At 37.4% G+C, this 204,066-nt stretch overlaps 9 protein-coding genes across 17 annotated transcripts; all 9 read right to left on the minus strand.

The window, feature by feature from the left end:
* Window positions 1–8,094: 8,094 nt before the first annotated feature.
* Window positions 8,095–32,263, minus strand: fam49ba (family with sequence similarity 49 member Ba). The gene is made up of 11 exons (XM_056267535.1): window positions 32,111–32,263; window positions 22,739–22,828; window positions 19,465–19,586; window positions 19,215–19,320; window positions 17,695–17,831; window positions 10,782–10,859; window positions 9,887–10,003; window positions 9,553–9,632; window positions 9,319–9,445; window positions 8,689–8,759; window positions 8,095–8,526 (listed from the first exon to the last, which is right to left on the minus strand). The coding sequence occupies exons 2-11, from the start codon at window positions 22,809–22,811 to the stop codon at window positions 8,460–8,462; spliced, it is 978 nt and encodes a 325-aa protein (XP_056123510.1). The 5' UTR covers window positions 22,812–22,828; window positions 32,111–32,263; the 3' UTR covers window positions 8,095–8,459.
* A 1,712-nt stretch (window positions 32,264–33,975) lies between these two features.
* Window positions 33,976–87,981, minus strand: asap1a (ArfGAP with SH3 domain, ankyrin repeat and PH domain 1a). Of its 2 annotated transcripts, XM_056267595.1 has the most exons (30): window positions 87,755–87,981; window positions 87,266–87,350; window positions 85,773–85,899; window positions 68,586–68,658; window positions 59,380–59,525; window positions 57,822–57,896; window positions 53,127–53,176; window positions 52,785–52,914; window positions 51,758–51,843; window positions 50,558–50,633; window positions 50,103–50,189; window positions 49,110–49,210; window positions 47,683–47,752; window positions 46,069–46,156; window positions 45,831–45,879; window positions 44,371–44,534; window positions 44,045–44,178; window positions 43,286–43,377; window positions 42,957–43,143; window positions 42,562–42,647; window positions 42,349–42,464; window positions 41,444–41,511; window positions 41,139–41,246; window positions 39,358–39,589; window positions 38,733–38,894; window positions 37,172–37,247; window positions 36,896–36,960; window positions 36,255–36,811; window positions 34,855–34,977; window positions 33,976–34,763 (listed from the first exon to the last, which is right to left on the minus strand). In XM_056267595.1, the coding sequence occupies exons 2-30, from the start codon at window positions 87,322–87,324 to the stop codon at window positions 34,689–34,691; spliced, it is 3,462 nt and encodes a 1,153-aa protein (XP_056123570.1). In that variant the 5' UTR covers window positions 87,325–87,350; window positions 87,755–87,981; the 3' UTR covers window positions 33,976–34,688. The 2 variants fall into 2 exon arrangements, with proteins under 2 accessions (XP_056123570.1, XP_056123571.1); XM_056267596.1 differs by lacking the exon at window positions 38,733–38,894.
* An 854-nt stretch (window positions 87,982–88,835) lies between these two features.
* Window positions 88,836–102,790, minus strand: ubtfl (upstream binding transcription factor, like). The gene is given in 20 exon segments (XM_056267479.1): window positions 88,836–89,501; window positions 89,593–89,709; window positions 89,909–90,040; window positions 90,428–90,475; window positions 92,439–92,617; window positions 92,944–93,040; window positions 93,544–93,672; window positions 93,908–94,066; window positions 94,174–94,284; window positions 94,397–94,438; window positions 95,609–95,750; window positions 95,974–96,101; window positions 96,204–96,314; window positions 96,537–96,657; window positions 96,752–96,816; window positions 97,331–97,486; window positions 97,588–97,671; window positions 97,875–98,053; window positions 98,190–98,296; window positions 102,566–102,790. Coding segments are annotated over 19 exon segments (2,145 nt in total). The 5' UTR covers window positions 98,248–98,296; window positions 102,566–102,790; the 3' UTR covers window positions 88,836–89,414.
* Window positions 102,791–105,010: 2,220 nt separating this feature from the next.
* slc4a2a (solute carrier family 4 member 2a) lies at window positions 105,011–137,547 on the minus strand. 5 transcript variants are annotated; one of them, XM_056267474.1, is made up of 25 exons: window positions 137,420–137,547; window positions 132,700–132,765; window positions 126,550–126,708; window positions 118,902–119,058; window positions 118,124–118,380; window positions 117,911–118,047; window positions 117,603–117,835; window positions 116,018–116,157; window positions 115,055–115,111; window positions 113,491–113,671; window positions 112,456–112,591; window positions 112,116–112,305; window positions 111,916–112,021; window positions 111,629–111,813; window positions 110,946–111,162; window positions 110,616–110,819; window positions 110,365–110,513; window positions 109,493–109,687; window positions 108,992–109,204; window positions 108,792–108,881; window positions 107,594–107,760; window positions 107,253–107,506; window positions 106,242–106,411; window positions 105,938–106,111; window positions 105,011–105,575 (listed from the first exon to the last, which is right to left on the minus strand). In XM_056267474.1, exons 3-25 carry the CDS (start codon window positions 126,607–126,609, stop codon window positions 105,495–105,497), a joined length of 3,753 nt encoding a protein of 1,250 aa, XP_056123449.1. In that variant the 5' UTR covers window positions 126,610–126,708; window positions 132,700–132,765; window positions 137,420–137,547; the 3' UTR covers window positions 105,011–105,494. The 5 variants fall into 5 exon arrangements, with proteins under 5 accessions (XP_056123449.1, XP_056123450.1, XP_056123451.1 ...); XM_056267475.1 differs by lacking the exon at window positions 137,420–137,547 and adding an exon at window positions 137,067–137,085; XM_056267476.1 differs by lacking the exon at window positions 132,700–132,765.
* Window positions 137,548–145,606: 8,059 nt separating this feature from the next.
* ttc19 (tetratricopeptide repeat domain 19) lies at window positions 145,607–150,853 on the minus strand. The gene is made up of 10 exons (XM_056267561.1): window positions 150,565–150,853; window positions 150,285–150,370; window positions 148,297–148,407; window positions 148,113–148,151; window positions 147,939–147,995; window positions 147,684–147,745; window positions 147,483–147,577; window positions 147,250–147,404; window positions 146,702–146,864; window positions 145,607–145,779 (listed from the first exon to the last, which is right to left on the minus strand). Exons 1-10 carry the CDS (start codon window positions 150,833–150,835, stop codon window positions 145,613–145,615), a joined length of 1,206 nt encoding a protein of 401 aa, XP_056123536.1. The 5' UTR covers window positions 150,836–150,853; the 3' UTR covers window positions 145,607–145,612.
* Window positions 150,854–153,264: 2,411 nt separating this feature from the next.
* faim2a (Fas apoptotic inhibitory molecule 2a) lies at window positions 153,265–187,811 on the minus strand. Of its 2 annotated transcripts, none has more exons than XM_056267594.1 (12): window positions 187,800–187,811; window positions 160,091–160,254; window positions 159,809–159,942; window positions 156,194–156,258; window positions 156,053–156,106; window positions 155,898–155,948; window positions 155,718–155,757; window positions 155,562–155,599; window positions 154,671–154,758; window positions 154,492–154,587; window positions 153,768–153,821; window positions 153,265–153,684 (listed from the first exon to the last, which is right to left on the minus strand). In XM_056267594.1, the coding sequence occupies exons 2-12, from the start codon at window positions 160,245–160,247 to the stop codon at window positions 153,538–153,540; spliced, it is 924 nt and encodes a 307-aa protein (XP_056123569.1). In that variant the 5' UTR covers window positions 160,248–160,254; window positions 187,800–187,811; the 3' UTR covers window positions 153,265–153,537. The 2 variants fall into 2 exon arrangements, with proteins under 2 accessions (XP_056123569.1, XP_056123568.1); XM_056267593.1 differs by lacking the exon at window positions 187,800–187,811 and adding an exon at window positions 162,596–162,632 and having other exon boundaries at window positions 160,091–160,253.
* On the minus strand, window positions 165,663–172,025 carry abcf2a (ATP-binding cassette, sub-family F (GCN20), member 2a). Its single transcript, XM_056267589.1, has 15 exons — window positions 171,906–172,025; window positions 170,791–170,974; window positions 169,331–169,543; window positions 169,036–169,218; window positions 168,460–168,631; window positions 168,144–168,239; window positions 167,521–167,623; window positions 167,333–167,428; window positions 167,100–167,219; window positions 166,922–167,011; window positions 166,707–166,817; window positions 166,529–166,591; window positions 166,186–166,314; window positions 165,898–166,101; window positions 165,663–165,779 (listed from the first exon to the last, which is right to left on the minus strand). The coding sequence occupies exons 2-15, from the start codon at window positions 170,933–170,935 to the stop codon at window positions 165,663–165,665; spliced, it is 1,842 nt and encodes a 613-aa protein (XP_056123564.1). The 5' UTR covers window positions 170,936–170,974; window positions 171,906–172,025.
* smarcd3a (SWI/SNF related, matrix associated, actin dependent regulator of chromatin, subfamily d, member 3a) lies at window positions 173,237–195,158 on the minus strand. 3 transcript variants are annotated; one of them, XM_056267590.1, is made up of 14 exons: window positions 194,937–195,158; window positions 192,432–192,619; window positions 189,562–189,651; window positions 187,016–187,154; window positions 183,818–183,940; window positions 183,604–183,726; window positions 182,987–183,082; window positions 177,335–177,436; window positions 175,796–175,957; window positions 175,598–175,695; window positions 175,012–175,147; window positions 174,695–174,817; window positions 174,346–174,447; window positions 173,237–173,755 (listed from the first exon to the last, which is right to left on the minus strand). In XM_056267590.1, exons 1-14 carry the CDS (start codon window positions 195,012–195,014, stop codon window positions 173,702–173,704), a joined length of 1,614 nt encoding a protein of 537 aa, XP_056123565.1. In that variant the 5' UTR covers window positions 195,015–195,158; the 3' UTR covers window positions 173,237–173,701. The 3 variants fall into 3 exon arrangements, with proteins under 3 accessions (XP_056123565.1, XP_056123566.1, XP_056123567.1); XM_056267591.1 differs by having other exon boundaries at window positions 187,112–187,154; window positions 194,937–195,156; XM_056267592.1 differs by lacking the exon at window positions 189,562–189,651 and having other exon boundaries at window positions 187,112–187,154; window positions 194,937–195,155.
* A 5,844-nt stretch (window positions 195,159–201,002) lies between these two features.
* LOC130101684 (transmembrane and ubiquitin-like domain-containing protein 1) lies at window positions 201,003–202,006 on the minus strand. Its single transcript, XM_056267510.1, has one exon. The coding sequence runs from the start codon at window positions 201,989–201,991 to the stop codon at window positions 201,584–201,586; it is 408 nt and encodes a 135-aa protein (XP_056123485.1). The 5' UTR covers window positions 201,992–202,006; the 3' UTR covers window positions 201,003–201,583.
* Between the last annotated feature and the right edge of the window lie 2,060 nt (window positions 202,007–204,066).

The following is a 204,066-nucleotide window of genomic DNA, read 5'->3' on the forward strand; positions in this document are numbered from 1 at the left end:
AACGTTTCTCCACATATGAATAAGAAGGCACTATTGTGAAAGAGTAAGTCCAGAATGTTCCCAGGGTTATTGAGATCTCCCTGGATAGTGGGCACAGGTCCAGCATTGTGCACTATTTTTCGTGTAATGACCGATTGGGAATTTGATGTTATGGAAACCCCATAAAAGCCTCTGTTGTGTTTGAACTCACCTCACACAGAGGTGAAGAATGACCCCCGCTCGGCCTCTAACACATCCTGGGAAGTTGAAATTCAGTGCACGTGCCCTCATGGCACTATTTTCATTTCCAGTCATCTGGATAAAGACAGAAAGAGAAGGAAACAGAGCCACAGGTCTCTCTGAGTATCTGACTACCCCTTTATCTATGACTGCAGCCCTCTCTGACCCTCTCAACATAATACTGCCTTTGTTGCCAAAGCCGTCTGCGCAGTTCCTTGTTGCGCAAGAGTAACTTCAACTGTCACAGACTACAACTGACTCCAGAAGGAGAGAGTGTGTTTATATATCAGCAGGCAAGTGTTGTTTATTTACCCTAGTGTAAAATCGGCAGCCCACTGAAGTCATGGACCGTAGCAGTGGGAGATCCCTGAGGACTCACTGTGGTACCTACAAGCTGTGCAAAAACGTTCCACCTAAACACATCTGATTTATGGCTCATATACTCAGAAAGCAGACCTCCATACTGCCGTGTAAAGGCAAAATGCACTAACTACACTTTATTTTTCTGTGAAATTAAGTTCTGTGACATTATATTAGTTTCAGTGATGGCTTATTTACTGTGTTTTGTGTGTTGAAGGCATAGTGTTGTTACGATACTGGAATTTCCAACTTCAATACGATACCTTGAAATATATCGATATTCGATACCACAGGGAAAACTGCCATATATACCACCATACAGATAATGGTTGTTGTTATTATCTCATATATTTTTTTAAATTTGGGTAATTTTGTTGCAATAGCTTTCACACAGAACAGGAATCGTTTATTTGAATCGTTGCACTAAATTTACAAAAAAAAAGACCGGTAAACCGTCAATAATAAAATAGGAACAAATAAACAAATTGCAAATGATAGCACAAATAAATACAATGGAATAAAGAGACAAATGAAATAAACACGGCTTTAAGTTTATCAGGTGGGTCTAATAGTATTCAGGTAAGTGATAAAGAAATTATAGGCTAATCAAAGGTAAAATAACATGGATAGTCTTTATTGTAAAAATGAAATACAGATTAATGCTTACAATTAAAGTTACAAATGTGATTTTCTTTGTCTTTTATTCTTTGATTAATATGACAAACAGCAGCCGGTTTATTAGGCTGCTGTCACTTTAAGAGCTGTACATATCCAATATACTGTCACACAACATGCGTTTTCTCTCAAGTATTTACGTCCGTTCCAAAACTAACTGTATTTACATGAATATTTGACAAGATGGCATTTTGACACAATTTTCTATGTATTTCCCCATTTAAGCACAATAAGTCACGAAATTCTTATTAATTTGATAGTTTGGGTTCCCCAAAGAACCCTTCACTGAATAGTTCTTAAAATAACTATTTTTTTCTTAGTATGAAGAACATTTAAAAAATCTAAAGAACCTTTTGTGGAATTTAAAGGTTCCATGGATGTTCATGGAACCATGATGCCAATAAAGAACCTTTATTTTAAAGAGTGAAGTGAAGAAGAAACACTCTTGCAAAAAAAAGCCCATAATGAATCACCTAATCTCACATTTATCAGCAAAGTTAATTAATCAAAGACTCAGGTTAATATTTAAAGGCAGTTTGGTTTGGAGTTGGGCTGGGTTGAAAATAAATTATAGTGTTAAGAAAACTATGAGCTTAATTTCTATAACATACCAGAAATCATGAGTCATACCGACACAGCACTGGTAACGTTGTGAAAATAACATCAAGAATCCAGGCTGTCTGATGTGATATGAGATTAAGGGCATGTGTGAGGAACCTGCATTTTATTTCCCACCTTTGTTGTATAAAACATAAACAGTTTGAGTATGGTGGTTCATCTTAATGGGATAGATTGCGGATTACCCAATATACCCAATGTAAATTCTGTCATAATTTCCTCACCCTCATGTTATTTTAAACCTGTATGACTTCTTTCTTCAATGGAGCACAAAAGAAGATATTTAGAAGAATGTATAAGCATATAATGAGAGTGGATAAAGATCAGGGATAACTGGATGAAAAAGAGCCTCAGGTTTTGAGCAACATGAGGGTGAGATATTCACACATCTCAGCTGTCATTTCAGTTTGTTGGAATGATGCTGAGGCCTGAGTGAAGGTGGAGAACAGAAAGTGAGAAAGAGCTGTTTGCACCTCTGTGGTTTTTAGAGGCAGCAAGAGTTGATCCAGAGAGCAGGGTCATGGAGCCTGGCCAGTCGCTGACAACAATGACAACTTCCAGGATTGAACTGTAATCGCTAGTCTCCAAATGTCTTTTGCACTTTGGCCCCCATCTTTGTGTGAGCAAATAAAGGAAAGAAAGAGAGAAATACCAGAGGAAATCATATTAGAGGTAATGAGGCTGTTTGTTGACACAAGGGCTACCCACATGGCAGAGCGTTGCTCAGAGGAAAAATTGTTTGTCTAGTTATTCAATGTTAAATCATTCAAAGCACACTGTTGCTGGATGCATAAAGTGAAGTGCTGGTTCCTGCTAACTGCTATGTAAAGAAAAGATATTTGATTCACCACACACGTTTTGTTTGTTTGTTTTTTACAACACAATATCTTAACAGCTTTTACAAGAAATTACAGAAATAAATACAGAAAAAACAGGATTGTTGTGAATATTACATTTTAAAATAACTGTTTTCTTTTAAAAGATATTTTATAATATACTGCCACGTGATCCTTCAGAAATCATTTTAATATGCTGATTTGCTGCTCAAGAAACATTTCATATTATCATCAATGTTAAAAACAGTTGTGCTGCTTAATATTTTTCACAGTGGAAACTGAGATACTTTTTTCAGGATTACATTGTAACATTATACATGTATTTACTGTCACTTTTGATCAATTGAATGCATCCTTGCTAAAAAAAGGGATTAATTTAATTTAAAAAACAAACTTTACTGTAAATAATTTACATATTTAATAATTATTTTTTTTTAGTAATATACACAACATAAAAGTGAACATTAACTACTTTAGGCATTTTTATTGACAAAAGATATGAAGATGCAAATCAGGTTAGATTTGATGGACAGATGAGATAAAGATCTCATTTATTTTGATCTATAAGCAAAAATAGAAATTGCTGTGCAATCAAACTCAGCATCAGTTTTATCCAACCTCCTTCTTAAAGACAAATGAAAAGAGAATTTTCGACTCGTTCATTTAATGTGAAATCATTGGAGATGATTGATCATTATTGATCATGACAGAGACTTGATATAAGATGAGACACCCATTGATTTTACCACATCTTCCCTCACAAGGGCAGAGTTTGTCCTTTAGCTTCTTTGTAGACTGATTGAGTTTGCCTCTCTGAGAATCCATTATGCAAAAAACCAAGCCATACATTCATAGTGTCTGACATCTATAGGCCTTACCTATAGATGGTGCTTAAGCTAGTGCTGCTGCTCCACCTGCAGGCCTCACGCATAAACTCTAACCGCAGGGAACTTTGACACACCTAGACATTCAGTCAAATACCCACCGATTGTATAGAAAAGGCAAGGATTTGATTTATTTGTGTTTCCTCGTTTTAATTTGTCTATTATTCACCCCACATCATTTATGTATCACCCAGTCAAACTATTGGAAATATATCCACAGCTTATACAATATTCATGGAGTCACAGTAGCTGTTGTATTGTATGTACAACCAAAGAGTCATTTAAATTGGCAGACGAAATTAGCGTGGTATACATGGACCTAACCCTTGAATTAACCCTTAGATGAATCCACAAGCACAGCATTCATGAACTAGAGCTGCTGCAGAAGAGAATCTGCCTGTCTGTTGGTAATTGCTGACTGTGAGTCAGACACAGGCCAGTGTTTTGACTGAAGTGGATTAGGGAGTACACTAGCTAATTACAGTAATACGATTACACAACGACAGCTGGACCACTGCCACTGTCTTGCAGCCCGATCCCACCCACGGAGCAGTTCAGTACACCTTAAACACTCTGAACAGCTCCCTTAAAGAGACAGCTGACCCAAAAATGAAAATTCTGACCTTATCATTTTTTAACACCCTGTTAATCCCAGCTAATTTGATTATGTTGATTTCCAAATACAAGAAAAAATAGGGCTAAATCAAAAGGTTGTTTATATTCTTGTGGGATCAGATTAGCTGACTTCATGCAGGGTCTAGTACTTTCATCCCCACTTTTATGTAACCATTTTAAATCTATTTTGTATTTTTTCCCCCTGATTTCACCTCAAAATCAGAGAAGAAATTGCAGAAAAACTTCAATTTACCTGATCACAACCAAGGCAACCTTTAACATTTTCCTTACCGCTTCTGTTTTTTCTCTTTTCTTGTGTGGCCCTTTTTTCTTGCTACTGAAAATGTCTTTGAGTGGACCTCAGAGACATAAGAGCGGACGTCCCATCAGGAAGCGCCCCTTGTAAGCGGTCTTTTCATGCTAAGGGGGCCTTCCGTTAACATTGACAGCATCTGCTGCGCTCAACAGGTCATTAAAACAGGTGAATCAGGTACATGAGTGTGACATTGAGTCCAAGATCAGATCTGTAAGCTTAAGATAGGAATGGTTTTGTTATAATTTGGTGTATTCCGAGAGAATTCTTATAGGGTTCTTCCTCTGTCATCATCTGTATGTTGGGTCACCATATGGACTTACCCTGTTTGACAAGTTACTGCTGCAATCTGCAGATTCAAGGCTGCAGTTATTAATGTCATCTGTTTCCCAATGAGAATCAGTACAGGCACAAATACACATACACACCACAGGAAAATAATAGAACATGTCAGAATGTGCGATACAGCCGCAGGGTCACAGCAGCAGAGGTGGATACAACTTCCTTACTTGAGGGAAAGTACAAATACTACTGGTCAAATATTACTCCGTTACAAGTCAAAGTTGTAAAGACCGATTTTTACTTATAAGTAAAAGTACAGAAGTACTCGTGTTTAAAAGTAGACCTACTTAAAGGTAGGGTATGGGATTTGCAAAACGAAGGTAGGACCTCAAAAGGTCCTACCTTCTTTCCTCCAACACTGGCCCTGACTCCACCCATTCGAAGAACATGGACGCGCAATCATGCATCTGCAAAACTCAGATGCGCGAGATTGCACTTACTCTCTCTCTCTGTACCGGGGCGACTTGCTCTTACTGTGACTGGAACACAAGCTTTAAGTATGCGCACGAAGGGGACACGCGCGTGAGGGGGAGGGGGGTATGGTACGACCGTTGGATTGACTCACTGACTGTCCAATGATTCTAGGTGGTCTAGGAAATGATTGGCTGGAGTTTTTCGAGTCCTGCCCGTTCCACAGATGATTAAATTGCTTAATTTTCATTTCAGTGCTTCTAACTCAGTGGCAGGAAGTGGGTTAGGAATAGGATTTCAAGTGATTTAGAAAAAATGGTCAAAAAAGAAAATCACATACCCCACCTTTTAGTATCAAAAGTAAAAGTCATTACATTATTTTATTATTGTTGTATTAATACTAACACTGAATCTATGCCTGCCTACTCTCATATCAATATCAAATTTATTTCTAGAACACAGTTCCAGTAGTGGGATTGAATGTGAGATTGAATAAGTGCACTCAATAACATCCACAATGGTTTCGGACACCCAAATGGCTGTTCCCTCAAATAGTGTCCTATTTAAAGTTTTTTGGCTTTCAGTATGAATATGTAGCCTTGCTGTTATCTATAAGCTAGTGTGCTCCAAAACAATGACACAATTTGCATTTAGAAGACCTAACCCAACGATGAAAATGAAAATCAGGTTGATGTCAGATTGGCGTTAATCTCCAACGTTGGACAGACGTTGTATTGTGGTTGAAAATTAAAAACGGGTTGACGTCAGAAACCAACATCAGTCAGGTCTGACGTCAACCCGACTTTCATTTCCAACCAAAATGCATCCCCTGCAACTAAAATCATCCCCTGACTGACGTTAAAACTTTCTACTCAAGGACCTTGACAGAAATGTAGTGGAGTAAAAAGTACAATATTTGTCTTTCAAATGTAGTGAAGTTAAAGTAAAGAGTTTCCAGAAAAAAATCATACTCAAGTAAAGATACTCAAAAAGTGTACTTATGTACAGTACTCAAGTAAATGTACTTTGTTACTGTCTCTGCACAGCAGAGATAAGTCCAAAAAGAATGCTTCCGATAACAGGATGTATACACCAAATCCAGCAGTCCTCGTGTTCTCAAATCCCACTGACTCACTCAGTCCGAACATTACAGCGGCATTAGTTTCCAGCATCATTTTCCCATTTCAGTTCCAACATTGGAATCTTTCACTTCTATATGTAATACGATTCAGAATGAATCTCAGGTCACATTCCTCAGTTTCACCTTCTTTCACCCATTTAAGGTCAGAAACCTTTGACATTAGAAATGTTTAATGGTAAATAATCTTAATAGTTATTATTATTCATTTTTAATATAAACTTTTATTTTATTGTACTAAATTGTTATAATAATAATAAGTCATTATTATTAATAAATTATTATTGATTGATTTAATTGTACTATATCTATTGTATTATTATTTTAGAAAATAAAATAATGTATTAAAACTATTTTTTATTGTTTTACTGTAATTTCTTTTTTTTACAACTTTACTACTTTTACATGCACTTGATTATTAATATAACAATTAATTTCCTTATTTTGAAAAAAATGGTGTCGACAAGCGATCTTCATTATTGTCAGTGTCATTTAAGTTCTGATTCAGTTCAGTTTTTTGTTAATGGAATAATTTAAATGGATAAGCACTAATATTTAAGTGTTGTCAGATAAGTGGGTGCAAGTGAGCAGGTTAAGCAAAAGGTTCAGAAGTTAGATAAATCCTACGGATGTGCATTATTAAAACCATCATATCATGTGACCTCTTAAACTAGCTTTTCTTTGTCTTTTTGTGCTTGTCTTTAGTAACTTTACTTGTTGTGAAGACAGACTTTAGGCCGCAGTGGGAAATCTAATGAACATATGGTGTTTTCTCTACATTACAGCGCCCATATGGTGAGGTAGTGCTCTGGAATTATGGGTCGCACACGCAGTGTTATTGGCAGGAAGTCATCAGACGTTGCCCTTCTCACAGAACACACAGAAGCAGGAGTAAATAGACAAGAATTTGGCCCCACACCAGCCTCCTGGGAAAAGTGTCCAAGCTCATCAGGAAAGCCATTTAAAAAAAACAGTGTGCTTCCGACTAGGAGAGAGGACGGCGGGGGCAAGAATCACACACTCCGCAGTGGCGAAATGATGAGCCTGTTGATGACACACGCTGAGAAGCCAGACAAACAGGAGGAAACCGTGTGCGCGAGTCCATGAGTGAGAGAAAAACACGGCAGAGGTCACAGATAGGATGGTAATACAAACTGGGAGGGGTATCCCGTGCAGATGGAGCGCGTTCCCAGAGGGGGCGAGATCAAATACTCCGCAGAGTGTTAGAGCAGGGAATGTATTACTCATACTTCTATAAAACAAACTCCCACTTCCTGGGCTGGATGATGTGGGAATCGTGTTCTTCTTCCTCATTCTGATTAATCCAGCTGAGTCAGCTGACCATCAAATGGACAACCTGGAATTTCTGAACATTCTGGTTTTGGTTTTTGGGAGAAAGTTGAAGAGATGCTTACTCATAACAAGGGCTGAATGTTAACCACACTTTCTCAAAAGAGAAAGACAAAAGAAAGAAAAAAAACAGGAAAACAGTCTGGCTTGTATGTTATTATATAATGATGTGCTGGAGTAGACTGTCAGGGGAGATGAATAATCCTGAACTCTGTTGGGCAAAAGGATGTGGGTTTAGAGCTAATTATTTTGTACGTTGTAAAGTGGTGAGAGTACAGTGTGATTTCAATGTCCCGTTTCAAAGGAGCCCTGCTGTCAGGCATTCACAGTTAATTTGGTTAAAATAGCTTTATTCAGTTCTAAAGAGTCATGTTAATAAAAATCACAGTAAATTATGTCGTTAAAAAAAGCAAAATGTCTGGGCACTCAGTCAACCGGAGGAAATATGGGAAGGGATTGAACTAAGCTCATCTTTGTTGGACGGCCACACAACAAAGAAGCGTGTTTGAAATCTAAAGGCCACACATGACTTTAAGTCTAACAGTAAAAGTAAAAAAAAAAAAAAAAAAAACACAACAGTAAAATTAGACTGATAACAGTAGCTGCCACAAGATACATGGCTATTCTCATCGTATTACTCAAACTGCTGAAGCGTCTCATCCGATGTATTTGAGAGGTAATACTTTTGGCAGACACAGTCAAGCTTGTAACATGTTTTTGATTTGCTTGGAGGTAGTCTCATCGTTCAAATGTTTTGTTGTATACCTGTGAGAGTCAAGAGAGAGCATTTAAATGCACTGAAAATCTTATCACATCACAATGTTTTCAGCAGAATCCAAGACTTATATGGATGTCCATCAACACTTATGTGAAATATGTGTATAAAGCTATAAGAGGTTGTTTTTTTAAAGAGTAAAGCTCACAGACCTGAGGGCATTGAGAAGCCCCTCCACACTGTTGGGCGGCTGATATCGCAGAACCTTAATGCATCCTTTCATCTGTCTCATAAAAAAAAAGAGACAATAACATTATGTACTTGTTTTTTTAAAATCAGGTTTTGTATTTGTATAGTTTACTTTTAATTAGGGTGGTCTATTTAGCACATTCATTTAGTTGGTAACAATTTACAATCAGGTTTGTCCATGTTAAATAATTTAAGAATGAACAATATTTCCACAGCATTTATTAATCTTAGTTAATGTTCATTTCAACATTTACTAATACATTATTAAAATCAAAAGTTGTATTTGTTAAGATTAGTTAATGCACTGTGAACTAACATGAACAAACAATGAACAGTTGTATTTTTATTAACTAATGGCAACAAATATTAATAAATACTGAAACAATTGTATTGCTCATTGTTAGTTAATACATTTTGCATTTAATGAGAAAGTACTAATATTTTTAACATGTTTAACATTATGTGTTAAATTGACAGCCCCAATTCAACTATTTACAAATATAAAATCAGATTTTAAAAAGTTGGACTTAATAAATGAATCAGCATAATTAAATTAATATATTTAAATTAAACAAATTTGACTAAAATCATACATCGATTTTGGAGGACTTTACGAAAGCTCCAGCTGGATGGACATAGTCGTATAGGATGATCACCCCCACCATCACGCGCAGACAGAATAACACTGTGTCCTCACTGGCAAAGCGAGTGCGGTACTCCCTGATCATTACACACACACACACACACACAGAGGATGAATTACAAAGTTACAGCCTGCTACAGAAGAAACAAAAGCACAATGATTAAACAGAATTGTTTTAACTTACGGTGTCTCTAACATGACTTTACACACACTTGCCATTGTACTCAGACAATCTGTTGTGTTCTCTACGGGTAGTTCTGCATGCTGATCAGATAGAGAGAGAAAAATGTGTTGGTTATGCTGGTTTGTAATGAGAAAACAGTGATTTGTAAGTGAAAGTGAATAAGAAACATTCTTGTATAGATGTGTTACTGAAGTATATTATGCATTTTCTGAGACTAATTAAGTAGAATTTATTCATGAGCATCTGGACTTGTGTATCTATCTAGTTTACATCCATTTGAGTGGTTGTGTAAGGCATGTTATAATCAAACTTCAACAGTTTTACAACCACCTACCTTTGATACAAATTTAGTTGTGGCATCGCTTAACGTTTTCAGCATGGGCGTGGCATTGGCGTAAAAGAGAGACATGCGATTGGCCAGTTCGTTGTCAACCTCATTATGCTCTTCTGCCTGCAGAAAGAACACACATGGGTTTTTTTCAGCATCTAAATGTGAAAAATCCATAGTTTTGAAGATTTAAACTGAAGGGGTCAGTTAAGGCAATGGGCTTTTTGGAGGTTATGGATGCGCTTTTCCTTGCTTAGCTTTACTTAAGTAGTTAATCATGGAAATGGATGTGGAAATTGGGCATTCTGGTGTGCTGAAAAAGCATTTTAGCTGACTTGAAACATTTCATTCATTACTGTATGCTAAAAACTGAATGTAAATCCTGCTTAAATCCACAGACTGCAGACATGTCCAGAATTCCTAATACGTGCTCTTCCACAGCCTAACTCATGTTTCATGAGATGAAAGCGGCTGTCGTAATTATTCCTCACAGAGAGTGCTTTTAATTGGCGAGGCAAGGTCAACGATCCTCTGTCAACCCCTGCTGAGCCGCTCCCTGATGATACAGCACACTCTAATGAGACTCAAGTCGTTAGCGCACGTTACCATCTCAACGTCAACCAAACGCACTGAAGCCTCGTGTCAGCTAAAAGATGAAAGCAGGCATACGGGAGGAAGACGGACAAAATAAAAACCAGCAAAGGATGGAAAGAACGAGATGAATGCAATATCTCATGTTTCCCTGAGTCAGGATCTTGTGCCGCTCTGCCACCTAATGATCCAGACCATTAGAGAACAGAAGAGCTCCCATTAACCCCTGGGACACGGGGGAACAGGGTATTACTAAAACATAAGCAGTCTGATAATGAGGCATATTTCCATACAGAGCAGGTTTACTCACTGTTTGGTTGATGATACGCATGCGGCTTAAGGTCCTTCTGTAGTAGCTGAAGTCATTCTGGATGGCGGGGTTGGTCATCTGGCGAGAGAGCAGATGAGCATTTAAATGCAGAACTGGCAGCTGAAAATTGTATTTCTGCTGAATATGGGAATGGGAAACATGTGGTGTTTATCGCATTCATGCATTTTTCATTTTACTGTGAATGTATGAATTCAAGTGAACAATTTCAAAATCCAATGAGCATATGGCCATTTCATTCACTGCTGGGTCTGGTGACAGACTTCATCAGTTCAATAATCTAGACAATAACAGATTCTCTATGGCACCTTTGAAAGCAACTGCACATGGGTTTCCATTAATATGAGTCATTGGTTGCAACTGGACTTTCTGTTCCAATAGTTCAATTAATTAGCTGAATCACTTACGTGCAAATTAAGTTAACTAATTGGATACAAAATTCAGTGGCTTACAAATCAATTCTGTCATACACGTTCTCTATAGCAATCGGATTATGTGTGATATAGTAGAAAACTGAGGGGATTTTTGTGGTTCAAAAAATAAAGCAGCTTTACCGTATGATACTTTAACAAAACTTTAATATAACAGTTGGCATGAAAATTTACCTGAAATGCACGTTATAGATTTTGCGAATGGTCATCCGTGCATGTTTCATTTTTGTGTAAAATTGCTACTTTTTCAAAAATAAATTTCTACTTTTTCAAGTGAATCGATACTTTTTCAAAAATGAATTGCTACTTTTTCATAGTTCTATACAGTTTTTCATAGTTCTATAAATAGTTTTTAAACTATGTATAGTTACATTGTAATAAACATATAATTACATTGTATTAAATGTATAATTACATTATACATTTGTTATAGTCTTATTATACATTTATTACAATTACATTTTTTACACTACTTTTTTCAAAAAGTATCGCTACTTTTTTCAAAAAGTATCGCTACTTTTTTCAAAAAGAATCGATACTTTTTTAAAAAGTGAATCGATACTTTTTCAAAAATGAATCGCTACTTTTTCAAAAGTGAATCGCTACTTTTTCAAAAAGAATCGATACTTTTTTAAAAAGTGAATTGATACTTTTTCAAAAATAAATCGCTACTTTTTCAAAAGTGAATCGCTACTTTTTCAAAAAGAATCGATACTTTTGTAAAAAGTGAATCGATACTTTTTCAAAAATGAATCGCTACTTTTAGATTCTACTTTTAAAGTGAATCGCTACTTTTTTGAAAGTAGTGAATCTACTTTTTAAAAAATGAATCGCTACTTTTTCGAAAAGAATCGCTACTTTAAAAAAAAAGAATTGCTACTTTTTCAAAAAAGAATCACTACTTTTTCAATAAAGAATCACTACTTTTTCAAAAAGAATCGCTACTGTTTTAAAAGTGAATCGATACTTTTCAAAAATGAATCGATACTTTTTCAAAAGTGAAACGATACTTTTTCAAAAATGAATCGATACTTTTTCAAAAGTGAAACGATACTTTTTCAAAAATGAATCGCTACTTTTACAAAAAAGAATCGCTACTTATTCAAAAATAAATAGATACTTTTTCAGGTGAATCGATACTTTTTCAAAAAAGAATCTATACTTTTTCAAAAATGAATCGCTACTTTTACATAGTTCAATACATATTTTTTTATTGTTCTATACATAGTTTTTATGTAATAAATGTAAAATTACATTGTAATAAATATAATTACATTGTATTAAATGTATAATTACATTGAAATGTATTTTTTTCAAAAATAATGTACAAAAATAATGTAACAAATGTATAATAATAATAATGTAATAAATGTATAATAACACTGTAATAAATGTGTAATTACATTGTAATAAATGTATAATAACCCTAATGTATGATTACATTGTAATAAACGTATAAATACATTGTAATAAATGTATAATAACACTGTAATAAATGTATAATTACATTGTAATAAACAAATAATTACATTGTAATAAAACGTATAATTACATTGTAATAAACGTATAATTACATTGTATTAAATGTATAATAAGACTAACAAATGTATAATTCCATTATTTTACACTAATTTTTCAAAAAGAATCGCTACTTTAAAAAAAATTATACTTTAAGTGAATCGCTACTTTTTTTTCAAAAAGAATCGCTACTTTTTAAGAAAAGAATCGCTACTTTTTAAAAAGAATCATGTAACAAAATAATGTAACAAAATAATAATGTAACAAATGTATAACAATAATAATGTAACAAATGTATAATAACTGTAATAAACGTATAATTATATTGTAATAAATGTATAATTACATTGTAATAAATGTATAATTACAATGTAATAAATGTATAATTACATTGTCATAAACGTATAATTATATTGTAATAAATGTATAAGACTAACAAATGTATTACATTTTACACTATTTTCAAAAAGAATGTAACAAAATAATAATGTAACAAATGTATAATAATAATACTAATGTAGCAAAATATAATAACACTGTAATAAATGTATAATTACATTGTAATAAATGTATAATTACATTGTAATAAACGTATAATGACATTGTAATAAATGTATAATTACATTGTAATAAACGTATAATTACATTGTAATAAACGTATAATTACATTGTAATAAATGTATAAGACTAACAACTGTATAATTAACATTTTTTACACTACTTTTTCCAAAAAGAATCGCTATTTTTTCAAAAAGAATCACTACTTTTTCCAAAAAGAATCGCTACTTTTTAAAAAGAATCATGTAACAAAATAATGTAACAAAATAATAATGTAACAAATGTATAACAATAATAATGTAACAAATGTATAATAACACTGTAATAAATGTATAATTACATTGTAATAAACGTAAAATAACACTGTAATAAATGTATAATTACATTGTAATAAACATATAATTACATTGTAATAAACATATAATTACATTGTAATAAATGTATAAGATTAACAAATCTAATTACATTTTACACTACTTTTTTCAAAAAGAATAATGTAACAAAATAATAATGTAACAAATGTATATAATACTAATGTAGCAAAATATAATAACACTGTAATAAATGTATAATTACATTGTAATAAATGTATAATAAGACTGTAACAAATGTATAATTAAATTTTCGCTACTTTTTCAAAAAGAATAATGTAACAAATGTATAATAATAATAATGTCACAAATGTATAATAACACTAATAAATGTATAATTACATTGTAATAAACAAAGGTTTTTAAACCACAACCCTCTCTAATGTCAGAATGTTAAACAGAATATAATATTCAGAATTAAACAGTGTAGCTGACTTACAGATTCAAATCCACAAATGAATAAGCACGACGATTCAGACCTTGGCTGGAGCAGCTACACAGTGAACTCTGAAAACGCTATACGCTTGAGCAAACAGTTTGTGAATAGGCTACTACAAATGATGGCCGTGAATAAAATATAATATTCTGATATTTTTAAACCACAACCCTCTAATGTCAGAATGTTTATTTTGGGGAGTGGCCACACAGTGTGCAGTGTGAGCCAGGGTGGCCAGCGGCTAGAGCGGCAAAAGCCAATGTGTGCTTCTTTTACCAATATATTTAACGATATCTTTTGCATTTCTAATCCAAACAACGTCAAACTTGGCACTGCACTTACTCGTGCCCGTAGCAAGACACCAGTCAAGTTTGAAATCCATCGGACTAACGGTTCGAGAGATATTCGATTAACAGACAGACGGACAGACAGACAGACAGACAGACAGACAGACGTTCCTGTAATTTATAGATAGATTAAATTACAAAAAACAAATTTACATGGCTGCCAGGGTGTTTCTAATACTATGGCCGACGGAGTGATGGCAAATTTGACATAATTCTCTGTTTTGACTGTTGTAATTACTCTTTCTATTTTTTCCCCTTTTTTGAAAAGTGGTGGAAATGGATTACTTTTCTTTTGCTATTGGAGCAAATGGGAATACAAAAATTGTATTTGCTGTTGTCTCCCGTCCCGACTTCTGCTTCTGAGAACCCTGGAAATGTGAAAAGAGTCCATCCGTAACACTCGTATGTACTTTACAGTACAGAAGAAAACATTTGTCGTTACTTCCATTTCATCTTTACTTTAAAGGTGCTATATGTATTTTTTATCGGCCTCTATCGGTGATGTTTCAGATTGCAACCAATTTTTACAAGAGCGCTCGTGCTCTTGCGCGTGCTCGAACACAAGAGCGAGCACTCATGGTACACGGCCACACTGAGACTTTCAACACACCGGAGAAAGCATCACACAACATGCTGGAAACTCATGTAAACTCTCACTGCAACGTTACAATAATAGGCTACTTTTATCAGCTTGACGTTGAACTAATGCTCCATGCTCGTACCATGATAACGTTACATTTGTGGTGTTATCTAGCATAAGGCATTTCACTAACTATTCGTGTATCTTTCACAATCAGCAATGTCAACATAGGTGAATGTATAATATGATAACGAAAACGGTTAGTGAACTAGACTGAACAATTTCAGTGTAACAGTAAGATCGTAGGAAGTAACATTACTGTTCTGAACTTGTCTGAAAATGTATATTATAAACAATATGATAGTAGTGGGATGAGTGACGTTAGACAGTAGATCTAGTACAGGCCTACATAAAATAAAAGTTACATCCTAAAGCACCTACTTTTTGTTATCCTGGAACAGTCTTTTGTATCCATTTCATGTCTCATGTATGTTGTAGTTTACCTTGCTATTTCGTTACAGTTTACCATTATTTATTTCAGCATATCTGAAATCTTGTAATTTATCACAATAAAAATAGCGGAGGTCTCTCCATAATTCAAACGCTCTGCCGATGTTGATCCGTGTTTTCGTCCTAAGTCGACCCGATTCACGTTTGGCCTGACGAGCTTCAGCAGATACATTTTTGTTTTGTTTTGTTTTTTATATTTATGTGGAGTTTGTGTTGGACTCTGTGTTGTGCTGGAGGCAGGTCGTTTTTTTGGTGTTATCAGACTCCATGTCGTCAGCTGCAGTGCCGTCGCATAGACTGTATATAAAAAGGAGAGAGGCTCGGGAGCGCGCATGCACGTCACATATCCGATGGCTTTCGCAGAAAATCCGACCCGGAGACTTCACATAGAAATAGGAATACTGGCCTTCAGAGGTAATAGCAAAACTCGACAAGTGGATCATTGTAATGTGTGATTACAACCCCTTCACACACAGGCAATAAAAAAAGGATTCATTTTAGAAGAAAAGTTCCATATAGCACCTTTAAAGTCGGCATGAAATTAAAATATTCAAATTTTTTTACATTTATAAATGCACAGATGATTGTTTACATTAAGCTCAATGTGTTTCTTTTTTTTTTTAATTACCAATTAATTCTTAATCAAAATATCATAACTTCCAATGAAACGAGAGATTTCTCTATAATAACATGTGCCGGACTTCTCCAATCAATCTGCTTAAACCTGCCCTCTTTCTTAGGCCCTGCTTACACCTGCTATTAAGAGTGTTTTGGTCGATAGGATCACAAGGCGAGGGAGACACTTTCCCGTTTACACTTAGTATTTTAATCCGTCTCTTTTGTCCACTTTTAACCACTTCTGTCCTGATTTCTTCGAGGGGAGGGTCTATGGGTGGGTAAATGTAAGGGCTTTTTCAGATCTTTCGATCTAATGGAGGACATAAGCTTGTGCAATTTACATATGAATGTGACCAGAGATGACGCAAAAACACAGAACACAGAGAGCAGCAGCAGACCTGCTAGAAATCAGGAATGGTGAGAGAACATTGTGCTTGGTATGTTTTTCATCTTCAAACCAAACTTAGGTCTTCAGCCGACAAAGCTTAAATCCTGTCTGGCTAGCACGCTTCTCATAATGTTAAGGCATTAGGTCAGTAGGTGGAGAGGCGGCGCCTTTTGCGGCTGTTCAAACACATTCGACCACAGAAGCGTCTACACTACGAAAGCAATCCGGTCGAATGCGTTTTTGACTAAGGGTCCTTGCACACGGAGTCCGAAATGTTCATATGCGGTTTTTGTTTTCGTCATTCGGTGGCTCTGAATTGTCAAAACTCTTCTCAAAATGCTTGCTACGGATGCGAAAAACGCAGAAAATCAAACCCGATCCATTTTATTTATGACGGACTAAATATTTCGGAGGAAGTGTGTAAACGTGATTGACACAATGTGAGGTCGTATTCATTTTTTAACGTGTGAAAGTTTCGGATAAGAATTTCGGACCCCGGAGTGTGCAAGGACCTTAACTCCGGAAGTAGTCGAAAGTGGACAAGCGCAAAACGTTTTAGACCCAGTTTACACCTGTATTCAGTGTTGTTCACTTGTGATCTGATTGACAAAAACATACCGGGTGTAAACAGGGCCTCGCAGTCGAATGTAAGCTCACATTTAGATCTGTCTCCATCCAATGAACAACCGATATGTAGAACCAAGACGGCACCCTACATTTTTTACTTTTCGATAATCCGTTGCATTTGGATCTACGTCATAATATGGAAGAAAACATTTGTTGCTATTTCCGTTTGATCCATTTTAAATGCTGCAGTTTGAAGAGAGATTGCATAATCACTGCTTGTGATGTTTCTCATTTGTAAGTCTAATAAATGAATACGTATAAATATAATTTACAGATTTCTAATGGTCAGTTAACTGCAGATTTTTAGGGGGCGGAGAAAATGAAGCAGGATGCTGGAGTTTCAATAAATAGGGTCTTTGCCCCTTACACCTTTGCTCCACATCCTCTTATTATACCTAATTGTTGTGATTTCGCAGTCGTTTTCCGAGCCAGGTTAGTAAGAGATAATTCCATGAAGGATTAGACTGGAAGAAAAGTGCAGAGTGGTTGTGACCAGAGGTTGCCTGGTTACCTTCAGCTCATCGAAGCGCAGGGTGAAATGCAAAATCTCAGCGAACTGCCGCGCGAGCGCCTGCTCCTGCTCCAGATGCTGAGTCGGGCTGCAGCGCGAGCTCGTGAGGAACTCCAGCAGGCCCTGAAGAGAGTCTTCTACAAGAGACAGAAGAAACAGAACAGCTAGTTCTTGTGCTGAATATAGGTATGCATACTGGGTTATGGTCTCCAAAATTTGAGTCTGCCATTTGATGTTTCACCAGAGCCTCTCCTCCAGAGAGCACTGCCATTGGCTGGTGTTAATGTTTGATTAAGGGCTATGTCATGTTTAATTAGGTCATGACCTATTTCTAAACAACAGACCCTCCATCTGAATCACTCAAACCCACAGGCAGACAGCACAAAAATGAAAGCAATCACATTTATTCAAGGAGAATAGCAGATGCTTTGAGACATACAAGATTATAAAACAAAATATTTCTGTATAATACATCAGTGGCGTGCAATACTCAATTTCCAGATGAGTTGCGTTCACTTGCGAAACATTTGTGTTCTATCTCGCAAAAGCATTGAAATATTATTTTTCTTCTCATCTATTTTTTACTCTCCTTTTCCACCATCCCTTTAAGGACTCAATAGAAAATAGCTATTTTAAATTGTATCAGTATTTCAAAATATTACCGTTTTTACTGCATGTCTGATCAAATAAAGTCTTGGTGAGTATAAGAGACTTCTTTTAAATAAAATCTTACCAACCCCAAACTTTTGAAGAAAATGTATTTCTTTCCAGGGTAATCTATTTGTCACTAATGATACAGTAGATGTGGGGTGTATACTGTCAGAGATGATGAGAGCTGTGTTTTTGCTAGATGTGGTGAAAGAAACTGGCCTTGACCAAAGAGCATGATAATCCAATTATGACGCACTGCTGCTCTGTTTACGGCTCGTTCCCTGGGAACATGCGTTGAGACGGAACAGAAATTTCACAAGACTATTCAAATATTTTAGAAACATATTCAGCAGTTAATGTAGCTGTGATTCAGCTGTGGGTACGAGTCCACAGACTGCTCATATTCTGTACAACAGTAGTCTTGCTCATGTGACATTGCTTAATTATATCACACAGTCCACATATTTATTTTATTACTTACTTATAGCTATATGACAGTAGGTGATTTTCTCTATTCAAGAAAGGCTTGTGAAGGAGCATATGAGCTGATGTAACAGTAAGAACAGTTTAGTAATGCCTGGGCTTATATAATCTCACTATTGTTGCCACCTGACATGTGCACTGGTACATGTTTGTTCATACTAATGAATCAAGTCTCACTGAAAATCGAAACACTCCAAAGCAGATTCAAATTCTACAGTACATGGTAAATGGGTCAGTGGACCATACACTTGTGAGGAACTGTGGCACTCATTAAAAATGACCTCTCATTTATCACCTGTGCCTCTAGGTAAAAATAGCTGTACGTGTTATTATATATAGTTTTGTGTGCTGTGCACATTAAAGAAAAGAGAAAAAAAACGACATACCCAGTTTAAGTGAGAACTCATAAAACTTCTTTAGTTTGCCAACCAGCGGGACCACGGCGGCCCACGCTCCCTCCTGCACACGCTCATCATTGGGATGCTGTATGGCCTGAGGACACAACACGTGCACACTTAAACACAGCTGGGGACGACATTGTTGACAACAGAAATAAAAGGAGTTTGTGTCATGAAAAGCAACACAGAGCACAGGCCGATGTCAGAAGGACCTGCAGTGCACTCTAGATGTACTCGCCTGTCTGATGGCTTCACCTGCTCCGCTATAGGACTGCAGGTCCTGTAGTACAATCACAGCCTCTGTTAGCACCCTGTTGACCTCCTCCCATACTCTCTTCTCGGCTTCTGTGGGCTTGGCATCTGCAGAGGAGAGATCAGCTCAGAATCACGGCTGGAACTGCAATCGTCATTATTATCATATTAGTTATAGTCAATATTTTAAAATATATATTTTTTTTATATAAATAATTAAGTACAGTTATGGTAATAAGCAAATAGCAATAGTTAATAGTAACTAGTAATATTAATTATTATTAATTATAGAGGTGGGCATAGATTAATTTTTTTAATCTAGATTAATATTGAAATTAATCTAGATTAATCTAGATTAAAATGGCTCATTTGAATTCTCCCGAAGGCATTCAGAATATGTGTGCTACCCAAATAATGACTAAAAGTAAGTCTTTGAGAATAGTTTGCCTCGCGTAGGGATGTGCATTTCTGCCAAAAATGCCATTCGACAATCGAGGAGCAAAAGTCGAATATCGTAAAAAAAAAAAAACGCAATGACAGAAAGGGAGGCCAATTTCATCTTTAGCGATTTGTCATCAAACAAACTGTTTATTAATTGAACAAGTAACATGTTTTCGTCCTTTTTTTAAAATAGTAGGCTAATTGGAAGAAGAAAAAAAACAATACGCACGACAGTCCGTTTTTGCATCGCCAATGCTCGTTAGATCAACAAATAATGTCATCATATGTCATAAGAATTTTATGTGAACCTGCCTTGTTACTGCAATAGCCTCATTTTTAAACAAATTAGTTTCAACCAATGTAAACTATTCGTGTGATTATGCCACTGCGCAATACACGCGCAATACACACACAATGTATTACCTGAATGAAATGAAATCGGATGTATCGTCCTGTGGAATCATTCATTCACAGACAGCTTACGAAGATGTTCAACTAATAAAGATCTTCATCGCTGGCAAAAATATGATGCATTTGCAGATTTGCATTCACTAGACTAGACTGTAGATCGGCCACTTCATCCAACGCTCTTGATGCTCTTAAATCTTCCTGTTTCGACTCCGAGTGTGAATTGAAAGCGCTTCAGACGATTCAGTGCGCGAGGAACTGAACAGATCAACTGATTCGCGAACCGATTTAGACGGATCATTTGACAACTTGTTTGATGAAGTCTTTGAACAGAATCGACTCAAAAGAGTGATTCATTTGTAAATGAGCATCGCTCATGCCCATACAAAGGACACAGCGCGCTTGGAATAAACTCATTTAACAACGTATTGCATTAAAATAAAGTAACGAGAGGAACGTCGCCCAACGTAACAAAGTAAAAGTACACCTTGTGTCCCTGACAGGAAAATACCCTACTGCGCGATCTGTGACAGTAGGCGCCGCGTCATACTACACATTAGAATTGCGCGAAAATATAACGATATTCGAAAAAGCTATTTATGATCCAAACCCAACTTTGATTAACGGCGATATTTTTTTTATCGCCCGATAAGAGTCTCACGTTAACGCCGATAACGGCCCAGCACTATTAATAATCCATTATTATTATGAATCATTATAATAATTAAATAATAATTATTTATAATAAATATTAAAACATATATATATATATATATATATATATATATATATATATATATATATATATATATATATATATATATATATATATATATATTAATAACATTATATATTAATACTGTTATTTATAATAGCAATTATTGTTATTACAATATTGACAGTTTGTTTAATTTTATACCAGCAAAATCACTGTGCTATATTGTCAGTGTATGATTTATCGCCCAGCCCTTGACTTCAGGTAAGGTTGTAACTTGTGACTAGGGCTGCACGATATTTGAAAAAACTGACATTGCGATGTTTTGTCTTTCTGCAGTATATATTGCAATATGATAACAGTTTAACCAGATGTCTTGAATAGCTCTATTTGGAAAGAATTAATCATTCTTTCCAAAGAATGATTCTTGGGGTGGATTGGGGTGATTTTGTAAGGAGTGAATCTGCTGAGCAAATAATAAACAATTTACAAGCATAAGTCAAGTCAAGTCAAATATATTTATATAGCACTTTTCACAATACAGATTGTATCAAAGCTGCAGTATCAATCAAAACAACTTAACAGTGTTTGTTTATTACTGAAAAAAGACATCCAAGTTTGGTAGAGCTGATCAGTGGTATGATGGGTCATTTAATTTGAATATCCCCAACTGAGCAAGCCAAAGGCAACAGTGGCAAGGAACCGAAAAACTCCATCAAGTGACCCGATGGTGTCCTAAAACTCCATCAGATGACCCAATGGAGAAAAAAAAACCTTGGGAGAACCCAGGCTCAGTCGGGGCCAGTTCTCCTCTGGCGTTTATGAAGTAGAGGCCGAATTTGCAGTAACTGTAAGATAAAAAATTTATATGAATGCCTGGCTAAATAGATGCGTCCTTAGTCTAGTTTTAAACTGGGAGAACGAGTCTGAGCATACAGCATACTGTACATAAAAACAATAGCACAAAGATTCAAATTTAATAAACAGTGATTTATGTTTTTCAGGCAAGTCTGCATATTCATCACTGTAAATTAAATATAATGAATCTTTGTTAATGCTACAAAAGTGATTTTCTTTTTGTATTTAGTTGTTCGATTAACATTAATGACACAGACAGCAGAATATTAGGCTGCTGTCACTTTAAGACAGAATGCACGGATCCAAAATAATGATAAGCATCCTTTTTTTTCTCTCAATTGTTTATGTACACATAAGCCAAAAGCGACTGTGCGTGCTTACAAGGATACTCGCCAAGATGGGCATTTTGACAATTTTGCGTGTATGTGTCCGTTCAAGCACAAACAGATGAGAAAGAGAAGGGAATTCAGTGTTTGCATTCTGTCTGTGCTGCTCTGTGTGTGAAGAACATAGAAAACAGTGCGCGAGTTCCGAATGGAGTTCTCTTTCACGCCTTCTTGTGCTCATATGGTTTAAAATAGCTTTAATGTTTAAACTGACAGGACCTAAAACACCTGTAAATGATAAAGTTGCGCTCTATGATAGGTAAACTTTGCAAATAATCCCAGAATCACGTGCATTTCGAACCGTCGTGCCTGGTCCGTACGTATCAAATACAATCCCTATCCATCTTGACATCACACATCCTGGGATGTGACAACAGCTGATGCACACATAGAGACATCGATGCTAAAACGATATATCGTGCAGCCCTACATGTGACGCTATATTCACTTACTTTCAAAGTCCAGGAAAAAGTTCCCTGTATTGTTCTCAATATCCCGCGTGAGAACCTTGATCAGATTCCCCATCCCGACCTGTCAGACACCTAAAAGAGAAGGAGAAAGGGAAAAGTGACGCAAACTTTCTGAATGACAATTTTTGGCTCTTGGCACTTTGAATGTCAATCAAGGTGAATACACCATTTTATTTGCCTTCAAATACAAGAACACATTCAGGTTGAAGAACTCCATTCGCATCAAGAACTGTGACACCTGTGCTTTCGACAGCAACATCTGGCCACACACATATGAGCGTGACAGGGAACACCTGCTCGGGGCAGTGCAGAAATCAGGGGAGACCCAAATGCTGCTGCATTCCCCTCCTGAACACACACCCCAGTTCCTGCAGGTGAAAGGACACATGCCGCTGAGAATGCAGTAAGACTGCAGCACGCATGGGTGGATTCTACTGCAGGATCATGTCGCCCTCTAGCAGTCAAAGGGTCTCTATAGTCCAAAATTGACACTCCGAAGTACCCCTCCCTTTGAGCTCAGAGCTAAATCATTGTAAGAATCATATGTTCCCTGAAAAGAGCGCCCTCTCATTCTTATTCATCCGCTCTGAGCTCAGCGCAGGAGTCAGCGCTCCCACAGCGAGTCACTGAGCATAACATCACGAAAAACCAACAGAGGATCTTCAAGAGGAACGGATAGCCCTCAGAGTTAAACAGCATGTCAACACATTCAAAGCCCAAGGACAGACTTTTGTGTTCAAACCGGAAGGAAACTTTCTTTATTTCTTTGAAGGACTTTTCTTGCCCTCTAAACGAACTGCCTTGAAAATAGGTAAACGGGTTGCTAGAGTGTCTCACTGACCTACAGCGCATGCTGCAGTGTGAGCGGGGGTGTGCTGTCTTTATATCTTGGCATACTCGTGTTCACAAGCAATTTCGGATTTAAGCAACCAAAGGGACTAAATAAGCACTGCTGTCTCGAACCTCCTAAGCCCCCCTGTCAGCTTTACACCCCTCAGATTGGGGAGGGATGGTACCATCTAAACTGAGGTTACTCATTTGACTACAACATACACAACCTGCAATCCTATTGGCCAAGGAGGGAGCCCGAACATTCTGCTGTTTCCATGGAGCCTAAAATATTTTTCAACACAAAATGTGCCGACAGCCAATAGGAGCGGAGCACAGGAGTACTCGACAGGACTTAAAAAGAACTTGAATAAATGAATCATGAGTGCGGCACTATAGGAAAAGAGACACGCGACTCAAAAACTAATCTGGACACAAAAGTGGAACAGCTTGATAAAGTAAACCTCGCAAGCTTTCTTAAATGTTTACAAATGTTTACAATTTAATTAAGTTCTGCATAAGATACATTCAAATTATAGTTCAACAAACTATTAAAGCAAAACGTTTTACTACAAGAAGGGTATTAGGGTGTAGGGTGTTCCCGCAAAGCTTTTAAGAACTGCTAGATGAAATGAATAAATGAAATGAATAAGGCTAACAATTATTATGATAATGAATATATAAATGATAAATCATATAATTATGTATAATAATTCATGGTTAAATATTAATTTATAAATCATGAATGAAATTGTTTCATTACCAACATTACCAAAACTATTTACAAAATGCATTTGAACAGCGTTAATAAGAGCAAAATATTTGTTTTTATTGTGACTACAAAACTTAAGAGGTAAATTAGTATGCCTACATCTGAAGTGGGGCGAAATACATACTTTCAAATTTAAATTAGGTGATGATCTCACTGAGAAAGAGTAAAATCTCAATTCCTATTAGAAGAATGTGTAGCTGTCACAGTTTCTGCTGGTCTGAGAGAGAGAGAGAGAGAGAGAGAGAGAGAGAGAGAGAGAGAGAGAGAGAGAGAGAGAGAGAGAGAGAGAGAGAGAGAGAGAGAGAGATAGTGTTTTAGATAGGTGTGAATGCAGTGGGCCGTTTCCTCCCCACTGCAGCATTCGGCAGCATGTGCCTCCACGTGCTTTTGCCTCTACTACTACTACTACCACCACCCAACCAGAGAAGAATATGACCCCGCCCGTTTCCTCCCCTCTCCCGCTTTATCCGACAGAGAGCGGGGAGGGAAGTCACGTGGGAGAGGGGAGGCTCTGCAGTCTGAGGCGGTCTGCTGCGGCAGTGCAGAGAGTGCAGATAGCGCTCCTCTTGACCCAGATTCCACCCGTGCCACGTCACACTGGGTTAACATTAACCCTGGCATAGCAAGACATGGGCAGATACGCTGCAGGTCACAATCATACACACGCACGCCTTTGGCTGTGCCTTTCATTATAAGCTTAATTACCTTACATTATATTAACTTAAATAATTAATAACACTTATTGTGATAATAATAAATGTAATATGATGTAATATAAAATATAATGACAATTCAATATTCTATTTATCATTAAATTATTTATAATTTTCTAATTTAATTACACCTATATATTATATTAATAGCACATTAAATTTATAACACTAACACTATCTTTATTACCGTCACTTATTAAAATAGTAATAATTAAATAGATAACAATAATAAATATATATTTTTGATATATTGTATACACACACACACAATCTAAATTTCAAATGAAATTATTTACACTAACAGTCGTCATTTCTGTCACTTATTAGGATAATTATTAATACATAATTCTATTTTATAGAAATATATATATGCGTGTGTGTGTGTATTATTGAACTTGTAAATTATATATTTTATTACAAATAATAATACAATATTATTCATATATAAATTATAATATTATATAATATTATTAATACTATATCAATAGTAAAAGGTTAACTTTTGCATTATTTGTTCAGAAAGGCACTGTGCTCTGCTTATGTGTGAGCCCACCACCAGAGCTTGATTTCCTACCATCAGGAGGGAAAGAGAGACACATGCGCGTGTCCTGGACAGACAGATAGTCTACACATGGACACAAGCATGCATGGCTGGCCAGCTGTAACAGGGCTGGGAAGCGTCAGGCATGAGTCAGTGAGAAATAGCGGTCACTCCTTCTGCCGAATGACGGAAATTCTGACATCTGCACCCTTCATTTAGACCCTCGAAATACCACAGGACACCCATATTTGATCAAATAAACGTTTGGTATATTAGCCATGACACATTGGTTAAGAATCTGTCTGATATGAAACAATATTTATGACAATATTTTTTGGGTGATTTTTCTGTTATTGCCCCATATTGCTGTAGAGCAGATGATGTTATTTAGATCTACAGCTGTACAAAATCTCTGATTAACTTGTGTGTGGAGCACAGCTTAACTTTACATGAACCTAAAAATTAAACCCACGTCGCCCGTGAATCTCGTCTGTTCCACCCCTGTGCGATCATGGATGTGAGAGACACTGAGCCCGTCTGCCCACAAGCCATATGCAGACACAACATCCACCCTCCTTCCCATCATTCTCCCTGAAACACACAGAGTGTCAATGAACCGCCAGAGAGAATTTTCACATCCACTACACTCATGACGACCTTTAAATGTAAAGCTAATGACCCAACAGATGATTTTGTTTTCACTTTAAAAATGGGATCAAGATATGCAGCAAGCTGATTTGACCTTGAAAAAGCTACAGAAATTATTTCGTTACATATCTACTTCTCATAATAGGAAGGTTACAGTATCTGTGTACAGACGCTAGAAATTGAAGGGTTTTATTGCCTCCTGGTGGACATTCGTAGCTATGACAGGTTTTGTCACCCTTCTGACTTTAATTCAGGGTTATGCACCATTTTCAATTGAGAATGCACTGTAAATTCTAAATGAATTACTGAACCTAAACGGAATCAGAATGCATTGCAATTTGAATATAAGGAAGAGGAATTCAAATTCAAAGAAATACACGGTAATTTTCAATTTCGAAAGGAACATTTTGTCTATGACGACCAACAATTGTTCAACAACAGATGACGACCTAAATTGTTTAGCCACTACTGTAAAAATTATTGGTGCAATTAGCTATCATCACAACTTAAAATGTTACGTTAGAATAACCTTCCCAGATTTAACTTGAGATGACTTAAATATTAAGTCTCTTAATACAACTTCACATTTCAAATTGTCTAAACCTAATTTTTTTCCTTTTTAGCAGGAACAAGAAATTACTTTTTGCGCCATTTTATTGACGTTATACACAAATGAACCATGTCAACATTATGTTTTAATCAAATATGTTATGTATGAAATAAGAAAAGTGTCTGACTTTCTTTAACCACTAAGCCAAGGCTCTGACCAGACAAAGCATTTTATGAACATCCTTTTTATTTATTTATATAATTCAATTTAAACGAGTGCCTTCCCCCTCTTTAGGGGTGATAATAAGATGCAGAAATGATGGTTTGACACCTCTGGTTTAAAAAAAAACACCAAAGCAGCATTAAGTGACACTGATGCAGAAAGAATGAATTCTCAACTGCCAGCCAAGTAAGTTTGTTGTGAATTTTTGCACTTAAACTGAGTTTTCAGCTTCAGGTTATTTTGCACCTTTACTATTTAGATTTATAGATTACATTTAGCATTAAATCTCACAGGGGAAGGCAGTTGCAATACCTTGTCAACTTCAGGATGAGTCCAACCTGATCTCATGAGAAAACGTAACTATTTACAAGGTGGCAAGTTTGTGAGTCAGACAAAAATGTATGAAGAAAAAAGTAAGCATAAAGTTCCATCTCTAACCACAACCATAAACATAACCATCAGTGGGGTGTTAGCAGATTGTATGAATACGAATTAGACACCAATTCGCCAAAACCCGAAATAGTTATGAATTGCTATGAGATTATGTTGGTGAATCAGAAGATCATGTAGGGATTAAGGAATAATGTTTGATACAGATATTTATGACTCTCACACACAGGCAACGTTTCAAGCATGCTTTTGGAAGAGCCTGCATGCTCAAAAGGTTGCCTGTGTGAGAGTCCATTATAAAATGTATGCATTTTTTGGAGACTTGTGTTCTGTTTTTTATTATTTCCTTTGTCAACCAACCAACTTGAGCATTTTTTGCCGGCGATGTGAGTGCTTTGGTTCCCTTTTCTTTTCTTTTTACGAAATGCCCTTTTGGTCATTTAAGTCAATTCTAAAAATATACTTAGTTATTTTTATTAACTTTCAAGTTAAATGAGAAACTGCATTGTATCAGTTTAGTTTAAAGGGGTGGCATAATGCCCCTTTTTTACAAGATGTAAAATAAGTCTCTGATGTCCCCAGAGTGTGTATGTGGAGTTTTAGCACAAAATACTCGACAGATAATCACTATAGCATGTTAAAATTGTCCCTTTTGAGGACGAGCAAAAACGCTTTGTTTTGTGTGTCCCTTTAAATGCAAATGAGCTGCTGCTTCCGGCCCCCTTTCAAGAAGAGGGCGGAGCTACAACAGCTCGTGTCCTTAGCAGCTTGCAGACACGCACTAAAATGTCAGAAACTGTTCTGTCTTTTATGTTCAAACAGGAGTCGGACAAATGGACAGACTAAAGAAGAAGTGACAACGTGCAGAATGCAACAGGACGTTTCTGAATGGTTAGTTGATGAATGTATGTAGAGTTAACTATCTTCAAGTCTTTGATTAGCATATTCTGTCATGATAATCTATAAATCGCTCGTGTGGGATTGGGAACTGTTGTAAAATGCCTACAGAGTGACATGCTATTGCATATGCGTTGTAAATATCCTTTGAGCGTTGTAACTTTGCAGATGTTGTTTTTGCTCAAACAGCAACATTACACACTAACTAAAGTTAAAAAAGTGAAATCATAATCAACCACCCCTTTAACAATATAAAGAGACAATTTCAAATTGAATCCACGATTCATGAAATTGACACTATTTGACTCTATGGAAAGACAAAACTGAAACAAACCATTTAATAAAATTCAAAAATAAATAAATAAATCCCAGAGTTAAGAAGGTCAAACATGCCATCATGAACTTGTTCTTGCTCTCTCAAATGCTTTCTTGCACTCACGAACATAACTTCTGCATGCTACTGAAATGCTGGATTCACTTCTCTATACCTCTTCCAAAAAAAAAAAGAAAAAAACAAGCAGCATGGAAAAATGCCACAGGCAGGAACACGAGAAACCTAATGTGAGCCGCAGCCATCGGGCCTGTAAGAACACGCTTCCCCTGGCATGACAGCACAGGTGTTTCTGTTCTCTCCTGTGCTTTTTTTTTCTTTTTTTCACATGTTCTGTTGAAAAATGCACATGCTGTTGTTCTTAGACAAGTGTCATTTTTGCACTTTTACCACAGCATGACCTGAGGGAACGGATACTATTTCAAATGTGATTCTGTGAGAAATAAAGTTGCAATTCCAAATAATACTTGAAACTGAAAAGAACAAGCTATATTTACGTCTAGCTTTTTCTCATCTTAAGACAGCAAAGAAAACAAGCTGGCCATGTGAATGTATTTGGTGCAGCCATTACAGTCCAGTGCAAAAATGTGCTGAAGCATTTTTAAAGAGAGTCCGACCACAAAAAGGTGTCAACTTTCTGTTGATTTGTTTGACTGTGAAGACAGATAAAGCGAGCCTGTCCGACCACAAAGCATAACCAGGAAATTGAACCAACATTAAAAAAGGGTAACCTCCTGCACAATACTTCTCAAACTGAATGCTAGTTAGTATAAGCTCACAAGATAGTATAAGCTCACTGTAAACATGGAAATATGCAAACACTCAACACATTATTTAACATACAGTTTCTGCATGTACTCCAATACAAAAAAAAGATAAAGAAACAATAGACTGATTTTCGACACTGCATCAAAATGTAGTTAAAAAACCTTGCTAGACAAGGCTTCCTTGTGAAGGGCGTACTGCTTCAGTTAGTCACACATGCCTTAAGGGCATGTAAAGTGCCACTACACAAACCCTGCAGTACAAGAATGCTCCGCTAATTCCAGAAGCACAATCACAGCATGACATCTCACAGCACAACAGACATCACAAAGTAGCTGTTTGCAGAGAGCAGATGCGATTGACCAGCATCTTACCGTGATTAGAGCTGTGCAGGTGGCAACACTGCTGTTTAAGCTGATATCAATATATCCGAGTCCATTTAGGTAATAATTTCAATGAACAAACACGTTTTTGATCTTTTCCCCTTTTACATAATGGCTCGGTTTCACAGATAGTGCTTAGACTAAGCCAGGGTTAGGCCTTAGTTCAATTAGGGCATTTAAGCAGCTTTTATAAACGTGCCTTACAAAAAAAACATTACTGGTGTGCATCTTGAGACAAAACAATGGGCAGTGACATATTTTAAGATTTGCCAGTCCAAATTGCTTTCAGTTAAGACTAAGTAATATCTGCCATAACCTAGTCTGGACATCTGCACGTCTTGGTGTTTTAATGCCAACCACTGCTCTGGAATTTGGTCCATTGCTGCTGTGTCAGTATTTAGTTCATGTTCTTAATTAAAACCTGTGGCCTTGCACATCATCACAAACACTTCCTGCGGAGGAGGACAATGACATTGAACAAATGAGCTAATGAATTCATACATGAACAACAAACAAACAAGAAAGAATTTGCTTATATGCAAAAAGTAGTTTCTGTGGATTTATTAAGGGTCCCTATGATACATTTTTATAGTTAATATATATTGTTTCTAGTAATGCTCTGCTCTAAAATAAAGTGAATGTCCACTATTTTTATTTTATTTTTTTAAATACACTAATTTAGAGATGCACGATATATAGGGCACCATATCGGTATTGGCCGATAGTATATCTTCCTTTTTAATGTTATTGTTATCGGCCCGATAAGAAAATTTGGCCGATATATTAAAGCCGATAAATAATGAATTATTTCCTTCAGCTGAGACGCATCGATGCGCACTGTTCACCATGATGGTTTTGAATTGCTTAAAATATGATTAGAATCACTTCAAAAAAGAAAAATACAGTTAAGTGTAACATGTGCAGAGCAAGTCTGTCATAGGCTACATAACATTAGTGATCTGAGAACAATATGTGCAGTGTGCTTGGGACATGGCTTTTAATAGTAAGACGTTTGTTTTTGTAATCAGGCTCTCAACAATTTTATACAAATGTGGATTTTGATTTATCTGCCATTTAATTGCATTGCACAAATTAGCGGTTATTGTATCGCCGATTTTTTTTTTATATTGGTGCATCCCTACACTAATTATTATGTTTAGTGTCTGATGACCAATATCCAGAAATGCATTTTAATAATCTTTGCTTGTGACACAATAATAACGAGTAATGAATACAAATAAATGTATGCTTAACCTCTAAATAGTGGTTAAGCATAAATTACTATGTCTCCCACAAAAAAAAAAACGTTATTATTTTATGCAAACGATACATGAAATAGATAAATTACCTATGTGAACATGTACCTGTAAAGAGAAAGGGGGTTTAAAACAATTATTGGTCTATCTACTAAATTATTACATCAGCTAGATATTTCTATTCTGTAGAGCTTGCTTAGAGTAAAACGTGCTTGCTTCAATGAAAGGTTTAACAAAATGGTCAATCACAAATATCTAAAATGGTCAAATCACAAATATCTAGAAAGGTTAAGTTATGGGAATTTATTGGCCTAAAAGAGTGGGAACCCTTTTTTATTGGTTATAGCCTATACTTTGAATGAACCGCGAAATTGTCATATTACATTTTTATTATTAAATGTTACAAGGACTAACAATTGTTTCAATAAACAGCCATGAACAATTGCAAAATAAATGGTTATCTCGTACATCGAATAATCTAGATTTGAACCTGTGCCTCTATGACAGTGAAAATGTAGGAACTTACTGTGCGTTGAAATGCGTGTTTTGAATAAACAAAATCAGGAAGTGGCATGATCTATTTGAACACAGAGGAAGTCTGAAAACTCGCACCATTGCTTTTGTTCACAAGAATAATCTCGGTTTTTATCATGAAATTCACTCTTTTTCTGCTCAGCAGCAGACAAATACGCACAATACACGTAAAACATAATACAGGAACACAATTTAAAGCCATATCTGTAATTATTACCGTCCATTACAACAAATACACGTCAAGTCAAGTGAAATGAAAAGAAAAGTGATCATACGCTTTGTTTCCCAACAGACTTTATAAAGCAATGTAAAAGCTTGATATGATTTATTTAAAATCTTTAAACTTGAATTTAAAGTATGATTGATCTTTCTTTGAGTTTAGTTTGAGTGATTTGTAGCCTACACTCAGGTTGTCTTTTGTAGCCTCTCATCTCACCTGAGCGCTGAAGGAAACACACGTTCTCTCGCGCCTGGTGTCAGGTTGCATAGTGGAAAGGTAATGCATCTTAATCCATGATTCTTACCTCAATTTCCAGTCAATTCAGTGAAAAGTAAATATAGGGAAACGCTGAAGAACACCCTGCTCAGCGGATCATTGTGAAGATGTGGCGTGTGTCTACATTTTCCGGATTGGCCAATCAGAAGTGTTGCGTTTGACGCGCAGGTTGAGCTCGACTCGACCATGGGAGCGCTGAAGAGGCTCTGCCTACATCTATAAAAGGAATTGATTTCGAGAGAGGAAGGAAGCAGACTAGTTGTGTTATGCCTGTTGCGTTCGAAATGTAGTTTGGAAGATTTTGCTTTCACTTACGTTTTATTATTTTATACTCTTGAGTCTGAGGCACTCATAGTCTACCAGCGCGAGCGAAACGACAAAACACTAGTTCTTTTGCATTGTATTGTCACAAACGGGGTAAAGTTGTGTGTTATGGTATCGGTCATTTTTAAAGATACACACACACAAAGTGAGTAAAAACAATTAATACATTATTAGACCGTATCCCGATCTACAATAGCCTGATTTTCAGCATGGAAAGAGGTAATTAAAAAAAAAAAAAAAAATTACCACTTCCAAGTTCAGAGGAAAAAGCATATAAAATAACCCAGTTTTAATTAAAAAAAAACAACAACATTGAGACTACATGGTTTCAACTTAAAGACTTTATTTGAAGACTTGATAGCCAAGTTTGATTTTCTTTCTGACTGAACTTACAGTGCAGCAAACAGACACAAAAAAAGGAAGAGTGGCAAAATTCATCCTAAATGTAACATTAGGACTGAATCCAGTTTATTCACGTACTGTAGATGTGACGTTGTCCTTTTGACTGTTTCCAGACTTCAGTATGCTACAATATTAGCAAACACAAGAATCCATCATATGGAGTTGTGCTGGATTGAACATCTAAACAGACAGACATTGTCCAACAGTGGGCTCAGCATAGGGGTCTAAACAAAACAGTCCGGGAACGGTGCATCGGCAACTTTATACCACAATCTCAGAGTCGTTTTGTCTTGTTCATTGAGCAGAGATGTTCTTTGTGCTGAATTCTTGTTTTTTATCCTTTAGTTAAAATTATTTTAATGTAACATGACCTAAAACAGAGGAACAAAACCCATAATAAACTACACTTGAAGGGTCCATTCCTCTCCATGCTGAAACACTTTAGCCCTATAAATGTCAAATACTATCATCATCAAATATAGTACAGGTGGCATTCATTAATACATCTTCTATCATTAATACAACAAGAGTTAAAAACCAAGAGTGAATGCTGGTCTCCCTGATAGGGTAACGAGAAAGAGGCAGCTTTAGTTCATTCTGAGTCATACCGAGTCAGTCACTCACTGCCGGGTCCCCTTGCAGTTTAATTCAACTTAAATGAACAAAACAAACCACATTCCACAGTCACTGTAAGCAAACAATAAAACTCACTCTAAGCAACCTATAACAGATTGTGTTCTGCTCAACATATGTCCATTTTTATACAAAGCCAACAACGTTTGACCAGTCATATCCATGTATGAGAGAAGATTCATAATTTATGCATGAGACCAGATGGATAAGGTAGGTTATTGTATGATCTAATAAAACAATATTAAAAAGGACACTTTCCCAGAGCTGAGGCATTAGTTTTGTCAGATTTGGCGTTAAACAACAATGGGGAAGAAATGAAGCGTTCCCACAGATGCGACCATAGCCGTAACCACCATAGACACTGACATATTTGATCGATATGAGCTTTTCAGCGATTTATTCTTAAATTATAACTGGTTATATGTAGTGACGTTCTTGGCTACAGCCACCATTTGAACATACCGGCATGGAGAGAGTATGGGTATAAAGTGGTAACATTACACCAGCAATTTTCAAGGGCTGTTCAAGGGCTTCTTCTTTTTTTTTTGTGAGTGATGCAAACGTAATGAATGCCAATTTTGATCGTCTATGTATAGCAGATGAGATGTTTAAACCTTTACATTTTGGTTTTGATCCCTGACCAGCATGCCACTATGCTGGGAATTTAAACACTGGTATGTTATTGTATTCTCACTTATCACTTATGCCATCCAAAAATTTAAGAGATGATCTTTTTTTCTTTTAAAACAGTACACTAAAATGTCTAGAGTCACTCTGGCTCCATAAGCAAGCAGGGTTAACATACATTTGCACACTTGTACATTATACATACGTACATAAATATACACTTACATCTGTGCATATGTATGTACAAAGACACACTTTAAATGGACTTACATAATTTCTATATGTGTACACATACACAAAGTTACAGCATACATGTTAAGTGCTAGATTTCCATGTATAGCTACTGCAAACCCAGTTTGGCATGCTGGGCTGCCATGGCTACGATAATACTGGTAGGCAGGATAACACAGTTTATGAACAACACATAGTTTACACATTTCCCCCTTGAGGATTAAGGGAGCATGGGTTTGATTCTTCATGTTACGTTTGTTTGGAGACCGTTTGGGTTTCAGCAGCTATGTACAGAGGCAATGCCCACAGTCCAGTGTGAGGCTAGAGAGAATGAGAGAGAGCGGAGCTTGTGCTAGTTAGAAAGCCTCTCGGCCGCCGCTTATACACTGTCAGTCTGACAGAATGTGCACAAAGGACATTGGGAAGGCCCCTTTCCTTTCAGGCTGCCCCTCTATGTGCCCAATCTGTAAAAAAGGCAGGTTGATGAATGTGACATTATGCCCTAAAACTGCATTAACAATACTAGTAGCAAGCTCACGGCACAGATTTACTTACCCACCACTCCTGGTCTTCCTCTCCTGTAACAATTATAACCTCCCCCTCCACAAAAGTCAACTCATCATCATTATCTGCTTGGCAATCGTAGATGGTTTTCACGCGCCTTATTTTGCTCTTTGCCTGCAAAGAGATGATCCTCAGTTATTTTAGTGTTACACCTGTTGATATTTTCCAATATAAACTACTGTCCAAAAGTTTGGAGTTGGATGCAAGATTTTGTTAAAGGGGTGATGAACTGAGAAATCAAATTTTCCTTGAGCTTTTGACATCTAAGAGGTCATCATATTATAAGAATATCCTGTAAGTTTCAGAACTGAAAACGTCCTTGTTAGTCCAATAAAAGCTTTTATTGACACCAGGCTCAGCAAACGACTCGTTTTTCAAAGTGGGGAACTATGACGACAAAGAGGATAAAACACCACCCCCGCAGAAGAAGATCAACGCCTACTTCAACACGGACGGTTTAGCCCCGCCCACCGATTCGCGCATTACACGAAACTCATTATAATATGCAAAACTGTTATCCACTCACAGCAGTGGGCGTTTACTTCCAAGTCTTCAATGCGAGACGCCCATAAAAACCGAGCGTTTTTGAACTAGGCTCAAAACTAGGGTAGAAAATAGCCTATTACTTATTCATTTTGATGTTTTTGAATGTAAAAACCAAGCGAACGTCATAAGTTGACCTCAGACAACAATATAAAAAAAATTAAAAAGCCAGTTCATGACCCCTTTAATGTTTTTGAAAGAAGTCTCTTATGCTCACCAAGGCTACATTTATTTGATTAAACATACATTACAGTATACACAGTGATATTGTGAAATAATGTGACAATTTAAAACAACTGTTTTCTATTTTGATGTATTTTAAAATCTATTTTAAAATTTTCAGCATCATTACTCCAGTCTTCAGTGTCACATTATCCTCCAAAAATCCACCTAATATGCTGATTTGGTGTTCAAGAATTTTTTTAATATTATTATCAGTGTTGAAAACAGTTGTGCTGCTTAATATTTTTGTGGAAACTATGATTTTAGAGAGTAGAAAGTTCAAAAGAACAGCATTTCTTTGCAATAGAAATCTTCTGTAACATTATAAAAGTCTGGACTCTTTACGGTCACTTTTGATCAATATAATGTGATTCAACTTTTTTGATTGGTAGAGTATTTAAAAAAAATAAAATTAAATAAGTGTATTTTTATTATTAATAAAATAATAAATAAACTAATGCCTTTTAAAGAGCACTTTTTAAGCTAAATATTTTGCCCTTTTTTTTTTGTTAGGTTTAAAACGATAAAACAATAGATATAGGTCATGAAATGAGGAAAACAATTATTTGTGCACTTTTTGGGTCCACTGTACATATATAACACTCTCTAAAATATCTTTCACTCACTACTGTGTTTATTTTCCGTGGCATCGGGACAGGCATCTCCACAGCTCCTGCAGGCGCACCATTAGTGTCTTCACTGGCCTGTCTGGGAGAGAGCTCCTCCTGCTGACTGGATGACTGCACCTCCGTCAGCTGGGGCTTCGGGCTGGTTTCCTCCAGTGTCGTTTGCCTCTGTGTGGTCTCAGCTGTTGGAGACATCGTAGGCTTGGATGGGAGGTCAGAGAGCTGCGGCTTAGGGGGAAGATCCTTAAGCTGTGGTTTCGGGGGCAGGTCAGAAAGCTGAGGTTTTGGGGGTAAATCCGACAATTGTGGTTTCGGGGGAAGATCAGACAGTTGCGGTTTAGGGGGAAGGTCTGAGATGTGAGGTTTCTGTGGCATCTCCAGGGGCTGGGAGCGTTCTGCGGGTTGTGGGATTTTAGGTGGAGGCTCAGTGGGTCTGGTTATTGTATCTGAAGCTCTGGTGGGAGGCGTGTCCTGGGCATGTGGGGGTTTCTGCAGCACATCGGGACCAGACTTGTCCATTGAGGGGAGGTGGATTGTGTCAATCTTTCGTAGTGCCACTGAAAGAGTAAGACATGGGCAGGTCAACATAAAGGTAAAAAATTGAAGTAAATCCATTGTATTTAATGCCATGTTAAATCTACCTTTTTGAGGTAGTTTGGGAAGAACTCTTGGGCCAAATGCTGCTTTTGTGTTCATAGAAGTAGTGCTGAAATCAAAAAGGTCCTGTGATTAATTTCTCTATAACAGACTAGAAAAAAAAACCTTCATGATTTATGAAGATAACATGAAAATTGTAATGGTCTAAATTTTTTGTTTACAGTTAAGATCTATTACACATACTGTAAAATGCACAAATGTTTTTTTTTTTTGTGCAATACAGGACTATTCAATGTCTGAATGTCAGTGTGGTGCAACACCTTTGCTGCTGCTGAATTCCCTCAAACTTATTGGCCGGGGATGTCCGATTCGCAGAAGGAGGTGTAGACTCACTTCCTATGAGGTTCAAAATAAAAAGGGGGAAGAGGTTTAAAGCGGTTTTGAAGTCCCTGTATTTCATTAAGAGCTTTGGCCATGTCTTACACTCTTTGTTTTTATGTCCCAGGAATCCTCATTGATGTCACCAAGACATTTTTTTGATGTTAAAATATTTTCTCAAATCGCAGCTTAGTTCACCCAAAAATGAAAATTCTGTAATTTACTCACCCTCATGTCATTACAAACTCGTAAGACTTTTGTTCATCTTCTAAACAAATGAAGAGATTTTAAATAAAATCTGAGAGATTCCGGGTCCCTCCATTGACAGTCCACGCAACTGCCACTTTAACACTTCAAAATGTTCATAAAGAGAAAGTTTTGTTCATCATATAAAGCGATCGTGTCTCTTCAGAAAATTTGGACTAAACCGCTCAATTCATATGGATTAGATTTACCATCTCTTTACGATCCCTGTTAATGGAGGGACCAGTATCTCTCAGATTTCATTTAAAATATCTTCATTTTGTACTTTAAAGGTGAACGAAAGTCTTTTGGGTTTGGAATGACATGAGAGTGAGTAAACAAAGACAAAGGCAATTTATTAAACTTTAATATGCCAAGACAACTAAAAGAAGGTTGATTTCTCTGAAAAAATAAATCAAATAAATCAAAGCTGTGGCACTATTAGATCTTCACCAGCCCAATTACCTCAACCAATGGGATGAGTTTGGGGCCAACTATTTGTTTATCCAACCAATGAAAGAGTGTTTGGGGAAACCAGTTGGTTTGAAAATTTGAAAATTGGCACTTTTCACAAATACAGTAGACTTTTGGTGTCCCAAGACTTTTTAAAAAAGAATTGATGTTGATAAAACAAATGTTATAATTTTGACAAATTCTTAAATTGATATTTTATCTAATCGTAATAATTAACTAATTTTAATCACTATTTTAATTTGAGTTTTTCTGTTAGGTGAAGCTAATAGAACACATTACACATTTTAACTTTAAACAATTTAATATGATATTTTAATTTAAAACAATGCAACAACACAAACAAAATGAATGATAATTATTAAATCGCAAAGCTCAGAATCACAAAACAAAAAGAAAGCTGCCATAAGCTAATTACTAAGAAAAACCACTTTAACTCTCATTGTGGGGTGAGGAAAGAGAAAATACTGAAGAAAATGTAACATTAAGTGCTAGTTGTATTCATATTTTTGGGGTGTTTGATATGTCAGGCATCCTCCCAGAAAGCTCTCGGTCTTTGATTATCAACACACTCAAGAACAAGATCCCTAAATCAATTATTCAGAATATCACTTTATTATGTAATGGCCATTTGAGGTCAGGCTGAGAATTCCTACCCACCCATTTTACACCAACACCACCACCACTATGAGCAACAAAACAACAAAATTACAAGAATTTTTCAGAGGTTTTGACCAAAAACTTTTGTTTCTGGAATCACAAAACTGAGGTGTTGCCACCTGGACGCACCTTTGCTCTGCGGGCCCTGCAGTACGGGGCTGGGGGGGTCTGAGTGGGTGCGCTTGTGTCCGGGAGGTGGAGGAGGCGCTCTCTTCTTAGACAGAGTGGAGCTGCCTCCTGCACTCGATTGCGATCCCAGCGGCAGGGAGGTGGGCGGTCCAGAGGACGGAGCTGAAAGAGTGACGAGATGACGTGATTGGTCGAGAAGCAAGTGAGGCCCGAGCGCACCGGAACACAAGGGCAAAGACAACACTCCCATCATGTCAGGAGGGATGAGTGTAAAGTGATTTCCAAAAGCACAACCAAAAAAAAAAAAGAAACAAGAAAACGACAGCTAACATGGTCGCAGAATGCAGGTGCAGGCTGATATTAGATTAGATCAAACGACAGCCAAAGGTTGCACATTCCAGCTCAGTTTGCAAGCAAACAGTGGTTGTGGTGTGAGAGGATGTTTTACAATCACTAAGGGTCAGCCTCAACCGATTGCACATTATACCTCCCCCGCAATTAGAGTTAATGTAAAGACGTCAAGTACAGTACATGCAAACAATTCAATCTATCATCATGTTTTACCTTTCCTGCTACATGGGCTGCTCTTTTTTATCTGCAGCGTCATGCATAAAGGCATGTATACCTTTCCCAGTGGTCTTGCTGGCTATTCTGATATCGGGCCCCTCTGATATCGGAGATGCAGGTGTTTCGGTGGAGGTGTTGTAGACAGGGTTGGCAAAGGCTCCGTAGGAGAGTCTCTGTTTGTCCCTGTGTCCTAAATACCCAGGGAGAGACAGCTTCTCCTGAGGGGACACGCTCGAGGAATGACAGAAGCTCTGAGGTCGGGGAGAACGCTCCTTCTTTACCGGACTGGGCTGGAGATGGAAAAATATTACACATCACTTGATTTTAAAATTAGTCCACAGCCTCTCCAAAACCTTGCGATTACAAGTGAATGCATTAGGAGGCACTGTGTATACGTGGCGTTGAGGTGGTGTGTGCTTTCAGGGACATCCAAGTGTGGTAATATTTTGATTTGGGTTCTCATTTCTCGAGTCATGGATCTTTGCAGATATGGGTTCCACTTTTATGATGGCATAAAATGCGCTATTTAAAGCGCTACAAGGAACTTGGTCGCTTATCAAATCGGTTTGCTTCTGAGTGGCAAGAGAGCTTTGTTCACACAGTGGACCAAGAGCATTTTCCACCCTATTGTTATAAGACTAATGTGACAACCATTTTTTAGATTCTTATATAGACTTCAGTTATCACAATTTTTATTTGTGCATTACCCGAATGGCAGTAATATACTTTTTGTTTTCTATGTAAACTTTTTTTTTGTCTAGATTTTTTTAAATAGCATATTGTTTTTTTTTAAGAAACCTGTACATTAGCTTAGTTTGATACAATTACAAAATATATAACTTTTGTGATTAAAACATAATACAATTTTGCAAGTTTAAAGGGTTAGTTCACACAAAAATAAAAATTCTGTCATCATTTACTCACCCACATATTGTTCCAAACCTGTAAGACTTTCGTCCATATTCGGAACACAAATTAAGATCTTTTTGATGAAATCTGAGACCTTCTGTCCTTCCGTTGACAGCTACACAACTTTGACACTTCAAAAAGTTCATAAAGAGTTCGTAAAACTAATCCATTTGAATTGAGCAGTTTAGTAGTTTAGTTCAGTTTAGGTGTTGTTTAGTTTAGTTTTAGAGACACGATCGCTTTATGGTGAACAGATTGAATTTAGGCTTGTATTCACATATAAACATTCATCAACTCACACATCAGTTGTGGTAAACGGAAGCTCAAGCATGTTCGCTTGACGTGCGAGAACCAATGAGGTTTGTTCTCGTGTTACGCAGCACGTTTGTGCTTCCTCAAGAACCAATGAGGTTTGTTCTCGTGTGTCAAGCAGTTACGGTTGAGCTTCTGTTTATATTTAAATGTGAATAAAAGCCTAAATTAAATCTGTTCATCATATTAAGCGATCGTGTCTCTATAGAAAATTTTATCTACACAGCTCATTTCAGATGGATTAGTTTTACGATCTCTTTATGAACTTTTTGAAGCATCAAAGTAGTAGTTGCATAACTGTCAATTGAGAATGCAGAAAACTCTCAGATTTCATCAAAAAGATCTTCATTTGTGTTCTGAAGATGAATGAAAGTCTTAAAGGTTTAAAACAACACGAAGGTGAGTAAATGATGACAGAATTGACATTTTTTGGGTGAACTAACCCTTTAAGTGTTGCACCATGTTCTAACCAGGTGTGAAGTTTCCAGCAACAAGTAATCAGTTACCTACAAAATCACTTATAATTACCTATGCTTATTACAGGTGCATGAAGAGGGAGAGTTAGTGGAGCTCTAGTATAGGGAGATATTGGACAAAGCAAAAGGTGGGCGCACAAACCTTGTCATCTAGGTCATCGTCACTCTCGTCAATCTCCTCCAGCCGCAGATTCCACTCATACTCCACATGCACGTGAGGATTAAACCTCCCAGCTGCTGCCTCCATCAGCTGCACAACCAATCACAAGCCCATTAACATAATACACGTCTCCAATGACATTAATGCCAGAAAATAAAGCTCATGTTTTGAACAATTACATGACTGTATATAGTGAAATTGCCGGTGGTTGTATGGCAAAATTCTTCTGTAATTGCCAGTGTCAGCAACACAGAAATTAAGCATTGAATATAAAGTATCACACTCACTAGCTCTTCACACGGTGCATTTTTCATTCGTCTGGCAATGTCCAAAGCTGTCTCCCCATTTTGATTAACTGAAATAAAACACAAAGCACATAGGTACAGCCTTGCTACTACTATGGTAATTTAATTTAAAAAATATATATTTTAAAAACTCATTAGTAGTTTTATATTAAGGTTGGGAAAAAAGACATATTTTAAAACTAAGCAAGACGCAAAAAATCAAAGCCTCCAGGTTAGGTGTGGGGACACCTGTGTATTATTCAGTAGAAATGAAAAGAATTTGAGGAATGAAACTTGTTGGAAGATGAGCCTCTAAGCATTCAGACCGGCATGTGGGTCCCAGAGGCCTGTATTAACAGCTGAGGTTTTTAAACCTCTGCAAAAGATCCAATAATCTCTTGCAAATCATTGTATGACTTTATATGAAATGTGTGTGTGACATTATACATAGGTCTGGGGTCAGTAAGATTTTTTTTTTTTTTAAGAAACTAGTACTTTTATTCAGCAAGCATGCATTTAATTGCCATTACAGGAATTTTTGTTGTTGTTAAATATTAAAATAGAAAGCAGTTCTTTTAAATTGTAATAAGATTTCATACTATTAGTATTTTACTATTTACTATTATATATATAATGAATACTGCATTAACACAATCCACAAATTAATGTAGAATCTAAATAAAGGAAGTATATGTTAATAAATTCACATGGCCATGCATTGTGGTCTAAACTACAAAGCATTATATTACAAATGATCAGACTTCTATCATTTATTAAAACGTTTATTTACAGCAATTGTAGAATTTTAACTTTAGATAAATGTCAACAATCAGCTGCCTTTATTTATATTGAAATAACTCCAGATGTTGTCTCTGTTGAAACACCATTGCTAAAGATAACCCACTCACCCAGGTCAATAGATGGTTTTCCCCTGAGCAGCAGTTTGAGACACTCTGACTTCTCATATGTGCAGCAGTAATGGAGAGCAGCGTTTCCACTCTCCGTCTGTCTGTCTGGAGTTCCACTGCACACACAGATCCATATTTAACATCTTGCAGCTTAATTATCTCCTAATGAGCATCAGTGGACTAATACACACTACAGAATGTTCTGTCCGTTACCTGTTTTGGACAAGAAAGTCCACCAGGTGCAGCGAGGTCTGGTCTGACATCCGCACAGCAAAGTGCAGCGCTGTCTCTCCCGGGTCCTGTCGACAGTAATTCAGTACCAGAATCAGGACAACATTACTGAGAAATATTTGCATTCATTTAAATATGCTATATAGCATATTCTTGCGATTGACCAAAAGCAGGTTTCAGATACTCTAAAACTAACAGGAAGTGTCTTACAAAATGAATGAGTACTGACAAACCCTTGGGGACCACACTTCTCATCTGACCTGAGGTCAGTTCATATACACTCTGGTAAGTAAATGACTATATATCTCTAAATAAGCAGCATATAAATCAGTTAATCTATGAAAAACATCAAAGTCAAATGAGTCAAAGATCAATACCCGTCCTGCTTCTGGAAATGGATCCATAAGCTCCACTCCATCTGCATAGAGCTGAATAAGAGCCATCAGGTCTCGAGTTCTCACGGCCTCGTACAAGTCGCCCTGTCTGGCTGTGGCTGTAGTGGCTGTCCGCCGAGCAAACCTGTGCTCCACGTACTTTGTGTTTATGTACTCCTTCCTCTCGGTCCTAAAATAGTTAATTTCAAAAAGCACATGCTGCTTTACATATGAATTAGTGCTTTAACTACTAAACAAAGGGTCATTCCAATAGTTAAAGTCTGTAGTACTATCTACAGTTGTTAATGTATGCTAGGTAAGCTGGTACTCACATGTCACTTGATGGTGTTGGCTTTGGTGAAGGGCTTGGCAGATTCCCTTCTAAAATTTCATTAAAACTACTGTTACCCACATTCTTAGCCAGCTGTGGAAAGATCGCATTCGGCTGTCAGTAACTAGCATGTTAACAGATCATAGCATACCTATAATTTAGTAATACATTCACCAAAGAGATTATGTTAAAAAGTCAACACTTTAATTTATATACACACACACACACACACTACCGTTCAAAAATGGGGGGTCCGCAATAATAAATAAAAAAATCGTATGCTCACCAAGGCTTAATTTATCTGATCAAAAATACAGTAAAACCAGTAATATTGTGAAATATTATTTTAACTTTTCTATTTTAATATATTTTAAAAACATTTTGTTATTGTGATGGCAAAGCTGAATTTTCAGTATCATACTCCAGTCTTCAGTGTCACAAGATCCTTCAGAAATCATAATATGCTGATTTGGTGCTCAATAAACATTTATTATTAGTTGTATAATAACAATTGTGTTGCTTTCTTTTTTGTGGAAACTGATAATTTGTTTCATAATTCTTGGATGAATAGAAAGTAAAAAAAAAAAAAAACATTTATTTGAAACAGTTTACAGTTCTTTTTACCATAATTTATAATCAATTTAATGCATCTTAGCTGAATAAAAGTATTAATTTCTTCACAAAAAAAAAAACGCCAAAAAATCTGACCCTTAAACTTCTAAAACGGTAGTGTAAATTACAAGATTTACATTCACATTACCAAGAGTTCAGAGGTGCCGAGTTTGTCTAGTTCCATGGACTGGATGCGTGAAATATGGACACCCATTTCCCTGTGGATCCCTGAACACTCGATGCATGTCAGGATGCCGAGGTTAGTGGATAACCATTTAGGCTCTAGAGCAGATAAAATGGGAGAAAATTGGATTTTATATTGTAGTCGATGAGCGCTGTGTCCTGCCACTCACCTCTAAGCCACAAGGTGGCGCATGAATCTATGAAACTGTTTTGAAACCTCACTGCATTGATAAAATGGGGACTGAGTCAGATGCCACTGCTACAAAACTTTCACACACAAACTTGGCTAACCTGGTGCTCCACAGTCGCAGCAGACTTCATTTCCAGGCATGCGCAGCACATCCTCGATGATGGCTTTGGTCAAGTCTTCCAAACTGTCATCTCCAGCACTCTGCTCCCCACGGAAAGCCATGTTCAGAGCCTCCTCCTTACTGTTAGTCAGCACTGAAATCCATCTGCTCATCACACATGAACATATATATGCATTAATCGCTTGCACACCACCACAGATGGGCATGCATATGTGATAAGTTATGTGAAATACCACACACAAATAAAGATGAAAAACCGCACTCTCTAGTTATATCTCATATATTTATTAATACCATGTCCACACAGACGCGTTTCAGCCTAAGCCATAACACACACACACACACACACACATAAAGACAGATTCGCAAACACATATTTATGTATCAATATATGACGTGGTGCTATACAGATATTTAAATATCAACAGACACAAACAAGCTTACTAATCCACAGCAAAATATATAATATAATATAATATAATATAATATAATATAATATAATATAATATAATATAATATATAAGCAACATAGTGAATCTCACAATGATTTACACAAGCTTATTTTTATCCATTAAGCATACAAAAGCCTATAATTTAAACTTCAATAGCAAAAACAGCATTAGAGTAATCCATTTTTGGGAAATAATTTTTTTTAAAATGTTCTATTTAAAAAAAAAATCGACGATTAGTTCGCAGCATCACTCAAAATTGTTCACAGATATTTCAGCATGTTTTTTTCTATATTAAAATGTTTTAGTTAAAATATATGAATACATAAGTTATGAAAAGTCTATTTTATTATTATTATTATTTTTACCTTATTCATGTAGTGCAAAAACTGTGGAAATTGATTTTTTTCATACAATTATTGCTCTTTTTAATTAATTACAATTAAGTCTCTTATACTCAGCAAGACTTCACTTATTATTTTTTACAATTTAAAATAACTGATTTCTAGTTTAATATATTATAAAATGTCATTTATTCCTGTCATGGGGCAAAGCTGAATATTCAGCATCATTACTCCAGTCTTCAGTGTCACATGATCCTTCAGAAATCATTCTAATATGCTGATTTGGTGCTCAGGAAACATTTCTTAATGTTGAAAGCTGTTGTGCTGCTGAATATTTTGTGAAAACTGTGATGTATTGTTTTTGGGGTTCTTTGAGGAATAGAAAGTTCAATAGAACAGGATTTATTTGAAAGATAAATAATTTATAACATCATAAATGTCTTTATTGTGACTTTTGATCAATTTAATGAATTATTGATGGTAGTATATGTTTTCTGTCTTATATTTTTTGTTATATGTAGCCCAGCCCTAATATATTCTTCTCATTAACACAAAGAGGCACTGATACACTCACATCTTGTTCTCACTCATGAGCACAGAAAAATAACAGATGGTATCAACTCTCGAACTAACACATTCACACTTACATCACAAACTCCTGTTCATCCTCTGCCTGGAAGTGATATGTTCGATTATCTGCAGAGGGAAAGAGATTATTAGGGGAAGAAGTGCATTATGTTAACTGCTCTTCAGCCTCTGAACACTGCACTTAGTCGTCTCTGCCTGTGTAATGGAGTTAGACTTCTGGAGGCCTTGCTAGCACTTGGCACGGATGGAAGTACTCTGAAGTTTGGCAGGGGACATAGGTTCTGTGTAGTTACTCACGGGAGATGAGGTCAAAGCACTTCTTATCCTCTCCGCTGGGTTTAACCTGACAGGTCAGCAGATTCAGTCTCACCGGCTGCCTGTTGGACTGGACAGAGTAATTACAGTCAGTTTTGGGGCCAGTTTATGGACTTGTCACCAAGGTAAAGGCATTTACCTAGCTAACATAGATGAGACTTTGTGAAAATTGGAAGAGTGACTTGGAAAATCATCAAATGACATGGTTGTTTACCAGTTGTTTATGAATTTATAGTTTCCATTAAGTTAATGGTGTATTATTTTATTATTATTATATTATTATTTTATTTATTTTAGTTTAACTATTATTTATTTATATTTTATTTATTTAAAAGATTTCTTCCTCACACAGATGTCTTCCTCACACATACAAATATGTTGCTGAAACAACATTTATATATATTTGTGTAGTGGGGTCAGTGAAAACTGCTAGGGCAGGTTAAAAAAATAAGAGAAATAAGAAAACAAAATAATAATAGGGGAGGCTGAACTCAACTTGATTTATATATTAATTGATGCATGTAACTAAACACATGTCAATATGAGAAGTCATAACAATATTTAATTATAGAAATATTTTAGAATATCATATAAATAATGTGTTTTTGCATATATTACTGTCTAACTCAAATCCCAGAGAGAATGTTTTGATGAGAAAATAAAAATGAGAAAACCTAAAAAAGCTCTAGGGACAAAAGCCTTTGCTGGAAGTAATGTGTTAAAACAGATTGCTATAGCTCCATATTGGTAACAATAACAGCCTTGATGAAATGCTGGATTGCCAACGCAGTTCATGCGTGACATCTGGGCAGTATTGTAGAAATCATACTTCAGAAACATGTGAAAATATTTTTCAGTTTATAAGAAATAAAATGTAATTAGTTGCAAAGGAGTATCCAACGCAGGATCAACGGTTTCAGTCTTAGAACAAACCAATGATGCATGTATAACCCACAATATTAATGTTTGTTATATATTCGGTAAACATTCTTGTACAATATTCATGTAGGTTGCACTTGATTTCGATGGTCCGCTTTAGACATTCTACTAACTATAAGTAACTTTGCAACTATATGTAAACTACATTAGTAGACTGTAGTAGACTGTTAGGTTAGGGTTTGGAGCATATTCAAATGCTATCAGACAGGAATATGAGCACATAGCCACAGAGACGAGAGAGCAAAATGCATTTGCTCCACACGGCGTCTGCTGAGCATCAGCGTCCTTACAGCAGATTACACCAGGAAACTCATCGACCACCTGGGGCCCGGAGCATGCTGGGTCTCGTTCGTGCTAATATCATTAGTGTATGAGTCAGATCGCACCGGGTGCATGTTTCTATGGTAACTGGGCAGCACTACCCCCCCATGTTCACCTTTACACGGTGAGAGATAGTTTTGAATGAGTGCTAAAGTGAGGAAACAAAAAGCCAACATTTTAAAAGCTACAGCTATACTTAATAAAAAAATCTTAAACTTAAAATTTTTACATTCGATAGGTAAGTAGTAAATGAGACCAAAACATCCTTTTAAAGCAAATATCAGCATATTCTGTGAGTATATCTCATTGTATTACTCTGGTTAGTGAAGTACTCACTGTGGCATGGGAGATGGTGAGGATGCCATTTTTCACTGAGCACTTCCTCCTTTGCCACACCTTACGGATCCTGTGAATGAAAATCATTACACCCGTCCTTAGAATCTCTAAGATGGCTTGATAATTGGAACAAAGGAGGAAAATGTTTGATTTATTTAATTTAAGAAGAATACCAATTCTGTTCTGTACATTCTTTCAAAGCCAGAAGGTTGTTTTCCATGAGTAAGGTACTAAATAAGGTTTGAAATCAGTGCAACCCTGTTCACAATGTGTGTGTTTCACAAAATTCATAAAAATAACAAAAAGATTAGCAAATATAGCCTAAATTAAGCTGTTCCTAAGTGAAAGCAAAGCTTGTTCCTTACCAAGTGTTTGGTTTATAGTTATTGATAAACTTATATTTCCAATAAACTACACAAAATATATTTATTTGATATCTTTTTCATACAATACATTTTTATTACAGGTTTAATTGGTTCAACACAGCCAGTACTACAATTTATGTAAAAATGGGGGGGGGGGGGGGGTCTTGCATAGGTATTTTCACAGCGATCTTGCATAGGTATGAATGAACTGCTCGTAAAAAAATTCCCGGTCGACATTTGTTAAGACATCTGCTTTACAATGCTTATGATAAACATTACAATGCTCATGATAACTTTTGTTAACTCTACAATAACTAAATCAACTTCACCAGCTAATTACTCCTGGACAGCGATGCCATAGAAATATACAGAGCGACCGCAAAAACGGAAGTTCAAAGACAATATTCTAAAGATGACGGCGCCCACGTTTCTCTGGTGCATAAGGTCTATACATTTAAAAAATGTATACACTAACTAACATTAAAAATTGAGGTTAGTAGGACTTTTTTCATGTTTTTGAAAAGTCTTCAAGTCTCGCACACCAAAAAAAACAATAATAAAAACAGTAATATTGTGAAATATTATTACAATTTAAAATAACTTTTCTATTCTATAGCTAAGGTGAATTTTCATCATTACTCCAGTTTTCAGTGTCACATGATCCTTCAGGAATCATTCTAATATGCTGATTTGGTCCTCAAGAAACATTATTCTATCAGTGTTGAAAGCCGTTTATTGTTTTTTTTATTTAAACAGTTTATTTGAAATTGAAATATTTTTTTTAACATTGTGAAAATCTGTCACTTTTACTCAATTTACTGGAAAATATTCAAGGGGAATGCCTAATGATACATCTTCTATGGTAAAGCATTGTGATGCCTGGTGTTTATACTGTATATATTTAAGTGACTTGACACTTTAGAGCTGGAAGAAGCAGTGATCAGAAGCTATGTGGTGTTGAACCAATCAATTACAGTGTAGCCAATTCCATTAGACACGATCAAGAGACAATTAGGTCACATTACTCATCTGACTACATTTCACATCAGTGTGTGAGCTCACCCATCACTCTTCTTGAAGAGATAGCCCTTCTTCTCACAGCCAAACTCCTTATTGCCCTGCAGCTGGTGCATACTGTAACCGCTCTGCTTGCTCTGAGAATCCTGCACATCACAACAAAAACATTCAAAATCTAAAAAGTAAAGTGTGATCAAAAGTCTGAGAATACATTGAAAATCTGGGATTTTTATTTTTCATTAAACCTGAAAAGAAACAAAAAAAATAGGATTTTAAACAAAGAAACAATATGATGGAAAATGTATTGGAAGTATTTTATTCTAGCACCAAATGTAACCACTATATGATAATAAAATTCTATTGTATTAAAAGAAAAATGTTCAGTAGACATTTGCGCACACAGTATATATAATAAAATCAGATAAAGGAAAAAAGTTTGGCAACACTAAACGTTACTTTTATGAACTTACTCTCCTAGACTTCAGTTGGAAGGCAGTGAAAGAGAAAGGAGGAAAGGAGTCAGAAATGCAGATGTCAGATTATTATTATTGCAGTGTGCGTTGAATAAAAATAAGAGCAAACCTAGCGTTGCAATGTTCACAGCAGTGTCCCGAGGATAATACAACGCAGGGCATTGTTATTCAATCGAGACCAGAAACGTCCGGTTCAAATGGACATCAACTCCAAACAAAACACATAAAAGATCAAACGCTGGGCTCTACAAAAGAGCTTGTGTTGTCACTGTCTGACCCGCATGTCCATGTTTCCTCTCTCTCGTGAGAACATGTACGCTCGCACACAAACACTGAAAACCTACTTCACAGTCTCTCAGAGGCAGTAAATGTCAGGACAAACTGGACATGAAAAGCATATTCACACCTGGACTCATTCATATCTTTAATGCTGAATACAGCATGTAAACCCATTGTTGCATGACATATATGGAACTGATTGCACTATTCTGATAGAATACCCTCAGTGATCAGTCAAAGACAAAAGATTAAAGGCAGAGGTCACAACCTCCGGTGATGTACCTACCTCTTTCTGGTCCAGTTGTAAGGACGACTTGATGAGGTCTCTGAGAGCTGTAAGTTGTTTTTTCTCTTCGTCCTGGGTCTGTTTGATCTGACAGTGCAGATTTACAGTGTTTCAATATGGGGCGAAATAAACAATATAAAACAAACAGGCTGCTATTTCCTCATTTCAAGATGTCTGCATAAGAGAAAACACTTTCTTGAGGAGGCACTGCTAGTAAACCTTTATTACTTTTTCAAAGGAACAGCTGGCTTGAGCTTTACTTTTTCCTGTCTGAATATGAGATCATATTTCACTCATAGACTCACATATTAATAATGCTTATGTTTTATGATATCATATTTAATATAATCATAATGTTCTCATAAGCAGAGCTGCATGCATAGTAACAGAACTAACAACGAAACAGAAAACTATAAAACAGACCTAGAGAAGCACAAATGTAAAGGTTTACTAACATTATAGAGATCAGCTGCTAATTTCTCAATATACTGCTTCAACTTGTCAGCGGTTTTCAAGCCGTCCTGGAAAAAACTGAGAGAAAATACAAGCACAAATGAAAGGTTGTTGTTATGCATTTGTTCAACACTATGTATACTACTGTTAAAAGGTTTGGGGTTGTTAAGATTTTTTATGTTTTTGAAATAAGTCAGTAACAGTAATATCATGAAATATTATTACATTTTAAAATAAGTATTTTATATGTTAATACATTTTAAAATTTAAATATGTGATGGCAAAACTTGATAGTGTCACATGATCCTTCAGGAAATCAGTTTAATATGTTGATTTGGTGCTCAAGAAACATTTCTTAATATTATCACAGCTGAAAACAGTTGAGCTGCTTAATAGTGTAAACTGTGATACATTTGTTTCAGGATTCTGATGAATAAAAAAATATTTATTTGAGTAACATTATATTTTTTGTGTCTTTAAGGCTGGAATACTACACAAATTGTGCTCAGATTTTTGCCACGATTTGCTGTCTGGATGAGTTGACAATAGTTGCCAAAAGTCTGCAGGGCAGTCGGCAAATTTCACAGAATATCGCATAGTATATGATGGGCACAGACTCCGATTTTTTAGCTTCAGACAATGATTCCATAGAGCCAGAGGATATCAAAACATGTTTGATATTTTGAGCTGATTTTAGAACACATATCGTAGCGTATGATGCGTCAATACTGAAACCAAAGCTGTCCTCGATCTACCAGTGTAGCAATTAAATATTTGACAGATAAAACAACCACCTCTAAAGCCCAAAGTATACTTCTTTTTTTACACATTCGCTAACATATGCGTACAGTCGAACCCGTCGCCTTTCAAAGTTTACTCCATTTGTTAGCGTGTGCGAACGGAGGTGGTTGACACGTGCACTCTAGAAAGTTTCATCTTATTCCAGTATCTGCGCTGTTTTCTCCAGATGTTATGACCGATAACAATGTCTAAAATCTGTTCAGATTTTAAAAGTCGTGTAGTGTATTCCAGCCTTTAACTGTCACTTTTGATTAATTGTATACATTTAATAACTCTTTGAAGATAATATATCTCAATTTAATATCAAAATACTGAAATCTTAACTAATCTGGGAGACATTTCTTAGGAATTACAATAACAGACCTTACATCAGTAAGAAAACAGGATTCTGGGACACTCACTTGCACTGTGCATGATAATACTTGATGAGATTCTGGAGGAGATCCACTCCTTTCTTGGTCTTAATCTCATTCACTTTGATCAGGTACTGTTGGGAACCACAGATAATAAAGCACATAGAGACATTGGTGTGTTAACAGGAAAGAACATCTGAGATGCTGCTCCCTTCTAAACGCACACGCACACTTGCTTTGAAGTGGTTAAAGTGGCTCAACTATAAGAATTGTGTTTAAATGCTCCACCCTAACCCCTGGTTTAAACAGAAATATGGAGGGGACCACTTCAGCCTGCATCAATTGTTATTATACACTTAATAATATACATTTAATGACTTGTATTTTACGTTTCTTTGTATATTGTTTAGATTATGAAATCCAATTCCAATAAAAGCAGTTTTGATTTGATTGAAGTGAGCCTTGAAAACTATTGGTTATGATTAAATGGTTTGTACTATGTAATTCAATATTAAATTGTTGATATAATCATTTTTGTTTGCATCTCAAAGACGACCAAATACTCTTAACACAGACCTAATATTCATATCAATACATCTTGGAAATATACGTGTACAATATTTATAAAAAACAGTAAAATATCATGTATCAAACATAAAGCTGGTCTGATATCTTGGTATGTCTGTACTCAAGCATATTCTGCACCTGATTATACAAAGCCCACTGTTGCAAAGGCTTGACTCATGAATATTTATCAGGTTGTGTGAATGGATAGTTCAGTAATGTTACCTAGCAACGTCACAACAGCCAAATTAATATTCATGAGCTAAGACACTGCCGAGCAATGATGTCTCAAACAGCCATTTCAAAACTTGCTGCTGGGTGAAAAATATGAACACATCAGAAGATCTCCTGGCCTTTCACAACACCTCAAGTTAGAGCAGACATCATGGCAGAAGAGAACAAGGAGACAACCTAAAGTTGCTGAACAATCAAAACTACCGTCAAGCTAACGTTTCTCGGAAGAACGAGGAGGAAAGAGACCGAAAGTTTAAATCCTCACAAGCCCACACACCTCACACATCTGCAGCTGAAAGATCCTCCGCTCCTTCTCCATCTCTTCTGCGATCTCTGCGCCGGTGATCTCCGTACGGATCATGCCGTGCTGCTTGGCATGTTCCCTCTTCTCCTTCTCAATCTTCGTGCTATGGCGAAAAAGACAAGAAACGGAAGATGACAGAGAAACAATAAGCAGAAGTTCAGACAGAGGTTACCGCAAGTGGCTCTTTCACTATGATGATGATGATGATGATATATTGTTGTGCTTGACAATAAAACTGCTGTACATCACCACATTACATTAAACAACATTTTGAATACAACGACCAAAGAATAAACACTTGGTAATGATACTTACAACTTGGTCTCATAGTCTTTCCAGGCCTTGTCGAAAGGCTTTTTAAGATCCTGTGTTGAGGGAAATAAAATAAATAGTGCAAGGAGCAATTAGGTTTACTGTGCAGAGTTATAGACCATTTTCTACAGTTGTTAAACTGAACACATTATTATACAATATAAAGCACCACAAAGAAATCATCTACATCTCAAGAGATTTGATCAGAACACTACTATAAAACTCAGACTGCTGATGTACAGTAGTGACTGACATGGACTGTGGTAATGCAATTTCTTTATTATCAGATTCCCACTCTCAGGAACCTATTCTCTGGACTTAATGACGTTATTCACTTTCCAACTACCCAAATGTTCATCTGCTCAAATAATAATTGATCATGAAACACACACAGATGTTTTGGCTGAGTCCTTTTGGAGTGTGTTACTTTATCTGAAGTGTATCAGTTTGCTGGATTCTTAGCATGGGTATAAGCACGAATTTGTTCACAGCATGAATATACTGTATTCCTACTGCTGAAGCAAAATCCAGAAACCTACAGCATTTTATGCTTCAGAATACATTTAAGTCAGAGCACAAAAAGACGTGCCAAATTTTTTCTCCAGACATTTATTCGGTTAAAAATCTGAGATTGTGTTAAATGACTACTAAAAAGTAGGGTTGCTTGATATGTCGGTTATCTTCCGATATGTATTACTTTTTCGGCACTGTCCAATTATAACATTTAGTATTTATTTACCATCATCTAATGCTCACTTAACGTTAAAAACACTAATAATTTAATAACACTGTTAAATGTAAGCTGCATTTAATAATGCAGTGATGCATAAGTTCACTTTTAGCATTTAAAACAATAAGAATAGCATTTTAAAATTGGCCATTTTTTAGTTGATTTAAAACAATTATGGGCTTACTGTATTTGTCAGAATTGTACTAGCCAGAGGTGCATCTCTGGTAAAAAACCATTCAAGCGCAACAAGACACAAAAGAGAACGCAGTGCTGGCCCGCGTCAGTTAATCTCCTTTCTGTGACACACACATGACTCGTGCGCACAGAAAGCCGCTTCAGACAGCACTTGAACGGACAAAAACACACAAAATTATGCCAAAATGCCCTCGAAAGCACAGTTAAATGAGTTCTTACATTAATGTAAAGAGTTAAAATATTAACACGCAGCATTATTCAGTGTGTTGATGTAATTTCCACTGAAACAGGAAGGCAGGGCGGGAAATATCGAGCAGCTTCTCCCCCTTATTAAAACAGCCAATAGCGTTTAGTTTATATCACAGCTCGGCCAGAGCTGTTGAGCTCAGCAAAGCTGCACTTGACAGCCACGGTCTAATATTTCCCCATTTAGATTTAATATGAAACCGTAACTAAACCAAAACAGTGAACTTAATCATGCTGAGGATGTGTAGTTTGAAAAGTGTGTACCGTATTGTTCCGATTATAAGACAAAGATGTACATTTTGGCAAAAGGCTTTTTGAGGACAAAATCTTGTCTTTTATAAAGAAAATGCTTTTATTTGAAAATAATTTTCATATTGCATATTTTTCATATTTAAATGTTACATTTTTATATTGAAAGTATGGTAAATATTGGTGAAATGTACCAACAATAAAAAAAAAAAAACTTTATGGCACCCCATAAAAATCTGATCTAATCCATCTGATCTGATTCCACAGGCCGATCACATAGCACTGAAAAGACAGCAATTTCTTGCAAAAGTCGGAGGGCAAGTGCAAAACGTAATGCTAATCCATTTTGCCGCATCATTCTTACGGTGCGTGTCAGTCAACTGGCGCGAAGTGAGAGGAGCAGAACAAGCGTTTTCAGTTCCTTCCTGTGGAAATTGAGCTTCTTGCTCACGTGTGAGCGTGATGCTAAACTTCCATAGGAATGAACTGAAAACGCTCACTCTACTCCACGCCAGTGGACACGCACCGTTACCCAGCGTATTTCTTGGCTGCTAAATGAGAGTTGTTTATCAGTCTTGGGGGCACACTTGTTTTACACGTATTTGGCACTCCCTATTGTAGCGGGTGTATTATGGCATTTACTGTGCATGTCTAGACCCTGAATATAAGACGACCCAATTTTTTCAAATGTATTTCCAAGAAAAAAAACACCGTCTTCTATTCGGAACAATATGGTAATTTATGTTGGTGCATGGCACTGATGTTATCTCTTCTACTCCTCAGTGCGGTTTCTAATGCCAGGTCTGTCTAACCGTTTCTCCTCCTGATCTCCTCCATATCGCTTTAAAATATAGCATTCTGTGTCCGAGTCCCATATGTTTTGTGGTCTGCGCCGACTCGTGTATATGATCCGCTCTGTGCTTTCGTGTCTGTCTCTGGACCAGAGCAGACTGTGTGCGTGCAGCGGGGGGTCCCGTGTCACTTACGAGAAACCAGATGTCATTCGTCCCAATGGAAATCATATTTAGACTGTCTGAATCGTTCCCTATCCCCTATAAGTGTGTGAACAAGTGACCGATTTCAACCAGCTTCAGTGTCTTTAGTGTAGGGGAAGGGACGCTTCAGATTCTTGAGAGCATTTGATTGGACAGAAAATCTGATGAGAAGCTGAAGTGCAGAGTGATGTCATCAAAATCGTTGATCCATATTGGCGGAAGAGACTAAGTTTTGAACACTTATATCTTCTTAATGTGAATTTTGTCATTGTTTTGAGCACACTAGCTTATAAATAACCTTAAAGCTAACATATTCATACTACAAGAAAAAAAACTTCCATTTGGATTTCATGGGGACTTTAAGGATAATCAGAGAAAAAGAGAAAACCACTCACAGCTCTTGACTGAATAACATTTGTAGCCTTAATAAGGATGAATCTATATTTAATTTATAATTGATGCAGTGAAGACTGTAAAGTGCTTGATAACTTTATTTACTTTCTGTACCCACCTGTTAGACCTACCTAAAAAATTTCAAAGCACTGTTTCAAGGTTACATGGTTCATAAACAACAAAAACAAGAACTTTTTGTCCATTTTTACAGGGCAAGTAAAAAGCTGAACTGGTCTAACTGGGCCAATCGGAAAAATTTAGCCCTGAAATATTGAAGGGCACAGGTAAATGTGACATTTATTATAATGGCTTTATGTGAAGATTGTTTTAAGTTCACTTAAATTTAAAGTTATGCCTATATATACTGTTATGCCTATAATTAATGGCTACAATTGAGAGTAAAAAATCTATTTCATAGAGACATCAGTAGCAGTAATGGTATCAGTGATGCCTTCTTTCATAAAAAGATGCCATTAAACAAATATTTTAAAAAAAATAGGCTACTGTCTTTATGTTGTTTCTACATTAATTTGGAGATTAAATGTGAAATTATTACAATATAAAAATTAAAAATGTTAATGCTACGTGCAATTAATCGCGATTAATTACAGAAAAATGTGTGATTCATTGTTTTATTTTTTTAATTGATTGAAGCAACTTATGCGAGTAATGTGACGTACTGCTCATATTTACGTTACGCCATAACGCACTACGCTACTTCCGACGTCACAAGTTGCGTAAGTTGCGCTTTGGGCACAAATAGACTGCGTTTGGCCGGAAGCTAGAATTTTACTTTATTTTTCTTACACAAACGCATCGTTTCAGAAGGCCTTTATTAACCCCCCACAACTGTGTGGAGCACTTTTATGATGAATAGATGCACTTTTATGGACTTCAAAACAGAAACAACCATTCGCTGCCATTAGAAAGCTTGGAAGAGCCAGGACATTTTTGAATATTACTCCAATTGTATTCGTCTGAAAGAAGAATGTCATATACGCCTAGGATGACTTGAGGGTGAGTAAATAATGGGCTAGTTTTCATTTTTGGGTGAACTATTCCTTTAAGAGTCTCTGAGTGAGTCCTGGTTAAACATACAGGAGCATTGGTGTAGATGCTTGTTAATGGGTTATGAGGCATCTGTTCCAGTGCAGGAAAGATTTTAGAGAGAGCTGATAATGTCCTCCAGGGACTGCACTTATACCCTTCAACTGCCTCTGCCTCTGTCAATAAGGGCTTTAGAGAAAGGTTTCGTTTCCGCTGAGTAAGAGGGTGAAAGAAAGAGAGAGACAAAGTATGAGTGAGATAAGAGAGTGAGAGAGAAAGAGTGGGGGCTGGTAGGTATGGTACATACCTACTCTGGTACTCTGTCTACTGAGCAAAAAGTGAAGCCTCATCACTTCCACTCAGAAATTCAGCTGATGCTGCTGAAGCTCTTAGCCTGGGTCATGCTAATGTAAAAACAATCAGACAGCCCTCCCAAAACAGCTCAGTGTGAGACGGCCCTACACTTAGTGTAAGTAATTTTCACAATCACTACATGTTTGCCTTCAAGCCTGAGACATCAAGCCTGCTGACAAGAGTGGTCAGTCTGACGCCTGAGCTCTGTCCTCCAGTCAACCAGTAAACACTTCAAACCGACTGAGTCAAAGGGTGTTAAACACTCCCACACTGTTTACTAGCACTAAGTGTGGCCATTCCTTCAGCACTGTGTTTCATAGACGACAGTGGCGTGAAGAACCCTGTAATTTAACTCCAACGTGATTTACAGTGTGCATTTTTTGGTCCAAAGGGACTCATTTAAGACCAATATGGGGCAGTAAATCAGGGTGTTCCTCAGAGGGGGTCTTTCCAATAAGTTCAGTCCAGAGACAGGGATGTAAATCTTACCCCCTTCACTCCCTTCAGATCTCCTTTGAGCAGAGAGTCCAGGGTGAAGATGACATTGTGGCTGAGACTCTGGAGCTGAGGAGAAGAGGAGGAGAATCAGAACCAGTATCATACAGCTTATGATCAGAGAACACACTACATGTACTGTACAAGAATGGTAATAATCAAATTATCAGCTTTAAAGGACTATTTTAGGATATTTATAAAAGCATGAAATGTGTGCGAATGTCAAAATTACTGTTACTTTGGTACATGTATTAGTTTAAACATGCTTTTCATTTGTGGATGTTGGTTGGTTTTAAAACTTAAATCTAAATAATCGTGATAAAAAATGAAAATGCTTTTAGTCCAATTCTTCTCAACTTTTCATTACTTAAAGCTGCAGTCCGTAGTGAATTCTCTGTTCGAAATCTGCAATTGCAGTTATTCGCGGAATTATCAACTTTACGTGGGTTGTGCCTCGGCACGGCACAGCGCGGATGAATCTTATGTTTTGAGGAGAATGTGCGGCTGTCAGTCACCGCGCTGGAGTGGATACTGTTTTTCGGAATCACAGTTTCTACTTTTTTGGAAGTATGACCAACATAAGAATTTTCACCGGAAATTGTCATCTGAACAAGTAACATCCACTTTTGTTCTGACCAACTAAGGGAAAAAAAACATCAGTAAATGGCACTGATTAAATCTAATGATCGCTTGTCATATCACTTCAAACCATTCAAATTACACTTTGTTCTCAAATTGTTAATGTTAACAACATCAGTATTGCGTGACTACATTTAATGTCCTTCTGATATGTATCCTTGTTTTCGCATGGGCTGGTTGCAGTCTCTTTTTTTCTGTAGCCACTCCGAAGTCCGAACTCTTTTGCATTTTACAACGGGTGAATCTCCAGTTGTCACTGGTGATTGTCGTTTGAACCTTTCTGGATCCGCCATCAAATTGATAAGTTTAATTATATCAAGTGCTGTGAGAAGAGGTTATAAATCTCAGACTGCAACATCCTCACCCGCAATATAGCTTATACTAGCAGAGACTCCTTCTTTATGTGTACGGATGTGACGTAATGACGCAAAGACATGCTCGAATCTCCCGCGGAAATCCACCAGTACCACTGGAATTAAAAACATTATTACAAGCTTACCGTTTTGAATTGAGCTAAGGCAAGCATATAGTTTTGAACACTGGCTGGTTATGTACCTGCTCAAAAATTTATAATTTGAACCCAAAAAAGTTACGGACAGCAGCTTTAACTAAACTAATTAGTTTCTAAGCTGTTCAAACAATCCTCAATAAAATAAAAAATAAATTAAAAAATAAAAATAAATAAATAAAATAAATAAAAATAGGTAACACTTTATTTTTAAGGTGTTCATGTTACAGTGTAATTATACATTTAAGTATTGAGTAATAATAATAAAGTACATGTACTTACTATAGGGTTAGGATTAGGGCTAGTTGCATACAATTATGCATAATTTATAGGTATTATATTATAATATTACAAAACATAAAAACATACAAACATTAATACATAAAACAGTACACTATCCCTCACCAGGTTCTTGAGGAGAGCGGCCAGCTCCTTGATAAGGCCAGAGAACTTGATGAAGGCTGTTCCCAGATCAGAGTTATCCCGGCTGATGAAGTTGCTGCCAAACTTGTCGAGTGCCTGCCCATAATTCTCTTCATTCTGCACATGATCTGTAAAGAAAAACAGACCATGCATTTTATGAAAGAATTGGAATATACTTTATTCAAAGGTGAAGTGTGTAATTTCTGCGCCACTTTCATCACCAATGGAATTGCAAAAATAATGACTTCAACACTGTTTTGAAACATGTTCCTGGACATTTTTAATCTCACAGCAGACACTTTTTTGCTTAATAAACCTATGAATAAACACTTGTCTGTAACAGAAGAGTTCAGATGCAAAACCCTCTAAATCCGTCAGACTTATTTTCTTTAAATGAGCATTTTTTATCAGGCTCCTATGTTCACGTCCAGTAGTTTCATTTTAAAGGTACTGATAAGGTTATTAGTCATTGAATAAAATAACTTTTTTTCAAAAATGTCACTTGAGTCAATTCAGTGATTTTTAACAAATTAGATTTTCTTTTGCGTCAAAAACAGCTAAATCCACTTGTGCTTTTTTCGCAAAAACCTCTAAATCCACCTCTTTGGGACAAGACATAGTAAATAGCTGAAAAATCAATACAAATGTAACTAGAAACACTGAAAAAGATTAGAGCACATTCATTTCAAAACTAAACAGTAGACACACCTCTTTACAGGGGGGCTGAATGAGATCTGCGATTATTTGCAAATCCCACCCCATTTCTCTGCAGTCACCTTTCTGCCCTGTCTGAATAAAGACAAAAGCCCCCCCGATTCACACAGTAGGCCTACAACCACATTGGCAAAAAGAATTGGCGATTAAAATAGTTTAATAGTTTTAGTTTGTATAATCAAGTAGAACAGAGCAACATTCTTAAACATCAATATCTGTGCATTTTGTATAAGAAGCTTATAAGACTTAAATAATGTAAAGTAATATTATAATGTATATCTCAAGTATAATAAATCAAATTCCTTCAAAGTTACAGCACTGCACCAAGAACTGTTATGAGTGCATGCTACACTTGCGACCAAGCTATTTTCACTGTAAAGTTACCGATTTTCTTTTGCCTTGTAAATTAACGGGAAGAGTTTTGAGGTAGATAAACGACGTTCTCTTCTGCCTTTTGATGTCAGTAGGACAGGCTCCTCCATTTCATCGTACTCCATCTTAAAAATGTAAAAAATCTGAATCCAAAAACAAAACAATCTCCTCAGCCGTCTCAAAAAATCCGTCTCCTCAGCGCACCGCTCTATTGAAACAGCCTGTACTGATTCGCGCGGCTCGCGCCTTCTGATTGGTTCTCGGGATGTAGTGGCTTTTGCTGCCAAAGGGAAGTGGCGTCTAGAGGCTTTTGCCGACAAACTGATATATCTGAATGGGCTGAGGCTGAGATTTCGAGGATTTGAAGCAAATATATTTGTTGAACGTGTACTGTGTTCAGATAGCTTTCACTCAATGTCATTATCTCATTTTTGACGGAGGTGGCGTTTAGAGGCTTTTGCATCTGAACTCTTCGTATATTTAGCTGAAATAGGAGAAAGTATTTTGAGAAAACAAAACATTCAACTTCAAGAATTTATAACCCTACCTACTGGTTAACATTAAAACCATACAACTAATAAAAAATGACCCTAGAGGATGGAGTTATGTCATATAACACACAAAAAAAAAACATTTTAAATGGCATACCATGTGGAGGAAAACAACTATTCCTCAATTCCCTGCACATTTGTCAACTAGGGCAGCTTCCTGTGTGAATCCCAGCCCACAGGATATCAAGCTAACCAATAATAGCCCTTTCAATAAACATATGTGCTAAAGCTGCTCTTCACTGGGCACAGGTCAAGGTCAAGGTCATCAGTGCCCACAGGAAAATAATGCAGGTGCCCATTCACAATTTGTCCATTAAATAAAACCCTTGTGTAATAAGAAGTATGAAGAGAATTTCTAATATGACCATCTTTAGTGCTGTACAAGTTTAGGGTCTCCATACTGATCTTTACTTTGAAAACACACTATGGACACCACATAATCTGGTATTGCTTCATCATCTTCCCATAGCTCCACACTGGGACCCCAGCCCATAGCACAGTGGCGTTATTAGGTCATTTGTCTTGTTGAGTGGAGCTAAGAGATCTGGTACCCTAAAATAAGGGGGCTGTCACCTTCTCTAAATGACCAGATGGGAAGTTTTACTGCAGCCGTTATGGACTCGACAATCTGAGGGAATCAGTATTGTGCAAACAACCCATGAACCAAAAAAATAAATAGATGAGCTCATTTCTGACTGTTTATGTCTGCTATTTATGAGCATATGAATCTCTCCTAAATTCATATATCTCCACTCAAAAGATTGGACAGACATAATTATTCTTGTTTATACTATTTTCCACATTTTAGAACAATAGTGAAGTCATCAAAACTATGAAATAACACAAAAGGTCAAGTGTAAAAAAAAAAAATCTAAAAATTTTTTTTTTTTTAAATACAATTTGTTGATTTATTTTAGAAATACATTATAAATATAAAAATACTAATACTACTAATAATAAAAATGTATTTTGCTTTCAATTGAATTATTAACAATAATAACAATAATTTGATTTGTATATTCTTTGTATATTGTATTCATAAATTATATACAGAAATATCACTACAAATTCTAAAAATAATTAGTTAGTTAATTTGAGTTGCATAGCATATTTTATTAATTGTATGCATTAAATGCACTATAAATATAAAATAAACACTAATACTTTTACTAACACTAATACTAATAGAACCCATTATATTAAAAATGTAAGATCATGCTAAAAAAAAAAAACAGTCAGTATCTGGTCTGACCAGTATTTGCCTCACGCAGTGCAACACATCTCCGTCGCATAGAATTGATCAGGTTGATTGTGGCCTGTGGAATGTTGGTCCACTCCTCTTCAATGGCTGTGCGAAGTTGCTGGATATTGGCAGGACCTGGAGCATGCTGTCTTATACGTCGGTCCAGAGCATCCCAAACATGCTCAATGGGTGACATGTCCGGTGAGTATGCTGTGTAAAGATCCTTGCAACATGGGGCCGTGCATTATCATGCTGCAACATGAGGTAATGGTTGTAGATGAATGGCACAACAATGGGCTTCAGGATCTCGTCACGGTATCTCTGTGCATTCAAAATGCCATCAATACATTCACCTGTGTTCGTTGTCCATAACATACTCCTGCCCATACCATAACCCCACCGCCACCATGGGCCACTCGTTCCACAACGTTGACATTAGCAAACCGCTCACCCACACGGCGCCATACACGCGCTGTCTGCCATCTGCCCAGTACAGTGAAAACCAGGATTCATCCGTAAAGAGAACACCTCTCCAAAGTGCCAGACGCCATCGAATGTGAGCATTTGCCCACTCAAGTCGGTTAGGACGACAAACTGCAGTCAGATCGAGACCCCGATGAGGACGACAAGCATGCAGATGAGCTGCCCTGAGATGGTTTCTGACAGTTTGTGCAGAAATTGTTTGGTTAAGCAAACCGATTGTTGCAGCAGCTGTCCGGGTGGCTGGTCTCAAACGATCTTGGAGGTGAAGATGCTGGATGTGGAGGTCCTGGGCTGGTGTGGTTACACGTGGTCTGCGGTTGTGAGGCCAGTTGGATGTACTGCCATATTCTCTGAAACGCCTTTGGAGACGGCTTATGGTAGAGAAATTAACATTCAATTCACGGGCAACAGCTCTGGTGGACATTCCTGCAGTCAGCATGCCAATTGCACGCTCCCTCAAAACTTGCAACATCTGTGGCATTGTGCTGTGTGATAAAGCTGCACATTTTAGAGTGGCCTTTTATTGTGGCCAGCCTAAGGCACACCTGTGCAATAATCATGCTGTCTAATCAGCATCTTGATATGCCACACCTGTGAGGTGGATGGATTATCTCGGCAAAGGAGAAGTGCTCACTAACACAGATTTAAACAGATTTGTGAACAATATTTGAGAGAAATAGGCCTTTTGTGTAAATAGAAAAAGTCTTTGAATTCAGCTCATGAAAAATGGGGGCAAAAACAAAAGTGTTGCGTTTATAATTTTGTTCAGTGTAGATGCAAAAAAAGACTATAAAAGCAAAAAAGACTATCGCCACATGGAGTCCCAGTCATATCATAATATATATAAAAAAGGTCATGATAACCAAACTCTTACTCTAGACTTTTAGGGTAAACACAGGTGAACATGGTCCACTGATGTCAGCAGAGAAGATAAGTAGATCATCATACCATGTCACAAATGGATTAAAAGGTTGCAGACAGATCTAAACAAGACTGTGAGCAAAGTGACATGAGCAGACCTCTGAAATTCAACAGAGAACAAACGCCCCATGCCAAGTGTCAAGAGCTCAGGTATTAATCATCTGGAGCTGATTAGAGTGCTTACTATACAGTCACTGATTAAACAGGATCATGACACTGAGGCCACCTGCAACACACACAGCAGAGAGTGGATAACACAGCGGGAGCCAGTTTACATCCTCTGCCTGCTGCACACAGTACGATACACTGCACACTTCAGAAAGACAGCATCACCGAGCAGAGTGATGTGCAACATGAGCGGCTGCTTTCGTTCACAAACTGAAAAGGTGACATTTCTGCTGCTATTTGCTGAATCATGATGGAGATGTCCCTGTATTGCTGAAGAGGCGTAGAGGCCGTGTGCTCTCTGAGGAATACTGAGGTCAGAGAGAGGTCAGCCAAATCAATCTGATCAAGCTCTGCAGCTCACAAGAAGTCGTCTTACATATTGTATCACATCACTTAAATCGCCACATGTAGTCACAGCCATGCCCTATTATTAGTATAACAATCAGGTATGACGTTCATATAATGACAATGTGAGCAAAAGGTACATTTGACTTGTTGAGTGGAACTAAGCGAGCTGGTAACCTGAAATAAGGGGGCTGTCACCTTCTCTAAACAAACAGATGGGAAGGTTTACTGCAGCCGTTATGAACTCAGAGGAGCAATCTGTGGGAATCTCAGTGTAATAAAAGTGCTCATTCAGGGTATTGTGTAAACAACCCATGGAACAAAAAAAAATTAGTTTCTCATTTCTGACCGTTTATGTCTTTGTTATGAGCTTATGAATCTCTCCCAAATGCATAAACTTCCACTCAAAAGATTGGAGAGACATTTTTATTACTTGAAATAACACAAAAGTGATTAAAAAAAATGTTCCTTTCTAAAGTGTTTTTTTCTTTTTTTTCTCGAATTATATTGTGAAGCACTTTGAGACTTTGGCCATCTTCACACAGCAACAGATTATGGTTTTTAGTCCTGTATTTAAGGTTATTAAATACTTGTTATGGTTACATTTACACACATTTCAGTAATTTACTGGAATGACAACTACATTCTCTGCGCTGTGTGAATGGAACCGGACTGGACAACTAGTTGTCTGTTACGTCATACAGTGTGAGAGAGCCGCTCTGCGCTGCAAAAGCACGTGTCTACCGTGTTTAGATTTTCAGGTGTGGTTTTGCTTTCGGTCACTTACATCGACAAAGATGTGAACGGTGTGTCATCTGAAGGTTTTAGATCCAGTCACTGTTCTCCACCGTCAGTTTTGTATTCTATGTGCGAGCAGCGCGACATCAAATGCTCCGCTCTCCTTCCAGATATAAAAGCTGCTGTCAATTAATAAAGATTTGATGTCTGAACTCGCGGCTCGATTGGACTCTTGTAGTATCAAAAGTGACAACAGTTTTATTATTAAAAGTCACCATCTTTGCTATTACTTTTGTCACTAACGCTATGGTTACTGGTAAAAGAAAACAGGCTTGAATTCCATTGCATGTTCATACAGTACAGACAATATTCTCAACTCAACTTTATTTATAGAGCACTTTCAACACCACAAGTGGAACCAAAGTGCTGTACAGAAAAAGATCAAATAAAAAATAAACCATAAAAACAATCCAAACATATGACATACACTGCTTACAAAGCATTTTCAAATGCTAAAGCAAACAGATAAGTTAAGCGCACTCTGAAATGCACTCAATGTAGAAGAAGATTTAACAGACAGAGGAAGGTCATTCCAGAGCCTAGGAGCTGCAACAGAGAATGCCCGATCACCTTTACATTTTAAACGAGATCGGGGAACCATGAGGAGCAATTGATCATTTGAGCGCAGAGATCTACTGGATTGAGAAAGACTGATTAAATCAGTAACATACTCTGGTTCTAGGCCAGGCAGAGCCTTAAAAACATACAACACTTTTTAATGAATTCGGAATGAGTATGGGTAACCAATGCAGTTTGATTAACACAGGAGTAATATGTTCTAATATGTTCTAATACTTATATTATACTAATATAAATAATATATTTGACGCGCTACTGTAAGTTGCTGTTTGAATGGGACATTGAGACTCACACCTGTAGGTAAATGTGGTTGTCAATCCCAAAAACTGACAGTGTGAATGTAGTCTTTGAGCTGCATGTTATGCATGAAAGGTAATATACAAATAAAATTATTATTAATAATGCAACTGTAAAACTATTATTAGTTACGCATATACACTCACCGGCCACTTTATTAGGTACACCTGTCCAACTGCTCGTTAACACTTAATTTCTAAGCAGCCAATCACATGGCGGCAACTACGTGCATTTAGGCATGTAGACATGGTCAAGACAATCTCCTGCAGTTCAAACCGAGCATCAGTATGGGGAAGAAAGGTGATTTGAGTGACTTTGAACGTGGCATGATTGTTGGTGCCAGAAGGGCTGGTCTGAGTATTTCAGAAACTGCTAATCTACTGGGATTTTCACACACAACCATCTCTAGGGTTTACAGAGAATGGTCCGAAAAAGAAAAAACATCCAGTGAGCGGCAGTTCTGTGGGCGGAAATGCCTTGTTGATGCCAGAGGTCAGAGGAGAATGGCCAGACTGGTTCGAGCTGATAGAAGGGCAACAGTGACTGAAATAACCACTCGTTACAACCGAGGTATGCAGCAAAGCATTTGTGAAGCCACAACACGCACAACCTTGAGGCGGATGGGCTACAACAGCAGAAGACTCCACCGGGTACCACTCATCTCCACTACAAATAGGAAAAAGAGGCTACAATTTGCAAGAGCTCACCAAAATTGAACAGTTGAAGACTGGAAAAATGTTGCCTGGTCTGATGAGTCTCGATTTCTGTTGAGACATTCAGATGTTAGAGTCAGAATTTGGCGTAAACAGAATGAGAACATGGAACCATCATGCCTTGTTACCACTGTGCAGGCTGGTGGTGGTGGTGTAATGGTGTGGGGGATGTTTTCCTGGCACACTTTAGGCCCCTTAGTGCCAATTGGGCATCGTTTAAATGCCACGGCCTACCTGAGCATTGTTTCTGACCATGTCCATCCCTTTATGGCCACCATGTACCCATCCTCTGATGGCTACTTCCACCATGTCACAAAGCTCTAATCATTTCAAATTGGTTTCTTGAACATGACAATGAGTTCACTGTACTAAAATGGCCTCCACAGTCACCAGATCTCAACCCAATAGAGCATCTTTGGGATGTGGTGGAACGGGAGATTCGCATCATGGATGTGCAGCCGACAAATCTGCGGCAACTGTGTGATGCCATCATGTCAATATGGACCAAACTCCCTGAGGAATGCTTCCAGCACCTTGTTGAATCTATGCCACGAAGAATTGAGGCAGTTCTGAAGGCAAAAGGGGGTCCAACCCGTTACTAGCATGGGGTACCTAATAAAGTGGCCGGTGAGTGTATATATATATATATATATATATAAAATGTATATAAACTGATGAATAAAATATACAAATAAAATTGTTAATAATAATCATCATCATTATTTCTGGAATTTCTCATTAATTTCTTATAACTGTATAATTAGTCTGGTTTTAACTCCAATCAAATACATTTCTTAAGACTAGTTCAAAGCATTAAAAGTTTGACCGTTTGATAAAAATAAAAACTCATAGCATGTTGCTGATAAAACAGCACAAGATATGACAACTGCCAAAGACATCCATCTGGATGTGTATGGCTGTAGCTGTGCTTTGAAATCTTTTATCATCTTTTATAGTCTTTTTATGCTTTTATCATCATGTAGTCGACCATTGTGACCCATCTCTAGGTCACACAGCAGCAAAACACAGATTTCTGCCCTGTTTTAGAGTCCTAAATATGCTTATATTAAAACACTGTTCGTTTCTCAATCTCCAGCCCTGATCCCTTGCCAACATGCAAGCTGTCAATTGTACTGTTGTGTTAATGACAATATCTATTTTATTGTGTTTTAGGTACAATCTTCCATGGATGAAAAATTATGGGAGACCAGAAAGTTCGAGCAACATCTGCAGAAGTCAAATCAGGAATTAAGGCAGGAGGATGAAAGATTTCGAAAAGAGAATGACAAACCATAGACTAGACCATATGTGACCTATTGAAGGCATTTCTGGCCAAAGAGTCCTCGATATTTAACTTTCTATACAAACTAATAGACTCCTTTTGATGTTTCATCAGTAGATCAATTTGACCTTTTGAACATGTTTCTGGCCAAAGAGTCCTTGGCTTGAATTTAAACATTTTATACAAACTGTCTTTGTCTATTTCAGGTCCACAAGAGAAGCCTGAGTGTAAACATTAGGCATTATGAAGCCCTGATCAAACAGCCATTGATATTTGGCATCTGGACTGTGAGCTTGGCAAATAGGAGTGGTATGACATTGAACACTTACAAGCTGATAATGCGACTGCATGAGCCAGAAACCACTGTGTCACACTCATGAGATGTTAGTTACATGGTCTGGAGGTTTTTCTGACCTTTCATGCTGATTTACCCTAGAGGGCAAGTAAGCATTTGAGCTTGCCAAGACAGAATGGGGGAAGAGACGATAGGAAGGAAGTGCAATGGCAATTCCCGTTTCCATGGTAACAGCGACTTCTTACTTCAGGATTGTGGGTTAGATTGGTACTTCGCCATGAATGTGCCAATTAAACCCATTTCTTTCAATTATGAAATGGAAAATAACATTTTTACAGCCACACATTTTATCAAAGATTAAGGCCATATTTTTTTATTCCCAGAACTTCACTTTTGAAGACCCTCAGTCAGCTGGGTCAAAACTCACCTTGACCCGAGTTGTAGATTGCTTTGACGGATTTCTTGACCTTTTGTAAAGCTGTGCGGTCCTGGTCCAAAGCCTGGAGAGACAGAGATTAAGAGAAGAGAATACGGTGATTATAAAACACGGCTAAAAAGGTCTGTGATTCATTTATGATTCATGATCTTAGAATTCCAAAGCAATCACATCACTGGGCACACCCATCCGAGGAGCAAAACCAAACATTGGGAATCCCATAATCACACTGTAACCATGACAACACAGGAGATGCAAAGACTTGAAGGAATTTCCAATGCTTAGATGGGCCGACAGGTGGGGAAAATGTCAGAGATATTCCCTGTAACACCAAATTTAGTAACAGAAAAGCAGCTTATACGGTTGCGGACATATTTAAACATTAAAATTATATTGATTAAAAGTAATTCAACTAACTAATAAACTTAATGAACATTAGACAAAAACTCCTCAGACAAGACACCATGGGGTGGCTAAATGAGACGGTTAATGGGTACACAACTTAACATACCACGACAGACCCTTGACATGCAGTTTCCTAGAAACCGCAGCACAGGATGGGGAGAACCCCTAGACCGCACTTCATTGTCATCTTGTGGATATTATTTCAAAAATCAAAACCGCTGTGAAACAGGACATGCCCCTGAGGGTCTCCGCTCCTGGAAATCTCTTAAAATATTTTGATGCATGACCGTAAACAACAAGGTGTCAACGAATCCTGTTTCCTTTCCTCTATCTATTTGTTTCTGATTTTAAAAGATAGAAACCAAATCTGAACTCCTGGGAAACATGCATTTCCTGTATGTGAACTCTTTGCTTTACTCTTTTAGACACTTTGAACTTGTGTCCTGACTGATGCCCTTCTCCCTCCCTGATCAGACGTGTGTCTCTCTGGATGCAAAAGGAAATTATGCAAGTGAATGGAATACAGGCAGGCTGACTCAAGAGCAATTAACTTGTTATCGTGGACAAAAAAGGCAAATAAATATGAATATATTGTATTTTACTAATTTAATTTGTTAGTCACGGAAAGTGGATTCAGTGCATTCATTGAACATGACCAACAGGCTTTGCCATTCATTCTGCATTCATGTGCTCTGTTTCAGCTGGTGACTAACAGATGTGTGTCCTAACAGTCACAGTGACCAATACAAACACACCCCCTCCCAAACACACATACCCAAATGTAACCAAAAAAAATCTGTGGAGTTTTTAAAGAAGCCCTTCAATTGTGATTAATGAAAGCTTAAGGCCACAATTTAAAACAAATCCTTCAACATTCATGACAGCTCATGTTTTCTCAAAAGATAGGTGGATATTGATGCATATTGTAGAATTATCATAGTACTAAGTAATGTATTTACATTATTAGAAATTGTGAAGTTATTAAAATAACCATTATCTATGAGTCATATGTACACTACTGTTTGGTGACAGTAAAACAGTAGACATTTTATAGATTTTTATTTCAAATAAATGCTTTTTTATTTCTATTCATCAAAAAATCCTTTCAAAAATGTATTATGGTATATACGCAAAATGTTTTAATGTTTTCTAAAGGGATAAATAATCTTTTAAAATAAATTCAAATAGGACACTGTTATTTTAAATTGTATTAATATTATGAAATATTAATACAATGACTGTTGTGTCATATATACAGTGTGAGTGTATATTACTATTTTTTACTGTTTTTGATTAAATAAACGCAGCCTTGGTGAGCATACGAGAATTCTTTCAAAAAACATTTTAAAAATACCAACCTTCAAATTTTAAAGGTTAGTGAATACGTTTTAATACATTTTAATACTTTAGCTTTGGTTTAAGTTAATATTGTTTGTTTTGCCCATATTTAAATCTTTTCCAAAAATGACGGATATCAAACAATAGTTAGCAGACCATAGCGGACCCCATGTTGAAGACCCATCATTTCTCTTGTTTGCTCTACCATTGAGATATAATGTTAGCTTTAACCAGATGAAAATCCTGCCATTTTAAATATGAAAAAGGAACACAAAATTTGAATTACAAAAACAGTCATTTCTATACTGATTGTGGCCGAGTGGCCAGAGAAAACCTGACAGGAAACCTAACCCAGTCTGTAGACTGATGTCTGATTGTGTTCATGTACCTCCTCCTACAGCGAACACAAGGCATGCTGAGGCAGAGAAATAATGAGCATTTGGACAGCTGCAGCACACTGATCAAGAACCTGTGGTGATGAAAGTAGTAGTTCTGTCCCGCTCATGTGATAAATGATTTCCCTCTGCGGCCATTCTCTCATTTTCTTGCAGCTATGTTTGGACATTGGTACACCAAAATTGGACTGCCCACTGCGGTCCAGGGACAGACAGACTCGCCAGGTCGAGACTCGAGACTCTTCAGAGCTTTTTTTTTTTTTTTATCCCTGGTCATTTCCCTTGTTATTTCATTGTTATGGGCAACAACATCCTGTAGCTATATACCAGGATTTAAAGGAACATTTCTAGTGGAAAGGGTAACTTTCCTAATGAAAAACAAGGGTTAACAAAATTGTTTGTAAAAACGAAAAGTAATGCACTTACGATGGAAGTTTAGCAGGCAAGCAAGTCACAACACAAATAAACCAATAGGAAATGTTTTTGAAAAAAGTCTCTTTTGCTCACTAAAGCTGCATTTATTTGATAAAGAAAAACAGTAAAACGGTAATATTATGAAATATAACAATTTAAAATAATTTCTATATTAATATATTTAAAAATGTAATTTATTTTTATGATGGCAAAGCTGAATTTTCAACATCATTACTACAGTCTTCAGTGTCACATGATCCTTCAGAAATCATTCCAATATGCTGATTTGATGCTCAAGAAACATTTATTATTATTAGCAATGTTGACAACAGTTGTGCTGCTTAATATATTCGTAGAAACAGTGATATAGTTTCTTCAGGGTTATTGGTGAATAGAAAGAACAGCATTTCTAAAGAACATAATATATTTAAAATATAAATCTTTTTAACGTTATAAATGACTTTACTATCATTTTTTATCAATTTAATGCATTCTGCTGAATACAATTTCTTAAAAAATTATACTGACCACAAACATTTGAACGGTACTGTGACTGTATGTGTGTGTGTATACTATATATATATATATATATATAAATTGTCTCCAGCTAATTCAGTTACCCTGTAAGCGTGAACTATCAGTCTTCTAATGTATGACCAAGAAAGTAATTTCATTACACAACTAATTACAACAATCTAACCATATCCTCAAAAGGTCTTGTAGGCTATTAAGCGTGACCACAGTGAACAGAACAGTAAATCTGAGCACTGCAGAGAAGATAAAGCTCAGCAGGTGACATCTCCATTATGATCTGGATATGGATAATCTCTCAACCTTATGAGTTTGATCCAACTTAAGAAAACATTTAGCTGCTTTATACATTTAAAGTTATCCTTAAAATAATAATTTACAAGTACAGCCTGATATAGCCTATCTTATATTGTATAGAAAAGTAGCCTGGTTAAAACCAGACCATTCTCAGTTGTAACTGAGTTATGGTCTGGCAAAGCGTCATAGACAAATCATTTCCAGAGGGGCGTCACCAACGGACGTCGCGGATAGACCTAAAACCAATCAGAGCGATGAAGGAGATGACGTATGCAGAGCGGCAGAAACATCTCCGAGTGTTGTTCTTTGCTCGGCTTTTAACTAAAAGGAAACGTTCAAATCGCTTAAAACAGACGGGATAGCTGAGTCGAACGAGTGATGTTCGACGGCGGCATCCATCTTTGTAATGTAGGCTACAAAATCTACTTCAAAATCCCAGCGCTGTCGTCATCGTGTAAAGCCCGCCCCAACGTTTCTGATTGGTGCCGCGATTTCGGCGGATTGGAAATGAGCTTGAATGAGCTCTTTGCCAGACTAACTTTCAGAGCAAATCTAAATTTGCCGGAGGTTGTCTGGGTTTTCCCAGGCTAATAGAAAAGAGCAGACAAGATATATTCTTAAAACATTCACCTTCTGTGTTCCATCGAGGAAAGAAAGTCATACAGAACGACATGAAGGCAGATATTACACCCTGCAATAACTCATTAGTGGTATTATAGATAATTTGAGGGCATCTGGGAGATGCTATCAATATGCAAGAGACATCGGGAACTTCTGGGAGAGGTGGGATGTCTGTGAAGGTGAGTAAGGGTTTGTTAACACTTGTAGTTCAGTTCCTTTGGTTCTTTTAGTTCAGACCAAAAAAGAAAATGATACATTTAGTCCTCCTGGTTCACTTAGTGTTCAGAGCAGACTGTCATTTTTAAGACCGAACTGTCCAAACCTATACAAAAAACAATGCTGTGCGTACTGCGTACATATGATGGTATTTTTTTACCTGCTGAGAACTCGAGAAGAGCTTATAAAATGTGTAAAGGATTCAAAACAGTGCAAGGAATCCGCACACAAAGAAAGATTAGCTGCAAGGAGACAGAGTGTCCTATGCCTATTACGAACTGTAATGGGCAATGTAGCTCCTGTGACAGGAAAAAACAGGTATTCCTTGAGCATTCTGTCCTTTTTAGAGTCATCTTGTGACATCACGTCCTGTTTTTGCTTCATTTAGATGTATTTAGTCCGTGTTGCGTTTACATTTCAGTCAAACTGCACTAGAGTTCTGGTTTGGTGCACACCAGGGTTCGGATGGCAGCGTTCACACTTATTCAAATGAACCGCACTAACAAAGCAATCACACCAGAGTTCATTTTAATTGAACCCAACATGCCAAGTGTGAGCACACCCTAATATGTGCCAGAAATTTCATTTTGTGTGAACCATTTCCTTTATGGTCAGTCAGCTACATTTTTTCAGACCACCATCTGGAACCTGAAGAGAGACCAAAAATTAAATGCAGCTCTACAGTTATTATATAGACAGAGAAAGTTAAGTGCTCTATTGAGAACAAATGTAACATTACACTCACTGGCACCAGAACAATATGACACTCTCAATAAAGGGTTACTTTGTCCTTCCATGACTAAGCATTTGCTTCTTTATGACTGGATAAACTGCAGTCACACACACTAATACTCTCACTCACAACAAACCTTGACCCTCTGTTCACCTACTCAACCGATGGGCATCACTGAGCCCTTGGCTCTCTTCCTGGAGCGCTCAGTAATCCCAGCCTAAATTGAAAGCACCTTTCTTGACAATATCTCAAAACCGGTCAAATAATGTTTTTCACTGGGCCAAAAAAAGGAGCAAACAATAAACAAAACAAACGACCCAACCTAGCACACTAAGCACAGCATTCATTTTTTGGACAAATCTCAAAGCTGTAGATCCCTCAGAAACAAGATACTGGTGGAAAAACAGAGCTATAATACACTTTTACTGCCACTCAAAACAACCACAATCCATTAGATTCACACTACAAACAACCAGATCGATTATTGGACTTTATCAAGACAGCCAATCGAGAAGACCAACATTGGCCTGCCAAGCAAGAAAAGACTCTCTATGGCCTGCCAAAAGGGTCTTTTACTAGAAAACTTTTCCAAGACTTGAACACACTGCCATGTGAACATTTAGGTCAGGAGAGACCAGCACCAGCTATCAGCCACAAGAAACATGAACTCCTTAAGGAATTACTTCTCTCTCCCAGGCCAAAGCCAGCAGACTTGACTGAGGCTGTGGAGAGGCTGGAGTGTACAGCACAAGGGGAAAAAGCTCAGACCAAAGTTTCATGGGGTTTATGAGTCAGAACTGCAGGCCAAGGGTGATCCAACTTTCTTCTGTCTGTTTTAATAACAATAACTGTGGAAGAAAAAGATACAAATGTCCGAGAGAAACGCAATGGAAACATTGCATGAAGTCAACACCCCGATCGCTGAGCCACTGAACACCCACAGACCTGGCAAGAACCACTCCAGCGCTGGCACTGATTGAATCTGTGGCTCTAGATATGAGAAGAACAGGTCATTGTGTAAATTATGGTCGGTTTGGTTCGTATCCATAGCAACGGGCCCTCTGATACTCACGCAGAATGCTAGGTATGCCTTTGGTTCTGAGAATTTCATGTTCTGTCCAAGTCTGATTAATAAAACACAGAAACACAAACACACACAGAGGCAGGTGAAAACTTTTGTGGGCCTCTAAAAGAAACACTTGATTCAACTTTTTTTTTTTAAATGCAGTCAGAAAACAATGAATCTGACCGATTTTGTAGTGCGTGACATATTCGTTACTGGCACATATTACAGATTTTCTAATTCAGTATCACTCAATACTAGACATGCATTGGTCGATATATTTTTGCTTGTTAAATTGAGTGAAAAAACACTACATTTTACAGTGTTATTAAATTAATCTTGATTGTTGTGATGCCTAAGGCAATAACGTAAGCTGCGCATTCTCACTCTCTTCTCTCTGACCACGAAGTGACACGCACCTGCATACTCTCACTCATCTAATCCGCTCCGGTTAAACAGTGCTTATTTTGTGCATAATTTCCCTAATTCCCGCCAGTTTTGCGCTCACACCAAAAGCGTGTGTACCACTAATCTATATAAGTGGAGCGCACAAGCCGCCAGCTTGTGAGTCCCAAGTACTAAAATGCCTGTCTTGGCGAGTATTCAGTTAAAGACCTAATTTGTGTAACAGTATATTGGATCCGTGCATAAACTCTTAAAGTGGCAGCAGTCTAATATTCCCACTGCTGACTGTCATGTTAATAAAAGAACAAAAAACAAAAAGACAAAGAGAAAACCACTCTCTGCTCTTGACTGAATAATTCATTGAACTTTAATTCATTAATCTGTATTTAATTTTTACAATGAAGACTACCCAGTGTTATTTTTTACATTTGATTACTTTAATTTTTGTAGAATTTCTTACCTGAATAAACTGTATAACCACCTGAAAAACTTAAAGCCGTGTTTTTTTTCATATCTCTTTTTATTCTGTTGCATTTATTTGTGCTGTTGTTTGATTTGTGCTTATTTGTTCTAATTTTATTACCGTCTATTTACTTTTTTTTTATGAAACTACAATTTTGAATTGAAGAAAAGTAGATTTTTGTTTGTATATGATGTCAAGTATAGTTCTTTGAAGGAAAATCGGAATCGGCAAAAATCGGTATCCGCGGGTCACACACACTTACAAAAAAAATCTGAATCGACCAAGAAAATTGCAATCGGTGCATCTCTAATTATCGGCTAACTGGTTTTGGCCAGATTTTTTATATCAGTGCCAGGCAGAGTAGCACAATAACTTCAGCAGGGTGGCCTTTGTTGACGGAGGGGCTGGTCAGCCCTGAAGGCCGGTGAAGAAGACAATTTGTCCATGCCTGAGACTGCGTCTGGTGACCTCAACGCAAGGACACGAGACGCGGCACACTGTCTCTCCCTCAGCTGCTGCATGCGCTTGTATAACCATCCAGCTGAGCTCGGCCTGGACAATTCTCCAATGACAGACACACAGCACAATCACACAGCAGCAGAGCCAGAGCCAACAGCAGTAGCACTATTATTCTGCTGACTAACACTAAGCAGCCACTGTTCAGTAATCACAGACTGCTACAGAGAGCGCTACTTCTGACTGATAATGACATAATTTCAGTTCCTCTATGTTCCTCTTTGCAAGCTGCAGCAATTCTAAAGGCCCATTTACACCAAGGACGAGAACTACAAAGATAAAGTCCACATATAAAAAAAAGTCCACAACACAACTATAACGATAACAACACAGAGAAACAATATCGTTGGAAATACTTTCAGAAATTTTTTCCCAGCTGATGAACAATAAAAACATTGACAGCCATTATAATCCATCCTTAGTTTAACATACAGGTAGATGGTGAAACCTGCTGGGCATTTCTGCCTGTCGCACCTCCACCGGTGCCTAAGAGATTAAGGTGTACCGAAGGTGTACATGTTGGTGAACACTACAGAGGGCATTTATGGGTCATCAGCTGGGGACCACCAGTCACGGATGTTTCGCTCCTTTAACCCCAGTACATCTCATGGTGGCGGAGCGATGGCAGGGATTTCTCCCTGCCACCCCCTGCTGATGCCCTAGGTGGATACTGGACCCCAACTCTTTGCCTTCCTTCTCAGCCACAGCCAGAAACTGCCTCTTTCAGCCTCTTCTGCCAGCTCTTTCATGGCTTTCCGGTGCCTTATGCCTGTTGCACCCATGTCGCGGAGCAGACGAGAGGTTGAGGAGCCCACAAACCCCCGGCACCCCACCTCCACAGGGTAAATGACTGCCCTCCAACCAGCCTCCCTGCACTCTGCAGCCAGATCAGAATATTTGGCCCGCTTCCGCTCATGGGCAGCTTCAAGTCCTCCTTCCCATGGGACTGTGAGCTCCACCATCAGGACAACCTTGCAAGCAGCAGACCACATCACCAGATCTGGACGCAAAGACGTTTCCACTATCTCCCTGGGAAAATGGAGCTGCTTCCCAAGGTCGACTGCTAGCGTCCACCCCTTCCCTGGTGTGAGGAGTCTTCCTGTGTCCTTCTGGTGGTGGGTGTTACCTCTCTCCCCAGCCCTTGCGAACTGGATGGAATGTGCGGTTAGGGCCGGGGGCCTGCTATTCGCTTCCTGCTTGCATGTTTCCACTACCTCAGCAAGCTTCTTCAGCACCAGGTCATGCCTCCACCTGTAGCGCCCTTGTGCCAACGCTGTCTTGCAGCCAGACATGAGGTGTTGGAAGCTCGCATTAGCAGTGTTACACAGGTGGCAAGATTCCTCGTTGCCAAACCATCGGTGGAGGTTGCGGGGGCAAGGTAAGGTGTCATATGCTGCTCTGACGAGAAAACTTAGCCTGGCCTGTGGAATCTTCCATTCGTCAGACCAAGCCAGCTGCCTGTCTAGAACGCCTTCCCACGACAGCCAGCCTCCCTGTTGGCCCTGGGACACCGCTTTGATGATAAGTCTCTCGTTTTCAGCTCTCATCACCTCTGCTGCCACCATGGCCTTCCTCTCTTCTTTGGATGCATTCGACCAGAAGAGAGGAGCCTGTCCCCAACCGAGGCCTGCCCGGCCGTCCTGTACTCTACCAACCACAAGCCCTGTGTCGCAGCCTACTTATTGCCAGGTCAACTTCCTCCTTGGCCTTCCATTTTCTCCCGGTTACAACTTGGGCATCCGCGGCTCTCACCAGATGGTCAGTGGACTCTCTTAGCTCCATGATCAACCGCGCCTTCTCCTGCTTATATCCCCCGCTGACATTAAATAACTCAAGCATTTAAAGTGCAGACAACTTCTCCTTTAAATAAACAGTATGTTATCGAACGTTAGTGTGGATGCTAATATAGTTATCGTTTTTGGTGGGAACGGGCATTAAAGGGACAATGTGTACTTTTTTATGTATTTTATTATATAAAATCAATATTTTTATTCATAAATATGTCCTCAATGGTGTACAAATACCTCTGCCAATTATTTGACTTATCCTCGTAAACGAAGAATTTATTATCTTTATATACATGGGACGGGTAGGTCCACAGAGGCTTCCATGTAGTTCCGCCATCTTGAAAAACTATAATAGCAGAGAGGGACAAAAATTACTAGGCCAGCGCGTTTCCACAATGCGTTTTCGTTCAGAGCCAGCGTGACATAACTGAAAGCAGCAGAAGCGGAGGAGAAGAGCAGTGAGAGGCGCTTGTCACTGCCCCGGCAAGTTTAAAAGGCTGCATTGCAAATCCTCGTCGCCAGAAAAGTCCAAAATAGATTGTAAAAGGAAACGTGACCGGAGATTACAAAACACACGAGTTAATGTCGGGATAGCTTTTTCCAGGTGGATAGAGCTAATGCAGGAGAAAGATTTCAAAAGAGACGCTGAAGTCCTGCTTTCTTCTCGACAGGTAAGTCAATGTTACAGTCTTAATTACAAGCTTTTTTTCATTGTTTGGTTGTGTACTTTATTTTATAGACAGATGAACATTTATAGTTAAAAGTTGATGATGATATCTAACAATGCACGTACTTCAGAAAATATAACGAATAAAGAAGGCATAACTACTTATTACAATAGTTCATGTTTTTCACAGTCAGTAATTCATACTGTAACATTCGTTTGTTCGTTGTGTCAAGTTGCTGTTTGTTTGAAATAAACTGTTCACCCGAAGGAACACTCGACGAAGTGCTATTAGAAGACATCCTGTCATAGCTTTTTGGTACATAATGGCTACCGTAGATGCAACGCGCATTTGAAAAAGCGAGGTGCTGGAGAGCACAATTCGTTTGAATGCAAAATACATTTTCACCGCTAGATGGGAGAAATTCCTACACATTGTCCCTTTAATGGTCGTTCCGAATGAAAGTGAGCAACTGAATCCACAGAATTAACCAATCAGAAGTATTCCAGAGAGCCACAAAATTTGATTTCCTTGATGTAACTAAACAAATTTGTCAATTTTATAAAAAGGAAGCTATACTTTATCACCAGTGCACAAGTTTTTTGTTATTGATTTGTAATTATTATAATCATTCCCTTTCATTTCAAGGCTGAATTCTAATTAAATTACCAGGATAGGGTAATCAAATGGCTTTGGAAAATTAATCAATTGGACTTCTGCTAAATGAATAAATGTACAGTAAATGTACATTAAAAGAAATAGATTTAACAGCTCAATCTGCTCCTGCTAAATGAAAACATAATGCTGTGAAAAATGGAAATCTGGTCAGCACTGAAACATCAAACCATACAAAACCATAGAGCTAATGCTCCAGAAATTTCAAGGCAACCAAATGTGGTGTAAATCCTCTGATTTCCCATCTGGCTACAAATCAATGGCTGCAGATCAGGTCTGCCATGAAATAGGTCACTAGAGCATTTTATCATTGTTACCATGACTACTATGCAGGCACTATAACGCATGAATGAATGCACAGAAAATAAATGTGTAAACTAAATAAAAAAAAGCAAACAGCTGCCAAACCAGCAGGTGTCAACAACATAAAAATAAAAAAAAAACTTAAAAATGGCTTGGGGGAAAAACTACATAGTTTTGAAATCAGAATCACATTTGTATGGTGAACTGTTAGCATGCGGTCTTTTGTGATGGCAAATATACTCATTGTTTCCAGAGCCATCAATAAAAAGCAATGATGAGATTCCTCAATACTGTCGTAATCTCTGCTTGTACTTCAAACTACACAAAATTACAAGAGATACCAGAAAATGCAAATAAATAAAAAGTCCAGAATTATTCAAAAGAAAACTATTGTACTCAATACAGTGCTGTTGTGCCTCCTTGTTTAATTCACTTGGAGCAAACAATGCAGCATATTATGAGCAAATGGTGACGGGTGGACATCTTTTATTCATTTTTTTTGTGTGCAAGAGACAGGGATGACTAGGCAGCAGGAGTATATGAGCGTCATTGTTGTCAAGTAAAGGAGGTATTTCACTGACCCGTTTAACCCACAGAGTCAGACTACTGAAGAGGAGTTTGATCTTTGTGTTCTCATCCTAAACAGATTAGACCATAAAATACCCAAGTTTCTGTCCTGTTTTGTCTATGGTTCCCTTTAATGCTTTAAGCTCCACCTCAGGCATAAAACGAGTGAACTCGGTCTATAGTTGGATGGGTTTTGCTGCAGTGCAGAATATAACTGCGTGTCTCTGAGCAAGGGATTTATTCTATGCCCATGTAAATGAAGCGCTAACTGCAGTATCAGTCACTGGGGACTTCTCCCTCAAGCACTCAGGGACATTTTTACTTTTTTTTTCGAGAGAATTATCAGTGCAGACATTACTCCATGCTGGACTAAAACAGAGAATCTCTTACGTCCTTCTCTCGATTGTGCTGTATAAAATACGACACAAGAAATAAACGAAGAGCAAGTTTCCATGTGAGCCCTCAAGACAAAGCTGACCATTCTGACATTTCCACAAGTACTATTTCAAATGGAAATAATGGGCAGAAATGAGATACTGTCTTTGAGTATGCATGCCAGCAGCTTGTTGATAAGCAGTCTATACATCTACCTTCATTACCTTGCCATCTGGTCCTCATGATGAGAATATATGAGCACAGTGCCATGGAAACCATTATCAAGATGGAGAGGCTTTGTATGGAATGCAGGATTAGGGCAAAGATGTTGTGGACCAAATGGAGTGAAGGACAGTGCAAATGTTGAGGTGTGTTATTTTATATCATGAGAACAAACTACTGTTTGAGTCCTAGCAATGCCATTGCCAAGGTCATGGTTCGATTCCCAGGGAATCCATGAACTGATCAAATGTATACCTTAGTCGCTTTGGATAAAAGTATCTGCCAAATACATAAATACAAATGCAAAACTGGGGGATGGCTGAAAAGATATGAAAAGGAGAAAACCTGAATTTCACATAATTACATTAATTGCTCTAAAAAGATTAAATTCACACAGAACGTGTTTTGCGTTTAAAAAGGTTAGATGCAGGCCAGGGCAAAGGAATGTAAAAAAGCACAAGGTCTAGAGGTGCATTTGATTAATTTCTTTTGACTTGAGCGAAGTGTTTTTAGAACACTGTGTCATGAACGAGACTCAAGGCCTCAACTATTTTCATGCACACAAATAATCCATTTCAGATTGATGGCTCAATCGGACTGAATGAAATTTCGATCTGATTGAAAGGGCTGGTGAAATAATGCGATCAACAGGAAAAATTAAGCATGTTAACACAATCTAACTATTTTCTCAATCTGATTGAATAATACCTTCAGTCTCATGACTTACAAACTCATCATGGGACGAGACTGAATATTTACTAAATATTCTGACATAAATATCAACTTTCTTTTTAAATGTGTCATCAAGGCAAAAATGACTAGCTTCGATGACATTAGCTCATCCCTAATCCTGTCATGTTTCATCAAGGATTAATCCACAGAAAATGATTAGATTGATCTTTAAAATAATCATTAGAATATTCGACTAATCGTAAAAAAACAAACAAAAAAAACAATAGATTAATTGACTAATTGTAAAAAAAATCGATAGATTAATCGTACATCAAAATAATCGCTAGTTACAGCCATAAATAAAAACAGTTCATTTAAATTTTCAGTATCTGATATTGGATTAGATTCATTCTGACTGATGAAAATTAGTGCATGTAAACATACCTAGTGTGGAGACTATCGTAAAATTATAAATCTTTTGGTCTTCTGAGATGTAGCCTGATAGTTAGTGCCTGTGCTCTGAAACGTGATGGCGCTCATATAAGGCAACGCAAATTCATGTCATCTGTCATTTCATTCCCCTTCTTCTCCCTAAAGTTCCCCTGTCTTGTTCTGAATCAAGTGTGCAGCACAAATCCTGAAAAGTGAAGCCAAAGCATTTCCATCGCCCCCTGGTGGCTGGCTTCAGTATAAGTCATAAACCCCGCCCTCTTCATGTAATCAAAAGGGATGCAAGCAATACAAAAAATTCCAATTACACTTCAAATAAATTTTTTTCAAAGATTGTTTTTGTCATTTTAGGTAGTTCTTGTCACGCAGACATATGTTCAAGTGTTTGTTTTTCCCAATAAGTTTGTTTTTTTGTTTGTTATTTGATGCGATAAAATAACGAGGTGTAACGTCATGATTGATAGCTGTGCTTGCGAATGACGTAATCGGCAATAGGGGTGTAACAATACATCAATATGGATGTATCTTTATAACGTTAATTTTCTCAGCTGAAATAAGACGCCTGACAAGATTGACTGAACCCTAAATACGTTTTGTCACAAAAGCCGGTATTGTCCACTGTCAAGGCATCACGAGTTCATGTTTTACAGCAGAAACCGACAAGCACCCTTGTTGTTGGCCGATAAGTCCGTTTTAGCGAATCAGGTCAGTATTCAGGTCAGTGACAAGGCTGTTAATCACTTTGAATTAACAGCCTTGTTTCGTCAAACCTGTCTAAAAGTGATCGAGGATGGATCATTTAAACGAACTTGATGAACCTTTGATATCTTCTTCGGGGCGTAACCTTGTAAAAGCAGCATGTTACAGTGGTGAGGGAAAAACTCCCTGTATTGCGTCTAATCACTACAATAAAGTTTGTCAGGTGTCTATGTCACCTGAGGAGATTAACATTACACAAACACAGTGTTTTATTATATATCATGGCAATTACTTGGTTTTGTTTAACTCTGAAACATGAAATGTGGAGTTACCTGCGTTTGCCAAAAAAACAACTGTTGTAGTTATCTGCTTTCGCTAAAACACAAACTTTTAATATATTAAAAAACATATTTTCAATTAACTTTAATTTTGTGAATTACCTGTATTTTTTTAGTTATCATTACTTATTCAAAACAACCCAGCTGCAGTTTGATTGATACTTGGAATCCACAATAAAACATTACATTTAAATGCATTTGGCAGACGCTTTTATTCAAAGCAACATTGTATTTCAAGGTACACATTTACATTCTTATCAGTTCTTGCTTTCCCTGGGAATCGAACCCATGACCTTAGCGTTGCAAGCGCCAACGCTCTACTGTTTGAGCTACAGGAAAGCTGTCATAACATAATTTATGAAAAAATTTACAAAAAACATAATTTATGAAAATGAACTAGAGCAGAGTTGTCTGTTTTTGCAAATGAACTCTTCTGTTGTAAATGTCCCAATTGGGAGAGGGTGTGCAATCTAGTTTAATTAAACGTTCATGTTAAATATTTTGGTTGCATTTGTGAGTTTATAAAAATGTAACTGGTTGTGTAAACTTGGCACATAATATCTAAATATCGATGAATCAATTGATATAGCCCTGAATCAAATCGAATTGTAATCGTATCGCAGAATTTTTTGAGGTATCGGCTAATATCGTATCGCTGGCTGAGAGACTCGATATCATATCGTATCGTGATGAACGGTCCGATTTACACCCCTAATTGGCAATGACCGTTTTTGGGATATTTTGGCATTTTTCTACAGTGGAAGGAAGTGGAGACGCGTCTATCTTTTTTTACAGTCTATGTTCTGAATAAAATAAAAGAGGAGAAATCCTTTGGATTCCAGATGATGTATTCAAAAGAGGTCAAAAGAACATGTGGAGCTGCCAAAACGAGACACCACGGAGGAGTCTCTCCAGATCACCAGAAACATCATTAGCTAAAACCACTAATGGGCTCTTTACGCAACCCAGCCTGAGCATTCTGTTCGTCTCCTTAACACCCTCACTATAAAAAAAATACGGTCGGCCAAGTTCCAACCCATGTGTATTATTCAGAGTGCTGTTCATTCACCTCCAATTCATTCTGCCTCACAATACCTCCTATCACTGGCCTGGACATTGCTAATTCATGGTGGTGACATTCATGTCTCTCAGAGTCATTCAGAGATCACCATGTCTGTCTTGGCCATTAAAACCGTGTCAATAAAGAGTGGGCTCTGTGGCAGAGCAAGAGGAAGCCCCTTCATCCGCCTGCAGAGCTCTCTGTTGTCTTGGCAAGTCAGGTGTTCACTGGCCCATGTGTAAGTAGGTTAATCCCTTCTCTCTATCTCACTCTTTCTGCTCCTGGAACCACTGCTCAGGAGAATAACCTCTCCTTGTTACATGAACTATTCTTAGAACATCACAAATCTCAGATCCACAGAGGATGAGAGTTGCTGGCGTGACTTGTGGGATTTCTGCCTTTGGAGAATTAGGGAAGCACAACTGGCTGTTCCTGAGTCTTACGTTTCCTTCTCTAAAACATCAAAGTGTGCAAATAATCTAAACTAATGCATTTTTACGTCTATGGATGAACTAAAAGAGCTTGATTCATTATGATAAATTATTTAATAGTTTCACATAGTGAAATGCAAAAGTTGATGATGGCTTTGGTATATTATCCCAAATGACATACATAAACATTACAAAAATTAAAACCCCTTAGTTTCAAGTAAAGGTTATGCAGATTCCCAAATCCCATTTGACTCTACCATTCTGCTAGTCCACGCTCATCTATGAGCATAATAACATACAGGCATCTAGGTCATGCGGACCATTAGCCCATCTGTCTCCGCTTATGTTCCAGTGCATTTGTTGCCTTTTACTAATTAACCGAGGTTGATCTAATCACAGTTTCACTTGTATGAGGTTGTTTACAATGGATATCCCTGACTATATATGTCAGATATATAATGGAATTTATTGTTGATGTAAAAAAAGATTTATTAATGCATATTTGTATGATAATTATGCACAAACATGCTCACTCCAAACATGTAAATAAGACTTGAACAAAATATTACATGTATTTTATTGATTATTTTGTTTAAACTTGTTTGCTTTGTAAAGCACTATATGAAGTAAACATAATAATAGTATAATAGTTAATATTATTAATAACAACTATGCCAATTGCATGACATGGCTGGTCATGTGATGTCAATATGGGAGCTAGCTACCATTAAGGGGCAACCGGCTCCATGTAGAATAAAACAGCTAAAACCGATCATTTCTCAAAAGTGCTGTTATTATTATCTTTATAGCAAAACAATAAAGGCTGTAACGTTAATTTCATGTCAAAGCAAATATGAGTCAATTCCTATTGACTCATATCAAGCTCCCAATTCACTGCACATCCACGGCTTCAATGACATCAGTTATTCAAGAGAATTGCGCCAACACTCCAAAATATGACGTTTTCTCTTGTGTGCACATAATCAATAAAATGTATTAAATATTAAAAATTGATATTAAATCCAACGGACCTCTTCCAGCTTACATGAAATTATAGATTTAAACAAAATTCATTTTTATAAACGCATTACAATAGGCACCAATTGATGAAACCAAGAGAACACAGATTTTCGTTGTTAAAAAATAATATCGTTAACATGCGCACAAAACAATAAAATAGCTTAAAACAGCAGACATTACGACTGAAAAGCAGAAACGGAGACAATGTTGTCGAATAATTTAAAGTGTTACTGTTAACAATGGATATTTTCATATACGACTGTTCATCAGCGCCGCATTCTGTGTATTGTAAATCCATATCTACCGAACCACATGCAACCCAACGGGGACGAACCGGTGCTTCAAACGAGAAAGAGAGTGTCAAGGAGAATTTAGAGGTTGCAGGACAGAAATGAGCGTGAAGTGTGTTTAAAGTGGATCCTCCATTGGATTGGGCTCGTTCAAGGACCGTTATTTGTGTCTTGCACATTAGTGCGAGTTGAGCCTCCCTCATTTAACAGTAAAAGAGCGGCCTTACCTCTTCCAGAACATTGACCGTGTTCCGACAGCTCTGCAAGCGGGTGGTGAAGCTTGATGTCGTGGGGGAATTGTAATCCTCCGTCGTCTCCGAGAGAAACTCGGACACGGAGATCTGATCCGGCATCCTTGCAAACACAGTCGCCCAATAAAAATGGAGGGGAGAAAAATCACAATAGCACCATGAATTAGACAGGGGTGGTCAAGGACGGAGCGATGTCTCAGTTTGGGTAAGGTTGAATGGCAAGGCAATGCGTAAAATGAAAAGAAACGTTGCCAAATGTGTGGCAGACAGTGCCTTTTTCTTCACTGTGCAATTCCCGTCCCTAGAGAGGGTCGCTGTGTGTAATTTCCACGTCTTTCCTCTTCCCCTGTCTTAATTATCCACTTGCATCTACATAAAACGGCTCAGGCTCCTCTCCTTGTTCTCCCAATGTAAGATAAAAGATGCTGGTTTAAAATGCCCTCATTCCACAATTTAGCTTTAAAATAGTATGATAATTTGAGTATTTCCTTAAATTATTGTTGTTCCGGTTTCGGAAGCGGTTTCATTCTGTTTTCCCTTTCTCTTTCCTCCGTTTTCCCCCCCGTCCTGACGGTCTGAGCTCCCTGACACCAGCGCGTGCACGCACGCTCATCTCCTCCCACCATTGATGACGGGATAAACAAGAGGAGAAACTGCGCATGCGTTAGAAGGCTTAACCTTAGCAGCCTCATAAAAGACATTTCTTTTAAATCAAGAAGTCAAATCAAATGAATAAATAAATTAGTATGGTTCATATAATAATCATAATATTAAGGAATTAAATAAACGCAAGAATAAATGATAAATTATTGGTAAAGTGAATTAGTATGTTAATATTATGTTAGTATTAACGTTAGTATTATAAAAAAATAAAAAATAAATCCAGAACTAAATTGTGCAAAAAATAAAAAAGGGTCCAGTTGGGTCATTTATTTATGCATTAGGTTATATTTCTTATTATTCCATTCATAGACCATAAATGTACTATAGTCTATAATGTGTTGTTTTTTTTTTTGTTTTTTTTTGCCCTAATGCTGATATATACTGAACACATCCAGAATTTACGGTTTCATCCACTGAAGCAAGAAATGTTTAAGATGTTTTAACAGTCAGTCATTTGTTTATTATGCTGTTATAATACAGCACAAGCATGTAATGGTTTGTCTCAAATGTACACATTTTTACTTTGTAGGAACTTCAGTTCAGCACATAGGCACAAATTTTTTTTTTTTTTTTATAGCCTCACAGGACCACAATCTGTCCATGGGGGCATGAAACAGTTTAAGAGTTCAGGCAGTTCTTTGATTAAACTTAAAAATAGTTTGACTATACTCTGCTGTAAATTGAGGAGTGTTAGTATAGATTGATGTGCAAATCTGGAGGCAGAATAAACTCACTGAAGCACATATGATGTGCAGATGGAATATTTAGTGCATAACATAAAGAAGAGCAGTGCATTTTCTACTCACCGACTCCATAAAGAATCCCTGGAGGAAAAACTTGATAAACGCGAGGATGAGGACCTCATCTCTGTAGTCACCTCAATAAAACAGCCTCAAATTGAGACAATAAAAATACATTAATATCAGTGAGAGGAGAACATTTCAACTACATCTGTTCCCTATTGGGAAATCCAGCTTAAGCTAGTAGCTGGTTTCTGGTCCAAGCTGCTAGACCAATTTTGGGCCAGCAACAAAACCAGCATCTTGAACTGGTCAATCTGGTTATTTTTTAAAACATAGTTGGTCAACCAGCTGCATGTTGCAAGACACAACTTCTTTCCAGGATTTTCCAGAGAAGTAAATATTTCAATAGTTGAGTGCGATTCTCATCTTTCCAAGGAAAAATACAATCCCTAAAAATAAACCTCTCCTGAAGTTTCTGTTTGCTGCTGACATCACATTTGTCTAAACAATTTTTGCCACTCAGGGAAAAAAAAACCACGCCTTATAACTTACCGAGGCAGCTGCGGTTTCACTCCGTATTAATAGATTAAAAAGTACTAGCAAAGCCGATTGTGCGTAGAGCTCCGAGTTTCCAAGTGGCACCATATTCACTGCATTGTGCTCAATCCAGCGCGCGGACATTACGGGCTGAAATCACATGCCGCTACAGTTACAATGAGCAGGAATGCGCGCATTGATCTGCCCCATCTGGAGCTGCTGGACAGGAAGCGAAAATCAAGCATGTGGGCTGGAGGGGGCCGGAGGAGGGAATCCTGCACAGGACCACAACTAATGGCAGGAACTGGGAACGCTTAACTTTTAAATGGAAATCTGATACCACTGGCGAATTGAACGCGTTATGCAGTATTAAATTCAGCCTCACTGACAGAAATGACAAACTCGTTCTCTGAGAATGCTGATCAGCAATGGTACTCACTCAAAATAATAATCAAAGTATATTAAGGTCATCAGGTTAAGGTCATCAGACACAAGAATAAAAAAATTAAAAAAAAAAAATTAAAAACAAGAATAGAAAAAAAATTAAATTAATAAAGAAATCAAGTTTGTTAAAAATGAATCATTTTAACTAATTTCAACGTAGGCTATTTGGAAAACAGCTACAATAAATAGTAACTGCATGTCAAATTAAGTTAAATGTTTTTTTTTGTTTTTTTTGCAAATGTTTTAAATCAGGCAAAGATCAAATCAGCATCCTCCATCTCCTTGAAGTTCAATATTATTTAATTAATATATTATATTATATATACATTTATTATATATGAAGTTCATCATATATATTGTAAATGCAGGAGTCAGGACCTTCACGGAATATATAGAATTATTTTTTTAAGTATTATTTTTTAAGTTTATTATCATTATAAAAAATTAGAAGTATGAAATCTAGCATTTCTGAGGGTCTGGATCTGTAAAGGTTGAAAATTGTTGCTCTTAAATGCATCAGTCATGTTTTTATAACAATGGATTGAATCATTTGGCACATTGGTACACACACTCATCCACATACTAAAAGTCCCCTAGAAAACAGTAATAAAAATTTCACTTTTTTTGATGCATCTGAAAATGCACAATTAAGTACAAGAGGGGAAAAAGTGCATTTATTATGGAGGATCTGCAACAGAACGTTCTAAACAAGACTTGAGCAGCTCGTATAGTCCTCAGAGCTCCAGCAACTAGCTGAGGCAAACAAATATAAACAGGAGAACAGGGGATTTCATCTCCATTCCAAAGTCTTTCAACCCTAACATCCACCTCCATGCAACCCTGATACTTTCGATACTTATAAAAGCTCAACCGGCTTTGAACAAATTATTTTCAAGTTAAAATAAAAAGAACAAAAAAACAACCAACACAGATTTTAATAACACACCTATATAAAGGCAATAAAAATTTATGCGATTACCACACATGTAACACAGCTCCGTTAAAAGAAAAAAACAACAAAGAAAGTTGTCCGATTGACTAAATCTGTTGCATGGACGTAGTGATGGGGAGAGCTGTTGGCCCCCATATTGTCTCTTGCCCTGTAAAGATAGGGAGCAAGATTACTGCATGCTGTGAGCTCACAGCTACTGAACCCCCTCCCTGTTTTCTGGGAGGGGTATTACAAGGGGGCGTGTCCAGCACAGCCCCCTCTAAGAGGGGGTGGGACAGGTTAGTCTGAATCAGAGTCACTACTATCTTCTGATGATGAGCTGCTGGAGCCGTCTGACCGGTCATCATCATCATCGTCATCTTCATTCTGTGTATCATGTGTCAATGTTAGAAAAAAATGAATACCGTCAATAATAATAGAGCAGATTTTCTAAAAATGTAACAAAAGGAAAATTAACCTCATCATCTTCATCATCATCATCACTATCAGTGCTGCCAGATGACTCATCATCATCATCCTCCGAGTCTGAGGTGTCTGTTTTGTCATCATCGTCATCGGAGTCCGACGTGTCCTGCTGGAAACCAAGAGTCACATATCTTTCAAACACGCAGCTATGCACGTGTATCACTGTATTTGTTTGTGTACACACATACAAACCCGCACACCATCAGCTCACATCAATTAGCCAACTTTAAGATGATTAACACCCTAAGACACTTCATACTGAGTCCACAGCCTGTGTGGGTGAGTTGCCCAGAGAGAGCGGGCGTTACCTTGGCCCGGTACGCCATGGAACGCTTGCCCCCCCCAGGACCCACCGTCGCGGGTCTGGCACCTACCGCCTTCGCTTTGGTGACTCGGACTTTCGCCCCAGGACCTCGTGCTTTTGTCGTGCTTCGCCGTTTCTATGAGGGCAAAGAGAAGGTGGGGTAGAGGGGTGCAAGGACAGAGCAGCACAGGAGAAAAAACACGTTCAAGCTTAAGCAATGATTATTAGACCCACAGTACAGCCCTAAGAACATTATCCATTCAAGTCATGTTAGTTTGAGTTGAGAGACGTATGTGATTCTGAATAGACAGAAAGGAAATAATAAAGCTACATGTGTTGGCAGGGACAGAAATAGCCTCTATAAGCAAAATCAATCAACTAAATTAACCAGAGTGCCTCATCTTGCCATGCAGTGCAGAGGGTTACGGCATAGATATGAATGCTGTGTGAGAAGTAACTCTAATATAGGGAGCTTTGCATTATAAAGCGCAGGTTACATCGGCAAAAACGCGCAATTACTTACCGTAGTGGAGAACTCTTTATAAACCGCACGCTCCTGAGGGGACAGTGACTAGGAAAAAAAGCAAAAACGAGAGGGAAATACGTCACTACAAATCTCCAAACTCACATTGTTCACACATTTATTTTTGTAATAAGGCAAAAGACACACAAAAGTGTCCATGTTAAAGAAAAGGTAAATCTTTTTAAAATCTAGTTTAAAACACGTGTCTGAAAGGGTCAAAAACCCTACCCTAAATTTCCTGAGATTTTAGTATTGTTTAACAGTGTGTTGAATATGATAGAAGATGTTACCATTCGTTAGATTTAATTGTAGGAGAAAACTAGTCTTTTTTTGCGCAACTTCCGGGTTTAAATTCATCTTCGTGTCAACGTCACAGGATGTGAAGTTTTATTGTACTATAGTACGGTGATGACTCATCAGTGTCTCATAATTATTCATGAGACTGTGTGTCCTTATCCTATGAGAAGACGTCTCGCTTAAAGGATTAGTTCACCTCAAAATGAAAATTTCCTGATAATTTACTCACCCAAATGCCATCCAAGATGTTCATGTCTTTCTTTCTTCAGTAAGGTCTTGTGCCAAACTACTTAAGGTTTCCTTAATAATTTCTTTTTTTTTTAACAAGGCTCTTTTTCTATCGTTTTTTGTGCTGGTCTGCGACGCGCCAGGGATTACGTCATCACGTTGGAAACGTCACGCGTCACGTCATCTAAGTTAGTTGTCTGTGCACTCCGGTTCAAAAAGGCAGGGAAGGGCGAAAAATTCCATCTCATTTTCTCCCGTTTTCTCCTCCAACTTCAAAATCGTCTGATATCTTTGTTTTGATTTATTATTATTATAAAAAATAAAAAACAAATTGTGACGTTTCCAACGTGATGACGTAATCCTTGGCGCGTCGCAGACCAGCACAAGACGAACAATTGTGGTTAAAAAGTATATAAATGTTTATTTTTTTTAGAAAATGCCAATCGTTTCGCTAAATAAGACCCTATTCCTCAGCTGGGATCGTGCAGAGCCCTTTGAAGCACTTCATAGCCCTTTGAAACTGCATTGATTTGGACTTCAACATGTTGGTTGGAATTGAAGTCTATTGTGTGGAGAAAAATCCTGAAATGTTTTCCTCCAAAAACTTAATTTCTTTTCCACTGAAGATAGAAAGACATGAACATCTTGGATGGTATTGCGGTGAGTAAATTATCAGGAAATTTTCATTTTGAGGTGATTTAATCCTTTAAGTATTCACAACAGCACGCATTGATTTCCCATGACAGGCGCTTCAAACAGTAAGATTGCATACAGTAAGTGAAAGATGCACTTACTTCTCACAAAACCATGTATATTGTGTATTGGTAATGGTGAATTGCAGCGTGCATTTGTGGGAAGCTTTGATACTTTTAACTCAATGAGAGCGAAATAAAGTCTGAATCTAAGCCGTTGCTGTGTTGTCGGTCTCCCCTCTTCTCCCTCCACTCTGGAGCTTACATTGGTCAATGCACTTGTGTAGCATGTTTCAAAACTGACTGTGCTGAAACAGGGGGTTTCATGGCCCTTTAAAAGTGTACTCTTTGTATTTATATTTATTCATAAATAATATCTATGTTTTTGCAGATTCACACTACGATATTTTACCTGAACAATTTGCTTTGTTTTTCAAAAATTAAAAAGTAGGGAAGTCTTTGTTAAAATATAAAAAATATAATAAGAATAATAATAGATTAAAAAGATATATATTATGGCAAACTACTTAAGGTTTTCTTCTAAATAATTTCATTTTCTTTTAACAAGGCTCTTTTTCTATCGTTTTTTTACTGTATGCCCCCCAAAAATGATCAAAATGAATTATTATTTAGAAATTGAAAACATGCTCAAACATGGTTGAGGTGTAATTCATTTTTAATGTATTTCTGAACTACTTAATATATAGGACAATAAATTAGCATCATGCCATTGACCCAATAATAAACAAAGTGTGTTTGATCTGCAGAACTGGATGATTCAACAAACTTCTTACCTTTACCCAAGCCTCAAGCTCAGCTTTGTACTCTAGCTGTTGTTCCTCCACCTGTTTTTTATATTTGTCTTTCTGGCTCTGACTAAGCTTGTGCCATCGCTTGCCGATCTCCACCATGCGCTCCTTCAGGCTGAAGTGATTCAGCTCACCGTTAGTTAGGAGTTCCTGAGATGATACAGCTCCCTGCGGCTGAAGGATAACATTAAGCACCCGCTCCTGTCGGTGAAAGGCAGAAAAAGTTTGGTAACCCTTATATTACACTGTCCTTGTTACATGTACTTACTGTAGTAATAACAGTAAATTATGTAAGGTAATTTATCACATGGAACTAATCCTAAACTGAACCCTAACCCTAATTATATTGTAAGTGCATGTTGTTAATTAATATTACTCAGTAGTTAAATGTATAGTTACACTGTAACAAGGACACCTTTAAACAAAATGTAACCAAAACGCTTTTTTTTTATAAGAAGGAAAGTCTCTCTGGAAGCAATAAGCTAAAAACGAGACACTTACACCGGGGGCTTCTTAGGCTCGCCATCAAATTTTGGTTTTCTTTGTCCCTGTCCTGACAGAACTGTCCTCATCTCTAAAAGCTCCCTCTGCAGAATAAAAAACAAACAAGAAGAAACATTAGCAAAGAGACTTTTTCTATTGATCCTAAACGCAAAGACAAGACATAAGACAAGTCTATGTTAAAATGCTCATGAAAACAGATGAGCAGGCTGATAAACCACTGCAAAATATATCTATCTATATATATATATATATATATATATATATATATATATACACACACAAAAGTTAACACATCAAGATGCCAGGTTAATTAGAATATGGTAGAATAAGTGACTGAACACTAAAATGAAGACATTTAAACATCACTGCAATGATGTTGAGTCACACTCATCAAACAAAAGTGCAAGTTCCACCAACTTCAGCTGGAAACAGCACAAACTAAGCATATACACACTGAGATACAAGTGCATCCATTGCAGACCCCTCCACCTCTACACTGGGGAGGAGGAAAGTTAGGGGTGACCAACATTTTGACATTTCTTCAGCACAGGTGAGAAGACAGTGGTCAAAACGTCTGGTCACTGACCACGGTCCGGTACTGAACCTCGTATCGCTTCTGGTCCTCTGCAGCCTTCTTGATCCAAGGAATCTTCTCCTTCTTTTCCATGGCCTTCCAAGCAGCATCCATTGCATTTTGCGCTTTCTTCCGGTCATTCTGTGAAGAACAGCAGTTTAAGTTTATGGTTTCTAGAAACGAATGTAGTGGTAGCTCAAGTACTTTGGAAAGGCTGTGCAAAGCAAGCCAATCAGTACAAATATGCTTAATATGTGAACCGTTTTAGACCAATGAGATTTTGCATGATGTCACAGAAATGTTTAATACAAATTTAGCATTCTGTGATTCAGTAAGAGGTCTCTTCCTAACTTGTGAAAATTCATGTTGCTCTTACTCTGTATTTAGCCAGATAGTCTCCTATCACGCTCTGCTGCCACATCTCCTCTGGAGTCTTCGGTGTTTCAGGGAGCCGTGTTTTCTTATTCTTATTGTCTCGCTTCTCTTTTGAAAGGTTATGCCCCCATTGATCCAGCTCAGGGTCACGACACCGTTCCTACGGCACAACAAGAAGAAACTACTACTCATTCTGATCCAGACAGCATACCACAAGAGCATAACAGCATGCATGTATACAAACAAGGGCATCTTGCACATGCCCACCTTCACACATGGGGATTTGGCCCTCAGGGGGCTGCCTGCACCCCCTATGCTCAGCTTGCCTCCCAGCTTCTCCTCTCCACACACACGCTCCCTCTCCTCTTCTGGGAGACTCTGCAGAGAGACGGCGTTTAAGACAAAGTGTCAAAATAAGCAGAGCCTCCCTTGATCAAGAATTCAACGCTATCTGTTTTAATAGTATTAATTTGTGGTGCCTTGTACTTACCTCAATAAACCTCTGAAGGTCAATCTCATACTGTTTCTTTTTCTGATGAGACAAATACACATTGTAATTTTCAGTTATAGCTGAGCCAGTGTTAATGTAACAACTGTGTTATTGAGAATTTATATTTATTATTAACCATGCCTGCTTTGCCAATGGGCTATATGCACGCATAACTTCCGCGTTTGACGCAAGGATGCTCTTGCGTTTCCGGTTGGGGAGATTTAAAGCGGAGGAAAACCGAGGAAAACGGGATTATGGCAGAGTCTTCAAAATGTACTGTCCTCTCATCTTTGAAACAAAACTTTAATACGTTTAGATGTAATTGTATATATAGTTATGTTTATTTAATATAATAAACACAGAAGCATAAACAAAATGAGGAGTGTCTGTTTTGTCTGTTTTTGTGACTAACGTTTCTTTAGTATAGCAATAGAGTATAAAAACCAATATAAATTCTCGGTATAGCATTGGACTCTACGATCGGCGGAAGTAATCCAGCATCCTTAGACCTTCACCGGAAATACCGCCGTGCATAGAGCCCATTAACCTGAGTTTACCTTCCCCCTTTGTTAGTTCCAAAATCTACTAACAGTTATGTCAATGTCAATGAAGAATAATTTTTTTAAGTTTTCAGTTAACACTGTTTTTTTTTTTTTTAAGAAATTATACTTTTATTCAGCAAGAATGTATTAAATTGATTAAATGTTACAGTAAAGAAATGTATTATGATACAAAAGATTTATATTTCAAATAAATGCTAAAACTTTCTGTTCAAACAATACTGAAAAAGTTGCATCACTATTTCCACAAAAATATTAAGCAGCACAAAATGAAAAATAAATGTTTCTTGAGCACTTAAACAGCATATTAGAATGATTTCTGAAGGATCATGTGACACTGAAGACTAGTAATAACTGCTAAATATTCAGCTTTGCCATCACAGAAATAAATTACATTTTAAAATATATTAAAATAGAAAAGAGTTCTTTTAAATTGTAATAATATTTAACTATATTACTTGTTTACTGTATTTTTGATCAAATACATGTAGCCTTGTTGAGCGTAAGTCTACCATTTTGGCAATCAGCCACCCCAAAAGGGGTCAGCCAATGGTCAACCACAGAAACCTTTTTGGATAACTAATATTTGATACTGACTTTTAATATTTTCTCTTTTGCTTTAAACAACCGAGAGTAGATGGGTCTACAAGACCTGTTCACATCGTTTCTGGAACATGTCCTTCTCTTTCTGGGTCATCATCTTCCACTGCTTACTGCATAGCACCATTCGCTCTGTGCTTGGCACGTCCTTCATGTTTACCATTAGTTCAGCACAGTACAGCGAATAGCCATTTCTGCAGAACAAAACCATAAAAATATCCTTTAAAAAAACTGCATTTATATGACAAATACTGCAAATGTATAGACAAGAACCACTAGTTGATTTCAAAACGGTCAACAACATTATTTCTAAGAGCAGCATTATCTTGGTAAGATAAGTCGGCATAAGCCATGCAAAACATCTAAATTAAGAGATTCCAGAGAAAACCAAATGTTACTTAGCGGTTTAAAACATACGGTGGTGGTTTGGTTGGCCGGCCATCAAACTTGTCCTTGAGCTGCCGTTCAGCCTTGGTTAAAACAGACTTGACGTGCTCATCAGAGTTTGCATCTGGATGAGCTTCAAAATATACTCTCATGCTTTCCTGTATGAGGAAGTAATATTTCACAAAGTTTACAATGTAATTTATCCCTCTTCTCAACAAAGACTTCATCACCTTAGCCTCAGCGAGAACACAAAGCCATACCTCGTAGTGTTTCTGCAACTCTAGAGCTTTGCTTATCCATTTCAGCCTCTTTTTGTCTGGTAATTGGGACCACTGTCTACGTAATACTTCCTTCAGCTCCTTCTGGCTTACCTACAAGTATCAAACATGGAAAAGTGAGTGTAGGTCCATCCATAAACAGTTGAATATGATTAAATGCGCTCAAAAATAGGTAAAAACACAGAGACTGAATTTTATATAAATAAGTCATAGGCTGGACATTGATTCGGTTACTCAGTTCTAACTCTTTGTACTTGAGTTGCTATACCAAGACTATATGACAACTAGGGCCTTTTTCCTGCCAAATTTTGTTACCTCTGGGTGAATTTTCATGTAGGCTTTCTTCTCATGGTTGTACCATAGCTGCTGAGGGGTCTTGGGCTTCTCTGGGAGGTCTGACTTCTTTCTCTCCTCTATTAAATCTGGGTGGTCCTCCCTAAAAACAATAGAAGCTTCACACTGATTCACCAGTACAAAAAACTGACATACTTGTGTTAGGTATTTTTGTGCAGAGGAACGTGGACACTAACTTGAATCGTGCCATGTTCTTCTCAAAAGATTCTTTCTCTCTCTGGAATTCTTGAATGTACTTGAGCTGACAAAAGTTATAGTGCAAATGTAAAAGCAAAACAAATGACCTTCAAAAGTAATATTATGAGAACTTTATGAGAAAAACAGCTCAAATCTTTGAAAAGAATGAAATTCTACAAACACCAGCACTTCACATACACTGTGCACTGGACTTTTTTAAATGAACAACAACAATTTAGGTTAAAATGTATGGGAATGTACAAAAGAATGTTTATATTACCATTACCAGATAGTTACAAGGCAGTTTTTCTATTTTTTACTTTTTTTAAATTAAGTTTAAGCTATTCATCTAATATATTTATACTTTAAAATACTTCATCTTTACTGCAATTACCAAAACCGATTTTTTATAGTTTTAATTAGTTTTATATAACATCTTTATATAACATCACTGAGTTGAATGAGGAAAAATACAGTCTTCAAGTGAAATAGACAAAAGTTTCAAGGAAAGCATGTCACACTGAAGGACAACTAAACTTCCCAAAAGTATTTCATGTCAACTACCCACAAAAACTAACCTTTTTCTTTTCAGGAAGCTCTTTGTATTTTTTGGACAGAATCTTGGTGAGATCCAAGTTGCTCATCTCGGGGTGGATTTTTGCATACTTGGCTCGCTTCTCCATAAAGAAGCGAAAGTAGGGAGTAAGGGGTTTCTTTGGGAAGTCTGGATGTGTCTAAACAGAGTTAAATGGATAAACACTATGAAAATGCTCTATTAGTTGACACAACACATCAGGGTAAAACATGAAATTTGATTAGGATAAAGCATTCTCACCTTCAATTTTTTCCCCTTATAAGGGTTCTTCACATATTCAATAGCATCAACAATGATCTCTGTCATCGTTCTGTATTTACGTACCTAGGGTGGGAAAATGATTAAATCCGTTTGATTTAAGGCAAATAATAATTTGAATCTTCTGCTTATTATTGTGCCAGCAAAGTTCAAAAGTAAAATAATCTTTACATGGACAATCTAAACAGAATGTCTTTCACATAAACGCCTATCAGTGTTATTTGGAAAACAGGCACATTATTGCTTTAGCTCACTGGAATTTGGCTCACCTCTGTGGAAACTTTCTGCCATTTCTGCTTACACATGTCTCCAGTGAAACCAAACCCCACCTTCTCCCAGTCAAAATGAGACTCTGTGGTTTTATACTTCATTGTGTCTCCATCAGGTAACAGACTGCGTATCCTCTCCAGCAGTGTCATGCAGTCCTCTTTGCTCCATGTATCTGCAACTAACAAAAACCAACACCAAAGCATTGAGAATGTTGAATGATCAAAAACAACGGGTGTTTTTTAATGCTGGCAAAAGCAGTGTAATTGTTGTGTGTCTGTGTGAATATGTCCTTTATTGACAGCGTGCAAGCGTACTTGACTCAATTTTGATTCGTCCTGTCTGGGTGCCAGACACACTGGTGCTGCCATTCATGATGACAGAATTCACCAATCTCCACCTTGACACTTCACTGGCCAAGTGGCTGCAAATAGAGGGAGAGAGGGAGAGAGAGAGGGAGAGGGAGAGAGAGAGAGAGAGAGAGAGAGAGAGAGAGAGAGAGAGAGAGAGAGAGAGAGAGAGAGAGAGAGAGAGAGAGAGAGAGAGAGAGAGAGAGAGAGAGAGAGAGAGAGAGAGAGAGAGAGAGAGAGAGAGAGAGAGAGAGAGAGATCAATTCAAAGTTAGGATGTAAATATGGGCTACTGAATTTGGCAAACCTTTTCATCATTATTAATTTAAACTAGCACTTATCCAGTAGTGACATTCATTAGATACTAGTGCTTATTCCTTTACAACCACTCACTATTGCAATATCTAATACAGTTATTTATTATATAGTATTATATTGTATATTGGTACATTTTTATGAGCTATTAATACATATCCCTTGAATTGTTACTAGTAGCATTTTCTTTTTTGCTAGCAACAACTGCTTTTTAACTTTTCATATGTAATAATAACTAGTCAAAATTAGTTTAATTAAACATTTTACTTGTAAGATTTCAAATGTTACTAGCAAAAATTGGAATACACATTCTAATAAAGAGGTACCAGTGTTTATTCACTTAGTGTTAGGAGAACTGGTTGAGATACTGATAACTATCTGAATTGTTACAAGTAATGTTACAAGTAACTAAAGAATAAGCACTAGAACCACATGAATGGTCAATTGTAATATAAATACTAGTTGGAAGAGAATAGCTGATATCTATGGAAGCTTGTTTCCGCCACAGAATAAAAAATAAAGGTAATTGCGACTTTTTTTCTCACAAATGCGAGTTTACGTCTCGGAATTCAGAACTGCGTGATATAAAGTCACAATTGCGAGTTATAAAGTCAGAATTGCATGATATAGTCGCAATTGTGTGTTATAAAGTCAGAATTGCGTGATATAAAGTCACAATTGCGTGTTATAAAGTTAGAATTGTGAGATATAAACTCGCAATTGCGAGAAATTAACTCACAATTCTGACTTTTGTCCTCAGAATAGCATGTTTATATATTGCAATTCTGACTTTATAACACTGACTTTATTTCTCAGAAATGCAAGATAAAAAGTCAGAATTGCAAGAATTGTAAACTCGCAATTGTGAGATAAAAAGTTGTAATTATACTTTAAAATGTTTTATTCTGTGGCAGAAACAAGCTTCCATAGATATATGTACCCCGGATCCTTATACAATTAAAAAGTAAAATATGTAATATGTTACCAGTAACTACGGAATAGTTACTGGTCATTATTGAGTGTCTAATAACAAAGAAATAAGTACTAGAATTGAATAACACACTAATGACTGTAATTGAATAAATACTAGTCACAACTGGAGTAAGTACATAAATACTAGTATCTAAAGAACAGGTTCTAGTGAAATTGAAAATTAATGATAATAGTCACTACTGTATTAATATCAATTAGGTACAGTAAACATAAAAGTAACAGATGCTTGTTAGTTAAGGAATAAATGTTAAAAAAAAAGCTTGCCATATTATTGGAAATAAGCTAAATTAGTTATCGTAAACTCATATCATAAAATGAAAATCAATAAAACAGTCAGTACAGAGCAGTGTTACTTTAGTATTATTTGTGTAGTATTATATTAATATTTTGAAGAAGCTTTTATTTTTATATTTTCAGTTTTAGTACTTTTGTTATTTGCATTTGAATGTATTAGTTGTTGTTTTTTAGAATCTATATAGAGTTAATATAATAGCTAATAGTTGGTAATTGTGGTTTAGGTAGTGGTTGGCTTTTTTTGTGTCTCTAACATTTATATTTAATTTAATTTAAATGACCGAAAACGATTTTGAATAGTTTTAGTTAACAAAAACAACACTGACACACAGGAATGTAATGAAAGGGAATGTACAATTAATTTAAACAACTGATTCGATTTCATTATTATTTTGTAAATGATCGTCTAATTGTGAAAGATTAATGAAATGTACTGGATGTCATCACTGCCACCCAGAGGAATATCATGTGCCCATGCCCCGCCTCTGGAGCACCTCGACACGGACGCGTCATCACGCCGTGGCCATACCAGTGCACCAGCGGCGGCGAGCGGCGAGAAACCATGACGGGATGCTTTGATCGCATATTTCCAACGCCTATACATGACCAAGCCGCGATTTTCATCTTGGTTCACTTAGAGCGACCGGCCAAACCAGAAAGGACCGACTACTATCCGGGATTCCTGCACGATTCATGCCACGGTTTGAGGATGCGAAAGAAACGCACGTACATGGTGTCGGGGGTCATCTTGGCCAGGAACGGCAGGAAAGACTTTCCTTTGGGATTATGTAACCACGAGCTGCGAGACGCGAGGACGAACACGACCCTTGCTCGAGCGCATCAGTGTCCGCGGAAGTGTCGGTCTCTCCTCCCGTTCTCCGCGAGCGCTCAGTTTACATTCTGCCAGTGCAGCACATTCATAGGCGAGTAACGTTACTTCACTAAAGGCATAAAGATAGTAGACATTTTATTTTCTGATCCGTAAGAGATATGACATACAATTCAATACATATATGGTTTGCTTCAGCATCTATTTAAACGATTAACTGATTTTATAATATCTTCTCTCGTGTAATTCGTATTTATTTCAAATTTAATAACAACGAGCAAACTAGTCCAGTGTTTCACTGGCATTCGTTACTTATATCTTGCGTGATATAACGTGATATTACAATTCTTATGTTGAGAAAAGGCTCGCATGTATACTTTTACTTTAACGTTACCAGTATCACAATATTTACTGTCTTGTATTATATGCTATGTTATATATATATCATGCCATTTAAAGTTATCGCAAAATCACCGAGGAGTGTCATTGATGCACCTCGCACGTGCCCGCGTTCCTCTCGAGCTGTGTGTCTCGCTGTGCGCCCGCACGAGGCGCCGGTTTCCCGGTTACAGTGTCATCCCCGCCCGCGCGCAAGGTCAATTGATCCAAAAAGGCTAAAAACGCAAAAATGTTATTCTTTCTGCAATGTTCGAATCTTTCTATTTACAATAAAACTCAATAGTCGTGTTATGTTCAAGTATTGCACTAATCACTTCTGACCAAAAGTATGACAAAACTGGGAAAATGCATTGAGTTTTAAAAGTACGGTCAATAACAAAGTTTCCGCCTACTTACTTTAATAATTCGTGTGATGCTCACTATAAATGATTAAATGAATGAGTGGAAAATACGTTTCCTGTAGTGCACCGACCGTTAGTCTGTTTGCAACCCCGGTAATGGCGTCTTTATTCCGGCAGGAGTCCCCACGCAGCTTCCGCTGGCACGAACGCCTCAGCTAGCGCGCGAGCTACTGGGGAAAGTACGACGAATAGCGCTTACGCCGATAAAAAAATGCGAATCGATGTCTTTATATACGCATATCAGTTGCATCCTTACGGAAAATTCAGGTGTATTTGCATGCAGATTTTGTTTTTTTTTGCAGGGATTGTGTCAATATCATAAAATGCATTATTTCACTATAAAATCAATTTTGTCATGAATAAAATACTTAAATGTTTAATTCTGGCCACATATTAAATATCAGTTGAATAATACAATGTTTCGGCGAATCAGAATTAAAAATAGAGGTATGAGCGGGCGCTTGTGCCTTCTCTCGCCCCAGAGCTCTCACTGCAGAGCCGCCATGAATGTTACAAAGACTCGGGGACGAGCAAATTGAAAACCGTTCCAAACGGGCTCAAAAATGATCAAATCTCTTACCTTTTTCAATAATCCAGCACGGATGTGCTTTTTAATTAGCGATGTGTTCGTGTTAAACGATTTTATTGTATTTAAGTATCTGTTTTTTAGCCGTAAACCCCGGGGAGTCAGGTCGAAACGAATCCGACAAAAGGAGCGTCTGGTTCGGTATGAAACTCCGCCCAGCGCCGCAGGGGGAGGAACTCCGAGGGAAAACATGCGAGAAAAAAAGGCGGAGGCTAAAACTTAAAAAATAATATTTATTTTTAACACTGATACATTTCTAAATTATATTAATACAATGTTTATGTATTTTTCAACATTTTAAAGCTCGACTTTCTCAAGCTTTAAACTCGCAAAACCAAAGTAGTATCTACCGTACATGCATCTAACAACCATAAACTACGTTAATATTAGTTCACAATTGCTATATAGCTCTTTTTATGGCTGGCCATTTAACAGGACAAAATATCTACTGGTTGCCATGTAAAAGAGGACTCTTTGCCAACCCTGCAACTACTTCAAGTGCGAAACCGATTAGTTTGGGTGCCCACATTCATTCTGCTGCCGCGGAGACTCGCACGGCCTCCGCGCTCCAGAAATCTCGTCTCTGCAGCCCCAAAACAGTCGTTTCTAATTAGTGTGTTGAGTTTATCTTCATATGCTTGCAGAGACGCTGGTGCCTGCTTGTGCTTTTAGTTCCCATCGTTTAAATTGTCACAGTCGGGCACCGATTTCCCTCAGCCTAGTAAAAGTGCCATTGACTGTTTCTCGCTCTCTCATGCTCTCTGATTGTACACAATCGTCACGAGATTTCTTTATGTGAAACTGACCAATGGCACGAGGAAAGGAGGAGACAGCTGTGACTGACTCAACCCCTTCTGTTTGACCAAGACTGAAAGAGATGCTTCACACAGATCACTGAAGTGACTGAGAAAACAAGTCTATCATTCATGGATTACTATGATTAGTATTTATTTATGCAGCATTTTGTCACATGTCAGTGTTATAGGTACTGAGCTGAACAGGCATGAACAGTGAGTTATCCAAGATTATTAGTGTACGTGGTCATTTCTAAAATTTCTCAGGATTCCCACAATCATGGTTTTTCAGAAGAAAAATCTTTATTTTAAAAATTAAAATGAAATAAAAAGGCATGGAACAATGTATGCAAGAAAATCATGCAAAGTGACTATAATACTTGAGGCTCACCACATGTTTATGTAAACTGTCTGTTTAGGTCATTGTATTTGAGAATTGCAGTATTTTAAGGTGGTCAGTTGTGAGTCAATTGTTTTATACATTTCCATCAAAGTAATTTAATTGAATGTTTTTTTTTTTTTAAAAATCCCTGAAAATGTTATTATTAAATGGTAATTAATGCTGCAGAAGTGTGTGAGTCAAAGTGTAGTATGTTTGGGCCATGTACTCTTGGTTTCTCTGCATTTTTCTGTGCTTACAGACATCTTGTTGCTACCACCATTGAGTGGCCATGAGATGGCAGCAGAGGTGCATTACTAGAGTGAACAGCCATTCATCACCATCACTCCCACTACAACACATGATTGCAAAGTTTCTACTTCATATCTAGCACATATGACTACATTGTGCTTTCTTGTCAGTTTGTCTTGCTTCAGTTGTAAAATAGCATTCTGGCATAGTAGAGAGAACATAAATGTTGTACTCGATAGAGGATATGTGGAGAGTTTAGTGACGTCAATGACTGATATATTTGGTTGTTTTTAAAATTCGAGGATTAATTGAGACAATATTGTCATTTGAAATGTATTAATGCACAAATTAATAAATGTAAATTAAATTATTAAATGTAAAAATGCACTAATTTCAGTCAATATGACAGAAAACATTTTAGCACTTCAGCAAGATATAACAACACAATCTAATAATTAATTTGCTTGATGTGTGTAAAATAAAAAACAAGACAAAAAGTCTTATGTAAAATCAGTTCCATTATTTTATTTTGTTGGACCTGTACTCTAAATATTTACAGAGCTAAAACCAAAACATTTGCCCAAATCATTGACATTCCACAGTAATATAATAATTAATAATCACAAAAATCTGTTATTGAACACCTCTTTCTCAATCACACCTGCTGTGTTCTCTTGCTAAGGTCACTTCAGCTTTTTAAAAGCAATATTGTATCTGAAAGGAACAATCGAGTGAAAAAAGGCACTACTACAGTGTGTGGGATAGTTATGAAAACAGTAGAGTGAACTGTTTTAGAAGGGGAAGATACACAATTTGACATTTTTAAAACCATACACAACAGACTAAGCAACATCTTAGATGTAGTCCCTTCTTTATAAAATTAATTATTCGCAAGATCATCTTGGTGACTGGAATGTACATGATACACATGATACATAATTATACCAAATCTACACTTGCTTCTTAATTGTTTACATTCTAAATCAGTACCTCAAACAACAAATATTCACCTATGGAACCTGTTAATAAAACTAAACAGTAGTGCAGTGAACGATCAAACCATTTCACAAGTGTGCTTGGTGATATTTAAATCATAACAACATTATTCAACATAGCAGAGATAGTGTAAAACGCAACCCTTCGAACTCCATAAAACATTCCTTTTAACAATGACCATGGCTTTTCTCTCATACAAACTGGGTAAATAATAATAATCAACCATAATCAAATTACTCTTTTTGTGTCTTCATGTATTATTTCAACTTTTAAGACTACTTCCCTTAGATTCCCTTAGTGTTCGTGTGATATAAACACATTCCTCTTTGGTGCTCTGGTGAGAAAACTGGTTTCAAAATAGCTATGCAACCATTTTCAAAAGACAACATCACAGTTGTGAAAAACATATCTTTTCTTCTTCCAATTAAACTTGTGACTGCAACCAGTATTTTGTCGCTAGTGGCATTATAGATATATATTTCTGTTTAGCTACAAAAATATTGAACACACAGACATACATACATACATACAGTGTACTGTATGTATATTTACACACACACACACACACACAAAATTTGCATTAATGTTATTCTGTACAGTTGTTAATTTTTAGCAGTACACTATATGCAATCTTCCAATGAAATAAAACAAACTGATGAGCAGTAAAAACAGCTTCATTTTAAATTGACCTTTAAGTGCTTCCTGTACCATTTTGAGCTGACGAGATCATAAATTCATTTAACGCTCCACAACACACACACATTACACAATAACATTTCAACTCTGATAAATAAACTGATAAAATATTAATAGTACAGGCGACAAATATTTCTTCACGCAACAGATACAAGTGACACTGAGCAACTATTCAATACTTGAACATATGTATAAATATAACATCTCCATGAATTAAGCAAAAACAAAATGAGACAAACATTGATTAAAGAAAGAAAAAAAAGACAGGCAGTACATTTGGGCATCTCTGCCTGAAAAGAAAGTCAGGCCAGCCCAGGTAGTGACAGAAGAGGAATGAGGTCATACTGGCATTTGCATCTCTGTATATTCATCTTGGCCTTCTCTGTCATCAAATGACGGCTCTGCATCATCTGCGTCAAGCTGTCACACAGACAAAATGAACAGTGTTAAAGGCAATGGGCAAATTAAGATTTCACATTGTATTATTAGTCTTGTTATATATATATATATATATATATATATATATAACCATTATAGCTGTAATACAAGTAAAAAATTGAAATATAATGAGGTAAAAAAGTGATATTTTATACAAGTTTACATAAGATATCATTAGACACATTTTTAGAGAATGCATCTTAAAAGTGTATTTGTCTAACCCCATTGCCAAATTTAGGTGTAAAACTAAAACAGGTTTATATTTTAGTATTGAACGCACTATATTAAACACCATATCTGCAAATAGCATTTTGCCTTTAAACTAAAAGAAAAGAAACACCTACACATTGTATCTCACGTTGAGTAAATATTCGGGACAACAGGAACCTCCTGAATGGCACAGTGAGGACAAGGACAAACGGGAAGGCTAAAGAGGCCGCGGTTGACATTACAATCCACAGCACAGCCAGGCACACCAGCTGCAAACATGTGAACAGGTGCATGCGGAGAGTACGCACCTGAAATAGACGAGTCAAAAGGTTAAAGCACAGTTAAATCTGACGAGAACGGCATTCCAGACCTAATGTCATCAGAATATTGATTTAAGAATGGTGAATACTCTGATTATCTGAAATCTCTGAAACGAACCTTGCGGACATAGGTGTGGTCAGGGTGGTACTTCGGTGGCATGAATAGCAGCATCATGCGTTCTGTTAGCTGGATCCCATTGAGAGACATCACTCCCATATAGAGGAATATACCAAACAACACAGCGATAGGAACCTGCCGCAAAAGATCTCCAATCACAATCGAGAGACCTTTGGAAGAAAGAGGGTTTATATACTGTCAGTTCTGAACAACATATATAAAGAAAATACAACCAGTAATGGCCACAACTGGCCATTCACTACTAATTTATCTAGAGACGCACTGATTTTAAAATTCTGGCTGATACCAATAGAGAGCAACAGTACTGTCGGGTTCCGGAAGTAAAAACTAAAAAAATTACAGCCTTACTGTGAACTACGCGGTTGTTAATTAAAAGTATTTGCTTCTGTTGAAGCTTTTAGCCAGCATTCTTTCAACTTAGTTTTAAAATAATCATGTTTAATAGCAGATTTCATGTTGAAAAACTACATTACCCATGTTGCTGTTCCCATTGAGCTGTTCTCTCTACACTCTCAAAATACTTAAATATTTGAATATGCATGCATATTTTGCCATACACTTTTATATATAATCAACATTTTTAAATACTATTTTGAACATAAAGCATTTTAAATTAGGCATTACAACATTATAATGTACAGTATGGAAAAAAATAATAATCATTGTGAGATTTGCTAAAGATTAAATTTAATTGTAATCAATTATTAAAGTATTATTATTATAAAGTATTATTGAGTAAATTATTATTAAGTATTAAATGTTATTAAAGTGTTAAATAATTAGTATTTTAAAGATTAATTTGAGTATTGGATTGAAATTAGATTGAGTGTTAGATAATGGCAATTTAAACAAAATGTAAAAATAGGAGAAATAGGCATGTAACAAATTTATACAGTACATCCAATATAAACAGATAGCGATAAACTAAATTGGCGGCTAACCAATATGGTGCAGATATATATGTATCATCCTTGAAATGAAGCCACTCACCTACAAGAAAAGCCACCAGAAATCCTGTAACTCTCTGCTCTTTTACTTCCTGAATTCGAGGTTTGTCACCAGGAGCAACGGCTTTGCTCATGACCGTAAGACTATTCGCATGAGTTACAGAACGAACAGTAGCACCGGTCAACCATGGCAGCCCAAAGAGCGCTGAAATCCCACCCGCGACCACGATGATTAGCAGGTCCAAGTGAAACCCTGACCCCTTAACCAGCATCCTGTCCTTCTTACTCACAATAAGACTGTAAAGGAAAATACAATAGAGGAATAATATAATGGAGGTTTTAGTAGGCATGGTCAGATCAGATTAGTGAATGCCCGTGACTCACGTAGTGATCTGAGTCTCCATGAAAATGAGGATGTAGACAAGCAGAGCCGGTAGAATGCTGGCAACCATCATCCAGATGGGGAACTGGCCATCAGAGCCCAGTGGGTGTATAAACCAGCCGCGCTTGTCCGGGCTGGTCACAGAGAAGCCATCAGGCACACTTAGTTTCTATATGGGGAGGAAAGAAAGACCATTAAGACATGCAGAGATATTCCAGTCTCTAATCAAATAACAAGCTTGGGGTAACTTATAACCCTTAAAGCACGGTCACATTAGCGAAGTTTCACGGGCAAAAAAATATTGATAGTGTAGCAATATATGAAGCACAGCTCACAAAGTAGTTCATTTTAAACCAAGCAGCTTTCTGTTGGTCAACATGGCGAATCATGTAAAATTGCAGATAATGTGGATTCCTACTAAAAAAATATCTGAACATGGCCTGTGAAAAAAATTCACTGAACAATAGTAAATGTGACTGCATCTTTACAAACAAGTACTGAGATGATCGTCTCAGATAGTAATATCATGGTAAATGGTAATATCATGGGACTTTAATTAATGGAGGGTAGATGTTTAAAAAGTATTAAAATGTCTTAAATTCACTTTTCAAAATGTCCCTTATCAAAAGTCTCTAAAAAAGCATAGAAAAAAAAAAAGACTAAATTGCTGTTTTAAATCTATCCTAACTTTCCAATAGTTACAAAATTGGTCTTAACTTGTGTGTGGGGGGTGGGTGTGTTAGTCTTTTTTAAATGCGTTATAAAAAAAAAAAAAAAAGAAACATTTTTCTTTTGTAAGTTTAATTTCCTTAAACATTTCCTACAATTTCAAGTACTTCAAAATGTCATTATGTCTAGAAAAAAAATGTCTTTTTGCTGAACACAAAAGAAGATATTTTGAAGAATATGTAATATGTATTTGGTTACTCAAATTCTTCCAAATATCTTCTTTTATGTTCAATAGAACAAAGAAATTCATACAGGTTTGGAACAACATGAGGTGTTTAAATGATGACAGAATTTGAATTTTTGGGTGAACTATCCCTTTAATATCATGCTGATCTTTAGTAATTTTGAAATGTGTAATTTAAAATCTTGCTTGACGTACAATGAATTTGAATGTTTGTGTGGACAATGCTAAGACTAAACTAGTTACATTATACATAAATCAAATTATTTAAACATTTCTTCATGTGTCACCTGTGTGTAAGTGTCCTTAATGCTGTAGTCCAACAGAACCATGGTGGAGATTGCAATAGGAACTCCAAAATCCCCAATAGCCCTTCGGAGCTGTGTGAAAAATAAGATTCAATTATCACTATGGTCAATAACACTTCATCACACACAAAATCGAGTAAATGCCACCTCATGTTAGCATGAACATTGGGATACTAGCTTACACTGCCAGGGAAAAAGGCGCTGTTCTTGAATTTACGCAGATAAAAGGCAATGAAGAAGGTGCCTGACGTGAGCACCAAGGAGAGGAGAGCTGTGTTTGGCTGGTTCAGGGTTTGAGAGGTATCTGCAGGTCCGCCGTCACTGGTGGGTGTTGGTAAAGCAGTGTCATTTTCTTCTCGCATATAGCAGCTCTGGAGAGGATGATCCATAAAGATCTGCACAGTAGACAAAGACTGTCTGAATATCTGCTAATATCTCTCTCATAAACATTCATTACTGTTCAAAGGTCTGGGGTCAGTAAGAATTATTTAGAAAAATTGTTTTAATCAATGAATACTTTTATTTAACAAAGATGCATTCAGTTGACCCAAACAATTGTACAAATGTTACTGTATTTTTGATCAAATAAATGCAGCCTGGGTGAACCTAAACATTAAAAACATTTCGAAAACATTTTAAAAATCTTTGAATGTTAGTTTAAACAGCAAATAGCATCTCAATACTTTGCCCAGCTTGAAGAAGGTCTCGTAGATGAAGATGAGAGAGATAAGGATGGAGAAGATCTCTTGGGTGAAGCGTGTCACAAATCGCACCAGGAAGCTCCCTTCAAAGGCCACCGTGAGAACTACAATGATGACCAACCAAATTCCAATCCATGCACGTCCTGTCAGAAACTCGATTTCATTGGACCTGCAGAACTGCAAACACATTGATTCGTGGTCACATTCAGATTTCCCTGCTATATCATTCCAGTGAAACATTTTACAGTTGAGTTTGTTTGTGGGGCGAATTCACTAAACAGTTGCACCACTTTTTCATGCAGCAATTCAGCATAAAAACAGTCTTATTCAAGTTACACTATATAACTTTTTTTATTTTTTTTATTTACCAACTTTTAATAATGAGTCAATACATCATTAATCCTTCTTCCAAAAAGTGTTTTGGTCTTACCCTGATTCACTATGGTAGGCCTATTATAAGCGTTTATATTTTAGTCCTGTCAGAATGGTTTTCGCAGGAAATTGCATACATGCATCACTCGCCTGTGCGTGTCTTTAATGTGTTTAATGTGTTTATGGTGTGGGTGTGCCATAGATTAGTTGTCACAACTAACAGTTAGACATGAACCAGCTAAATATCGAACCTCCAGGGAATAAAAAAAGCACTGAACAGAGGCGAGTTGAAAAAAGCACTGAAAAAGAGAACGCAACAGGGCTCGTAATAAAACAAGAATCAACATTGGCTTGGCTTTTCGGAGATGGCGAGAACTGAGGGATCTGAAATGTTGTAAAAGCAACGCAGAGACGGCGTTTTCATTACTCAACAATTTGATCTTAGTGAATTTGTAGAATTTGTATTTATTATAAATACTAACTGAATAGTAGGCCTCTTCAAATACTAGAAGGGGTCCAGAGAAGCCCACCACCAGCAGAGGTTGAGCCCCAAGCAGGCAGAACAACATTCCCTGCATGGCAGTGGCAATAATCAGCTCTGACACACCGATCAAACCATCTGTCTTTTCACCTGGGGAAGAGAGAAATTATTTGATCAGGCATTATGGTACCTTGTTTTAGTTGCATCAGAAAAACAATGCTTTATATAATAAAAAGAACAGCTTTAACTAACCCAATAGTCCTCCAAAGGTGATAGCAGGGGAAAGGGCAGCAAAGTAAATGAATATGACTGTGGCCATGCATTGAGGACTTAGGGCATCCTTAAAATCACTGATGTATTTAGGGTAGCGGCGCTGTGCATCTCTGATAACCCCGCCAAACAGCCGACCCGTCCTCTGAAGAGGATCGTCTATAGGTTTCAAAGGTGGATGAAGGGCTGAAAGAATACATTTAGAATGAATAAAAGGGAGATAAAAAGGCTCATTCAGTACATTTATTTTTGGATAAACAGGAAACTGATCTGTTCACTTATGTATACTGCATATGAGAAAGAGCCTTGTACCCATGTCCTCAGGGCTTTTAAGTTCCTTGGCCTGTATTTTGACCTCTAGCTCATGTCTCTTGTGCAGAATCTCTTTCTGGAAGCGAGCGATAGAATGCAACAGCTCCTCTCCTCCAACCTCAGATGGAGGAAGCACAATACTGCAGTCCAGGAAGCTGTTGATTGCTGTCAGCAGGTCCTGGCGCTCATCTGCCAAATATGCCGCCTCATGAAAGTGCTGGAAGGGACGTTCGAAATACCATTTTTACTTAGTGGAAAAATTGGCTAACAGAGCAGTTAGACAACAATACTGTTCAAAAAGTTTTGTATTTGTATTTTTTTATTTTGAAAAAAAAAGTATGCTTTTATTCAGCAAGCATGCATTAAATGTATTAAATGTGACCGCCAAGATATTTACAATGTTACAAAAAAAATATTTCAAATAAATGCTGTTCTTTTGAACTCTCTTGAAAAAATACTGTATATTTGATCAAATAAATGCTGCCTTGGTGAGCATAAGAGACTAAGAGAAATTTTGTAAAAATCTCACCAAACTTCAAAAGGGTCGAGTACATTCTCTGAAAGTCTTGTTTTAAGGATATATATATATATATATATACACTGTATATAGAATAAGCCAGAATGTACATTTTTGATGAACTATCAGTTATTTAATGAGACTTGATAGTATCTTATGTGCTTACCTTATCTGACATAAGCGTTGATATGGAGCGGCCTATTTGGTGGTAGTCAACATTGGCACTGGGCGGGCCAAGGAGCACGAATATAAACCGTACTGGAATCGGCACTTCTAGAACTGACTCTAACAGAACTGCTTCCTGCAGTCTCACAAAGGCCATGGTGGGCTGGTCCAGGAAATCCACGCTACCTGTGAAAATCGAGATCATCTGCATCAAGGCTTTAACAGAAGTAGTATGTCATATGCCTGCTCTTGTGATATCACAAAGCTAAGAACAGACAGTGAACTCACCCACAAGGACAACAGTCGCTTCTGCATCCTCTGGAATCTTCTCAAGCAACTTCAGCTCATGTTTAGATTTGGCCTTGTGCAAACCAAAAAACTGGGGTGTGTCTTTCTGTGGAAACAATGAGGAAAAGGTCTATTGTTTGTCTATTTTACCTTTCTTTGACTCTCAAAAACACACATACAGACTGTAATGAACACAGTACCTCATTCTTATCCAAGTCTACACTACCGCGGGACTCAAAGTTACGTAGTCCTCCAATGAGCGGGTCAGTGGCAGGGGGCTCGGGTGCGGCGATATGGTTATTGCTATGGTAATGAGATATGAGAGAGCCAAGGCTGGTTGCAGAGATGTTCCGTTTAAACAAGCTGTGCTCCTTGCCATCACTCGGGTGACTGACAAACAGAAGAACAAAAAGCAGAAGATTCAGCTGCATAATCCAAATGAGTGAGATGTTCCTGAATAGGAGAGTATCTTAAAGGGGATATTATTTATTGCTTTTTGAGATATGCTATGTAATGTTCACATAACCTATGTGAACTAACCTGTGTTTGAGGAGCAGGGCACGGAGCACGTTGGCTCTGTCCTGTGCTCTGATCTGATCTGTGATAATCATCTGCTCCACAACCTGATGAGCAATACCAGGAAGGGTCTTCTGGTCCAGGTCCAACAACACTGCACCTGCAAAATTATATCATCAATACATCAGACACACCAAAAGACATTGCTTCCAAAACACAACACAAAACGTAATTACAGCGAAAGCATTTTAATTACAAGCTGGCTGTAATATAGTGCTCAGAATATATTTTCAAGAGGCCATATTATGCCCCTTTACAAAGTCTTGATTGGTTTTGTCTTTAGGGTCTACTAGAAAAGGTTTTCATGCTTGAATGTTAAAAAAACACACATTATTTTTCACTTAAACTATGGGGCAGTTGAATGCTTGAATCTGATTGGTTGACGAACGTTCTTAGGTGTGCAATTATTTTCAGGGAAACTCATGGCTAAAGTAGTTTCCAGATAGGTCTTGCCTGCATTACAGGTCCATTTTACTTCGCCAAATGATTTCAGTTATTTCACTCTACAACAGCAAGAAAAGAAAAGAAAAACACTACGACACTGACCAAGTAAATAAATTAAAGGACAGGATAAAAATTATTTCCATGTTTTTTATTTACACAAAATTACGTTTTATTACGTATGGAGAGCACACTCTCTTTCTCCCGCTTTATTTAAATGAGGGATATTGTGACGCGTATATTCCCAGAAGAAACTCAAGGCTATAATCGAAGCGTTTCATGAAATTCAGAATCAGTGCTTACTGATATAGAGAATAACTCCTTTTGGAGTGGACTGTGTGCTTTTTAACATTGCAGAAGTTTTTCATGCTCAAACTAAAAAATGTTGAAAATGTAAAAAAAGCACAATAAATCCTCTTTAAATATATATAGAATAAAAAGTATATAGGCATAATATTTAGTATTATATAAGATAAAATATTGTTATATTTGACTCAATAATAAAATAATTGTATTTCAGTCATTTCTGTCTCCTCTGGTCTCTGTCCTCTCTCTCACCATGTGAAATGGTCCTGCGGAGCTCCAGCAAGCTGCGGAATGAGAGAGAAGCTACATGAGGTTTTCCCCAGCGTTCGGTCTCCTCCTCCACATCCTCCTCAAACTTTATCCAACGAGCCGTTTCCCTCCACTGCATCTCCTGGTTCTTATCCATCACTAACTCATTCAGCTCAACAAACACCTGAGAGAGCACATACACTTACCATTTATATGAACTTTCTTATACAGCTTTCCAATACAGCTATTTTGATGAAACTTCATCTGATTAAGTTATAAGAAATGATGTGTTAATTGAGTCAGGTTTGAAATGCAAAACGTTTTAAGCAAAAAGTTTACAACACATCATAACCTTTAGCAAAAAAAATTTACTTCTATAGTTCATGCATCATGGCAGGTAAAGCTATAACATTTGTTAGAGGAAGCAGACTGTTTCTGCAGTTCTTTCAGACAAGAGCAATCTTTTCAGGCAAGCCAGCCAAAAATGTCTGCATATTTCAACTGTTGTTGTGTTGTCAGTAAAGCTGTTCAATTTGTTGTCCTAAAACTACTTTCAAGCATTTGAAGTTCCCTGAGGAATTTCTAATGGGTTTTTAGAATAGAGGTTTAAATTTATGGGTAAAATACAGTACCGGTATGTGGTTAACACTACTTGAAGAGACTTTAAAGTACACACCTCAAATGTGAATCCTGAATATGTTGTGTGCTTTGAAAAAAGCAATTTAAGATAAGATCCACTACCATTTAAAAGTGTGGGTTTGGTACGATTTATTGTTTTTGAAGTATTATACTCATCAAGGCTGCATTTATTTGAAAAAAGATATTGTTACAATAAAAAAAAAAAAAAAACTGTTTTCTATTTAAATGTATCCCAAAAAATTTATTTATTCTTGTGGTGGCAAACAGCAGCCGTTACTCAAGTCTTCTGTGTCACATGAAATCATGTTTTTACTATTATCAATTTTGAAAATACTTTTGCTGCTTAATATATTTATGAAAAGCATTTTTCCTGGATTATTTGATGAAAAGAAAGTTGAAAAGAACAGCATTTATGTGAAATAAAAATATTTTGTAACAATGTTAAAGTCGCTTTTGACCAATTAAATGCATCCTTTCCCAAAGTATTAAAAGTATAAGTTTCTTTTGAAAAAAATCTTACTGTCCCGGTGTCCCCAAACTTTTGAATGGTAGTGTATAATAAGGACTACAATGGTCGCCTGATTGGAAAACTACATAAACTCGTGAAATCTGTAAAAGTTTTTAATGCACATAATGGCTGCATGTAATTTATGTTGTAGAACAAAACATTAAAGTCTCTTTAAGTACTTTAAGAACTTATTTTACTCATAAATCAAAAAAGTACCATTATTTAATAACTGAACAGCTCTATACGAGTACAGTTTTGCCAGTATGAGCTTGGTTATACACAGTTCTGATATTGTGATCATTCTCTGCCTTCCACAACACCAGAGGTAGATGTGGTATCAGCAAACAAGTGGTAGTTAAACACCAAACGCAAGCTTCAGCTGTTCCACAAACCAATCATACCAGCCCTCTGCCACCCTACCTTCAGCTGTTTGGCATGACGAACCCTGTGGTCCATGTAGCAGGGCCATGATCTCCTCTAATAAACAACAGCAGGCTCAGTGAGCCAATAGTAGTGATACTGCAGCTTTATTTGTACAGCATGCAATCTAAAACTATTCTTTACCGTATGTCCTCCCCAGTATAAGAAAGCATTAAAGCTAAAGAGTGCAATTTGCTCTATATTTAAACTATTACTGGGTTGATTTCCTAAAAAGTGTCAAAACATTGATCTTTTCATTTGAGCATTTTGACCAGGCAAACACAGAAATATTGACTCAACCAATCGTGTGAGTTTGAGGTGTGGCTATATGTTTGACCAACCAGTGACAGATGGGGAAGTGTTTGAGAAATACTCTTTTAAAGTCCCCCTGTAGTCAATAATTGTATCTCTTAAAACTCATCCTCTGATCACTAAAATTACATATTTAAACGTTTTTTCCTTGAAATTGTTTTTCTTCATGCCTTAAAGTAGCTTAAACGTACACCCTTGCCTCGTTTAGTACACGCGGTTCTATGAATATGCAAATTATCCCCGCCTCCACTCACTCACATCAGCTCAGAGATTCACTTATTGACGATCACACGTTGACGTGAATGGTTGCAAGTTTGTGACGTCAGAACCACTGTCTTTGGTTCACCGCAGTTTTAAGGAGAACATACTCAGCGCTGACTTATAAATTTGCACATGGTTTGTCTTAAAGTATATTAAAAACACCACAGACATATAAATGATTGATTTTCACCACTGGGGGACTTTAAGATTTTAATAATCATATTTTTACAATTCCATTTAGTGACACTATATAAACTACACATTTCAGCTTTAAGATGATACTGATGACATAATATGCAAATATTTGTATTTACTACATCAAACACGCAACACCTAGAAAACAGCTCCAAGTGGACAGGAGAAAGATTATCTAGTTGGCTGCCGTCTCACCTCATGTGGGGTTCGATCCAGCTTAGTCCGGATACGACTGCTGGGTTCTTTGTGGTCCTTGCCGATGTGAACCACCTGACCTTTAGCGCTCTTCTTAACCAGGTGCCGCCGCACACCAGGAACATCTTCAAACCTGTGACCTGCGAGAAAGACAGCAAGACAATGTTTAAATACTAAACCAAGAATTGAAAACAACAACCAAGTCAGTACAACACTGAATCCATTGTAAAACACCAGAAGGTCTGTGCGTATCAGTTACTTAGTGCTTACCTTTCCTCGACAATACTGGCTACATTACACACAATACTCAGCATCCAAACAGAAACACAAACTGAAAAACTCCACTGAGCGGTCACTAGAACATGACTCAATTTTATGTCTCAAAATGATCTATTGTTTGGTCAAATTGTCTGTATATTCAGCACACACACACACACACACACACACACAGATACAAAAGAGACGTCAAAGGCACAGTTGTAGTGGGAAGCTCTGTACCCTTTGAGAATGTCCACATTCCTGAATCACAGCCATAGATGGTTAGATGTACAGACTGAAAACATGATTTATTCTCAGAAGAATGAGAACAGAAAGGTAAATAAAGAAGTCCTTTGTAACCTTAGAAAAAAAAAACAGAAAAGAAGCTGGGGAAACAAATACATTTTCCTGCACTCAAACCCCGTCATTGATGATCTATGATCTACTGAAATGCATAATGCATACTACTTAATACTGAAAAACAATCTAACTAAAAACCAATATAATATTATATATAATATTATATTATATACCCTAGGCCTAGAAGGCATTTAAACAGGTTTCAGGGGTATTTCGGAAATATTTTATCGGTTGTATTTTATTATAAATTGTATATATTATTTTTTAGAAACATTATATCATTGTGTATTTAATAATAATAATCATTATCATCATCATTCTTCTTCTTCTCATTATTGTTATTACTAGTATCTGTGCTCACACTGCTGTACTAAAGCCAACACAGCTGGCAGTGCATTTCCATACAGACATTAATATATATATATATATATATATATATATATATATATATATATATATATATATATAAAATATACACTCCCGTTAAAAAGTTTGGGGTCGGTAGGATTTTATTTGAAAGAAAGACTTTTATTACAAAAAAATAATATTTCAAATAAATACTGTTCTTTTGAACTTTTTTTATTCAATATTCAACATTGATTTTAAGAAATCAATGGAATGTCAAATCACCGTATTAGAAGAATGATTGTGCATATTAGGATCATGTAACATTGAAGAGGAGTAATGATGCTGAAAATTTAGCTCTGCCATCACAGGAAAAAAACAAACATTTTAAAATATATTAAACCAAAAACAAATATTTCACACTTTTACTGTTGTTACTGTATTTTTTATCGAATGAAGCCTGGGTGATCATAAGAGACTTCTTCCAGACCCCAAACTTTTGAGGGGCAGTGCATAATATAATAAAATATAATATATATTTAAATATAAATAAATGTTAAAACTCTCCAGTGATCTTACATTGTTCAAGTTAATGTCAGATTTTACCCAAACATATACTCACTCTTAATGCCATCCAGGTCAACCGTGGCGAGCGTCTGTGCCTCGCTCTCGTCAGTGGGCATGTGTTGGTAGTGTGCTAGCGCAGTGCCCGTCATGTTGCCCGTGCGGCGGCGCTCCTGCAAATCATAGCTGCGGCCGGGCTTAGAGCTGCCGTCTGGAGAACTCAAACTTGGAAACAAACATGGTGCGGACACTCGTCTGCCATTGGGTAGATTACGAACCCAATTTCTGCCCCTGCAAAGTTAACAGAACAAGGTTAGGGTGAGCACATACATGTAGGTAATCTATGTGTGCGTCGTGTTCACTTACACGGTTGTTGCAACATCTTCTGGGATGCTGATACTGGTGTGAAGTGTAGAATGGGGTATGATTGACAGTTTTCGATGAGGCGAGGCTTTACCGTTCTTTTTTACAGTGGAGTTGGGGTCATCTTGTGATACAAAAAACTGCAGGCCGAAGAGAAAAAGGTTAGCAAGGTCATAACATGTTGTGTGTGTGTATGTGTATGTGACCTTTGATTACCTCTGCCTGCTCTACGACCTCTGTGTCTGTGTCCGGTGTAGGTGTAGTGGTGACATTTTCCTCTCTTTCCTGCTGGCTGCAGGAATCTTCATCCACCTCTTCATCCTCATCATCCTCATCTATCGGGGGAGCTGCTCCCATGGATGAACTCCTCCTCCGTCCTGAGTCCTTCCGTTTCCGCCCGGGCTTTTTCCGCCGACCCTCTGGGAGATGTTTAGACAGAGGGTGGTGAACGTGTAGAGAGGTGTGACGGTGATCTACAAATACCACAAACATCACAGACTTAGAAGAGCCTCACTATGGAGCCCCTTAAGGGACATGGTGATGGTAAAAAAAAAAAAAAAATTGATGGGAGGAAATATTGTGTTCTCTCACAAAACTTCTCCGTTCCCTCAGAAAACTTTTGTGATGGAAATAATATGAGGTAGGATGAAAAACTATATTTCAGGGCTTTGAGAGTGAATGCAAAGATTCTCTGGAAACACAATAGTTTTGGGAGAGAATGCAAAATGTTTTGCCAGAGACTGCAAAGTTTCTCAGGGGAACACAATTCGTATTATACTTGAAATCCATTTTTCCCTCCCATCTATTTTTTTTTCTATCACTATGTCTTTAAAGTTCACATTTGGAGATAAATAGCTACATTTTTTTAATTTAAACACTGCATAAACACTGTGAACAGTCACATGAATATGCATTCTCGTTTAATATAATGGTTTATGATAACATTCTCTATATTGAGGCAATAGATCAAATGCATGAGGAGTCAAGCTCTCACACTCAAAGTCCTCCTCATTAAATGTGCGGTGTTGTTCGATGGGCACGCGCGGGGCGGGAGTGAGGATCTGCTGGAAGCGCTGCACTCCCAGTGTCTTGTTCAAGTCCCCTTCGTCATCATCGTCACATCGCTGGGGGGGAGAATGCCCTGCAACAGGCTACACATAACCAGAGAGAAAACTATTAACAGACATGCATTCTCAGGTTCTTCAATTCATTTTTTTTATTATAGCCAGGTAAGACGAGTTTGGTTTTATAGCACATTTAACACACCATGGTAATTCCTTTATGTGCTTTACATAAAATTATTTAAGAATTATCAACTAATAATCATGACAGATGCATAAGAAAACAAAACAAAAAATGTAATAAACACAAATAAGGAGAAACGAGAAGAAAATATATACTGCCGTTCAAAAGTTTGGGATCGGGAAGACGATTTATTTGATCCAAAATACAGTAAAAACAGTAAAATTGTAAAATATGATTGGAAAAAATTTAAATGAGATAGATTGAAACTTCAAGTTCTCCTGTTAATGATATATGGCACTTGATGCTGACTGCTATAATGGGTTAAAAAAACAAAGAAAAGAAAAAGGCGGTGCAGGTGCTCCAAAAATGGTCTAGGTCTTTAAGGGTTGTGGCGAGCAGGACAAGGTAGAGGGACGTGAGAGGACGGCGCGAGGCCGGTGGCGTGAGTGATAATGAGCGACACCTGTGAGACGCACCGGTCTCGCGCCATCCTCTCACGTCCCTCCACCTCGTCCTGCTCGCCACAAGGGTTAAGAAAGAATGAAATGTACTTTTGCCTTCAGTAAATCAGTGTCATCAGCCAAATAATCAGTCACAGGTGACTGGTAAAAAGAAAACCTGGATGCAGAACTGAGTGCTCATAAAGAAGTCAGATTTCAAATCACACACTTCCAGGGGTCTTGTGCCACCTAACTGCCAATGACATAAAAGTGAATGCAAATGGATTGCTTTCTTCGGGTATTACACACACAGTAAATTTCATATCTGTATGTTTATGGACATCCACTCTCTTTTGCTCTCTCTACACTCATTCTCTCATTCCGTGTCTTCTCCCCCGCTGTCTGTGGTATGCTATCCTGAGGATAAACTGAGGCTTGTGATCTTGTGCTCAATTTAATTCAGTGTTTTGACAGGGGAGGCCCTGTCCGGGTAAAACTAACATGCCCACAGATACCAGGCTCTGGCACGCACACGCTTAACCAAGACACAGAATCATGTAGTTCATCCCCCCTATGCCACAGAGAGTGAGTCAGCACTCCTACAGCCACTCACAGAAGCTGTTGCTCAAGTAGATCATGAAGTCAAGTTCGGGATGCTAAACGTGTCGAGGACACAAATGAAGCATTGTCTTACTTATAAAGCTGTTGGGCCTTGTTAAGAAGCCTGGTAAGACATCAGAATACCAAATACCCAATGCTGTGGACCAGAAAACACAATACACAGTAGTGATCAGCTGACAGTAAGGACACCGAAAGCCAAGGTATCTGCAGTATATAACCATGGCAACCACTACTAGATAGCTGTCAAGTAAAGGAAGCAGCATGAAGTAATCAGACACTTATCTACACCCCCAGCCTATGACATCATCTGCCATATCTATAGTCAAATCCTGATCCCTTACACGCGTCGTCTTCTTCCTATTTGAAGAACTACCAGTTCTTAAGAAAAAATACTGTGACTGAAACCAGCCATTCACATGTCTAAATTTGGTCCGTCCAATGACATTTCACCTCCCACAAGTCATTTGCATAATATTTTGGAACATAAAAGAAGTCAAAATATCAAAGCTGCTTTTCTCAAAACAACAAAATGTCACTGTCTATCAAGTAAAGTTGGTTTCAAAGGCTAACAAAATCACATACATAGATTGGGATTTGAAACCAGATCCCCTTTGATCCTATTCCACCAGACCTAAGGACTGTTCACACAGAAAGTTTTTGCTTTGATTTTTTCTTTTCTATGTAAACATGCGCAAGATTGACCATTTTTTTTCATTCCACTGCCCTGCATCTTGCGTTTTTAACACAAAAAAACATTTAGTGTTAATGACCCCTTATACAGTATGTCTTGCACCATATCCTAATCAGTTGCAACCCAAAAAAGCTAAAGGCAATAAAAGGTATTTGTTAACTGGAGTTTTTGTCCTCACCATGGTGTGTGTGACACTAGATTTTGTCATGGAGCTCAGTCTACACTAAAATCTTATTAGACCAAAATACCGCTCCTCATTTATATTAAATATCAAACATGGATGGGACTGATTGTGTACGCTTAATCGTATATTATCCCAAATCCCTAAATCCCTAAAGTTGTATGAAAATACGTCCCTGGAATCTTGTTGTGACGCCCTGGTTAGGACCTCATGCACCTGGGGAACCAGTAGCAGTCCTAACTTGGTGCCTTCGGCGAGGTAAAGAGTATGTGTACTTACTTCTTACTGCTACTAGTTCCCCAGGTGCATGACGGGCCCCTGTAAACACACACTCACATTCCACCTCTCTGTTTTGGCTCTATCATGGACACCTGACTCAAATATTTCTGATATAACTCAAAGTATTGTGTTCCTGAATACTGAATTCTCTACACAGGATTTCTCTTTTTTCTTTACAAAGGATGAAATGTGATGCTCCTATCACTTCACTTTCGTCGCTCCATCTACACAGTGAGAGACTTATATTGACTTACATTTTCCCACAGAAGTGAAATTGCCTCTGTGAGATCTGAGCACCGTTTTAATTTCTGGAACAATGAATGAATGAGCTGCGATCCTGCAGAATTACATGATCGTTTTACCAGAAAGAAAATGACTTCACACAGAATCCGCTGATTGACATTTGTTTAGCTCTTTTACCTCATCACACAAAAAAAAACCTGATCTTCTGCATAATCTTCAAACACCATTATTTAATCAGGTATTAAAATTACGTTTCAGGATGTTCCGTTCCACCCACTTTGAAGAGATCTTTATTTTAAGAGCTATTTCCTGTGACAATTTCCACTTTATGTATGAAATGATATAATAAACTGACATCATCCCATCATCTTTTGAAGAATGTTAATCAACTGCACTGAATTTTTTCATTAAAAAAATTATGAAATTGTTTTTATCTAATCAGGTATTAAAATTACGTTTCAGGATGTTCCGTTCCACCCACTTTGAAGAGATCTTTATTTTAAGAGCTATTTCCTGTGACTATTTCCACTTTATGTATGAAATGATATAATAAACTGACATCATCCCATCATCTTTTGAAGAATGTTAATCAACTGCACTGAATTTTTTCATTATTTAGGAATTTTGTCTGGTTTTACATTAAATAATAATACATTTTATTGACTCCACTTCACTTATTATAATTAAAAATTATTTCTATATTTTATGTACTCAAGTAAATAATTTAAATTAAAGAAATATGTATTTTACAATAATAATTTAGTTTTATGAATGAATTACATATTTTTAAAATAAATTATTTAGGTTTATGCCTAGAAAAATTTCAAAGGGGTAAGTGTAATCAATTCAGGGTTTTCTGAAAATAAGTCTTAATCGTCCGGTTTCACAGACAAGGCTTATGTCTAGTCCCAGACTAAAATACATGTTTGAGCTGTTTTAACTGAAAGCAACTTGTACTGAAATATCTTAAAATATGTCAGTGCCATTGTTTTGTCTCAAGATGCACACCAAGTAATGTTTTTTCTAAGGCATGTTTTTAAAAGCTACTTAAAGCTGCAGTCCGCAGTTTTTCCTCTTTGTCGCCATCTCTGTTCGAAATCTGCAATTGCAGTTATTCGTGGAATTATCAACTTTACGAGGGTTGTGCCTCGGCACGGCACAGTAGTAGTGGGAAGTTCGGATCATTTTACTGACTCGGATCTTTGAGTCTCGTTCAGCAAAATGAACGAATCTTTTTTCGAGTCATTTCGTTCATTTCGTTCATTTCAGCATAATATAATTAAAATGGCATGTTAAATATCCCAACACATCTAGAACTTACGAAAATGTTGATTACATTTGTAAAAATAATAAAAATAAATTATAGGGTAATGCAGCCAAAGCCAAATTATAAGAAACCGACATTTTTATGAATTGATTACTTGTTGGGTTTTAAGTTCAGGCTATTGCAGTCTGATTCTGTTAGTTCACCTCACCTCCTCATCCGAGACGTTCTTTCCTTTGCAACTTCATATTTATCAGGTTTGTTCTCCTCCTCTTGTGTCTCGAGACGTTAGTTGTCGACTCGTCAGTGTCTGACTCTGATCTGCGCTGTCTGCTGGGCCGTGCCGTGTGTGATACAGCAGGGCCGGAAAGAGTAATGATTAGTTCATCTTTCGAGTCTCGAGTTCGGGTTCGGCCGGGTCCGAGTCTTTCGTTCTTCCTGTCAGTCCCATAGAGGTTATGCTGTCAGTACCGGAAAGAGTAATGATTAGTTCATTTTCTTCGAGTCTTTGGGTTTGAGTCCTTCGTTCTTTTGTCACGTGACCGCTGGTATCTCGCATCAAATACAATATTAGATTCGTATTATTGACTGCGTCTGAATGTATATTGTTTTATATTTAGGAATTAAAATACAAAATATGTGAAATAAACATTATCTGAAAAATAAAAGTTCCATCTTATTATTGTCCCTGTCCGTTTCTTTAAATGTTTCTTGTGCATCTGTGGTGTGTTTTATTATATATTATACATTAATTAACTACTATTATATTATACATTAACTACGTGCTTGTTTGTAAAAAAGGTTGTGAATTAGTAGGCTATTCAATACGGTGACAAGTCACGTGACAAAAGAACGAAGGACTCAAACCCGAAGACTCAGAAGATGAACTAATCATTACTCTTTCCGGTACTGACAGCATAGCCTCTATGGGACTGACAGGAAGAACGAAAGACTCGGACCCGGCCGAACCCGAACTCGAGACTCGAAAGATGAACTAATCATTACTCTTTCCGGTACTGACAGCATAGCCTCTATGGGACTGACAGGAAGAACGAAAGACTCGGACCCGGCCGAACCCGAACTCGAGACTCGAAAGATGAACTAATCATTACTCTTTCCGGTACTGACAGCATAGCCTCTATGGGACTGACAGGAAGAACGAAAGACTCGGACCCGGCCGAACCCGAACTCGAGACTCGAAAGATGAACTAATCATTACTCTTTCCGGTACTGACAGCATAGCCTCTATGGGACTGACAGGAAGAACGAAAGACTCGGACCCGTCCCGAACCCGAACTCGAGAGAGATGAACTAATCATTTCCAGTACAGATTCAGAAACCATATGTTGCGCAATGCGCATGCGCGATCAACACAAAATGAACGAATCACTCTCTGAGACAAGTAACTCGGTAGTCCCGAGTCATATTAAAGATTCGTTCAAAATGAACGAATCGTTCATGAACGACACATCACTACGGCACAGCGCGGATGAATCTAATGTTTTGAGGAGAATGTGCGGCTGTCAGTCACCGCGCTGGTGTGGATACTGTCATTCAGAATCACAGATTCTACTTTTAGGAAGTATGACCAACATAAGAATTTTCACCCTAAAATGTCATCTGAACAAGTAACATCCACTTTTGTTCTGACCAACTAAGGGGAAAAAAAGCAGTAAATCGCGCTAATTAAATCTAACGGTCGCTTATCATATCACGTCAAACTGTGCAAATTATACTTTGTTGTCAAATTGTTAATGTTAACAACATCAGCATTGCGTGACTACATTTAATGTCCGTCCGATATTTATCCTTGTTTTCGCACGGGCCGGTTGCAGTCTCTTTTTCCAAACTCTCAGTCCAAAGTCTTTTGCATTTTACAACGGGTGAATCTGTTGTCACTGGTGATTGTCGTTTGAACCTTTCTGGATCCGCCATCAAATTGATAAGTTTAATTATATCAAGTGCTGTGAGAAAAGGCTATAAATCTCCACCTCCAACATCCTCACACGCAATATAGCTTATACTAGCAGAGACTCCTTCTTTATGTGTACAGATGTGACGTAATGACGCAAAGACATGCTCGAATCTCCCGCGGAAATCCACCAGTACCACTGGAATTAAAAACATTATTACAAGCTTACTGTTTTGAATCGAGCTTAATTTTAATTTTTAAAAATTAATAGTTCATTTTTAACTATTTTCACGGACTGGAGCTTTACATGTCCTAATTGAACTAAGGCCTAATCCTGGCTTAATCTAAGCCCTGTCTGTGAGACCAGGCCAATATGTAAAAAAATGTGTGCAAATGTATCTTGTTTAAAGTCTATTAAACAAGAAAAAAAATATATTTGCAGTGTGTGTATCTTGTTTGCAACCCTTGTTTCTCTGACTGTATCTTAATGCAATTTTCACTGCAACACTGATATACTGTATAACCTAAATTAGAAGACATTTAGGCCTGGTTTTACAGACAAGGATTAGATTAAGCCATGTCTAGGTCTTAGTTTAATAAGGACATGCCTTAGAAAAAACATTACTGTTGTGCATCTTGAGACAAAACAATGGCACTGACATATTTTCAGATGCCAGTGCAAGTTGCTTTTAGTTAAAACAGCTCAAACATGCATTTAGTCTGGGACTAAAGTAAATTACAGTCTTACTGTTAACTTACTACAGTCTAGTAAGTTAAAGTAATTACAGTCTTATTCCAGTTGAGATTATTATTTAAGGAGCTATTATGCAACATTATTCACACTGAAAAGTCATCAATATGAGCCTTGATCAACAACAGTTTTGTTATAGTGGGTTTAAATTCTCGATTGTCACTGCTGAGAGCCCCTGTACCCACCTTGAGCGTAAGGAGGAAGTCCATTAAGCCATGAGGAACAGAAAACCACCCAGATAAAGGCTAATTAAAACTCTACAGTTTCTCAGGGACATATATAAAAATATTTAAAAACCAAGACACAATCGGCACAGCACGTCTTCATCACAGCTGTATAATAGCACAACATGTTCGTCAGATGTAAATTGATTTCTGGGTATGGCACATTAGGTGGCTCTGTCTCCATGGTTACACTGATTGTTTTTAAATCTTATTCTAGTGAATCAGACCCCAGGAGGATAACTGGCAATTGTTTCAAAAAGTGATCTGACCACTGCTTGAGTCTCTACAAATCAGCAGAACAGGTACTTAATGATGTTCCTAAACATCACTATGCCTTAAATTGTCCGTAAAATTACTGGATAATGTCCTGGCAGAAAATTACCAATACATTTTACGTTTTATTTTATTTTTTACAGTGGGTACAAAACTTTGCAACTACAAAATGTCTTTCTATTGAGCTGTACTTGAGGGCTGCATGCCAAAAACTCATACAACGAACCAGTGTAATTAGATTCACAAGCAAAGAACCAGTGTAGTCCGATTCTCGAACAGAATGACTCTTTATCATGTAGTTCTTTTATGAATAGTTCAAAAAGACGATTTACCCATTTTAATCAGTCTGAAACACTTCCCTGTATAATTTACAGCAGGAATATGCCTTAAAAAAGTAATCAAGGTTTACTAACATTTAGTGTGTAATATGGATGAAAACTCGTGAAGCAAAACTTATGACTGCTTAATGATCATCATAGTCTAAAAATTAAAACATGAACAAGTTAAAAATTACTTACCAAATGTCTTGTCAAGCCTGTGGCAGAAGTGACGTCACTGGCGTCCTGAGGGTCACTCATTGCTTATGGTCAGGTTTGTGGGTGATGCTGTAAAGTGCGCTGGCTTTAGCCCTTTTCTCTTTCACTCAGACTCAACTGGGAAGTTTCGGGCAGCATAACCTGATGTGACACACAGAAAAAGAAAATATGCTTGGTTAAAAGTTCCATGACAATGGATAATATATAATATAAATAATATCAACAATGACATGCAGCAATGTCTTAGAGACGACCTTTATTTTTTTCCTCACTGAGCTTGTTTTTTGTAGTTTATTAAGAAATTCAGCACTGAGAAAGCTCTCAATTCTAAAGAGATTGCTTGGCTTTAATGGCCATTAAAGCCTGTCCATTAATGGCTTTAAAGCCCTAAAGTAAAGATCCATAGAGTTAAATAGTAACATAAATTATCAATTCTGTGAATAGCTGTAAATGCATATTGCTGGAAGTCTTTTAAAGACCCAGCAGAACTATTTTTCTTATATGGCACTTCATTAGATTATGATGAGTGTAAACCACATAATAATATAAACGATTGCAACATATGCACATTCTCAAGTTTAAAAATACATTCTCAATTGTGAAATAGAAATCATACTTCCATGAAAGGCATTTCCCCATCCTTGAATTTTCAAGAAAACTGAAGATGTGCTTTTCAATGCTATATTTAATCTTCAACTTGATGTTTGTACGCTCCATTAGAGAGATATTCAGACACTGTAAATCTGTCTGAGCATCAGTCAACAACAAGGTCAAAGCTCATATACAATATCACAGTAACAGCATTTCATATAAATTGGGCGGGTCACAGGAAATTCTGCAACATTTCTCAATGGAAAATACCAAAATTAGAAGCCACATCCTTATTCAAATCGATACAGATGTAGGTGTAAGGTCACAGTACGTGAAAGGTCAAATAATGCATTTCTTCCTACAGAACCATCAGTACTTTTTAAAATATTCCACTTATAAAGAACAGGTTAACGCCGAACCATTACAAAAAAAATATGGCAATTTAAAAAGAGAGAGAGAGAGAGAGAGAGAGAGAGAGAGAGAGAGAGAGAGAGAGAGAGAGAGAGAGAGAGAGAGAGAGAGAGAGAGAGAGAGAGAGAGAGAGAGAGAGAGAGAGAGAGAGAGAGAGAGAGAGAATGACTATGGAATACAAACAACTTCAAAAGAATAATTCATACCTGTGAAGGGCTAAATATGAGAAAACATTGCCGCAGCAGTCTCAGCTTATCTACTTCCCCTGACTCTTTCTTAAAGTTTCCTGTGGCACCCTCCATTCAAAGGTTATATAATGTGTGTGACGTTGGTGAAGCATGCACTTGCCTAAACAGAGAACACTCTTTTCAAGGCTGAGTAGTTATAATAGCTGGAGTTCATGTGCACTGTTTCCTTTATTATTAGGACATAAAGTGTCTTCAAAGCTTTATCAAGAAAACATTTTACAAATGTTATTTGCATCAACGTACCATGTTAAACTGTGCAATGATATTGTTCAGAGCCGTGTGTTGATGATATGACCACATTTTGGTGAAGGTGCCCTGTTCGTGTACGTATACTTCATTTCCTGGTTTCACAGACAATGCTTAATTCTTAAAAAGCATGTTTGAACTGTCTTAAAGCAGCAATAAGTAGGAATTCCGTTTTTGTCAAACAGCGACCCCTAGAGTCGCTGTGGAGTACCTGTACTGTCGTGAATACCACTCACGCAGAGATGGCTCGCACTCACGGCCGGATCCCCTCCCCCTGTACACCGGTACCTGTTCAGTAGGATGGACGCTGTAACGAGTGGAAATAAGGTATGGCCCCTTTAAGAGCTGCGCGCGCCCAACACCACATTTATACGGCGCCGGGTTATTTTGCAAGGGTGGTTTTGCAGCTCACAGGCACCAGGGGGGTGCGAGACGACCACCATTCAACACGAAATCAGTAATATAAACATTACAATGACTCCAAAGCTGTTCGGTTAAGGTAAAAAAGTTACTTAGTTCACCTTTAAAGCTGCTGTAGGTAGCTTTTGTAAAAAATATTTTTTACATATTTGTTAAAACTGTCATTATGTCCTGACAGTAGAATATGAGAGAGATAATCTGTGAAAAAATCAAGCTCCTCTGGCTCCTCCCAGTGGTCCTATTGCCATTTGCAGAAATACACGCTCCCGGTCAGAAACAACCAATCAGAGCCAGGAGGAATGTCTTAGCAGTGTCAATCACGCTCGTGTACGCGCTGATCACACCCCTCTCTTGCACAGCGCGAGCGCCGGAGCGCGTACCGTCGTTCAAACTCAAGATTGCCGGGGTGCTGCAGCTATGCTTATGACAGAGAAACAACCTAAACTGCCAATTCTCGAGTGACACCTGCTCATAAAACAGAGAGGTAAAGGGAAAAAGACCGATTACGATAAACAAGCGAAAAAGAAAGAATTAGACAGAGCCCATTGATTCGGTGTCAAAACTCTAGCCGCATAACATGTAGATAAAATGTCACGCACTCTGCTAAGCAACAATTGAAACCTGCTAATTCACTGGCTTGTCATGTTGCTGAAATAATGTACTAGCACACCTTATCTAGCATTATATATCGTTATATTAACGTTATCTTACTAGCTATTTATAACTTATAGAAAGAGTGCAACGTTATAAAGTTACATGTATTGCAAAATACATAATGATTTGAGGACCAAGTTTGTAGTCAAAGTATGGGCAGGCCATAGTCAATGGAAAGCATATTGTTGACGTTTAGGCCCTATTAGTGAATGTGCCATATAACTTTTTATCCGCCGTCATCGGTGGCCCTGTTTACTAGCCTGCGCGTTCACGACAGGCTCCGCTGTGGAGGACGAGCTGTGGAGGGAGGGCTGTAGCGCAGCAGAGAGCAAGGGGGTGGGACCTGTAAGTTGTGCTTGTTCAAATTTTCAGGCTAAGTCAACGTTTTCTCAAAACTCCCTACTGCAGCTTTAACTGAAAGCAACTTGCACTGAAATACCTTTAACTATGTCAGTGCCAATGTTTTGTCTCAAGATGCACAGCAGTAATGTTTTTTTTTAAGGCATGTTTATAAAAGCTACTTAAATGTCCTAATTTAACTAAGACCTAGTCCTGGCTGAGTCTAAGAGGGCATTTTGCTTTAATGACAGCAGTACTCAAGCTGCATAAAATGCAGGGTAGGTGATTTGTTCCAGAATTTTTTTTTCTGTTATGCTGGTTGAAAGTCTCTTCACATCCTGATAGCTACCACTGAGTTAAGTGGTCTAAATGTATTTATATGTATATAAATATCGTCTGTGAAAGACGTACAGTAGGACCATAAAATCTAGTTCATCTAATCATTGCATTCGCACGTGATAAAATGATAAGATGTCCTACCTGCCTGTCAGCATATGTATTTCTATACCTCCGCGCACCTGGTCGCACAGACGTCACACATCATCAGCGCTTTCATACTATGCAGAGTTAGACAGACGTCAGTCACCGATCACCGCAACCGAAACAGCAGCCACCTTTTACATTTCCTCCTGAGCCAAAACAAGGAGCTTATGCTGTTTTCACGCTATAATACCGTAATTGAGAAGAGATGGAAACCTGTGATTTTATACTCGGAGCGGTTTGAGACTCGAATAATGCGTTTCAATGGCAGCACTATCAATGACGATATGAATCTGCAGCAGTCAGGTGGTATAGGTCAGTTCTCTTTAAGTTGTTTATGTTCATTATTATTGTAATGTTATCTGCTTTGAGACACAAGCACAACGCCTTCTCTCGTTACGCTTTTGTTTGCTTCCTGCTGTATGCCTGTTTTGGAGGAGGTGTGGCTTTGGAGACGCTATTAAAGGAACACTCCGACTTTTTGGGACTTTAGCCTATTCACCTTATCCCCCAGAGTTAGATAAGTCCATACATACCTTTTTCATCTCCGTGCGTGCTATAAGTCTGTTTGACGCACCCAGCCGTGCCTGAGACCAGCCGTGGTGAGGAGCAGAGAGCGCGTCTCAGGTGCTGCGGTTATCACTCCGCCCAAGTAGCAGTGCTTCGCCTTCAGAGAATATAGTTCCCAGTATTTATACGGTTAAAATATGTCTGTGTCTCATGTGACTTTGTTTTTTGTACACTTTGTGACTATACAAATCACAACATGTAAATAGGAAAATGTTTGCGTTATTTTGTCACTTATTTGGATTAGTATGCTAGCTGCAACCATTTACATCCAGTATTTGTGCTAAGCTAGGCTAGCGGTGGGTGCGTCAAACAGACTTATAGCACGCACGGAGATGAAAAAGGTATGTATGGACTTATCTAACTCTGGGGGATAAGGTGAATAGGCTAAAGTCCCAAAAAGTCGGAGTGTTCCTTTAAGTGAGGGTGGGATCTTATGCTTTCAAATTAGCTTGCTATGCTTGCCTCTCCGAAAATTACCTACCCTACCTTTAACTCCACATGTTTGAGTAAAAACTGATGATCATGTTGTCCAGTATGATTTGAGAATGATCCAACAAGAAAATGTTTTATACAAAGGATGGTCAATGTCATAAATTTACTTATTTGGCGACCTAGAAATATTGTACAATCTCAAATATTTCACAGCATTTCTTTGCTTAATTTTGTTTTTTAATTCAAAATCCGAAACATTTGCTTTATGTGCAGATTTAAATTAAAAAAAGATTTTCAATGTGTCCTCAAACTATAATGTACAGTTTCTCTTAACTTTTCTTTGTTTTATTTGTGTCAAATATTTTTTTGTTTTATATTATTGTCAAAAGTTTCTTTTCATTTAGATTTCAACAAAAAAGCTCAGATTTTCAATGTATCTGCAGACTTTTGGGTGCCACTGTGTGTTTGTACTCTAAAGGTGACTGAGGACAGTGATTCAGCAGAGATGCTCCCCAGAGACTATTTGAACATCCACACTGTGAGGCTTATTCTTATGCTGCTCAAATACCACTACCATGTGAACGTTAAATACAGAAGTATGTGATATAAATTATAGTTTCTAACAAAACAGTACAATAGTGCAGTTTCTTTACAGCATGCAATTATCACATTACATTGCCTATTGCTATGCTATTTGTGCTATTTGCCTGTCTGATGACACTAGACAGTCAGAAATAGAAAAAAAGTCAGAGCCATGTAGACACTCAACATTGCATTACATAGCACTATCTTTAGATTCCTTTGCATTTGCATGTATTCACTTGGCAAAGTGATTTATTATCCATTCAAGCTGAAGCTAATATATTTTATCAGTCCATGCATTCCCTGGAAATCAAAGCCAAAATCTTTATGTTGCTCGCAACTATTTGAGCTACAGGAGCATTAAATAGAGCAGATTTGTTATTGAGAAAAAGCAGCTGTTTGTCAGAGTAAATCCTTCAGTATTTCAGTCCATTAGAAAAATCACTGAGTCATCTAATGATCTTAATCTGGGCCAAAGTCATTGTTGCTCTGATACCAAGAGTAACTCTAGATCCTCATCTTCACTAGGCTGGATACAGAGGATGAGAGACCAAAGAGAAAGCGAGAAAGTGCCAGATTCCAGACAATCACAGTCCAATCACAACAACAACAACAAAAACAGGCAAAAACATCACTACGATTCCTTCAAGCATATTTCCAAGCGTATCATTCCTCTCTCTCTGATAGTGTGCGCGAAATTGAAAAATTCCAGCAGGAAACACTTTGTAAGACAGGAAGGGCTGCAGTTTATTCAGCAAAATACAACTGCAAACACTTTATGAGGCTGTTCTACAAAAATATGAACATACACTTTCTGTAAAATGAATATCCAACAGAAAATCAAAGACATCAAACCAATGGCTAACTTTTTTCTGTGGAACATATAAGAAGATATTTTGGAGAGCATCTCAGTGCGTCTTTTTTCGTCCATACAATGAAAGTAAATAGTCACCTAAATGGTTTGGTTACCAACATTCTTCAAAGTATCTTCTTTTGTTTTTCCGCGGTGGGAAAAAAAAGTCGTACAGGTTTAGAAGAAGATGAAGGTGAGCATAAGGACAAAATTATTTTCATTTTGGGGTGAACTATCTCTTTAACTAGACTTTGTTACAGAGAAGAAAAGCTTTGCTAACAGAGAAACACAGAGAGACAGACTTACCTCAGAATGCTCACTGCAGGCAGACTACAGCTACAGCAGTCATTGTAGTGTGATGGCAAAGACCCACTGAAGCCAAACAGCCACCGAAAGGCAGAGAAAGAAAAAGACACAGAGGAGGAGGGACAGGAGTGTGAAAAAAGGCAGTGATTGGAGAACAGAAAAGCTGTTCTGGAAGTAGAAGCACACTACACTTTTTCCCTAACCTCTCTCTGTCCCTCTCTCTCTATCTGTTACACACACATGCCGTTCACTTCCAACCTTGAGGCACCCACTGATAGCTGTCCCTCCCCCCTCGATTAAGTTTCCTCCTTTAGCCCTCTGACAAACATGTGACCGACGGGACATGACTCAACAATACAGCTCTATGGCCTTAACTCCAAGAATCATTTGAAAAAGATACACTTTTATTTAAGTGTGCACAAAAGTGACAGTTTGCAGTTGCATATGCATTAAACAAAGTTGATTTTCTATTCACCGATTGATTTTGACTATATGAAAGAATAGCAGTGTTGGATACAAAATCTGAAATGTGTCACAGTAATTTTTCACAATAGACACTTTAAAGAAATATTCTGGGTTCAGTACAAGCTAAGCTCATTCGAGAGCATTTGTGGCATAATGTTGATTATTTTGACTAAAAAAAAATTATTTCCCCCCCAAAAATATAGGTTGCATTAAGCTCCTTACAATCTGTAAGCATTAAAATACTCATTGTTTCAATAGCAATGTCACAAGACTTAAACAATATGTGAGCTAACATGATTCTAGTGTGAAAACAATCGTATATTAACCTTTTCTGTGTAACGTTATATCCAGTTTTACAACATTGTTGCTGGAAAAACATAAACCCTTAAACAACTGTAAGAATGATTTAAACAGGTTTACAACTCAAATAATACATAAGTAATCATAATAATGTTTTAACAAGGATTAGTGTCATTTCTTTTATAAAATTATAAGCTTCACATTGCTGCTTTTAAATCCTCGAAATATTGTACCCATTCACTTCCATTATAAGTGGCTCATTCATTGTAATCCATTGTAATTTTTTTCTTAAAGAAAACGGGAGATGAGTCTTTTTTCTTTTTTTGTGATAGTCAACACTAAGCCACAAATACTGTTTATTAGGCCTGGAATAAGCCTGGAATACTGTTGCTGTTGTATTGAGCCTGGAATATTACTTTAAACTAATTATTTTATTGACTATTGTTCAAAATCGAGAGTTAAATTATGAAACAATAAAACATGGAGAAGCTCAGTAGCTTTTCTAGCCAAAACAATGTTTTCAAGCAAGCAAATTCACATGCTTCTTCTATCAGTGGAGATACGCTTTATCCTGATAATGACCTCAGCGGCCACTGGACGTTACTAAGTCTCTGTGACAAACTGCAGTACAACAGTTTGTGTTTAACTGATTATATGTCCAGCACTGTTCTAGGAAATTTGCCTCATATCTTTATTGTTTCCTGAGGTTATAGTCTTAATTGCAAAATGACGTCTTCATAACGCATTTAACATATAAACGTAATCCTAGTCTTGAACATTATGAAATAATGGATAACCGTGTGATCCTGCGATGACGTGAATTCACGGCTGAATGGTTCCACAACATGCAATCCAGCCACCAGCACTGAAACAGTACGTTTTAATTTCATATTACAAGGATGCTATTATAACGGTAAATTATAACTGAACACTGTCATTTCCTGTTTGACCTATGCAGATTTTCTTTTCATAAATACACCCTGATGCATTCAGCAATCACGACTCATTGCATGGCAGTCAAGGGTTTGGCCACAAGCTGATTCTGTCTGTTTTCTGATTATGGTACTTCAGAAAGACATGCCCCAGTACAAAGCTTTGAAAAATCAAAACAATAAGCATAAAAATACAGGTATTTAAGTGCAAATGTTATTATGCTGATTTATCTGTATAAACAAATCTTTTTATCCACTAGCATTGTGAAATTAATAATATTGTTTATTATGAAATAGTATGCAATAAAAACTGGAACTGTAAATTGGAAATATGACATAAGGAAACAAGCAACTGGTGGGCATATTATGGATAATTAGGGTTATGGTTATCCCGAAGCACTGTCAAAACATTTTTTCAGCTCCAGCAGCTGTGGTGGGAGCAGAAGAAGGGAGGGTGCAGGGTGTTAGAGGGAGTTATTTTTACAGCGACAAATATTTGTTGTTAAGGTCTTCATTTACAAATGGAGTTATCCCAAAAACAACCCTGCCAATTCATCATTCAGCAACCATCCAGAATGGCAAAGTATATTTCTGTATGTTCCGATGAACACTGCTCTGCAAAGTCAAACTGACCTGAAAAAAAATCAATGATCTGGAAAAACAGTAATTCATAATGTCTATTTAGTAAGCTAACCTAATAACAAACCAAGAGAAACTCTGTGTACAATGAACAGTGCACTGACCATGTTAACATGCACATCATTGTCCAATTAAGTATAAGACTTTATTTAAAAAAAAGATATTTGGATACACTTTATTTTAAGGTGACATAGTTTTTGTACTTACTCAAATAGTACTGAGTAATATTAGCCTACAAGAGAGTTATGGTTAGGGTTTCGTTCAGGGTAAGTTACTTGTAGCCTACGCATAAATTACTGTTGTAGTAGCCTAAGTAGCCTACATGTAGCTGGCTAATAACTACGTCACCTTTAAATAAAGTCTTACGAGATATTTTATGCTGCAGTTATTGGAAAATGCTTTAAGAGCCCATTCTAATTTATTAAAGGTTTGGAATCTCGTTACCACAGTATTGTAATGACCATGAGCTTTCAAGCAAACCTCAGTCCAATTTGACTATTTTTTTCTTCTTCTTACCATGCTTACTAGCCTACATTCAGATATGCTGTTCGTTCTTGCACTGATTACTCCTGTCTAGTTTAACTAACGTTAGTATTTCATTTACCGTAATATTGCCAAAAGCTCTTCCAGAACGCGTTTATGACAGGTCACAAATAGGGTTGCCAACCGTTCCGTATAATACGGAATCGTTCCGTATTTGACACATAAAAGGCTTGTTCCGTATTGAACTGATACGGAACGCACTTTGTTCCGTATTTTTGAGAATCAATTCAGTGCAAATCCATGACAGACGCATAGCTTCTAATATATATGTCAGACAGACTATGATGAATGAACGAAGACCCGCTGCTATAATGGCAAATTCGGGGACTTGGCGCCACCTTGACGGGCTCTGGCGCCCGCGCCATTGGATGTGCAGTTGCCGCAGCGCAGCCTGAGCGAGCCAGACGCTCAATGCGCAAGCTGTGCAGCTGCAAATGCATTTTACAGGCTTTAGTAAATCGAGTAAAATGTGTTTCCGAAGCTTAGAAGTATAAGGTTCTATCTCCACTTTTGGTCGAAATTGAGTTTTTGACATAATCTTATCCATTAGGTGTTTATTAATGACTGTGTGGTGTTATTTTTGTAAAAAAAATATTTTGTTAGTAGTTATTAATAAAATAAAAAGGTTCCATCTCACAAAACAGCAGGGATGTAAAAACTTTGATGCTCAATATCTCAGAACTACCCTAAACGGAGATAGAACCTTATAATTCTAAGCTCACGATTTGTAGACTATGATAAGAAAAACTACTAATTTTTTTTTTTTTTTTTAATTTGCACCGGAAAGAACATTCTAGAAGTCTAATTCTATTGAATAAGTTCGCTCAAGGCTACAGAAAACTGTTGTGTTTATTTTTCTTCAAATGCAGTCTAAGCCGATGAGTTTCGAATGTTATATGTTGTATTTCTTTAAGTTAAAAATAAAACGTATTATAATCTAAACAAATACATGGTTCATTTTTGGCAAAATGATCATGATAGCCTTTATATATCTGTGTGGTTAAGTCTTGTATATTGATTAAGCCTACTTTGCTATTCTATAAATATATAGGCCTAATAAGTTGCATTATACCCCCCCCCCCCCCCCCCCCCCGCGTTCCTTATTTCCATTTCAGAAAGTTGGCAACCCTAGTCACAAACCGAGTCAATGTAAGTTACGTGTCTGAATGAACTCGTTTCATGTCATTAGGTCGGTCTGGAGAAAACAAAACCTGTTCACGTTCAGTACGAAACGAAACGCGCAGAAAAACGTGGACATGATGCGGCATTCAGAGGTTTGAAATCATCACTGTCTGCAAGCGACGCGACAAAACTACGAGGCTCACATTATTGTCATTTTGTTTAAAACGACCAATACTGCATTACAATTGACATCACGCGCTTGCGGTGCACGCAGTTTGATAGCAGCGTCGCGTCGCTCGTAAGCAGTGTTTATCTGGTCTGTTAAATAAATATGATGACAATATCAGAGCTCAAACGATTACCGACCTCATCACTTGTCTGGACTTGATGTACCGTGCGAAGAAAACATGTTAAATGTTAAATAAGCTCCAACAATATCGCATTCTGAGCTGCACGCTCCGTCAACTTCAGTCAAATATTGACCATGACTAGAATTCACAAGAAGTTAATGAAACGACCGATTGAAAAAGGACGTTAAAAAGGTTGACCATCAACCACCCTACAATAATACATTAAAAAGTAAAAAGACAGACATTTTAAAACAAATTATTGTAATTGTACCACAGGCACCCACCGCATACTCACAAAAGACATGTTTTAGTCAAACTATTCCTGTGGTGCACAGCAAGTCTCACCAGACAGGAAAAAACAGAACTCACCTGTCATGTAAGAGGTGTCCAGTTTTCCAAATGCTGAATATGTGCTCTTGTAACAAAAAGATGATGTAAGTCAACTATTAGTGATTGCTGTTGTCAGGAGTGGGAGGTCTCGCCTGGAAACCTTTGCATGCCCTCTCACGAAGAATCAGTCAACTTTTTTTTTTTACAAAGGGCACTCAAGACTCACTTTATATACAAGAAGTGGTGTGTGCGTGTGATTAATTGGTCAGCTTTTAAATCCCTGGGGAAGAAGTGCAAAAAGTAGCAGTCACATTACAGATTCACAGCACAAATAGCCTATTAACCCGCAAACGAACAATCCATTGTGTCCGTCGCTGTGTTATGGGATAGGCCTCTTGACGTTGTTTTTGATGTAGATGTGGAATGAGTTTGTGATATTATTCGAGTGGTTCTTGAAGGGATTGTTCACTCTACAAGTAAATGTCATTTCAGACTGTCTGGCTTTCTTTTTGCTGCAGAACACAAAAGAAAGTAGCCTAAGTTTTTGTCCATAGAATGAAAGTCAGTGGAGTCCAGAACAACATTGACTTTCATTGGATGGACAAACAAACACTGAGACATTCAAAATAGCTCGCTTTGTGTTCCACAGAAGAAAGAAAGTTATACAGATTTGACATGAGTGTGTGTAAATGATGACATAATTTTCATTTTTTGGGTAAACTATCCCTTTAATGGCAACATTTTGGGGAAATAACACAAATTCAAACTCAAAATATGTCTTCCCTGTTACAGCTGAAATGCTGTACATACCCATTATTAATAAATGACCTAATCTGTTCTTTCTTCCCAAAGTTTAGTGTGATATGCATGTCTGATCTATTGCATATACTGGTGACTAATTGTCCCTTCTTACAAAAAAAAATGCACATGTAGCTCTGCACAGCCAGGTACCATGTAACTTAAAAGGTCAATTTAGTGACCTTTAGTCAAAAAATAGTCAGGGGTCAATACTAGTTTGAGTTACTATCAGTGTTTTGCAGTGCCCTTTCAGAATGAACTTATTCTGCTGAGGTACAATTATGACAGATCAGCAAGCAGTGAACCTAAGACAAAACTGTGGAAGCATAACAGTTTGTTTAGCATGAAATCAAGGTCATTTATTTTGATCTCACTACAACAAGAGCGTACCCTTTTCTTCTAACTGGCAAATAAACAAGCAGTTCTTTTCCAACACAGAATAATCCTGTGAAACCAAAGGATAATATATAATTAGGCTTTACGCATCTGCAAATATTGATGAGAGTGAAGCAGAATGAAAAATGACCACCCTTTGTGCAGGTGTTCTGTGGGAATAATCGTCTCTGTGTCAGTGTTGTTAATAATTAGGGATCCTGCCATAACAGTGTTATGCAAACCTGCCTCACAAATATCTAGACAATTAAAGGCTTCTGATTCAGCATAAACAATGGCTTTTTTACTCTAAAGGGTGGGGAAAGTAAAACATTTGAGAGAAGCCATTGGTATAATTATATCTAGTATAATAACTAATTTGTTTTAAAATAAACCAGCAAATATTCTGTTTACCCATAAGTTTAAATTAATTGAATTGCTCAGTTGTTCGAGAATATGTTCCATTTAACAAGCAATAAAATGTGAGATTCATACTTGATTTATCTTTTAGGCTTTACATTGGATGAAAGACTGAATCTTTAGCAGTAATTACATTATAGGTTATTTAACCTAGCTTGAAGATACACTTTTAAAAATGTGTTTAGTTTACAGTTTCAGGGTGGTCTCTCTCATCTTGCCAGCCATGTTGAAGTCATATGACTAGCCAAACACTCTTACTTTATTCCCTTGTTCAAACATTTTCACTCACAAAATAAATGAATCTCACAATGAGATAAATGTTATTTGCACAAATACAGGTCCTTTTCAAAAAATTAGCATATTGTGATAAAGTTCAATATTTTCCATAATGTAATGATACAAATGAAACTTTCATATATTTTAGATTCATTGCACACCAACTGAAATATTTCAGGTCTTTTATTGTTTTAATACTGATGATTTTGGCATACAGCTCATGAAAACCCAAAATTCCTGTCTCAAAAAATTAGCATATCATGAAAAGGGTCTCTAAACGAGCTATTAACCTAATCATCTGAATCAACTAATTAACTCTAAACACCTGCAAAAGATTCCTGAGGCTTTTAAAAACTCCCAGCCTGTTTCATTACTCAAAACCGCAATCATGGGTAAGACTGCCGACCTGACTGCTGTCCAGAAGGCCATCATTGACACCCTCAAGCAAGAGGGTAAGACAGAAAGAAATTTCTGAACAAATAGGCTGTTCCCAGAGTGCTGTATCAAGGCACCTCAGTGGGAAGTCTGTGGGAAGGAAAAAGTGTGGCAAAAAACGCTGCACAACGAGAAGAGGTGACCGGAACCTGAGGAAGATTGTGGAGAAGGACCGATTCCAGACCTTGGAGGACCTGCGGAAGCAGTGGACTGAGTCTGGAGTAGAAACATCCAGAGCCACAGTGCACAGGCGTGTGCAGGAAATGGGCTACAGGTGCCGCATTCCCCAGGTCAAGCCACTTTTGAACCAGAAACAGCGGCAGAAGCGCCTGACCTGGGCTACAGAGAAGCAGCACTGGACTGTTGCTCAGTTTTTCATGTCATTCGGAAATCAAGGTGCCAGAGTCTGGAGGAAGACTGGGGAGAAGGAAATGCCAAAATGCCTGAAGTCCAGTGTCAAGTACCCACAGTCAGTGATGGTCTGGGGTGCCATGTCAGCTGCTGGTGTAGGTGCACTGTGTTTTATCAAGGGCAGGGTCAATGCAGCTAGCTATCAGGAGATTTTGGAGCACTTCATGCTTCCATCTGCTGAAAAGCTTTATGGAGATGAAGATTTCATTTTTCAGCACGACCTGGCACCTGCTCACAGTGCCAAAAACCACTGGTAAATGGTTTACTGACCATGGTATTACTGTGCTCAATTGGCCTGCCAACTCTCCTGACCTGAACCCCATAGAGAATCTGTGGGATATTGTGAAGAGAAAGTTGAGAGACGCAAGACCCAACACTCTGGATGAGCTTAAGGCCGCTATCGAAGCATCCTGGGCCTCCATAACACCTCAGCAGTGCCACAGGCTGATTGCCTCCATGCCACGCCGCATTGAAGCAGTCATTTCTGCAAAAGGATTCCCGACCAAGTATTGACTATTGAGTGCATAACTGAACATAATTATTTGAAGGTTGACTTTAAAAAAAAATTAAAAACACTTCTTTTATTGGTCGGATGAAATATGCTAATTTTTTGAGACAGGAATTTTGGGTTTTCATGAGCTGTATGCCAAAATCATCAGTATTAAAACAATAAAAGACCTGAAATATTTCAGTTGGTGTGCAATGAATCTAAAATATATGAAAGTTTAATTTTTATCATTACATTATGGAAAATAATGAGCTTTATCACAATATGCAAATTTTTTGAGAAGGACCTGTATACTTGCAAATATGGCATTTCTAAATTTGCATTGGTAAGCGAAAACCTTTGCTTTCATGCTAAGCTGCATCTACACCACTAGGTGTCGTGTTGGTATAATTAAAAATATGCGATTAACTTCTGAAATTTTAATAATTAAACACATTATATGCACTTATACATTTTCCTCAAAAATATTTTTATTTAAACTTATGTGACCATACCAAAGTGATATTATTATCATAATATGGTCTTATTCCTTCATCAGTGCCTTACAGCAAAAAAGTTTTGTTGAAGCAGATATTTTTTATACATAAAAAAAAGAAAAAAAAAGACATGGATAAATGAACATCTGGGATGTTTTTTTCTTCTTCCATGTGAGAGAAACCAATATTTTACAGAAGCATTAAAGCGTTCATAAAAATGAACCCTGGCTTGACATTGTTCATAATACACATCCAAAAACAAAAACAGCAAATTCAATAATAACTCAGCATAAAAAAATAATCAGAGGGGCTGTTGGAAAAATGACCTGCAGCTTTACTGCACTAACAGGAGCTTTTGCCTGAAGCTACACGCTAACCATGTGTGCATGGGGCAAGAATTCAATAAGCAGAAGACATTATTGTTATAAACTGTCAGCCAAATAGCTTACATGGTTCTGGGCACCTGGCGGCTTAAATTTAAAAGTGAGTGCATAGAGAAATAATGAACCAAAAACAATAAAAATACAATATAAAATACATCATTTTGTGTAATGGACTTCAAAGATGTATCATTATGCAACAATATCTCTTTCATTCATACTTTCGGCATATTAATGTTGGCATTAATGAAAGTTTTTAGTCCCGATTCTTGAGATGTACAGCCAAAACATTATGGCCACTGGGTAGATTGAATGGTAAGTGACCAATAATATTCTTGTAGAAAACGTGTTGGATGCATGCAGGAGAAATGGGCCAGAATGAAGACCTATGCAACTTTGACCAAACCAGGGCCAAATGTTTATGGTCAGACTTCAGAGTTTCCCTGAAACGGCAAGGCTCCCGGTCAGCAGTGGTAAGAATTTACCAACAGTGGTCTGAGGAGGGACAAACCACAAACCAGTGACAGGGCATTGGGCACCAAAGGCTCATCGATGCGCAAGGACAACGAAGGCTATCCTGTCCGGAGCAAACTGACAGAATGCTTTCTGTGGCACAAGTCACACACAATTTGAATGATGATTAGGAAGGAATAGGAGGAATCTGTCACACAACACAGTGCATTCCACCCTGATGTATATGGGGGCTGTTTAGTCGCAGACCCCTGTCCACAGCCGAAAGCCCCTACACGGACCCACAAGTGTTGGAACTGACTTTGGAGCAATGGAAGAAGCTTGCCTTGTTCGATGAGTCCCATTTTCTTTTACATCACATGGGAAAGTGATGGTACCAGAATGCACTGTGGGACGACGACAAGCCGGTGGAAGGAGTGTAATGCTCTAAGCAATGTTCTGTTGGGAATCCCAGTGTCCGGCCATTCATGTAGACATCAATTTGACACCTGCCACTTAACTAAACATTGTTGCAGACCGAGTTCACCACTTCATCATGACAGCGGTGTTCCCTGGTGGAAGTGGCCTCTTACAGCAGGATGTTGCGCTCTTCCACACTGCACACATTGTTCAGGAATTGTTTGATGATCATGATGAAGAGTTCGAGGTGTTGCCCTGGCCTCCAAATTCCTCAGATCTCAATCTGATTGAACGTGTGGGATATACTGGACGAACAAGTCTAATCCAATGCGGCTCCACCTTGGAATAAAGGATCTGCTGTAAATGTATTGGTGCCAGATACCAGAGGACACAATCAGGGGTCTTGTAGAGTGCATTCCTCGTGGGTCTGCACTGTTTGGCAGGATGTGGTGGACCAACAGCATATTTATGCTGGTGGTCGTTATGTTTTGGGTCGTCTGTGTATCCGAGTGAAACGGCTTCTCGAACAAGAAAAAATGTAGGGCGGGACTTGATTGTCCATCGTGAATTGATTGGATTGTTGTTGTTTGCTATTGCTGTGAACTCATGTCAGTGACAGATTATTATGTTTTCTTTTTTTTTTTCTTACGTCTTTTTTTTTATACTTATACATGCATACATACATGATCAGGGAAATGAAACATGGTTGTATCTCTTTCAATTAAAAAAAAAAAAAAAAAAAAATTGCGTACATCTAAATATATAATTACTTACTAAAAGACTAAAAGAAAAAAAGATACAAATAATAAGGTTAAATCATATCTTTGAATAAGTCATCGCAATGCATTTTTTTATAAGTCTAAGGGATGAAATAAAAGAGTTAAATTCAGCAAGAAAAAGAGGAAAGCTTAAAGGAGACTTAAGCCATTTTTGCTTGTTAATGAATCATTTTGCATACAAAATAACGAGATTAACAACATATTCAAGAGACAGCAGCTTTGAGTTTTCATAATAAAAAATATCTTCTTTAAGGTTTAATGTATGGGTCACATCAGTAGGGCTGAAAACATAAGTACTTAAATCAGCCCAAAATGTATTGGTTATATACAATTACAAAATAAATGGGCAGCTGTTTCTTCAACAAAACCACAAAAAGAGCAAGTTTCATCAATATCAGAATATTTAGAAATGGATGAGTTAACAGGATAGATTTTATGAAGTATTTTTATAATGTATTTCTTATGTGAGTGACAGATTGATCCCGCCATCATGCCAGTAAAAACGTCATCAGGGAAGATAAGAAATGTCTCTGCAAGAGGGAGGGTAAGTTATTTTGATTCAAGATTACCAGGGCATATGAATAAATAAATAAATGTGCACGGATAAATCATTTATAATAAACACTGCAATATTCCATAAAAAAAAAGAATAGTTCATTTTGATTTCATGGTGACTAACAATTGAACTGCAAAAACAGTCAAAAGTCAGGAAATCATGCGGTGAAAGGAAAGTGATCACAGCACAATGGAAAGCTCATGTAAATGGTCATTTTCCTCCCCTCAGACTTGACTAACTAGCAATTACTGTTCACATGTGTGAGGGCAGAGAGCAAGAGAAGTTATTTTAGTTGCAAAACGGAATAAACAATATCACCAATGCTCATTGAGAAAATTCAGAGAGGAAGATATACACAAATGAATATTTGTATACACAGTGGCCCTAAAAAGCATTTGGACAAATTGATGAATGTCATAAATGTCCATGTTAAAATTATGTTTTGTGTGTTATTCCAATTCCCACTGCACTTTCCAAAGGGAGGTTAAAGTCAAATACTGCACAAAAGCAACACGATTTCAGGCCTAAGGGCATTGCACAACATGACTCACTTAATTTCTGTGCCAATATAAACTTTTTCTTTCACCCTATGCCCCCCTCCCCCCCAAGACTGATATAAGATTGGAGTTTAAATTAAAATATGAGCTGTTCTTATCTGATGAGCCACTCTCTATGAGATTCTTAATTACTAGTTGAGTCGTGTTGATCTCAGCCTCATGATCCCACTGCATCTTTTACCACCCAGGCATACGGCAAGACCACACTCAGAGCACCCGGCCCAAATGCATCCTTCTTTATTAAGACGGCACTCGTTGTTCCCACTATTAATAATTATGGGTTTAAAATATCATGTGTGGATTTGAATACATTGGTAACATGATGACACAGCAGGTCTTCTAAAAGGACTCGTCGAAAACATCTTTAGTGAAGCACAGAACAAATCTGACAGAGCTGCTGATTTGGATCTTTTTTTAAGTTTTTTTTTTTTTTACCACGTAGAATGAGAGAATATTTAACTTTTATTGAGAAAAAGAGCATCTTCTCAGAGAATAAGACCAACATTTGACTAATGGTTTAAAGAGTGAAAAGGATTCAAGGCCAGTTATTAAGTAACCGAGTTAATCTAATTTTCCTTTAAATTGACGCACTAAAAATAGCAGAGAAACTTCTAGGCACCAGCTTCACTTCGGTCGCACATTTTGAAAAGCACTTGATATTTTCATTAAAAAGATATTGTTAGCTGAACAGTTGCAATCTTTCAGTGTGGAAGTTAAATTAGATATTTAATGGTTAGATTATTTGTTTTTTGTACTGCTTCAAAATCCACAACCAAATATCCTTTGGTAAATTAAATAAACACAAACTGAACAGAAACTGAACTTAAGTTTCTGCATAATGATGTTTAAAGTATTGACTCCTCAATTCAACCTTTTAGACTTGGGTTGAACAATTCAAAGAAAGAACAGAAAGAAATCTGAACATATACTGACCTCTACCGGCCATTGCTAATGATCCTGATAAAGAAAGCACTGCATGCTTTAGGGTGTCAAAACCAAAATAAATAAAATATTAAACCAAACATTTGTTCATAGGTTTATCAAATCACTTCTCACATCAAACACATTAACACAACATGGCTTTAAATAAGATTACATGTTTCATTGCACATTATTTCAACATACAAATGATGTACAGTATTTCTGACTTATCACTCAGTCATCAGTGCACTAATCTATCTTCCCTGATTCTGTTTTACAGAGAAATCGTTTAATACAGACCAAGAGCAAGACTAAAAAACAAGTCTAATGGGGGGTAAGGTATAAAAAGGGCTTTAGACAATGTACTGTATGTTGTGTACTGAATTAGAGGTTGCACAAAACTGATACATTTGTCCTAATGTTGTGCTCTACTCAAGTATATCATACTTCCAGTCAGGAGTGTTTTGTGTGGATCATTGCTTGATCTCCTGTTCATCAGCTTTGCTCTCCGTTTGCCCGTCTCTTCTGTTGGTCAGCTCTTTCAGTCCCTCCTGAAGCTGCTCAACAGCCTCTTCATCTCCTGCTGCACGTGCCAGAGCCAGGGCTTCCTGATACAGTTTACCAGACTCCTCAAATTCCCCTGGTTAACAAAAGAAAAACAACATTGACAATTTTGGATCCCTGAGAATATCTTCTAGAATATTATTTATATATTAATAATGAGTGAGACATCGCAGGCCTGTGAGCATTAGTACCCACAAGGCCCGTCTGTTTAACAGCTCCGGCCACTGTTAGGCTAGTGGCACAGGAAGGAGGGCAAAAAGTACCCTATTCCATGTTTTTAAAGATTGTAATGATTAGTGTAAGAGTATTTAATTCTATTCAGAGTATTTATTTTGTACGTGCAATATTATTATTATTTATTATAATGTGTATCTATTTAAGAAAGGTTATTTATATAGAGGTTTAGCTTTTTTTTTTTTTTTTGCTCTCTGCTCTACCTTAAGATGTGTATGTGTATGTGTATGTGTGTGTATATGTATATGTATTCTTTTTAAATCTAAAACCTGACTCTGAGAAACGCACAAGAATTCCAATGTACCTGTACTGAAACGTACCTGTGCAAATGGCAATACAACTTTGAACTTGAACTATTATAATCATTTTATTTGTAATTTTAAAACACTATAATATAATATAATATAATATAATATAATATAATATAATATAATATAATATAATATAATATAATATAATATAATATTCACAAGTGTGGGGTCAACAATATTTTTTAAGCAAGGCTGCATTAAACTGACAGAATTGTTTTTTTAAATAAATGCTGTTCTTTTTAACTTCCAATTAATCAAATAATCGATTATGATTTCTACAAAAATAATAAGCAGGTGAGCAACTGTTCAACATTGATAATGATAAGAATATGTATGTATATATATATATATATATATCCTCCTTACCCCGAACTTTTGAATGGTAGTGTGTGTTTGTATATTAAAACAATTTTAAATAGTAAATGTCAGAGTAACTAAAGCGAGCAGTTGAACCTTTGTGCATGAGAATTCCTGCCATATTCCCAAGCAGCACATGTTGATCAGGGTGACCCGCTGCCTGTGCAAGCTCAACGGCCTTCTTTGCATGAGCCAGCGCCTCATCGTGCTTCCCCTGCAGGTCCAAAACGGTCGCCAGATCACTCATCAGAACCAGGGTCTGAAACAGATTAATTACACAATAATACCATTTAATGCAGTGGTTCTCAACCCTGTCCTGGCGTACCCCCAACACTGCACGTTTTCTTTGTCTCCCTAATCAAACACACCTGATTCAACTCATCAGCTCATTAACCCATGTGATAATGAGCTGATGAGTTGAATCAGGTGTGTTTGATTAGGGAGACAAAGAAAACGTGCAGTGTTGGGGGTACGCCAGGACAGGGTTGAGAACCACTGATTTAATGGGACAAACACCTTCTTGCCACATAGACCATCAGAAGATCTTGTAAAATGACTGGATATATTTTGATTGAATAAATATGACTATAAGATATATGTACCACCAGTACATTTATACTTGCAAACCAGTGTCAGAACATCACCTGTGGGTGGGACTCTCCCTGCTCCTCCTGGCAGATCTGCAGCGCATGCCGGTAATCCCTGCAAGACCCTGTGAAACGACGATTAGCCGCCAAATAACGTGCCCTCGCATCCAGACTAAGGCCGAGCAGCAGCCTGGTATCTTTGCGCTCCTCATCTAATTGAAACAAACATTTAGTAAGAAATCGAATAAAACACAAATAACCTGTTTGCACAGGAAGTAAACAGAACATACCTGTCAGGCTTTCTGGAAGAAGGTCCTTCTGTTTCTCAATCTTGGCTTCTAAAGACTCTGTGCAGAACTGGAAGCCATGCTCCGCCAACTCGTTCCTGGAAATGAAAAGTATGAGTTACTGAACAGCGCAGAGGTTAACAGGTCAAATGAGTTAAGTGTTTATCCCCCTTTTTACTCTTTCAGCAGAGGATCAGAACTCACTTGCTTTGAGTGGCATATATGCTGGCCAGCTTCAGCGACATCTCAATCACTGCATTGTCATCCTTTTGAGATAAAACAGGTACAGGCGGTAAAAAAAAAAAAAAAAAGACTGAGGCTGATCGCATTTCTCATTGTTTCTGTTTTGTTTATAGGATAATAAGTCAACCAATGTTCAGAAATGAAGGAATCAGTAATGAGCGTTGCATACAAAAGTAATTACATGCAAAAAGATATTCCATTATTGAGTGTTTTTACCTGTGGTGTTCCCCCTGACAGCATGAAACTCATGGCTGCTTTAAACAGCTTCTCAGCCTGCAACAAAGAACAAACAGAGTCACATGCTGACGTTCACTACAGATGTACATACTGATGTAGAGCACAGAGTCAGTGGAGTAGGGCAGAGGGAAGATCTCCCTCAACCATACTCACATTTTCCAGCTGACCTTGGACAAAGGCAAGATTTGCCATCTGTGAAGAGAGAGGAACATTAAGCTAAATTATGCTCTCATTTAATCTTCATTGTCATGTAATATTATTGTTTGACAAGGAGAACTCTAGGGAAAAATGGACTGGGCTAGGTGAAAAAGGATGACAAGACAAAAAAAAAACATACCAGGCTGTACGTATATATAATGGCATCATTACTGTGCATCTGATGTGCCAGTCTGACAGCTTTGTGTAAGAAAACATTGGCTGCGTCCAGTTCCCCAGTCATCATGCTGTACTGTGAAGGAGGGAAAGTAACATTCAGTCTTATAAAATAAACATTATGAATTTCTTTTTTTTTTTTTATATTAAAGACAGAAATACATGACAAGATTTTTGTTCCCCGTTTACAATCTACAGCCATGGCCAAAAGGTTTGGCAGTGACATTAATTTTGTGTTTTTCAAAGTTTGCTGCTTCAGTATTTGTAGATTATTTTTTACATGTTCCTATGGTATACTCTTAAAAAAACTCTGGTTCTTCTTTATAGCCTCTGCAATTTGCTCTGGCATGCTGGATATCGCCTTCTGGGCCAATTCCTGATCGATGGCAATCCATTCTTGCTTTGTTAATGATCGGAGTTTATCACACTTTGTGGGTTTCTGCTTGTCCACTTATCTTTCGAGGATTGACCACAGGTTCTCAATGGGATTAAGATCAGGGTATTTGCCTGGCCACAGATCCAAAATTTCAATGTAATGATCTCCAACCCACTTTACTATCACTCTTGCCTTGTGACACGGTGCTCCATCATGCTGGAAAATGCACAGATCATCACAAAATTGCTCCTGGATCATTGGCAGAAGTTTCTCTTGCGGGACATTTTGATACCGTTCTTTATTCCTGGTGGTGTTTTGGGGCAGAATTGTGAGAAAGCCCACTCCCCTGAATGAAAAGCAACTCCACATATGACTGGTCTCAGGATGCTTCCCTGTTGGCACGACATGGTATCGTTCACCTTTTCTTTGCTGGACAATAGATTTTCCAGATGTTCCAAACAGTCAGAAGGGGGCTTCAACAGAGAAAATAACTTTGCACTAGTCTTCTGCTGTCCAATCCGTGTACTTTCTGCAGAATTTCAGTCTTTCCTTGATGTTTTTTCTTGGAGAGAAGTGGCTTCTTTGCTGCCCTCTTTGACACCAGGCCGTTGTCGAAAGTCTTGGCCTCACTGTGCTGCAGATGCACTCTCAGCTCTCGCAGCTCTGCACTGGTGGTGAGACGATTCCTTCACCAACTCTTCAAGAGGAGACGGTCCTGCCGCTTGCTGGACAATCTGGGATGTCCTGAAGACTTCTTCACTACAGTTGAACCTCTCTCCTTGAAGTTCTTGATGATCTGGTAAATGGGTTTTTCAGGTGCGATATTCTTTGCATCAACTTCCTTGGATGTGAGACCATTTTGATGAAAGAGATGATGGCTGCACGCCTTTCTTTGGATGTAACCATTGCTAACACAAGAACACAATGATTGGAAGCACTTCTTTCCTCCTTTTATAGCAATTAGTCTGTTCTTATAATCCAATCAGAATGATAGAGTGATTTTTAACATACTATCACTCGTTCACACTTTCCCATGTAAAGATGATATAATTAGTGAAATGATGTAAGCTATTGCTTTTTGCAATTATTTAAAATGCTCAAGCAGCATCCTTTGCAAAACACAAAATGTGTCACTGCCAAAACTTTTGGTCATGACTTTTAGACGAGGCAGCGCTAGTTGCTGAAAGTCAGAGTCAGTCTTGCAGATTTCGGTTGACAGATTTACCAGATACAGTGTATCTGTATAATAATAATATATTTACAAAGTGAATGATGACTAGTGTTTAAAATCTGTTCCCTTTTAGAGCAGATTCTTAGAAAAAAAGAGTGACCACTACTGAAATGTCTTCTATTTTACATATTTCTTTTCTTTACCACAAATTATTTAATCACAAATGACATTATCAGAATAACAAAGCAATAATTTGAACTGAAAAAAAATCTTAGTGCTTTGTCCCTCTGTTTCACATTTTTGTTGTGGTCTAAGACTACGCTAAGATAAACACATGTAGATCAAACTGTCTTGATGTGATACCTGTATGTCTGTTAAGAGAACTCAATAAAGCATCACAGTATACCTTGGCTTTCTTCAAGAGCAGAATAAGTTCATCCTCGAGTTTTTGTTCCTCAGTCCTCTCATCAGAGCTTCCAAAAAGTGAAAAGGCTGATGCAAAAGCAAATCAGAGAGTCAGATCATTTTAACCATTATACAGAGGTCAGGTCATCCTGGGTCGATGTGGTTTATACATTACGTAAATATCATGAAACACTGTTATGACATCATCACGCATGTTACGTCATGTGTCAAATGCAGATGCTAATGTTTTCAATTCACAGACAATCTGCATGTAAACTCACCCATGACACCCCACGCAAGAGTCCACCTGCTGAACCCTGCCGTGTCTGAGTGAAGCTTCTCTCTGGTGCATTGAGAAGAACTGACACCCGGATGCCATGACCTTCTGTGCCAGCGGCTCGACAGCACAAACACTCCAGCCGACCCACGCAGCGATTTAATTCTCGCAAAAGATAAACTGGAACCGGATACATTTCTTGTACAGTCATTTACACAATGCTTCAAACAAGCTACCTGTGCAGCCAGCAGCCGACAGTAAGAGCGCAGCGCCATATTTGTGATTATGCAATGACGTCAGCCGTGGTGGTCACGTGACCCACCCGAGTTTATTCTGTTTTTTTTTTATTAATTGTGCACTGAATGTGGATTTATTACACTACTATTACATATTTATTTATTTTATTATTTATTACACTATTATATTTAATGTCTGGCAGTTCAGATGGCATTCCTGTAAATCATATTAGTTTTATTAAAACATATTTGTAACATTTTTTTATACATTTTGTCCCTTTTCTAAGAATAAAATAGGTGTTTATTTTTTCCTTTTTTTCTCCAGAATATTGTTGGCAAGGACCAGTTGCTTAATTACATCATCCCGCAGGAAATTACTCAATTTTTGGTTGTAAAACAACAGCAGAAACATAAGAGGTTGAAAATAGTCCATAAAGGAATGTCATTAAAAAATCATTTACTCACCCTCAAGTTATTTCAACCCTGTATGAATGTCTTTCTTCTTCTGCTGAACACAAAGGAAGATATTCTGAAGGATGTCAGTAACCAGACAATTGATGGACCTCATTGACATCCATAGTAGGGGGGGGGGGGAAACTATGGAAGTCAATGGGGTCCTATCAACTGTTTGCTTACCGACATTTCTTCAAAATATCTTTTCTTGTGTTCAGCAGAAGAAAGAAACTCATTCAGATTTGAAACAACTTGAGGGTGAGTAAATGATGACAGAAATTTCATTTTTAAGTGAACTATTCATTAAAAAGAAAAAAAAAGAAAAAGAAAAAAAGAAATAGCCGGGTCTACAGATGATATTCCGGACCTAGTACTTAAATACTTCTTTAAAAAAGTTACTCAATACAAGGAATAAATGATACAAAAGACGCATCAATTTATGATTTACTGTTCTGTTTATTTATTTTACTAAAGCACAAATGAGGTTACAAAACAACACAATATCCTGTTAATGACCCACTGGCCATTAGTTTTTTAACAGGAAAAAGAGGGAATGCTTTGCTTTGTAATAATGTCTTTTCAGTTCTAGGTTAGCACACAGCGGGTCTCTGTATCACAGTTCATGCAATAATTTTAGGTTAAACATATTAATTTGCAGACACAGAAGTGCACAGAAAGAGAGAGATAGGAAAGGCATAGGGTGATCCATATACACAGTCACTCACACGTAACATTCACATGAACAATAATAACTTCACAAAACAAAATTATACAAATCACCTCATATATCAATACTTCCTCTGAAAAAAAAAAGCTTTAAATTAAGCTGTCTGTAAAGCCTTTATACATTTCATCTTAAAAGGGAACAAAGTTGCACATGTGAAATGTCCATCTAAAAGCAAAACATAAATGTGTGTTCTTTAAACTGCCATTTATTTGAATAATAATAATAATAATAATGTAGGTTTAGCATAGCCTTTATTCGAGAAATAAAGTATATGGGTATGTAAGGCTTTCTACCCAAATCTCTTATAATCCACCGCGACAAATAAAACATCTATCCATCAAAAAGATAAATGTGTAGTTTACAGAAACAGTACAAAATGCAAGCAAAGAGGAATGTCGAATGACTTTAAAACCGATTTAAGTTTTCAGAATTAAGGAATGTTTTCCCAAGTTAAAATGTTAACACACTCTTACATCTATACGTTCATAAGAGACAAGAGAGGTAAATTAAAGCCCATGGAAAATAAGCCCTATGTGCTTGAAACCAATCATAAAGTACATTAGATCATCTTCTGTCTCTTCTGAATGTAACAAGTCGTCTCTTTTAAAATAAGTCAGCACCTGATAAATCAGTATCTAAAACATTTTACTTAAAGTTGAATAAAAGTAATTAAGAGTCTTGAAAATGAGTAAAAACTCCCAAGCATCACACACTTACGAGTTAATTTACCAGGGAATTTATAGACATATATTGCAGACCTCACAACTGACCTGTTGGACTTGGACCAAGTGCCATCATCTAAGGATGTTATATTTGGCACACAATATATTTTTTATAAATCTGCGCTGGCTCCATACAACACGACTGAAACCTCATTAGTAGCCAGCATTCAGAGGCACAAAATATTTACTGACCGCAACAAGTTCCTGTAAGGTCCAGCTTCAGACCCCCAGTCAAGAGCAGGTTATTGCACAGATGAAAACAAAGTGTCACATACGGGCCTCTCTGGCTCTGGTATAATTTTACTGCACAATGTTGCTGATTGACAAAACTCAGTTTTGAAAAGACCGTTACACATTTAGTGCCAGCAAGGTTTAAGATTCATTTCAACTATACAACGTGCAAACGAAGGGATATTAACCATTGACAAGTACTGTCACTATATTCCCCACTAAATCACACTCAAAAACACATTGATTTTTTTTTTAACTCATTATAGAATGCTGGAATTCTAAACATTTTTATGCAGATGACCTAGGGCATTTCAAATCACTTTAAGTGAAATGTGCAGTGATTGTCTACCCTGCATGTGTAAATCTGATTGGTAGTATGGTTATCTTGCAGCAAGGGTGCATACTAGGTGTGCAAAGAGCTGCCTAACCACGAACAAAAGGAAAATAACAGCACACATCAAACTTCAACTGCCACACAGAATGAAGGAAGACTGTTCACTCCTCACCAAACCTTGGAGTAACTGAGAAGGGTAGGTGTGTGTGTGTATGAGTGTGTGTGTGTGTGTAACAGAGGACAAAGGCTCAAGCCCAGGCATAGCATGAACACCTCACTCCCGGCTCCCAAAGAGCTGAAGGAAAAAGAGGAATATGTAGACCACATCCATGTAGAGGCAGATGGCTCCAAACACATGCTCCTCTGGGTTCAGAGAGTACCGTCTGTTGCCAATCAACAACTGCATGTCGAACGCCAGGAACTAAAGCATAACAAAAGGAAGATAATTCGATTTTGTATGAAACACATAAACATGACAATATTGCATAACCAAAGGGTACTAACCAGAGTGAAAACCAGAGCGCCAAATCCAGCATAAGCAGTATGCAACCAGGGTATCTAAAACCACAGACAGAGTAGACACACTACGGTTGGACCGATATCAAAATTATGGCTTCAGAATGATTTCAATATAATACGTTTTTAGTGATTATAGCCTCATTCAGAGTGTCAGTCCAAATCTGATTTTTATCCATTTCTGATTGGAATGCAATCCTATTTGGCATGTGTGAACAGCAAAAAAAATCATATGAAATGCAATTTTTACAAATCCGTTTTGTGCTATATTTACATGTGGTTTTTCTGGAAATACGTTTCAGTCTGACTGCTCTGATCAGATTTTGCGTGGTTTATGTCACTTTCTCATGCCAGGTAAAACGTAAACATCAGACTTGTTAAAGGAAACACACTGAATATCCCTGGAGAAACAAGGTTGTGTAGTTGTGCCTGTCGAGAAGAAAATTACAATACAATGGAGACAAACTGTATTGCAAACCCCTCCACGTTGCTATTGTTGTTTTTGGCGTATGCCTACCATACAGGACAGGACACAGATCTGAACAGTTGCGATACACAGTGTGGACTGTCAATAATTTAGATCAGATTGATTCCAATCCGATACACAAATAATTGGATTCGGACTGACAGTGTGAACAAAGCTATTGGCACATCATATTAGTGACAGCTTCAAAGTAATCTAGAATATTTAAATATCTGTTTAGCAGCTTACATATCCAAATGGTGCAGTAAAGAACAGCAGAAGCCCGGTTATCATCAGCACCATCATAAGAGAGAAAAGTAATCCGTGACAGGTGGTGAAGTCAACCTAGATGACAGAAGACAATGCTCAATCAAATGACACATAAATGAAGCACTTGACAGAAGCCGTTTAAGATGAAATGAGCTCACCCTGGACTGGAAACAGAAGAGTGTGATGGCCAGACACACCAGTGCTGTGATGCCCACACTCAACATCACCACTTTGGTATTATGGTAGCTGTATATAGAAAGAGTGAAAGTAGTGCTGCAAGTTAGACACACACATATTCTCGTACATCTATCTTTGAGAGGACAATCATTGACACAATGCAATCTCTAGCTGTGAGTGTGCGTTAGAAATCAGAAATGGTGAGAGAACATTGTGCTTGGTATGTTTTTCGTCTTCAGCCGACAAAGTTTACATCCCGTCTGGCTAGCAGGCTTCTCGTAATGTTTACACATTAGGTCAGTAGGTGGAGAGTAGGTGACTTTTGTGGCTGTTCGAACAGATTCGACTACATGAGCATCTACACTACGAAAGCAATCCGGTCTAATATCGTTTTCGACTACCTCTGGCAGTGGTCTAAACTAGACAAGCTCAAAAACATTAGACCCAGTTTACACCAGTATTTAGCGTTGTTCACTTGTGATCGGATTGACAAAAACACATCTTAATAACAAGTGTAAACAGGGCCTAAGAAAGATAGTCCTCACAAAGAAAGTTGTACAAGTACACACACACACACACATATATATCAATAGATAACTATAGCAGTGGCAGTGTACAAGGCTACATTTGGGTTCATTTTGTCTCCTACTTTACTATTTATTGGATTGACCATAATGACTTTAATGTTGTGTATAATAAGAGCAAGGACTCTAAACTTTCAAATTCTGAACATCCACTAACATTTCCTAGTCCAGAGATCTAAATATGTAAAAAATAATTCATCTTAATAATAATAAAGAATATTTCACCTCTAAGTTTCTAACAGTGGTCCATTTTTTATATTAATATAATATAATAAAATTGTGTCTTACCTGGCGAGCATGCCAGCCATATAGGACATTGCCAAAGTCTAAAAATATAAAACAAGAATATTCATCCTTTTCTTTTTAAAGTTATATGATAGTGAATACTATATAACATTTACTATCATTTAACTAGTGAACTAATGAAACAATGAGATTACTTACAAAAATGGCTAAAAGGATCATATTGGTTGGGTATCTTCGTCTGCAGATGAAACACAAACACTGTTCAATAAGTGATGGATACAAAAGAACCTCAGAGTTCCTGATATCACACATCTCCTATGTAAGCCAGAAGGTGAACTCAAATACAAGAACAATGTATAACAAACAGTATCTGTTTACCGTGCGTTTGTGCTGCACACAAGCATCAGGTATGTTCCCATGAAAGTCATGCTGGACAAAACAGAGCAGTGTCACTCACAGGGTAACAAACATAATTCATATATAAAGCTCTAAAGCCTCTAAAGAGGAAAGAGCACAGTGTATAGTTCACTTACTATGAGGTCAGATAGAAAACCCGGTTGTACTGTACAAACTTCCGGACTGGCTCACTGTGAAAGACAGGACAGTCTTCAGTGACAGTGCTTTCTTTTAAAAGTGGAATAAATGGATAAAATTGAGTTGTGTGTATCAATTACCAAAATGTGAAGAGTGACACCACACTAAATGTGACCATGAGCTGAACCATGAGGATACAGAAGACCTGCAAACAATATATATGCTTTTCATAACTAGAAGGTTCGTACGCTGCTGTTCAAACGTTTGGGGACAGAACAATAAAAATAAAAATAAAAACTTTTCCCATGCTCACCAAGGCTACATTTATTTGATCAAAAATACAGTAATATTTTGAAAAATTACTACAACTTTAAACAGCCGTTTTCTATTTTTAAATATTTTAAAGGGGTGGTTGATTATTTTTTCACTTTTCTACCTTTAGTTAGTGTGTAATGTTGCTGATTGAGCATAAACAACATCATCTGCAAAGTTACGAAGCTCAAAGTTCAAAGCAAAGGGAGATATTTTCTTTTACAGAAATCGCTTTTTAAGGACTACAACAAACGGCTGGTAGGGACTACAATGAGCTTCTTTAAGGGGTTAGTGACATCACTAACCCTAAAATGTAAATATTGCAACAGATTGCGATATCTGAATGATTGGAAAAAGATGGCTTCTGCCTGTATACGCGAAGTTGACTGTATGTATTAAATATCTTCTTATTAAACTGTCTGGACCAGGGTTTCCGTTGTCCGGTAATTACCGGACATTGGCCGGGAAAAAAATGAAATGTCCGACAAAATTAAATCTCTCCGGTCAAATTGTCCGATTAAAATTGCGTAATAATCCCGCCCCCCTAACACAATATGAATTTGAGAATAAGCCTAAAATGTATAAAGCAAAAATACACCCACCTTTGGCTATGTTATAAAGGAACAGGCTCTACTGTTTGAAAGTTATTAAACAACATCGCATGCTGCATTTCAAATAAAGCGCACGCCTAGAACGGCTGTAATATAGACCTAAACAACGAACGATTGAGTGAGACGTTTCAAATATGGCCAGGCCCATTGATATTATTGATAAAGTTGATAAATTGATAAAGTTGACGATGCAGACTCGCCATCTTCGCAGTAGTGAACGCGCCTATAGAGAGAAGTGTGCACGCGCCGACGCCTCCGTGTCCTGATTAGCATATATTGTCCACTATTGCTTCTTATTTATTAATCCAGGCAAATTTGTTGATGAAACATTGATTAAAATTAATATACAATTTATACAAAACGAAATTTTCAAGCAAAAATAATATTCGAAGATCGCTGGGTTGATTATTATTCGAAAATCGCACCCCTCCACCACATGCACGCACACATGCATTAGACTACACACCAGAGCATGTGAGCAAAGCGGAGCGGTGTGACGCTTATTATAAGTTAAAACACTTAAATATACGTTTCATATTTATAAATAATATAGCCTAATGTTATTATTTTTTTATTTCATCTATGTTGATTAGGCTATATGAAAAGGGAACCGCATGAGATGAGTAAAATAGGATTATAAGATCACCAATAGGCCTATATATCGGAAAACATTTGGAATTGGTCAGACATGATTTTGACCACTTATTTAGTTTTGTTTTGTAGAAAGCCTTTCTTTAAAGTTTATTTCGTTTTGTATAAATTGTATCTTCATTTTAATCAATGTTTCATCAACAAATTTGCCTGGATTAATAAATAAGAATTTATTCATATGAAGTGTGCATTTCTCTCTCTAGGCGCGTTCACTACTGCGAAGATGGCGAGTCTGCATCATCAACTTTATCAATTTATCAACAAAAATATTTCATGCATAATCATTACTTTCGCCGGTTCTTTGTGGCAAGCTTTATTTCAGGTGTTGCGTGATATCTCTGCGCCCAAGTAGCAGTGCTTCGCCTGTGTAGAGTCTCCGCAACGGCGATAGATTGAAACGCGCGTCCGAGTGAAGATTGCGCAACTCGCGCAGCGCGTCGTCCATGCAACTGATAGCAGCGGACACGAGCGCTCAGCTTGATTTAAAAAACAACTGATTTTAGCGCTAGATCTCTTATTTAATAGCGAACTAAATGAATGATCTGCTAGTTAACTGGATATGTTTTATTTATTTGTATTAGGTACATCCATGCCTCAATGTTTCAAAAAGTGAATGTGTGTGAAACCATAGTAAAAAAACAATTGGTGTTGATTGACGCCAATCGGACTTTCATGTTTTTTTCCGTCTATTTGAAAGTTAGGCTAATAATAACATGTTGCATTCGATACGGCCTGATTATGTCATTTTTTAAGTTATATGGCCTGCCTCCAGTTTTCCTCAACTTGACTAATTAAGAGGCGATATTTGACCGGCATATCATCAAAATGTCCGTTAAACGAAACCTCTGCCGGTCACTTTGACCGGCACCATTTTTTTCTAGCGGAAACTCTGGTCTGGACACTGACAAAGTTCTCAATGCTTCGGTTTGAAGGTAGGGACCCTCATTATGCTACCGTGCTAGTGTGGGGCTATTTTGAGCCTTGTTAGTGGTATTAACAAGCGATTTTTATTTGTCATTACTCGATGCCCAATATACTAGCATTATACTAGCTTTATAGGCTAAACTGTTTTTAGAGATAAAACTATTTACATTCGATATTCATGAAAACAAATCTCAGATAACGGTTGACTAGGTAACAATGTGTAATTAGACCAAAGGTTCATTTTGCGCCGGAGTTCTCCTTTAAAGCAATATCCTTTGAATCACATATCGAATATCACAGTTATTGCATATCAAAGTTATTGCATACTGCATTCTTCTTCAATATCGTGCAGCCCAAGTCTTCACTGTTAAATATAAATTGATTCATAATGAAGATACAAAAGTGATTCAGTCAAAAGCAGTGAGTGATTTTCTGTTTTTTTATTTTTATTAAATAAACAAAACAGACACCTACAGTTTATTAACCTGCTGTCCCTTTAGGAAACAAATGCATGGATCTAATATAACGTTACACATCTGATTTGTTTAAGTTCGCCTAGGATATAACAGACTACGTTTATGTGAATACTTCACACAATGTGCATTTTTACATAATTGTGTGTGTATTTGACCATTCAAGCACAATAAGCTGTGAAAGATGTAAATGTAATGTAAATGTAAAGACAATTGAATTCGGCATCACATGCATCTGAGACACGACATCTGAACTCACGCTTCGGCTGTGTCTATTAGCGAGAGCACCGGATTGAGTCCTTTTTTGCGGCTTATTGTGATTTATAACACTCTACACGTCAATAACTTTAAGTAGTACTGCAAAGTTAAAGACATGTAACAGTTTAGAAAAACGATTTTTTTAATTTGTGAATCGATGCGAATCAGCAGAAGATAGAATTACGTTTTATATGTGAATCAATCCCCCCTCACCCCTATTTAAAATTGTATATTTCAATCATATTTACTGTATATATAGAAGCAAATATAGAAATATGCTGCTATGAATAAAATGCATTTTGTTTGTTGTGAGACCAGTATAAATGTTGGCAGGCCAAGTAAAAATCTCAAATAACAGCCTCATGAGCCCTGATTAACCTGAACATCTTTTTAATTATAGATGAGCAACAGACACATTAAAAGATAGACTGCTTACTTGTATCCAACCCAATTCATATCTGTTAATAATGTTTGAACTGTCAAGCAGACTGCAAATAGAAAAACAATTCAATGAGAACTTTCACACCTTCCTGATGAACATGCGGCGGACATTCTTGTCCTCCCAGGTGCTTCCACTCAGGCCATCGAAGCTGCTGCTGGAGCTCGGATCAGAGAAGGGTGAGGACATGTCTGCAGCATAAGCATTGGAATATCCTGGACCTAAAGAGACATTTTGCACTATTAACAACATTCAGAGAAGAAAGACGTAATTTTATCCTCAGACTTTTCTTACAGTAAAGATAAGGTTCCTTGCATATAAAGATTTGTGCATCCATATCCCAAATTGCTGTAATAAAATGTCACATACTAGGGCCGGGATGCACATAAGCCCAGCTGGGGTGCATGGGCATGGTTGGTGGTGGCATTGGGGGCAGCTGGGAAGCGTAAGTGAAGCTATCAGCTCCTTGTTCTTTATCTCCTGCTGTAGCTTCAGCATAGCTGGGTGGGGCTGCTGGCAGACTCATGGTCTACTGTAAAACAATAACATTCAAAAAATCATCTGAGAATGGAATCAAGCACAAGTAGATCTGTTATTCCAGCACCCTGGCTAGCATTAATATTTTATGCCACAAAGCCAATGGAACTTGGCAACTCTTCACCACATGAATTCCTTATGAACCTAAAACTTGGATCCTTTCCTATTTTAAGCCAATGGCAGACAAAAAGGTTAACCTTTTTTTTCTCCAATAGCTGGGTTTCAGTCACGTGATTATGATGACGCGCGAAATTCAGATGGAGGGCAGGGGAGTGAAGAGCGCAATGGACGAGATGGAGGAAAGTCCGTACTGTACTACTTTACACGCTATTACAAGAGAAAGATATAAACAAAAAATCAAACATATGTTGGACGTGATCCTTACGTTATGAAGAGAAGCGATTTTCAACTGAATTGAAAGATTTTCCTGCCATCGAGGTGGTAGATATCAGCAACTACCTCGTCTTACAGACATACTTTGACTTTACAAAGTTCGTAAATGTTACACGTTACACAAACATAGCCACTTAAGTTGTATTAACTCACCATTGACGAAGTGATCACTGCACAAACGGGCATTTTCCCATTCGGCTCCTCCCGACCGCAGACGTAGGTTTGCAAGCCGTTTTTCCGGAGTTTTTCGGTCAATTTCTTGCATTTCCCCCCTTTATGAACAACAACTTTTGGTACACGATAAAAACTCCTCGTGGTTTGATCGATTTAAGTAACCATAAACAACGCAAAACATAGGCATTTTGAGTTTGTTATAGTGCTTTCTAAATACAGCAAATCACTTCCTGCCCTCCATTTGCATTTCGCGCCATGGCAACGCAGTGGCGTGACGTCATATGAAAACAAGCTATTAAATAAATTTACCATATTTTAAAGTTCAATAATGTTTTTTTTATCTAATATTTCGTACTTAAGGGGATTTTATGATTTTTTTTAAGTTATAGAAATCTATAAGTTTATTGTTATGAAAAATTTCACAAAAATACTATTTTAAATTTTTATATTTTTCAAAACATGCTTTACTCTAAACCTGCCAGTAAATCTTTTGTTTGGGCCGCAGTACCAAACGTTTCCACTAGATAAAATTTGTTTCCCATTCATTTCCAATGCTGTAAATTTTGATTGTGAGAAGCACAAGAGTGAATATTTTTTTCAGACCATTTAACCCTTTCGAATCATGTCCATGATTCTTTTTCACATAGCAAGTGCCAAAACCTTTATCAAGTTTTGAACCATTCCGATAAATTAAAAAAATTCTAAATTAATTTTTTTTCGGGAAAAATGACTGAAGAACACCAGAGGGAGAACATCTTAATAATATTCCCTTTTAACTGGGCACAGATTATAATTTATAATGTTTATAAATGAACCATGTGACGCCTGACATACCATATGAATTAATAGTCAAAATAAAATCATATTTTTTTTTTTAAATACAACAGTGTAATACTATTTCTCCAAATGATATGTCTTAGTAAGATGATATTTAAATGCTTAGTTTTATGATCAAGACTCTAGTTTTATTTTGGGGGACAAAACTTATAATGCAGTGCAGTACAATGATAATTGAGAGAAATAAACGTTCCTAAGATGCCTATCACTCTTGATAGAACTACATGTATATGTGTGGATAATTAAGTAAACATGGGTTGCTAGTGCTACAGTCTAGTAAAAGTTCATTTAAAAATATTACTAATAATATAACATTTATTCTTACGTTTACTTTACAAAAATCATTAAATATTTGACAACAGAAAGACACGTGTACCATGACTTGATGGTGGACATTTACAATTACAATTATACTAAAAGGTTTTTTGTTGTTGATAACAATATATATATATATACAAACTATAAATAAGAGGGCAGAAGGCATGTAGAACAATTGTGTACAACAGGTTTTCTTCAGCAAAGTTATTATCATACTGATAATTAAGAGGCGTTCGAAATTCTTGTTTCAAATATGATACAGTACAGTTATACAGTTATTATAAGTAGTAAAGAGAACATCAGTTTAGACTCATAATGATCCTGTTAGTGCATGTAGAGCTATCAAACACAAAACACAACAGTCGTTTATTCTAAATTATTAGTTTTAATGAGGGGAGTAACGTTACTGTTATACTAAAATAATTTGCAACAGGACTGATATTAAGGTTGACAGCGATTAGCTTAGCTAGCACATCGGTGACACTTTTCAAGCCCATTCTATCGTGCAGGAGACGACAAATGCTTTACGCATATAAGAATAACGTTGTTTGAACTTACATCAAAATGCAGGCTCTAACAAATTAATTCTAGAGTAAGCTCTGTATTTCAACTTACCTTACTGTAACTGCTAATGTGACACTCGAGATCCAAGTAAAAACAATGAACTCAATCGTTCAATTACGTACTTCCGGTGTTTCCGGAAATGACAAACGCGAACCAATGGCAAGCTTCTTATACTGTCTATGATGGCAAGCTGGAAAGTGTGAAGCGATGTTGGTAGAATTTATTATTTTGCTAAATGTACCGTCTTTATGATGAAAATGTGTTTTACAGTGAAAACATGTCCTGTTGGATCTCAATGTAAGTTAGAAAAACGAAATAACTCACATTTAGAACACATATCACATATATTTTTAATAGAATCAGAAAGTGCTTTATTGCCAAGTATGTTTGCATACGTTTTGGTGACAGAAGCAGCTTCCAGTACACAGACAACAACAACAGTATACAGATAGTAAAATAGAAAATAAAGATGTGAATAATTTTTTTGACATTACATTTATCCATAAATGTAAATTGCCAGGAAAGAAACAATGCCTCTTAGTATTTTAAAAAAAAGAATACATTACATTGAATTAATCTAGTACTAAAAAAAGCTACTCCGTGTGACGACACCATAGCAAAAACGCAAAAACCAGTAAAGCGTCCTCACTAGTCAGTTGCCATATCATTTCACTATTAGTGAGGACAAGGGTTAGTCATAATTTCGATTTGGTATTATCTCGATTTTTTATCTCGTAATTATGACTTTTAAAGTAATAATTTCGACTTTATGATCGTTTTTTTCCCTTATGTGGGGGGAATTGGCTTCCATACGTCTTTTTTAACCCTTTGATGCGCAAGCTATGGATACCCCCTCTAATGCACAACATGGGTCTAAAAAGACCCGTATTCATTTCCTATGTTATTTCATGCATGGCTTGGCATTTTTTTTTGTTTCACCTTTTGAAATCACTTTATTTAAGCATTTAATATTTCATGATCTATAAATTTCATGATTTATGAATATTCTAAATATCTTCTTTTCAATTATCACAAAATTATATTTTAATATTTCCTAGGTTTTGTGTTAATACATCAAGTTTACACATATGGGTCTAAAATTACCCATCTATGCAAGCGTGATAAAACAAAAGAATAAAGAAAGCTTTTTGTTAAAATAACCAATGTCACAGTTGTTTAGATCAACACATTTACTGTAACACTTGAAATAAGTTTATTGGCCACTTTGTCACACATAACACACATATAACCGATAACACTGAAATTAAACTGTAGTGTAGTGCAACTGTAGGGATCTCCCCGCCACCATTGAACTCCCCACCACCAATGTGCAGCATCCACCCGGATGATGCGACAGCAGCCATAGTGCACCTGAACGCCACCACGCGACGGCTTATGTGACCGATAGCATTGATTTATGACCACAAATAAAAATGAATATGGAGGTACAAGGTTTCTGCCCAACAGCGACAATATATACTTGTATATATAACTTTCTATTGCAACTTTTATTTTGTTGACCTAGCTATTAGATAAAATAGAATATGTCGACCGCAAGCTAGCTAATAGTATTGGACATTTTTTTCTTTTGCACTAGTAATGGATTTCAAGGTCAAGGTAACCTTAGCCTAAACGTTCAAATATTAGGTCATATCTAGATGTCTTTCACAAAATATCAAATATTTTCTCTTTGACAAAAAATTTATTAAATAAAACTTACATGCATGAAATATACAAAAGCAGCCCTGTTGAATTGTGAAATGTGTGGCAGATGAATAGTTTTCTGCAGTAAATATTTTTATACTATTTATAAATTTCAAAGGTTCCTATATGGGTAATTTTTTACCCATGTGTGTAAAATTGATGTAGAAATACAAAAACCGTGTTTGTTTATAAAGTAAGAAAGGAAAAATAAACATAATGATTTGTGGAAATCAAAAACAAGATATTTAATGAATACCTGGATTAATAAATGATAAAATACATTTCTTTCAAATATTCAGCAAAGAAACATGAACACGGGTCTTTTTAGACCCATGTTGCGCATTAGAAGGGTAGTGATACAAAAACGATTTTTATTCGAAAAGTAAGAAAGAAAAAATTTAAATAAGGATTTGTAATGATCTAAAACAAGTTAATTGAGGAATACCTGGAATACTGAATGATGAAATGAATTTTTTGCAAAGATATAGAAAATGAAAACTCAGTCGGGTCTATTTAGACCCATGTTGTGCATCAAAGGGTTAACAGCCTATGCGTCAGATCAAGTCGTAATTTCGATTTAGTTGTCACTCTTTCGATTTTTTTTTAAATCTAATAATTTCGATTTGGTATGTTAAAATTTAATTTTAATGACGTAATTATGACTTTTTATGATAGATTTGTTTTCTTATCTGGCGGGAATGGGGTATGGAAATACATTTGACCCTCACAAGTATAGCCAAGCCTGTACACAATTTAAATTAATAGGATTAGAGAAAAGATAACGAGAAGTAGGTGTGAATTATTTATATATCTTTTCTTTAACGTTTTGTAAAATGTTATTATTTTTCTCTCTGAATAGATTTTTGTACATTTGCAATCTAATTCAGATTAATAAAGGTAGAGGCATGTTTCAACTAGGTAGACAGAACCGTAGATTTTCTGCTCTGTTAGAAATCAAGGAAATAAATTGAGCAAACTGTACAAAGACAGAAACCAAAGAAAAGGCACAAGCCAAATCAATTAATGTACGCTTTTTTTAATTAGACATCTTTATGGCAAATACAGCTTTAAACAATATTTGATACAATAAAAAAAACCTCATGAAGAGTACTTGAAGTTTACTTTATCGTTCATATTAGTCTTTATCCTGTAGACCTGCCCTCCACTAGTAAAAAGAAAAAAAATTAAGTGCACAACCATGGTTTTTTACAGGTTTTTCAAAAGTAAAGTCCAAATAGTGTGATGCATGTTAACACACAAAAAAGAAAACATGACTGAATTCCCCTTGCAACCCCAGTAACTGACTCAGGTCTAACAAGCATGCTTGTATTTTTCCCGGAGAGCAAAAGTCTGGTTGGCAGAGATGTTGGAAGTTGGAACTGTTTGGGGGGGGGGGGGGGGGGGGGGGGGCGCGCTATAAGTCATGCATCTGTTTATCGATTTTTGATTTTAGGTGTTCCTTGTAAGCCAGAATGTCCCTGGTCCATTTTGTGATGGTCTGCTTTTCACAAACCCAGATCTCCTGAGCCACCTGCAAGGAAACACAACAATATTATTAAAATGTAATCAAATGCATTAGCTTGACAAAGAAAACATTACTAACATGTACAACAAGATGGGCAAAAACCTAACTAAAAGCTTCACATTACCTGCTGAATAAGCCTGAAGTCGTGGCTAACCAGCATCATTCCACCCTCAAATTCGTTGATCGCCTCAGCCAGAGCATCAATGGTTTCAATGTCAAGGTGATTGGTCGGCTCATCAAGAAAGAGCATGTGGGGAGTCTGCCAGGCCAGCCAGGCAAAGCAGACACGACACTTCTGCCCATCAGACAGATTCCTAATGGGGCTCACCTAGTTTAATGAAAACAAAAACAGTCTGGGTTTCACAGACTAAAAATCGAAGCAAGTCCAAAAAAACAAACAAAAAAAACCTACCTGCTGTTTGCCAGTGAGTCCATAGCGGCCAATGATTTTCCTCATCTCTTCCTTCTCCTTAATCTCAGGGTAACACTTCATCATGTATTCCAGAGGTGAAAGGTCAAGCTCCAATTGCTCTGTTAGATGCTATAGAAAAAAATCCTGCAGGTTAAATACCATTAAAAATCAGTCTAATGCCACAGAACTAATTATGTGGCAGAATTGAATAATAATAGTTATAATTATTTATTAAAAACTTTAGTCAAATATATATATATATATATATATGCCAACATATTCACTATTTATCATCATGGACAACTATTATATAAAAATGTCATGACAAATGGTCTGAACAGACCTGATGATATCGCCCAATCTTCACATGGGAGTGTTTTCTAATCATACCATCTGAAGGCAGGAGCTGAAAGAAGAGATGATGCCTTACAGACCACGATACTAAAGATTCCAAACCACATAAAATGCATGCAACCCTTGGTATGATTTTAGGTTTACACATAAGTTAAAATATTCCTTACCTCTCCAGCAAGGAGCTTCAGCAAAGTAGATTTGCCAGCCCCATTGGGCCCTACAAGGGCCACCCGTGTGTCCAAGTCAATTCCAAACTCCAGGTTATTATAAATATGCGGCTACATAACGAAAGGAGACATGCGAACACCTCAATCCAGAGAAGGATGCAAACAACAGAAATGGGTGTAAAATGTGTTATTGAAGATTAGATGGTTCTGCGTACCGTATTATCCGAATACCTGAAGCTGACATTCTGAACCATAATGACGGGAGGGGGGATCTTCCCACAGGGAGGAAAATAAAATGACAGGGTCTGAAGAAAAAAAAAAAGTTAATTCTTCTGACTAAACACAGCATTAAAAAGGCAAATGACAGATCAAGACCAAGAGCTCTTTTCTCACCTTGTCATTCACAACACGCTCAGTAAGACCAGAGGCGACCATCTTCTGTAACGTCTTCTCTTTACTCTGAGCTTGTCTGGCCAGCTTGGCAGATCCGTGACCAAACCGAGCAATGTAGTTCTGCGGATCAACAGGACAACATTTAAATAACCACATCAATTACAAGCTGAGCAATTAGAAAAGGGCATAGAAGACTTGAATATTTACAAAAGGTACATATAGAAATCGTTTACCTTCATGTGCGTTATCTGGTCCTGCTCCCAGTTAAACCGCTTCATCTGATTCTCCTCCAGTTCCTCTCTGGTCTTTATATACTGGTCATAATTACCCTTTACACGAGGATGAATGATAAAATAAATTAAATTTCACATTTGCAATTATAGGAAAACAGCTTTACGGGGAAAATAATTAGTCTCTTTACCGTGTAATATTTAAGCTTGCGCTGGTGCAGATGAATAATGTTGGTACAAACGCCATTGAGGAAGTCCTGGGAATGGGATATTAAAACCAGAATTCTTTTAAACCTGTCAGGGGAAAAAGAAACAAACAAACTTGATCATACAGCTCTCAGCATGGTGTTAGCAACAATAACAGAACAATCCATTCCGTAATGTAACGGTTACACTTTATGACAAGGTGTCCATTACAGTGGATTTAAACAGGTATGTAATGAGTTTTATTAACTAACATTAATTTACTATAGAGTTAGGATTAGCTGCTTGTAATTATGCAGAATTTGTTATTACTACAGCAAGTAAATGTAACGTGTAACAAGGACACAGTAAAATAAAGTGTTACCGTAACATCCTCAAAAACAAAACTGCATCTGGGTTGCGCTGACAGATCAGCTAAACGCTTCGGTCTAGTTTTTGTCAAAGCTCTATCCATAACAAGAACAAACTGCTTGATGGAAGAGCTACAATTCGGCCTTTTGTTTACATCATGTCATCAGAAACAACCCATAGTAAAAAAGACAAAATCTAAATAAAAACCATTGGATTTAATATTCTCTCATAGCCTTTTTTTTTAAAAATGAAGACTTACTGGCTGAGCTCTTCCTCCAGCCACACACATGCATCCAAGTCCAGGTGGTTTGTTGGCTCATCCAACAGCAACATGAAAGGCTTGAGGAACAGTGCTCTGAAGATAAAAAAAAAAATAACCACAAATGAACCAAGACTCTGAAGATTGTAGAAATTTGCAAATGCATTCATTGAAAGAGCTAAAGGGATCAGAAAATTCGCTTCGGACTGTTTTTGTCATTGCACAGTTAGCACAAAGCAACTGCGCTATCATTCGGCCTTTTATTACATCATCTCCCAGGAGCTTTGAACTTCGGAAAGAGATTCTGAAGACTCACCGAGCAAGAGCAACACGCATCCTCCAGCCACCGCTGAAGTCTTTGAGTTTCTTCTGCTGCATGGCAGCAGTGAAGCCCAGACCGTGGAGGATCCGCGAGGCCCTCATTTCCGCTTTATCAGCATCCAGTTCCTCCAAACGCTCATACAGCTCCATCAGCTTCTCACATTCAGCTAAAATTTTACAAATTTAAAGTTAAATTCACAAACATTCAAATAAGCATAATAAACACATACGTGTTCCTCAAGGAGATTCCTTAAACACAGTGCAGAATTAAGGAGTCTTCTCCAACTGAGATATTCAATATACCACGCCTAGGAAAGGAAGCCGTTACAAAAACAGTTCCTATGAAAACGTGGAAAGTTGTATTGACCTGACCAATTAACAGATTTGAAAAATGTTCACTATTTATACTCATTACATATTTACCCTCATTGATTCTCACGCATCTTGTGATCAAACAATTGATGTTGAAAAAAGTTGATTGTTTTGAACAAGTAAATGCCCATTTTCATTTCCAGGTGAACTATTCCTTTCAAACTACTCCGTGTGCATTTGATCAGTTGTTGAAACTCACAGTCCTCATGAGCTAGTCGTTCAGCCTCTCTCTCCAGCTGGATCCTCGCCTCATCTACCTCCATCACACACTGCAGAGCGGTCTTCTCACTTGGTGCCATCTCACGGGTCAGGTGGTAGATATCTATGTGCTCTGGAATCGGCACCTCCCTGTGACCAATTGCTGACAGCAGCATTGATTTTCCTAGACGAGTTTAAATTCAAACCAGTTATTTAGGAGCATGTAAATTGAAAACTTCTAAAGCCAACGAGTGGAGATTCATTAGCCTAACATGAACAGATTCTAGTGCATTTACCAGTTCCATTGAGTCCGATAAGGCCATATCGACGGCCAGAGTTGAGCTCCAAACTAGTGTCACTGAGCAGCTCCTGTCCGTGAAAGGTGAGAGACAAGCTGCTGATGTGCACATCAGTGCTGTTGGGATGAGATGCCAACACGCCAGTCACTGCACGGGCCTCAGTTTTCTTCAGCTCAAACTCATCCAGCTCCTTCGTCAAACTGGCAACCCCTAAGATAAAGAGAAAAACAAGATGATTCAAATGGATTTCAAGGAGGAAGATAAACATTTGAAACACTTGGTGGGCCAATGGGTGGGGAAAACTCAGATTTACAAAAGTTTAAAAGGCATGGTTACACAAACACGAATGTTCAACATGAAAATTCAGTCCAATATTCCCATGCGATGTCAGATCAATGTGTAAAAAACGGCAGAACAAAAATGCAAAGTCACCCTCTTACCATAGGTGGCAATTATAGAAAAGCAGAAATATCCTCTTAAAGGTGTAGTCACATTAGCAATTTTTTGGCAAAAATTCATGGACTCAACCGGTGGAAAACTTTTCTCCCTCCCACGAAATTCCCAACGGCATGGATTTCTAATTAATAAAACAGGAACTTGTTCAACAAAAGTATATGTGACTGAAGAAAGCATTATTAATAGTTTTCAAAAGCCCATTCTTTAAGGTTTATCAAATTACACCAAATTCAAGAGTGCAGAGACAATAGACCAATTTTCAGCCGACGTCACAGCGCTAGCTGGTGGCAGAACAAAGGGAAAACTGGAGGCGGCAAATACAAACCAGCACAGATTCGGCTACAAAATAAGGATCTTAAATTCTTCTTATTATTATTAAATGTCATCTTGTTGTGTTGTTGGGTGCAAGAATCAATGAAAAATTAATATGCTTTATCTGCAATTTTTTATTTCTAGAAATATTCACCTCATTAAAATTGCACCGTAATGTCCCTCTTTACATTGTCGTCTTCTCGGCGCTGGCTAGGCAGAACTGCAGATCGTACCACACAAGTCTTGTACATGACCATTCAGCACATAGTTATAGGCATCTAAAGATTTACATGCCCTCCGTTTCTCTATCAGGTAGGTGTAGATGTCAGGCCACTCAACCGGAGGTAACGTTAACCCTGTCAGATCCTCAATGAGTGTACGGGTCGGCCAATCTGGTTCCGTCCGATTAAAATTAACTTTTGCAAATAACAATCGTGGTCCTGGACAGTGAGTGACCTTGCACATTAAGATAAAATCGGATTTTCTCCAGTCATTGTTAAAAACAAGCTAACAAAACTTGCAGACTTTACGTTAGTGAAGCGGCCAGAGGGATCGTTCTGCCACCACTTAAGCTCCGCCCACATAAAAACGTCACCATGTTTACCAACTGAAAATTGGTCTATTATTACAGCAAATATTCAACTTGGTCTGAACAGGCCTTAGAACGGTCTTTTAAAGGCTCCTCTTACCATTGAACTCAGCTGCTCCATTCTGCTGGTCCTCCGGTTTCTCTTCATCACCATCTACTCCATCCTCTGGCTTCTTTGTACGTTGGCGAGCTTTGGCTGCTTCTTTTTTCTTTGCCGCCTTCTTTTTTGCTAAATCGGATGGCATTTTAGCTGCAGATCACAGGAACGGAGCACTTCTGAAAATCTGAGGGAGAGATACAAAAAGATTAGTTGGAGGTTAAGATGCTCTACTAGGACTTAAGAAAAAAAAACATTACAAAGTACACACTGTTCCCAAACGACTTCCGGTTCAATCGACACTCGATTAGTCAATTACGCATATTTTGTGCTTACGGTCTTGTTTTAACAAAACTCCTCTTTTCTCATTTGTATTCTGATGACATTGAACTTATTGTAAATACATTTTGTATATTGTATACAAAGTTGTATACATCATAAACATGTATTCTCTGTATGTTTTGCAAGAAAAATAAAAAGGTTTTGTTTTAACAAACCAAGCTTCAGGCAGCAGAGGGCAGTGGTTCGGCTCGGCTCACGTGGAGTACAGTCGGCCAGTACTTTTCCCTGACGCAGTCTAGGCGTATAACGCCAATGATAAAGTGATACCGGCACAGAAAAAACCTACTACACGAACGATATCGTGAGGAGTTCGGAAAGCATAAATGGCCGATGATATAGCGACATTCCATCGCTGCTGCTCTCAAGAGGAAAAAAGGTGTCGGTTAACTCTAAAGGCCCAACCAATGTGCCACTTCACCAACCATGCTAACTCTAGCCATAACGGTGTATCCCAGATCACGAGAAAAGCTTACTCCCTGGACATAGAACTGCAGTTTGTATTAAAAAAAATGCGATAACATTTGTAAAAGAGGCATCAACCCATAAACAATGTTAAACTGGCTGAGGGGAGCACGCGACTCTCTTGTCCCCACGAGCTAGCCGGCGAGCTAACAGCCGGTAAAACTAGCCTAGTGTTAATCCGAAATATGTCCGGACAAAAAAACAAAATTAGTAAATGAGGTATGATTTTTTTTTTGTAGACATCGATCAACACAGACATAGACAACTACCACGAGTAAATAACGAACTTTTGTTGAATTAGGCCGTAATCTTACCTAGATCTATTCCTGACGAAGCGCTACTAGCAGCACCGGAGAAGCGGTCTCATCTCATGACGCGCGCTACAAGCGGTGTGAGGCGCGTGTCACCAATACCGGCACGGCAGCCAATCAGATGCCGATGCATAATAAATCTCCACCCACTTCTTTGCATAATAACAGAAAAGCCGCTCTCTGATAGCAGTTTTCTTGTAGAATTAATTACTCACTCGTAATCTCTGGTCTGGCCCTGTCTTGTTTCCCGGTTGAGTCACACAAAATGACATAAAATGAGTAATATGTTCAAATAGCAGTTAATGTGAATCATACAGAACGGACAATTACAAGGTTATGCTATTTGCTCATGATTTTTAGATCATTCTGCCAGTATTTACTCGCTCTCATATTTTCCCAATCCCCCATTACTACTAGCATTACTACATCTGTGGAGCAAAAATCATTCAGACTCGTTATATGAATTGGACCAGCTATTCAAATAAAAGAAAAAATCAAAATAATGATCATGATTTTATTAATTTTATTAATCTTCGATCAAAATGTTCAAAAGTTCAAAATGTCCTTTACAGACACACTGCACCTGTATTTAAATAAAATACATAACACAATAAGAATGTATTGTAGAAAGGTAAAGGGTCAATCAATGCCTCTGAATATGAACACCTTTTAACATCCATGTATATACCAGATTTAGTTCTCATCTGTTACACTTGTGCATCAAGCACACCTCAGGCCACAGGAATACAAATGTCATCATTATGTGATGGAATATTCAGTAAAATTAAGTATCCACAAAGATAATGTAACTGTACTTAACCTTTGGTTAATGCTTCCTGTGCATCTCAGTGATTTAGTAAGGCAACAAAGATAAACAAAAAAACATTTCTGAATCATGCTAAAAAAAGAACCCCCTAAAAAACTAAAACATTCGCATGCAACATGCATTATTGTTTTTTTCAACACAACATATTTATAACACATTTTTGTTTTACTGGCATTTAAAGCCTCTGAAAATTAAGACATTTTCAACCATAATTTATAAAGATTGCTTATATGAGAAATCATGTTTAGATTCTTTGACGATTCACAAAAATCTGTATTGTTAAGACAAGTGTTCACAAATCAGAATGATCTAGAAGATTATCGTAGCATGAATCTTTAGTGTTAATTTCCATTTACCGGTATAGAACGTTTCAAATGTATGACAATAAATGTCACTTATTGCAAATAAAGTTAGCTGGCTTATTTGAATCCAGTGGATTTCTTCATGATCTCTTTTTGCAGAGAGTAAATTTAAAGACAGAAAAAAACAGAAGAAAGCTTGATCATATTCAAACGGGTAGAAAAAAAACATGACAGGTTCGATATCTATACTTACATATTAACATTTAGCATATCATTAATGGTTAAATAAATTTCCCAGGTATCAAAGTTTCATTCATTGTATTTTTACCTTTCCAAGAGACACAGTAGCATATCTGCACTTCATGTGCATCACAAAACTGATAAACAATTATAATTGTTTATCAATCGCTGTATTTGTGTGTAGTCAGTGTGAAAGTGTCATTCCCAAGCTACATTCTTAAATTCATTGTACTGTGAGATTATATACATTCAACTGTACAATAAACATACATCAAATAAGAGTACAATTACACTTTTCATTGATTAAAATCAGTCCAAACCTCAATACTGAGAAGGGGGTCTAATATTTTCATGTCCATTAAAAAAAACTGCCAGTGTGGAGACCGCCAGAATAAAAGTGGCCAAGCCACAAGAGAAACAGATTAGTTGAGTTAAGTGGTTCGCAGTGCTAAAGCTTGTTCAAGCTCCTGTCTTCGTTGTTGAATCTATATAACAGAAAAAAACAACAACATACATTTGTAAAAGAATCAAAAGTGATAATTTCACTTGCTCTTTTCAGACATACACTTCCTTTGAAAAGTGAAATATCATTTAAATTTAAAATAACTTTTTTAATTTAACATTTTAAATTGTAGTTTATTCCTGTGACGGCAAAGCTGAATTTTCAGCATCATTACTCCAGTTTTCTATGGAAGCTTGCTTCTGCCACAGAATAAAAAACTTAAAATATAATTGCAACTTTATCTCACAAAAGTTTGACTTTTTTTTCTCAGAATTGCAAGTTTATATCTCGAAATTCTGAGATAAAAACTCACAATTACCTATTTATTCAGTGGCGGAAACAACCATCGTCTTTAGTGTCACGTTATCCTTCAGAAATCATTCTAATATGCTGATTTGCTGTTCAAGAAAAAATTATAACTATTATCAATGTTGAAAACAGTTGTCTGGCTAAATATTTTTGCAGAAACCATTATAATTGTTTTAGGATTATTTGATAAATAGAAAGTATAAAAAGAAATCTTACTGAACCCAAACTTTTGTATCTAACATGATTCAGTCATGTTCCCCTCACCTTGCAATAGAAGTAGCGACTGACAGCTTCCTGAGACCAGGGCTGGTTATAAAACTCTGCTCTCCTCTCTTCCTCTGGATTACCAGCTGTATCGGTCATCAGCTGCAACCAAAAAAAAAAAAAAAAAAAAAATCCAGTCCAGTTCAAAACGACAAAAAAGACCATTTCTTTAAAAGCCGTTACATTCTTTCCACCACTAGGTGTAGACATTGTTTAAAAAAATGTTCAATGTTTAACTTATACAAACCAAATTTAGACATGCATAAAGGCTATATTAATGTTTTGATATTTGATATAATAGTACAGTATATGACCATGATTTAGAGTAGTACACATGGTTAACATTCACCTTAAGATCCCGGTTCTGGGAGCAGATCCAGTCCTGGATGTAGCCTTTGGGGTCTCTGGAGAAGCTGAGCATGAAATCCCTCTGGATCTTAAGTTGGTTGATGGACTCAATAGTTTCGTGAATCTAAAGGAGAGAAGGTGATTATGTGAATTTAAACTATGAATGCACATATGTTATGCAGAAACCCATGATGCCATAGGATTTATATGGAGTTAAATAAAACAACATAATGAGTATATTGAAATGATGAATTATGAATGATGAATTATTATTTATCTCGATCTCGTTATTTAGCTTCTTTCGTTATTCCTTCTGACCTTGTTGTCTAGGGATGCAATCTCTTGTTGATTGGCTGTGGACAGCAAGAATCCGTTCATCTGACTCTTAAGAGGATCATCAACTTCAACATCAATGTCATAGCAGGCTGTCTTCTTCTGGTCATTTGGATCCACACTGATAAAATTAAAATCAAAAAGACATTTAAAGGAACAGTTCACCTGAATATAAAAATTCTGTCATTAGTTACTCACTCGTATGCCATTTTAAAGCTATTTGCTGTTGTTTTTTCAAGTGTAACAATAATACATGACAACTTGTAATGTTTTTTGTCCTTTTTGGAGCCTCACACAATGAACTTTTTCAAAACCTCACAAAAAAAACAATTTTAAGAATCTTTAAAAAAAATGTTTTTTTTCTTTTACAGTATTCCATAAAAAAAATAACAGCATACAGTTTGGAACAATATGAGGGTGTGTGTGGGGGGGGGGGGGGGGGATTTATTATCCCTTTAAATTCTAAAGGAAATCAGCCCTCTAAAAAGTACATTTGTGTCACAGACCTTAAAACTGCTATTGTTTGAGGAAACAATAAATGGAAATACATTGTACATTTTTGACTAATTACCTAATAATATGATTGATGACAATAGGATCAGGCGGCAGCAGCAGGTTGGTTAGTCGCTGAGGGATCTCACAGAACTTTAGACGAGGACAGTCGAAGATCTGGAAGAAAAAAAAAAAAAATCAGGTATGCTTATCAGGCAAAATGTTAACACCTAAATGAGTATTTTAGGTATTTTATATGACAAAAGTATGTCAGTGCCTGCTGGAAATATTTATCACAGTTGATGTACTCCTTTTCATGAGGATCCTGCAGCTTGTTGGTTTTGACGTACTGCCATAATGCCTGGATGATGCAGGAGCGGGTTTGAGTGTGGATGCCAAGGAGACGTGCGAGGCGAGGATCCAACTTAAACTGAGGAGGCTGAAATGCACAATGGATAAACGAAATGAAATAAACGCATTCAGAAATATCTGAACAGAGCGATACAGTTATAAAACATGAACATGTTTACTACATTATCCCTTCTACAATTTCAATTCAGTATCCTTGAGTAGCTGACAAAACATGTCCATTCACTATTCAACAGCAAGATTTTAGGTTAAAATTTACGCTACTGTTAAAAAATTTGGGATCAGTAAGACTTTAAGAAATGTATATTCTATTCAGCAAGGATGCATTAAAATGGATGCTGTTCTTTTGACCTTTCTATTCATCAAAGAATCACAGTTTTTAACATTGATAATAACAAGAAATGTTTTTTAACATTGATAATGACAACGATGTTGCTTGAGCACAAAATCAGAATGATTTCTTAACGATCATGTGACACTAAAGACGATGCTGAAAATAGAGATTTGCCATCACAAGAATAAATAACATTTTTAAATAAATTAAATGAAAAATGTTTCAATTGAATTAAATTATTTTAAATTGCAATAATGTTTCACAACACAATGTTTTTTTACTTATTTCAAAAACAAACTTTTGAAAGGTAGTGTATACAACATATAACGTGTACATCTTAGCTGCTGTAAACAATTTATTTTATAATGACTTCACACGTTCATTTAAATTCTTCTGTGGTGCGACAAAATAATTTAAAACAATACAAATATTCCATTTAAAAATGATCATCTCACAAAAACTTAATGTATAATTGTAAAAGATTCAAGAAAAATTTAAACTAGTTTTAGATAATGATTATAGCGCGTGGTTCAGCTAGAAACAGGAAATGTCATGCTAACGACCCAATTGCAAATCTGTTTCAGTCTCTTTTTCACGATTTTAAACTCCATTGTTTAAAAACATAGCTTTAGTCTTCTAACAGATTGAGCTTCTTCCCATCAGGATGTAGTTAGCAAAGTGAAAATTGCTGTAATTAAATGAGCCATTTACTCACTAGCCACAGTATAGCTACTTTAGTGAATAGAGAAGGGCAATCAAACTTTGAGGGATTAATGACTCAACTATAGGTGTTAACAGTGCTTTTTAAGATGGAAAAGACCAACTAAAGCTATCATTATGCAGATTCATTTCTAACTGGTGTCTTTCTCAATACATTTATTTGGTGCTACACATTTTTGCAAAATAATTGCTACAATAACTTTTATGTTTAAAAAAAATCAATCTTTATTTTAAGGTTTAAATTAGACTTTGAATCCCAGATTTTCAGCATGGCCTCAGACTTTTAGACCCCAGTGTAGATTTTTCACATAGTTATTATTTAAAGACTTTAAAAGACACATAAAACCAACTACGGCATACGAATAGTCTAGTAATAATCCAGCATGCACGCACCTGGTAATCCAGCATAAGCAAGAGGGTACAGCGCACATTCACATCGCCGGGCCTCTTCACCTGGAAGCCATCGGTCTCCTGGGTTGTAGCGGTGCGGTGCCACTGTTAGGATTAAACACATACTAAATCTAAACAAAAGGTCTATAATATATAACTGCGGCACAAGATCTGCACTGCAATTTTAAGCTCGATTTTTATATCAGTGGTGTTCGTCTGTGTTGAGGGTGTTTTGCAAGGCCATGCAGTTGCTAAGATGTTCTTAGTGGTTGTTAGTGTGTTGCTATGGTGTTCAGAGTGATTTTTTAGCAGGTTGCTATGCAATTGCTAGTTGGTTTCTAGAGTATTCTGGGTGGTTTTAGGTAGTCTCTATGATAGTCTTGTTACTAGATATGACTGGGTCCTTTCTTTAATGTTTTCTTCAGTCAGTGGGATTTTTGCCCATTTTATTGCCCACAAGACGATAATTGTAAATCTGACTTTTCTTAAAGCTGCAGTCCGTATCTTTTCCTCTTTGTCGCCATCTCTCTGTTCGAAATCTGTAACTGCAGTGATTCGCGGAATTATCATCTTTACGTGGGTTGTAAATCGGCATGAAACAGCGCGGATGAACACAGTGCTTTGAGGCGAGTGCTGCTGTCAGTCACCGCGCTGTGTGGATACTGTCATACAGAATCACAGATTCACTTTTTGAAAGTTTGACCAACATAAGAATTTTCATAAGAAAATGTCTTCTGAACAAGTAAGTCAAATCCATTTTTGTTCTGACCAACTAAGGGGGAAAAAGCATTCGACATGATAAGCTTCGTTAGATTTAACCAACGCGATTTACAGCAACCGTGCAAATTATAGCCTACTTTGTTCTCAAATTGTTCATGTCGGCTAGCCGAAACTCCTTCTTTATGTGTACGGGTGTGACGTCATGACGCAAAGACATGCTCGAATTTCCCGCGGAAACCCACCAGTACCACTGGAATTAAAATCATTATTACAAGCTAACAGTTTTAAATCTAGCTATGGCAAGCAGATAGTTTTGACCACTGCCAGAATAAGTTTTTTTAAATATATAATTATTTTGGATTTAAATCCATTGGATTTGGATTATTTTGGATTATTTTTAACTTAAAAAAGTTACGGACTGGAGCTTTAATAAGCAGAGCTACACACCCAAAATTAAAGGGATAGTTCACCCAAAAATGAAAATTATCCGATAAATTACTTGCCCTGAAGCCATAGGTGTATATGACTTTCTTCTTTCAGCCGAACACAATCAGAGTTAATATTAAATAATATCCTGGCTCTTCCCAGATTTGTAATGACATTTGAAGCTCAAAAAAGCGCATCCATCCATCATAAAAGTAATCCATACGACTGCAGTGGGTTAATAAATGGTTTTTGTAAGAAAAATATCTACACTATTCAATGTTATTACAAAGCTGGGAAGAGCCCGGATATTATAATAGAACTCTGTGTTCGGCTGAAAGTAGAAAGTCATATTTTATAATGTACATATCATTTTTGGGTGAACTATTCCTTTAATATTTATGGTTATGCGTTTGTTCAAATCTGCAACCTTGATTACGAGTGAGTGTTTCACCAGTAATAACTTGCCAGTACATTATTATTGAGTCACATAAGCCATTGAAAACCTTTACAACCCCCCCTCCCTCCTTATGCACTGTTTATGCACGCAGAATACATTTAAGCTTGTGAGTGAATAAAATGATTAGGCACTTTATGAGATCTCACTTGCATTTTCTGCTATTTGAAAGACAACATAATGGCAAGGACTCACAGCTCAACTCAATTAGCTTTGCTTGACATTGGAGGTGTTTTCAATGCCGTCATTCTACACAGGTAAATCACTCTTTTTATCGCCCGACTCAATCTGGTGTGTTGTGATGAAAACCCAGTCACCAAGGACAATTTAAAGAGCTTCCGAATGAATAAACTCAAATGCGTTGCTTACAGCCAGTTCCAATAGGCCGGAGGCACGAGGGTCACTCCTCGAGAGCCACAGACCACTTCTGTGAATATGCCTTCCCTAAACCTGAATGTCCCTATCAAAGTGCATATAAATATTAATTGCGTGAGGCAGCTGGGACAGTTCCCTTGTGTAATGTAAATGCCTGAGTGTGTCTGAATAGCACCTATGCACAATGGTTCCTCCACTAAAATAGAGCAAAACACACTTGCTGAATACAAAGCCTCTCAGAGTTCAGGGTGCTGTAAAAGGTTTTTTAAGTGTTTGTCTTCAGAAATGCATTTCCTTTCTCCCCTTAATGCTGCCCAAAACTCTGTGCTGGCTGCAGTGTCATCACTCCACAGTGTCATGGGCAACTTCCTCATGTAACCTGTTGCTATGGAAACCACTAAGACATGTCTTACATAAACTTTTCATTATGACATTGACTTTTCTATTGCATTCCAATTCAATACGTCACACAGTAGAGGACAAGAGATGCTCGTGGACACATTGAAATGTGACGATTTCACCCTGTGTTACTGTCCTCAACCTTGTTTGAAGTGTAAAGAAGACTCTTGGTATTCTCCCATATTACAGTTGTGGTCAGTGGGGGATTAAGACTCTTTGGTGGGTTCTGACGTCAAACCAACTTTCATTTTCAACCAAAGAAACGCAAAACACGCGAAACCGTTTTCAGAAGTTTAGCTTCACACTCGAGCTTAAAGCTCAACTTCTAGTGGAATTGACCCTTCGCAGGGAGTTTAATTGACAGGCGATCTGACCAACAGTACAAGGCCATTTTTGTCCAACAAAGCAGTCAGGAGAGTTAGTAGATTAACGTTGGAGGATTTGAACTTGAAAAACGGAGTGTACTGACGTCTTTTTCCGCAGTTTCTGTCAGCACGTTATCAGTGTCCTCTCTGCTCTGTGATGTATTTTACACTGTGTGAGAACATGGTGTGTGGTGTGAGAGCGGCGTGGCTTGTCGGACATAGCAACAGTAACTAAAGGGGGCGGGTCTTTGCGAATTGAAAACACTCGCTCTGCTCTGTGCCAGTGGACATGCTAGTGTAATATGGGCGTTGAAATGAAACGCGCATGCTCACGCAGTAGGCCTAGTGTGAATCTGACAGTAGATCGTGCGTCCACAAAAAAAAAAAAAAAATAATAATAGAATTGCATAGATTAGTTGAGTCTTGGGGTCAGAAAATCACCCGATTTGCAGCATCTTAGTCTCACAAGATTAGTTTTACGATACATGTATGTAAATGAATTGTTACCTCCGATGTTATCTGTAATGCTTATGGTCTTTTTAGAGAGGATAAGTCATATATTGAAATCGTTAATGTGGGTGTGTCTACTGCATACTTCCGACAAAGGTAACCTATGGAAGGTCAAAGGTAACCTAACACAAAAATGTATTTCTTTATACGTAATTATGGAGAAAATATTAACCATGAACATACACTCACCGGCCACTTTATTAGGTACACCTGTCCAACTGCTCGTTAACACTTAATTTCTAAGCAGCCAATCACATGGCGGCAACTCAGTGCATTTAGGCATGTAGACATGGTCAAGACAATCTCCTGCAGTTCAAACCGAGCATCAGTATGGGGAAGAAAGTTGATTTGAGTGACTTTGAACGTGGCATGATTGTTGGTGCCAGAAGGGCTGGTCTGAGTATTTCAGAAACTGCTAATCTACTGGGATTTTCACGCACAACCATCTCTAGGGTTTACAGAGAATGGTCCGAAAAAGAAAAAACATCCAGTGAGCGGCAGTTCTGTGGGCGGAAATGCCTTGTTGATGCCAGAGGTCAGAGGAGAATGGCCAGACTGGTTCGAGCTGATAGAAGGGCAACAGTGACTGAAATAACCACTCGTTACAACCGAGGTATGCAGCAAAGCATTTGTGAAGCCACAACACGCACAACCTTGAGGCGGATGGGCTACAACAGCAGAAGACTCCACCGGGGACCACTCATCTCCACTACAAATAGGAAAAAGAGGCTACAATTTGCAAGAGCTCACCAAAATTGAACAGTTGAAGACTGGAAAAATGTTGCCTGGTCTGATGAGTCTCGATTTCTGTTGAGACATTCAGATGTTAGAGTCAGAATTTGGCGTAAACAGAATGAGAACATGGAACCATCATGCCTTGTTACCACTGTGCAGGCTGGTGGTGGTGGTGTAATGGTGTGGGGGATGTTTTCCTGGCACACTTTAGGCCCCTTAGTGCCAATTGGGCATCGTTTAAATGCCACGGCCTACCTGAGCATTGTTTCTGACCATGTCCATCCCTTTATGGCCACCATGTACCCATCCTCTGATGGCTACTTCCACCATGTCACAAAGCTCTAATCATTTCAAATTGGTTTCTTGAACATGACAATGAGTTCACTGTACTAAAATGGCCTCCACAGTCACCAGATCTCAACCCAATAGAGCATCTTTGGGATGTGGTGGAACGGGAGATTCGCATCATGGATGTGCAGCCGACAAATCTGCGGCAACTGTGTGATGCCATCATGTCAATATGGACCAAACTCCCTGAGGAATGCTTCCAGCACCTTGTTGAATCTATGCCACGAAGAATTGAGGCAGTTCTGAAGGCAAAAGGGGGTCCAACCCGTTACTAGCATGGGGTACCTAATAAAGTGGCCGGTGAGTGTATATCGGTGTTTAGTTGCAGAAACTGATTCGAAAAGCCTAAACAATAAATATTAATACAAGCCACTGTTACTATATTGCACTATATTGTATTCAAATTCAAAGTTTACCATGCATCATCTTGGAAATAAAGCAGTCTGCGTTATTTGTCTGAATAAGTTATGATGATGCGTGTATTCTATTTCCTGATTGAGCAACATATTTCAGACTCTTAGAGACAGCGCAAATTCTATGGCGTTTTACTAGAATTACAGTTTCCATATGAAGAAAGTGTTATGTATATGTTGTTGAATTAATTATTAATTTAACCATTGTTTAAATCATTAACTTCTACGAAATGCATGGTGTTAACGAAATCATTGTTGAAACAGCCTACTATATGAATAAAAACAATACTACAACACAACATAAATACATACACAACAGTACAAGGCTATTTTAGATTACAAGGCATTAATCTTTATTCCGATTTTAGAGTGTACACTTTGACATTTGTAATACATATGCTGAAGTGTCTTGTCCGCCCGCAGAGCTGATGTTCACTACTGTAATGATTATGAACGCAACTTTTTAATAAGCAGGGGAAATTCCCGACTTTAAACAAATAACCATTTACATGTTTAGGACGTTTGTGTTGTAAGACTGTACAGGGAGACTTCAGATATAAAACCGATGTGTCATTAGGCAATGTTTTCTCAGTGAAATCATTTAATATCCTATTAATTCAATAGAACGCGTGAGCTTAAAAGGGAATACCAATACGGCGGCATGGTGGCTTACATTTTTATGATGTCATGAGCAATACAGTTCTCTATATAGATCAGTGTTTACCCTGAAAGATCAAAAGGATAAACAATGCAGATTTATTTTTACAGCCATCTTTGATCATATTTACCAGGGGTGCCAATAATTCTGACCACAACTGTAAATGCTTTCAACTTTTGTTAAGACTGAATACCAAATATGGTTCAGCAATGGTTTATCGTCGTATCGTATGTCAAGTGAGTTAATGCTCACCTCCACTAAGTGGTTGTCAGGGCCGTATAGATCCTTGTCCAGCTCAATAACAAGGCTCTTAAAGAAAGACGAAAACTTCCTCTTTTGTTTTCCCGGCTAAAGTGCACAGGGAATAAAAGATAAAAAATTAAAGGGACTTAAAAGGGACTAGCAAATTGAATGAAGCCTAAACAAAGATTAGCATCAGCAGAATAATAGCCTATCTCCAAAAAAAACCCATTCAATTAACATAATTCAATTGTTCCATGCAATTAAATTAAGTCTTTTCAAGAAAATGTTTTTATTTGAATAGATTTGTACTAGTCTACAAGCTTAAATACATTTTATTATGTATGCTAGATGCAATAAAAAGACTCAATTGGATTCGGTTATGGTCAATGAAAATTATTCATGCATGGATTAAATAGCAACTGATTGCACGCAATGAAATTAAGTTGTGACAAAATGGTAAGGAATTGTTACATTTGCTCATTTTAATTAAACTGAACAAGCAGCAAAAAATATATTTTTCTGACTAACATTTAAAATAATGATAACAATGATCATTCAAGACAAATTAATTCAACCCTGCATTATAGAACAGATGGTAAGATTATGAATGCAAACTCAGTGCTTACATCATCCAACAACTTGCCCTCTACACGCAGCTCCCAGGATGCAATGCTGCCCTCCGAGTCTTCTGCGTCAGGTTTGGCAGGGTTGTAAGTGTTTGAAATGTACAATCGCAGCTTCCGCTTTTGCTAGAACAGAAGAGCACATTTTTCATGTCGTCGTTAACTATGAGTTAGTAAAATCTCACTATAAATGTGTAATTTAACTGAAATCACATACCTTCATTGGTCTTTTGAGGGCTTCCTGTATATCCACCCTCTTCCTCATAATGGTTTGGTCAAGTTTGCGCTCAAAGGCCAGGAGGTCCATGTATGCCTGGGACTCTGGCACCAGTTCACGGATCTAATGAAAAGGCATTCAATGCATCACTCATTTTAAACGTTTTCTAAGCAGTTTGATGTTATTCAACACATAAAGTGCATGGTATACTACAATATTTCCCCTGAACCATTAACTCTCTGGTTTGTTATAAATATCAGTTATGACTGAAGATGTGGCACTAAAGCTTCGGGCAGTGGTTTTCGGCTGGTTTTGTTTCAGGTCTGTTAAGTGGAAACTCAAAACAGTATCAAATTGTTTTTTTATTGTGCACCAATATAACAAAAAAAAACATGGGTATATTATTTATATATAATAATATTAAAACGTGTTTTGGAGAAAAACATATTTCATAATGTGATTTCCCCCCCACTTTCAATTCTTTTACTTCAATGAAAGGTTAGATTTTTGGCAATTTTTTGAATGAAAGATCAAAGGGTAAACGATACAGATTTATTTTTTACAGCCAGTTTTGATCATATTTACCAGGGCAGGGGTGCCATTAATTCTGAGCACGACTGTATTAATGTATTTTTATGCATTTAAAAATGATTATAAACAATATTTACTAATTTATAATAAAATGATAACATTACATTATAACATTATTGTATTAACCCTCTACTCCACGGTGTTGCCATATGGCAACATATCCTTTCTTTGGACATTTCTTGAAATTTGAAAATAAATATGAGCTCTGATTAATCTTAAATTCATGGTAGAACCTGGTGGTAACCAATGATATGCTTTGATGACATCACGACACTACACACACCCTTGCAACGTCATTCTTTTCACACACTTTTGATGACTCCAGCTGCTGAAAAAGTGCTCGTGTATATGTGAAGATTTTCCTAAATTTTTTCATATTTCTTCTGAATAAAAAATACATCAAGCATCTGGGGTAAGTTCTAATCTTTTTTCAATCATTGTCACATTGTTTTGATACTTATATTACCTTTTTATTTAATAAAATAGGTATGTTGCCATATGGCAACATTGTGCGGTAATGGAACAATATTTTGCCCATGCTAATGCAGAGTAGCTTTGTATGAATGACAATGTATGGATGCACTGATATAGTTGGATGGTTGTATTCTCCTCATATATTTATATATATTTGTATATATTTATAAAGTAAAGTAAAAGTAAAGTATAAAAGTAAAATATATATCCGTCTTGACCGCTTTGATCACTGGCCAGAGATGGGTGCACCAAAAGGAAGGTGCAAGAATCCTGGCTGCAAGGGCATCGTCAGAGGGGTTTGCTCTAAGTGCAAGGTGCAGCTCTGCCTTAAAGGTGGGGTATGTGATTTGCAAAACGGCCGGCAGATTTTGAAAATACACAACTCAAAAGGTCCTACCTTCTTTCCTCCAACGCTGGCCCTGACTCCACCCACTCGAAGAGGGGCATGGGGGAGGGGGGTATGGTACGACTGTTTGATTGACGCACTTACTGTCCAATGATTCTAGGTGATCTTGGAAATGATTGGCTGGAGTTTTTCGAGTCCTGCCCGTTCCACAGATGATTACATTTTTTAATTTTCATGTCAGTGCTTCTAACTCAGTGGCTGTAAGTGGGTTAAGAATAGGATTTCAAGTGATTTAGAAAAAAAAATAAAAAAAGAAAATCACATACCCCACCTTTAACGGAGAGAACAACTGTTTTAAAGTAGAACTCCGGTCAATTTTAACATTGAGCTCATTTTTTTGTACATTTGGAGTGCTGTCAGTACAGACAAAAACGACAAAAATCGGTGTTGCCTACACCGTGTTATCCTCTTTTTAAAATTCACACCCTGTTGACTTCAATGGGGCAAGTTCTAAACCTGCTTTTAGCCTCTTAACAACCTTAATATGTCATTACAAGTGCACAGCCATGTGAGTGGTGTTATTAAGAGTGACCACGGTCAATCTGACTGCAGTAGATGTGCAAGATATTATTAAAAATGATGTTAATTCAGCCAGCTCTCATACCTGTATTTACTTCCTGTTTTCGTTCGAAGTCCACAGTAGTCAATTGTCGAGTTCGCGCGCGCGATCATTAGTTATATTAGTTACTAATGATCGCGCACAACGCACCCAAAAGTACCCCCCCCCCCCCCCCCCCAAAAAAAAAGAACTGTTGAGTCTATTTTATATATTTAAAAAAACTGTACATTTTTTTTCCATGATTGCATAATAATGCGTGCAGTAGAGGGTTAATAGAATTATTGTATAAATATGGTATATGCAAAATTATTAACAAAGTTGGCAATTGAAAATTTTGGTTTGACTTTCAATGGTTTCATGCTCTTAGCAGACAAAAACCCACTGCCTAAAACACATTTTATCCTCAATTGAACTCAATTTTAGTGTAATTTTTTTCTTACCTTAGAATGAGGAAATGATTTAAGGTAAAACTCCATAAGTATTATGAAAAGAGTAATTATTCATATCCTGATTCTGACAATACACGTCTATATTTATTCAAATTCTAGGCCTATATTAAAGCCTAGAAAGAATCTAGGCTTATCAGTTATAAGAATCAGTTATTCTTTGTGAACTGAGCGAACATCAAACGATTAAGATTTCACCATGCGTTTGCACCACTTTACTAAGTCAATGACAGTTTAACATTCTGATTCTCATTTGAAACAAATCATGTATGTCCTTGCGTGATACACAGCAAAATTGTAACTTGACTCTCTCCTGATTTTCACAGCGTTGCATCATTCTCTCCATCCCATGTGACCACCAGTCTTTTACAAACCCCATCACAATGAATTAAGACCTTTTGTTTTGCCTGTAAAAAGCCCTACAAAAAGACATTAGGAGGATTGCCCATTTCAAGAACTACCACCACCTCCAATTCATGTTATTGTGGCGTATTACTGTGTCTCATCCCGATGGAGACATTTTACCTAAATAGTCGTGTTTCTGCACACAGCCTTCTCCATGCAACCACAGACCGTCACATTCCTTAGGGAATCAAACCCTTTTCTACTGACAGAAAACACCAAATACACAAGAGAAGTCTTTGTGACAAATTGGACTCATCTTACCCACCCCTTTCACTTTTTTTACCCCCGGGAAAAAATTAAGAACCCAGCACAATTACCTGTACCGTGCGATCACTCTTGACTTGGCACTGAAAATTAAGAGATGAATAAACAAACACAGACAAACAGATAAAAGCAGCAGTGATGGAGCTCACCCTCTGAGGGAGAATCTTGTCTGCCATTTTTCTTCTCTTGGCACTACGGATGGGGGAAAACAGAGAGAAAGAAAGAAAGAAAGAAAGAAGAGAGAGAGAGAGAGAGAGAGAGAGAGAGAGAGAGAGAGAGAGAGAGAGAGAGAGAGAGAGAGAGAGCATGTTACTATGGTGACTGATAGCAGAGTCCACAGGCCATCTGCTGAATAACTGGGACCTATCCAGACGTTTTTCCAGCTGTGTGTGTGTTTGTGTGTAAGTGTGTGTGATCAGAAAGAGAGCGAAAGAGAGAGAGTATAAGTACTATATAAGTACGTTATATATACTAATTATCATAAATAACTAAAGATCATAATTGTGGGAGAGGTTTCTTGCTGCTTTAACATCTGGCTGTCTCAGTTATTGTAAAAGGGACATATTTCACACAGGACACGTTCTTGCATTCAAAAATGTAACAGAAAGTCTCGAAATATCTTCATTCATGTCACAAGATGCTGAAAGAACAGCGAGACATGACGGAAAAGTCAAATGCACCCCTCTTGGCTTTGTTAACACCATAAAAATGTTTGTCATTTTTACAGAAAGGGACTATAAAATACTAGAGGAAAACCTATGAACTTTTTAACTGCAAGTTACCTTACCATATACAGTTAAAAAGTGTAAATGGTTTAATGTCGCATTATATGTCATTTTACTGTAAACCTGTCAAGATTATGATTTTTTTCATGTTACCATATAATTTACTGGGAAAAACAGTAAGAGGACATTCCCAGAAGTCCCTAAGTGACATCCCATCTGATTATATTTTATTAAAATGTTTATTAGTAACGTACATTACAGTGATTTGTGTCACAATTGATGTAACTTAGTTAATATTTCTTGCATTATTTTATTGTCATATGTGTTACCCTGATAGTGTTTTGTCTTTGTGTGTATGAACCTGTGCACTGTATTTTCAAATAACTCTGATGCATCATGTGGCTCTCTGTTTTACTACTTGTAATTATGGTGGGTATTACTTGAGGTAAAAAGCAGATTTTGGTATCACTTAGGGTGTGTTCACACTTGTAGTTCGATTCACTTGGTTCGTGACCAAAAAAAACAAGCATGTAGTCCTGGTCCGCTTAGCGTTCACATTGGCATTTTTAATAGCGAACCTAAAGGTACAGGGAACCTGATTGGTCAGCTTTTATGACGTATTGCCTATTTTGAGATTGAACTTGCCTTACATCCAAAGCAATGCTGTGTGCTGGGATAAATGCGCTCGTTGTATGTGCGTAGCCTACATTTGATGGTATTTTGACCAGCTGAGAACTTGTGAAGAGCTTATAAAATGTGTAAAGGAGTCAAAACAGCAGCGGGAATCCCTCCATCACACACACAAACGAAGATCTGCTGCAAAGATACACAGCTCTAAAGCCTGTACCAAACTGTGACGGGAAACATCGCGAAAATGACGAGAAAAAACAGGTATGCTATGCTAGAGCATTCTTAACTCTGGTGTGATTGCTCTGTTAGTGTGGTCCATTTGAATAACACATGAAATCTATGTCATCTTGTAGTACTGGAAACATTGTCACAGTGGATTTCGGGCAAATACAGCTGCCATTTTTTTTTTACTGTAAATTTAATGAGATACTTTTTTACAGTGTAGAAAAACAGTTAAAAAACAGTGCAGATCAACAGAAGAACATGTCCTGTGTGAGCAGTCCATAACATTCGGGAATTTGCACAAAATCTGGAGTCGCATTCAATTGCCGTTTACAGAAAGATGTTCCCAAACAAGATGCATATAATTCGTTAAAGTTTTTCCACTGAGAGACATGCCACACTCTCCTACGGACACCGAGAGCTCCTCAGGTCCAGAGCCGAGGAGCACGACTCCTTTGGAGCAGGAAATGCCTGTCCACATTCACATCCACATTCCTCTGGAGAATAAACTTTCTCATGGTCCGACTCGTCCACCCCAAGCCACACTGCTCCTCCGGGAGAGGCTGAGAAGCGGAGACCGAGATGCAGTGGGGGGTATGAGAGTGAATGCCTCATCACATTTTCTTGATCTACAATTAATGATTAATGCATTTAGGTGGAAAAAAATGTGTGTTACTGAACGTAGGGCAACAATAAGGGAGAGAAAATTCTGAATTAACACAAACAGCATGACTTGCAGTCGTGCAGTCCGCATTCACAGCTAAAGAACCGCAAGCGCATCGCATGTTCTACTTCACATGCACTGGAACAGGACATTCATCCTCAGGTCATGTTGACTATTGTGTCCATTTAGTGAAAGTTTTTTTTATATTGCTTTTTACTTTAATCTGTTACCTTAAGTGCACACATGCATCGGGGGGAAATATGTCAAGTTTGATGCTTCAAACGGGAACAAACCAATCAGGCAGCAACATGTCCATCACAAACTGTCAAACTAACATGCAGCAGAATAAACAGCCTACTTGGATCCAATTGCAGGATCTGACTGGGCTTCTCTCATGTCCATCTGTCTCGCGGATATCTCATTTGTTGCTGGAAATCCAAGTGGTTTCCTATAGGTTGATTTGGGGTACCTCTAGTTAGTTACTTAAACAGTAGAGATGCATTATAGATGGAATAATATTGGCCGATATTAAGAGTTTTTTTTCCGGTAACAGTCACTATTGTACACGTGTATATATATATATATATATATATATATATATATATATTATACACAATATCTGACTATATTCAAAGGTTTCAGTTGAGATTTTTTTTAATTAATGCAAATTAAAGCTGCCGTCGGCAACATTTTTTTTATCATATTCAGTGAAATCGACACTATAATCTGACAGAACAACATAAATAAAGTGGTTTTAGAAAAAAACCCGAGCTTCTAACTCCACCTGGAGCGTGTTATTTGTTTTGCAAAAATCCTCAGCTCCCGGTTCATCATGTCCAATCAGCGCAGGGGGGTGTGAGATCTGACTGTCAATCACAGATCGGCCACACGCCACCCCTCGCGCACGTTACAATCACATGCACACGCCTGAAGTTCGCGCAGTAACGAAGAGTGATGGCGGAAAATCAAGTACGCTCATTTAGAGTATAAATGACGTTAGCAATTGCAATCTATCGGTAGATTAGCCAGGACAGCATACCTCCAAATACTCCATGGTGTTGATGGATGCTGATGAGACGGGCGCGTTCCAGGGCTCTCAAGTTTTGAAGACAGGTAAGAGTGACACCCAGCCGACGGGGGGTTGGATACATTTTTGTCATTGGTTGTTGCGTTAAATCTTACCCAGATACAATAGTGCTATTTTCTGATTGGCTATTGTGTAGCTCGACGAACAACACCAGAGGAAACACGCTTGATTCATGCCGGTTCCATAGTGAGAGCGGCGCGGCCAGAGTTTTGGGCGCTGCGGCATATTAAATATATTTCAAATAGTTTTTCAGCGTGAGAAATACAATGTGTGGCGGGAGAGCGTGACAAAAGACCGAAATGAGTGACTGTCACGCTCAATGCGTGACACTTGAGAGTCCTGGCGTTCACTGAAAATCTGGTGCACACGCACTGACGAGCATGAACTGGGTGGGAGGGTATCCGTTGATAGTGGGGGAGGGGCATGAGAGTTGTAAACATTCAAAATTTTCCTAAATCCACTCAATCTGCCAGACTTGCCGACTGGAGCTTTAATGCAATAATATATTAAATTGATCCAAAGTGACAGTAAAGACACTTTTAATGCTACAAAAAAATCTATTTTAAATAAATGCTGTTTATTAAACTTTCTGTTGATAGAATAATATAATCCTGAAAAAAAATCATCAAACATAATCACAAAAATATTAAGCAACACAACAGGTTTTCAATATAAGAAATGTTTCTTGAGCTTTAACTCAGCATTTTAGAATGATTTTTTAACAGTATTTTTGCTCAAATGAATGCAGCCTTGATGAACTTAATAAGACTTATTTTATTTTTACTGAAAATGTAATCTTTAAAGCCACTAATAATTTAATAAGGAGAACATTTTTATCTTTATTTAAATATTTTGTGAATTAATACCCATTACAATCCATTTTTCATACCGTATGCTATAATGTTTTGATGCCTCACATATAGCATTGTAATTTTTTATTAATTTTATTTATTTATTTAGACAAAATAGTATAGATATATTTATATACTTAAGGGCCATTTATCGGTTAACAACCATAACATTAAAATAATTAGAAGCTTCTCTGTATCCATCAGGATATATGTGCATCCCTATTAAATAGTATTGCAAGCTGATGCAACTAGCTCAGAATGCATTAGGATTAATGTTTTGTATTTTCATAATCAAAGTCTAACATTTGTTAAACCATTCGAATTTTAAACATGATCTGCTGAATTTAGTAAGCTCCCCATTAGTGATCACAACAGACACCCTTACAAGCATAAACAGTTGAAATAAAAACACAAGGACAATTACAGTACAGCAACAAGACAGATGAAAAGATGAGAAAACTAACAGCAAATTCCAAACGTCACTTTTATGCCCTTGGGAAGGGAATGCTATTAGCAGGGTTGTTTTAAATGAAAATGAGCAATGTAATCCCTTCACGAAGGTCCCTACCGCACGGCTGTTAGTGAAGTTTAGAGGCGACCGTGACTTTGAGGACACTATTTTGCCATTTGTGATCACATGATCCTGATGTGCATGTAAAACGTTTTGAAGCAAATGCCACAAAGAGAGCAGTGTGAATCAAACAAGACAAAGATTCAACATATGATGCTAGGTCTTGTTGGCTACAACATTAATATCTATAAACGAATTTTGAAGTGTCAGTGCCATTTAGTACAGCCTGTACTTGGACATATGAGACAGTAATGCACTCCAGACTTCAGACTTCATTTCAAGTGCTCTGCACTTCTGAGTAGATAGGGAACTATGATCCTCACTTTTAAAATGCATTCACTGTAAGTGTGCCTAAGTGATTACTTATGATAACTGTGGCACTATTAATATTATTCACCAAAAAATATTTTGGCATTTAATAGCGATCAAAATGTTAGTGTCTAAAGTTAGAGCACCTGAACTAGCCAAACATAATATATTCCAGTCACTAGAGATCGCTATACTTGGTAAGGGCTCCCTGGCGAATTGTAGGAGCAAAGAAAAAGACTATAAAACCTTAATAAAATTTCATACAGGCATAAGAAGTTCATAAAAACCAATACGCCCAGTTTACCCTCAAGAAAGGCTCTGGGAATACATGTCTATTATTTCTCATCTGTTGTGTGCACAGATCTAAAATCAACAGAAAAAGTGAGAGGTCAGAGAACAGTGTCACTCACTTTCTGGGACGGTTCTGGACAGGGGGAGGTTGCACGGGCTGGGTCGGGGCAGGACGTTTTCGGTTGGGGTCGAGGGCTGGGTTAGGCATCCCTGGTCGAATGGGCGGTGTTCCTCCATATGGAGGTCCAGGAGGCCCCATGGGAGCTCCTTGATGGGGCATCCGTGCCCCTGAGGTCATCCCTGGACGCTGTGGGGGTGAAAAAAAAAAAAAAAAAAAGTAGAGTAAAGGTCAGGTACCAAAACATTTCTTTGTTGAACTCACTTGACGTGTTATAGGAAGTTTACCCCAAATATCTTTGACACACAATACATATGAAGATACACGTGCATTTATTCACAATTAAAGCAAGTTCAGATAATACACAAAGACCCTTTTACGCTTAGGCACTACAGGGTGCTGTAATGAACTCCTCCTCCAGTACCCGAAGCTGAATTAGGCCAGGGCCTCTCGCACCTGTGCCTGTCATTTCTGAAACGACAGCTGCTCGCTCTCTACCGAAACACAGAGGTGCTGGGAAAGTCAGTCAAACGCAGTCTTAAGGGCAACTGTGCAAAGTGTGATGTCAAATATCTTCTCATTTCATTTAGACCACATACATTGTCCTTTCTGCCATTAGACAATAAATGGAGGGGATTTCTTTTTTCTATTTTTCCAATATAAACCTAGACTGATTTGTATTGGGAAAAGTGCTATATAAATAAATCTGAAGGGAATTGAATAGAAATCACAATAATGTAAATTTTACAATAAGAATCAATGCGTTAACAGTAGTTAATGCAATAGCTAAAATTAAATATGCATATAATTAATAGTTTTACAGTATATTATTCTAGGTTATTGTTCATTTATGCATGCACATATCGGCAACGTTTTTGTTTCACAAATCTGAATAAATTATTAATTAATAATTAACTAATTTAATTTAATTAAATGTAAATTTATCATCATCATCAAATCATCATCATAACATATATACTTAGACTATATTAACATAGAAACAACAGTATATTTAAAAAAAATGAACAAATTAATAAATGCTGTAAAATGTTGTTCATTGTTAGTTCATAACACCTAATGAATCAATTAATGTTAAAAAAGATTTTTAACCTCATTGTGAAGTGTTACCCGACTGAAAAGAGCAATTTTATCGTTTTTGTCCTGTTATTATTTATCAGTTCAGTTTGTGTGCTGCATTTGAGGTCTGTTGTTCATAACTCATAATGGCAGAGTTGCAAAGTGCCTGTGACTCTGGACGTGCACCAAAGTTGTGGAAACATCCAGAATGTGAGCCAACGTCCCCAGCTCCAGTCCTCCCTATAGTGCGGGTAAAGTACATCCCTGATGGAGATGATCCCGTATGGTGTGGTGACCCTCATGACCCGATCATTGCTTTCAAAGTAGGCCAAGCTCCAGGGGTGTCCAGGCCTGGTCCAATCTCAGAACATCTGAGTGAAGAGGCAGTGGGATGTGAACATGTGGACGCAGCGGGAACCAGTGCAGGTCTCTGCCAATCCCTAGCTCTCAAGGTCGCAATGGAGGTGTTCAGGGCACAGGAGGAGACTATTCACAGAGGATAAGTTACAGAAGAACACTTTCTGGACTTAATAACCATGTTAATCTTTACTAAAAGGGAAAAAAATATCAATGGGTTTGTAGTGGTGCAACCTGTTAAGTAATGAAAAGGTATTTAACTCAAAAACTGATAAACTACAAAATGAATAAAAAAAATACATAAATACATAAAATAAAAAAATCAGTCAGCTAGCATTCATAGGCCAAGTGATCTTTATTTATAAACCATGCAAAAAGCCTGCATTCAACCCCAATCCATCCATTGTGCTTTCAAATTCATAAATAGCCTTTTCTGGAATAAAATTAATAATACCGGAACACACTACTACTAATAGAGGGTTATTATGTCTTGAAGGTTGTTTTAGCAACAAGCCTCTAGAAATAATACCTTGTATTTGGTCTGAAATCAAATAGCACTTGAATGCAGCTTCAAAATAGTTGCATCACCACCAAAAGTCCTCAAAAGTCTCCATAACCTTTCATTCTGCCACATTTGTAACTAGTAAACAACCTGAAACACATACATCAAGTTTGCTTCCACTACATGTTCAGGACTAAATAAAATAACACAGCAGGATTTTTGTGTGTGATCTAGCCTCAGGGTGTTCATGATACACACCCTCCTGCACACACACCAAAAGAGCATCCTTTATTTCATTCTGGTACTTGTCCCTCAAAATACAAGTAACTCTCATACTTCCAGCACTGGCGCTTCTCTTTCCTTGTGTATCCTCCTCCACTTGTTAAACACAATAACCTTACACCCTTTCTCCTACACTCTGTCCTCCTCAGCTGTTCCCGTTTTTTTTTTTTTTTTTATCTGGATAAAAATGAGCGGTAACAACGGCTGCATCTTAGTTCTCCCGTGAGCAGAGCCACAGAGCTATTGACACGCTTCCACATGCACAAACACGCTCGCTCACTCACTCACCACTCCATGGACGAGAAACTCAAACAGTTTACTCTTGGTGGCTTTACGAGCTCCTCCGGCAGAATCCTCCATGTCCATTTACAAAATCCCCAGTCCCTCTTTTGTTTCCTCTATTCTTGGGTACCTCTGCCACTGTGCGCTTCCCTCACTTTTCCTCTCCTCCAAAAGAGAGTGCTCCCTCCCTCCTTCTCCTCACTCTGACGTTCCCTTTCTCCACTCTCTCTCTTTTTAAAGCATGTCAGCGTGTGGCCAGAGTCTCTCTCTCTCTCTCTCTCTCTCTGTTTTAGTGTAGCTTCCCTCACAGACTCTGGGTTGGGAAGGATGGGGGTCTGTGAAGGGGGCTGTCGCTGGACCACCAATGTGTTGGGGAATGCCGCTGAAAATAGCACAATACAAGCAGGACTACCTAAACACAGCCACTGTGCTGTTCCAATGGACAGTTATGTGGCGGTAAATTAGTACCTGTGTGATCTCAAAGCTGGCTATTAAGTCCGAGAATTACATCAGTCTGAATGACTAACCTTAGGGAATTTCTGAAAGAGTGTTTTTACTAGCAGAGTTTTGAAGAATTGTCTGTGAACTGCCGTAATGGGACTACTTAGATTTTGTCTATAAGTAAGCGATTAAAGGGATAGTTCACCCAAAAAAATGTATTCTGTCATCTTTTACATGTCGTTCCAAATCTGTATGGTGTTCTATCTTCTGTGGAACACAAAATATATTTAGAAAAACATGAGGTCCAAACAACATTGGTCCGCAATTAATTTTTCATTGTATGGACTAGGGGTGGGCGATATCTCGATATTTAAAATATATCGAGATATTTTTTAAACACGATATGGATTTTGACATATCGTATATATCGATATATTGTTTATATTTAATCCTGATTTCGCCACTTTGCTTGTTTGCCTTCTCTGTGCTGTGCTCGCCCCCGCCTCCTTGCTTTTGTTCCCCCTCACCTCGCGTGTTGTCTCATTCAACAATTGTCTCATCCGCAACCAGCCCGGAGGCTACAGACAGTGCCGCTGCTAGCCATTTTGGTGCCCTAAGCATAATTCCTTTATGATGCCCCCCCGCCCCCCCCTAAAAAAAAAAAAAACATTTTAATTTAGGATTTTCATTTAGGGGGGCTAAGCCCCCAATGAGGGTATGATTTATAAAAAAAATGCAAAAATTAAAAAGTAACACTTTAGTTTAGGGTCTAATGCTTACTATTAACTAGTTTCATTACCATGCAATGGCATGGTTTTATAATCACTGGGGTTCCGAATTTGAGGCAGGTTAGTTAGGGGTGTTCGGGGGAAATTTTGGATTTTTCTGAACTACAGATGTGCATTTTAAGATGTTGTGAAGGCAAAAAAAAAAATAAAAAAAATATATCGATAACAACAGCTTTAAAACCATGTCAGTGGGCAGCTGATTATTTTTCTCTCCTCATCAGCATCACACTCTTTTTCTCTTTGTTTTTATCTTGCCCTGTCTCTTCCCCTCCTAAAGTTGGCTTTTTTAATTTTCTAAAGGTTACAATTTGTATTTTATTCTCAATATGTACACATTCATTATTAATCCTGTGGCTAACATGATGAAAAGGCTTTGTTCATGTTTCTTGTCCCCTCACAATGACAATAGCCTAAACTATTACACTAGGCTACATGTTACATAGGCCTATTTTCAGTTCAAAATAGCGAAATTAGACAAAACTATATTAGTTTGCCTAATTATTTTTTGTCATTCGTTTAACATTTATGACCTAAAAAAAACTGTCAAATAAAGTTAAGTTTAGCTACTTACATCTTATCTCGCACTTGACCGTACACTGAAGCGTCGAGTTGCACTGTTAAAATTCGCGCTCAGCGTCTGTGAACATAAAGCCCGCCTACTTTGATTTGATTGGTCATCTCAAATATTCTGACATTGACGAGCAGTGACAGACCAATGAGGCTCAGATGAACAAACACATGACACACACACACACACACACCCTGTCCTGTGTTTCTGACGTGCTCTCTGTCTCTGCTCGGCGCCGCTGCGGAATGAAGAGGAAGAACGCGCTGAATCTGATTATAACAAGAAGTTTGATGATTGGTTTTTCATTAGGCTATTTTTGGTGCCCCCTCAGCACTTGGTGCCCTACGCACAGCGCGTGATGCGCGTGGTGGGAGCGGCGGCGCTGGCTACAGAACTCCGAGTGTGTCTGCGCGCGAGCGACAGAGCACGAGAGAAACCGAGTGTGAGCATTAATTGCATTAGTAAATTGGTAGCCTACATACTACAATATATAATTACTATATAAGAGGCATGGAAGTTCGATTAATGGACTCCAGTAATCAGAAGGCTACTACAAACGTCTTGTTTTAAACTATTGCAGGGCTCGAATTTCGGCGCGGGTATTGCGCATAATTCTAATCATTCCCGCAGGTCTCCCATTTATAATGCGGGAAATTCCCGCAATCGTAATCCACACAGATTATAAAATCAAATCATTCTTTTAACAACTATCTGCCAGACGCAATTTCACAAACAGCGTGAGTGTTCAGCGGTGCCGCTTCTTTCTCGTCTCTCATAATGTGTTGTGCAAGGCAAGCATCAAGAGCTGCGGCGATAAAACACACTCGCGTTTAGGAGTCGGGACATGATGGATATTCACTCGCACAATCGGGCCAGCAGTGCATCGTGACTGAAGTTTACCATTTGCACGTCTTTTTAAGTCTTACCAGTTTAAACATTCAAGCGATTTTAAACTAATCAGTGCTCGCGCGCTCTCTGAGAGATTATTTTCTATGCGCACATTCATAGAAAATCCGCCTTAAGAACAGCTGGCCAGTAACAGAAGTTATTTTTCGCGGATTATATTGCTTTAACACGCAAAATTGTCAATTTCGGTCGTCGTGAGTATACTCTAAACATAGTCGGTTTTGTCTTTAATAAGCATAAAACGCATGCCAGTATAATGAACACAGGATCCGTGCACTACCTCTTAAAGTACCGGCAGCCATATGTGTGTCATTCATTTTGTTGTCAATACAACAAAAGATAGCTTTAAGTTAAAGGAATCAGGATTAATAACCTATGTATTTAATTTATTCAGGACTAAAATTCTACTCAGTGTTATTTTCCATTTGATTACTTTATTCAGTTTCTGTATAGGAATCACGTGATAATGATGACGAAATTCAGGCCCTGTGTTTAATTTTTCTCATTTGGTTACATTCTGTTATGGAAAATTAATTTTCTATTGATTATAGGCTTATATTTTGAGTTGTATTCACATCCATTTTCCTGTAAAGATATCGAGATATATATCGAATATCGAGATATAGCAAAATATATCGAGATATATTTTTTGCTCCATATCGCCCAGCCCTAGTATGGACACAAAAAAATGCTGAGACATATAGGCTGAGTAAATAATGACAGAAATTTCATTTTTGCATGAACTTTCCCTTTAACCCAAGCACATCTCAAGAGGCTGTTGGATTTAAATACGCTGCTAAATCTTTCAGATGGTCCAAACAAACATTAAAAGGATGAGATATTATTGCATGAATACAATGTTTGTCAACTAATATATTACATTTTTTTGTAGGTTTGGGGACAATTTGTTCAACCAAAAAAAAAAAAAAAGTTAGTAAATCACAATCATCGAAATTCAAGATTAAAGGATTTCTCAGAGATTAAAATGTTTTAATTTACAAATAATAATAATAAAGATTTTTTTAATACCACTGTCACTGTGGAAGAGACTGTGATATAAACATCCAAATATGTAAATTATTCATTATAATACCTAAATATGTAAAATTGTCATAATTAACATTGTACTGATTTGCACAAAGTTTTGCACTGTTTGCACCAACTAAGCACTATTACAAAATATATTACAAAAACTATTGCAAATACTATATAGAAGAGAAAGAAAAATATCTTCATGTAGTAGAAGACCCCCTTTAAGGACCCCCATAAAGGCTAATACAGAAGAGTGGCAAATGCAATGCCCCATTCAATCAGAGTGAAAGGGGTGCTGCAGAGGGAAAACCCAGGTTTTGGGAAGATGTGAGCTCAGTTGTCCAAGTGCACACAGAAAATGTGCTTCAAAGCTCAATCATTCTCCTATTAATGAACTTATTTTCAGTATGGTTAGATCTAGCCTACATGTTTTCTAGTCATATGGTCTCTTTATGAGAAAGGCACACTGAATAGCTCAGTAGGCTACTTGCGCTAAAGGAGTAAATGTAATGTGGTATTGCTGAGGGACAGGCCACTGGAATTACAAACTTCAGTATTGCAAACAACACTGTCTGGAAGCACAGACACAATGCAATGCAGATGTTGTGCTAAACAAGGACGTTCATCAGCAGTGTATACAAGTTACATGATGATACATCAGTATCAAAGCAGCTGGAAGAAGTTGAGAGACTATTGTTGATCATAACCAGATATGGTATTTCTAAGCCATTCAAAACTGTGCAGTCATATGGATGCAAAAAAATATAATGCCTTCCATAACAACTGCATAACAAGAGCAATAGTTCAATAGACAGGTGTCAATTAAGCGCGCAGAACTGTTTATAGTCAAATAAAATGGTCAATTATTATCAATGCATAAAAATAGCAAAATTAGAATAGTATAGACGTCTGAATAGGACTCTCGTTCCAAGAAATAATGAATGTTGAAAACGCATCTGAGATTGAAGCGGATAATGACGCTGTGAGCGATGGCGTTGCATTCCTACCTTTCTTTCCATTGCTGCAAGTTTGATGCTCTCAGTTCAGCTGAAGAGGTGAAACCTGTGAATTACACGCGGTCGATGTCCGGCAACTTCTTCGTTGTTCCAGACAGATTTTCGGCTACTCCCCCCTCCTCTGGGACAGAGCGCTGGATGGAGGGATGCAGGCGAAGAAGGCCCCTTGTCTGTGATTTCAGTCGGGCTCTGGCGGCGGTGAGTGCGGCAGACGCAGCAGCGCAGGCGCGGGGATCGTCCAACACAAGCGATTCAATGAAGGTTTAAGGGAACGTCGTCAAACTAACTTACAGGGAAATGGAAGCAATCTGTACATTTCGGCCAGATAACTATAAATGTACATTATCGTATTAAGAAAAAAGGAAATTTTCTGTACTCACCACCGAGATTAACTAAAATGCAGAGTGCAACAAAAGAGATATTTCCTGTGTAAATACTACAAGGTTTTTAGTGAGACTCAAATGTGAGGGCCAAATAAAGCTCAGGGAGAACCGATGCCTACTTACCTAAACATTAATGTACCAAATTAACATTAGCCCATTTTAAACTTACATATATTTATTTACATTGCTCACTCACACATAGGCCTATATGAACATAGTGGCCCTGAAAGCTATTTGGATACTTAAAACCCCCTTGATTCACAAATAATATCGAAATATATATTTTTTTGTATGTAACAAAACGTCATACCAAGTGGCATTTATTTCTAAGAAAATAAGCACAAGCACATTATTTATATGAATATATATATATATATACTGTGTGTATATATATATATATATACACTGTATATATATATATATATATACTGTGTGTGTACATATATATATATATACACTGTATATATATATATATATATATATGTTCAAAATGAAGACAAAAGCTATTGTGGTAGTTTTCACTTTTGGCACATTTTCTTGTCAAACTTTGAATCATGTCAATGTAAATGCAATTAACTACACCTGTACTTACTCTGCCAGGACCTCATTGCGAACTTGAGGGGACGTAACTTGAAACATCCTAACATTGAAACCAAACATTGACACCAGTCAGTTAAAAGTAGTTGGACAGATGGGTCAGAAAAAGTGAATCTAGTTCTGAGAAAAAACTGATCATTTGTTTGCAGATGCCATTTGGTGTTATATTACATTTTTTATTTAATGACATTCAGACATTTTCTTTAGTGTCCAGAAGTATCTACATTTTGGGGGCTATAGTATACACTAACATCTGCACCATTTTGGACAAAACGGACAAATCATTCTCATAATAATTATATGAGCAGCGATAAAGCATTTCAGAAATGACAAGTCACCAGTAAATAAAAGAATGATTTAATAGATTATATCTCCATTTCAAAAGCCTTATTGTACACAAATTATTTGAATTGTTCCAACATACAAGAGCAGCTCTACTGACCTGCTTTACTACAGTTTGAGTCCGGCAGACAGGCAGAAGAGCCTCAGCTTGAAACTCGAACACCATCATTTCATACACCCTCTTACAAGCAAGCCCCAGTGTCACACTGGCAGCATGCATGTGAAAAAAAAAAGGAAAAGAAAAGAAAAAGAGGACAGGCACAATAAACATCTCTAGTTTTCTTTAAAAATACAATCAAATATATAGCATATTCCTATCTGTGACAAGCATAAACTTGGTGCAGATGAAAAATGGCAAAAGTGATGAACAAAAAATAAAACAAACGAAAACCACAATAACAAAAGAAGAGACGACCTCAGAGATGTTTCTCTGAAATCACAGCCTTCAGCAAAACTGAGAAGTCCAGAAATCCCAGAAGACATTTCCACTGGCACTGGTAAGTGAGCAAGTGCAAAGAATGAGTATCTGTATGTGCGCAAACACGTATATGCTGAATATAACTGGACAGAAACAGCCACATCAACGGCGGTATACCCCAAACGCAACAAAACTAAAGAAGATGGTGATGCCCACGAGTGAGGCGGTGGCAGGTGCAGTGAAGAACTGCCGGTACTGGATCTGGAAGTACCAGAGCACAGACAGCATAAGCACGAACAGAGGCACCATGAGGCTCCCCACGTTGAGAGCCACATGCACCTGGTCAGCAGCCCGTGCCCCGGCAGGCAGGGCCCGTGTAGCATGTTGCGAGATGTGGCAGTGCAGAACACTGTTGTCAGCCAGGTTGAGAGAGGCCAGCGTCTGGGCATCGTCCTGAAGGAGCTGGCCCTGGTAAATCAGGCGTACCTGGTGCTCCTGTCCAGCAAAGTAAGTCCTGAAAATGCAATCAAACAGAAGTTTATATACACACAAATACAAACACCTACACATACTGGTCTGCTTGAATCTGTACTCACAAGAATGCTGCTTGACTTAAGAATATTAATAATTATTGTATAACCACACACAGAAACTGGTTTAAGCAGACTGCCTCACAATACTGTATGAAGGTGGGAAAAAAAAGTCAGAAATATTGGCTACACCTAACAATAATCAATATAATCATAATTATACCATATATGAGTGTAAATGAAAAGTAGACTGAGACCCTATTAACTTTTTAAAAGTTTTTGGAAAAAAAAAAGCTGCCAACCAGCGCCAGCATTTTTGATCATTTTCACAAAAAGTTTCATAGCCCCCAGAATATTTTGTTGTATAAATATCTGAACATGCAATATATCAAAAGAAAGAACAAACTCTCTGCTTTAAAAAACAACAAAAAAAGATGTTTTATTCTAGCTTCATATATTTCTTTATCAATACTTAATAAAAAAGCATAATTTTGAGCAAAAAGCTGAGAAAATCATGTTTTTGTCAAAAACTACATCTGGATCGGATTCATAATGATGATCAAAACATAGATGGAGTAGATCGAGTCCATCAACAACCCTCAAGGCTTCACAGTCCTAGAGCTCATCCTGGGTCAACATTTCATTCAGTAACATTAGGCAGTTTTGATTCGTATGCCGTTTAATATCGATGATCGCATTAATTACATATGCATCTGCTTACATTTGCAATCGCTTGTTTCTGCTTCTTCTTTGCCTCTGTTTTTATCAGGAGATTCAGTACTCTTACAGAAAATGCCTAATAGTGCCCCCTACCATATAACAGAGAAAACACGGAAAGCCGGAAAATTCCATCAATGGCGGGGAAAGAATTAAAAAAGGGAACAAAACAAATTTCAAGTACAGGTACATTGTGAATGCATATAGAACTGGGCTGTTTTTTGATTCTATGAAGAATTCAGAAACCCTTGTTATTAGAGACTGGTGGATGTTAAGTGAACTGCAGCCAACAAGTCATTGCTTGTGCTCGCACTTGAGCACAAGTAACGTACAAGTGCCTTGATATACTTGCGCCAATTTTTTGTTTTGTTCTTTGCTTAGAAGCAACAAGAAGCTGGAAATACCTTTGCAGCTATTTGCTATTAGTAAACATCCAGACACCACCCACACTACTAAGAGTGACGTTTACATGAATATGTAAATATGCGCAGCGCGCGCTTTCCTCTCAATAACAAAATAAACAACAGAAATGACAGCGGTGAGAAAACAGCAGTAAATAAAGCATCTGATCATAGCGTCATGGATATGTTTGCACAAGCTCTGCATTTCACCAGCATTGTTGACATAAAATGTCATTAGAATTACACTGTTATGATAGTTTGATTATAAAGTATAGGCCTATTTGAGACTATTGACTATATCTGGCTTTGTGACTATAGTTTGAATTAGGGCTGCACGATTAATTGCAATTTACATGTAATCACACTTAAACCGATTTGGCTTATCGCGATTATGAAATTGCAAAGGCTGCGATTCTATTTTATGCGCAGCTTGTCATTGAAGTACGGCTCTGTAAACACTGAGTTTGACTCACTTATAACGTGCATTTGAAAAAGCAACACGTGTCAAACATCTTTCCAAACATGAGAAGCATTTATGAACCTCTTGTCCAACCAAAGACAATATATAAAAACAAGTTTTACTCCAAACTCACTTCATAACGACAGTTGAAGTTGAGCATCCTTCTGTGAGATGATGCCCATTGGGATTTCCTGGAATGATGCACTCATACTTCTGCGGCGGGGCATATTTGGCGTGTCTGCATTAGAGCACCCTCTGGCGTTCAGATGGAGCAGCATTTACTACCGAACAGCCGTGCTGCACTGACAAGCTGCGCATAAAATAATCGCAGCCTTTGCCAAATCGCGTTTATTTGTGCAGCCCTAGTTTGAATGAATCCTTTTTCTTTGCATGACACATTGACATTCCAGTACATAATAGCTCTTTAGGCATTATCCTGAACATAAGCATTCGTTTCATGTGTCACAGAGCGGAAGAGAAGCTCTCTGGAGCACGCATAATCATCACATCCTTTTCATTTTCCCGGTAGAAACGTCC

This window comes from Rhinichthys klamathensis, unplaced genomic scaffold (assembly GCF_029890125.1).
Source record: "Rhinichthys klamathensis goyatoka isolate OS25496 unplaced genomic scaffold, OSU_Roscu_1.1 h1tg000261l_1, whole genome shotgun sequence".
Taxonomy (NCBI): Eukaryota; Metazoa; Chordata; class Actinopteri; order Cypriniformes; family Leuciscidae; genus Rhinichthys; species Rhinichthys klamathensis.

Coding starts and splice junctions, on each gene's coding strand:
- fam49ba (XM_056267535.1), bottom strand. CDS start 22,811: ATGGGGAATCTGATCAAGGTTCTCACGCGGGATATTGAGAACAATACA. Junction 19,587..22,738: donor CTTTTTCCTGGACTTTGAAA/GTAAGTGAATAT, acceptor TCTCCTCTGCAG/ATGCCAAGCCCACAGAAGCC. Junction 8,760..9,318: donor TAAAGTCCTCCAAAATCGAT/GTATGATTTTAG, acceptor TTTATGAGACAG/ATGAAAGGATGCATTAAGGT.
- asap1a (XM_056267595.1), bottom strand. CDS start 87,324: ATGAGGTCCTCATCCTCGCGTTTATCAAGTTTTTCCTCCAGGGATTCT. Junction 53,177..57,821: donor ATCTGAAGGGAGTGAAGGGG/GTAAGATTTACA, acceptor CCCTCAACACAG/GATCTTAAAAAGCCTTTCGA. Junction 42,465..42,561: donor GACTTTCTTGTCCAAAACAG/GTAACGGACAGA, acceptor CTGTGTGTGCAG/TGGAACTCCAGACAGACAGA.
- slc4a2a (XM_056267476.1), bottom strand. CDS start 126,609: ATGAGTGACCCTCAGGACGCCAGTGACGTCACTTCTGCCACAGGCTTG. Junction 113,672..115,054: donor GTCATGCCAAACAGCTGAAG/GTAGGGTGGCAG, acceptor GTGCTCTCTCAG/GTGTTTGTTGAGCTGAATGA. Junction 108,882..108,991: donor GCGCCTTTTTCCCTGGCAGT/GTAAGCTAGTAT, acceptor TTTTTCACACAG/CTCCGAAGGGCTATTGGGGA.
- ttc19 (XM_056267561.1), bottom strand. CDS start 150,835: ATGGCGCTGCGCTCTTACTGTCGGCTGCTGGCTGCACAGGTAGCTTGT. Junction 146,865..147,249: donor AGGGAGAGTCCCACCCACAG/GTGATGTTCTGA, acceptor AATCTGTTTCAG/ACCCTGGTTCTGATGAGTGA. Junction 145,780..146,701: donor AGGAATTCTCATGCACAAAG/GTTCAACTGCTC, acceptor TTTGTTAACCAG/GGGAATTTGAGGAGTCTGGT.
- faim2a (XM_056267594.1), bottom strand. CDS start 160,247: ATGAGTCTGCCAGCAGCCCCACCCAGCTATGCTGAAGCTACAGCAGGA. Junction 156,107..156,193: donor GTGTCACTCTTCACATTTTG/GTAATTGATACA, acceptor TGTCTTTCACAG/TGAGCCAGTCCGGAAGTTTG. Junction 155,949..156,052: donor GTTTTCTATCTGACCTCATA/GTAAGTGAACTA, acceptor TGTTTTGTCCAG/CATGACTTTCATGGGAACAT.
- abcf2a (XM_056267589.1), bottom strand. CDS start 170,935: ATGCCATCCGATTTAGCAAAAAAGAAGGCGGCAAAGAAAAAAGAAGCA. Junction 168,632..169,035: donor ACGACTAGCTCATGAGGACT/GTGAGTTTCAAC, acceptor GTAAAATTTTAG/CTGAATGTGAGAAGCTGATG. Junction 166,818..166,921: donor TCAGGTATTCGGATAATACG/GTACGCAGAACC, acceptor TTCGTTATGTAG/CCGCATATTTATAATAACCT.
- smarcd3a (XM_056267590.1), bottom strand. CDS start 195,014: ATGGACATGGAGGATTCTGCCGGAGGAGCTCGTAAAGCCACCAAGAGT. Junction 175,958..177,334: donor TGCTTATGCTGGATTACCAG/GTGCGTGCATGC, acceptor TGTGCATTTCAG/CCTCCTCAGTTTAAGTTGGA. Junction 174,448..174,694: donor CCCAGAACCGGGATCTTAAG/GTGAATGTTAAC, acceptor TTTTGGTTGCAG/CTGATGACCGATACAGCTGG.
- LOC130101684 (XM_056267510.1), bottom strand. CDS start 201,991: ATGTGTAGGTGTTTGTATTTGTGTGTATATAAACTTCTGTTTGATTGC.